The sequence below is a fragment of the Pongo abelii genome, chromosome 2, assembly GCF_028885655.2.
Source record: "Pongo abelii isolate AG06213 chromosome 2, NHGRI_mPonAbe1-v2.0_pri, whole genome shotgun sequence".
Lineage (NCBI taxonomy): Eukaryota > Metazoa > Chordata > Mammalia > Primates > Hominidae > Pongo > Pongo abelii.
Window position 1 is genome coordinate 18,627,764 of NC_085928.1, and position 222,745 is coordinate 18,850,508.

General features: G+C 41.9%; 3 protein-coding genes and 1 non-coding gene across 15 annotated transcripts; 2 read left to right on the plus strand and 2 right to left on the minus strand.

Moving 5' to 3' along the window:
• Positions 1-873: 873 nt before the first annotated feature.
• On the minus strand, positions 874-24,521 carry POGLUT1 (protein O-glucosyltransferase 1). Of its 5 annotated transcripts, none has more exons than XM_002813252.6 (11): positions 24,301-24,493; positions 23,500-23,590; positions 21,963-22,106; positions 18,067-18,202; positions 15,346-15,467; positions 10,124-10,183; positions 8,557-8,656; positions 6,494-6,552; positions 4,765-4,932; positions 3,905-3,961; positions 874-3,194 (listed from the first exon to the last, which is right to left on the minus strand). In XM_002813252.6, the coding sequence occupies exons 1-11, from the start codon at positions 24,383-24,385 to the stop codon at positions 3,038-3,040; spliced, it is 1,179 nt and encodes a 392-aa protein (XP_002813298.2). In that variant the 5' UTR covers positions 24,386-24,493; the 3' UTR covers positions 874-3,037. The 5 variants fall into 5 exon arrangements, with proteins under 5 accessions (XP_002813298.2, XP_009236763.1, XP_054407424.2 ...); XM_009238488.4 differs by having other exon boundaries at positions 24,401-24,461; XM_054551449.2 differs by having other exon boundaries at positions 23,974-24,455.
• Positions 24,522-29,800: 5,279 nt separating this feature from the next.
• Positions 29,801-65,162, plus strand: TMEM39A (transmembrane protein 39A). Of its 7 annotated transcripts, XM_063721744.1 has the most exons (10): positions 29,801-29,869; positions 30,003-30,139; positions 31,344-31,486; positions 37,845-38,067; positions 43,449-43,532; positions 48,777-48,931; positions 57,830-58,178; positions 58,949-59,136; positions 61,039-61,159; positions 63,724-65,162. In XM_063721744.1, the coding sequence occupies exons 3-10, from the start codon at positions 31,374-31,376 to the stop codon at positions 63,955-63,957; spliced, it is 1,467 nt and encodes a 488-aa protein (XP_063577814.1). In that variant the 5' UTR covers positions 29,801-29,869; positions 30,003-30,139; positions 31,344-31,373; the 3' UTR covers positions 63,958-65,162. The 7 variants fall into 7 exon arrangements, 6 of the variants coding, with proteins under 6 accessions (XP_063577814.1, XP_002813299.1, XP_009236764.1 ...); XM_002813253.6 differs by having other exon boundaries at positions 29,832-30,139; positions 31,300-31,486; XM_009238489.4 differs by lacking the exon at positions 30,003-30,139 and having other exon boundaries at positions 29,832-30,002; positions 31,300-31,486.
• A 14,803-nt stretch (positions 65,163-79,965) lies between these two features.
• Positions 79,966-205,351, minus strand: ARHGAP31 (Rho GTPase activating protein 31). 2 transcript variants are annotated; one of them, XM_002813254.5, is made up of 12 exons: positions 204,464-205,351; positions 131,138-131,240; positions 128,074-128,218; positions 115,612-115,694; positions 114,184-114,291; positions 113,359-113,501; positions 106,602-106,800; positions 104,004-104,128; positions 98,368-98,430; positions 95,200-95,775; positions 87,910-88,190; positions 79,966-83,836 (listed from the first exon to the last, which is right to left on the minus strand). In XM_002813254.5, the coding sequence occupies exons 1-12, from the start codon at positions 204,561-204,563 to the stop codon at positions 81,419-81,421; spliced, it is 4,344 nt and encodes a 1,447-aa protein (XP_002813300.3). In that variant the 5' UTR covers positions 204,564-205,351; the 3' UTR covers positions 79,966-81,418. The 2 variants fall into 2 exon arrangements, with proteins under 2 accessions (XP_002813300.3, XP_054407419.2); XM_054551444.2 differs by having other exon boundaries at positions 95,200-95,715; positions 204,464-205,322.
• Positions 156,491-156,595, plus strand: LOC112132799 (U6 spliceosomal RNA). The gene has a single exon (XR_002914521.3). It is a non-coding gene; the product is annotated as a U6 spliceosomal RNA (small nuclear RNA).
• Positions 205,352-222,745: the final 17,394 nt, after the last annotated feature.

Genomic DNA, 222,745 nt, shown 5'->3' on the forward strand with positions numbered 1-222,745 from the left:
GGATGCAGTAAGATTATCCTAAGAGACGGCATCTTTAGATGCATGTAAAGATAGACTTTTGTGTATCTGTGCTTTTTTTTTGAAACAGGGTCTCATTCCCATTGCCCAGGTGGGAGTACAGTGGCGTGATCATGGCTCACTGCAGCCTCAACATCCTGAGCTCAAGCTATCCTCCTGCCTCTTTTATTTTTTTTATTTATTTATTTATTTTTTTTGTAGAGCTGAGGTCTCAACATGTTGCCCAGGCTGGTCTTGAACTCCTGGGCTCAAGTGATCCTTCTGCCTTGGCGTCCCAAAGAACTGGGATTACAGGTGTGAACCACTGTGTCTGGCCTGTTTGTGCTCTTGTTTGTAGTCAGTCTAGGGATTAAGTGTCGGGAACTCTTGGAGGTGACCCAAATGAGTCCATTAAATTTTTTGCCCTTGGGAATTTTGGGCTGAGACAGAGCCCAATAGGTAGGTAATGGAACTGCATTATAGTAGCACCCTGGAAACAGTCAAAATTCTTGCTGAGATTCCTGGAGGTGCCCTTGCTTCTATCCTTCTAACCACTATGAAACCTTTTTAGATTCCACGAGATGCCCTCATATCCTTCTAGTAAGTTACTTTGCTTAAACTAGCTAGAGGCAGTTTCTGTTCTTGACCACTAGGTAAATCTGACCTGATATAGTAGAATAAGGTGGGTCACTGACAGCACATAGATAACACTCCCGAAATAAATAAAGACAAAGCATTATTTGTGTTATCCAAGTATCCCACTTCATTCAAATAAATTATTCTTTCCTTGAAGAAAAGCATGGCCATTAGCTCTCTGAAAAGGAAAGGGTAAGTTTGGGACTGAACTAGTAATAACAACAACAAATAAAACCTTCAAAAGTTGTGGGGAAACAAATTATTTTCAAAAACAAACAATTTACATAGTTATACCATCCTCATATCATCTACACTGAAGTAAACAGATAGACAAGTACAAAATCTGAATAACATTTGCTGTATTTAAAGATAAAGATGCCCTTATTGGCTCTTCAAAGGGCAGGTGACGATTTACATTGATCCAATTCTTATGGTCTTATCCACTCATCCTTTGGAGCCAGTAATAATCTGTATATAGGAGCTGGTTAAGCCAACTGTCTCCATTCCTCCATCCATCCACCCACCCAATAGTTCTTTGTGTGAGGCACTGTGCTGGATCATGAAGCCATCAAGATGAGTAAAACTAGATTCTCACCCATTAATAAGTTCACAGAACAGTAGGAGAAACAGTCAAGCAACTACAGTGATGTCATATAATACAGGCATAAACAAAGTACTATGGTAGCCCCTTACTGCCTGGAGGAATGAATGAAAGGAGTCAGAAAGAAGGTGATGTTTGAGCTGAAATTTGAAGCTAAATGGGAAACATTCCCAGGGAAATGAATCTGCAGCTCCTAATCTAAAGGATAGCAAATTTTGTTCCTATTTTAATGAGAGGAAATTAAAATTCAGAGAGATGCTTACACCTAGTAGGGCCTCATAGTGACAAGGCAAAACCATAGCACGACTCAGAAATCTGGACTGCCTATTGCTAGATTCACAGACTAAGAACCTAAGAACACGGTCCCTGTGCATTGCTAGTACTCAAAAAAAAAAAAAAAAAAAAAAATTCCAACTTTAAACATCTGCTTATTCCATGAAATGATCATGCCAGGCATGCTCAACTTCTCTAAGAAGGTCATTAGACTTAAAATTTTGTGGAAAGGAGTTTAAAAAGCCAAATACATTTCTGACAAATGGAATGTCTGATAATTATGTGACTGAATCTCACATTTACTAATTTTGAAACTAGTTAATACCAAATAGTTCTTAAAAGACAAAGGAAGAGAGGTGATTTCTCTGTGGAAAGGTTGGGCCTAAGGGTCAAGGATGGTTCTAAGTCATCAGACTACAGAGTTTTAATCTAAACATTTTTCTTCATTTTTTACTATGTTAGAAAGAGCACCCTGAGATATTAAACTACTACCCCAAACATCTTTTTCAAAAAGTGAAAAAAGGAAAAGGGAGGCACTCCATCATGGATTTGCACTAAAACAAATATCTTCTATGTATATGAAGTTGAACGCTCTTAACTACCAACTGAACGGCACGTTCACATATGAAGACTTCTTGTGGTTCCTGCAAGACAGTGAGAGTGTGAATGATCCCTGCTGTGGCCAATTTAAGACGGAAAAATATTAAAGGTATGCAAAGGGTGAGGAAGAGCTGCTGTTCTATGTATAGTTCCATTAAAGAATGAGGACTACTTCCTAAATTTATTAAGAGGCTTTGTCTTTTTTTTTTTTTTTTTTTTTTTGGCTTTAGAGAGACATTAAGAAGCAGGGCATGAAGGCACAAAAAGGGAACCTGAAATCCAATTGCAATAATTACTCATGCAATTGGCCTCTTTCTATGTGGCATTATAGAAACCTCCTGAGTAACAGAATTTATGGTTTTACAAAAGAGAACTCCTACATCATTGCATGGCATGGCTACTGCTTCCTTAGACCATTCAGAGAATGATCCCCAAGTATTTTTCATAAACCCCATAGGGTTTCCTACATTAAAATAAAGTGACAGAGATCACGCCTAGAATAATTTCACAATTCCAGCAATGAGTTGTACTACTTCCAAATGATGAATTTTCTGCTCCAAATAATGGGACAAAGGGCATCATCACATGGACACAGTCAATTTCACAGTGATGGACACACACAGGTGGATGATCTGAGGCACAAGCTGTGATTGGTCTTAAGAAAATGAAAGGTAGAGTTGGGTTCAAAATCCACATCTCATGATTTCTGGTCCTTATTCATCCAAAAAGTTGAACTGCTTCATATCAGTGTATTAGACACATTTTAAATCTTTCTCAAGAGTTGCTCTGGGTGCAGCATGATAAGGAAAACCAGGTATTTGGCTTGATAACAGGTATTCAAGGTATAGGTGCCAAGCTTATGGTAAGCTTCTCACCGTAGGATATCTGAGCCCTCTTGCCACAAAGAGGACTATGGTCCTATGATGACTACTATAGTTCAGTTTTCAACATTTTGGGAATAATTTGATCATAACCTTTCCTTCTTGTTACATTGTAAGACAGGAATTTAGAGTATTCACTCAAGAGGTTCTCCCAGTAACAGGTGATGTCATCCATCTGCAAATGGTTCCTAATAAACTGGCTTCCCCTAGAGACAAGATTTAACAAGAAAATGTTAAAGCACAGAATTTAATAATAATAACAGTCTGCATTTGAGTGCTCACCTTGTGCCAAGCTTATTCAGCATTTTGTATAAATTAATTCATTTGAGCCTCAAGAACCAACCCTATGGCAATCATATCCACATACATGCATGTAGCAATACAACTTAACATCTTTTTCCTTTATTTATTTATTTATTTTATTATTATTATTATTTTGAGACGGAGTTTTGCTCTTGTTGCTCAGGCTGGAGCGCAATGATGCAATCTTGGCTCACTGCAACCTCCGCCTCCCGGGTTCAAGTGATTCTCCTGCCTCAGCCTCCCGAGTAGCTGGGATTACAGGTGCGCACCACCACACCCGGCTAATTTTTTTGTATTTCTAGTAGAGATGGGGTTTCACCATGGCTAGGCTGGTCTTGAACTTCTGACCTCAGGTGATCCGCCCGCCTCGGCCTTCCAGAGTGCTGGGATTACAGGCGTGAGCCACCACGCCCGGCCCATCTTTTTCCTTTAAAACAAGCATATGTAGACATGTGTATATGTTTTCCCCCAGGACAGCTTTAGTTCTGAATTATCTCCATATAAAGAGGATAAAATATAGATGTCACCATGATAACAATATTCAGATAACTTTGGCTAGGGTATAATGGGGGTGACAAAGTAAAGTGGAAAAGGGGAAATGAACAGAACTCACCTTTCAGCAATCTCTTGAGCTACATCATCATTTGCTTTTACAAATTGTAACAGCTCTCTAAAATGAAAAGAATTTTAGACTGTGAAATATAGACCAACTTCATTGGCACTAAGTCAGAAAGACCATATAGATTGAGGTCTATGGATAATTTTAGGTATGTAGATGGTGGATTATTTCCTTCAAGCAAAGATATCAGGGTTCTCTCAAGAACAAAATAATAACAAAAAAAAAACCCCACACACTGATTAAAGATACCCTATTGTAGATTTGGGACATATTTGAGAAAATACAGAAGTTACCTTATATATTTACATATATTTTGTATATTTATATTATATATTATATTATATGTTTATATTATTTATTTTACATATTTATATATAAATATATTTACATATAGAAAAAATATATATATACACAGATATCACCATGATAACAATATTCAGATAACTCTGGCCCTTCTCTACACTTCTTCCTAGCTCCTCCCATCATGAAAGGAAATTTGCTGAAGCTTCACCTGAGTCAATTCTCATGCTGTATCTGAAAATCCTTTTGACAATATAATAAGATTGAATATCCCTATCTTTAGTCTTGGAGAGATTAGAGCTTTTTAACTTCATTTTGTCTGAATGTTTCATTTGAAACCAGTATTAAAGCGCTTTTTCAAATTAAATTCCACTTATAGCCTACTTGGATAACAATGCAATACTATATATGCAAACCAAGAGGAAAAAAAGCTTTCAATGGAAAAAAATCGTAGGACTAAATGTCTTACATGACTGGTTTTAAGGCATTAAGGCATTTTTAAAAGCAGATTGGAAGGGTCTTTAGAAACTCTGCATTGGGGGATAACTGCTTACTGGACATTGGAGAGATCTGTTTTGACTGGGATATAGTGAACCCATGGCTTCAGCTGTGGATAGAAGAATTCTAGCCACTCATCACCAACATGGAAAACAAGTGAGCCACACAGGAAGAGGTGTTTAAACCGGAAACTTGCAGCTACACCTCGAAAATTAAACAGATACCTGGGGAAAAAAGAACAAAATACATTTGATACTATATGCCTGCTGCCACAAATATGACCTTTTATGCTTATTCTCCCCTCCCCTTCTTTCCTTTTATGATTCCTCTCCATTCTCTTTCCACTTTGAGTTTTCAAGGACACATTAATATGTTCCTAAGTGGTTTCTATCAACCACTTTACCAGGGCTAGGACTACAGGTTGTTCTGGGAATGTCAGGGTGAGGAAAAATAGGGGATATTTTCTCCAGACAGCGCTAGATAGGGTCAGGAGCTGGGTGCCGGGTAGAGTATATACAGGGCTCAGAAGGAAATGACAGCTTGTAGATTTGGAACATATTTGAGAAAATAAATGTTCAATGGTAAACATAAAATACAAAGAGTGAAAAAAATTTCACAAGCTTTTCTAGGCCTAATGTCTCTAACTAGTCATGGCCTCCCAAAGCCTTGTTTTTCTTCTAGTGTACCCCATCTAGTCGAAGGTCTCCACTGCTTCCTGGACATCACCCTCTTCTCTTAAAGTATAGAGCAGTGGTCCCCAACCTCTTTGGCACCAGGGACCAGTTTCATGGGAGACAATTTTTCCATGGATGGGTAGTGTGGGGGAGATGGTTTTGGATGAAACTGTTCCACCTCAGATCATCAGGCATTAGTTAGATTCTCATAAGGAGCACGCAACCTCGATCGCTTGCATGCACAGTTCACAATACAGTTTGTGCTCCTATGAGAATCTAATGCCAAGGCTGATCTGACAGAAGGCAGAGCTCAGGCTTAATGCTCGCTTCCCCACTGCTCACCTCCTGCCATGCAGCCCGGTTCCTAATAGACCAGTACCATGGCAGGGGGTTGGGGATCCCTGGTATAGAGAGGAGAATGAGGAAAACCTAATCAATTTTCAGAGACTGACCACAGGGGGAAAAAAAAAACAAAAAAAGCTGTCTTCTTCTCAGCATTTCTTATGCAAGCACCTGTCGCCAACCAGAGTTGCTTTCACCATATAGCTCCTACTCTGCGTGTCACTAGCACTCCTAACTCTGAGCCACCCCCACCACCACTGCCCTCCTCTAGACCTGGTTTTACCTGTTCATTTAATTCTTAGTCCTGGAATTTTATTTTATTTCTCTTAGAGACAGGGTCTCACTATGTAGCCCAGGCTGGTCTTGAACTCCTGGGCTCAAAGGATCCTCCTACCTCAGCCTCCCGAGTAGCTAAGACTACAGGAGCATGCCAGCACACCAGGATAATAATTCTAATATTTATTAACTGAGAAATATTTATTCTAACTTCAACGATTGGGTGGGTGGGGCATATGGAGAGGTAATTCCATTACTGTGATTACTAGCTGGCACGCAGCTGTTTGGAAGCAGGAACCATGTTCCATTCTTCTCTACAGTCGCCACAGAACTCAGGTCAGTGCATACAGGCCCTCAGGAAAAGCCAGTGAAATGAATTAATGCAACTTTCATTTACTACAGCTGGGCCTTTATATTAAAGTTCTCACCCAAAGTGAAGCTATTTCAAAAGGAGTATGGAAACCAAGAGAGTCAGGAGTCCTGCAAATCTTACTTGTATTTGCAGTGATCCACAAGATGGACATCCTTAGCAGCTGGCTTTCCTAAGGTATCCTTTAAGTGGAAAGGAAGTTATTAGTATTAGCAGCAACAGCATTTATTGTGATCACTGTGCAGCAAGCATTGTTAAAACATTTCATCAACATTACCTCATTTAAGCTTCATAATCAATATACTCAGGAGACATTATTATTCCCATTATATAAATGCAGAAGCCAAGGCTGTGGAAGTTGAGATTTGCTCAAGGTCAATGTGGCTCTAAATAGAAGACAGAGTTTTAACCAGGGCCTGCCTGATTTTAGAGTTTAAGCTCACCTACAGCCATGTTGCCATCCTTTGAATTCAGATGTCACAGCCTGCAGCACACTTCACTCTGTGTAAATAATGTATGCAGAGAAGGTCCCAAGTGCTGGCTGATGGCCTTAGAGGTGTATATAGCCCATGCTCAAATTTTGTTGGGCATGCAAAGTATTTTTTTTTTTTAAATCAAATCATTGCCAACATTTACAGGTGGTAGGATATTTCTTGCAAAAATCCAGATTTCCAGTCTTTCTTGGAGAATAAAAAGGAAGAGCTGGCAAACTGGGCTCTTACTAACATTTGGAACTGTTAGTATTCTCTCTTGCTCACCTCTTGACATCACCTGCTGGCCCCTGGGGACATCTGAGTTTGAGATCCCCACGTACATTCCATCCACCTTAGCAGATGGTAAACTCCTTGATGATGGGACGTTTTGTTTGCTTCTGCAGCCTCCCACAGTAGATGCTAACAACTTGTGTTCTAAATGAATACGTTTTTTCATATTTTTATTATTCAACAAAGTTTCTTAAGCTCACTTGTTCCTATCTGATTAAAACTGTATGAAATAATACATGCACCTCAGATTTACTTAGTTTTCTCCCAAGAAGTCTAAAGCTTTTCCTCATAGCATCCTCATATGGTATATGGAAATTTCATATAAAGGAAGTTTAGGGCTTTAATTTCTTTGATTAAGGCAAAAAGCCATAGAGTTAAGAGGAGAGAGTGGACTGTAAACCAACAGTCCCATTTCTGGCTTCACCTTAGAATCACTTGAAAAGTTTTAAACAAATGAAGATTCCTGGACACCATTCCCAGAGATTCTGACTCATTTGATTCATTTTTTTAAGTTCTCTGGTTGTATTGCACAGCCAGGGTTGAGACCATTGATTTAAACCAGGGGTTGGCAAACTATGACCCACAGGCCAAATTTGACCCACTGCTTGTTTTTGTCATGGACTAAGAAATTTTTACATTTCAAATGGTTAAAAAAAAAGGCAAAAGAATAATATTTTATGACAACTTAAAATTACATGAAATTCAAATTTCAGTGCCCGTAAATAAAGTTTTTATTTTTTATTATTTTTATTTTTATTTATTTATTTTTGAGACGGAGTCTTGCTCTGTCGCCAGGCTGGAGTGCAATGGCGTGATCTCGGCTCACTGCAATCTCTGCCTCCCGGGTTCAAGCGATTCTCCTGCCTCAGCCTCCCCAGTGGCTGGGACTACAGGCACATACTACCATGCCCGGTTAATTTTTGTGTATTTAGTAGAGACGGGGTTTCACCATGTTGGCCAGGCTGGTCTTGAACTCCTGACCTCAAGTGATCCACCCGCCTTGCCTCCCAAAGTGCTGGGATTACAGGCGTGAGCCACCATGCCCGGCTGTAATAAAGTTTTTATAAAAACACTGCCAGGCTCATTCATTTACAAACTGCCCATGGCTGTTGGCAACTACAATAGAGACCATACGACCTGCAAAACCTACAACATTTACTATTTGGCCTTTCCTGGAAAAAGTTTGTGACCCCTGGTTTAAACCTTCAAAGTAGTGCAATATACTAGTCATAATATGGCCAGAAAAGCAATGTAAGTTTGAAAAAGGAGAATTTACATATATGCTAATGCTGGTTCATGGAACTTTCTTTACATTCACCTCACCACTGAGAGGAAACCTAATCTCAAATTCTACCCAGGTGGCAATGTTCTTTGAGTGAGAATGTTCACTGCTGTAGTTCTAGTCAGATGACTGGTGATTACTTTCATAGATTTCCAGGCCTGGTTTTTGGTGTATTCTGCATCAACAAGTTTTGGATTTTTCCGAGACAGAAGAATGAGAGGATCTCGTTCTGGACTTGTCCTATAAAAGAAACATGTGACATAAAACTGTGTGGCCTGTATTAGAATACTGTTCCCAATCCCTGAAAGGTGAGCAAGACTAGGACCCAATGCAGTGACTCTGCACAAATGGACAATTCACTGGTGCCATAACAGCAGAAGAGGGGTATATTGGGTACTGCAGCATCTAGGTCATCCAGGGCTGGTCCCCTCTGTACCTTTAGGGCTGGGGGGTGCTTGGCCCTTCTTTGCTTGCATTTGGTCTTGAAGGGTATGTTGTTCAGGTCACTATAGTCAAATCCCAGGGAATGATTTCCCTTTTAGGAAAGTTCATGCGGCTTCTATAATCACTGGTGCTCATGACTGTGAGGCTAGGTAGTCACGACTCATTAAAACAGCTACATGACCTTTGTTATGTACGCTCTGTACAGTCCAGTATAATATTTAATTTTTAAAAAATACACAAAAACCAAAGGGCTTAAAAACCTGATGACTATATGTGGAAGAATTTCTAGTGATGTTCCAAGTAGCAGAGGGTCTTGACATGTGAGGCATCATGGATTCTTTGATAATCTGTTAAGAACTATGAACCAACCCTCTCTCCTTCCCAGAAAAATGCACATATCCCCACATAATTTCAAGGGAGTCCTAAAACTCTTGAAGTCCAGACATGGTCCCCAAGTTAATTTGTGACTTCGAGATTTAAGAATCAGAGAAGTTGGTAAGAAACAGGACATAGTAGCTGGATAATCCATTTACCTCCTAAAGTCTAGCTCCCAAGAGAACAGGAGGGTGAAGAGAGAGTATAATCTCTGGCAAGGACTCACTTGCTAAAACTACAAAACCCTTCTCCCTTCACGGTCTTTTCTATTCATCTGCTCCACAGATATTTATCATATATCGACATGCTAGGATCTGTTCTTGGCACTGGGACTATGGAGCTGCACAACACAGGGTCCTCCTACTACCTTTGCCATTTTTCTCTTCTCTTTCCTCCCTGCTCCCTTCATTTTCAGCAGTCTCAGTCTGTGCTCTTAACCACTATTTGGCAGCCACACGGTCTGATAAAAAATGCAGTCAAGAGATATGGTGATGAGTCCTGCTCTGCATTAACCAGCAGAGTGACCATGGCATGATCATAAGCTACTCCTAGAAACTGATCATAAGCTTCTCCTAGGGACTGTAAGAAGACACCCATCTGTTGTGTTTGGCATCACATAATCAATGCCCAACACATTTGTGACACTACGTAAAATATCTGTTAAATGACTGAAATGGATGAACTTTACTTCTTTGAATATCAACTCAATCAATGGCGATTTCAGCAAATAATGTGAATTATTCTCGAATCTAAAATTGTGAATCCACATTTCTTTCTTTGTTATCTTAGCTTTCCCTTTGAACTACAGAGCTTGTCATACCCTCAAAGTTACTTACATTTTAAATTACTTGGAAGAATATCTTTGTAAAATGTCAGAAAATAACTCACCTTGATCCTCGGAAATATGCTGTAGAGTTTTTCTTTTTCCATGGCCACTGTGCTGCTGACCTAAGAATATAGAATTTAATTAGTTTCAATATATCTTTTTCAACTATATAAGAATGTGCTTTAACCATTTCTGAAGATTAGTTCAGAGCTTCATATTTCTTTTTTTTTTTTTTTTGAGACGGAGTCTCGCTCTTTTGCCCAGGCTGGAGTGCAGTGGCACGATCTCGGTTCACTGCAAGCTCCCCTTCCCAGGTTCACGCCATTCTCCTGCCTCAGCCTCCCGAGTAGGTGGGATCACAGGCGCCCGCCACCATGCCCGGCTAATTTTTTGTATTTTTTAGTAGAGACGGGGTTTCACCGTGTTAGCCAGGATGGTCTCATCTCCTGACCTCGTGATCCGCCTGCCTCGGCCTCCCAAAGTGCTGGGATTACCGGCGTGAGCCACCGTACCTGGCCAGAGCTTCATATTTCTAAATATGTCTAATCAAAGCCACTCAAAAGAAAAAGCGCTAAAGGACACTTTGTTTCCTTTTGCTACCATTTCATTGCTCTGGAGGTGCTACCCATTGTATCTACAAATCTACTCCCCATTAACAAGTTAACAACATTGAAAGAAAAGCCCCCAAACCCTGAAGGTCATGATTAGGTCTGTTTATAATTTGGCAAATGTGGATTTCCTCTGTACTTTAAGTAGGGTGCTACTGATGAAATTAATTATGTGAACAGAACTGCCAAAAAATAAAAAAGCATCAGAAATGGAATGGAAGGGAAATCACTCTCTGATTTTATGTTTTCCATAGGTGGGAAGTGTCATCAGATTTAGTTTGATATTTGAAAAGCACTTTCGTATTCTTAAAGCCAGACTAAGTGCTCTATAAAGACGAAGTCCTTGAAACTCAGATCTCAGTACACATTACCACGACCAGCCTTCCTTACTGAAACTGCTAGCTCACAGATGCATCATTCTTAACTTGCTTCGTAGGAACCCTCCCTGCACAGAAGTCTGCACAGCATCTTCTCTGAAAAAGGAAGGGAAGGCTGAACTGAAGTTAATGAGGGATTGATGGGCTGGATTGCAGTAATGGAGAAACTTAGGATATAAATTTTCTAGGCACAGGTCCTTTTCAGATACATATAATGTCATGCTGCTCATTTTCACTCAGCTGAGAACGCTGCTCAGTATTTTCCAGGCCCTCAGACCTCCACCCTCAGCCAACCTGGCTCATTCTCTGGCCTTTTCTGGATGGATCACCTTTACCTGATTCTCCAGTCTAAGGCCAGAACTATCTTGTTTTCCCCATACTTCTTCCTGCCCAAACAGAGACACTATAGCACTGGATTTTTGTTGTTTTGTTTTTAGTGGAAAATGTTTCATGCTCCTCGTGCAAAGTTCTCATGAAAAAGCATAAAGATAAAAGAAGTCATCTGGAATCTCCCTGTCCAGAGGTAACAATGTAACATTTTAGCCAGGAATTTCCTTGCAATCATTTATTCATATTAGTAGCTTTCAACTGGGGGTAATTTTGCCCTTCTCTCCCACCCAGGGGACATTTGGCCATGTCTGTAGACACTTTTGCTTGTTACTACTAGGGGACTGCTACTGGCATTTAGTGGGTAAAGATCAGAGATGCTGCTAAACAATCCTACAGTGGTCAGGACAGCTTCCAGGACAAAGAATTATCCAGCCCAAAATGTCAGCAACACTAATACTGAGAAACATTGCTCTATGTAACAGAGGTCACACCATACATACTGTTAGGTAACAATCTTAATAGGAAATATAAATAATAATAACAGCCAACATCTATATAGCACTTCATTATGTTACAGACATTGTTCTAAGTGCTTTGTAAATATAAAATCATTCTCAAAATCTTAAGAGGTAGGTTTTATCATCCCTATTTTACAAATGAGGTCCTTTAGAGGTCAAGCAACTTGCACAGAGTCAGGCAGCTAATAAGAGCCAGGATTTGAACCCAGAGTTTTTAAAACCTACACTTCCTTTCCATTCATGCACGATATTCCATTTTATAATCTCTGGCAAAGACTCACTGCAAAAATTCCATTTTATCGTCATGTTATGATTCACTTCATCCTTTATTGATGGGCTTTTAGGTAGTTTCCAACTTTCTGCTCTAAGAAACAACATGGTAGTAAACATCCTTGTACACAAATCTTTGCACATTTGTCTAATTAATTCCTTAGGATACATTCTAGATGTGAAACAGCTGGGTCAAAGGATACACAGTAAACACTTCCAATTTTGATACATATTGTCAAACTATCTAACAAAAAATGTATCAATTTATACTCAAAGTTACTTCTCTTTATTTCCTTGGTTCCTGGGGAAGCTGTGTTTAATATACACAGACCCAAACTGTGTATCACTGTTCTCTCTCTTTCATTCTCCTAACATACCTATCCTCCCTCAAAAGACCTAGGTTAGGACTTTTTCTCCAGGCAAGTGCCAACAGTGGCCACCACAGCCTGGTGCTACCCCAGCCCTCTTTTTTAAACCCTCTCTGACAGTAACAAATGAAATCTTCCATCTGTAAAGAACAATGAATTCTTCTACAGAGTGAAATATAAATCAGTGGGCACAAACTCCCAAAATATTAGAAAAATAGAATGAACAGTGGCAGGCAGACATCAGTGCAGATGGATGAACAAGCAGATTATTAATTTTTCAAGGTAACAAATGAACATCACTAGAGATTCTAAACGGAGGGTTCTAAAAAACAAAATTGTAATTCTATAACCATGAATAAATTCAATTGAATAAAATGGGAAGGTACCAAAAGAAAAAAGTATTCATGTAAGATTAGACTTTAAAACATTCTATCTGCCTAAAAATTGCTAACTAGTTTACATGGGGGAAATGGTATTAATAACTACACGGTGGAGTAACTGGATAACACCTTGACCCCAGGAGTTTGAGTCCAGCCTGGGCAACACAGTGAGATCCTGCCTCTTAAAAACAAACAAACAAACAAACAAATAAATAAATAAAGTGACTGTTTCATATGTACTGACATGAAACAAAGACATGGAAAGATTACTTAGATACACCAATAAGTTAGGGGGAAAGTTGCCTAAGTTATACATATTTGTAAAATTTTATGAGCATATCTAGGCTTCATAATCAGTAAAAATGTTTTTAAAGATTTTAAAAACAAGGCAGCTGCATGGCAGGTAGGAAAAGAGCTACAAAAAGAAGAATGTGAAAAGGGTATTGGCAAGTACCTGAGGGGAGGGGAAAAGGATTAGAAAACTAAGGCCAAGGCCAAGAATAACTTAGGGAAAAAAAAGTTTAAAACCTTTTTTCCCGCTTAGTGTGGTGGCTCATGCCTGTAATCCTAGCACTTTGGGAGGCCAAGGCGGGAGGATCACTTGAGCCCAGGAGTTTGAGATCAGGCTGGGAAACATAAGCAAGACCTGTCTCTACAAAAAATTTTAAAAAACAACCAAGAAACAAAAAAAATCACACCTTTTTCCCCCCCTCTCAAAATTATGTTCAAAACCCAAAAATAAACAAGAAATGATGGTCTCAATGTCAGGAAAACACAAGGAATATTAACCAGTAAAGTAGGTTGGATAATGCACTTGGAAACTGGGTCTTTAGGCCTAGATTTGCTTCTGACCTTGACCAGATCACTAAACCTTTCTGTACCTTCATTCCCTTACCCTGAAATAAAGGGCTGGACAAAGACAATTTCTAGTTCCAGTTCTGTAAAATATGAGACTAAGTTATTATTTTTTAAAATTTCCAAATTATACCCACTAGAGAAGTTTGTTTTTTAACAAAGGGCTCTACCTGCCACTGAGGACTGCAGCCCTGTACGTTTCTTCAGGAGGAGAATATTACCTTAATCCTCTTTGAATCTTCAGCCACACTTGGGAGAGGTGATAGGTATTTACGGAAATAAGGTTGAATTGTTTGCTTTCCTTATACCTGAGAGAAGGCCTATAATGACTGTGTTTCTGGAAGTTCCCTAATTAAGCACCAAAGTTGTTTGAATCATGATGTAAAATGTAGCTAGGTAAGAAATACCTACAGCTTGGATGAGCTACACAATCTAAATCCTGAAATGATAGCAGGATGGAGTCAACAGGCCAAGGCATGTCTCAGTCATGAATCAGAGAGGATCTGGAATAAGCTTGTACTTGAGATGCTTATGGGACATTTATGCTCCCTCAGCCCTGCCTAAAGTACTTAGCTCTCAATTGCCAAGTACGTTTATATTCTTCCAAATAGTTTTCTATCCCCCCTATGATGAGGTCATTCATTTTTTCTTACTATGAAAGAATGCACTCTTATTTAAAGAATCTTAAGTATAGAAAAATTGAAAATACTGACTGAGCGCAGTGGCTCACGCCTGTAATCCCAGCACTTTGGGAGGCTGAGGTGGGTGGATCACTTGAGGCCAGGAGTTCCAGACCAGCCTGGGCAACATGGCAAAACCACATCTCTACTAAAAATACAAAAAATTAGCCAGGCGTGGTGGCACACGCCTGTAATCCCAGCTACTCGGGAGGCTGAGGCAAGAGAATCGCTTGAACCTGGGAGGCAGAGGTTGCAGTGAGCTGCGATAGCACCACTGCACTCCAGCCTGGGAGACAGAACGTGACTGTGTTGCAAAAAAAAAAAAAAAGAAAGAAAAATTTAAAATACAAAACGAAAGTCTCTGATAATCCCTTGCAAAGAGGCATTGCTGATAGTTTAGGATAGACTATTCTGCCCGTTTCTATGGATATGTAAATATTATTAGACACATACAAAATTGTTTATGCTACAGTTTTCTGTCTTTAATTTTTAACTTAAAAATTAGTCACTTAAAAGTAAATAGGCTGGGCGCGGTGGCTCATGCCTGTAATCCCAGCTCTTTGGGAGGCCGAGGTGGGTGGATCACCTGAGGTCAGGAGTTCAAGACCAGCCTGACCAACATGGAGACACCCCGTCTCTACTAAAAATACAAAATTAGCCGGGTGTGGTGGCACATGCCTGTAATCCCAGCTACTTGGGAGGCTGAGGCAGGAGAATCACTTGAACCTGGGAGGCGGAGGTTGCGGTGAGCTGAGATCACGCCATTGCACTCCAGCCTGGGCAAAAAGGGCGAAACTCCGTCTCAAAAAATAAATAAATAAATAATTGGTTATATTCTATGGCTTATTTCAAGAAAACCCAGAAAGAGGAAAAAATAAAACCTCTTTAAAGGACCTACCTTACCAGATCTTCTCTGAAGAGGTCCCACCGTCCAAGACCTGTAGGATAAATTGGCCAAACAGCAGGTCCCCCTTCCCAAAATGTCCAAGCAGGATACATGATATCATGGTACTCTGATGTCTTCAACAAAAACAGACAGGTCGTTCTAAATCAGTCTTGGAACAGAGTGAAAAGAGGCAACTGCAATCATGCCACAGGATCTGGACAGCCTTGGTTTAGTGTCACATTGTCAAAGATATATTTTCCCTATTTTCCAAAGTCTAGCCTGTAGACATTAAAAGGCAAAAGTGACTACGGATTAAAAGTCATGGGCTCACTGAATTCCAGAATTTAGAATCACATTAAAGGTCAGCTTTTTCAGTTCCCCCAAATTCTGTTTTTCTAGAGGATATATACTGTTAAGATTTCCAATTTAAGGAAACAATATGCCCAATTCTGAATAATCACAGAGCTCTCCCATTGTTTAACTATTACACTTAAGAGTTTACACTGTCTCACCAGTTTTTGGTTATTTCCCAATGGGTTTTTTTGAGAGTAAGAGCCAAGAAATACAGTGCAATGGTTAAGAGTGTGGGCTCCTGAGGTGGATCATATGGGTTTGGATTCTGACTCCACCTCTTTACAGCTCTAGGCAAGTTACTTAATGGTTCTATGCCTCAGCTTCCTTATCACTGTAATGGGGGAAACAATAATATCAATAATATGATCTACCTAAAAGGCTTATTTTGAATATTAGATGAGTTGATATATGTAAAATTCTTAGAACAGTAGCTGGCGCATTGTACATACTTGATAAATATTGGCTAGTGTTATCTCATACTATGGCACTGTTGGGCTCACATTGATTGGTCAATAAATTCTTGGTTATTCACTGATCAGGGTCAGAAGCATGGATGAGCAAAATGAGAAGAAGGGGTATTATCACATACCTTTTGAAAGAAGTTTGAGGCTGGGCACGGTGGCTCACACCTGTAATCCCAGCACTTTGAGAGGCTGAGACAGGTGGATCACTTGAGGTCAGGAGTTCAAAATCAGCCTGGTCAACATGGTGAAACCCCGTCTTTACTAAAAAATACACACACAAAAATAGCTGGGCATGGTGGCGGGTGCCTATAGTCCCAGCTACTCGGGAGGCTGAGGCGGAGAATTGCTTGAACCCAGGAGGTGGAGGTTGCAGTGAGCCGAGATCGCGCCACTGCACTCCAGCCTGGGCAACAGAGTGAGACTCTGTCTCAAGAAAAAGAAAGAAGTTTAAAGCCATATGTTCCCTTTTTTTTTTTGATCCACCTGCCTCGGCCTCCCAAAGTGCTGGGATTACAGGCATGAGCCACTACAACTGGCCTCCATTTGTTCCCTTTTTATGGTTACTTCTGTTAAAAATCTGGCCACTGATAAACCTCTAACTCTACTGTTTCTTCCACTGGAAATACATGTGCAATATGCTGTTTGCCATCTCTCAAATATGTAAAAAATGATGTGATTCATCAAGCACCTTAAACATAAGAGCTATTCAATAGAAGCTGCACAATTAACTATAAGGTTGACAGAGTAAAACTCTCCCATGGAAACTAGAAGTCACTGATTTAAAAAACAGGAGGGAAGTAAAGATGAACAGCAAGTTAGTATACCAATGGTCATACTTTATTATCTACAGAAACAATAGATAGATAACAAACACGAAGTCCCTACTGACTTACATGGGAGCCTCTATCTGTTCTTCTGAGTGAGTTTCACGACAAACAATGGAACCAAGCACTTTTGAGAAATGAGGCTAGACCAAGGGAAATGCAACACAAATGTGGCCTCTGCCCACTTGCAACACAGGAAATAAAACAAGTCTAGGGAGAAAGTAAACTGTGATAAAGAAAAAGTAGGGATAAAAGGTCCCTCTGCTTCGGACAAACCAAATCAGAGATAGTGTTCCTTTTCCCAAATTACATGGGGTTTTCCTCAATTCACTCTTACCCCATAGAATCTTCCATCCACTCTCTTCTAGCCTTCCCACCCTCACCCCCAAATGCTTTCCTTGTCTCTGGGGAACCAAGGCCCATCCCTGCCGATACAACATTTACATGAACCTGAGCACTGACAAGACATTCCTCGCCCCCAATTCCCCAAGCCCACAGGTGTGTCCTAGCTACTCCAATCTTCCATGATGAGTCTAAAAGATCACCCCCTTGCATAGCCCTCTAGGCTGTCACCAGCCTATCCCTTCAATGCACTGCCTGCACGCACACCGTGTGGAGTTATCCAGCACCTTCAGGTTCACTTTTAGCCACCCTGGGCCCCTGGAATATGGTGACAGATGGGACAGCTGATACCCAGCACTATGGCTGAATATATACATAGTAGGAGCTCAACAAACTTTTGGAATGAAGGTGTTCCCTAACTCCAAGCTTTCTTGGACCCCTTCCTCCTATGCTCTGTAGGATCTTCAAGACCCACCTCTAATTCCTGTAGGTTTCTTAGGCCTCTCATGCCCTAGCCGCCATCTCTAGCCCTACAGACACTCAAGCAATCTTACATGACTTACCAGTTCTCAACTTCATCTCCTCTGTCTTTTTGCTCACTGTGATGCTAATAGAGACACAGACCCATTTCTGGACCTCAGTCCTCATCCTTACCATTACCCATCAGACTATGTCACCGGACAACGATCTCATTCTCATATCCTAGAGGACCACCCTCCATCCACCCATGTGGCTCTCCCTGTACTTACCTTACTGAAGGAGAAGACTGGGATGGCAGGCTCCATCCATTTAGGAACCTGAGGATAATCTCGTACATTGATCACCATCTCCATGTCAGGGAGACGCCCGATCACTTCCAAAATAAAGTGCTCGACACCACTACACCTGTCAACCAGACATACCATAAATTCAGCAGAGTAGTGCCTGCAGGCTCTAGGACAAGGCGAGGTCCCATTCACATTTTAAAGTAAGACAAGCCAGTGTTCCAGATCATCAGCCTACTGCAAAGTCTCCTGAAAGCAATGCTTCTAAAGGGGCTATTCTGCTTTTTTGTATTGTGCAAGTTCACTCCTAGCTAAACTGCTCCAGCTTACAATACTCAATAAAATTTTCCAAATAAATCATCATAGCTTTGAAGGGAGTATTATTGCTACTTCTACCACTTTATTCATTCTAGTTCTTTTCTTTATTTCCCTTATATGGAATAGTTTAATTAGTAGACAAGATACAAACTCTTGTAACAGCTGAAATAGCTAATTTTCTACCTGTGTTCCTTTGGCTTTGCTCCGCACAAAGACACCATTTTTATTTCTATTATAATTAAGTCTCCTAGTTTATGAGAACAGTTAGAAAACCTTTCATTACCTTCAACCTGAATAAAGAACATTATCAAAATCAGTTCTGCAAGCCAGAAAAAGTGTTATATACATAATCATAAATACTGTAACATAGCTTTCTGACTAGATTCCCTAGGAAATCAGGGATTTCTTGAAAGAAAAAGAAGATACACTGACAGTTTAGCTTGTTTCTGCCTCATCCTTTGAGGTCTTGACCAGCACTATGCTAGGGGCAGTATTCAAAGGCTTGATCAAAATTTTCTGGCAGCATGGAAATAACTGATTTAAAATATTGTTTTACTACTTGGGAGACTTAGGCAGAAGGGTTATTTGAGCCCAAGAGTTCTAGACCAGCAACATAGTGACATAGTAGGCAATGTAGTGAGCTCCTCTAGCCAAAAAAAAAAAAAAAAAAAGTGTTTTATATATAGGGAAATAACTGCAAAAAATATCAACGGTTCACAAACAGGAAAAGATGCTCAACTGTATTAATAATAAAGAAATATCAATGAAACTAGATACCAATTTTACCAATCAGATTGGCAAAGATCAAAAAGTCCAACAGTGCAGTGTGGGTGAGGGTGTGAGATCTATTCACAGCATATGATATATGGGTTGTGGAAGTGTTTAGCCTCTTTGTAGGACAATTAGCTTCTATTTACCAAGATTTCTCTTTTTTTAAGGTTTTTTTTTATTTGAGGCAGGGTCTCTCGCTCTGCCACTCAGGCTGAAGAGTGCAGTGGCATGATCATGGCTCACTATGGCCTCAAAAATCCTAGGCTCAAGCAATCTTCTCACCTCAGCCTCCTGAGTAGCTGGTGTGTGCCATCACACCTGGCAACTGTGTGTGTGTGTGTGTGTGTGTGTGTGTTTACCTATCTCTACACTGTGTGTGTGTAGAACCTATCTCTACTAAAAATAGAAAAATTAGCTGGGCATGGTGGCCTGTGCCTGTAATCCTAGCTACTCAGGAGGCTGAGGCAAGAGAATGGCTTGAACCCGGGAGGCAGAGGTTGCAGTGAGCCGAGATCACACCACTGCACTCCAGACTGGGTGACAGAGCGAGATTCTCTCTCTCAAAAAAAAAAAAAAAAAGTATCTAGACCTAGAAAGATATTATTTCTAGCTATATGGGAATCTTTGAGATATCATACAACTGTGTGCATTTCATTCAGGATTGTGTTTTGGAATACTGCATTCTATTCATATTTTGTCCCTCTCTGTTTTCCTTAGTTGTATATGTAGCTAGGATAGGGAACTTTCAGTGTCATTGGAAATATACATTATTTTATTGCTAATGAAGGTCTTGTACTCCCTTCAGAACATTTCTAAGCTCATGATTATGACCAAAATGTTCTGAGCTCAGGAAGAAGAGAATTGTGCCTTTCAGAAACTTTGAAAGCACTTCATTTCATTTGGCAATTGTTCAGCAAACTATTAAACATTGGGTAAGCTTTCAAAGTCCAACAATGTCTATATTCTTATTTTATTTCTCATTTGTGGAAATTAAAAATTATCCTAGACTCACAATTTGTATTTAAAGTCTCTATTACTGAGTTCCAAATAATGAAACAAATGTCTGTTTAAAATACCTCAACGATTTTTTCCTCTACAACCTTATTTCCTCCGATATCTGAGAGCCAAAGGGTAACTGATTTCCTCAGGGTTGTGAGATATTAAATAATCTTTCTTTTTTATTGTTCTTTATTATTATTTATTTGAGACAGGTCTTGCTCTGTCACCCTGGCTGGAGGGCAGTGGCATAATCACGGCTCAGGCTTACTGCAGCCTTGACCTCCTGGGCTCAGGTGATCCACTCACTTCAGCCTCCCAAGTAGCTAGGACTACAAACACATGCCACCACACCCAGCTAATGTTTGTATTTTTTGTAGAGATGAAGTTTCGCCATGTGGCCTAGGCTCGTCTTGAACTCCTGAGCTCAAGCGATCTGTGTGCCTTGACTTCCCGAAGCACTGGGATTATAGGCACAAGCCACCGTGCCCAGCCTGTTTTCTTGTTTACATTTATTTGTTTTTTTATTTATTTAGACAGTTTCGCTCTTGTTTCCCAGCCTGGAGTGCAATGGCACAATCTCAGCTCACCGCAACCTCTGCCTCCTGGGTTCAAGCGATTCTCCTACCTCAGCCTCCTGAGTAGCTGGGATTACAGGCATGCGCCACCACAGCTGGCTAATTTTGTATTTTTAGTAAAGACAGGGTTTCTCCATGGTGGTCAGGTTGGTCTCGAACTCCCGACTTCAGGTGATCCGCCCGTCTCGGCCTCCCAAAGTGCTGGGATTACAGGCGTGAGCCACCGCACCCGGCCTTGTTTACATACTTATAAGAATAAATATTAAATTGTTACAAAGTTGTTACTAAATACAAATAATATAAATGTTTATGTACGAATCGATAATTTTTTGCAACTCTGCACATTTATTTTACTTTTAATGACAGAATAGGGATTGTTTAGAAAGATGCTCTTACATAAGGGAATATTATGCCCTCTGAGTTTTGTACCTTCTAATTTTATAAAGATCTGAGTTAAAAAAAAAAAAAAACCTCCAGAAATAAAGTTTATCTTTTGGTGTGTGCAGTGCTGCCTAAACCCAACCTCCACGCTCAGCCCATGACCCTCCCTGCCTGCCACCCTGCCTTCGGCCCACTGACATGGTACCTAGGTCTTACACCTGAAGTTCTGAAGTCCTGGCTAGTGTAATTTGCAGCATTAGTTAGTCCTCTTTTTTAATTTATTTATTTTTTAATAGACAGGGTCTCACTCTGTTGTATTATTTGCCACTGCCGGATTATTTGCCATAATCCAACTCCTGGGCTCAAGTAATCCACCACAAAGTGCTGGGATCACAGGTGTGAACCACCACACCCCATCTAGTTACTCCTCTTAACTCTACCACCTCGCCTTGAATATTCAGTATCTAGAACTACACTGGCCCATGACAGACACTCAACCAATTCCTCTTCCTCCTTCAGCCCAGCTCCCTCCTGCTAGGCCTGCTAGGCCTCATCAGCCTGTGTCCTGCTGCTACTATATCCCAGGGAAGGAGCAGAAGAGACAGAGCCACCACCAGTACAACCAGTGATGAGCCAAGCCTCACAGAGGAGACAGGCTTTGAGAGGAGCTCGCAAGAAAAATTCCCAGGCAAGGAGAAGAGCTCGTCACTATTTCATAGTCCGCCTGAAATGTGAGGAGGGATCTGCTTGTTAGTCCCATGAATTGGCTCCTCTATAAAAGGGTATCAAGCCCATATGTAATAAAGTCAGAAGATATATCTACCTCGTAACTCTTACCTTGAGGGAAACATGCAGTCATTTTCCCGGTACAGTCTGTTCTTAGTGATCTGATAGTGGGTCCCCAGCCTCCGTCTGACTACCTCTGCCATCATCTTCCTGGAGATGCCTCCTCGGAAAGGAGTTAGATCCTCTTCTATGACACTGGGAAAGAATGGGAGTCATCAAGGAAAGCAGGCTGAGAGAGGGGTGCTATTCCACCTACTTCCTAAGTGCGTTTAGGTTTCGTATTAGAGAACACAGTAAGTGGAAGGAAAGAATCGAGAGTGAGAATGAGCAGCTCTTCCCTAGAAGCCCTGTAGGTAATCTGAAACATCAAATGCAATAAAGCAATAAAAAGTAAAAAGCGGGTCAATGTCTCTTCTTCCTCCTTCCATCTGGATTGCCCCTCCCCTGGCAGTTCTGTATTTCTCTTTCGCTACTCATGCCACACCTGTGTCCTTCTAGTCACTTCAGTCCTCCTGGCATCTCCTCCCAATCCCACAGGAGGTGAAGTTTATGCCTTACAGTCTAGCACTGACTCTCTTGTTCTGGTCTGTCTGGTCCACACTCTCCCCCACAACCCCTTACTCTGGTAGCGTGACAGCAGTAACCAAAATTACACTATTTTGTATTCCTTTTAAAGTGAGTACATAGTAAGTTTTCAATAAGTATCATAAGCATCCAAGGAATTTTTTGAGGAGTCAAAAATAACATAAAAAGGAGCTTAAAAGACCCTGTTATTTAGCTGATGAAGAATCTGAGACCCAGAGGAGCTGAAGTGGCTTGGCACAGGGGTAACCAGTGGGAGTACTGGCATTAACACCCAAGTCTGTTTTCAGAGTTATCTTTCTACCATACCTCATCCCGGCCATGATGTGCATTCTCTCTCTTTTTTGAGACAGAGTCTCACTCTGTCACCCAGGCTGGGGTGCAGTGGCATGATCTGGATTCAATGCAACCTCTGCTTCCTGGGTTCAAGCGATTCTCCTGCCTCAGCCTCCCGAGTAGCTGGGATTACAGGCACGTGCCACCATGCCCAGCTAATTTTTGTATTTTTAGTAGAGACAGGGTTTCACCATGTTGGCCAGGCTGGTCTCGAACTTCTGACCTCAGGTGATCCACCTGCCTTGGCCTCTCAAAGTGCTGGGATTACAGGCATGAACCACCATGCCCAGCCTGATGTGCATTTTCTAAAGATAACCATCAGGAAATTTAGGACTAGATTCAGCGATAGATGGGTTTATTTCCTCAACAATGTTTATCGAGCACGCACTGAGGGCTAGCACCAGGGAGACAACAGCAAATAAGACACAGCCCCTGACCTCAGGAAGCTTGCAGCCCAGTGGGAAAAACAGATGCACATGCACTGAATCCCGCAGTGAGTCAGTGGTTAGGTTGACACCACCTGAGCCTTTCCCATCCCAGAGCATTTTTATTCCCCAGAAACAGAAAAACACCCTTGCCTTTCTGACCACTGCAACCAAAATCTCTCAAGGATGTTAGAATACTTCCTGTGACAGCAACTCTCAAAGACACATCAAAGAAAAGAACTCACCCATGGTAGCAGCTGCAGTTTTGACTTGAACATGGTTCGTAATTCTCCAAAGACCTGTTAATTTGGTCAATAAATACTTTCCATTTTGAACCTTTGAAAAGTGAAGTAAATGAGAGTTAAAAAAATTTTCCTGAGCGTTATTTGCTGACACCACACCGACAGAAGCAACAGAAGACCAAAACTTTCAGAAATCCCCTTCCCATCCCACTGATGGAAACGAAACGCCAGGGAGGAATTTTTGTGTGTGCAACTCCCACGCTCACGTTAAGTCTGTTCCTCTATCCGGCTGTCAGGTGTCCAAGAAACTGGAAAATTCCCAAGCTTAATGCCCAACCCTCAGAATGCTATGGATAGTGACGCGGACTCTCACTTTCTACTAATCAAATTGAACTCCACAAAGAGGATCAGTTAAAAGCTACAGACATTAAACCCCTCTTCTCTTCTGGCAACGCATATACACACACGCGCGCGCACACATTTGCCCCCATCCACGACCCCTCAGTGTTTCAGGCAGGTCCAGAGTAGCCAAGCACGGGCGACGCCTCCTGCAGGTGAACGGGGAATTCCCTCTCCTCCCTGTCATTCTGAATTCCGGGGAATGGGTTACTCTCCAGGGTCCAGAGCCGGAGCAGAGACCCCGGCACCTCACTCTCCGCCGCAAGGCGCCCCGGTGCCTTCTGCCCAGCTCCGAGCTACAGCGGCCACGGCATCTTCCCGGGAGCCGGCCGCGCGGGGGAGCGCCTGGGGACTCCGGCCAGACCCCGAGCCCAAGGGGCAAGCTCGGCACTGCCCGGAGCCCACCTGACTCCTTCTGGCGGCCCTGCGCTGGGGGCAGGAGGAACAACAGCAGCCAGAGCCGAGGCGGCGAGCTAGCCCACCACAACATCGCCAGCGAACCTACTGCAGATTCCCCGCTGCGGCGCTGGCGGAAGCGCGGCCCCGCACAAGGATGGCCCGGGAGCCGCAGCACGTGGGCGGCGGGTCGCCCCGCACAAAGATGGCCACCCTGGTCCCACCACCCTTCCTCCAGTCCCCAGCCTTGAGGCGGAGTTTCCCTGAGAAGGTTGCGCCGGGAAGGTGGGGAGAATAAACGAATGGACCAGTTGCCTGTCCTCCCTCCCTGGCATCCCTGGGAAAATAAGTCTGCAGCCAGAAAACTGAAGGTCAGAGAGGGTATGTTTCACAGTTAGTGGCACAACCAACGCTTGGCATAGAGCCTAGGTCGAACAGTTCTTCTCTTGACGTCAAATTGCCTCTTATCAAATAGCATAGATTTGTTGAGCGTGTGTGTGTGTGTGTGTGTGTGTGTGTGTGTGTGTGTGTGTGCGCGCGTGTGTGTGTACAGCACGGTTAGACCCCAAAGGTTGCAATTGGCATAGCAGGGATCCCTTTGTAATAGGAATTTATAACAGTTGGGGTGACTTAGACGTAGGAAAAAAAATCAATGGTGTTAAATACAGTTTATGGGAGGTCCTTGTTTTGGACAGAACTCTGGCACTAGGCCTCAAGAGAGCAGACAAAACCAGAATGGAGGCACTTGTCCTAGGTGCCACGTAATTAAACTCAACTTTAAAAGGGGCCAGTTTTCCAACAAATAGGAGAAGGGGCCCATATACCTGAGCTGGCATGATAAAGAAGTCCCCTCTGATGTAACTCTTTGAGGAAAGTAACTTCAAAATGACCAATCTGCTTTTTGTTCCTTATTTCTGCTTTCTTCAGCCCTTTTCTGCCTATAAGCCCAACCCCTTCTGCTCAGCTCATTGGAACACTTTTCTGTTTTATAGATGAGATGATGCCTGATTCATGAATCACTAATAAAAGCCAATTCTATTTTTTTTTTTTTTTTTGAGACAGAGGACAGTCTAACTCTGTTGCCCAGGCTGGAGTGCAGTGGCACAATCTTGGCTCACTGCGACGTCTGCCTCACAGGTTCAAGCAATTCTTCTGTCTCAGTCTCCCGAATAGCTGGGATTACAGGAGTGTGTCACCATGCCCAGCTAATTTTTGTATTTTTAGTAAAGACAGGGTTTCACCATGTTGGCCAGGTTGGTCTCAAACTCCTGACCTCAGGTGATCTGCCCATCTCGGCCTCCCAAAGTGCTGGGATTACAGGCGTGAGCCACCATGCCCGGCCAAGAACTTTAAACTAAATTTGATGAAATTTTGTTTCTTGACAGTGGGCAACATGATACTGGACAATATAGGTATATAGTATAGTACAGGTATATATATCTTTATACAGGTATATATAGGTCAGTGTAGATATATTTAGTGATCATAGAACTACAAATATTTATCTATTTTCTTTTTTTTTTTTTTTTTTGAGATGGAGTTTCGCTCTTGTTGCCCAGGCTGAAGTGCAATGGCTCAATATCAGCTCACTGCAACCTCCGCCTCCTGGGTTCAAGCAATTCTCCTGCCTCAGCCTCCTGAATAGGTGGGATTACAGGCATGAGCCACCACACCCGGCTAATTTTGTATTTTTAGTAGAGACGGGGTTTCTCCATATTGGTCAGGCTGGTCTCGAACTCCCGACCTCAGATGATCCACCAGCCTCGGCCTCCCAAAGTGCTGGGATTGCAGGTGTGAGCCACTGCGCCCAGCAATATTTATCTGTTTTCTAAAATGTACATAGTTATATCCCTAAGCCTTGTGGAAATACGGAAATACAGGGAAGTACAAGATCAAATCTGTGCTCCCAGGAGTTTAGAACTAGTAGGGAAGACAAATATGCTTCCTTAGAGATAGTTTACAATTTAAGGCAATAGTTAAGTGCCACTGGTTTCAGTGGAAGGAAAAGATCAATATGAAGTGGAAATCTGGAGAAAGGGGTAGGAGGGGTATATTTTGTACTGAAGAAAAGGAAACGTCACAGTTAACGAATATTGTGCTGGACTCACTAAAAATACGGGAGCCATAATTTGCAGAAGGTGGGGATCAAATTTAGCTTGACAGTAGTGGAGGCTTTAGGATGCATGTTAAGGAATGGTGGAAGAGAAAATAATGTTGATTACCTAGGAATGGGCCGTATCAGTCACATATTACACCCATATGGGCATTTGGTCTATATTCCACCAGGGCAGAACCACCCAGTTTTTGTATGAGTGAGGCTCACTTTGGGTGAATAGACAGGAAAAAAATGTATATCCAAAACTACAGCATATTTCTTCTGGAATCCAAATGAAACTTTAGTCAAAAATTTTTCTACTTCCAGGAAGGTGTGCAGTACAGTCATGTGTTGTTTGACAATGGGAATATGTTTTGAGAAATGTGTCAGGCAGTTCTGTTGTTGTGTGAACATCATAGAGTATACTTACACAAACCTAGCTAGTATAGCCTACTGCATACTGAGGATATTTGGCACAGCCTATTGCTCTTAGGCTACAAACCTATTCAGCATGTTACTGTACTGAATATTACAGGCAATTGTAACAATGGTAAGTATTGGTGTATCTAAACATTGAAAAGGTACAGTAAATGAGTAAAAATGATACACCTGTATAAGTCACTTACCATGAATGGAGCTTGCAGGACTGAAAGTTGCTCTGGATAAGTCAGCGAGTGGTGAGTAAATGTGAACACCTAGAACGTTACGCTACTATAGATTTTATAAACACTGTACAGTTAGACCACACTAAACTTATAAACATATTTTTCTTTCTTCAGTAATAAATTAGCTTACTGTAACTTTTTTACTGTATAAACTTTTTAATTTTTTTCAACTTTTTGACTTTGTAATAACACTTAGCTTAAAACAGAAGCACATTGTACAGCCATACAAAAATATTTTTTTCTTTCTTTCTTTCTCTTTCTTTCTTTCTTTCTTTTTCCTTCCTTCCTCCCTCCCTCTCTCTCTCTCTCTTTCTTTCTTCTTCTTTTTTTTTTTTGAGACCATCTCGCTCTGTTGCCCAGGCTAGAGTGCAGTGGTGCTATCTCAGCTGACTGCAACCTCTGCCTCCCAGGTTCAAGCAATTCTCGTGCCTCAGCCTCCTGAGTAGCTGGCATTACAGGTGTACACCATAACACCTGGCTAATTTTTGTATTTTTAGTAGAGACAGGGTTTCGCCATGTTGGCCAGGCTGCTGTCAAACTCCTGGCCTTCCAAACTGCGGGGATTATAGGCATGAGCCACTGCATCCGACCTATTTTCTTTCTATCTTTATTCTATAAGCTTTTTTCTATTTCTAAAATGTTTTATTTTGTTTTTTACTTTTTCAACTATTTTGTTGAAAACTAATATGCAAACACACATGTGTGTGTTTGGGTCAGGCCTACGCAGGGTCAGGATCATCAATATCACTATCTTCCACCTCCACATCTTGTCCCTCTGGAAGATCTTCAGGGGCAGTAACACACATGGAACTGCCACCTCCTATGATAACAATGCCTTCTTCTGGAATACCTTCTGAAAGACCTGCCTGAGGTTGTTTTACAGTTAACTTTCATTTTTTTAAAATAAGTGGAAGGAGTACAATCTAAAATAACAATAAATGTATAGTATAGTAAATATATAAACCAGTAACAAAGTAATTTATTATCATTATTTAGTATGTTATACTGTACATAATTGTATGTGCTATACTTTTATACAACTGGTAGTGCACGTTTGTGTACACCAGGATACATTGCACTACAACATAAAGACAGCTACATCATTAGGCAATAGGAATTTTTCAGTTCTGTTATACTCTCATGGGCTCACCATCATTTATGTGGTCTTTCATTGATTGAAACATCATTATGGGACACATGACTGTATTTAAAAATGAAACACAGAATGGTTGTATGAGTACTGGAAGTACAGTTTCTACTGAATGAGTGTTGGTTTTGCACCATCATAAAGTTGAAAAATTGTAAATCAAACCATCCTAAGTTGGAGACTTGTGTGTATTCCTAAGTGACAGCTCTGTGGTACATTAGGACATTAGGAATATTTGGGAATATTAGCAAATTTACTGGTTTTGATATCAGTCATTCTGGCTCTAAATTCTGGTTCTGGCTCTTATTAGCCAGGCTATTTTCTTTTTTTTTCTATTATTATTATTATTATTGTTGAGACAGGGTCTCTCTCTGTTGCCCAGGCTGGAGTGCAGTGGCACAATCTCGGCTCACTGCAAACTTGACCTCCAGGGCTCAAGTGATCCTCCCACCTCAGCCTCCCAAGTAGCTGGGACTTCAGGTGTGAGCCACCATGACCGATTTATTTTTTTACTTTTTTTGTAGAGACAAGGTTCCACTATATTGCTCAGGGTGGTCTCGAACTCTTGGGCTCAAGCGATCCTCCTGCCTTGGCCTCCCAGTGTTGGAATTACAGTCATGAGCCACCCTGCCTGGCCAGGCAGGCTGTTTTCAACAAGCTACTTAACTTCTCTTAACTTCAGTTTCTTCTGTAAAATAGGAACCATAGTAGAAGCTATCAAAATGTGAGATTTAAATGAAATGTGTAAAGCTACTAATCCAGTGCCTGACACAACAAAATTCTTAATAAAGGTTAATCATTCAATCAATACAAACAACTTTCTATTAAGGAGCTTAAAAATCTCTGGAGTGAAAGATTACACAAATGCTTCTTTTGACACTCTTACTCTTCTTCTAATACCAAACTATTGTCAATTCCTGAACTCATCATGACTTTGCTCACAGATCTTTACCTTTTTATCTGCCACTTCTCCAGGAGGACTGCCATTCTCCCACAAAGCCCCTATGCCTTTGTGGAGTCTTGGCTGAAACCCCAAGCTCTCCGCAAAGTTTTCTTGGTATTGACATCACCACCATCCCACAGAATTCCTTAGTGTTACATGCTATCTCTGGACCTTGGACATACTTTTAATATTGCATTTATTGTAACAAATGGTAATTACTGTATTTTCTTAGTGTCTCCTCTCTTCCACTCGACTCTGAGCTTTTGTGGTATTCGCTTTGTAACCACAGCATCTGTCTAGTTCTTAGCAAACAACAATAAGCGCAGGGTTGGATGCTGACGCATGACTTCATGACTTGGGCTCCCTCACTTAGCAGTGACGTGACCCTAGGTGACACCTCCTAATCTACACTTATCTGTAAAGTGGAGGTGATAACTTGTACATGGTTATTACATGGAGTCCAAGAGACAGCAAGAAGGATCAGTAGCATGGTGCCCGCACCTCGTAGCCGCTAGCTGACTGAGACCGACGGAAGAAATGCTTTGACCAACACTGGCCGGAAGGGGCGGGACCGCGAGTTAAGAGGAGAAGGCGCGCCCCACTGCGCAGGTGCAAACGGAAGGGGTTGGCGTGCCGGCTGGTTCCGGGGGCGCACTCGCGCCTGGGGCAGACCGCGGTCGCGTAGCTGACGTCATCCCCGTGCGCTGCCACGTCTGCTCAGCTCCGCGGTAATGGAGGCTGGGGATGGGTGCTGAAGTACCAGGCTTTGGCTCTAGCTTTAGCTCTGGCACTGGAACTGCCTCGGAGTCTGGGTCTGAGTCTGGCAGCCCGAAGCTTGGACACCTTTTCTTGATTCTCTAGGTGGGGGCTGCCTGCGTCCAAGCACCTGGTTTGCAGCGTTTCAACGCGGGGAGGGAGTTCCCTTACCTGGGGTCCAGTCTGTAAAGTTGTCGCCGCTTTCTAGGGATCCCGCCCCACCGGCTGGGACTCTTCCATGCGTGAGTATTACTGAGCTGCCGCAAGGTCCGGCTGTCCTGGACCTGCCTCGGCTCTCTTGGGTGTGCGGCGGAGACTGCTTTGTCGACCTTTCTGCCGACTTAGGGACCAGTCTGTTGAAGTTTGTGGTCTCCTGCAGTCCACCACACCGCATACTGTCACCTCTTCCGTCCCAGTTTTTTCCCTGCAGTTTTCTTTCCCTTTGCTTGTTAATGGAGCAAGGACCAGCAGCCCCTGCATCCAGCGGTTTGAATGCTTTGTTTGACTTGGGGTTAGTTTACAGCCGAAGGCTGTTAGGAATAGGGAGCATTTGAAAACACGGTTTTTTTCCAATGTCATCCTTGGGGTTTTTAGTTGTATTGTTTAGGAAACATTGGTATCCATGTTGACAGAATCATGATTTTTGCCGTAGAATGATGAAAACAGCTTTTTTTTTTTTTTCCAGTGAAGATCTTTATCTTTTACTTGCTTCTTAATCTTGCAGTTTCAGTAATTTCTATATGATTTTACACCAGCTTTTCTGGAGCGGGCATCCCCTTGAAGAGTTTCTTTCAATATTTTAACCCTAACATATAGAGATACCACTTGAACAGTTTTACTTTTAAACTGTTAAAAGAACTACTGGTACCCTTTCATTCCACTTCCTCAGTCCTGACAACCTTTACAGAACAGGGGACACTTCCCCCCGCCCGTGAAGAAACACACTGAGAAGTTAACTTATCCGGATAAGGTCAGATAATATGTGACCATCTGAGCTCACAACCCATATCCCTTGATAACAAAACCTAACGTTTTATAAAGTGCCGATTCTTCTATATTTCAAGTAGTTTAAGTGTGAAACATTGAGCTGGAAATGTATAAGCTGTGATGTTTCTTGTAAACTTCTATCTGATTATAATATCTTTCAGATGATACAAATCAGTTGACAAAAGACACAAATCATCACTTGCCTGAAGCTGAACAGAGCTTAGATCAGAACTTAGGTTTTTGACCCATTAGAGTCTGAATAGTCCTTTAATTCGAATAACGTAGGTAGTAGACACTGGGAACATTCGTTTGAAAATCTTATTTTGTAAGGCCTGCTCACTCAGTGTTTCTCGTTGTTTTGTTGCCTACTTTAAAAATAGTCTACTGATATTTAAATGTTTTTGTTGTCGTTCAGAGTTGAAACTGGTTGACAACCATTAACCTGGGTTGCAACTACAGGTGGCACTGGAAGCAGACTGGTTCCTGGACATGCCCGGTGGAAGGAGGGGCCCTAGTCGGCAACAGCTAAGCCGTTCAGCTTTACCTTCTTTGCAGACTTTGGTTGGTGGGGGCTGTGGCAATGGAACAGGCTTGAGAAACAGGTAAAGAAAAAATAAGGCTATATATAATTTTAATGTCCTTTGATCAGTAAGACTAACATAAAAGTCATCATGTCATTCAGATATTTGCTTATTGAGATTTATTCTTGACACTGAGGTAGAAATCCTGCCCTTCAAGACAAAATTCAGAATTTCAAAATACTTTGGAGGTAAAAAGATGTGAAATGGGGCCCACAAAGTGAAAGCAGTCCCATTCTTTCTTCTGGCTGATCATCTAAATTCTCGTTATCCCCTTTTTATCTATTAGAAGAAGGGAGAAGTGAATGAAAATACAAGGTAAGTGTGATGGTTTATCTACTTATAAGCATTCTTTTTTTAGAGGGCAAATTATAAGTCAAATTCCATCAAGGGTTTTAAATTGTCAAAAAATTGTTTGGTCTTAATAAAGGTTAGCTGTTTATTAGCTGGGATAGCCCATGCCATCAGGAGGTTTGATAATGTAGCAGTGCAAAGAGATACTTTTATCTAATCAAGTATTTGCTGAAGATAATTTCTGCCAGCTAATTTCTCCTTCCTCCCTGAAAAAAGTTTTTCTCTTGTCTTGATTTTGATTTTCAGAGCTAGCAATCAGTACTACTGTGTTTTCAGGCCTGTCTAATGGTATTTATGCACTTTTGTTTTCTAGGCCTGACCTTTGCCCTTTTTTTTTCCTGACTTTCCAATCCCTCTTCCACCCAATCTTTAAAATTAGTTCTGATGTCATCATTTCAGTGGAGCTTTCCCTGAATTTCCAGTTTGAAGGGATTTTTCCAGTCTCCGATTCTCATACTAATTTTTAATCCAAGTTTTGTTTATGTATGTATACAGAGTAACTAGTTTATGCTAGAGTATTTTTTACTCTGCTGTTCGTTGGATTTCCTTATTTTAAAAATGATGATACTGTTTGCATCATAGCAGGATGTTGAAATAAATGAAGTAGTAAATTGCAGTAACTTTAAAAAACTTTACTGAATTTTATAAAATTTCTACAAATAAGTATTATTTTATATACTTAAAAATAAGAATGAAAATATGCGAAAATGCTTTTGAAGAAAGGTACTATCTAATATAGGTATTGAGATAAAAGTTGTTTGCTCTTTGAGGTACATGCCTTAATTTTATTAATATATGCTATCAACTTACTGATTCAGTACTTTCAAATTGTGATAGAAAATCTTAGCTGTCCCTAACTAGGATTCTAGCTAGCCAAAAAATTCTAGCTTTGCCTCCGTATTAACTCTAGCAGTTCATTGTTCGTTGTCTTTGACTTTGGCTTTGAGGATTCCTCTAGATAATTATGTTCTCTAGATAAAAATCTTCTTAGACTGTCCCATGAAATCCATCTTCAAGTGTCTCAGGGGTTGCTGTAGGAGGGCTTAGAAGGGAAAATGGATCAGGCAAGCCTAACAGTCTAGGCTTGAGGTTTCCTAGTCTTTTCTTAATTAGACTGACTCATTTTCCTATGTGTTTTAAATATTAAGATACTGTGTACAATATCATGAGGAAAGGAAAATAAAGTGTTCTGCTATTAAAAAGAACTGAAAGCCGATGAAAATGTCATTTGTAGATGCTTCTGCTTGCACTTAGAGTCTGCAGATGGTATACTGGGAAGAAGTAGGAACATTCGGAAAATACCTCTGCTCTTGACTGGGTTTGGTATTCTTTTCTCTGCCTTCACTGTAGCCCTTCTATCCTGGTATTCAAGGTTCCAACTATGGTTGCTTTAATCTGCCTTTCTCTCCTCCTTTAACATATGTTTATTTAGCAGTTAACTGGGGGGAGGGAGGGGGTGAGTAGAAGAAAGTATTTTCCAACATTTTAAGATGAAAGAAATAATTGTTTATGGTTTGAAAAGTCACCAAGACTATTATTGAGTGATTATTTGTGACATGTTTACCTAGAGAAATTATTTGGGGAAAAGAAAGCTTTATATTTGTTTCTTGGTGGGAAGCAAGCAGCTGGAATAACTTGTTATAAAAGACCTGGGGACAAGGTATGAAAACATGAAAGAACTAGCAGATAGCTTGTAATATAGTTTTAGGAAGGATATATAGAAAGAAGGAGTGTCCAGATGAGGAGAACTCACTTCTGGAGTGTCTGTAGAGTATTGGAGGGAAATAGATAATTGCTTCAGTATTACATACTTTTGGATGATACATTTGATTCTGCAAGACAGACATAGGTCAGCTGGAGAGGAGAGCATTTGTCCCTGTTTGGTAGGTGCTTGTGGTCTGATTGGTGAAGTTAAACTCTAGAATGTCAAGGAGCTAGTTTGGTAACACAGTCAAGGTTGAAATTGTAGTTCCTTGTCCTGCTGTCCGCCTTTGGGGAGCAGGGATTTGTTCTTGCAACAGTGTATTTAAAGTATTATCCTTTTAAAAAAGGAAGATATACTGTATATTTCTGGATTTCTTAGAGAGTTCCTGATTGAGGGAGAATCTTATTTGAGAAGAACTGTTGTTTTCTTTGCTTATTCCTTGCGTATACTTTGTTAATAATATCACCTGAACGTGTCCAAATGACCACTGCTTTCCCTATCTCTTCTATTTCTCTTTATGCCTTTGAATATTTCTTCCATCATCCATTTGCTTCCCTAAATTCTGCTGCTTGCTGGCTTCATACCAGTCAGTCTCAGGCCTGCTGTGTTAACCCTTTCCCACACACAAACTTTATATGCAAGCACAAAACACAGGTGTTCAGCATAAACCACATTGTTTATATAAACAGTTTAGGCACAGTGAGCCACTCTTGTTATTTAGGGAAAGTTTATGTCACTGTAGGGAACTGTTTACTAGTCATGGTTCCCAGGTGTAAGCCTTGTAAGCAGGCCTTCCTAAGAGTAGCTATGTTGAACACCTGCTTTCCTTTTGGGAGTCTAGAATTTTGGTACTGCTAGAAAGAAGGTGCCCATGTGGCCAGCCCCCAATAAAAACCCTGGGCATCAAGTCTCTAATGAGCTTTCCTGGATGAGTATCACTTCACATGTGTTGTCACAACTCATTGCTAGATAATTTATATGGGTTCTGAATAGATTCTTAAATCTATTTTTATATTCTTTTTTTTTTCTTTGTTTTTGAGTTGGAGTTTCACTCTTGTTGCCCAGGCTGTAGTGCAATGGCGCTACCTCAGCTCACTGCAACTTCCGCCTCCTGGGTTCAAGCGATTCTCCTGCCCTGGCTCAGCCTCCCAAGTGGCTGGGATTACAGGCATGTGCCATCACGCCCGACTAATTTTGATCCACCTGCTTCGGCCTCCCAAAGGGCTGGGATTATAGGCGTGTGCCACTGCGCCTGGCCCTATTTTTATATTCTATTAGAGGAATAATACTTACATTTTTTCCTAAATAATACCTCTGTGACTGATTTCCTGAGATATATTGACAATCTGTTTATTTTAGTTTTAAAAATGATCATATCTCTTCTCAAGTTTTCAACTTTATAGATCGGATAGAGAAGACATAATCTCATAGATTCTTTTTATATAGAAGTACTTTTTTTCCACTGATGCTCTAGATCTCTAGATCTCTAGATCTCGTTTATTTTATATATTTATTTATTTTTGAGACAGAGTCTTGTTCTGTCACCAGGCTGGAGTGCAGTGGCACGATCTCGGCTCATTGCAACCTCTGCCTCCTTGGTTCAAGCGATTCTCATGCCTTGGTCTCCCGAGTAGCCAGGATTACAGGCACACGCCACCACACCCAGCTAATTTTGTACTTTTAGTAGAGACGGGGTTTCACCATGTTGGCCAGGCTGATCTTGAACTCCCGACCTCGTGATCTGCCTGCCTTGGCCTCCCAAAGTGCTGGGATTACAGGCATGAGCCACCGCACCCAGCCAGATCTTGTTTTATTTGACCTTGGTCTCTTTGTTTTCTGGCTTGACGTTTAATAGTCAAAGCTGTATAGAGTATGACAAATGTAGGTCTTTTCTACTTTGTTTTGAATATCTTTTTTGAGGCCCAGCATTTTATTGACTTTGTTAATGGTAAAAACACATTTGTCTACTTCACTTGGGAAAAATTCTGTAAGAACTTTTTAACCCTTAAGTCATAACAAGTAATTTAGCATGTGTTCTCTTTTAGTGTATTTTTGACTGAAGGGAAATAAGAATTTTTAGTTTGTCTGGAGTAGATGCTTGTAATCTTGTAACTTCTCATCAGAGCTTTTAATTTCATAAATCAACGGGAGTGAGGGAATAGATTGGCTTCTTGCTGTAATCTCTTCATGCAAGTCTACCAATTTGTAAACTTCAGAGGCTGCCTTTCATGTTGTATTTTGTGGAATGGTGCCTCCTGGAGTTTTTACAGTGCTGTGGCCCACCTCAAAGACTGGTTTATGATTGAGCAGGTATGGTTCTGAGACCTACTGGTGGTTCACAATGTGTTACTTGGTAGGCTTGCTCTGTTGGAGTATACTCTGGGAATGAGAAGAAGAAACTTATAATCTTTTCCATACCCTCCTCCCCCAGTTCCTGTTCTTCCCTTTTAGGTCTTCTGAGTTTCTGCCATAGTATTCTTAACTGTTCAGAATCAGCAGAGTTCATATTCCCATGAGTCACTTAAAGTACTGTAACTGCTACATACCAATTTCTATATTTGGAAATTTTAGAGTAGAATGGTAATGCGAATTTTGTTCCTTCTCTCAAATCTTCTTTGGAAGTATCTAAGCCAAGCTTCTTTTCTTTGGTCTGTAAATAATAGTAGACCCTTAGATCTCTGTAAGTATTCCCAGGAATATAAACAAAGGAAACTTTTCTCTTACTTCCATCTTATACCTTTAGATAGCCCAGCTATTTCTGATGTGTAAAAGAGCATGGAAGAAAGAACAATAAGAAGATAGGGATTAAAATCTCTGCATCTTTTTGTGTTTTAAGGGATATCTCTCTTTTTCATAACTGTATTGGTCTACTGCCTTCTCAACCTAAAGGTACATATTTGCAGTGAATTAAGAAAAGTATAGTCTGTCTTCTTAAGATTATGATCTGGTAGACAACACATAGATGCATACAAAAAATTGTGTAACAATATGAAAAGTACAGTAATAAAGGTGTAGTTAGGTATTATGGTGGCACAGAGGAGAGATGAATCAGTTTTGATGGAGTCAGAATAAGCTTCCCGGAGAATGTGTTTGAGTAGCTTAAAAATCTTGAAGAATGAGTTAAAAAAAAGTTTTGAAGGATTTTGTCAGTAAATATGTATGTGAGAAGTTAAGGAAGGTGATTATGGAAGGTGATTAGTACATTTAAAGGGAATAACATGTGCAAAAGAAGAGCATGTATGTTCCAGAAAGCAAATAGCATAAGTATCATATAGGGTGCATGTGAAGCAGTGATGAGGTGAAGCTAGTCTGTTAAGCTGAGGGACCTCATAGGGCTACTAAAAATTTTTGGCTATTACCCCACTGGTAGTAGAGAGCCATTAAAGGTTTTTAGGTAAGAGTAACACTATCAGAGTTTTACCTTAGAAAGATCCCTGAAGACAGGTTGGAGAGTTTGGTGAAAGTGGAATTGAGTATAGGAGGATTACTGCAATAGTTTTGGTGAAAATAGTGAATGCTTGAACTAAAGCAAATGAGTTTAAAGAGGAAGGTACAGTTTGGACAAAGTTTTATGAAGTGGAATCTAGGAGAGTTAGAGAGTGATTGGACATGGAGAGGCAAAAGAAAAGTTATTTGTTTGTTTTTTTAATTTTTTTTTTTTATTTTGAGATGGAGTCTTGCTCTGTCACCCAGGATGGAGTACAGTGGCATGATCTCGGCTCACTGCAACCTCCACCTCCCAGGTTCAAGTGATTCTCCTGCCTCAGCCTCCCAAGTAGCTGGAATTACAGGTGTCCACCACCATGCCTGGCTAATTTTTGTATTTTTAGTAGAGATGAGGTTTCACCATGTTGGCCAGGCTGGTCTTGAACTCCTGACCTCAGGTGTTCCACCCGCCTCGGCCTCCCAAAGTGCTGGGATTACAGGCGTGAGCCACCGCGCCCGGCCAAGAAAAGTTTTAATATGACTGCCAGGTTTCTGATGTGGGCAGCTAACTGAGTGGGCCATGAACTAAGGTCAGGACTATAAGAGGGAAGAACACAGAGATGTCCAGTAGGGAATTGAATAATGTGTCTATAATTTAGCAGTGAGCTCTATGGAGAGAAATTACAGTCTTCATCATGTAGGAGATAATGGAGGCCATAGCTGCATCTTAGATCACTGACAGAAAGTGTGGAGGGAGAAGAGAAGAGGATCCCAGGATGGAGTCTTGGGGGGAAAGCCGACAGTGAAGGGGTAGATGGAGGAGACAGCAGGAGCCCTTTATGTTCTGTGATACTGGAGGTTATCACCATTTGAGTTAACCATAGTTTTCTCTTTCAGGAATGGTAGTGCTATTGGCCTTCCAGTCCCACCTATCACAGCCTTAATCACCCCAGGTCCTGTTCGTCATTGCCAAATTCCTGACTTGCCTGTGGATGGGAGCCTACTCTTTGAATTCCTTTTTTTCATCTACCTGTTGGTTGCTCTTTTCATTCAGTACATCAACATTTATAAAACAGTGTGGTGGTATCCTTACAATCATCCTGCTTCTTGTACATCACTGGTAAGTCTTACTCAGACTTTAAGTTCTTCATGTTACTTACCCAAGAAACTACCCGGAAAGCCTTTCTGTAGAAATTGTTTTTCTTAGTAATTTTTCTTTTAATAAAATGTTTTTCTGCTAGGCCACAGATTACTTTCAGAAATAAAATTTCATGATAAGATGGTTAAATTATAAGTACTACCAGAGGAAGTAAAAATATAAATGAAAATGCAGAAAACATTTAAATAATTTTTTATAATAATGTCACAGAAAGGTTTTGGTATTTAGTTTTCTCTACACCATTTTAAATTTGTAAGTATAAGGTGTCAGTGTTACTACATTCTAAAAACTCTACACTTTTGATGGCTGAATTAGGATAGTGGTAGCTTCTGTAACAAATAAACTCTGAGGCAGTTGTCCTGGTTGCCAGGAGTTCTTCAGGGGACCCAGGCTGATGGAGATTCTACTGTCTTCCAACCTGTGGCCTCCAAGGTGGCTGTGGCCCATCCCTGTCAGCCAGAAGGGGAAAGAGCTTAGGGCAATATAAAGGACAGTTTCTTATGGGCCAGGCTTACATCATTTCCACACATGTCCACTCCTAACTACAAGAGAAGCTAAATATAGTCCTTTAGCTGGGTACATAGTGAACTTAAATAAAATTGGGAAATTGGGAAGTGAAATTGAGAAATTGGCTGTCTTTGCTGAAGTACATAAAAATATACTGTTCTCTTTCCATTTATTAAGAATACCATGATAGGCCAGGTGCGGTGGCTCACGCCTGTAATCCCAGCACTTTGGGAGGCTAAGGCGGGTGGATCACGAAGTTAAGAGATCGAGACCATCCTGGCTAACACGGTGAAACCCTGTCTCCACTAAAAATATAAAAAATTCGCCGGGTGTGATGGTAGGCGCCTGTAGTCCCAGCTGCTTGGGAGGCTGAGGCCAGAGAATGGCATGAACCCAGGAGGTGGAGCTTGCAGTGAGCCGAGATCGAGCCACTGCACTCCAGCCTGGGCGACAGAGTGAGACTCTGTCTCAAAAAAAAAAAAAAAAAAGAGTAGAGAAGGTTCACCATAGATGGGTATATAAAAAAATACTGGTAAGGCGTGGGCATGGTGGCTTATGCCTATAATCCCAGCACTTTGGGAGGTGAAGGCAGCAGGATTGCTTGAGCCCAGGAATTTGAGACCAGCCTAGGCAACATAGTGAGAACTTGTCTCTACAAAAAATAAAATTAGCTTGGCATGGTAGTGCACACTTTGTGGTCCTAGTTTCTGGGGAAGCTGAAGTGAGAGGATTGCCTGAGCCCAGGATATGAAGACTGCAGTGAGCTAAGATTGTGGCCACTGTACTAAGGCTAGTCAGATGACTTGACAGATAGGTTGTTGGCAATGGCAGATTTGAATGGGTGATAGAGATAGGCTCTAGACAAAAGAAGACTATTGTTTTCTTATATATGTGTTTGGGACTAATAAAGATTAGAAAGCCTCCCTAGCATGGTGAACATAGAAAGGAAATGTGGGCCAAAATCCTTAAGATAGTATGGAAAGAGAATAAAAATTTTTGTTTTAAATGTTTGTATCATTTGGTTGTTCCTGGTATTAACTATTAAGAATTTTCTTGCTATATTGACCTTCTGTCTAGTTAATATCATGTGATAAGAATGTCAGTTTCTGTGTTGAAAAATTGCAATGATATAGTGCCAAATTTTTTTTTAATAGTCTTTTTTTCTTACCTGGATTAAGAGCTTATTGAGTGTAGAAACTGTACTTCATTCATCCTTTTTGGCCATGGTGTTTTAAAAGGAAGAAGTTGGATTGGATGTTCTTTAAGGCCTTTTACAGCTATATAGTTCTATAAATAAATACTCACTATCTTAACAGTGTCAATAATGAACACATATTAAAATATTTAGTAGATTATTTACAAGTATTATCTCATTTACTCTTTATAAAAATGGGTTGGTACCGTTATATGACTCCCGTTTTATATATGAATGTAAGACAAAATAGGTAGGTACCATTATATGACTCCCATTTTATAAATGAATGTAAGACCTATAAACTGGTTCAAAAATCACATAGCGGCATAGTGAGTGCCCAAGTCCAGACCAATCTACTGTGCTTTACTTCCTGTTTTAGTCCTGTGTTTATTCTGTAAGTGCTTCTTGGGTAGTTCATTATAAAATTTCTACTTGGTTTGACATTTCCCTGGAAACTTCTCATTTGTTGAATTTTCAGTCTCATCGAAGAGTTCTTTGCCCAGTCTAACATATCTGACTATAGTTCTTTAGAAAGTCACCTACAAATACTGCCTTGAAACAGGGAGCCAGTGTTCTTGTCATAATCAGGAACCTGCTGTTATAGCTGCTGACTCCAGAATTAATGCTTCCTTTGCTTTGACCCTTACCACCAAAAATGGATGCCTTTTGCTACCTTTCCCCCTAACTTCACTCACTTCTATTCAAGTTTTATATGATGCCTGTGGTTGACAGAACCTAAATCGTATCTAGAGTCTGAGTTGCAAGAAAGTTTGGAAATGTCATTTTTAGCTTTCCAGCCTCTGCAGTAGAGGAATGCACACTTAATGGAGGTTGTAGAGTAGATTGGCTCGCTTATCTGATGCACATAATCTTTGCTAACACAAAGCTTAAAATCGGATTGTGAAGCCAAGAGTAACATGTGAAATAGCAAATAAGAGTTTAGCCCATGAATCTGAAAGGAGCCTGTATCAGTGAGTTGTTCAAAGATAGATTGGACTGCCGGAGATCAAGTTCTTTCCCATCACTGAAGGTATTGAAGCATGGAAGGTGGTTACCTGACCAGGAGGCTCTAGCAAGGACTTCTATCCCAAATATGTGGTCTGTCTTTTAAGTTTTCTTCTATTATGAGTGTCTGGGTCAGATACTCATAATAATTTTGTCAGATTTATATATTAGGTTTTTATTTTTCCATTTCAAGACCTTAATATCAAAAAGAAAATGTGGACACCTGAATATGTGAAGTATCATTCTAGCTGTCAGCCAATTAACTGAATGAGTCTTAACCCTAAGAAACATAAAAGCTAGAAGTCAGAAATAGAGGGCTCTGATTAATCAAATATTTTGGGTTACAAAGAGTTAATCATAAGCACATTACCGTTTTCATTGATTTGGTTATAACAGGATTTGCTTAACAAAAAGATGTGTTAGGCACTTAAATATTTTGATTTTTTTTTGAGACGGAGTTTGGCTCTGTCAGCAGGCTGGAGAGCAGTGGTATGACCTCTGCTCACTGCAACCTCAGACTCCCTGGTTCAGTGATTCTCCTGCCTCAGCCTCCCGAGTAGCGGGGATTACAGGCACGCACCACCATGCCCAGCTAATTTTTGTATTTTTAGTAGAGACAGGGTTTCACCACATTGGCCAGGATGGTCTTGATCTCCTGACCTCGTGATCTGCCTGCCTTGGCCTCCCAAATTACTGGGATTACAGGCATGAGCCACCGCACCTGGCCAATATTTTGATTTTTAAAAATGTCTTAGATGGACTGGTGATGCAATAATAAGACCCAGACATCAGCCAGGGGTCAGGTGAATCTGCATGCATTATTTTGGAGGAGTAGGGTAGGCAGGGAGGAGTCCCAAAATAGGAGGGGATGAATACTGTTAGAATCCATTATACTTAGGAAGAAAAGGAAATGATCTAAGGAGTGGCAAGCCACTCTGTTGACATTCTGGCTGTACTATCTCTAAAATGTGTGCTAAATTTGGCCACTTAATTCCATCTCCATTGCTACTCACGCTGTTCAGTCTGTTATCATTTTTCACTCGAATTAAAAGCAAGAGCTTCTTAACTGATCTTGCCCCACTACAATAATTATCTCACTCCAGCCTTCTTGCTGCTTTTTAGACACACTAGGCATATATTTTCCTGTCTTAGGGCCTTTGTGATTGCTTTTTCTTCTGTCTGGGGCCCTTTGTCCCCAGAGCTTGTAATGCCAGGTGTCTTTTTCTCATTCAGCTCTCAGCCCAAATGCCATCCTCTCAGAGATAGCCTCCTTAACCACCAGTTTAAATGGGCTCTGCACCTCCTTCTTAGTCATTATTTGTTACTGTTTTATTTCTTACAAGTAGTTTTAACTACTTAAAAATGCTTTTGCTTGGGAGCTTTATTGTCATTACTTGCCCTGCTTCTCCAAACAAATTTATTGAAGATATGGGTTTAGCTGCCGCAACAGTGTGGCTAAAACAAAATAGAAACTTATTTCCCTATTTAATAAAAGTTTATGTGGGTGATATAACATCAGCATGGCAACTCTTTGTATTTATTGCTCTTCCATCCCCAATATGCTGCTTCCAAACCATGGTCCAAGGCAGGTACTCTAACTCCAGTTGTCATATCTGACCAGCAGGAAGGAGAAAGAAAAGAGAAAAGGGGACAGCTCCTTCTGGAAGAGTATGGCTTAGAAGTTGTGCATATTACTTTTTCACTCATCCCTTGGCTAAAAGTAGTTTTTGCAAGGGAGGCTGGAAAATGAACCTTTAGCTGGCTAGGAGTCAGTGCCTAGTTAAATTTTATGGTGATGCAGAAGGAACGAATAGTAATCTCTGCCATTTCCTTTCCCTCTGACACCACAGTAGAAAGTAAGACCCAGGAGAGCAGGAACCTTGGCTGTCATCTTCCACACTGTATCTTTAGTGTGAAGGAGAGTACCTGGCACATTGTGGATGCTATGTATAGATTTATTAAATTAAGTAATCGAGAAATTTAATGTTTCATTCTGGAAGAAATTGTGGAAACCTACAGACCTTTTGATCATCAAAATGAAAATACATCCTGATTTTGGTGGTTCCTGGGATATTGTTGCTAAAGACTTTTCATTTGCTTATTATCACAGTTGTATATACAGATTTAGAACTAGGAGGAACTGTAGACAGCATCTAGGTAATGCTATTATTTTTTAGAAGAGACCAAACATAAGGCATACTTCTAAATCAAACTAGAGAGAAACACTAAATGAGTATAATTGATGTACCATCTATAGAGTTTAGTAGATGCCCAATTAGATTAACATAAGCTTGCATAAGAGACCAACAACAGTAACTTCTGAAGACTGAATCCCAACTGATCTATTAAGTTTGACACATTATAAATATGGCATTTTATATAAATTATTCTTGCCATAATTCTGCAGGTTATAACTTGTTAACTCAAAGCTGCAATCTTTTCCTTTTAGTACAGTAATACTTTTGAAAAGGGAGAGGAATACATTCCAGGTAGTTTAAAATAGTGTTTCCCATAATCCGTAAGGGTGTGGTGATCTAAGGAAGATCTTTTGAGGGGTAAACCTCTATTCTTGTAGTAGTGCCAGCTGAATACACATCATATTTCTTTCTGATGTAGTTATTTATTTCTGTTGTAGAATTTTCATCTCATTGATTATCATCTGGCAGCATTCATCACAGTGATGCTTGCGAGGAGGCTTGTATGGGCTCTCATCTCAGAGGTAACAGTTCATTCACTATATTCTGTCACATGTAGCTAGAGTTGGTTACTAGAATGGGTGCAGGTTGAAAACGTGACGTGTCCCCATTTAATGAAACAATAAATTACTCCCATGTGAGTTCTGCCAGTACTTTAAAAAATGTTTCCCTGCAGTGTAATTTTTTAAAATTCAAGTGTCAAAAACTGTTAGAAAATTCATTCGTAGGGTCGGAGCTTGTGTTCCGCTACTGAGTTTTTCAGTACAATTTAAAAAATTTAAATAGTTTCAGTAAAAATAGGATGAATTTCAGGTAACTATTAATATGAAGTGTTATCTGTACACATACAATTGCACCTAAAACATTCAGTTCCAGATAATATTCACTTGATACTGTTAATATATACCATTTGAGAAGATTGTTGGCAAGAAACATTTATTTGAGTTTCTTAGAATTTTGAAAAGCAGTGAGTATCAGAATTTGTATAGGATTAATCTGAAGACTAGAATCTAAGTAGTTTAGTGAGCAGAATGAGAAAGAATTAGAACATTAAATGATCTTTTTAAAATTAAAAATTGTTGACAGAGCTAGGCCATTGGTATCATTTTTCTTTCCTTTTTTTTTTTTTTTTTTTTTTTTTGAGACAGAATTTCACTCTTGTTGCCCAGGCTGGAGTGCAGTGGCATGATCTCGGCTCGCCACAACCTCCATCTCTTGGGTACAAGCGATTCTCCTGCCTCAGCCTCCCAAGTAGCTGGGATTACAGGCATGCGCCACCACACCTGGCTAATTTTGTATTTTTAGTAGAGACGGGGTTTCTCCATGTTGGTTAGGCTGGTCTCGAACTCCCGACCTCAGGTGATCCACCTGCCTCGGCCTCCCAAAGTGCTGGGATTACAGGCGTGAGCCACTGTGCCTGGCCTCATTTTTCATATATTTGTAAATCCCAATGAGGCAGGGAAATGTGCTTTCTTAAAATATTGTTATCTTGTGCCCTATAAATGATTACAAAAACAAAAAATGTTAATTTAGCTGAAGTGGCTAATAATTTTAATCTTGGAACTTATAATTCAGTGTGAAATTTTAAATGAATAGTTACTATAATCACAGATAATTGAGAGTCAACTTCTTTTTCCCAAAACATACATGGAAAATCTGTGTGTATAAGCTCTGATTTTCAGGAACCCTATTTCTGGAAGCAGAGTAACTGGAAATACTAAGTCAAGATCTGAAAACCATTTGAAGTTAACCAAAAAGCACAGGTAGTAGGATTCCTTGTTTTTCACAGTAGGAATGTCTGTTTATAATCTTTTCTTTTGGAGTTTTTATTTAGAGGATGAAAATAGAAACTCACTTTTTGTTATATTGTGAAAGCATGTTCTTTCTTTAGAGGATCTCAGTGGAATTTTATGTTTTCATTTGTTAAAATAGGAAATGATTTTGTTTCATCCCTTCAGTTACTTGGAAATGCTACTTGTACATGTCCAATTAGTATGCCCAGTTAGTGTGTAACCCTTCAAAACTGGGGTTTCTACCTTGTTGCTGCAAAGATTATAACTTAAATGGCCTAAAAGTAGTATAGCAGCTTTTGCATAGCCTTAGTTGGAATAGGCTTGCAATTCTTTTTTTTTTTTTTTTTTTTGAGATGGAGTCTGGCTCTGTCGCCTAGGTTGAAGTGGGAGCGCAGTGGCGCCATCTCAGCTCATGCAACCTCTGCTTCCCAGGTTCGAGCGATTCTCCTGCCTCAGCCTCCTGAGTAGCTGGGATTACAGGCGCCCACCACCATACCCAGCTAATTTTTGTGTTTTTAGTAGAGACAGGGTTTCACTATGTTGGCCAGGCTGATCTCGAACTTCTGGTCTAAAGTGATCCACCCACCTTGGCCTCCCAAAGTGCTGGGATTACAGGTGTGAGCCATCGCGCCTGGCCAAGTCTTGCAGTTCTTAATGGGAACAGAATACTTAAGCTAAATTTAAACATAGTTTTATCAAAGTCTTAATTCTGTAACTTAATGTTCATCAGTAAGGGAATGTTCAAATAATTTTGGTACATCCACTAATGGAATAGCATACAGCCATTGACAACATGAAAATGTGTTTATGTATTGACCTCCAAGATGTTAAATGAAAAAAGCAAGGTGCAGAACAGTGTTTAAAATAAGACACGAGGAGGGAACAAAATATATTTGCTTATATATGAATAAATAGTTTCCAGAAGGACATACAAACTAGTAACAGGTTGCACAGTAGGTGGCTAGGAGACAGGATCAGCAGGTGGAAAGCTTTTCACTGCAAACACTGTTACATGTTTTGTGTTTTGAGTGATGTGAATGTATTACCTATTCAAAAATTTAAAATAAGAGCTGTATAGTGATTTTCTTCCTAAAATATCTAAATTAGATGGATAAAACCTATCATAAATCATCTTTCCTTCCTTCCCTTAAAATATGTTTTCCTCCTTTTTTTGCATATATCACAAAGGATCCCTACCCTGAGAAAGATCAATAATATTTAAGGAGAGGCTGGTGGTAATTAATTCATAAACGGAAATGCTATTCAGAGAGGACTACCTCTCCACGTAGGTAGAGTCTGTTTATTCACCTCCAGGCCAGCTCTGCCTGTTCACCTCCAGGCTAACTCTACTTCTATACTTGCTTCACAAGACTAGAAATAAATTTAGCTGTTCTTTCACCAACCTGAAGCAACTCTCTTTTTAAAAATTGTTTTTCTAAATAGGAAAATAGTATATTTTATTGGAAAACACTAAAATATAAAGCAGGACATTTAAAAATTGCTCACAATCTCATTATTGAAGACCACTTTTTTTGGGGGGTGGGGGGCAGTCAAAGTTTTGCTCTTGTCGCCCAGGCTGTAAATGGTATGATCTTGGCTCACTGCAACCTCCACCTCCTCGGTTCAAGCGATTCTCCTGCCTCAGCCTCTCAAGTAGCTGGGATTACAGGCACCCACCACCATGCCCAGATAATTTTTGTATTTTTAGTAGAGACAGGGTTTCATCATGTTGGCCAGGCTGGTCTCAAACTCCAGACCTCAGGTGATCTACCCGCCTCTGCCTCCCAAAGTGCTGGGATTACAGGCGTGAGCCATTGCGCCCGGCCAAAGACCACATTTTGCTATATTTTCTTCTGATCTTCATATGCGTATGAAGATTTTATATTTACATTTATTTTACTATATTTGAGAATTATTTATATACAGTCTCATATCCTGTATTTTAAAATTAACATAATGTTAGGAATATTTTTCTGCCCCTCACCTAGTGAAATCTTGCTTATCCTTTAGGTCTCAGCTTAAATATTGTTTACTAACACAAGCCATCTCCAGAATAGGATCTCCTGTTATTTACTTTCCATAGCAGCCTACTCTTCCTATAGCACTCGTTACAATTAAAAAAAGATTAGATATGAGTTTAATATTTGTTTTTCTTGGTTAGTCAGCTTCATAAACACAGGGGTTTTGTTTGTCTTGGTTACCACTCTACCCCTAGGATCTGGTAAAGGGTCTGTCACATACAGCACAGTGATTAGCAGCTTGGGGCTCTGGAATAAGGCAAAATTAACAAATCCAAGCTCTGTGCTTTGATGACATTGGGCAGAAGCAGTCTTTTTTATTTCTAACCCTGAACTTTTGAGAAGCAGGTAATGGAGTATCTCCAATAGCTTAAATAACTTTACTAAGCTTTGATATGTGAGGTAAATTGGCATGAAGGTATGTATCAGGGGAGTTATGTGAAGCTATGTGCCAGGCTATGACTGAGAAGAGCCTGAGCCATCTTCACAGTTTGAGGCTTAAGCTGTTCATTATGGCATTTATTTAACTGCTGCTTTGCATTTTAAAGTAACTATATATTACGTATATATGCTGTATATATATAGTATTCAGTATACAGTATATTGCATATATATTATAGGTACTCCATAATATGATCTGTAGACTAAGAAATGGATACATAGGAGGGACCTGAAAAGCTCCTTATCCCCTACCATGTACTGTTCACTCTAGATAATTTTTTTCTCCTTTCTGGATTCCAACACTGCTCTCTTAGAGGTTATGGGGATCTTCCATTTTCCCCTACATTTTGCTCATTCTCTTCTCCCTAGTTCATTTAGAAAGAAAATGGCATTTTTTGCAGAGTAAGTTTTGACAAGTACTTACTGTATTTAGTCAGTTTTAAAGATTTGCAATTGAAGAAGCATATCTGAATAGCTGTGATAAAAAGAATTGGAAGTGATTATGCATTATTTCCATGTTTGCAAAAGTTAAAAAAGAAACTTATTTATATAGGGATCTGTCAGAGAAGATTGGATTATTTTTTGAAACTTCACTAATTTATGAAACATTAATTCACCAAGCAAATTAGAGGTGAGGATTCAAAGAAAAATAAAAATATTGTTACTGCTGTTGAGGCCCTTTATAGTTTAGTGGGAAGTAAGACAGATAAATTAGTGGCTCTCCATGTTTATGTACATAAAAAATCAGGCCGGGCACAGTGGCTCATGCCTGTAATCCCAGCACTTTGGGAGGTGGGTGGATCACAAGGTCAGGAGTTCAAGACAATCCTGGCCAACATGGTAAAACCCTGTCTCTACTAAAAATACAAAAATTAGCTGAGCGTGGTGGTGTACCCCTATAATCCCAGCTACTCAGGAGGCTGAGGCAGGAGAATCGCTTGAACCCAGGAGGTGAAGGTTGCAGTGAGCTGAGATTGTGCCACTGCACTCCAGCCTGGGCAACAGCAACAGAGCAAGACTTTGTCTCAAAAAAAAAAAAAAAAAAAAAAAAAAAAAAAAAAAATTAAAAATAAATAAATAAATCAATCAACTGGTTAAGTTGTTAAAATATAGGTTGCTTGACTCAAGATTTTATTCCTTACCCCTGGAGAGGAAAGTTGTTAGGAGTTTACATGTCTAATTAGTAGCCCAGGTCATTCTGATGGAACAAAATAATATGATCCGTGGAACATACTTTGAGAAGCTCCAATGTTAATAAATTAGATGATATAAAAAGACCTTAGAAGAGGTCTGTAGATGGCACTATCGGGGTGCAAGAAAGAAAGAGCTGTGCCTGGAGAAGTCTGAATTTTCAATTAGTATGAAGATAAGGTGGGATGGGGCAGTTTTTCTTTTATTTCACTTTTTAAAGACACATTTTAGCTTCCACTAAACCTATTAAGTTCTTACTTGAATTACAATGCTTTTGAAGAAGATCATTTATAAAATGTTCCTTTTGGTGCTTCCAAACTTTCAGGCTACTAAGGCAGGTGCAGCATCAATGATTCACTACATGGTTCTGATATCAGCTCGCTTGGTACTACTCACTTTGTGTGGATGGGTACTTTGTTGGACCCTCGTCAATCTCTTTCGAAGCCATTCAGTCCTCAATCTCCTTTTTCTTGGCTACCCGTGAGTACTCCAGTTTTACCATGTTATTAGTAAATCTTTAGAAATTATTTCGGTCACGTAAACGATACTTTTAAGAGTAAAAAATGAAATTCTTCAAATATAAATGAAGCATTTAGAAAACTGGGAAATCCATGAGCATGGTGAACATATAATTTGTTTTTTAAACTGGAGTACAGTTGGGACAACAGGCATAAACCAGGACTGTCTTGGGAAACCTGGAATGTAGGGTGTGTTGCCAGTGGAGAATATTTTAATTATCTCTCTTCACCAAGTAAAGTCCCCTCTTGCTATCTATATTTGGGCAAACGGTAGTTAATTTTAGATGAATGCACTGGTTCGAAAACCAGTCTTACCCTTGGTTGGTCATATTACTTTGATCTTCTGTTTCCTGTAACAGAAGTACAATAAGTAGTCCTCCCTTATCCATGGTTTTGATTTCTGAAGTTTCAGTTACCTGTGATCAACCAAGGTCCAGAAACATTAAATAGAAAATTCCAGAAATATGTGACAAATTATGTTTTAAATTGTGTGCTGTTCTGAGTAGTATGGTGAAATTTCTCGCCATCCCATTTTGTCCCACCAGGATGTGAATCATCTCTTTGTCCACCATGTCCATGCCGTGCATGCTACCTGTCAATTAGTTGCTTAGTAGCGGACTTGGTTATTAGATGGACAGGGCTTGTGATCACATGACCTTTATTTTACTTAATATGGCTCCAAAGTGTAGTTATGCTCACAATTCAGGTATGCCAAAGGAAAGCTGTAAAGTGCTTTCTTTAAGTGAAAAGGGAAAGTTCTTGACTTAGGAAAGACGAAAAATCATGCTGAGGTTGCTAAGATTTACTGTAAGAATGAATCTTCTATCCATGAAATTGTAAACAGTATATTGTTATAATTGTTCTATTTTATTATTAATCTCTTAATGTACCTAATTTATAAGTTAAAACTTTATTGTATGTATGTGTATATAGTATAGGAAAAAACATAGTGTATGTAGGGTTTGGTACTATCCATGGTTTTAGGCATCCACTGGGGTGTTGGAATGTCTTCCTGCAGGTAAGAGGGTCTACTCTATGCCATATTCAAGTGCTGTAGACATGTATATGTATTATTATGATTGTAACTAACATTTTATTACAAAACCTTTTAAACATTCAACAAGGTTGAAAGAATTTTACAGCTATCACCAGTGTAATCCTCACCCAGATGATTCTGCCTATTAATGTTTTACTATAATTGTGTAATACTTACCTGTCCATCTCTCCATCCCTCTATCCATTAGTCCATCTTACTTTTGAAGCATTTCAAAGTTAAATTTCAGACTTCAGTTTGCTTCCCCCTCAATACTTCAGCATGTGTGTATCATTAACTAGAGCTCGATATTTGTTGACAGCTTTTTTTTCTTTTGAGGTTAAATTCGTATAAATAAAATTCCTGCCGGGCGCGGTGGCTCAAGCCTGTAATCCTAGCACTTTGGGAGGCTGAGGTGGGCAGATCACCTGAGGTTAGGAGTTCGAGACCAGCCTGGCCAACATGGCGAAACCCCATCTCTACTAAAAATAAAAAAAATTAGCAGGGCATGGTGGCGCGTGTCTGTAATCCCAGTTACTTGGGAGGCTGAGGCAGAAGAATCACTCGAACCCAGGAGATGGAGGTTGCAATGAGCCAGGATTGCACCATTGCTCTCCAGACTGGGCGACAAGAGCAAGACTCTGTCTCAAATAAATAAATAAATAAAATAAAATAATAAAATAAAATAAAATTCCCAAATCTTGTGTATATGGAGTTTTGTTAAATGTGGACACACCTGTGTGACTTAATCCCCTGTCAAGACTTCAGAGCGTTACGCATACTCCACAAGATTCTGTCATGCCACTTTCCCATCAAACACCACCACTGTCCAGAGACGGTTGCTTTTTTTTTTGAGACAGGGTTTTGCTCTGTCATCCAGGCTGGAGTGCGGTAGAGCGATCTCAGCTCACTGCAGCCTTGACCTCTCAGGCTCAAGCAATTCTCCCACCTCAGCCTCCCAAGTAGTTGGGACTACATGTGCACACCACCATGCCCCGCTAGTTTTTGTTTTGTTTTGTTTTGTTTTGTAGAGACAGGATTTTACCATGTTGCCCAGGCTGAGGAGTAAGGTTTTTTGATTCCAGAGTCTTTGTCTTAATCATTACTGTATCAGTAGTTCTCAAAATGTAGTTTCTAGAATAGCAGCATCAGCATCACCTATAAATTTGTTAGAAATTCTCAGAATCTACCCCAAACCTACTGAAATAGAAACTGGAAAGTAGGACCTAGCAAGTTGTGTTTTAACAAGCCCTCGAGGTGATTCTGATGCATGCTCAAGTTTGAGAATTACTGCTTTATATTATTTATGGTGCTGAAGTGTTAGCGTGAATTTATGTGGGTAATTAACAAAGTATAAAATCAAGTCATAATTAGAGATTGTGCTAATAAGGATGACAGGAACAGTCTTTCTATTGGTTATACTATAGTAGGTCTGATTACATTGTTTAAACAGTTATTTAAGTCACTCATCAACTGAATTCATTAATATTACCCTTGTTTTCTACAAAATGAATTATCTGTTATGAACATTTTTCATGACTCTGATTTCATATGAGGAATATATTTTACATGAATTGTTTCTATATTTATAGATTAATATTTCAGCCATTTGAGTTGAAAATAAATTTTTAGTCATTCTCCTTACTGGTTGAATCAGAAGATTAACCGTATCTGATTTGAAAGGCTAATTATGGATATATTGAAGAATATTTTGGCCAAGTTTAAGAGGATTATTATTATCAAGATGGCTAGCAAACTTCTCTGTTTCAATTTAAGTATATAAAGAAACTTACTTACTCTTAGAGGCTCTCCATACCCCTTAAAACAATGAAATAATTATGTGATTTAAATACATTTTAGTTTTAAACATGCAGGCATACCTCAGAGATGTTGTAAGTTCTGTTCCAGACTGCTGCAATAAAGCAAATATCACAATAAGGCGAGTCATGTCAATTTTTTGATTTCCTAGTCATGTATGAAAGTTATGTGTACACTATACTGTAGTCTATTTTATTTTATTTTATTTTATTTTTTGAAACAAGGTCTTACTCTGTTGCCCAGGCTGGAGTGCAGTGGTGCAATCACAGCTCACTGCAGCCTTGCCCTCCTCCTAGGATTGCTGAAGCAATCCTAGGGGACTGGGATTGTAGGCGTGTGCCACCATGCCTGGCTAATTTTTAAATTTTTTGTAGAGATCGGGTCTCGTTTTGTTGCCCAGGCTGGTCTTGAACTCCTGGGCTCAAATGATCCTCTTGCCTTGGCCTCCCAAAGTGCTGGGGTTACAGAGGTGAGCCACCATGCCCAGCCTTATACTATCTGTATTCTATTAAGTACACAATAGCATTATGTCTTTTAAAAGTACATATCTTAATTAAAAAATACTTGATTGCTAAAGTATACTGATGAGCATTTGAGCCTTCAGTGAGTTGTAATCTTCTTGCTGGTGGAGAGTCTTGCCCCATGTTGATGGCTGCTGACTGATCAGGGTGATGGTTGCTGAAGGTTGGGATGGCTTTGTCACTTTCTTAAAATAAGACAGCAGTGAAGTTGGCCACTTCAGTTGACACTTCCTTTCATGAAACATATCTCTGTAGCATGTGATGTGTTTGATAGATAATATTTTACCCACAGTGGAACTTCTTTCAACATTGAAGTCATTTCTCTCAAACCCTGTTGCTGCTGTAACAACTAAGTTTATATAATATTCTAAACTCTTTGTCATTTCAACAGTGTTCTCAGCATCTTTACCAGAAATAGATTTTATGTCAAGAAACAACTTTCTTATCCATAAGAAGCAGCTCCTTATCTGTTTAAGTTTGATTGTGAGAGAGTGCAGCCACATCTTCAGGCTTCACTTTTTTCTTTTTTGAGACAGGGTCTCACTGTCGCCCAGGTTGGAGTGCCGTGGTATAATCATGGCTCACTGCAACATCCGTCTCCTGGGCTCAAGTGATCCTCTCACCTCAGCCTCTCAAGTAGCTGGGACTACAAGGTGTGTGCCACCACGCCCGGCTAATTTTTGTATTTTGTTTTTTTGTAGAGGTGGAGTTTTGCTATGTTGCTTAGGCTGGTGTCAAACTCCTAGGCTCAAGTGATCCAGCCTCCTTGGCTTCCCAAAGTGCTGGGATTACAGGCATGAGCCACTGCACCTAGTCCAGGCTCCACTTCTAATTCTAGTTCTGTTGCTTTTTCTACCACATTTGCAGTTACTTTCTCCAGTGAAGTCTTGAACCTCTCAAAGTCATCCATGAGGGTAGGAATCAACTTCCTCCACATTTGCTCATGTTGATATTTTGACCTCCTCTCATAAATCACTAATGTTCTCAATGGCATTTAGCATGGTGAATTGTTTCCAGATGGATTTCAGTTTACTTTGCCCAGATCCATTGGAGGAATCTCTATTTAATGTAGAAATAGCCTTACCAAATGTATTTCTTAAATAATAAGATTTGAAAATCAGAATTACTTCTTGATTCATGGCTGCAGAATGGATGCTATCTTGACAGGCATAAAAACAACACTCTCCATCAGAGCCTTTGGTGACTAGGTACGTCGTCAATGAGCAGTACGTACTTTTTTTTTTTTTTTTTTGAGATGGAGTCTCGCTCTGTTGCCCAGGCTGGAATGCAGTGGTGTGATCTCAGCTCACTGCAACCTCTGCCTCCCAGGTTCAAGTGATTGTCCTGCCTCAGCCTCCCAAGTAGCTGGGACTACAGGTGCGTGCCACCATGCCTGGCTAATTTCTTTGGATTTTTAGTAGAGTCTGGGTTTCATTATGTTGGCCATGCTGGTCTCGAACTCCTGACCTCAGGTGCTCCGCCTGCCTCAGCCTCCCAAAGTGCTGGGATTACAGGCGCGAGCCACCGCACCCGGCTGTACATAATATTTTTAAAGGAATCTTTTTTTCTAAACAGTAGGTTCAACAGTGAGCTTATTCAGTAAACCATGCTGTAAACAGATGTGCTGTCATCCAAATATGTTGTTCTATTTCTAGAGCATTGGCAGAGTAGATTTTGTATAATTCTTAAGGATGGTAGGATTTTTGGAATGGTAAATAAGCATTGGCTTCCAGTTAAAGTCACCAGCTGCATTAGCCACTAACAAAAGAGTCAGCTTATCCTTTGAAGTTTTGAAGCCAGGCATTGACTTCTCCTCTCTAGGTATGGAAGTCTAGATGGCATCTTCTTCCAATACAGTATAAGGCTGTTTTGTCGCCATTGAAAAGTCTGTTAGTTTAGCCACCTTCATCAGTGATCTTAGCTAGGTCTTCTGGATAACTTGCTACAGTTTGTACATTCACACTTGCTGTTTCACATTGTGCTTTTATGTTATGGGACAGCTTCTTTCCTTAAACCTCATGAACTAACTGCTGTTAACCTTCATACATTTCTTCTGTAGCTTTCTCACCTCTCTGGAGGTTCATAGACTTAAAAAGAGTTAGGGCTTTGCTCTGGATTAGGCTTTGGTTTAGGGCAATGTTGTGGCTGGTTGATCCAGACCATGTCAGCAAAACTTTCTCCATATCAGCAGTGAGGCTGTTTGGCTTTGTTACCATTTGTATGTTCACTGGAGTAGCACTTTTAATTTCCTTGAATAACTTTTTCTTTGCATTTACAATTTGGCTAGCTAATACAAGAGGCCTAGCTTTCAGCTTGTCTGGGCTTTTGACATGCTTTCTCACTAAGGTTAATGTCTGTCTTTTGATTTAAAGTGAGAGATGTGTGATGTCCTTTCACTTGGACACTCAGAGGCCATTTAGGGTTATTAGTTGGCCTTATTTCAATATTCTTGTGTTTTAGGGAATAGGGAGGCCTGACGTGAGGGAGAGAGATGGGGGAATGGCTCATTGATGGAAAAATGAGAACACACATTTATCCATTAAGTGTGCTGTCTCATATGGGTGCAGTTTGTAGTGCCCCAAAACAATTACAGTAGTAATATCAAAGATCACATTTCGCATAACAGATGTAATAGTAATGAAAAAGTTTGAAATATTCGGAGAATTATCAAAATATGACAGAGACACAAAGTGAGCACTTTGGAAAATGGCACCCCCAGATATGCTTGATGCAGGGTTGCCACAAACCTTCAGTTTGTAATAAATACAGTATCTGGGAAGCACAATGAAGTGAAATGCAATAAAATGAGGTCTGCCTGTATTTGCCTTCGTTACTTTTAAGAAGTTGTATAATCCACCTTTTATCTAAACTTCAATTTAAAAATCAAAAGTGCGAGAAATTAAAATATTAGATTATGACAATAGCAACGTATTTAATTTCCTGTTTATCCATAGGTTAAACTAAGAAAGAGGCCCTTTTCTGCCTCTTTTTTTTACCCCTCAGTTCTCAAATAGCTTCTCATTAGGGTAAATTAGTCTGAAGTCTAACAGTTGTGGTTCCTAAGTGTATCTTGAATTAGTCCAGTGCTCTCCATAGTTTTTACTATTGCATTATCAACCTTCATCTGGTCTTCTGATAATCCATTCTTCTTCCCCTCCATTTCATTTTTATTGTAGCTAGAATGATTTTCACAATGGGAAATTTAATCATGTTACTAACCCTCTTTAAAATCCTTTAATGAATTATTTTGTTTACCTCACAAAGCCCTCCATTGTAGAGCCCAGTATGGGGATAGGGCAGGTCGCCTCACCCATAGAATGAGGGCCATGCAGTTATGTGGCAGTGAGACTACAAAGGAGGGTAAAGAATTGGGGTCATCATTGCAATCTACCACACACTCTAGCCTCTTATCCCCACCTCTACACCTACACATGCAGCTTGTGTTTTGGCAACATTGAACTTCTGATGACCTGCTCTAGCCATCACAAATATGCACATGTGAGAGTTTTTTTGTCTAATACTTCTTCTCTGGCTGGGTGCGGTGGCTCACACCTGTAATCCCAGCACTTTGCAAGGCCCAGGTAGTAGGATCACTTGAGCTCAGGAGTTCAAGACCAGCCTGAACAACATAGGGAGACCCTGTTTCTACCAAAAATAAAATAATTAGCCGCGTGTAATGGCATGCGCCTGTAGTCCTAGCTACTTGGGAGGCTGAGGCGGGAGAATTGCCTGAGCCCAAGAAGTTGAGGCTTTAGTGAGCCGTAATCTCGCTACTGTAATCCAGTCTGGGTGACAGAGTAAGACCTTGTCTCAAAAAAAAAAATTAGAATTAATACTTCTACCTCTACCCACTCTTGTCCTCCCAAGGGCACATTCACAGTAGATCCCAGAGCTAATGCTAAGAATGTTCTTAATTAGTAACATCAGTTCTCCCTCTGTAGAAAACTATGGATAAGTGTCATCTGTTCATTTTGTTATAAAATGTGTAACTAAATATCTTTTTTTTTTTTTTTTTTTTGTTTGAGAAGGAGTTTCACTCTTGTTGCCCAGGCTGGAGTGCAATGGTGGGATCTCGGCTCACTGCAACCTCCACCTGCAGGGTTCAAGTGATTCTCCTGCCTCAGCCTCCGACTAGCTGGGATTGCAGGCCCACGCCACCACACCTGGCTAATTTTTGTATTATTAGTAGAGACAGAGTTTTACCATGTTGACCAGGCTGGTCTTGAACTCCTGAACTCAGGTGACCCACTCGCCTTGGCCTCCCAAAGTGCTGGGATTATAGGCATGAGGGACTGTGCCTGGCCCTAAATATCTTTTTATTTGCTATTTTTCATATCTGAATTTATGTCCATGAAATGACCATTTAATTTATAATACCTAGGTCACAATGTGGAAATTACTTAATGAGGACTTGAAGTATTTAAAAAAATTTTAAGGAACCAACAGTTGGAATACTATAAGAAGTTATCAGAAGTCTCAAAAATGTTCACTTCTTTAACCAATTAATTTTACTTGTAGAAATTCATTTGTACTTCCAGAATTCTTTTTTATTAATGAGACGTTTATTGCATACTTAAACAGTGTTACAGCCACTATCTGAGGTACCAGAGTTACAGCAGTGAATTAATTACATTGAAATCTCTGGTTCATAGAGCTTAAATTGTAGTGAAGGGAAGATTGACTAAGAAAGAAAACAAACAAAACTACCTCCAAAGTTAAAAATCGAATAAACATGGTAAGATCTGTGGAGAAAAATAAGCAGGAAAGGAGAAGTAGGGTTGCCTGTGGAAGTGGGATGAGTGATACAGTAGGGAGGCAGGAGGGCCCCCTACTAAGAAAGGGACATTTGAAGTAAAGAACAAGCTGTACTAAAATGACCAAACGTACACACGTGTTGGGAAAATCCTTATTTATAGTAGTGAAAAATAAGAAACAGCTGGTTTCCAATAAGATAGAAATGAGTAAATTATGGTATTTATAAATGAGAATACTATTGTATCTTTAAAAATTTCTATAGAAAAATATTTAGACTTGAGAAAATACTCAGTACACAGGGAAAATACTCAATATACACACATGCACACATACAAAGTTTAAACAGCAGGATACAAAACACATTGTACTGTATGAGGCCAAACACAAAAAGGAAAAACCATATGTAACTATAATACAAAGGTTACAAACTTTATATTGGAAATATGTGCATCTAGTTATAAAAATGATTATTGCTAAGGGATGTGTGTTTTGCCATTGTGGTTTTTCTGTAGGTTCTTAATAATCTACAATGAATGTGCACTGCTTTTATGGAAAGAAATTGAAGAGCTTCCCAGATAATGAATTTACTATCAGCAATGTCCCTCTTGAGTTATGTTTACTCTTGCGGGTTCTGACTATTTTATTGACCTAAGTTATAAGTTATATTGACATAAGTTATAAGGTGTGATTTTAGGTGGTATCTGTGGTCTCATTCTCACACTTTGTTTTACAGGTTTGGTGTTTATGTTCCTCTTTGCTGTTTTCATCAAGATAGTAGAGCTCATCTTCTTCTCACAGACTATAACTATGTGGTTCAGCACCAGGCAGTAGAGGAAAGTGCCTCGACTGTGGGAGGCTTGGCCAAATCCAAAGACTTTCTCTCCTTGTTGCTGGAGTCGCTGAAAGAACAGTTTAATAATGCTACACCCATCCCCACCCACAGTTGTCCCCTATCTCCAGACCTCATTCGCAATGAAGTAGAATGTCTGAAAGCAGATTTCAACCACAGAATCAAGGAGGTTCTCTTCAACTCCCTCTTCAGTGCCTACTATGTTGCATTTCTCCCCCTGTGTTTTGTGAAGGTAAGTGGTTATCTTACTTTTATGTGCTTCCTGGATTTGTGTGTGAATTACATAAACTGGGTATTTCTTGTTTAATCCCCCTTTTCTCTGTCTCCCCTTTGGCAGCCTGGATGGTGGAGTTCGGCTGCATCTGGAGTGCACTAATACCGCTCCTGGTTGGCGGATAGGTATTTCCATATATGTGATGCACCCGTGGTGGTTCCCTCTTTTTTTCTTTTTTTTTTTAAGTATTTTTAGTTTCTGGGGAGAATCAAAATGTACTTATAATAGAAACAGTATGTAGTAGCTTAAGAGGACCAAGGTTTCAGTAAAACTCAGCCTACTGTGGTTGATCTTAACATGGTTATCAGGAGTTTCCTTGAATTTAATCTAACCTTTATCTAAACTTCAGTTTACTTCAATAGAAAAGAAAAATGGTCTGGATGTCACTTGGGCCCAAAATCTTTTGGTACATTTTAGTGCCATTTCTTTACCCATTCAGAAGTACTTCTGCAGCTGGAATGGTCCTTCAGAGAACACTCAGTTCTTCTAGAAAGGAGACACTTAAAATATAATTGCCTCTCCCTCCCATCCCTAACTCATAACAGCCAGAAAGTCAGGTTGAAGGATTGTGGAGGACTCTGCTCTTGAACTTTCTGCACGGACAGCAGGACCACCAGTGCATGTGTGACTCAGTGTGGCATTTGTCTGCAGGGCATATGTACACGAACCCATCCCTGCCTCTTTTTACCAGTGCATGGATCATTTCTCTCTCTTCTGATCTCTTCCAGAGTACCCAGTACTATGACATGCGCTGGTCATGTGAGCACCTCATTATGGTGTGGATCAATGCTTTTGTCATGCTCACCACACAACTGTTGCCATCCAAATACTGTGATTTGCTACATAAATCAGCTGCTCACCTGGGCAAGTGGCAGAAGCTGGAACATGGGTCCTACAGCAATGCTCCACAGCACATGTGAGTAAGCTAGAGGGTAAAACCATGTAACACTTTCTACATGCTGCTGATCATGTTTATTTGCTTTGTATGTCATTCTTGTTCTTGGCTTTGAACATTTAATTTTTAGTTTTTGTCTTACATGGATGCTTGTCATCATGCTAAACTGAATACAAGGGACATTAACTCATTTCCACCACCATCCCAGCTCCTTAAATGCGTTCTACCTTTCAGCTGCCCAGTCACTCTAGAGTGTGTAATTTGTCTCCCAAGCAATGCACTTGGAGTTCTCTTTCAATCTTACCCCTTTGCCCGAATTCAAAGTCATATATTTTATTTCTTTTTAGAAGACTTTTAGATTTGTCTTCTCATCTTCATTGCCACAGCTGAGTAGTTGCTAGCTACTCATCTCACACTTAACTGGAATATGATTCTCTCATTTTTTCTTTCTAATACATGCAGTTTTGTTATAGTAATTTTCCTTACCTGTACTTTTTTACTATTATTTTCTTTCTAAACTCTTTCCTGAATATTTCCCTGCTTCTCCTGTGTTTAAGTGAGAACTGTGCCTGACTGTGAGTTCTTTGGAATAATTTTTCTCAGTGTATCCCCCTTATCAGTCATTACTCCACATGGCTCCTGTGATCCAAAATGGCTAACATTAGGACCGTTTTATTCTGTCACTGCTAAGTCCTTCATCATACTTTTCTTTCAGACCCAAACCATCTTCATCTTCCCCCTTTTGTAATTCAAACATTTCACAAATTTCATCTAGAAATTTTTCCCTAGTTAAGTGGGACAGATTGAGGTGACCTTCCCTTTCCCTCTCCCCCTGAGAGTTCTCCCTTCAATTATCTGCCTTGATGTCTGATACAGATTAGCACAGGCCTTCAAGCCCAGGAACTGAAAGAGATTGGGCCAGGCTGAAAAGAAACCCGACTGTGGGCAAAGGACAGATTTCAATAAAAATTGAAAATACAATCCACAGTACTAGTACTGTACATCTTCAGGCTACTGATGGCACATGGCCATGAGGTGTATCATCACTTTAATGCTGGTAAGTGTGAGCAAGGCCGGTGGAACATTTTCGGAACTGGGAAAGCTTTAGGGTGCTAGAATTTTTTTTTTTAAATAACATATCTAAACTGCCTCCCAGTTCTTATCCTAGGAAACTAACCTTTCCAAAATCAGGAAGAGATGAATTAACTTAGATTTTTTTTTTTTTTTTAAAAAAAGCTTAACCTGAAGATCCCTGTCCCCACCCAAACTCCATTATGCTGGAAAGAATGAAGCTGCTGCTTCTGTAACTTCTTTTCCCCCAGAGAAACCTCTATAAAAATAAACCATGAAAGCAGTGAAAAGTCTGTGTGTGTGTGAGATGTGTCGCTGTGTTCTACTGTATACCTTCTTACAGTTGTGAGGTATTTGAATTGTGTGATAAGCAAACTGATTTGCTATAGTTTTTTGGGATGTAATTCTGCAGTAAATGTCATGCTAGATTGACAATGTGCTAATTTCTCCACTACTCTTATTACCATCAGCTTTCTCTTCTTGTTTGTTCCCTCTAGCATTTCCACCAGTAGACTCTGCTCACTTGGGATGGAGATGACAGTCAGCCTGCTTACACACTGTTTTCTGGCTTACACATTTATGTCTGCTCATTCTTCTAAGCCTCTTAAGTCCTTTGACACTGAGTTAACTATATTTCTTTGCAACCTGTGTTTACTATATAGCAATGAAGTTAAAGTAACAAATCCTTTCTAAGACTACTCCAGTTTGACCATGGAATTACTGTATTTTCAGAATTCAGGCAGATGAAGCCTTGATTATTTAATTCCTTCCATAAAAATACAGCTGGCCTTGCCAGATACTATCTTATCTGTAATTGCCAATATGCTAACATTGCATTTCTTTCTCCCTTAGTTGGTCAGAAAATACAATATGGCCTCAGGGGGTGCTGGTGCGGCACAGCAGATGTTTATATAGAGCCATGGGGCCTTACAACGTGGCAGTGCCTTCAGATGTATCTCATGCCCGCTTTTATGCAAGTACCGCTTATTTATTTTCAAACATAAGCTTAGGGGTAGGTGTTAGGAGGCCACTCTATGTGGAAGCATGTAGCATAGCGTGTAGCACATACTAGGAAATTATTACATGGTAATTATTGCTACTAGCGTAACAGTGGTCCCTGTACTTTGGAAATGTCTTTTGAAGGGCAGTTTGAAGATCATATACTGTTATTCCAGTTTCAGTAGCTTAGCTGGTTTCTCTAGTTACATTGGTATTTGTTGAAACTAGTATTACTTGAAACAAGCAGGCAGTTATCTAAGACTCTTTTTTCATCTTACCATTTTTGTTTTGTAAGAGTTTGGTTTAGTGGTATTGTTAAGATATATTGTATCTGTGTATCCATAGTGACATTTAATATATTAATAGTGTGGTGGTTTTATTTTTAGGTATTTGTCATATATATTGTTTCTTTAAAAAGGCTTTAGCTTCCCCTTTGGAAGTCAGACAAATGCCATGAAAAGGAAAAAAGCTTAAAAGGTAAAAAAGGAAAAAGCAATAGAAACCCACTACATTCCATTGAACTCATGCCTTTGGTTATGATCTATTTGGTCTTTCAGCCTTCCAGAAATTGTCTGTACAAGGCAAAAGTACATACTTATAAAAGAAAGGCCAGCTGACTAATGCAAGTGGGGAAAAGTAGGTGCCTGCAGGGGACTGTTTATAGTAAAAATGCCCATAGTGTAGTGCCTTGCTTTTGAAAGGGGATCATATTCTAAAAAAGAATTGGAGATCTTTTTTAAGATACTTGCATCTCTTTCTCCCTCTGTCCTTCTCAGTTCCTGTGAGGGTACATGGACTTTCTGGTTCTGCAGGTGTTTGTTATTGTGGGACACTTCAATTAAATTTTGGGAACTTGCCCCAGGGCATGATGCTTATAAATACCATGGTAGGGGAATGCAGGGTGGGGCAGGTTGGGAGGAACATGGGGAAGGTGAAAGGCCCTTGAGTGAGAAAACGACAAGCATCTCCTTCTTGACGCCGGTGGAAATGCCTTAAGGTGGAGGAAAGGACTTAAGTCACAAGTACATGAGTACTTGATTTCTATACAGAATATTTAATTCAGCTAGCTGAATTCTCTAGGCCATTAATGACTTCTGTTGGTTCTTGCTGTCTCCTTGAGACCTGTGATAGCCAAATAGTTCATTAGAATTTTCTGCTTGAAAATTAAGTAGTTTCCTTGCTAGCTCTGGACAGCTGAAAAATCAGGTGGAATCTATGGAAAAACGATTAGGCAAGTTGATTTATTACTGATTTTGCAGGACTGGATAGATAGTTAAATCAGTGCAGATAGTTAAATCAGTGCTTCTCAAATTGATCCATGGGCCACCTGCTTATAAATCACCTGGCCCACTATTTTTAAAAAGTGATTCAGGGCCCCTATATCAGACTTCTGAACCAGAATCTCTGGATGATCCCAGGAATTGGCAGCATTTGTGGATTTGGAAATGATTCTTAGGCACACTGAAGTTTCAAAACAGTCATTTAAAGTGTGCCTATTACCTATAGCTGTCAGACTCCAGGTTAAACATTTTCTTCCTCTTGAACCTGGAAACGTTTTAAAGCTGTCATGATATTTTGGCTTCATTCTGAGGTGTAAGCTCTTAAAATCTAAATTCCATCTAAATTAGTTATTTTAGATCTGATCACTGCTGTTACTGCACCCTTGTCTTCATCTAGATTTAGGATTAGACTGGTTAAGCTGAATTGTTAATGTTCTTTTACAACTTGTGGCCTATATGTTTGTATTCATAATAACTTTGTATTAGAAAACCAGAATTTAGCCTTTTAAAGTGGAGAATTTAGTGGGAGTAAATATAGTAGTAAGCCCTATTTTTAGTCTAATTCTGACTCATTTTTCCTTCCTTCCTCCTTATCCTGTCTTTGTGCACCCTACTTCTCAATATCCAGAAAAAAATCAGTAATTAAACACACAGGTATATGGTGTAGAGGATTTCAGTCAGTGACCATGGTGGGTAAACAGTTTAAGGAAAAATTAAGAAACTATTGTATTGATATTCGACTTGTAACCTCTCTTTTCCCCAAACTTGTCTAGTGTTGGTATTTATGTCTTAGTTTGCAAGCCAAGAATGTTTTTTACATTTTTAAATGGTTACATAAGTACCTATGTAATATCCTTAATTTTTGCCTCTTGACTTACAAAGCCTAAAATATTTCCTGTTTGGTCCTTTATCCACCTCTGTCTTAGATGAATATACTTTTGTGTTTATCCTAAATAAAATATATACCTGAGATACAATCTAAGAAAAATGTTTATAAGTAGTTTTCTTTTGGGCATAATCTCTTTTCGTGTCTCGGGGCATTGAAATAAAAATTATTTCATTATTTCTTGAGCAAAAAGGAAAAGGTTTCAATTTTTATGGCAAGAAATAGCCTGATTGATATTAAATAAACGGATCTATTTATTATTATATATGGGAACCTGTAAATATTAAATTATTTTAGAAAAATCAATGCAAGAATAACTATAGCCATTACTTTTCTATGAAATAACGTTTTGCTTTTTTAACTTCCTCACAGTTCTTATTTCATCGACCATTAAGGCTGTTAAATCTGCTTATCCTTATTGAGGGCAGTGTCGTCTTCTATCAGCTCTATTCCTTGCTGCGGTCGGAGAAGTGGAACCACACACTTTCCATGGCTCTCATCCTCTTCTGCAACTACTATGTTTTATTTAAACTTCTCCGGGACAGAATAGTATTAGGCAGGGCATACTCCTACCCACTCAACAGTTATGAACTCAAGGCAAACTAAGCTGCCTCTCAACAATGAGGGAGAACTCAGATAAAAATATTTTCATACGTTCTATTTTTTTCTTGTGATTTTTATAAATATTTAAGATATTTTATATTTTGTATACTATTATGTTTTGAAAGTCGGGAAGGGTAAGGGATATTAAATGTATCCATAAACAAGGTGATGTGATCTTTCATGTGTTAGTATATTCGAATAATATACATATGAGAGGTATGCCTGTCCAGTAAAGAGATTGATTTGTTTGTATGGCTCTGGAATAACTCATTCGTTTATGAACACATCTCATGTATTACTTGACACAGTACCTTTGGTATGTCTGCTTTTCTTTCAATCCTCATTATCTTTAGCCCTCAGCTGGCCAGTAATTATTGCTAAAGAAGGGGAGATCAATGGAGTTGCCTACCAGCACCCATTCTCTTTTAGTTCAGCTGGCTAATAGTATTGGAATACATTGGGAAAAGAGTGGGTTAAAGTCCTAGGTGGAGTTCTCTTTGTTGCCTACCAGGAGGAAGCAGTAGGCTTCCTTTCTAAGATAGGGACTCAGCTGGTCTATTTCACCCTGTGACATTTAAATATACTTTTGAATAAGCTACTATCCTGAGGCTCAGGGTTTTGCTGCCACTTTTCCTGTTTTTCCACTTCTGCCTCCAGAGATTTTCCTCTTAGTTGTTTGAAATAATACTTTACCAGACTTCATGAATGTAGTCTGCCCACATTCATGAAGAAGATGATGTGTGGCTGGATCAGTAGGAGAAGCTGAGTGCAAATGCCATGTGGGCTAGAGTATGGGAAGGTTGAAAATTCCAAGTAACTGGGAGAATGGGCAAGTCCTCAGCTGAACAATCTTGGATGTCTAGCAGCAACCCATCTACAATGGCATTATGTTTGGAGTTATGAGGGGAAGTGAAAGATAAGAATTACCTACAGCTTTGTATTCAGATAATTTATATCCAAAATTTGTGTTTTAAATTTCATACTCCAGAACTTTCATGTTTATGAGTATTAGCCCTTTAAGTTATGGGAGGTGATATACTTAGTCCACTGATGTTGTCACTTGTCATCTAAACTTACGAGACCTTGTGTTAGAGAATCTAAAATATATTGTCATATGTTTTCTGTGCTGAGTTTGGTTTGTTACACTGTGAAGCTTTTGGTGAAACAAAATAAGACTTATGAAGTAAAAAGACCAATCATGTAGTTGACAAGCTGGCTCTGAAAATAATTCTTGCAGAAGAGTTCCTGAAAGCCTTCACCAAAGGAAACATTGTGAGGAGTGTGTATAAAACCAAGGTACCCAATATCAGTTTTATGTTTAAATCAATAATTGTTTCTTTAAATATTTTGACGTGTATACTTTTTTTTAAAGTTAACATTATTAGGCATTCAGTCTGAGTCTGTTCAACCATTCAACAAATATATATTAACCACTAGGCACTATATTAAGCCCTGGGGATATAGCAGTGAATGAGAAATGCAAAGGTCCTACTTGCACAGAGCTTACAATATGGGTGGGGGTAGGGGAGTTAGGTGGTGCAGAAAATACAGCAAATAAATTTATATGTAATATAACATTCCCTGGTAGTAGTGATAAGTGCAGTAAAGGGAAATCAGGGCAAGGAAATAGTGGTAAGAATAGCACTGCTAGAAGGCATCTTTGAGGAGATGATTTTTAAGCAAAGACAAAGCAAGACTGAATCATATAAATAGCTTTGGAGAGAATTCATGTTACAGTAGCAGCAAGGGCAGTGCCCTGAGGTGGGGACAAGTTGGTATATTGGAAGAATAGCAAGAAAATAAGTATATTAGGTTAGTTGCTTTTTAAAGTAGTTCAGCCTAAATATAGTGGTTCTTGAGGTAGGGGTGGGAAGGGTAGGGAATCTGCCATCTCTCTGTTCTTTCCGTAGGATCTTGAAAATATGCTTCTCTTGGCAGGAACATTTTCATGAGATTACTCGGCAGTTTAGAGCAAAATGGGTGGCATGGGCACAGAGATATCTCATCAAAATTGCCCCAACTTGGCTCTAGCTTGGAAAAGTAACCCAGATAACCCTGATTAGAGATGACAGACCAGTCTTATAAATTAATATGATGCCCCTTCTGGCTTGATCTGTCTTCGTCCTATCCTAAGGGAATAGCACAGAACCAGAAGCTGGCTTGGCTAAATAAATAAGTGGATGTAAGAAATAAATAAAAATTAATTTTGGCTAATGGAATTGCAAAGTTCCTCCTACCCTCACCTCCAGATATGGCAGCATACGGGGCATAAGACCGTTTAGTTCAACCTGTTCTACACATTCCAGCTGTTTTTTGTTTGTTTTGTTGTTTTGTTTTTGTAGGGGCCACGTTCATGGAAGAGAGAAAAATTACTAGTTACCTGATATCCTATTATAGTTCATGTAACAGAAGGGACACTATATTTGCTCACTGATAGTAGAAAAATGTGTAATCATTAAAGAATGACCTTTTTTGTAATTCTTTGTTGGCAAGTTAAAATTGTTTGTGGAAAGCATGGTATAGCAAAAGTTCAGTTAGGTGAACTTGGATACCGGAAAAGGAAAGAAGATACTTGACTAGTCTGGGTGGTCTAAGGTGGGTAAATAAAGGAGTAGAGGAGGGTAGTTCACAGGAGTGCGCATGACAGAAGTTTTCCTCAATATCCTGTTTACTCTGATTCCGTGTTTATATTCCTAATCCTCCTTTCCTTCCTGTCCCTATCAATCACCACCACTGCCACCTGTTCTGCCGTTTCTCTCTCTTTTTTAATTAATTTTTTTTATTTCTATTAAGCTAGCCAGGCATCTCATTTCTATGTACTGGGCAATTATATGCCAAACACTGCTGGGTGCCGGAGATAGTGATGTTCGAGTTCATTAACTAATAGAAGACAGACAAGTAAACCAGTTGTCACACAAGGGTGTTCATTAATAGAAATATGTATGAGATATGTAATAGATATCAGATCTATTAACAATCTTGAGTGTGAAGCCCAATAAAGTGCTCTTTTCATAAGTACTTCAAATAAGCAGACAGATGTCTTGGAACTTGTAGACAGAAGACAGCTAATGAAAGATTATAAGCCAAGAATAACTTATGATTCACTGGTTTCTAGTTCCCAAAGTAATCTCTAGATCAGCAGCATCAGCATCACTTAACTGGAAACTTGTTAGAAATGGACATTTTCAAGCCCTACTCCACACCTACTGAGTAAGAAACTACATGGAGCCCAGCAATCTGTTTTAACATGCTGTCCAGGTGATTTTCAGGAATGCTGAAGTTTGAGAACCACTATCCTCTCTTAGACAACTTTGGCAGCAGTATGTAGAATAGGTTTGGAGATGGAGCAATGTCGATGAGACTACAAGCAGGAGATTAGCCAACTCTTTAAAAAGTCCACGTAAGAGAAAATGAAAAACAGAGCAAGATGCTGGAGTAGGAAGTCTCAGGCTCCACTTGCTTTCATAGAAAGTTCAAATAGCAACTCCACAGACTAGAACATCTTTTTGAAACCCCAACACTTAGAAACTAGTCTGAGACACTAGTATGGTCCATAAAGCTGAATGAAAGCTGAATTCAAAGAGTTAAGAACAGTCTCACTTTGACTATATTGCTCCCTCCTTTCCCCCAACTTGACATAATGCCAGATGGAGAATTCCCTAGGCCAGCAGTTTATACAGGGGGAAAAGAAAATGAGATCCAGTTTCCCTAGCATTCCAAGATGCTTACCAGGAAGCCCACTCTGGTCTCATCTCATGAGAAGCAGTAGGGGAAACAGCATGGCTAGACTGCCTGGAGTCAGGTAGAAACAAAGAAAGGAAGCAGAGGTAGTGACCAGCATGCAGATAGTGGTGGTACCTCTGTGTTCCTGCTTGGCTGAGGTGACTGATCAAAGATATCAGTCAATCTCATAGCCCACCTGCAAGGCTGAGCTGGTCACCTTCAAAATTTGCACAGTAGTGGCTGGGTGTGGTGGCTCATGCCTGTAACCCCAGCACTTTGGGAGGCTGAGGCAGGTGGATCACTTGAGGTTGGGAGTTCAAGGCCAGTCTGTGAAACCCTGTCTCTTCAAAAAATACAAAAATTAGCTGGGCATGGTGGCTCACGCCTGTAATCCCAACTACTCGGGAGACTGACACAGGAGAATTGCTTGAACTCAGGAGGCAGAGGTTGCAGTGGGCTGAGATTGTGTCACCACACTCCAGCCTGGGCAACAGAGCAAGACTCCATCTCAAAAAAAGAAAGAAAAAGAAAAAGGACAGTGGGAAGTACAATCTAGCCTGAATCCCTACACTACTGGTCTTCCTGCCTAGCTTCAGAGCCAACTCCCAACAACCCTGCCCAGGAAGGGAGATGCCTGCCTTTTATTTTGGAGAGGTGAAGGGGCTAGACCACCTTGACCTTAGAAGTCAAGCAGCAGCTCCACCAAGCCAAAAAGCACTTCCAATAACCCTACCCAGGCAAGGAGACTTCCACCTCCACACATCCAGAAGAAGCAAAGTGGCTAGACCTGCTTAACTCTGGAGATCAAACAGCCACTGAGCCAAAATTTCACTCTATGGCTTCATCCTGACAGGGAGGCAACCCTTAATTGTGCATTTCTAAGGAGTACAGCCTCTGGTCACGTATGTTATGAGTAGTGACTCTGCCTAACCTTGTATCCCAGTCTACAGCCCTGCCAAATTGCAGGTCCCAAATATCAGAATTATCAGCCAGGCAGTACATCTTATGGCCAGTCTGACCAGAAGTCATTGCAATACCCAACCAGCAACTCAACAGAGCAAAAGCAGTGGCCCAGTCAGCTAGAGAACTCGCAAGAAGCTCTGCCTGCCTGGGGTCGTCATCAGCTGACCCTTCCGGAATCATAGGATAGACTAAATAGTGAAGGTCTATCCCTTCCCAAGAACTCCTGTAACGGCCAGAAGAGGAGGCTGTCTCCTCAAATGCACAGACAACAATACAAGAACATACGGATTATGAAGAATCAGGGAATCATGACAACTACAAAAGAAACCAATAAAGGTCCAATAATAGACCCCAAAGAAATGGAGATTTATGAAATAACTGACAAAGAATTCAGAATAATACCCATAAAGAAGTTCAGTGAACTATTAATGTATACAGATAAAAAATTTAATGAAATTTGAAAACAGTACACTAAAAAGAAAGTTGATAAACAGAAACAATAAGAATGGGATAGAAATTCAAGAGACTGAAAAATTCAACAGAAAGCTTCAACAGCTGACTCAGCCAAGAAGAAGAAAGAATCAGTATGCTGGGAGACAGAACATTTGAAATTATCTAGCCTGGAGCAAAAAAAAGAAGAACAAAAGAATTTCTAAAATTAAAGCCTACAGATTATGGAACACCATCAAGAGACCAAACCTTCACATAATAGTGGTTGGAGAAGGAGAAGAAAGAGGTGCCTGAAAAGCATATTTAAAGGGGCCAAGAAGCATATTTAAAGAAATAACGGCTGAAAACTTCCTTAATCTGTGGTATATGCCAACATCCAAGTACAGGAACTGCAGAGGTTTCCAATCAAATTCAACCCAAAGAGGAGTACACCACAACACATAATAAACTATCAAAAATCAAAGGCAAAAAATTTTGAGAGCATCAAGAGGCAAGAAACATATCACATAAAAAGGAGTGCCATACAACCATCGGCAGAGTTCTCAGCATAAACCCTCAGGTCAGGAGAGAGTGGGATAAATTCAAAGTGCTCAAGAGAACAACTGCCAACCAACAATACTTTATTCAGCAAATCTGTCTTTCATAAATGAGGGAGAAGTAAAAAAAAAAAAAAAGAAAGAAAGAGAAAAGTGTGTTTTCCCAGACAAACAAAAGCTAAAGGAATTCATCATCACTAGACCTGCCTTGTAGGAATTGCTAAATGGAGTTATTTAAACTGAAACAAAAAGCTACTAATTAATAACATAAAACATGCACGAAACTCAAACATATAAATAAAGCAGAGCCCATTCAGAATACTATTGGATTGTAATGATGGTGTAAAAGTATAGAGTTATATGCAAAGTTAAGTTGTTATAAGCTTGAAATAGGTGGTTGTAAGTATAAGATGTTCCATGTAAGCCTAATGGTAACCACAAAGCAAAAATCTTTAGAAGCACAAAACAAAAATATCAAAGCATACTACTATAGAAAACAAACCACAAAGGAATACAGAAAGAGAGGAGGAAAGAAATGAAGTATGTACAAAACAATCAGAAAACAACTGACAAAATGGCAGTAGTATGTCCTTACCTAGCAACGATTGAATGTCAATGGATTAATTTCTCCAATAAAAAGACATAGAGTGGCTGAATGGATAAAATAAGACCTAATTATATGCTGCCAACAAGAGACTCACCTCACTTTTAGACATAGACTGAAAGTGAAGGGATAGAAAAGAATACTCCACACAAATGGAAACCAAAAGAGAGTGGGGTGGCTATACTTATATCAGACAACATAGACTTTAAGTCAAAAACTCTGAAAAAAAAACATAAAGAAGGACATCATATGATAAAAGAGTCAATTCATCCAGAGGACATAACAATTGTAAATTTATATGCACTCAATGTTGAAGTACCTAAATATATAGCACAAATATTAAAGGATCTGAAGGGAGAGACAGATTACAACACAAGAATAGTAGGGGACTTCAGTACCCCATCTCAACAATGGACAGATCATCTAAACAGAATTAATAAGGAAGCATTAGATTTGAGCAACACTGGACCAAATGGACCTAACAGACATATACAGAACATTCCATCTAATAGCAACAGAATACACACTCTCAAGTGCACACAGAGCATTCACCAGAATAGATCACATGTTAGGGCACAAAAAAAGCCTCAGCAAATTTAAGAAGACTGAAATTATATCAAATATCTTTTCCAATCACAATGGTATGAAATGAGAAAAGAATACCAAGAGGAATTTTGGAGAATTCACAAATACATGGAAATTAAACATTCTCCTGGACAACCAATACATCGATGAAGAAATTAAAGGGAAAATTTTAAAGGATCTTGAGACAAAAATGGAAACACAACATATTAAAACTTATGGGATGCAGCAAAAGCAGTTTTAAGAGTAAAGTTTATAGCAATAAATGCCTACATCAAAAAAGAAGTTCTCAAATAAACAACAACATTATACCTCAAAGAACTAGAAAAAGAACAAATAAAGCCCAAAGTTAGCAGAAAGAAGGAAATAATTATGATCACAGCAGAAATAAATAAGAGATAGAAAGGCAATACAAAAGACCAATGAAACAAAAAGCTGCTTTTTTGAAAAGATAAAATTTACAAACCTTTAGCTAGACTAAGAAAAAAAGAATAGATCAAATAAATAAAATCACAAATGAGGAAAGGACATTACAGCTGATACTCCAGAAATACAAAGGATCATGAAAGACTACTATAAACAAATGCCAACAAATTGGAAAATCTACAATAAATGGATAAATTCTTAGATGCATGTAATCCCAAGACCAAATAATGAAGAAATAGAAAAATCTGAACAGACCAATAACTAGTAAGGAGATTGAATCAGTAATAAAAAGTCTGTCATCAAAGAAAAACCCAAGACCTGATGAGTTCACAGCTTAATTCTACCAAACATTTAAAGAATTAATACCAATCTTGTTCAAACTCTTCCAAAAAAAAAAAAAAAAAATTGGGAGAGGAGGGAGTACTTCCAAGCTCTTTCTGGAGGGCAGCATTACCCTAATACTAAAGCCAGACAAGGAAATTACAAGAAAAGAAAATTACAGGCCAATATCCTTGATGAACATAGAAGCAAAAATCCTCAACAAAATACTAGCAAACTGAATTCAACAACATATTAAAAGGATTATCCACGATGATCAAGTGGAATTTATCCCTGGTATATTAGGATGGTTAACAATATGCAAATCAATACATGTAACATATCACATTAACAGAATGAAGGACAAAATCTATATGATCATCTCCTTAGATGAAGAAAAAGCATTTGACAAAATTCAACATCCTTTCATGATAATAACTCTCACCAAAATAAGGAATAGAAGGGTTGTACCTCAATACAGTGAAGGCCACATATGAGAAGCCCATAGCTAACATTATACTGAATGATGGAAAATTGAAAGCCTTTCCTCTAAGATCTGGAACAACATGAGGATGCTCACTCTTGCCATTTCTAGATTATACAGTATTGGAAATCTTTGCCTGAGCAATTAGGCAAGAGAAAGAAATAAATAGCACACAAATAGAAAGGAACAAGTGAAATTGTCAGTTTGCTGAAATGACATAATCTTATAGAAAATCCAACAGTCTTCACTGAAAAACTGTTGGAACTAATAAATATAGTAATGTTGCAGGATCCAAAATCGACACACAAAATCAGTAGCATTTCTATACACTAACAACAAACTATCTGAAAAGAAATCAAGAGAACAATCCCACTTACAAAGCTACAAAAAGAAATACTTAGGAATAAATTTAACCAAGGACTTGAAAGACCTGTACACCAAAAACTATAAAATGTTGGTGAAATAAATTGAAGATGATACAAATAAGTGGAAAGAGTTCTTGTGTTTATGGGGTGGAAGAATCAATATTGTTAAAATGTCCACACTACCCAAAGTAATCTAAAGATTTAGTGCAATCCCTATCAAGATTCTAATGTCATTTTTATAGAAATAGAAGAAATAATCCTAAAATTCATAAAAAACCACAAACACCCCCAAATGGCCAAGGCAATCAAGCAAAAAGAACAAGCCTGGAGATGCCACACTACTTGATTTCAAACTGTACTACAAAGCTATAACAATTAAAACAGTACAGTACTGGCAAAAATAGACCCATTGACAAATGGAATAGAATAGGGAGTCCAGAAATGAACCCACACATGTACAATCAGTTGATTTTACAAAGGTTCCAAGAATACCCAATGAGAAAAGAATAGTCTCTCTAGGTGGTATTGGGAAAACTGGATATCCACATGCAGAAGAATGAAATTGAATTCTTATCTTACACCATATATGAAAATCAACCTAAAATAGATTAAGAGATGTGAATGTAGGACCTGAAACTATAAAACCACCAACCCCGTCTCTACTAAAAATACCAAAAAAAAAAAAAAAATTAGCCGGGTGTGGTGGCGGTTGCCTGTAGTCCCAGCTACTCGGGAGGCTGAGGCAGGAGAATGGCATGAACCCAGGAGGCAGAGCTTGCAGTGAGCCAAGATGGCGCCACTGTGCTCCAGAGCGAGACTCCATCTGAAAAAAAAAAAAGAAGAAGAAAACATATGAGGAAAACTACATGACACTGATCTGCGCAATGACTTTTTGGATTTGATCCAAAAAGCACAGGCAACAAAAGCAAAAACAGACAAATCGGATTTCATCAAACTAAAAAGATTCTGCACCATAAAGGAAACAATTAACAGTGTTACAATTGGAAACAACTGCACCACAAAAGGGAACAATTAACAGGAAACAGTGAACAGCAGAGACAACCTATAGATGGGGAGAAAATTTCTGCAAGTTATACACCCAATAGAGAGTTAATCTCCAAAATATATAAGGAGCTCAAACAACTCAATTGTAAGAAAACAAAAACTGAATTAAAAAATAGGCAAGGGATCAAAATAGACATTTTTCAAGGAAGAACTGCAAATGGCCAATAGACATATGAAAAATTGCTCAATATTGTTAATAGAGAAGTGCAAATTAAAACTACAATAAGAGATCACTACACTTTTCAGAATGAGTAGGATGGTAGTTACAGAGGCTGGGGAGGTGATGGTCAAAGTGTACAAAGTCTCAGAAGGAATATGGTCTTTTTTTTAGTTCTATTGCACAGCATGGTGAATACAGTTAATAGCATATTACACATTTCAACATTGCTGAGAATAAATTCCAAATGTTCTCACCACAAAAATTTTAACCAGTTCAATTTAATTATTTAACATTATATTCATAAATCATAATATCAGTTTGTACCCCCAATAAAAGTATACAATTATGTACTTTCAATTTCCATGCAAGAGAAAATAGTGGTGAGGTGGGTCACCAGTGTGAGGGTGGTAGAAGCAACTATGGGCATAAATAAGATAGTGCAGGGAAAGCATATGACGTGAAAAGGGAAAGAAGGACAGAATTCTGGCAAATAATAGCTTTTAAGGAATCTTGTTTTAGGGAGACAGAGTCTTGTTCTATTGTCCAGGCTCAGGTGATTCTCCTACCTCAGCCTCCTGAGTACCTGGGACTACAGGCGTGCACCACCACATCCAGCTAATTTTTTTTTTTTTTTTTTTTTTTTGTAGAGATGGGGTCTTCCTGTGTTGCCCAGGCTGGTCTTGAATTCCTGGGCTCAAATAATCCTCTTGCCTTGGCCTCCCAAAGTGCTGGGATTGCAGGCATGAGCCACAGTGCCTGGCCAGGAAGAGGAACCTTTTAAGTGAACAAAGCTAAGAAAATGAATGGCCATGGAAGGAGGCAAAGCAGAAAGTTTCAAAAGAGGAATTATCAATAGGATCACATATAACAGGGAAGTCTAGAGACTGAGAAGTGAATGTTGGATTTGGATATTAGACTACTGGTGACGTTAGCAAGAGAAATTTTAGCGGAGCTATGCGGGCCGAGGTCAGGCTGCCATTGGTCCAGAATAGTGAATTGTAATGAAGAAGTAGAAATTGAGCATTGATGACACTGATGACTCTTCCAAGAACCTAGACACAAGGTGGTAAAGGTGGACAGAATTGAGGAAGACTTTTGTTTAAGATAGAATAGGCTTTGGCATGTTTATATGCTGAGGGATTAAAGATCAAAGAGGGCAAGGCTCAATACATAGGGAAGAATAGTGGATGACAGGAGACTGGGAACACAGAAGCCTGGGAGCTCTTGGAAAGAGGGGTGACACTTCCTCCGAACTAGAAGGGAGGTTAGGTACACACATATACGGGTAAGGGGAAATAGCAGTGGGAGCTTGAATAAAGATGTCTGATATTATAAACTTATGAAGCAATAACAGTTATTTGTTTGTGGGGAAGAAAGAGTTGTCTAGGAGAGAGTCAAGAATAGTGGAATAGCCATTGTGGGTTGTGGAATAGCCATTGAAGGTTTTGGAAATGAGGCTGCTCTTGAGGTGATGGACCACAAATATCTAAAAGCTTTTATATTGTGATTTTATTGTTTTCTCTGATCTAACCCATAGACACAGTTAAAGGGCAGAGATGTGTGATAAGAGTCCAGATTCCAGGTTGGAGGTTTGTCAAGCAGGTGTGGCTAAAGGACTAGTGGTTAAGGGAGTTAATGGTCCTGGTGAGAACAGTGAGGATGATGCACCTTAAGTCTGGAAAGGCTAGGGAAGGAATTATGAAGTGTGGTGGGAGTGCTGTCTATCAGAGGAGGTTGTGGGGGCAGGCATGGTAATCTTGCACAAATACAAGGAATAAAGTAGTAAGGCTAGAGAAAGTTCTGAAAAAGGAAAATGAGAATTTAGGATCACAAAATTCTCTATTGTGAAATAGCCTGATGTGTAACCCTAGAAGCAAATGTTCAAAACTGAGTAGGTGTAAAAAGCTGTAAGCAATTATGGCAAGGGTATTGGGTGGGCTTTCCTCTAGAACACTGAAGTCATCCAGGATGATGGTGGGACATGAGGTAGAAGGAAACAGGGAGATTGGTACCCAAGACTGGGGAATCTGGGACATTAACTATAACCATGGCCACAAATGATAAAAGTTAAAATAGTTGGATCCATACATTTTGGTAATAAGGGATTTTTGTATGGGATGGGAAGAAGCAATGGTGCAGAAGTTGAAGTGAGGACCTGGAAGAACATCCTCTGACCGTTCGTACAAGTCTGCATAATATGGGTGCATGGGCACATGTTCAGCCTTTTGTGGAGGGAAGGAAGTGTTCTCACGCGAGTTTTCTTGAAGTCCAGGAAGTGGCAACAATATTCAGTGAAGAGACTGGGACTGCAGGGGAGTTTATAAGGAGAAAGTGACTCCAGAGAACATGGGAAAGACTGGAAGTGAGGGGAACTGTGTGTTGGACTGGGGTTGGGGGAAGTTCAGGAGAAAAACCAAAGAGTGTGCAGATCGGGGAGTATATAGGAGAAAAAGGCATTTAGGGCAGTAGTGAAGGATAGCAGGAGCAGGCCTGAGTAGTGTAAGGTTCTAAATAGAAAGTTGTTGCCAAAATGGTAGTGTTTTCATCCCCTTGGCAATGAAAGGGGAAATATCACTACAAATGTTTCACTGCAAATATCACTAGGTTGTGAACCTAGGTTGTATGATTGTTCACCTCCCCCTCCCCACCTTTTTGGTCATATATATAACAGGATATATGCCAGGACAACAAATGTTTGCCTTTCCCCCTAGAGCATCATTAACATAATTACTCAAGTAAAAGAAGAGTCCCCTTTGATTGATTCAAGTAATAGAAAAGTTGAGTTCACATCTGTGCAGGTGGACACATGTGCCTCCATAAAACACATGTGGAGTTTTGAGAAGCAATGAGCTTTTATTCTTCTCATTTTTCATTATGATAGCCTGGACTTAACGCTGGGTTTCCTGAGTGACATGACTATGTGTCTGCAACAGTAAAAGGGTGAAGTTGCAGACATCTGGCAATTATTAGTAGGTAAAATAACAAAAACAAGAAAAATGTACTGAAGCAAATCATCACGGACTTTTTCTGTGAGATCAAACATTGAAGTAACAAAAAATGACATCAAACAGAACAAACTAAAACAATGAGCCTGGTGCATATAATCTACTTTTCTGATTATTGATTTTGGTGACCCCATGTCCTCCTCTAGCTCATAGTTCCATCATAAGCATTACATTTTATATCATTTATTAGAGTATTTTTAAAACATAAAAATCTGTTTTAATTACACTTAAATGTCTCTATGGATAGTTTTAATATTTATATTTTTAATCAATAGAATTACATCTTGATTATGTCTTTGGAAACGTATTTGTAGAGCTTAAAACACAGCTGAAATCATGTGGCTTTCCAATAGACTCCTTTGAAAAAGTGCTTTACTTTGCAGAATTATAAGCCAGAAAGTACTATGGCATAAGTTATTGCAAAGCATTGTGATTTATCCAGTAAAACACATGGCTACGGACCTTGTAAGCTTCTTATATTTAGCTACGTCCCCCTTACCCTCATAGAAAAGTAATCTCTGCATTATTAATGTACCTCAAGATTACTAAATGATCTACACAGTAGCCAGCCAATCTGTGGTGGCCCCCAATTTTATGCTATCTGTACTGGCACTGATTTCAGGCAATCACCCTTCCACCATTGCCCCCTCCTCTCCATGCTTGGAAAGATGCTTGCTCCCTCTTCTGGCCTTGTTTTGCTAGGAAAGGTTTTGGTAATAGAGCACATATTCTTTGTCATGCCACATTTTGAGCTGACCTTCCTGCTGGACATGTCTAAAATCATACTCTTAGCAACACTTAACACCGATTCACGTGGTCATCAGATTGGACTGGCCATGGTAGAATGTGGCCCAAATAAATCCTGGTGGGACTGGACTTACTGTGAACTTCTCCCACTCTAATACTGGACAAAATAATTGTATGCTCCCCAGTATCTCTTCATGCAGGAATGGAAGGCCTGTGTAGACAAATGACTGTCCCATCCAATTTTAGCCAAATGTGATTATCATATGCCAAACACTGACAAGAACAATTTATCTTGAACAGTTTGTCTTGGGCCTACGGCTTCATCATTAACTGGGAGTTAACCTGCTTTGTGATGACAGAAGTCTCTAAAATCCCCTTTTCAAGCACTATGGAACACTGATCTTACCTGGCTCATTTGCAGAGATCTCACACTTCACCAAACCAATTATGACCACATGAAACCTCCGAACTACTTATTCTAACCTAGTTGCCACTTTCCAGTTTTCTAAATCAAGCAAAGTTCTCAAACACCCGAGTGTCTCACTGGGATGTTCTACTGGATTTGCAATTGTGTTCAATTTGATTATTTGAAGTCAGTAGGTCACTTGAATACCATCAACTATCCTATTAAAAGATGCTGGTTGCCACACTTTTTTCCCCTTCTGCTTTTGTTTGGCAACTTAATGGTTCTCAACCTTGCTCCTGGTTGTTTATGGGGGTGTTTTATTTGCTGCCATCCCTCCCCCTTTTTCACTAGACTCTTGAATGATTTGGGAGTGCTAAGGTACCCAGTGCACTATTACTAAGCTCCCGATAAATATTTGCTGAGGATGATGATATTTACATTTTTAATGTCCTCAGAGTCTAGAATTTTGACTTGGACAATATTTTGAATTTTAGGGTTTAGATTAGGTTAGGTGTCTTAATGGGGTTCTTGTTCAGATTTCTTCATATTCCAAGTGTAGCAGAAAATAAGGTTACTATTTTCTTAAGCAACCACTAATGCTGAAAGAAAACATCAGTACATGCATGCGTTTCATTTCAAATTCATCATTAACATCAGCCACCCCCATTTTGAGGACTGATAGCTGATTTGAAGGAGCCCTCTGAGAATTTGATTGCATAGCCCTTTCTAGGGCACCAGGTAAATCCTCCTAAAAACAGCAGCTCCTGTTCTGTCCCTCTCCTGAATGGAAGCAGACTATCTGATTCCCATCCAGCCATTCTCAGGGAGTTCATTTTTCAGATACTCAAATGAGTGGTGAAACAGGTAATCCCAGAGCATTTGGGGGAACAATTTGGGGGGTGGAATATGAGTTTTCTTTCTTTAGAATGGAATTTCATCAGTGCCAGGCTAGCCCAGACCACAGGAAGTTTACGAATGCCTTTGTGATGGCTGGCAGGCTGGGTGAGAGTCAAAGTGGAGGTCCACACTTGAGCAGCAGGACTCTGGCTGAGAAGGTGAGTCAGCTTCTAAGGCCTTTTGGACTTGACTAGCAAGGAAAGCTGAGAGTAGGGACTATCTCCATAGCTGTCAGTGTGTCTCACGATGACATCCACAGAACTGTGTTCCTGAAGGTGATGCTATAAGTGTCAGAGTCTAAAAGATCTTGCAACCATTTTATAAATCCACACAGGCACCTCAACCCTTAGAACTGAAGTCACTTGTTAATATGTAAATGGTGGCTTCTCAGTCTATCCCCAAATAAAAATATGTCTTATAAATGTTACCAAATAAACATTTAAAATAATCATAAAATAGTTTACATATTTCATTATTTGGCTCAGAGTTCTGATGGTGAAGCCAAGTGCAGCTCTTTCCCTCCCTCGCATTCTAACTGGAACATGGTCCTTATCAAAGCGTCGACACCGCAGGAGCACTGAGGCTGACATAAAACCTGTCTGACACATTTTCTGATAAGGCAAGAATGTACTTTTCAGATCTCTTGAACATGGCCTTTCTCATCTGTCACCACTATATTTCTTCACTTTGCTGGCCTAGGGGAAAAATACTATATTCTAGGACTTTTCTTACAGGTTCATATCTCATTGGCTGTTGGTTCAATGTCTTGCTCACCCAATGAGAAGGCCAAAACACTGATAAAAGGCCTTGCTCACTCAGTGCTCTCGGAAGGCAGAACTCATCAGCTGACTTGCCAGTCACCCTCGCCACAGACACTGGCTTAAAAGGTACAGAACAAGATTTCAAAACTGTTTGTAAGGCTTATTGTGGGGGAGGGAGGGAGGGAGAGGGAGGAGAGAGATAGAGAGAGAGAGAGAGGGATATGTATCTGTTGCAGGGCATCAGCTCCCAATTTCTCATTGGAGGAGGTAACTTCATCTCAGCCCCCACTAAGCCCAGAACCAGCCTTGGTTGTGATGCCTACCCAGAGATACTACCAGCCCTTAGAGAAATTTCTGCAATGACTGAGCTTCTGGACAGAAGTCAGCCAGGCTTGAACCTGAGAAGAGATGCCCTGTGAAGTCCTTTTTTGGGCAGCACCAAAAATCTGCCAGCAGGTATATTAGTTCTCCTTTCTCTCGCCAGCTGGAAAGGAAAGAACCATTGAAAGTTATAAATAATTGAAAAGAAAATCAGATTGGTTTATTGCTTCTGCTTGTATACAGAGTTGAAGAACAAGTTTGAGTGAGTGCCTGGAGTGGGCGGTGGATGAGGGGAATTATGGAAGGGAGAGGGATTCGTCAAGTCTGTTATTTTTTAAGAGATGGGGTCTTGCTGTGTTGCCCAGGCTGGTCTTGAACTCCTGGGCTCAAGCAATCCACCCATCTCAGCCTCCCAAAGTGTTGGGATTACAGATGTGAGGCACAGCACCTGGCCTCAAATCTGTTCTTGAGCAGTAGAGAGGAAAGGAGAAAGGAAGGGACCCATTGGCTAAAATAAAACACATTTTTAAGAAGGGCAACTCTCAGTGAGTGGTTGTGATGGCCACCCTGCTAGGGCTCTTCCCTCGCCTCCTGGAGCTCCTCCCTTCATCCTCTCCTGTACTGCTGGGCCCAGCCTAGTGTGGAAGAAGAGTAAAGCTGAGCTAGAAGTATTTTCTGCTGGTGCCCCACCAATTTAAACACATTAAATTTGGAGTGTAGTTCTGCCTTTGTATGAGGCTTTTATCTATGAAGACATCCTGTTCTTGGACTCTGATACTGTAAAGAAAGCAAATGCCTTCACTTCATGATTGCATACCTAAATGAAGATTTAGCACATTTCATTATGGTAATCCTCAGCTCAGCCTCCACCCTGCATAGCTACTGGATTTATAAATTGCAGTCCAGTCCAGTGGCAGTTGGAGTCCCAAATTACTAAAAGCCAGAGCCAGGAAATCTTGGATTGTGCCAGTCTCAGAGTTTGCTCTTGATTCTGATTTTCTATGCTAGTATATGGAAATCATCTTGGACAGGTCTCCAGGGATTCCAGGGAAAGAGCATGGGTAAGAGTGGCTAAGCTCACCCACTTGGATATCTAAGTGCACGTTAGTTTGCATTTCCAAATCCGCTTCTAATTTGGATAGTACACTTTACAAAGCTTATTAGAAAACTGGTCTAAAAGAACACGTTCGAAAGAGCATTAAAAAGCATGAAGAGGAGACCTTCTAACCCCAATAGCAACATTTTGAGGTTTGACACAGCAAGAGATTTTTCTTTCTTTCAAAGAACATTATTTCTTTCTTTCAAAGGACAGCCAGCTCTCAAGAGTAATAGATAATAGCAATAGGGGAGCAATCCGACTCACATACAAGCTCCAAAGTTCACTGGAGGCAAGCATTCCATCCTCTCCCCTTACCTAACCTTCTCTCACTTGCTCACATAGACTTAACTAAATTTCATCTCTCGTTTTGCCCTTGACCACTCTTCTAGCAAACGGACTAATTAATAAGTGGTCAAAAGGCTGAAGAAAGAGAAGTCAGAGGCCACAATAGGCCCAAACTTGATAACCTGTGCCTGGAATATGGCAAGCTGGCCCTGTAATAACTTCCAGATGAATCACGGTTTTTTTCAGACACCAGCAGGTGAACTGAAATCATTCTATTTGCCTCCCACTTCTTCCATCCAGAATTACTGATCTCCGCTGGGGCTGGTAAAAACAGCTGGTTGAGGTCTCTAGCCTCTGGCCATTCTTAGGGATGGTCATTTTATTCCTAAGTGTAACCCCTTCTGGTGTGACCCATGTGTTTTCCGCCAACTCTCCACAAAGAAGGCCAGGCGAAACTGTCTGGGTGGGACTTCTGATAGGGGACAGCAGGACCTTGGAATCTGTCACTGTGGATGAGGGGGGCAGGTGGTCCATAATGGGGAAAGGAGGACTGAATAAGATTAGGCTCTGAGGTCTTCCTGGCCTTGACCTGTGGAAAGGCTTAGAACTCCCAGATGGTCGCTCTAGTTTTGAAGAAAGAAGGTTGTCCCCAGATGGCTCTGTCTCTGACATGCGCTTTCTGCATTGCACTGTTGCATCCTGGGTGGAGAGCAGGTTAGACGAGCCTGGCTCTGGAGAAAGGGTGGGTCCCTCACACATGCAGGGTGCAGTGGCATCCACTGGTGAGGACTTAATGGCTCCAGGATCTTTCTTTGGTTTTTCTTCTTTTGGGCTTTCCAGAGAGGAGGGAGAATCATCTTTGGCAGGTTTCTGAGTGGTCCCACTGGTTGAGCTGGGTTCCTCTTGGCTCCTCTCCAGAGGCTGAACCCCATTCTCCCCTGAGCTCTGAGAGGGCAGGGGCTGTGGGATCTGGGTGTACTGAATCTTGGGAGGGATGACTGGGACCGCCCTGGCCTGGCACATTTTGACCATGAAGGAGGTTCTCACAGCTGACACACTCACAGGAGCTGAGTTACGGCGGCCTGTCAGTGCATGAGCAACAATGTCCAGGTCCTGGGGGTCCTGGGGGTCCTGGGAGTAAACCCTCCAGGGGTCTGCTTTACAGTAAGATGAGGTCATCCATGTGACCTTTGGATCTCCCGGCTCAGAGACCTGCATTCCAGGTGAATTAAATGAGGCCATGTTCTCAAACCAGAAGAGGTCAGCAATGGGAATGGCAGGGTCCAAGTTGAGGGAAGAAGGCCTGTTTTTCCCTTTTGGGGGCCCACACTCTGTGCTCTTTAGCTGTAACTTTGCAGGGTGCTCTCCAGGCGAAGGGCTGTCCTGCACGCTGGGTGAACTCTCCTTGCTGCTCTCTGGCCCAGGAACACCACCTTGCTTAATCTGTGGACTGCTGTGCCCCAGGTGTGTCCCCAGCTCCTTTCCCTCTGCTAGGCTGATGGGGCTGGTTTCTGCTGGCTTGGGTTGCACACCACTTGGTCCCTTCTGGTTGGGAGGAGCCTCTGCCCCTTTCAGGCCAGAGAACTCTCTGAAGGACCTCAGGGCTTTCTCATCCCATCCAGTAATCTCTCTCCTGGGTGCCTGGGGCTGAAGAGGGTCAGAATTCCTCTCTGTTTCAAGATTAGCACAGCTGCTGGAGGAGGGAACCTCGAGAGTCCACTGGCTTTTAACTGTGGGTTTGCTATCTAGAGAATGGCTCTGGCGAAGGCTGGGCCTGTGGGAAAGCCTCTTCTCCAACTGGTGACCCTGAAGGCCTTGTACCTGGGCCTTGTGCGCGTCTTTCAGGGTGGGAGAGTGAAGGGGACTCGTCACCCACTGGGGTTCCTCCCAGGGCTCCACCATCTCCAGGCCATGCTGGGCAATGTCTGTCACAGTGTCATCTTCGTCACAGTCTGAAGGCTCCCGTACTGAATGGGTTACATCCTCCTCTTCTTGTGAGACGATCTCAACCTCCCTGGTTGGGCTTGGAAAACCACAGCCTTTCCCCTCGAAAGCAGCATTCTTTGAATTTTGCTTGTCACTGTGTCTTGGGGTTGCCTCCTCTCCCTGACAGAGGCTAGAGATCTCAGGGCTGTCTTGGGACTTCAGCTGGTCTATGTAGAGATCTGTCCTCAATTTCCTGGATGAGTCTTCTCTCTCCGGGCTGCCCTTTGAAAGCAGGACTGGAGGTGACTCCTCCAGAGGAGTTGGAGGGGGAGGAGCAGGTGGGAGTGGAGGAGACAGATTCCCTGGGCCTCCTACTTCCACTGTTGCTTGTGGAGATGCCTTCTCAAAAGGAACTATTTCCAGAGGAGCCAGGCTGGCGAGGTCTGGGTGCAGGCCCTGCTCAGGCTCCGGCTTCTCTCTGCTGGCTGCTGTGGAAGCCCCCTGTGTGCTCTGATTGGCTGGATCCCTAGTCCACACCTCCAGAGGGGCGGAGACTGGAGTAGGGAAGGAGCCGCAAGGCAAGCTCCCAGGAGGCTCTGGGGGAATGAAGGGCCTCAGACTCGACTCGAGAATAGGTTGAATTGGGCTGGTCTTCAGAGCAGGAGGTGGCAACGATGAGAGCTCCTCCTCAGATTCAATGATTTTCAGCTCCTGTTGAATCTCAGGCCAGATCAGGGCATTGGCCAGATCATCTTCATCCTGAAAAACATCAATAAACTGATTGTCTTAGAACCAAGTACTCTGGGTGCTGACATCAGCGTTTCCAGTGAGAGGGAAGGGACTGACAGTGCCAGCCTGTGCCAGTTCAGCAAATACAGGATGCAGCACCGATAATACCTGTGGCTATCTGAGTGCTCACCATGCACCATCACATACTTTAGCTGTATCATGTGTAATTTTCCCAACTACTCTAGGAGATAAACACTACTATAATTACTCCCATTTTATAGATGAGAGGTCTAGGTTCAAATAGATTAAACAATTTACCTGTCATAACAGCAGCACACCAGGACTGAAATCCAGTTCTGTCTACACCAAAACGTCTATGCACTGTTGCCTTATAAAACAACAAAAACCCTGGTCTCATTTAACTTCAGGTTCACTAGAAGGCACACAAGAGTGAGAGTCTTCCAGTGGAATGAAAACGTTAAGTCTTATCCTGACACCTGCTTTCCAAATAAGTAAATATAGTTCTTTTTTAAATTTTTTTTTTTTTTTTTTGAGACAGAGTCTCGCATTATCATCCGGGCTGGAGTGCAATGATGTGATCTCAGCTCACTGCAACCTCTGCCTCCTGGGTTCACACGATTCTCCTGCCTCAGCCTCCCAAGTAGCTGGGATTACAGGTGCACACCATCACACCCGGCTAATTTTTTGTATTTTTAGTAGGGATGGGGTTTCACTATGTTGGCCAGACCTTGTCTCAAACTCCTGACCTCATGATCCACCCACCCTGGCCTCCCAAAGTGCTGGGATTAACAGGTGTGAGCCACCATGCCTGGCCTTTAATGTTACTTTTTTTGAGACAGAGTCTCACTCTATTGCCCTGGATGGAGTGCAGTGGCGTGATCTCGGCTCACTGCAGCCTCCACCTCCTGGGTTCAAGTGATTCTCCTGCCTCAGCCCCCCCAAGTAGCTGGGATTACAGGCCTCTGCCACCCGGCTAATTTTTGTAGTTTTAGTAGAGATGGGGTTTCACCATGTTGCTAGGCTGGTCTCAAACTCCTGGGCTCAAGTAATTTGCCCACCTAGGCCTCCAAAAGTGCTGGGATTACAGGTGTGAGCCACCACTCCCAGTCTCTTTTTTCTTATTACCAAGGAAATACATATTTCACATGGAAAAAAATATGAATACATATTAAAATAAAGGCAAATACAAAGACATCAAAATCATATATCCTTACGCCCCACAGATAACCACTGTTAACATGATGGGGATTTCTTTGTTGTGGTTTGTGGAGCTGCCTACTCCTCCACCTTGTTTGTTGTCCCTGTCTCCCCTCAAGTCCAGCTTCCCTTTGTCCTTCTAGACTCCTCCCTTTCCCTACCTAAAGCCCAAAGCTATAGACAGGAAAGGGATGGAAGGAAGCCTGCTCAGGGCCAGGACAACCAATTTCAGTTTCTTTCTTTCTTTCTTTTCTTTTTTTTTTTTTTTTTGAGACAGAGTTTCACTTTTGTCACCCAGGCTGGAGTGCAGTGGCATGATTTCGGCTCATTGCAACCTCCTCCTCTCGGGTTCAAGCGATCCTCCTGCCTCAGCCTCCCAAGTAGCTGGGATTACAGGCATGTGCCACCACACCCAGCTAATGTTGTATTTTTAGTAGAGTTGGGGTTTCACCATGTTGGCCAGGCTGGTCACAAACTCCTGACCTCAGGTGATCCGCTCGCCTCAACCTCAGAAAGTGCTCAGAAAGGTGTGAGCCACCACGCCTGGCCCAGTTTCTTTCATTGCTTGCCTCAAGGCCTAATTCTGTCCCAGGGCGAGGCAGCTGGGGGACGAATCTCCATCCTGGGATGGCACAGGCCTTTGTGAAAGTAATTTTTGCTGCTGACCTCTCGTCCCTTCTCACCTAGCTCTAATCACTTGTTGTTTCATATTACAGTTACTTTAATGCTTGTCTGATTATTCCCAATGGACTGTGAGCTTCTTGAGGTCAGGATTGTGTTTATTCATCTTTGATTAATCAAGGCCAAAAGGTGCCTGGTATACTGTGAATGGGGGCTCAATAAAGGGTCTGCTGAACTGTAATGGATTCAATGTTTTCTTTCGAATTATTTCTTTCACATATCTCTGTGGGGTTACTTTGTCAAAATTAATCTGCTTCTACCACACTGCATTTATTTGTGAACATTTCTATTTTGCCTACTAGACTGTGCCCTCCTTCAGAGCAGGGACAGCCTCATCTCTTTACTCTCCTCAGCACCTACATTAACTGAGCTCTTACTAAGAAATCAATACTAAGAAACCATAAATTTAGATGAACAAATGAACATCTAAACTCCCTTCCACTTCGCTCTGCCCTCTCAGTAGGCGGACCCACAGTGCATCTTTTTGCTCAAGCCAGAAACCTATGAGGTGCCTTTGACGTTTCCTTCTTTCTCAGCCCTTATCTAATCCTTCAACAAGTCCTGTCCATTCTACCTTCTAAATAGTGATTGTAGCCCTTCATTTCTATCCCCATGGCCCCACACTAGTCTACATCTCCAGCTTTTCTCTCCTGGCTTACCACATACTCCCCTCCTGATGCATTCGTGCCTCCTTTCTTCAAGCCGTTCTCCACACAGAATAGAATGACCCATTAAAGACAAAATTCTGAACACCTCATATGCTTTCCCATTGCCCTTAGGTTAAACCCCAAATCCCTTCCAAGAAGTCCTGGCTCCTGCATCCCCCTGAGTCTCACTTTCTCCAGCCCGGCTATCCCAGCCTTGCTCCCATTCCTTGAATGGGAATGCTCTTTTCTACCTTGGATTCATGGCACATCTTATTCTTTCTGCCTGGAGGTCTCTCCTTTCCTAGTCCACCCACTGCCCCTTTCTTCCATCTAAGTTATCTGCCTAAATATGCACTCTACAGAGAAGCTTTCCCTGACCCTTGTGGCATGCCTCCTCCCTCTGACTAGGTTGGGTCCTCATGCTATGTGCTCCCATGCACTCTATGCTTCCATAGCACCCCGGGAATTACTTGTTCAATCTTTCCCCAACTAGGCTGTTAGCTCCAAGAAGGCAGGGATGGTTAAAGCCTTGTTCACTACAGTGATGCCAGTGTCTGGCACAAAGTTCATGTTAAATACATGTTTTGAATGAATGAATGAACTGATGTCTTTACTTGTTCCCTTGAATCCACTCGGTTCTATTTCCAGCACTAACTTTGCCTGCTTCTCAAAGCAATGCCATTCATTCCCACTGGGTCCTCCCTGTAATAATTCAATCAATCCCCATATGAATCTCTTCATCTTTCCCCTTCAACAAATGCAAATATATCTTATAGAGACCCTAGCTCAGCCATCCTGAGGCCTCCATGGCACTCCACTCTGCCCTAACTCCCAGCACATGGTTCTTTTGTGCACATTCTGAAAATCAAGACTCTAGAAGCAAGTTCAAAGGCATCCTCCTTTCTGGTGCCCTCCTCTGGTCACAGAGCTGCCTCTCAAATGCAGGACTCCTCCTTGGGTATCCTTGGAAAACCTCCTCACACTTTCTATGGAAGGACATCCCATAAAAACCGTCTTGGCAAATTCCACCTCCAAAAAGTAGACAAGGTTTAGTCAGCTCCAGCATTGTATTTTAACTTCTCCAGACCCCACGGAAGGAAAGAATGGATCCTGGAAATATTTATTGTTTTGGAAATAAGTGTAGACAACTGCCCATCCAGGATGTCCGGAAGAAGAAGGCTGGACTCTGTGAATGATCATGATATTTGGGACTGGGGTATGACAAGCAGGTCTTGTGCTGCTTCTGGGATTGAATGTCATTACATTCCAAGGACATGTTACTGGCTTATGGTGACCTCAGGTCAGGAATATTTAGAGTTGAGTCTGTATTAGGGAATCTGAACAGGATGTTTCCTCCCCATCACTGCAGGACTTCTGAAAAGTCCATTGCAAAACAAATCTCAGACCTTCATTAGAAGTTTGTCTCTTAAAGTCCCTTTGGCAGAAACTGATTTTTCAAAAAAAAATTTTTTTTTTTCAATTTACTTTAAATTGTACCAAGAGCCCTTGGGAAAAAATAACTCCACCTGGCTGGAGCAGGAGGAGAGTGCACCTTACCATCTCATGGAGAAGCACAGCTTCGGCTCTGGCCCTGGGGCTCTCCTGCAGGGTGCTGGACTCCATCTCACCAGCCTCTCGTCCCTCCTCCACCACCTTCTCTGGATTTGGCCTCCTCTCTAATTCATTTGAATGTTGAGAGCTCAAGGAGCTTTCTGGGGTTTTCTTCTCCTCCAGGTGGGCGCCTGGCTCCTGGGACAGGCCTTTGCTGCATTCCACTGTCCCAGGTGCTTCAGGTACTGGCTTGGCATCCTCAAGACCTGCCTTCTTAGGTACAGAAGCTGCAGTGAAAATGAGAGTTATCAGTTAAAGGAGACTTCATTTCAAGAGAGACTGTTCCCAACACAGTCACTGTCCTGTCTCCTGGCCCTATTTCAGAAGGATGGAGGGAATTCCCTCAGCTCACCACCCCTTGCATTTACTCTTTTCTCCTAGCAATGTCCTGGCCTGAGTTCCCAGAGTCACAGATTGTCAGAGAAGGAAGGGACCTCAAAGATCACCTAGTCCAGTGGTTCTCAACCAGGGACCATCTTGCTCCTACCGTTTTCTTCTTCCAGTGGACATTTGGCAATGTCTGGAGACATTTTTTGGTTGCCACAACATTGGGGAGGGGTGAATGCTACTGGCATCTAGTGGATAGAAGCCAGGGATGCTGCTAAATATCCTCCAGTGCACAGAACCTGTCCCACAACAAAGACTTATCCAGTCTAAAATGTCAGTAGTGCTGAAGTTGAGACACCATGCTCTAGCCCAGTCTCTGACTTCTCAAATAACTAGTCAGACTTCGAGAAGTCTATCTAGGTGCCCAAGGTTACAAAAATCTATTATTCACATCTTGCTTCTTATAATTATGATTAACAGCTTCCTGTGTGACTCTTCCCAGGGTTTATCTCCTGTCAATTTGGAGCTATCCAAAGTGACTAAGCTCTGTTCTTAAACATCTACGAAGAAGCAGGCAGATCTCAAGTTTGGCCTCTATTGCTTTGCATGAAGGAAAGCCCCATTTCTTTGCATAAAGCTGTTTCCACACTCTGGATTAAAGACTGAGTGAGTACCCAGGACTGTGCTCAGCACGTAGCAGGCCCTCAAGAAAAATTATCATTTACAGTGCTATTAAAGAAACCTGGGTTCAAATGCTAATTTCTCAATGAATCTTGTAATCTTGGTACAAAGGCATCATAAGACTTGCTTTTCAGGGCTGATGTGAAGATAAAGTAGACAATGGAGACAAAGCATATAGCAGTGTCTGGCACACAGCACAAGCTCAGAAAAGTTTGTTGGTTAAGATTGGTTAAGACCAAACCACTCATTGCCATTGTTTACACTGGTGTCTTAACTCTGAGGTGTCTCACCCCAAGGCCAGCCCAGCAACTCAGATCTAGTGACAGCATCCTGATGTCTGAACTAAAATGCTTCAGAATTCACAATAGTAGTATTTCCTTTTGCCCATCACTTTGCAGGCTTATTTCCTGAAATTCAATTTTATCTCTGAATATGTAAAATATTTACCGAGTTCGAAAGTTGAAACTACAGGTCATTCCTTGGTATCCATGGGGCGACTGGTTCCAGGACCTCCCCCCAATACCAAAATCCATGTGTGCTCAAGTCCCTGATATAAAATGGCATACATAGTATTTGCATATAACCTATGCACATCTTTTTGTTTTAAATCATCTCTAGGTTGCTTATAATATGTAATACACTGTAAATGCCATGCAAATAGCTGTTATACTGTATTGTTTAAGAAATAATGGCAAGAATAAAATCTGTACATGTTTAGTACAGATGCAATTTTTTATTCTGGAGATTTTTGATCTGTGATTGGTTCAATCCATGAATGTGGAACCTTTGACTGTCGAGGGCCCACTGTATATAAAAAGGCCCCTTCTTGCTGGCCCAGCCACATGTCTGTTGTTCTACCAGTCCCCCTGCCACGCCTTGCACTCTTCTGCTCTGGTCCTCCCTGTGGTTGCAATCTAACCCATTCTTCAAGGCAAACCTAACAACACCTATTTCAAGGCTTCCCAGACCAACCTCTTCTTGGTCACCCACCATGTGTTCATCCCTGTTGCTTCTGGTTTGTTCCACACTCCCACTGTCTCTTATAGATAACTACTTTTATTAGTTTATTGGTTTATTCTGCCAGAGTTTATTTTTGCATATTTAAACAGATACTTGTATATATTTTTGTTTCCCATCCTTAGTACACAAAATACACTATGTGATACAGATTGTTGTTTGCTTTACATTTTCTCACTTAACATATCTTGAACCAAGCCCATGCCATGTTAGTAGAGAGGGAGATGAGTCATTTTTTTCTTCTTTTTTTATTTATTTATTTTATTTATTTATTTATTTTTTTTTTGAGACAGAGTCTCGCTCTGTTGCCCAGGCTGAAGTGCAGTGGTGCGATCTCGGCTCGCTGCAATCTCCGCCTCCTGGGTTCAAGCGATTCTCCTGCCTCAACTTCCCTAGTAGCTGGGACTACAGGTGCCTGCCACTGCACCTGTCTAATTTTTGTATTTTTTAGTAGAGACAGGGTTTCATCATGTTGGCCAGGCTGGTCTCAAACCCCTGACCTCAGGTGATCTGCCTACCCCAGCCTCCCAAAGTGCTGGGATTACAGATGTGAGCCATCGCGCCCGGCATGATCATTCTTTATGATGTGGCCTCGTTTGGGTTTCCTTCAAAGCAGATCCTGAAACAGGGTCCTAGTAGCGGGTGGCTTATTTAGAAGGTGGTCCCAGGAAGCAGAAATGAGAAAGTGAGAGGGACGGAGGAAAAGTCAATAAAGAGTATTTAGTTGAGTTGGTTCCCATTTTCAGCAACTGGGACTCAATCCCTGGTAACCCTAAGAAGCACTATGTAGAATGTGTCCCACAACAATCCCTCCAAATGATGAGAAGGTGGGTCATTTATCTACCAATTCCTGGCTTGTATTACTTGAGAGCTACCCCAGTTAATTCTCCATGCTTCAGGGCTGTCCCACGCAAAGGCTGAGTGAGCCAATCCCTTCATAAAATGCTCTGAGGCAGAAAACCAGAAACGTAAGGCAGACATCGGAGATAGGTGCCTTTCATGTGCACAGAAACTGTCCCCGACAGATGCGCTGGAGTTTGGGGGAATGTGGCACAAGGCTCACAAAGCTATGGACTCTATAGAACTTCACTGTGTGGATGCTCCCTAGTTACTCAACCAGACCTCTAAAGGGGGGCATTTGGGTTGTTTCCAGTCCTTTGCTATTACAAATAATGCCATGACATGCAAGCATCGTTTTGTATTTATGCAACCATTTATTTAGGATAAATTCTTAGGAGTGAAACTTTTGGGTGAAAGGGTAAATGCATCCATAATTTTTAAATATATATTTTTTAACATTCTCCTAAAATCTAGTAGTTGGAGGAACTTGCCAGTGTCCCTTTTTGTAGAGCTTCTTTCCATTGACCATGACCATTAATATGGATTCCTGTGTGAGGTGTGGAGGAAGGGCCCGTGCTAACCATGAGTTTGTACCTATCACTCACTCCCCTGCTGAAAACCCTCAATGGCTCCCTATTGCCTCCATTATGGCATGCAAAGCCCATCTCACTGTGGCCCAGCCACATGTCCTCTCTTCTCCCACTCCCCTAACAGGCCTTGTTCTCCCCTGCTTTTGTCCTCCCTGTGATTCCAATTGAATCCATTCCTCAAGACATAAACCTAACAACATCTCTTTGTAGCTTTCCCATACCATGTCCCTTAGCACTCAGTGTTATTATCTACGTGCTGCACAGTCCTCAGGTTACCATGATCCCTTTTCAGGTACATGGCTTCTATCCTTGGGTAAGTTCCCCAGAACAGAGGCAGTATCTATTCCTAAAAATTACCTGAAAATCTTCAACAAATTTTTGTTGGCTGACAGATTTGGTGGCTACTTCTAAACTACAAGAAATCCTATAGCTCAAAAGGGAAGGGCATTGTCACGTTCCCAGCATGTGACACATTATACACAAAGCGGGTGACCATAGAGGCAGAGATTGATAATCGTTGCCCAATATCTATCCTCTTCTTTATTTGGAGCTAGAACGTCCCCCACCCCCCAAGTCTTAGCTAGGCACATGGCTTTCCATCTAGTGACATTTCTCAGCCTCTTGAGGGTAGGGTGGCTATGTGAAATACGTTTGGCAGATGGGAGGCAGTGGAAACGATGTGTGCAGCTTCTAGGTGACATCCTTAAGTGGAAGCTGCTTGGCTTCTTCCTCTAGCCCTTTCCCATGGGTGGGAATGTGACTGTGGGGGTGTTGAGCCTACTCTAACCACGCAGACAAGGACAACACCCCTGGGTATGGCTGAAGGAGCCTGGAACACCAGATCTCCTGGATCACAGTCGCCTTATTCTGGACTTCTGTGTAAGATAGAAATAAACTTCTATCTTGTTTGAGCCGCTGTATTTTTGATTTTCTATATTATAGCAGCTTAGCCTGTACCTTAACTAATAGAATCAACTAATGAGTTTATAAGGTAAGCTTGCTCCTGATTAAAAAAAATAGGGCAAAACAAATTTTTGTAGGTGTTATAGAATCATATTTCAGATGCACTAAAATAGAACTAAGAGAATTCTATTGTAAGTTCTTTAGTAAAAGAATGAGGCAACCCCTAATATCTCTTAGGGAAATTCTGGATTTTCATTTATCAAGTTTCTGTAAAGCTATATGTTTATTCTGATCTTCCTTAACAAGCCTTTCTAGAAGGGGATGCAGAGAGTGTCAGCTGTAATTTTTAAACCAGCCCATAAGCTCATCCTTCACTTTCAGAAGGATTCGGTTTGTTGTCCTTTCTCCCCACCAGCTGAGGATGAATAGCAGGACATGCTCTTGAATCAGGTAAAAGTCAGATAATCAACCATGATGATTACATTGATTAATCCTTCAATTTTTTCATTCAGAGTAATCAGTATTTACAATCACTTAACTTTAGTTAAAATGCACTACTTACTCGGTATCTCTACGCTTTGGGTCACACTGGAATTTCACTTAGATTGGCCAAAAGTGGGAGAGTTGGTTTGACCAGAGCAACTAAAAGTTTAATTGGGTAACCTGGAAAATTGCCTTTAGTTCTTTTTCTTTTGCCCCCTGCTACTGCACAACAGAAAGAAAAATATTTAATTAATGAAAGTGAAGTTCTCCACATGGAATAATCACGGAAGAAGATAAGACACTGAAGTTAACTTCACCCCATCAGAGAGCAGGGTGAGGGGACCTGTTGCCCCTGAGCCTTTCAGCAGCCCCCTTCCACCCTTAGTCTCAGATCTGGATGGCTGCCTTCCACAAGGCCCCTCTTTCTGCCCTGACTGCCCATTGGCCACAGGTAGGAAGGCAGGCTGGAGTCTCCATTGGTATCTTTCCCAGACCAACTCAATACAAAATGTGTATTCTTATTTATAGAGAGGAGAGAGGGGGAAAAACGGATAACAGACTGTCTCTAAAAGACCCCATGGGACCCAGAGACCTAGTCTTCCAGAGAGGATAACAAATCTCACAAAAGCCTTTGGAAACACTGTTTTCCTCAAAGCCTTCACTCCCTCCCCTATCCCTCATCCTGCTGCACCCACACCAGCCCACGACATCGTTTTCCAGACAAGGCATCACTTGATCCCCTGAGATTTGCTCATTTGTGTACCCATCCTGAAAGGAAATGGGAGGAAAGGACTAATATTTACTCACATCTTCTGTGAGCCAAACTATGGACAGGTATTTTATGGACATTTTCCCATTCAGACCTCACTACAGCCTTTAGGATAGAAGTCTCCCCAGCTTTGCAGATGAGAAACAGGCTCCAAAATTTCCCACTGCCAAACTGACAAAAAGCAGTAAAGCTAGCATCCGAATCAGCCCAGTTGGGTTCCAAAACCTACATACTTCCCACAACATGTAGCTGCCCGGAATGCCCTTTCTCTTCTTTTCTGCGTGGAGAAACCCTACCCATTTATGAAGGCTCAGTCCAAATGTCACCTCTTCTAAATCTTCCTGGAATCCTCCTGAGATGACCGTCTCTCCTTCATGCCCTTGCCATCTGTTAAGAACACCTCTTTCATGATGCTTTGGGTACCTAACCCCTCCCTAATTCCAAAAATCCTGAGGAGGCTCTTATGCTGCTTCCATAGGCTGACCCTGTGCTGAACTTCAGCGCAGAGTTTCAATTTCCCTTCTTAGTTTTTGAGCTCACTGTGGGGAAGGGATCATGTCTTAACAATCTTTTAACTCCACAGCCCACAGTGAACACAAGAGGGAGCGTGGTATAGTGTTACAAGCATGGATTTTTTTAAAGTCTGGATTAAAATCCTGGTTTTTCCACTTCCTTGCTATGAGTGATTGAGCAAATAACCCATTCCTCTTTAAGGAAATGGGGATAATAGTGACTATCTATATCATAGGATAGAGGGGAGAAATGAGATAATATTTGCAGGACACTTAGGAGAGTGCCTGACAACCTAATAGGTGCTGAAAATGACTAATATTAACGGAAAAGAAACATTCCTAAATCACAATAAACATTTGTTGGTTTGATTGTCAGCCATCCTTTCCTTTGGGGTTCTCCCTCCTTCCATTTTATGTGGCCCATGTTTGCTTGTTAATTAAAGAAACTCTCTTCACTCCAGACACACCCAGAGACTCAAGTCTGGCCAATCTCAGAACCCAATTAGCTGGGAAACAGTGATTGGTCCAAGGCTGGGCATGGGACTCAGGCAGATCCAATCAGAATCCTTCCTGCATTTGATATCAGAAAATTGGGAGAGGGATGCTCTTTCTCGTTGCTAGGGTTGCTAGCCATGTTGTCTGCAAATATAAAGTAGAAATAAGGATGGGTGGATGGAAAGAGGAGACTAGAAGAACTGAATCCCCAATTCCAGCTCTGCAGCTCTGCATTCCATTCTGTGAGTTTTTCTCCTGCCTTCTCACTCTGTGAGCAAATGAAATAATAATAGGTAACATTTATTATATACTTATTTATGTAGACACTGTTCTGAGAGCTTCATATGTATTAAATAATTTAATATTTACAACAAACTTACGAAAAAGGTATTGTTAACATAATTATTCCCATTTTACAGATTAAGAAACCGAGGCACAGAGTGGTTACATTAACCTGCTGAAGATCACGCAGTAAAATGGCAGAGCGTGGATTTGTACCCAATCGGGCTCTAGAGCCCACAGGCTTAACCACCGCACTATATTGCCTTGCAAACTCAAGCAAATTTAAGTCTGGTTTTTCTCTCTTGCAATGGAAAGATACCCTCTCTCCTCTACTTACCTGCAGAAGTCTCAGCTCCCAGCGGTTTCTCTTCTTCTGGCCAGCCTCCGCTCTCTGATCCATGAAAAGAAAACTCTTCCAGGCTGGAAAGAGACTGCAGCTCCTTCGGGGGTGTTCTGCACGGCGTGCTGTTGGTGCTGATGACCGCGGACACGCGGAGCGGCACAGACACCGCAAAGGGCTCGGAGATGTTCAGCGCCTTGCGCTGGTGACGCGGCGAGGGCTCCATCTGGAAGAGGCTGCTGGTGAAGACGGATTTGCTAGGGCTGTCGTTCGAAGTGTAGAACATACCCAGCATCTTTGGGGCTGTTTGCTCGCCCTCCGGATCCTCAATAGGCCGGAAAACCTTCAGCTGTTCCGGTGGGGGCCGGGCCTGAGAGCCCTGGAGATGGCTGCGATCACTGCTCACATCAAAGCCACCCTCAGCCCCCGGAGGCATTCCCTCCTGGCCCCATTCGCCCTCCTGCTTGGTGAGGTCACATGAGCTGCCGGTGCCGGTGGAGTGCATCTTTGTTGCTGGAATGAAAAATCCACCGGTGGTAACTGTTCGATTGAAATTTCCCTTGGTTTCTTTTCCTAGTAAAAAGGAACAAGTGTATGGTCAGCAGCCTGGGCACACATATAATGGCAGGCCTTCCAGTAAGGGCAGGCACACGACATTTGAATACTAGAGAGGCACAGCATTCTAACAGGGGCATAACTGCCCACATAAAGACAGGTAACATCTGGATGAGAAAAGAGAAAGCATTTCCTCATATGCACAGAATTTCAGCATGATGCTTTGGTAGGTTCATTTGCTGTTGTGCCATACAGATCACTTTTAAATTTTGCAGGTAGAGCAGTTTTCAAAAAAAGATTACTGCTAAAGTTGCTAAACAGAGCCATCATCTACCAGGCATTAAATGTAGACCATGAAAAAATAAAGAGACAGATGGGAGGCGGTAGGATGATGTTTGCTCAAAATGAAGAAGACAAAAAGGAAAAATAAACAGAATCTTGTCTTATTTTAGAACTTTAAAACTTTTTGTTTTAGGTTTTCTCTGGCAGATGGATCCAGACAGGGGGGTTTGATTTCCCAGCAAGGAAACAAATGCTATTAACAACTAGACCTTCCCCACCTTTTCTCAGGCTTCTTCCTGTTGATTCAGAGGATGAGAAACTAGAAATGTAAATTAACTAAATGTTAGAAAGCACAGTTGTGAGGAGTGATTTTTTTTTTTTTTTTTTTTTTTTTTTGAGATGGAGTACAGCTCTGTCGCCCAGGCTGGAGTGCAGTGTCATGATCTCGGCTCAGTGCAACCTCCACCTCCTGGGTTGAAGTGATTCTCCTGCCTCAACCTCCTGAGTAGCTGGGATTACAGGCACCTGCCACCATGCCCAGGTAATTTTTGTATTTTTAGTAGAGAGGAGATTTCACCATGTTGGCCAGGCTGGTCTTGAACTCCTGACCTCAGGTGATCTGCCTGCCTCGGCCTCCCAAAGTGCTGGGATGACAGGCATGAGCCACTATGCCCAGACCAAGTTCTTGACTTAGAAATGAAGGCAAGGAAGAGAAAAGCCTACATGGGAAGTAAATAAGCTTGGAGATGATATGCGAGTTGCCAGGAATCCAGAAAATAATTTCTAACTTGGTACTAAGCACTAAACTGGGCATCTTACATAACTGTATGCTTAAAATTCTTATGACCACCCTGTAAGGAAGTGTAATGATCTTTAACACATGAGGACATCGAGACTTAGCAGTTAGATGACCTGTCCAATACTCACATGCCATGTATATAATGACCTATACGTTGAAATACTAACTCCTGCAAAACTGGGCAAGAACTGCCAAGAAGTTTCCAAACCAAAGCAAATAGATGAATATAAAAGTTAAGAAAATGCTGAAAGTATCAAGTTAACTTAAGAAGATCTCACTGGGTATTATACAGGTTTAGAATTATTATTATTTATTATTATTATTATTTTTTGAGACAGGCTGGAGTGCAGTGGCGCAATCTCAGCTCACTGCAATCTCTGCCTCCTGGGTTCAAACGATTCTCGTGCCTCAGCCTCTGCCTCCTGGGTTCAAGTGATTCTCGTGCCTCGGCTTCCTGAGTAGCTGGGATTATAGGCATGCACCACCACACCTGGCTAATTTCTTGTATTTTTTTTTTTTTTTTTTTTAGTAGAGAGAGGATTTCACCATATTGGCCAGGCTGGTCTCAAACTCCTGGCCTCAAGTGACCCGCCTGCCTCAGCCTCCCAAAGTGCTGGGATTACAGGCATGAGCCACCACACCCGGCCCAGGTTTAGAATTATTTTTAAAATGTTGTTCTAAAGATTTTCTGTATTGTTTTGGTCTGACCCATTTTTGAAAGAGAAAAATGTCTTGTATTAAAGGGGCCAGAAAGTCATGGGATAAGTATAGGAGAGTTTTAACAGTCTGTTGCCAGACAAGTCCTTTGCCTTGTAATTTGTAGTGGTGCTTGTTGGTTACTTAACAGAAATAGAAGAGAGAGATACAGGCAAGTCAGCCCTGAAGGATACAGCTGTGAGAACAAATGTTGCATGTTATTTTGGTGGTCGGTATTACCTCGTGTGCAACTGTATCCACGTCTACTCCAACAAAGGATATTGTGGTTTGCACATGGCTAATACATAGCTGGTGCCTAATTAATGTTTAATGATACATAATGAATGAATGAATAGATACATGAATGAACCTACCAACTGAAAATCATGACTTGACACAAAAACTAGGAAGCGAATGCATATGGAAACAGCCAAATTCAAGATACATAGGCCTCTAGGCATAAAACCATACGGCATAAACCAATGCTTGGCTCTTTCTTTCTGTCCAAAGGGGAAGCCTCTTCTGCCTTAGGTTTCAGGTGTTGACCTTTTACCTGGTTCAGGTTTGAATGAAAAGCAGCCATGGACTTCAGCTGTGGCTAGAGGAAGGATGGGCAGAGGATGGCTCTTTAGGCCTAGCCCTGGAGTAAGGTAGGGGAGGTTATGGGGCTATGTGAACCCCTTGAGTTAGGGTAGGGTCAGGGAGGGATTTGGGACTAGGTGGTTGTGTGTGATTGTGACTATAGAGAAGCAGGCATGACAGCTTATAAAGGCAAGTGAGCTCCAGCCTCCTAGTTGTAATCTCCAACTCAGAAACTACTTGTAAAATCTTACCTTCCACAGGCACTGAACACAGTGAGTCCATGCTTTTAGCTGGTCGGATAGTAGCCTTTTCCACTAAAGACAAAAGAAAAATATCCCTGATGAATGCATATTAACAGAAAGCATTCAGAAAAATAGGTCAGGCTGTTTAAGTACACAAGACAAAATTATTTAGGAAAGTTTTTCAAGTATAATTGATCCCCTTGGAAACATTCCTCTACCCCACCCTAGATGTTCCTACTTTCTTAATGGGACAGACCTAATAAACTCAGGGCAGTTATAGATCAAAGTTTTATTAACATTTTACAATAAAGGTAAATTGCAATTTTGTCAAATAGCTCATAGCAAATGAGGAGTCCTGAGCCCAATTTTACTTTACAAAAAGTATTCAAGGATGAATCCAGGGGTAGAATCCATGAGGCTCCAGGGCATTCTTCGTATTCAGCAGGCCAGAGAGCAGAGAGCTGAGACCACATGTCAGCTACTGCAAATTTGGTACAGCAGGTGAGAGGGCCCAAGGGAATTGGAGTTAGGTTTCTGCCACATGCAGCTCTGTTCCTTGAGGCCTGCAGGCTGGGTGCTCCCCAGTGATCTCAACCATTAGCTTCACCCTGAACAGATCCCAGTAAAACCTTTTTTGCACACTTACTCTGTGACTGGGTATGCACCATGCATCTTTGTAAGCCACCTTAGCAGCTTTTTGGAAGAGTGTGGTTTAAATGAGTAAAAACTTATTCCAGGCATAGCATTACATAGATGCATTCACAAACACCATCTCTTTTCAGGGAACAGAATTGGCTGAAAGGTAGTTCCTTCTAGGTCGAGCTTGTCAGGAGGGGAAAGAGGGCACTTGGAAGCAGGAGGCCCAGGACTAGTAGCCCTTAAGGTAACTCTGAATTCAGAAACATCTGGGTTTGAATTCCAGCTCTGCCACTTTTGGGCTGTGTGACCTCAGACAAGCAGCTAAACATTTTTTTTTTTTTTAAGACAGGGTCTTATTCTGTTGCCCAGGCTGGAGTGTGGTAGAGTGATCATAAGCTCACTACAGCCTCAACCTCCTGGGTTCAAGCAATCTTCCTGCCCTAGCCTCTGGAGTAGCTAGGACTATAGGCACACACCAACAAACCTGGCTAATTTAAAAAAATTTTTTAGAAACAGGGTCTTACTATGTTGCCCAGGCTGGTCTCAAACTCCTAGACTCAAGCAATCCTTCTGCCTTGGCCTCCCAAAGTGACAGCTAAACTAAACTCCAGTTTTATCATGTGTAAAATGAGAAAAATAGAGTTGTTGTGAGGATTAAATGGGTAATGGCTATAAGGTAATTATATTGTACTAATCTGCAATAGAGTAAGTACTCATTAAAAAGTAGCAATTATTGATTGTTGTTGCTGCTATTCAGGATGCATCAGGGCTCAGCAACAAAAGGGAAGACAGGAGAAGGTTCTATGAGAAGCAGTTAGAGTTGGCTTTAACCAAAATTGAGCCGTAACTCAAGCTTGTTTTTGTCTCTTGTTTAAAGTTCCCCTGTTCTTCCTCCTTGATCCAAACCTGCTCCTTCTGGGAGGTTCTGAATTAGCCCCTTGGTCTCCCAGCTTGGGGCTTCTCTCTCTCTGGGGCCCACTGTGGGACGCCCAGACATCTCCATGCAAATCCTTTGCAAAGGCAGAGATTGCCTTTCACCTCCTCACTTCCAATGTGCCCCAGAAGTCTTATCCTTTGAAGATCTGCTATTTCCACAGATCTATAAATTGATTTACTGCCCTGAAACTACCTGATCAGCATCCCTTTGTTTGTGTATTCTAGGACATGCACTGCCTTTGTTTTCCAGGAACTGTATTTCTGGAATTTCTCTGGTTTCCACGTGTCAACCTTGACGGGCAGTGACCAGGCGCCCCTGACTGTGTCACAGAGGCCGGGCAGCAGCTCTGTCTGTAGGTCCATCGGTGTCCACCTTTGGTGTTGAAGCCTCTTTCTCATGATGCAGTTCCTTGTGGCCTTGCGGAGCACAGCAGCACATCAGAGAAGTGGCTTGGGGGACAGTCCCCAAGCATTGCCTGCCCTCCTTTCTGGAGATTAACTAAGAGCTCAGGCCCCTGTGGCCTATGACTATATTTATATTACATTTTTCTGTCTGGGACCTTGGCCTGGCATCACAGAGGTGTACTCCCCAGTTTTCTGGCAGCCTTTGTGTCCTCGAGTCCTCCTCTCTTAGCTGCGTTACTCAAAGGTGAGCCTGGACCTGCTATAGCTGTATGGCTTTGAGATTTCTCTGCTCACAGTTCATTTTGGAGGGTTCCCTGAACTCTTCTTTCTCTTTAATAATGTACAAAAAACTTAAATGCAATCAATTAAAATACACATATCTGGGAGGCTCTAAAGTTTATGCATCTTAATTCAGTTCTCCATTTTTTCCTATACTTTATTTCTTACCTGTTTCATTTCTAGATATGGTTAAACACCCCCTCACCCACTCCTCCCCAGCCAAAACAATCCCAATACTATTCATGGTGAATTAATTTTTTAAATGTTCTTAGTTATGGGATTTGAAGGCATATTATTTACATATGTTAATCCACTGGTTCCCCTTTTCACATGCATATTTCAACAGCGAGCTCACGTGCCACTTACAGAGACCACACTGGTGGATTACATTTGTTACAGGGTTCAATGGCCTAACTTTAATCACAGATTCCACTAAAGTTATGACCATAAAGCCTATTGGTCTTTATTTTCCAGAGTTGCCAGCAATATTCTTCTGGTAAAAAGAAACCACTTCAGGCAATAGTTAAGGCCACAGGGAGCCACTTATATTGACACTGACAGTTCTTGAATTTCACCGCTGCATCCAGTTAGTGAAGATATGATTAGTTTGTTCATAAGATCATAAGTCAGTGACTTTCAACCCTGGCTACATATCAGAATCACCTGGTGAGCTTTTAGAACATTACCAATACTCAGACCTCACCACAGACCTTCTGAGGCAAAATTGCTATGGTGTGATCCACTCTGTGGGCGATTCTGAGGTCCAGGTGTGAGAAGCCCTGGCCTGTGAGTTTACCACCATTTGATCCAGTGCCTTGGAATTGTTCTTTTTGAAAACCACATGGGGGTGGAAATCTTCCTAAGATCAAAGCAAACCACTTATTTCCTTTTTGTTGTTTTGTTTGTTGTTTTTTGACTTTTCATTACTGGTGAACCTCTTTCATGGCTATACCACTGATTCTGCAACTGAAATTCTCTCTTTGACGTGCTTAAGCAAATCTCTTTTCATAGATTAGGAGTTTCTGGTCAGGTACTCTTCTCCCCAATTTCTCCCTTAAGAATCCTATTTTCTGATTTGCATCTGTCTTGCCATACTTGTGGCAACCTGTCCTCTTCATTCAGGCTATCTTTCCATTTTGTGCAAGCTGAGTTTTGCCATACGATGATTACAGATGCAGACCCGGAATCCATTTCCCTTCTGCCCTTCGCACATAGCTCTTGTACTTCTTGGGTGTGAGTCCCATTCCTCATGCGAGGGGTTGGCTCAGGATCCCAGGCTGAAGCCAATCAGCACAAGGCACACCACTGACAACAGGGACTGAACCATGTGGCTCAGTGAAGGATACCGAGACAAGGGGAATTTTGATGAGGCCTTCTGGAAAAGAAGGGTTCCTGCTCTTAGGAGCAAGCTACCAGAAATGTTCTTTCTCCCTCTGGACCTAGTGGGATAGTCAGAGGGAAAGCCTAGAACTACTACAGCCACTTTGCCACAGCAAAGGAAGCCAGTCTAGGGATGAAGCTGACCCAAAGGAGGACACAGCTGGAACAGCTGGAGAAAACATGGAGAAATCATGACACAGCCCCTGTATTAAACCCCCTGAAGCCTTCCCTGTATCAGGGTGTTCAACTGCAGAAGCCAGTAAATTCCCTCACTGCATAAGTTGATTGAATTGATTTGCCATTATTTACAGCCTAAATCGTTGTAACTGCTGTACTGTGACACCCCTCCTTACTCTAACAGGCAAACATGAAGATTTCTAAGATCTGGACTTTCTGATCCTTGGCATGTGATTATCACCGGGTTTGAGGAAAGTCCTTAAAAATATTATCTCACATATTTCCTATAGGAATTAATTTTCCCCCAAATCTCTATGAAAAATTTCAAACATTTAGAAACCTACCACCCTTAAACTTACCACCTTAGTTTTGATAATTATTGACATTTTGCCATATATTTGCATTATCTATTTCTATATCAGTATTTATCTACCTACCTATAATTTGCTAGCTATTTGAAAGTGTCAATATTTTGCTGCTTCATCCTTGAATACTTTAGTTTTAGTATATGTCTCCTAAGAACCATTAGCACACTATGAAAATTTATAATTCCTTAATATCATTTAATATCCAGTCTATATCCACATTTTCCCTCTTTGTTCCCCAAATTGTCTTTTGTAGTTTTTTCTTGTTTTTGTTTTTTAGAGATGTGGTTTCGCTATGTTCTTCAGGCTGGTCTCGAACTCCTGGGCTCAAGTGATCCGCCCACCTCAGCTTCCCAAAGTGTTGGGATTACAGGCACGAACCACTGTGCTCGGTCAGCTCTTTTTTTTTTTTTTCCAGGATCCAGTCAAAGTTTGCTCACTGCATTTGTACATTTCTCTTTTACACCTTGGTTTCATAACTATTGCCTCCATTTTTATTATACTTTCAATCTATAACACTAAAGATCATTATGAAAAATTTCCTTGGTCTTCTCTTTCTTGACATCATATTCAGCTGCATTGGTTAAATTCCCCACTATATATGGTTCCCTCAGTTCCTTCCTGCATCAATTTCTATTCACTACTCAGAAATAAGTCCCATGGGGTAGCATCCTTCTTTAAAAATCACGACCCTGGGGGAGAAGGGACAGGTCTTTTCAGCAGAATTCCAATTAATAGAAAATCATCATTTAGCAAATGCCATAGGAATAATTGTTACATCCAAGAACCATTAGAGGATCCTAAAATTCATGACAAAGAGCACTTTAACCAAGGGATCACAGTTCTCTTCACACGCAATAAGATATTGACATCATGTACCTCCTAATATAACACACTGAGTCAGGAACAGGATCACTTCTGTAGGATTTCTGCAAAAATTCCTAACCTCAGTCTAACCATGAGAAAACACTGGACAAACTCTCCCTGAGGTATATTCTACTAAATAAATGGCCAGTACTCTTCCAAGTTATCATGGTCAAAAAGATGGAGGAATTGTCCTAGATTGGCAGAGGTTAAGGAGACACGACAACCAAATGCAGCGTGAGATCCTGGATTGGATCCTAGACCAGAAAAAGAACAGTAGTGGGACAGCTGGCTAAATGTGAATAAGATCTGCAATTCGTTAGGAGTATTGTATCGATATTAATTTTTGGCTTTGATAACTTATATAAGATGTTAACATTGGGAGAAGCTGCATGAAGGGTATACAGGTTCTCTGTGTATTATTTTTGCAATTTTTTTGGTAAGTCTAAAACTTTTTTGAAAAAAGACTCCTCTTCCCCCAGTTGATTTATAAGTTTCTCTTTCAGAGCTAGTGTGTTTGATATGATCAAACCAAAGACTTAATAAGCAGAGCTAGGAAACAAATATTTGTATCATAAAACAATTGCTGTTGATTCTTACCCGAGAGCCTCTGTCCTCTCACAAATACACTCCCATTTCTACTCAGTTTTGATTTGGAGTCTGATCCAGAACGTCCTAGGTTAAATATTGATTTCCACTTCTTTGATTTACTGGAGAGCTTTCGCCTAAAAGAACCAAGGCATAAGGGGTTAGTTTGTTAACTTGTCATTTCAAGGGGACTTTTAAATTGAGACCAAATATTCCAATTATGTCCTCAGTTATGAATGGCTCTGATATTTCAGGAAATTCCCCTCTAAAATCCAAGGTAAGCTTGATTCTCACCTTGTCTAGAGATGCCCCAGGTGACCAAGCAAGGCTTTCATGAGTCACAGCAAACTGTATTTCCCAGGGCAAGAGGTAAAGGTGTGCTATTAAAGGCAGAGGTGGGGGCAAACAGATGCAAGAATCGGTAGGAATCTCAGTGGTCACAAGCAAACACACAATTCTGGGAATTCTGATAAGCACTTTTGTTCTGGAATTTCAAAGACACCATTCATTCATTTTATTCATTTATTCATTTATAGAGATGGGGGTCTCACTATCTTGCCCAGGCCGGTCTTGAACACTTGGCCTCAAGCCATCCTCTCGCTTCAGCCTCCCAAGTGCTGGGATGACAGTACTGGGCCACCCACCACACATGGCCAGTTTTTATACTGGAGTAAACACTAAAGACCATATGGACCTGGGTGCTGTTAGGCTCCGGCACTACAGCCACACTGCTGGGACATCCACAGGCAAAGAGAGGGCTGGTGAAGACTTTCATGGACTGAAAAGGGTTGGATGAGAAAGCCGACCTGGAAAAGAGTCTGGCCTGGTGAGGCTGAGGAGAGTAGCAGCCTGCAGGGTGTGGTCAATGATCACTGCAGAGAAACGCAGAGGGTAGTCAGTGTGTCTCTGGCTTAGCCTCACACCAGGCTGCTTTGGTGAGATGGGGAAAGGGGAGCACTAGGCTGTGTCAAGACAGCCTGGCACCCCAGGGGTCACCATGGAGGCCTTGCCCTGCTGTGGCTCTGCCCAGCCATTGGAATGTATGAAGTTTCAGGATGAAAATCTGCAATCTGTGGGTCCCACAAAGGACCTATTCTCTGCAGGGCTCTCGTGGAACATCCAGATCTCAAGCCCACCATGTTTGTTGTTGTTGTTGTTGTTGTTGTTGTTGTTGTTGAGACAGGGTCTCGCTCTGTTACCCAGGTTGGAGTTCAGTGGTGCAAACAAGGCTTACTGCAGTCTTGACATCTTGGGCTCAAGCAATCCTCCTGCCTCGGCCTCCCGAGTAGCTGGGACTACAGGCACATGCCACCATACCCGGCTGATATTTTTATATTTTGTAAAGACTGGGTTTCACCATGTTGCCCAGGCTGGTCTCAAACTCCTGGGCTCAAACGATCCTCCCATCTTAGCCTCCCAAAGTGCTGGGATTACAGGCGTGAGTCATCATACCTGGACCCAGGATGTTTTTATGATCTATCTGAGATAGCTTTGCAGTGCTTGGTGGTTTCCTTTGGACTTGGCCCGCATTTTGTCAAGCTTTTATCCTTGCGGAATATTTTATAGGGTAGCGTACCTTTGGGTATGGTGCACCCCAGATGTGGTTGAAAGCACAGAGAAAATGCATTTGATAGTCTTTCCAAGGTATTCTTCCTGATCTCTGGAGGATCAGGGAGAAATGAGACTTATTCTCCAGGGACTTAGGGAAAGGAGCAGTGGGGCTGAGTCTCAAGAAAACACAATCCATATACTTTCCAGCACACAGATGGGTTTCTCACCAGATGAGTTCCAGATATGCCATTCCTATAGCATGCAGCATGACTGGCATCTCCTAGTTGTGCAAGGTGGCAGCCTGTGCAAGAGGTGCCTGTTTTCACTGACCAAACAGTGGGAATGAAACCTTCAATGGAAAGGTTGCCTTTCAGCCCCTCCACCTACAATCTGCTTAGAATTTAGGACTCCTGTTCAATCCCCGCTTCTTTCTACCATGCGGTATGAGTGATGGGGTGGGTAGAGACCCAGGTGGCAACAGAAGAAGTGACAGGGAGAAAAGAGGAAAGAAAATATTCTACCAATGAAAACAATGCTTGATTTGTTTTGGAGATGAGGGAAGGCTCTGACAAGGACGCCAGGTTTGCATGTCCCCAACTGCTGCTCACCTAGAGCTATCAGCCTAGAGTGACACCATTTGTCAACCCTATTCTTTTTGTATCGTCACGTGGTGATGGAGGGTCAGGGGAGGGGGTTAAAGTTTTGTTTTTAGTAAACTTCCTTTTGTAAACACCAAGCCTGATTTGTCTACACTAAAAAGTCAGGAATTTCAGTCATGACTTGTGATGTGACCCCTATAATACTCTCCCAAAATGGTGCTTGATCAATGGGAGATCAGGGGTCTTGTTAACTTTGGGGCAGTGCATGCATAAAGGCATCAACCGCTGGTGAGAGAGTTGTAGAGACAGCTCCCTTCTCTTCTGGAATGTTTCCTTAAACCCCAACCCAGACGGTACCTCCAACCCACACTGCCATCTTGGTCCTGAGACTATATACCTCTCCTCCTCTTTCCTCTTCAACCACACATCTCCTAGAATTTTTTAAAAGAGTGCCACTTACTTGTTGTCTGGTAACTCAAGGACAGTGTGGAAGAGGGTGCCCATGGGAGGGACAATCTCAGGCAGGCTGTTCTCCCTCCTTTCCTTGCGAGCAGGATGGTTAGTGGCCAGGCTGCGGGCTTGAGCTTCCTCAAGGCTCACCAGCTTCATGGGCAGGGAGAGGGCTGGCAAGGTCAGGCTCTTCATGATGGGCCGATTTTCTGTAAAGGCAATGGAAGAGCTCAGCGTTGGAGGAGGCCTTCCCATCACATCCATCCAGATTCCCCATCCACAGTCCCTCCATTCTTGGTCCTATGATGGGGGCTGAGTGCCACCCTGGCTTCTCTTGGGCATGGTGGGGCCTGGGGCTGAGGCTGCACACCGGAAATTGATGACTGTCCTGGCCAGACCTGCCAGAGGACAAACAGGGGCTTCAGGAGGTAGCTGCACCTTCCATACTTTTCAGAGAGGGACCATTCACTCATTCATTCATTCATTCCTATAACAAACATTTATTGAACACTCACTGTGAGCCAGAGTGACAACAATGAGTCTTTACTCCTGAAAACTCTGCCTAGTGCTTCGGCCAGATGCAAATATGTCTGTCCAGCCACAGAGATAGCCTAACTGCCAGAGTAGGGCAGGAGGCTGCCTCTCCTCCCCACAGCTGGAGAGCACATGCTCCAAGGCCATTTCAAGTTAGAACCTCTACTTTCCCAGATCATCTAGGCTTATATCCCTGCCACAGGAAGTTATTTTACAGCCTAAACTATTCTCTGTGGTTTTTTTACTGACTACCCAGTTGTCTTCTAGTGTATGTAGCTGATCCTTTCCTATTCTATGGCATTTTTTTTTTTTAGAATGGAAGTGATGATGACAATCACTGATGCACAGGATTATCTCTTTTCTCCAAGTCAGTGGTTCTCACCTTGAGGTGATTTTGTATACCACTCCCTTCCACACCCAGGGACATCTGGCAATGTCTGGAGATATTTTTGATGGTCATCAATGTGTGTGGCAGTGCTACTGGTATCTAGTAGGCAGAGGCCACAGATGCTGTTAAACGTCCTGCAATGCACACAACAGTGCCTCACAATAAGAATCATCCAGCACTCAATATCAATAGTGCTGAGGTTGTGAAGCTGATCTAAGTTAAAAAATAGTCGAAGTTTGCTTCTATTTAGTTTTTGGTGACCTTGCCAGTTTTCTATGACTTCTGAAATAGTAAAGAGACTCAAGGATAATTTAGACCAATTGAAATCACTTTTGGTGGAGGACTCTCTGTATTTTCAGAAAGCAGATTGATGGCACTATTTCTCTTTGCAGAGCATGACCCTCTGTGGGTGGGGAGAAGTAAAACCATTGAAAAAGGGCCTCATGGAAAATGAAGACAACTGTTATGTGACAATGGGGTGTTTCTGGGGAGGACTAGCATGGCACTCATTCAGTAGGACTACTGTTAAATATAGCCTGGGATCCTGAAAACTTTTCAGTAAACTTTCTGACTTTAACACAGTCTTTTCACGCAATCCAAAGAGGGTTAAAAATATTTAAATTTAACCTACTTTGAATATTTGTTCAAAGACTCTCACATATTCTAGATTATTTGTGATTATGTATTTGCTTTAAAATACATAAAAATAAATACATACATTAACTCACCCTGGGAGCAACTGCAACAATGGGAAGAACGTAAACTGCAGGGTCAGAAGACCAAGTTTAGTGCCCACCTCTCCTGTCAGCTCCAGGCTCCTAGGACTAAAGCCCGCTCAGCGTCTCTGATTAGATGGGTTTTTTTTTGTTTGTTAGTTGGTTAAGTTTTTGTTTTTTGTTTTTTTTTAAACAGAGTCTCGCTCTGTCGCCCAGGCTGGACTGCAGTGGTGCAATCTCGGCTCACTGCAACCTCCAACTCCTGGGTTCAGGTGACTCTCCTGCCTCAGCCTCCTGAGTAGCTGGGACTACAGGCACCCACCGCCACGCCGAGCTAATTTTTTGTATTTTCTAAAATAGTAATGGGGTTTCTCCATGTTGGCCAGGCTGGTCTTGAACTCCTGACCTCAAGTGGTTTGCCCGCCTCAGCCTCCCAAAATGCTTGGATTGCAGGCATGAGCCACCGTGCCTGGCCCCTGCTTAGGCATCTCTAACTTTACATTTTGTAACAGAGCTTGCGATCTGTGCTCCTCTGCTCTACTGTGGTACCTCCTCTCATCTTCTTCATGTCAGTAGGTGGCACCACGGACCACCCAGTGCCCAAGCTAAAGCCTGGGGTTGTTATTTTTTATTTATTCTTTTCCTTAATGCATCTCTCCTTCCATATACAGCCTATAAGCAAGGCTCGTAACTCTACCTCCAAAATACATCCGGAACCCAGCCACTTTCCTCCTTCCCACTGCTAAGATGCCGGTAGAGGCTGCCATGATTTCCCATCTGTTTTTGCCATAGCTTCTTAACTGGTCTTCCTGCTTCCAGCCTCTCAGCCTCTCCTTCACACAGCAGCTGGAAGCCTTAGATCCTGCACGGGCCTGCTCAAAACCCTCCAATGCTTTCCCAAGGCACTGAGAACAAACCCATCTCTTCACATGACCTAAAAGGATCTTTCATCTGCTTCCCCTTTCCTGTTTGCCCGCTGGCCCAGTAGTCTACAAAAATATAGCAAACATTTAAAAATGTGTACATATATATATTTGTAAATTATACATATACATATTATATATATACATATATGCTACTGTGTGTCATGTGTAATAGCAAATATATAAAAAATAATATGAATTACACAGTATAAGACAAAAATAAATGGAAAAAAGAAATTCGAACAGTTTCTCCCAACACCCATAACTCATTACTGTGGTCTTTGGTACCCACCAGAGTGGGGCACCCCACTTTGAAGGCCACATTGGTTCCAGCCACATTGGCCAGTGTTCTGCAACACTTCCAGCTTTCTGCCTCAGAGCTTTTACAACCTCTGTTCTCTGTCTTTGGAACATTTGCTCATAGATCCTCACATGCTTGGTTCCCCATGTCATTCAGGTCTCACTTCAAAGATCACTTCTCTAGAAACCATGACCACTCTGTAACAAAATTATACCCCCAAGTCACTGACTATTGCCTTACTCTGCTATGTTTTCTTCTTGGTATTTATTGTCTTTGAAGTGATAATATACTTATTTGTAAACTTATATATCCTTGTCTTCCCAACCAGACCATCCATCGTTCTATGCCAGGGAGTCTCTGTCATTTTGGGCGCTGATGTGTCTCCAGTGTCTAGAACAGCACCTAGTTCATAGGAGATATTTAATACACATTTATTTTGTAGTGAATATTGGAGATATCACAATCTCTTTGGCCTTAGTGTTCTCATCTATCAAATAAAAGTATTGGATTCAATGCCTTCTGCTATGCTGTGAATGTTTCTGTCCCCTCAAAATTCATATGTTAAAATAGAATCCTCAAAGCAATAGAATTAAGAGGTGAGGCCTTTAGGAGGTGATTAGGTCATGAGGGTGGAGCCCTAATGAATGGGATTAGTGATCTTATAAAAGAGGCTCAAGGGAGCTTGTTTCACCTTTCCCCATGTAAGAACACAGTGAGAAGGTGCTGACTGGGGAATGGGCCCTCACCAGACACTGAATCTACCGGCCCTTGGATCTTGAAATTCCCAGCCTCCAGAAGTGAGAGAAATAGGTTTATTGCTTATAAGCTAACCAGTTCATGGTATTTTTCTTTTTTATAGCAGCCCAAATGGACGAAGAAAACATCTAAAATCTTTTCAGTTTGAAGCAGAACTCTGTCCAAATGTAAAATTCCAGAGAATAGGGCTTATTCCATTTTGTGTAAATATTAAGTATGGCACTTTACCAAAGTCAGTAAGAATTATAATAAGAACCTTTAAATGAAATGTATGTGAATAATAAGCACTGGAGGCAATGAAGAGTTAAAGGCTAAAGAGTAAACTGGATTTTAATATGCAGGACAAAAAGATGGTTAAGGCAATAGCCATAAAGAGAAAAGGCGTTTTCAGGTTGGAATTAGGAACAACCTTAACATTAACAGTCATGGATGGGCTTTGCTGTCCAGAAGAACATTTCCCAAAAGCCCTAGTTCTCCACAATGATTTAGTTATCTATTTTCATATTCTTTTCCTCACAGAGGCAGAATAGAGTTAAGGAAAGAGCATGGGCTAAAAGATTTGGGTTCAGTAGTCCACACGCAGCGAGTTACTCACTAGGTGGCTTTGGGAAGTTACTAAGCTATTCTGGTTCTGGTTCTCTGGTTCTTCATGTATAAAATAAGGTTGATAACAACTTTATCAAGTTTGCTGTAATAAATCAATGAAATGCTGCATGTGGAATACCTACAACAGTTCCTGCTGTAAATCCCCAATAAATTTTTTTGTGGGCTCAAAAGGGTGAATGAATAAATGTATGCATATTACTTCTCTTTTACTTTCAAAAAGGTTTTTATATAGTTTTATATAGTTTAAAAGAAAAAAATCTATAACTGGAGAGTTGAAATAAAAAAGAAAGGCCAGCCACTCCTACATATATAATAAAGAGAATTGAAAACATATATTCAAACAAAAATGTGTACGTGAATGTTCACAGCAGCATTGTATATAATCACAAAAAGCAGAAACAACCCAAACTAAGGAATGGATAAAAATGTGGTATATCTATACAACAGAATCTAATTCAGCCATAAGAAGGAATGAAGTACTGATATATACAACAACATTGGTAAACCTTGAAAACATACACTAAGAAAAAAAAAACAGTCAGCTAGGCGCAGTGGCTCACACCTGTAATCCTAGTACTTTGGGAGGCCAAGGCAGGCAGATCACTGGAGGTCAGGAGTTTGAGACCAGCCTGGACAACATGGTGAAATCCCTTCTCTACTACAAATACAAAAAAAATTAGCCAGGTGTGGTGTTGGGCACCTGTAATCCCATCTTCTCAGGAGGTTGAGGCAGGAGAATGGCTTGAATCTGGGAGGCAGAGGTTGCAGTGAGCCAAGATCACGCCACTGCACTCCAGCCTGGGCAACAGAGTGAGACTCCATCCAAAAAAAAAAAAGTCACAAAAGACCATATATTGCATGATTCCATTTATATGAAATGTCCAGAAAAGGCAAATCCATACAACTAGAAAGTAGATTAGTGGTTGCCAGGGCCTGTGGGGAGAGGAAAATGTGGAGTGATTGCTTAATGAGTATGGGGTTTGTTATGGTTTGAATGTGTCCCCCAAAGTTCATGTGTTGGGAACTTGATCCCCAATGCAACACTGTTGTGAGGTGGGACCTTTATGAGATGATTAAGTCATGAGGGATCTGCCCTTCTAAATGGATTAATGTCATTATTGCAGGAGTGAGTTCATTATCGTAGGAGTGAGTTTGTTATAAAACCAAGTTCAGCCCTCACTCTCACACTCTCTTGACTTTCCATCTCCCACCATAGGAGGATGCAGCAAGAAGGTGAGGCCCTCACCAGATGCTAGCCTCTTGATTCTGGACTTCACAGCCTCTGGAACCATGAGAAATAAATTCCATTTCATTGCAAATTACCCAGAGTATGGTATTCTGTTATAGCAGAACAAAATGGACTAAGACAGGTTTCTTTTTGGACTGATGAAAATAGTATGGCATTAGACAGCGGTAATGGTTGTACAATTCTGTGAATACATTAAGAACCACTGAATTTTACACATTAACATAGTTAAAATGATGAATTTTATGTTATGTAAACAAAATAATTTTTAAGTGGTCATAAACTACATAGAGGACAGGGTAGGGATGGGAACAATTATACCAGGAATCAAAATTTGATACTAATTGCAACTGATTATTCTGATATCTGTTTCTTCCAAAATATTGGATGAACTGGAAAGGAGTTCTTTGATCAGCTAAAAAATATATTGCAGATATGGTTTTTTATGCACCAGTGATTCTCCAAGTGTGGACCTGAACAGCAGCATCAGCATCACCTGAAAACTTGTTAGAAATGCAAATTATCAGCCACACTCCAAACATATTAATCCAGAAACTCTGGGGATGAGGTCCAGTAGCCTTGGTTTAACAAACTTCTCAGGTAATTTTGATTTACACTAATGTTGGAAAACCACTCTCATGCACCAAGCTTCTTGGTCAGCTGGATTTCTGGTCTTTACCAACTGGGTTCATGGGAGTTTAATTCACTCCTAGGGCTCATTATATTCATTACAAGATGCCCACAAACACAATCATTTTTGTATGCCTACTGCCTGGCATAGCACAGAACAAAGCACTCAAGAAATTCTTGAGAAGAGAATGCATTCTGAATATATGTGTGAGTATGAACATGCTGCCTCTTAACTTACTCCTTTAAGACTTCAAAGTGAAGGCATAAGGGTCTTCTGAAATATAGTGAAAGTAAAGATGAAGTTTAACAGTCAACGAGAAGAATGCTGGCAGTACGTCTTTTGGAAAATAACTCGGAATTTAAGAACTCACTAAAACTAGTAGAACATTATTCTACTTCTATTTCACCATACCACATTCACAGGATAGGCCATGTATGTAACTGATTAGAAACATGCTAAAGCCACATGCAAACACACCATAGCTTCACTTCACATATACAGATGTATATATGCACGATCCTCAGACACTGACACACAGTGGTCAGCATACACACAGCCAACACTCAGAGCTAGAACTAAGCCCACCCTCACTTTCTGTTGAGTCCCACCATTAGTTGCAAGAAAGAAGGATAGGCTGGTGGAGTGTATGCTAGGAGGAGTCCTTACCATCATGCTCCAGAGACCCAGGTGCACCGTTGTTAAATATTTGATCTACATGATTCAATATGAACTCGATCACCACCTGCTGGACCCGGACTGCAAGGAAGGCTGCATCTCCATTGCAACCAGTGGCTTCAATTTCTTTAGACCTACAGTATGGAAGAAACATATTCAGTTAGTGAGTTTGCCTTACAACCTGAAGCAGCAAGGGGAGCCAGTGGGCCTTTTGCACAAGGCTCATCTCCTAAATTGATACAGTTCATAGAATATTTTAATTATTTAGGGCCAATTAAAGGAACTCTCCAAAGGCTGTGAAGTCCAATAAACTGAACAAATTTGAAACGGTTACCAGGTACTCTACACTGCAATACTATAAACACTATCCTGTAAACATACAGAAATTGACTTTTGTTTCCTTTATAGTATGCCTTTCCACTCCCACCTAACTGTTCTATGAAGCAGGTCATTATTTATGAAATCATATGAAGCAGCTGATTCTGGTTGTAGCCAGCTGTGACTCCACCAAAACAAGCCAGTGAGCCCCCAAAACAATAAAGGCCTTTTCAAGAAATTGTAACATACAGACCCATAAGTTCAGCCACATTGTAGCTGTAGCCAAAAATGTCTTTAGAACTCAGTTTTCAAGTTAGCAGGCAGAGAGCTTAGGCTATTATCACCTAAATCACCTTTAATTCATATGTGCTATAAATGACCACTTAAGCCACAGATTTGTTTTAAAGGGGCTTCAATTTGAAGAATCCAATCTTCATTTCAATCGGGGGCTGCTCTGAGCCCCCTGGGCTGGTGACAAGGGGAGGATACAGTGGTTACCTGAGGAGGTTTGGCGCCCACACCAGGGCCAGGTTCCGGGCGTGCATGTTGGTCTTGCTGCTGAAGGAGGCGATATGGGCCAGGTGTCGAATCAGGTATTCCAAGGTCCTAGAATGGTTTGTTTTTTGACAAAGTAAGAAACTTCAGTGCCCGTGTGAAGCCTGACATATGGAGATAATTTATAAGTTTGGATTTAAGAGACTCTAAATATTTCTATCTTAATGAATTGACATTGGAAAGATGTCAAGATTGACAGAAGTAATTTTTTTGGCCCTAGGCACATTGACTCAGGGTGGGGAAGGGGGTCCATCTTGTCAGATGTAAGCAGAGGCCCCTGGAGCACCAGTCAGAGACAGAACCAGGGAATTACAGAACCTCAGAGCCTGAAGGCTTTTTTTTTTTTTTTTTTTTTTTTTTTTTTTTTTTTTTTGAGACGGAGTCTCGCTCTGTCGCCCAGGCTGGAGTGCAGTGGCGCGATCTCGGCTCACTGCAAGCTCCGCCTCCCGGGTTCACGCCATTCTCCCGCCTCATCCTCCCGAGTAGCTGGAACTGTAGGCGCCCGCCACCATGCCCGGCTAATTTTTTGTATTTTTAGTAGAGACGGGGTTTCACTGTGTTAGCCAGCATGGTCTCGATTTCCTGACCTCGGGATCGCCCGCCTCGGCCTCCCAAAGTGCTGGGATTACAGGCATGAGCCACCGCGCAGGCCACCTGGAGGCTCTTAGTGGCCATTTGTTCGTCCTTTCAACCAAGGCAGGATGGCCTCCAAGCAGTTTTGAAATAGGCTCTCATCTAGGCTCGTTTTAATAAAAATTCCCCCAGCTACAGGGATCTTGGTACTTGTTAGGGAGCTAATTTCACAGATAAACAACATTTATTATTGCTAGGAAGTTCTTTCTTATACCACATCAAAATCTGCCCCCTTGTAAAGATGGGCAGGCATAGGGAACACTGGGAAAGGTGGCAAAATTAGGGGCTAAACTGTGAGAATGAAATGAAAGGGTGGGGGATGATGGTAGGGATGGTACTAATGAGCAAATAGAACAATCAGCCAATGCTCAAGAGCCCACAGTCAATCCCTGTTGAAAAGCTATCTTAGTTGCCATAGATTTGGTTATGCTACAAATCTGGGTATGAACCAAGAATGCCACCAAGAGGCTAGTATGCATCATTGGAATGACTTCCTGAGAGATTCTGAGGGGTGTTCTGCAGGTGATTTGGAGACTGGCTGCTCCTTGCTGCCAATGTCCCTGGTCAGACACCAACTCACTTGGATAATAGTGACCTGTTCACCAACTTCAAAATGCCCTTGAGAAAGCCTAAACTGGCTACTGTCCACACATTGTTTCCTTTCCATGATGCCAGCCTGTCTCTTTGGTATTACACTGCATTGAGAGGCCACACGTTTCTTTTCCCAACCATTCTTACCTATAGTGGGATGGAGGAAGCTCCTGGATAACATTTTGGATTCGGGCCAGTTGGCCTTCTTCAGGGCAATGTGACACTGCCTCCTGTGGAGAAGAACACAAGGCAGCCTGGTGAGTGCTTGAGAGCAGGGACAGCCATCTGCATGTGCTGGGATCACTCAAGCCCTCATACTCCAGCCTCACAACCATGCCTAGAGATCACCCTTCCAAGAGGCACGTTTTACTATGAAAACAACCAGCCCACTACAGTTTCTGTTGGTTCTGGATGTGTGTGCAGGGTCTCACCATGTGTGCACAGCGGGCGGTGGGCTGCCTGGGACTCTGGGCATCCTGAGATGGTTGCTAGGGGTCTGGTAAGAATGTGTAGAATCTCGGGTGTGTCTCGGGAGTAGAGAGACACAGAGACTCACACACAGAGAGGTAAAGAGATAGAGATAGGCCCAGCATGGTGGCGCATGCCTGTTATCCCAGCTACTCAGGAGGCTGAGGTGGGAAGATTGCTTGAGCACAAGAGTTTGGATCTAGCCTAGCGACATAGTGCGACCCGTCTCTAAAATATGAATGAATTAATGAATGAATGAATAAATAAATAAATAAATAAGCAAGTAAATAAATAAATGAGACACATACAGAATGAGGTGGAGATGACAGGGCATTACCAAGTCCACTCAGCCAGCTGTCTTTCTGGGTGCAAACAGCTACTGCCTACCTAGCCCGTGACTACTCCATGACCTCAAGGACTCAGCTGCTGCCTGTCCTAGAAGCCAGGAAGCAGGGAAGATGTGCCTTCCTTGGCAGGGATAAGAGCGTTGTCCCTGAAACCTGGTGGTCTTGCCCAGACTTGCTCTCCAGTTATTTGCTGTATGGGTATTTTGTTCCCCCATCAGCCCAAGTGCCTTCAAGGAGAGGCAGGAATAGCAATAAAGGCAGTGTGATTACAGGCTGGCCCATGTCCATCTCTCGCCTGCTGGGGGTTGCTGCATGATGGAGGCATCCCTGGGCAGATTCCCCTGGTCCCAGACCTGCACCCCTGTTCTGATAATCAGTCCTGCTGTGCTCATGGCCCCTCCCACTGCAGTGTGAGTGCTCATGGACTGCCAGCATCTGAGCAGTGCCTGAGCCTGAAGTCCATGGTAACCACAGCTATCTTTCATTTTTCACTGAGATATAATTTACATATATTAAAAATGTGCAGATCTTAAGCTATAGCTCCATGAGTTTTTTTCATATGTATACACCTAGGTAACCCATCTAGATCAATACATACTTTAAAAAGGGCTCTAAGATCATGAATTCACAGGCACACAGCACTTAGTCTTGTATTTCCTCCCAGTGCTGGAAACTTGCTTTAGATTGATACATAATGAAAGGTACAATTATGGAATATCTTAATTAATTTGATAAACATTGCCCCTTGCCATACAACCCAAAACAAGATCCTAACCATGGTGATGGTTTTCTTATGTTGCTCACCTCTGTTCAACCTTTAGCTACCGTGTGCATGTTGCATGTAAATACTGAATTTCACACACTCAGTAATGAGAACTGTTAGGCACAGAAAAGTGGAAGGGAATTAACTTTACCAGCATCTTCAGTTCCTAGGACACACCAGCTGAGTGTGGTCTGTTTTAACCTAGAGAAGACCACTGAGGTCCTGCTCCAGCCTGGGCCTCCCAATCCCTCCCACTTTTTCCCCACAGGACTCACTGCCATTACACTACAAGAATGCACTTATTTATTGGAGTTATTGCTTATTGTCTGTCTCCCTTGCTAGAGCATAAGCTCTGTGAGTGCGGGGACATGATGAATCCCTGTGTCCAGAACAGTGCCTGGCACACAGTAGGTGTGAGACAGCAGGCCAGGGCTTTGCCCACCAAGTTTTTTCTTTTTTACCTTTTTTATTTAATTGAAATAAAACAAATATACAGAAGCCCACCATTTTTTAAGGCAATCCAACTTCTCTATGTGGAAATCTTGAGGTCTCGCATTTGAAGCAGAAGTGGGGAGAAACGTGGGACTGGGAGGATCATAGTCATAGGTGTCCCAGTCTTCTGGTGGGTTTGCCAGCCTGAGAACAGGCCCAGCCTAAGCAAGATCACTGCTGGAATCCTCACTTTGTGAGATATGCAGGGTGTGTGGTAGGGGCAAGAATGGGGCCTCCAGTAAGGCCCCTGACACCTCCCTTTTCTTCCCTGGGGCTGTCCTTTGGAAAACATGATTGTGGAGAGGACCCTGGCTCTGCAAGGCAGTGAGAACCTCACAATGGGGAGCTGGGGAGCCGGGGAGCTGAGGGAGAGAAGCTCCCGGGGAGGGAAGGGCTGCGGGAATGCTCTGTGGACTCTCCCACATTCTACTGTGCACACAGGGAGGGGTGGGGAGCTTCTCTTCATCTCTCTGCAAAGCCGGAATCATGCTTCACAAATGTTGTACCACTAACCCCACACGCCTTTAAAAAATGTGTCTGGGGAATAAAGGTGTAGGTCAATTTAACAACCCTCATGGAAAGTTCCTTTAATATTTTAGGAAGCTGTTAGTCATCTTTGTTCTCCAAGAGGCAGGGCAGGCTCATCCCCGGATGCCTGCAGGTCCCATTTGGGACTGGTGTTTATTTCATTATTTGCAACCTCTCCCCATCCTACCCCAACCCTCTCCAAAAGCTTTCTAAATCCATGTTTTCCTTCTGGAGGGGCCTGGCCACTGCAAACTTATTTTGAGCTTCTCTATGTTGTCCCATTAGGACCACAGAACCCACAGCTGGGGCAATTGGGGGATGGGAGTGGAAATTTTACCTACCCCAATTTTTTGCCTGTGAGAGAATTTCACTCAGCATTAGCCAGGCCAAGATGGCTAATGGTTAAATCTTAAAAGATCTAGGATGAATCTGTGACTATTTGTTCTTTTCAAATCAGTGTCAATAAGGCCAGCTTCCTGCCCTTGGAGGACGCTGGTAGAGGCTGGGCTCTTGTCCTCTGTGGTAGGACCCTCACTCTGGGTTTCTGTTTACTCAAAGCCACCACAGTCCCTAAGCTCAAGTCCTGCTGCCCAGGCAGCCCTGTCACCAGGGTGGCCCAACACAGACAGTCTGAGGCACTCCCTTCCAACTGCACCCCAGCTGCAACTTTAACTTTTTATTCATTATTTTAAAATTATCAAACCATTTTTATTATTTTAAGGTATTTTAAGCTATTTACTAGACCTTTAAAAAGTAATTAATGCATATAATTAAAAAAAAAAAAAAAAAGGAAAGCCTCCAAAGGAATGTACAAGGAAAGTTAACCTTCCTTCCAACTACAGACTCCAGAGGAACCACTGTGTGTCCTTCAGGGCAGTCTTTATAGCTATGTCTTTGTTACACCTGTGGAAGCAAGCGCTCCTAAGTGAGCTGGTCCCTCTGCAAATTCCCCTGCTCCGTCTCCCATCATTTCCATCTGCCTTGCTCCATACAGGCCACACTGGCCTCCACATGTCCCCTAAGCAAGTTCAGCGTGTCCCCGCTGTCCCCAAAGCCTTTGTACCTGCTGTTTCTTCTTGGCACTCTGTTTTCCCAGATACTTGCAAAATTTGTTTCTTCACTTCATCTTTGACTCTGTTCAAATGTCACCTCCTAGAGACCTCTGATTATCCTATCTAAAACAGGAGTCCCCATCATTCTCTCCCCTGTGCCCTGCATTATTTTTCTTCATAGTACTTATCAACAGTTCTCATTATAGATCTATGTCTTACATTTGTGTATCATCTGTCCCTTCCATTAAAATGTAAGTTTCACAAGCACAGAGATTTTCTCTGCTCCATTCACCATTAAATCTCCGCACCTAGAACTGTGCCTGCCAAATGTAGGTAGTAGATGTCCAATAAACACTGTTGAATGGAAGGAGTAAGTGAACGAGTCAATATTTTGCTTTGTGCTTGAAAATGCTAAACAGTCACATTTGGGCCACACTTCCAGAACACTGCCATCCTGGGATCATTCCCCATCGTGATGAACACCAGCATTGCAGAGGCAGTTCCTTTTCACTCTGGGCTCCCGGTAGGATGACCAATATCCTGGTTTGCCCAAGATAGAGTTTTCCTGGAACATGAGATTTTCAGTGTTGAAACAGGGAGAGTCCCTGGCAAACCAAGACAATTGGCTACTGCACCCCTTTGCAGCTATCTTGAGCTCACAACCAGCCTGACTTTGCCGGTTGCAAGGTGTTAGTTGTCTGCCCTAAGTGACATTATCTTTTTTTTTTTTTTGAGACGAGTCTCACTCTGTCACCCAGGCTGGAGTGTAGTGGCACAATCCCGGTAGTGTAGGGCACAGGGGAGAGAATGATGGGGACTCCTGTTTTAGATAGGATAATCAGAGGTCTCTAGGAGGTGACATTTGAACAGAGGCAAAGATGAAGTGAAGGAACAAATTGTGCAAGTATCCAGGAAAACAGGGTGCCAAGAAGAAACAGCAGGTACAAAGGCTTTGGGGACAGCGGGGACACGCTGAACTTGCTTAGGGGACATGTGGAGGCCAGTGTGGCCTGTATGGAGCAAGGCAGGTGGAAATGATGGGAGACGGAGCAGGGGAATTTGCAACCTCCACCTTCTAGGTTCAAGCAATTCTCCTGCCTTAGCCTCACGAGTAGCTGGGATTACAGGCGCACACTACCATGCCCGAATAATTTTTGTATTTTTAGTAGAGATGGGGTTTCACCATGTTGGCCAGGCTGATCTCAAACTACTGACCTCAAGTGATCCGCCGGCCTCAGCCTCCCAAAGTGCTGGGATTACAGGCGTAAGCCACCAAGCCTGGCCCTAAGGGACATTTCAAATGATAGCTGCTAGTCAACAAATCTGTCAGTAAATATTTCCTAAGTAACAGTTACAACATTTTCCAGTAGCTAGCAAGCAGGGAAACACAACAATAAATAAAATAAACACAGTTCCTGTCCTCAGGAAGCTTACAATTTAACCAAGGGAGACTGACACGTAAAGACATTATTTCAGGCAGGGCTTGATGGCACACGCCTGTAGCCCTAGCTACTCCAGAGGCTGAAGCAGAAGGGCTGCTGGAGCCTTGGAGTTTGAAGTTACAGTGAGTTATGATTATACCACTGCACTGCAGACTTGAGGAACAGAGTAAGAGTGCATCTCTAAAAATAAATAAATTTCAAAAAATTTAAAAAGATACTATTTCAGTATAAATTAAATATACATTCTGACAGGTGAAAAGTTTAATTAAAAAAAGAAAAAAGGCAAATACATAATTTAACACCTCTCTAAATGGCCTTCTCTAAAAATCTCAAGTCAGCAAAGTTTTCCTGTTTGGGGTGTAATAGTTTTAGCTGGATCAATCGGAACAAAATTGAATTTTTCCTAAAATAAATGTTGTTGTTATTTTTTGATAAAAATGAAATGCAGTAGGTTGAATAATTGCTCCCGAAGATATCAAATCCTAATCACTGGAACCTGTGTTACCTTATTGGAAAAGAATCTTTGCAGATGTGGTTAAATTAAGGATGTTGAGTGGGGACATTATCCTCGATTATCTGGTTGCGTCCTAAATGCCGTCATGGGTATCTATATAGGAGCAGGGCAAAGGGAGATCTGACACAGACAGAAGAAGAAAAGGCAATGTGGCCCTGGAGGCAGAGATGGGAGTGAGGCACCAATAATCCAAGGAACGTCAGCAGCCATCAGAAGCTAGGAGGGGCAAGGAACGGCTTTTCCTCTAGAGCCTCTGGAGAGAGCACGCCCTGCTGAAACCTTAACTTCAGCCCAGTGAAGCCGATTTCAGACTTCTGGCCTCCGGAGCTGTGAGTCAATAGGTTTCTGTTGTTTAAGTCATCTAGCTTATGGCAATTAGTTACAGCAGCAACTGGAAACTAATACATGTACTCAAAATTAAAGTAGGAAATCTGCAGAAAATAAAAAATCCCTTTTTATCACATCACCCAGAAATAACCACTACTAACCTACTCATAGGTGAAGAAAAAAAAACAACAGCAGTTTGATCAGGGCCTCCAAGCACCAAACATGAACACTGGCTTTATTTCCTATTTAGTTACAGATACTGCTTTTTTCCCCATTTAACTTTATATTATGGTGTGTTTTCCTGTCTTTGTGTCACTATAAAGGAATACTGTATTAGCCCTCTTTCACATTGCCATAAGAACTACCTGAGACTGGGCAATTTCTGAAGAAGAGAGGTTTAATTGACTCACAGTTCCACAGGCTTAACAGAAAGCATGGCTAGGAGGCCTTGGGAAACATAATCATGGCAGAAGGCGAAGGGGAGGCAAGCATGCCTTACCACGGCGGAGCAGGAGTGAGAGAGAGAGAGCTAAGGGGGAACCGCCACACACTTTTGAACCATCAGATCTTGTGAGAACTCATTCACTATCATGAGAACAGCATGAGGAAAACCGCCCCCATGATCCAATCAGTCCCACCACGTCCCTCCCTCAACATGTGGAGATTACAATTCGAGATGAGGTTTGGGTGGGGACAGAGCCAAACCATACTGAATACCTAAGACTGGGTAATTTATATAGAAAAGAGGTTGAATTGATTCATGGTTCTGCAGGCTGTCCAAGCACGGTTCCAGTATCTGCTTCTGGTGAGGGCCTCAGGAAGCTAACAGTCATGGTGGAAGGGGAAGGGAGAACAGGTGATGCCACGTGGTGAGAGAGTGAGCACGAGAGAGCAAAGTGGGAGGTCCCAAACTCTAAGCAGATCTCACATGAACTAAGTGAGAACTCATTCGTCTCCAAGTGGATGATGCTAAGCCATTCATGCCATTCATGAGGGATCAACCCCCATGATCCAGTCACCTCCCACTAGGACCTCACCTCCAACATTAGAGATTACACTTTAACATGAGATTTAGAGGGGACAAGCCTCCAAACCATATCATATGGTCAGTAAACATTTTTCAAAACTGTGACTTTTCATGGCTACACAGTTTTAACAATAATAATCATTTATTGAAATCATCTCTCATTGTTAGAGATGTACTCTCCAAAATGTTGATATTGTATATAATATTGCAATGGAAATACTTGTACATCAATTATTTGTGTGCACATCTGATTGTCACCCTAGAATGGAGTCCTAGAAATAGAGTTACTGGATTAAAGAATATGAGCATTTGAGTATTCTTGATAGTAATTTCATATGACTTTCAGGGATGTCCAAGCAATTTATACTTCCAACAGAAAACTATAAAAAAGCCAGTCTCAGCTGGGTGCGGTGGCTCACGCCTGTAATCCCAGCACTTTGGGAGGCCGAGGCAGGTGGATCACCTGAGGTCAGGAGTTTGAGACTAGCCTGGTCAACGTGGTGAAACCCTGTCTCTACTAAAAATACAAAAATTAGCTGGGCATGGTGGCGGGCGCCTGTAATCCCAGCTACTCAGGAGGCTGAGGCAGGAGAATCTCTTGAACCCGGGTGGGGGAGGCTGCAGTGAGCCGTGATCGCACTTCTGCTCTCCAGCCTGGGCGACAGAGCGAGACTCCATCTCAACAAACAAACAAACAAACAAACAAAAAAAGCCAAAAAAAAAAAAAAAGCCAGTCTCACCATGGGCTTGCTAGTGTGAAATGATAACATTAAAAATTACTTATTTAATGTGCAACTATATTATTCTAATATATTGATACTTTTTAAATAATTCAATTTCTTTTTTTAGGAATTCTCTGTCGAGGTCCTTCACTTACTTGTTTATTGAGGTATTATATGTTTTACTTCTTTTTATTGATAGCTTCCTTATAATTAAAGAACATTAATCCCCTGTCATCTTTATTGTAAATAGTTCCTATATTTAGTCATTTGCCTTTTAATTGTGTTAATATATTTTTACAAAGAAAAATAGTTAACGTGTAGCTCCATTTTTAAGTTTGTTTTTTGTGACTTTTTTCCTTTGCTTTTATGGTTAGGAAACCCTTCTCCACCCTGAAATCTGCTAAATGGTAAAGACGAAACTTGATTTCCTCATTTTGCAATAGATAGCCAATTTTCCTAGCACTGTTTATGGCATTGTTCCTTCATCACTTTATTTCATATTAAGTTATTTAATATTTGAGCCTTAATTAAGTGTCGTTAACTCTACTTTCAAGTAGTGTGGGAGTTATGAGACAGAACTACATCTTTACCTCCACCTACTAGCTGTACCACCCCGGCAAGAGTCACCCTGAGCCTCATTTTAATGATCTGTATAACAGAGACAATAAAACCTACCTCATAGGGTTACTTTGAGAATTAAATGAAACAATATTTATAATGAGTTTATCATATAGTAAGCACTCAATTAATGACAGCTATTATCATTATTAGTATTATTAGTCCATTAATATTTTTTCTTATTCTCTCATCATTCCATTAAGATATTCTTCTATGGCTATTATTAAAAAGTCAAAAATAGGCCAGGTGCGGTGGTTCACGCCTGTAATCCCAGCACTTTGGGAGGCCAAGGTGGGTGGATCACCTGAGGTCAGAAGCTCAAGACCAGGCTGGCCAACATGGCGAAACCCCGTCTCTACTAAAAGTACAAAAATTAGTGGGCGTGGTGGCGAGCGCCTGTAATCCCAGCTACTCAGGAGACTGAGGCAGGAGAATAGCTTGAACCCAGGAGGCAGAGGTTGAAGTGAGCTGAGATCACACCACTGCACTCCAGCCTGGGTGACAAGAGTGAGACTCCGTCTCAAAAAAAAAAAAAAAGTCAGAAATAACAGATGCTGGTGAGGTTGCGGAGAAATGAGAACACTTATGCATACACTGTTGAGAGTGTAAATCAATTCAACCGTTGTGGAAAGCAGTGTGGCGATTCCTCAAAGAGCTAAAAACAGAACTATTATTCGACCTAGCAATCCCACTACTGGGTATATATCCAAAGGAACATAAATTGTTCTACCATAAGACACATGCACACGTATGTTCATTGCAGTGCTATTCGCAATAGCAAAGACACAGAATCAACCTAAATGCCCATCAATGGCAGATTGGATAAAGAAAATATGGTACATATACACCATGGAATACTATGCAGCCATAAAAAAGAATGAGATCATGTCCTTTGCAGGAACATGGATGAAGCTGGGGGCCATTATCCTTAGCAAGCTAATGCAGGAACAGAAAACCAAATAGTGCATGTTCTCACTTATAAGTGGGAGCTAAATGATGAGAACACATGGACACAAAGGGAGGAACAACAGACATTGGGGACTACTTGATTGGGAGTAGGCTTAGTACCTGGGTGACAAAATAATCTGTACAACGAACCCCCGTGACATAAGTTTACCTATATAACAAACCTGAACATGTACCCCGAACCTAAAGTAAAAGTTAAAAAAAGGTATTATTCTACTTTAGCTGTGCAAGTAGGTTTGAGTAAACTATAGGGAGAATGTGTGACAATGTAACAGAGCTATTTCCATACCCCTGAAGGTTTACTTATATTATCTGTGATCAAAGAAATCTATTAAATGATACATTCTCCAACATAGTTAACTTCACTAGATCCTATGTATATAGAGTTAGTTGTCATAACAAAACATCCCTGTTTTTTAGTGTCAAATAAACTGTTTAAATACAATGTCAGATTTCCTTCAAATCTGATGGCAGGTTGACAAGCTGCCTTGGTATTTTTCAGTTGCTGTGAGAAAACAGAATGATTAGCAATATCAGGGAACAGGAGAGGGGAGAGATAAATACGGGTTTCATTCTGAGCCTGTAGACAAGGGCTAAGGAGAAATTGTATTTCTAAAGTTTCCAGACAAAGAATTCCTATCTACCCCCAACTATAATAGAATGAGATATTAGTTAAAAGAAATAAGACTGATTCAGTTCATTAACATAATGATATTCCATTCTATCATATTCAAAGATGTGATAATATGGTACTGATAAGAGGATTACGACTATATTGAAAACAGTAAAGTCTTACACACAAATTAAAGCAACAATAAGGTATTATTTTTTGTTGATTCAGGTCAACAAATAATTTAACCAATTGGAAATACCCAGGGTTGGAAAGTCTGCAGGGAAAAGAGCATTCCTTGTCTTTCTGGAGGACAGACTGGCAATTTGTGACAAAATTTTAAACAAGAACTTTCTACTCAGCAAATCTACTTCAATGATTTTTCTCTAAGGATATAAACAAACAAAAAAAAGTGTAAAAATATAGGTGAAAAAATGTGTATTATAATGTTTATAAAAGGAACGTCTTGAGAAATGAAAAAGCTAAATGTCCATCAGTGGGAGCTTGGTTTCAAAAATCATGGCACATATGAGAGAATGCTGTAAACACAGTGTCTTCCTGTATTTCTTAACACACAAAGATGATCACACTGTTGAACTAAAAGCATCCCCCAAACAGCAATATGTAGTACTGACAAGTGAGTGTGTGTGAGTGTGTGTGTGTTGAGATCTGTTAACATCTATTACTACAGATATAGTTAATATCTGTTTGATCTGTTAATAGCAAATATGCCTGGAGTATGGAATTTCAGGTGATTTGAGATTTATACTTTCTCCTTTATACATTTCTGTATTACTTTAATTTTTGCAATAAAATTTTATTTTGATTTTGGAAAACAAAACACAAACCACAACAAAAACACTATGGAAAGAATACCCACAACATGTTAACTGTAGTTGTCTTTGGTCTTTAAGGAGACAGACCAATGGTTCATTTCTACTTTCCTTCATTTTTCATAATGTCTTTTATTAAATAGGATTACTCTTAAAATAACCAAATACTTACATATGGTGAAAGTGATTATAATCCGACAGACCCACATGAAGCTCACACCTTTCTTCTTGGTTCCTAGGAAAGACACTTCTGTGGTTCCATGGGTAGGGGATACCATTATTTACAACTTAGCCATGCAGGTAGGAGGCTTCTTTACCTTCTGCCTTAGATCTAAAGGAGAAGGGCCCCATAACCAATGATAACTCTATGCCAGCTGGTACATGTTGACTTCTCTAGAGGTCAACATTTATGCCCATTTTTTAATGTGCTTTGGACTATTTTTTTCTTTCTTTTTTCTTTAATCTTCATTTCTCCCCCTATTTCTTGATTTTGTTTTTCCTTTTTAAAATTCTTTAAGTATATATAACCAGAAGATGGTTTTGTTGTTGTTGTTGCTTGCTAAAAACTAATATATTTTTAGTGGGCAAAATTATGAAAGTTAAAGAAACAAGAAAAGCTGTCTGAAATCCCATCACTGAAATGAATAGCTGTTAGTCTTTTAGTCTTTTGAACATCTTTCCTTTTATTTCTTTCTTAGTATACAGTTGTGCATTTAGTTTTTCTTCAATGATCATTTGAGTATTTCCCTGTACCACTGAAAACTCCTAAACATATTTTTACAGCCCAAGCCCATTTTTAAGAAATAGCATTCATTTATTCCTGTATCATTTCAAATTGAAGAACCTTTCATATACTCAAAACAAATTTATTACAGGAGCCATGAGGAAAGGTTCCCTCCCGCTGTTAGTGACTAGATCTGGTCCTTACCCAAAACTGTAACCTCATCATAGTCTCACTTTCGAACATCCCTCTCTAACTACCATACTTCAACAGTCCACTGACTTCACTGGGATGATCTACTTTTACACTGTTATTCAACTACCTTGTGCCCTCACTTCTTTTCGTATCTACACTAAATTCCATGGTAAATTGTTTCAATGTCCCAGCACACGCTCTCATCTCCCTCATCCCTCTTTGCCAACTGAACCCCAACCTTGGTTAAACCCAGCCCTCTGCCTACTCTACACCTTCTCCCATGCAGCCAAATGTTCAAGCCATGTTCTTCACGCTATCTCTACAGTCATCCTTTAAGCATTTATTCTTCTTTCTACTTTCCTATGGGTGTGCCCTATTTGGTGACCATACAGCTGCTACTTAGGTGTTTTGCTAATGCCCATTCATCCTCTCCACCAGTCCAACTCACTGACCTATCCTGCTCTCCCTCTTGGCTGTTTTTCTCGTATTCTTTTCTCTTCCCAGCTTTCTGACCCCTCTTGACATTTGTTTGTTCCCTCTCCCCTCTCTACCCACCCACCTCTTTCCCCAACCCACAAAAGAAACACAGAGGGAATGGTCTGATAAAAAAGCTAGCAATGGGTGTAGCATGAGGAGTCTCAGGTTCCTGTCCTGCCTCTGCTGTGTGACCTTGGGCCAGCCACTTTACTTCTGGGGTTCTCAGTTTCCTCCCTATACAATAAGGCACATTCAGTTGAATAAACATGGAGATAATTCAACCCAGCTCTTAAAACAAACAACATGATTCTGAAAATTCAAGAAAGAAAAATTTAGCAAACAGTTCCACCACCCTATTTTCCTTACCATATTATCCTACTTCCCTCACCATGCTAAGATAATGTCAACCATCTGGTGAGTGTTATTATTGTTATTTTAGTGCTGAAACTCTTCTTGGCCCATCCATGCATCCCACCCAGTAACCATAATGGAAATCCAAACACTCACCGTGAATTTCTCATAGAGCTCATAAGTCAGGAGGGGGTTGGGCAGCTCCCTAAAGTACAGCTTGCAGAGCGAGCCCACACAGTGGATGTCCTGGAGGTACACTTCCCTTGTCAGATCTGGACATTGATCTGAGCCAAACTCTTGCCTGAAACAACACAGACGGAGACATAACAATCCCAGGGAGTGTGTGTTCCATGTCAGCAGCTGCTTGGCTGCTTAGGGGTAAAAAGACCCTAAACTGCTGATTCTGACTATATTTTTGACCTTAATTCAAAAAGATCTTCTACTCCAGGCCCTAGGAAGTCACAGGAAGACTTCCACTTCAGGTCTGGATCTTCTTGCAAAATCTGCTGTGATTAGAAAGACATAATGCTCATTTACAAATGGATTACCCATGGCATCAGGTCTGCAGTCTTGGTTATGAACATTGGGGGAATATCAACACAATTTTCCAAAAAGTCCTATTGAGATTTCAGTTTTTCCAAAATATTGTTCAAAATGAATTTCCCTTTCTTATAGGAGAGACCGAAACTAGGGTAGGTCAGGTTGTTGTCGCTCATCTCCATACATCCGTGTCTACAAACTTGTTTTATCTGAAGACTCAAACCCAAAGCTTGAGAACTTTAACTATCCTTTTTTTTTTTTTTTTTTTTGAGATGGAGTCTCGCTCTGTCACCCAGGCTGGAGTGTAGTAGCGCAATCTTGGCTCACTGCAACCTCCGCCTCCCGGGTTCAAGTGATTCTCCTGCCTCAGCCTCTGAGTAGCTGGGACTACAGGCGCCCGCCACCATACCCGGCTAATTTTTTGTATTTTTAGTGGAGATGGGGTTTCACCATGTTAGCCAGGATGGTCTCTATCTCCTGACCTCGTGATCTGACCACCTCGGCCTCCCAAAGTGCTGGGATTACAGATGTGAGCCACCATGCCCAGCCTAATCGACTATCTTTTTGGTGCTCAATAGAACCTTCTAGGCTGCCTGATGGTGACTCCTACAGGACAGATGAATTTATAAATATCTTCTTAAACAATCTATAGTGGGATGTCTTGGAACATCATCCAATTCCAGGCCTGAAAAACATTTAGAAAACATTTCCTAAAAAGGTTACATGAATATACTGCCTCAAATAATATATATATTAATACTTATAAATTAAAATCTGCTTAAAAAATGACAAATATGAGCTTTAATATAGAAGAGAAGTTAAGCTTTTTGAGAGTATTCACTTAGTCATCCAACTGGTGACCAAGTCAACAGTACTCTCAGAACCAGCATTTTTGAAACAGCTCGCTGCCCATTCTCCTGTTTTCTGGGCCTACACCCTTAATGAAGGGTAGGGAAATCCCTGATACTTTTGGAACATGAAAGAAACTGAGTGGGGCTTTGAAAAGAGATCTATGCCATGCTATTTTTTTTTTTTTTTTTAGATGGAGTTTCACTGCTGTCGCCCAGGCTGGCACAATCTCGGCTCACTGCAACCTCTGCCTCCCGGGTTCAAGTGATTCTTCTGCCTCAGCCTCCCGAGTAGTTGGGATTACAGGCGCCCACCACCACGCCCAGCTAATTTTTGTATTTTTAGTAGAGACGGAGTTTCATCATGTTGGCCAGGCTTTTCTCGAACTCCTGATCTCAGGTGATCCACCCATCTTGGCCTCCCAAAGTGCTGGGATTACAGGCATGAGCCACTGCGCCCAGCCCATGCTACGTTTTAAAAGAGAACTATGCCATGCTATGTTCTCTTGGCATAGTTCTCTTTTAAAAAGAGAATGTTTTTAAGAGAACAGAACAAGAGCAATCTAGAGCTTATTCATTTATTTAGCCAAAGATTTCTCTTGTCAAGGATAAGGTCAGTGCTGAAATAAAAAATAATTCATTACTACCCAAGTGTCCTTCCAGGATGCTACCTACTGTGTGGCATATTTCCAACCATTAAGAAGTATTTGCCATTGAAACGCTAATAAATGGAGTACTAGTAAATTAGTGAAATTACGTAAACACATAGGTTCATTAAAATCTATGGCTGCAATAAACCAATTATTTTTTTTAACAGCTACGACTTCTCTAGGAAAAAAAAAAGATGCTCTATTTTTTGGTATAATTTAATTACATCCAAATCTGGAGGAAAAGGGCAGAAACCAAACAGGAGAAAGAATATGAAAACTGAATTACGTGCACAACTTATTAAATTTTACATATTAACCTTGTAATAAGAATTTTTTTGTTTTAAAAGTCTACATTTATAACTAAAGAACATATAATAAATATAAGTAATAATAAAATGTTATAATTAAAATAGCATTAAATTATGTTCTTTTTGGTGTTAAGGAACAATATGCAAAATATGTAAATCTATTGTTTAAGTTGTGTAAAATTATATATATATACTCTATTTTCTATATACTCTCTGTATATATATAAAACACACACGTACCTGTGTTTTGTATAAAACGTTTTGCCCTCTTTATTTAATGTGATAGAAATTTCTTCCAAATATTTAGGATAAATACACAGAATTGGAAATAGCTCACCCATCAGTAATTTATTTTTTATTTTTATTATTTTTAATTTTTTTTCACCCATCAGTAATTTTTAAAATCCTAGCATCAATTAGAGACATGCACAATCATATAGGCTTCTGATTTCTCAACCAGACAAAACATCAAATTTGAGGGTGTGCCAGCAGAAAAACTGACATGGATCTCAGGGGTCTGAACACTAAGTAACAGGAACCTAGTCTAACTGAGCTTTGGGCAGGCCAGCAAACGATAATAAATCACGTTTTCCTTAACTTGTAATTTAAATCATTTGAGTTAAATCAAATTCACCTAAGAAGAATATATCTAGTGCAAGACAAAGAAACAGACTGAAAGCCTTAGGAGCTTTTGTTGGAAAGAATTACATCAGGCTGGAGGGTTTCCTGATTAGATTAAGAACAGTCAGGCATCTGATCTTCGGTGCTGCCACACTTCCCTCAGTTCCTTTGGGTTTTTAATACTCTGGACACCGATGGACAGAGGCATGGACACAGGAGGAATCATGGGTTTAGGGCTATTCTTTTAGCTTACCTTAGCCGTTGTATGTTTGAGGTGACTCCTGAAAGCCGATAGATTCCATCCACGATGCCGTGAGTCTCTATAAATTCTGCACAGCTCTTCAAAACATATGGAACTATGTGAAGGAAAAGGAAAAAACAATTAAGTATTAGATGTAAGTCTGCCTGTCTTTTAAAGATATCCTTTTAAAAATCCAGGTACCTTCAAAGAGATGTAAGTATGGAACTCATATGACTTACAAGTGGAAACGATTACTTGTAAGTGGTAGGTGATGTTCCTTTCGTATTTAAAAAAAAAATCATAGGGCTTTGCTAAAGAATTGTTTTCTTGTTTTGTTTTGTTTTTGAGACTTGCTCTGTTGCCCAGGCTGGAGTGCAGTGGGGCAATCTTGGCTCACTGCAACCTCCACCTCCTGGGTTCAAGCAATTCTCCTGCCTCAGACTCCCAAGTAGCTGGGATTACAGGCACCCGCCACCACGCCAAGCTAATTTTTGTATTTTTAGTAGAGAACTGGGTTTTGCCATGTTGACCAGGCTGGTCTCCAACACTTGACTTCAGGTGATCCACCCGCCTTGGCCTCCCAAAGAACTGGGATTGTAGGTGTGAGCCACTACGCCTGACCAAGAATTGTTTTTTTTTAAAGAATTTTTAAAAATATTCAAGAACTTAGATTTTGAGACCAGTGGTGAGCTTGGACATCCCACAGCTGGGTCTCTTCATTTCATTGTTCTCCAAGTATGGTCTTCTGACCAGCAGCAACAGCATCTCCTAGGAAGTTGGAAATGCAAATCTGCAGGCCCTACTCCCGACCTATTAACTCAGAAATTTTGGGGTGGGGCAAAGCAATCTGTGCCTTTTAACAACCCTCTGGGTGACTCTGATGCATGCAAAAATTAGAGAGCCACTGCTTTATTCTAAACATGAGGACATCAAGGCACAGGCAAATTTACTTAAGTCACTCATGATTACTTGTTGCTTGTAAAAAATAATTAATACATCGGAAAATGCTTACAATTCCATTTTTTTAGAAGACAAAATCTTCAACAAATTGAATATACATTGTAAATTCAGTTTAGATTTAAAAAAATTCGAAGGAAAAAAGACTGGAAGAAAATCTGCTAGAATGTCGAAGGTGATTTAAAGGTTAAAGTGATAAAGTGCTTTTTTTTTTAAGGTAAGAACGGCCCCCCCACTTCCATCCCCCCGCCCCCAACATGGATCGAAGCCAGTCATCCATTTAATGGACAACAAAATGTCCATTAAATCTAATGATTTAATGGACAACAAAAAAGGGACTGACGGGGCCTCCTGAGTTCCTGCCTCTCCAGAGGTTCAGTGCCCTGGTAGAAGGGTCTGGCTGTGCTGTTCTCTCCGGGCGGCTGACTTTGAGAGAACTAGACGGCTCAGTGACCAAGAGGGGCAGATACAGGCCTTCTGGATGGTACAGAGAGAGCAGCAGATCACTTGCCACTTTGGTCCCTGGACAGATGCACTTGAGTTCTCCCCTGTGAGAGGGCTGTGAATGGTGGTTTGGGATAGAACAACCTAACCCATCAAACAATCCACTGAAGGCTCTGAGATCTTCAGTGGCTTCTCGAGGCTGCCACAGTGATGTGGGACCTCCATGAATTAACACTTGGGCTATTGTGCTCACACTTCCAACACATACTCAATCCATTAATGCTGTAGATTAGACCAATGCTAATTCATTAATGCTTATTACATAGACTCATGCCTACACACAATTCTAAGCTGGACTGGATCTTTATGAATTCTAAGGCATTCACACTCAACATTCTACCTGAATTCCCTATTATGACGTGCTCTAAGCATTCCTTTCCTTTGTGGCCTTCAAGTAACTAATTTTAAGCGTTCGATAAAGTTCATCATACTTATTCTGCTGCCTCTCAAAGGCTGTGCATTCCCAGAGCGTTCCCCTCCAGCACACATCCATGGTTTGCCCCTCAGGGAATGGACTTGGAATTGGAAACATTGAGGCCAGAGACCATAGAGGTGGAACCACTTCCTAGGAGTGAGGGCAGCGTGGGAGTAGGGTGTGATGGGGGGTGCTGTGGGAGCGGGCAGGGTTCCAGAGCCTCTGCCTGTCTTCAACCAGAAGAGCTATGATTTGATCTGTTTTATAAAATAGGGTTCTTGGTGAGATTTTGTTTCCCATGCTCATGCGAATAGATAGATAAATGGAAACAGTTCCAATGATACTTAAAGTCTCTCCCTCTCTCTCTCTCAAAATCCCTGTTGTGAACAATGATGGTTGACTCTTTCCCCACCACACCTCACTGTTCGGTAACCTGCCACCATACAGTCTATGGTTGAGAGTGTAGATTTGGATACCAAACTGCTTTTGTAACCTTGGACAAAATATACAAGGGTTCTGTTTCTTAGTTTCCATGTGTGTAAAAGGAGGACAAGAGTGATATTAATCTTGTAGCTAGGACTGAAATAATACTTACAAATATTTGGCACAGACCCTGGCATATAAGAAGCATTCCACAATGACCAATATTATTTCTACTTGTAACTTATCCATAATATAAACGTATAATCTGATTTTCTTGGTGAAAACACAGCTTGCCTCTTCCCATCCAATGGGCACTTGAGGTAGATGACCAACCTCATACAGGTCAAAACTCATCTCTACTTCTCTTTTTTTTTTTTTTTTTTGAGACAGAGTTTCGCTCTTGTCACTCAGGCTGGAGTGCAATGGTGTGATCTCAGCTCACTGCCACCTTGGCCTCCCAGTTTCAAGTGATTCTCCTGCCTCAGCCTGCCGAGTAGCTGGGATTACAGGTGCCTGCCACCATGCCCAGCTAATTTTTGTATTTTTCGTAGAGATAGGGTTTCACTATGTTGGCCAGGCTGGTCTTGAACTCCTGATCTCAGGTGATCCACCTGCCTCAGCCTCCCAAAGTGCTGGGATTACGGGCGTAAGCCACCACACCCGGCTTCATCTCTACTTCTTAGAATGGCTGTTGTGTCCTTCTTTAGCACATTTTTTGATTTGAGAGTAATTTTGCTTCCATGGGATATCTTTTCTTTGCATGTAGGTATATCTTTGCAGCACAAAGGCAGTAGGATCTAACAGCGTATGGGTTGTGAGTTAGCAGTCTGGGAGCTGTGCTTGGCCCTCAGGGTGTTCTGCATTTCAAGTCTGTACCACAGTGCATGGCTGCTGTGCTGTGCAGGGCACAAGTGGACTTAAGAACTCGGAACACTCACAAGGAGGACTCAAGCACAAAAGCCTTGGACTCTAAGGACCTTGATAAAGAACACTCCACAAAAGGGGCAGTACAGGGTAACCAACCTGTTCCAGCCCATTCTCAGATAGGGACCTCCCAGTACCATAGCTCTCAGCTGCAGCACTTCAGGCTCCATTTGTCTCAAAGGTGGGAAAACACATTCTGAGACAGAGTCTCTGCCATAAATTTATTCTGGCTTTGGTACAAAGGCCTTAGAACCTATTGTCTATGGCTTTGTTTAAGTGGGAGACAATGTTAAAACAACCCAAGGAAAGAGGTCATGGTCCCAATCACTGTGAAGTGTTAGCTTTCCTGGATTTCTCATCTTGGACTGAGTTGGAAGATGTAGGAATTCTCCATCGTTGTTACTCAGTAATGGGAAAGGATTCAATCTCTGTGTAATCATCCAGCTCTAGATGTTAGAGCAGCGGTTCTCAGACTGTGGGCCCTGGATCAAGTCCTGCAGCCCGGCATCCTCCGGATGATTCTGATGTACTCGAAAGTTGAAGAACCGCCGGGCACAGTGGCTCACGCCTGTAATCCCAATACTTTAGGAGGCCAAGGTGGGTGGATCACTTGAGGTCAGGAGTTCGAGACCAGACTGACCAACACTGTGAAATCCCATCTCTACTAAAAATGCAAAAATTTGCCGGGTGTGGTGGCGGGTGCCTGTACTCTCAGCCACTTGGTAGCCTGAGGCAGGAGAATCACTTGAACCTGGGAGGCCGAGGTTGCAGTGAGCCAAGATTGCGCCACTGCACTCCAGCCTGGGCGACAAAGCTAGACTCTGTCTTAAACAAAAAAAAAGGAATGTTGAAGAACCACTGGTCTAGACCAGGGCTTCTCACATACCTTAATGTGCATAAAATCACCTGGGGATTTCACTGGTATGCATATTGCAATTCAGAGGGAGGCAGGTGGTAGGAGTGTTGAGAATTTGCCTTTCTAACAAATTCCAGGTCATGCAGGTACTGCTAATCTGCAGCTCACACTCAGAATAGCAAGGGTCTGAAAATAGCCCTGGAGGGTAGTGTTGCAGTGGCTATTGTTAAGTCTCAAAGTCTTAGAATTCTTTAAACTATTGTCCCGGGGGTCCTATCAGATTGGGGACACCCTAGGATTCTGGACAGGGTAGAAGCTCGATCAAAATAGCTGAGTAGTTATAGACAGAAAGAAAGCTTCTATTGTCGATTTAGGCATGGGAAGGACTGACGCTGGAGGTCAAAGTCACAGAGCTCATTCTGTGGGATTCATCCTGGGCCCATAGAACTCTGAGTCTCCTCCTACAGAGGTAGACATAGTTGCTGCAGATGACATAATATTATAGTTCTTAGAATCATTTCACCGATGTCCCTCTAACTCCCTTGTTTTGTTTAGTTTTTCCTAGATCAGTTATCTTAAATGTTAAATTTTAATCTGAGCACAAAATACAACTTCAAGTGGTTTCTGAGGGAAAAGAAAATCTTGCCTTTGATTTATGCTTTACAGTTTATAAAATATTATAAAGTCCTTTGTTTTATTTATTTCTTACTAACAGATATTTTACACTTATAAATAACGTGGCATGTTTTCCTCAAGTCCTAACCTCTTGAAGGGTTTAGTGCAGAAAAGGCCAGAAGTCAAACATTTCTCGAAGTCACCCCCAGAAGTCATAGCACTGCTAAGCTGCCTCAGTTCCCTGTGTGCCTGGGACCTGATCAGACCTGGAGACAGAGATTGAAAGAAGCACAGTTGTATTTGGTCATTTACGTGGTTGTGGTGGCCACATTCTTTCATAGTGCAAATGGCATTTGTGTTTTAGGGAAACAGGCACTCCCCCATCTCCATTCTGGATTTTGTTAAGGTCTTGACTTGGTCAGATTTTGTCCCCTCTCTGGGTCCTGCATTCCTGACCTTCAAAGTAAAGTCTAGTGGTGTGTACACACAATATAATATACTCGGCAACAACAAGGAGTGATAAAGCCTGTGAGTGCAGCTCAAAGACACTCGGCTGGGTGATAGAAGCCAGACTATGAAAGACTACATAGGGTAGGATTCTATTAATGTAAAACTGTAGAAAATGCAAACTAACTTCTAGGAAGAGAAAGCAGGGAAGAGGCAGGAGGGAGGAATGACAAAGGAACCGGAGGAAACATTTGGGCGTGATGGATATGTTCATTATCTTGTTTGAGGTAATAAAAAGGACCAAGAGCTGCTGGTGGGCAAAGAATAATGATGCTTGAGGGAAGAGGGTAAGATAATGAGGGAGACAAGACACTGCACAGGAAGAAATCCTGTGAGCTTCTGTTGCGATGCACACGGGAGAGAGGGGGGAGTTTTAAACAATTTTGCAGTGCTGTGAATGGGCCCCCTCTTCAGCATTCTCCCAAGAGATGCAGTAAAGATTTACATTACTTCCTCATTTCTCTGGGTTGTGAGTACAGAACTTCCTAGGCGTTTCCCCCCCAGAATCCAAGAGCTCTCTCTGCCAGCCTCTGTTCTTTGTTCCTGTCCCCATCCTTTCCCCATCCCTGTTCCACTCCTCTGTCCCATGCTCCTCCCTGGCCTCTGCGAGGCTCTCCCTGGCCTCTGCGAGGCTCTCCCTGCCTGGAGGTCACTGCCCACCCCAATTTTCCCTCTGAGTCTCCTTCCTCCTCCCTGTTTTAACTTCTTTCTACTCTCTTCCTCCTGGCTTAATGTGGAATTAAACAGATGTTGAAAAGTTGTGGTATTTATTTAACAAAGTATAATGTGTTCTGTTCTTTAAAAAAAAAATAATAAATGAACCACTTTCTAATTTTCTAAGAAAAAAAAATTAAAAATATGTTGAGGCTTTGGCTTGTCCTCCTTGGAGAAAAGTTTCCTTTTAAACCTTTTATTTTTTCTTTTTAAACCTGAAATATAGACCAGTCACAGTGGTTCAGGCTGCCTATAATCCCAGCACTTTGGGAGGCCAAGGCAGGTGGATCACCTGAGGTCAGGAGTTCAAGACCAGCCTACCCAATACAGTGAAACCTCGTCTCTACTAAAACTACAAAAACTAGCCGGGCGTGGTGGTCCACCCCTGTAATCCCAGCTACTCAGGAGGCTGAGGCAGGAGAATCGCTTGAACCTGGGAATCAGAGGTTGCAGTGAGCTGAGATCATACCATTGCACTCTAGCCTGGGTGACAGAGTGAGTAAGACTCTGTCTCAAAAAAAAAAAAAAAAAAAAAAAGTTAAAAACAAAAAACCTGAGATATAATTAAAATACCATATAATTCACCCTTTAAAGTGTACGACTAAGTGATTTTTAGTGTATTCACAAGTTAAGCAACCATCACATTAATTCCAGAACATTTTTATCTCTCAAGAAAGGAACCCATATCCATTAGTATTTACTGCCTATTTCCCCTTCTCCCAGCTCCAACAGCCACTAATCAACGTTCTATTTTCTATGGGTTTGCCCGTTTTGGACATTTCCTATAAATGAGATCTTAAAATATGTAGACTTTGTGATGGACTTCTTTCATTTAGCATAGTGTTTTCAAGGTCCGTCCATGTTGTAGCATGTGTCAGTATTTCATTGATTTTTATGGCTGAATAAAATTCCAAATAAAGCCTTCATTTTGTTTATTCATTCTCCAGTTGATAGAAATTTGAGTTATTTCCACTTTTTGCTATTAGGAATATTGTCGCTATGAACCTTTATGTACAAGTTTTCGTATGGATATATGTTTTCAATTCTCTTGGATATATATCCAAGGGGTGAAATGGGTAGGTCGTATGGTGACTCTACATTTAAATTTTGAGGCACTGCCAAACTGTTTTCCACAATAGTTGTGCCATTTTACATTCCCACCAGCAATGGATGAGGGTTCCAATTTTCCATATCCTGGTCAATACTTGTTATTGTCTGTCTTTTTTATTGTCATCCTAGTAGTTGTGAAGTGGTATCATTGCAGTTTGGTTTGCATTTCCCTGATAACTAACAATGTAGAACATCTTTTCTTGTGCTTACTGGCCATTTGTATATCTCTTTTTTTTTTTTTTGTTCGGTTACAGTATTAATGAGGTTATTGAGTAAACTGGATTAGATAGAGGGCAACCAAAAAGCAACGTGATTTTTTCATACCACTGCATTTCTTTCATGGTATTCTAAGTCTCTTCTCAATCCTGTGATATTCTGGGTTTATCCCAAATCCTTTTTTTTTTTTAAGTTTTTTTTTTTTTTTATTATTATACTTTAAGTTTTAGGGTACATGTGCACAACGTGCAGGTTAGTTACATATGTATACATGTGCCATGCTGGTGTGCTGCACCCATTAACATGCCATTTAGCATTAGGTATATCTCCTAATGCTTTGTTCAATTCCCATCTATGAGTGAGAACATGCGGTGTTTGGTTTTTTGTCCTTACGATAGTTTACTGAGAATGATGATTTCCAATTTCATCCATGTCCCTACAAAGGACATGAACTCATCATTTTTTATGGCAGCATAGTATTCCATGGTGTATATGTGCCACATCTTCTTAATCCAGTCTATCACTGATGGACATTTGGGTTGGTTCCAAGTCTTTGCTATTGTGAATAGTGCCGCAATAAACATACGAGTGCATGTGTCTTTATAGCAGCATGATTTATAGTCCTTTGGGTATATACCCAGTAATGGGATGGCTGGGTCAAATGGAATTTCTAGTTCTAGATCCCTGAGGAATCGCCACACTGACTTCCACAATGGTTGAACTAGTTTACAGTCCCACGAACAGTGTAAAAGTGTTCCTATTTCTCCACATCCTCTCCAGCACCTGTTGTTTCCTGACTTTTTAATGATTGCCATTCTAACTGGTGTGAGATGGTATCTCATTGTGGTTTTGATGTGCATTTCTCTGATGGCCAGTGATGATGAGCATTTTTTCATGTGTCTTTTGGCTGCATAAATGTCTTCTTTTGAGAAGTGTCTGTTCATATCCTTTGCCCACTTTTTGATGGGGTTGTTTGTTTTTTTCTTGTAAATTTGTTTGAGTTCATTGTAGATTATTAGCCGTTTGTCAGATGAATAGGTTGTGAAAATTTTCTCCCATTTTGTAGGCTGCCTGTTCACTCTGATGGTAGTTTCTTTTGCTGTGCAGAAGCTCTTGAGTTTAATTAGATCCCATTTGTCAATTTTGGCTTTTGTTGCCATTGCTTTTGGTGTTTTAGCTATGAAGTCCTTGCCCATGCCTATGTCCTGAATGGTAATGCCTAGGTTTTCTTCTAGGGTTTTTATTGTTTTAGGTCTAACATTTAAGTCTTTAATCCATCTTGAATTAATTTTTGTATAAGGTGGAAGGAAGGGATCCAGTTTCAGCTTTCTACATATGGCTAGCCAGTTTTCCCAGAACCATTTATTAAATAGGGAATCCTTTCCCCATTGCTTGTTTTTCTCAGGTTTGTCAAAGATCAGATAGTTGTAGATATGCAGCGTTATTTCTGAGGGCTCTGTTCTGTTCCATTGATCTATATCTCTGTTTTGGTACCAGTACCATGCTGTTTTGGTTACTGTAGCTTTGTAGTATAGTTTGAAGTCAGGTAGCATGATGCCTCCAGCTTTGCTCTTTTGGCTTAGGATTGACTTGGCGATGTGGGCTCTTTTTGGGTTCCATATGAACTTTAAAAAGGTTTTTCCAATTCTGTGAAGAAAGTCATTGGTAGCTTGATGGGGATGGCATTGAATCTATAAATTACCTTGGGCAGTATGGCCATTTTCACGATATTGATTCTTCCTACCCATGAGCATGGAATGTTCTTCCATTTGTTTGTATCCTCTTTTATTTCATTGAGCAGTGGTTTATAGTTCTCCCTGAAGAGGTCCTTCATGTCCCTTTGTATATCTCTTTTGAAGAAATGTCTATTTGGATAATTTGTCCATTTTTAGTTGGGTGGTCTTTGCTGGGTTATCAGATTTCTTTATATATTCTGAATACTAGACTCTTATTAGACCTATGATTGGCAAATATTTTCTCCTATGCTGTGGGTGGTCTTTTCACTTTCTTCATGGTGTTCTTTGAAGCACAGAAGTTTTACATTTCAGTGAAGTCCAATTCATCTATGTTTTTCTTTTGTTGCTTGTGCTTTTTGTATCAGGAGAAAAGCTTCTTATTTCTGATTTATATTGTCCACATCCTTCATCATTGGTTATTGGAATAATGGTTCATCATTATTCACATGCATAAAGAGTGATGTTATAAGTAATGCAACTGTTTCTTATTGTTATAGATGAGAACATATAAATCCAAAGCAGCACTATCCTTTGAGAAACTAGACCATTATCTGGCTCAGAACATTTTTGAAACCACCCTTTGGGAACTGTTAGTTAGAAACGGTATACATTTAACTCAAGTATAACCTCCTTCCAGGAGAAAAAGAGGAAAAAAAGAGTGAGCAGTGTTTATACTGTACTTCTCATTTTCCCTACAGGATTCAAAGCAATTGTTTTATTATTATTTCACTTTCGAATTCGTTTTGGGGAGAATGGGCTTTAGTTCTGTTTTCTCTTTAGTTCCTACAGACAGGGAATATATTTTATCTTTTAAAAACTGAGATTTGATTTAGAGGGAGGCCTAGGAGGTTTTCCACAATCTGGCCATACTCCCCGCTGCCAGTCTCATCACTGATTGCCGAGCTCTCCCTCCCTCTCAGCCCCACACGGGAATGCCGTGTTCCAGCCACGCTGGACAGCCTGCCACTTCCTGAATATGCTCTGCACCTTCACACCTTCCTGACTTTGCACCCGATATTCCCTCGTCTGAGCCCATTGCCTCTTCTCCACTGAGAAACTCCTCCTGCTTATCTTTTGGGATTCAGCTCAAGCCTCAACTTCTCTATAAAGCCTTCCTCAGGCAGAACTAGGTTCTCCTTCCTCCGTGTTCTCATCTCTCCTGTGCCTCCTCCCTTTGTGGCACTTTCTAGAATTATCTAAATTCAATTCCACTGCAAATTAAAACTGCACTGATATATCATTTTTCACTTCCCAGATTGGCAAAGGTACCTAAGTTTGTTAACCCACAGTGTTGGCAAGGCTATGGGAAAACAAGTACTCTCATGCATTGCAACTGGCAGGGGAGATTGATACAACCTCTGGAGGGCAATTTGACAATATCTGTTAAATTTGTAAGTACACATGGCTTTTGACCCAGTCGTTCTTATTCTAGAAATTTATCCCACAGATATTCTTGTACATGTGACATGTAAGGTATGTGCAAGGCTATTCATTACAACAGTTTTCATAATTGCACGAGATTGTCATCAACAGCAGGTTGCTAATATAAATAATGGAAGATTCACATAGTGGAATACTATGTGGTCACTAAAAAGAATGAGAAAACTTTTATGTACAGACATAGAGTGGTCTCAGATATATTGTTAGGCAGACCAGAATAATGGTATGCTAGCATCTGGTTGTTTTTTCCTTTTTTTTTTTTTTTTTTTTTTGAGATAGAGTCTTGCTCTGTCACCCAGGCTGGAGTGCAGTGGCACAATCTTGGCTCACTGCAACCTCTGCCTCCTGGGTTCAAGTGATTCTCCTGCCTTAGCCTCCTGAGTAGCTGGGATTACAGGTGTGTGCCACCACACCTGGCTAATTTTTGTATTTTTAGTAGAGACTGGGATTCACTATGTTGGCCAGGCTGGTCTTGAACTCCTGACCTCAGGTGATCTACCTGCCTCGGCCTCCCAAAGTGCTGGGATTATAGGTGTGAGCCACCGTGCCCAGCCATGGTTGTTTTTTTTTTTGTTGTTGTTGTTGTTAAGAGAGAATGAAAGATTAAATATACACATCTATTTATATATGCATTCAACATCTATGGAAGAATACATAAGAAAGCAATAATTTTAGTTGTCTACAGGAAAGAAACTGGAAGCTGGGGGTAGCCCTTTGAGTAAGAGAGAGACTTCTCACTGTATATTCTTTTGTACTTTTGAATTTTGAACTATAGGAATATATTACCTTTTCTGAAGAAAATTGTCAGAATAAATTTAATCCTGCAGATATTTACTGCAAGCTTACTCTGTGTCTAGCACCAAGTGTGAGGTGTTGCTTGTTTCTGATTCATCTCCATTACTAAGTTGTGAGCTCCTTGGGGACAATGAGGACAGTCCCGTGTCTTATTAATCTAAAATAGCCTTGAAAACAGAAGCACTCTCTATTCACAATTGCAAAGACTTGGAACCAATCCAAATGTCCATCAGTGATAGACTGGATTAAGAAAATGTGGCACATATACACCATGGAATACTATGCAGCCATAAAAAAGGATGAGTTCATGTCCTTTGTAGGGACATGGATGAAGCTGGAAATCATCATTCTGAGCAAACTATCACAAGGACAGAAAACCAAACACCACATGTTCTCACTCATAGGTCAGAATTGAACAATGAGAACACTTGGACACAGGGTGGGGAACACATCGTGGGATGGGGGGATGGGAGAGGGATAGCATTAGAGATATACCTAATGCAAATGATGAGTTAATGAGTGCGGCACACCAACATGGCACATGTATACGTATGTAACAAACCTGCACATTGTGCACATGTACCCTAGAACTTAAAGTATAATTAAAAAAAGAAATTAAAAAAAAAAAAAGAACACAGAAGCACTCAAAATGTTTTCCTGAACAGGAGCTTGGTCATTTTTCTCCAGATAGATTTTCTGTGCTCCTTTGCTATCTGGATTCCTCAGAGAAAATAGTTACTATGTGTCAGGCATGGCTTTAGGTGGGTTTTTATTTGTTTGTTTGTTTTATAGCATTCTCCATTCTATAACTGTAGACAACCCATGAAACTGACAAAATGATCTCCATTTTGAAAATAGGAAAGTTGATTCTCAGAGAGAATAGATAAATTCCCCAATGGCTTGCAGCTAGGAAGTGCCAGAGTTGGGATCCAAACCCAGGTTTGTGTGCTGCCAAAGCCCATGCTTTTTCTGTGATACCACAAGTGACGAAGAATAGAAAAAGCCCCAAGCTACACCTACCATGGTTCAAACACTCCCCAAAAGGAAGGCAGGTTCTATGGTGGCAACTTTGGAGGTGTGATTTGAGGAGAGTGGATTGGCTCCTTGCCGTTGACTGCCAAAATGCCTGAAATCCTACCACTGCAGGCCTGATCTTTAAGTGTTCAACAGCTCATGGTTAATATCTAAGTTCCCTTTGAAAAAAAATAGCAAAAAAGTTTGAAAAATTAAAATATACATAGAGTACAGAACGTCTCTTTAAAACTACCTCTTCCCCAGTATATTAAATAATAAAAAATGACACACACTGGCAGGTGGATCACCTGAGGTCAGGAGTTCGAGACCAGCCTGACCAACATGGTGAGACTCCGTCTCTGCTAAAAAATACAAAAAAAAAAAAAAAAAAATTAGCCTGGCATGGTGGCAGGTGCCTGTAATACCAGCTACTCGGGAGGCTGAGGCAGGAGAATCGCTTGAACCCGGGAGTCAGGCAGAGGTTGCAGTGAGCTGAGATTGCGCCATTGCACTCTAGGCTGGGCAACAAGGGCGAAACTTTGCCTCACACACACACACAAAAACCACACACACACACACACACACACACAGAGATGTTAATAGTAGTTACTGCTAAGTGGTAGAAAATAAATGATTTTTGCTTTTCTCTATTTTTAATTTTGCTTTTCTAAATTTTTCTGTGAAGGGGATATAGTAAAAGTATTTTTTAAAAAGAAAGAAATGGGATTTTGAAAAACAAGTTTCATTTAGGAAGATGGAGGGGCTTCTGAAATCAGTGACCCAAGTTCTAAATGTTTGCTGAAGTCCTTTCCAGTGACCCTGTTGAGGTTATTACCCCTTGTGAAGCAGAAGTATTAGCCCAACCTGCTGGCCTGGGATGGCTGAGGACTAGCTCTGCTATCCTGCTGAACAAGGCAGCCTGGAGCCCGGTTCCCCGGCTGGGGGTCCCTGCCTTCCTCATTTTTAGGCTCTCAGATGCGAAGCCAAACCAGCACTTTCCTGCAGAGGTGTCCAGGTCCTCCTCTGGTCCACTCTGTGACTTATCCCTGCCGGGGCCCTCAGGTCTCTACTGCCAATGCTGTCTCTTTCCCAGTGACAGCGATTCTCCTTCTACCAAAGCAGATGCACTGAGGGCCCATCTAGAGGAACAAAAGGTAATAAGATCTTTGCCCTCAAGAAGTTAAGAAGGGAATGGGTAATTACTGTGAACCTAGTATGCAGTGGTCCCTGAGCTATACACTTTTTTTTTTTTTTTGAGATGGAGTCTTGCTCTGTCGCCCAGGCTGGAGTGCAGTGGCACAATCTTGGCTCACTGCAACCTCCACCCTTCCAGGTTTAAGCAATTCTCTGCCTCAGCCTCTGGAGCAGCTGGGATTACAGGCTTGTACCACCACGCCCAGCTAATTTTTTGTATTTTTAGTAGAGACAGGGTTTCACCATCTTGGCCAGGCTGGTCTTGAACTCCTGACCTTGTGATCCACCCGCCTCGGTCTCCCAAAGTGCTGGGCTTACAGGCGTGAGCCACCGCACCCAGCCTAGCTATACACTTCTTATCCATTATTTGTACCCAGTGCAATCCTCACAGTCACCTTATGAGGGAGTTATTTATCTCTGTTTTGTAAATGAAGAAACTGAAGCTCAAAGGTATTAAGTAACTTGGCCAGTATGAAAATATCAAACGAAATATGCTAAGGGCCCTAGACAGGCACAAAAATTGTAACAAAAGTTCTTTTAAAAAGATGATAGCTTGTGGGGAAGTCAGGCAGAGCTTTTAGATGTTGAACAAGAACAAGAAATTGTGTACATTTATAGAGAGCCAGCTGTCTTGAGAGGGACCACGTTGGGGAGTGCTGAGACAGGACCCTCATGCTCAGGGGCTCACAATGTTGTGAGCTAAGTGGATAAAGGACAAGTCAAGGTACTGCAATAAGAACTCTGACACTGGTGCAGAAGGATGATTTGATATGATGTGAGACGCTATTACATTACAATTAATTACATTAATTGACGTGATGCAATATACATTACAATACCTGCGGAACGTTCATGTAAGTGCCTAGCATATAGTAAGTACTTAGTAAATGTCGTACACTTTCTTTTGGGGCAGGAAACAGAATAGTATAAACAAGGTGAAAGGCAAGAAATAACGTGGTGAATTCCAGGAATGCTGACTAGACCAGTCCGGTGGAAGAGAAACATTAGGGAACTTGGGGGCATTTTTACTGACTGTCTGGGAAGATTGCACTCTATCTCGGTCTCTACTTCCAGATGAATCTTTCTAAAACACTCTACCTTGATGATAAAGCTCCCCTACACCAAAACAATCAATAGCTTCCCACTGCCTGTAGAATAATGTCCAAAACAGGCAGCTTTGGGACTAGACATTCAGCTTCCTCATCAGGGCCAAGCCTGAAGTTCTTCCCTTCAAAGAAATAGGCCTTTGTGTGTGTGTGTGTGTGTGTGTGTGTGGGAAGAGGGAGGGGAGGTAATCTAGAAGAAAAGACTTGCCACGAAAAGAAAAAAGTAAGGAGTCCCTTTAGGATCAGAAGGGACAACCTCTCATGGTTTGTCAACGAAAGGGGAAGTGAGAGGACTCACTCTTTTCTAGCTGTTGCCTGAAATTTCTTTAGGAAAGGTAAGAGCCTATCTGACTCACACATAAAACACTGGTTGAGAGTGGTGAAAGTGTCTGGGTCCGCATGTCATCAGTAGCGAATGAGCCAGTGGGGAGAGCTTATGAGGGACTCCCACAGGGTGCCTCTGGGTGTGTGTGTTTGGGGTGGGAGTGGTTGTGGCTGAGGAAGGGTGGTGCTGAGTAGAGAAAGAGGTTCAAATGCTGTGAACATAGAAAACAAACCTGCAAGATGTCCCCATGTGACCTTGGTCTTAGAGCTGGCCCTGCTCATCTTGTACACAGAAACTGTACAGAAGGGTTTTGTCCCATTGATGAAGCTGCTGGGCTTTGTGTAGTCGATAAAGACTTATGTGGTTCATCCTTTCTACTGTCTGTGGAGAAAGCTTTGTTATTAGGAGATTTGTAGGGGCAGACATCACTCACGCCATGGGGCTGCTGATGGAGGACAGAAAGATCTCAGTCAATCCCTAGCACATTCCTAGGCAACAACAACTCATTTAAAATCATTTAAATCCTCAGTTTAACTGCATAAAGCCCACATCAGTGGAATCACCTGATCAAGGTTTTATTTACTGGATGAGCAACTTTCTTGCCACCTGCTCCTTAGGATACCGCTGATGGAGGCTCTTAAGTGCTAATGGATACAGAGAATGGCCGCATGTGTCTGAGAGTGAGCCCCAGGGGAGAAGGTCGTGAACTGAGCACATTAATGAGAGAGAAGCAAACTTGTTTCTTGAACTGTATGCTTCACTAACACTGATCATCTTAAGAATGAGGACAATGTAAATTTTTTTCTACTCTGAGTGTGTCCAGACCACCTCTTTTTTTTTTCTTGCATACCTCATGGGTGCTTATGGGGATGAATTAACCATCATTATTTCATTTAATTCTTAAAACTCTGAGATATAGGCATTGCTACTCCTATTTTCAGATGGGAAGCTAACATTCTATATGGTTAGACAACTTGTCCAAGCTCAAACAGCTAGTGGCAAACTGGGGTGCAGTTATAAGTCTGTTTGAACCCAAAATTCATGCACTTTCCAGTACATTTTATAAGCATAACCTCCACACTAGGGAAACCAAGTCACAGACCAGGAATGGGGAAGACCAGAAAGCAGCAGAAGGTAGAGACTGACTTCACAACTAAGTGCAACTTGATGAGAGAGAAGGACTTAGATAACGAATTAAGAAACATGGATTCTTGCCCTAATCTACACGTATGAGATTCTTGACCTTTTAGGAGAGTAACTTTCCTCTTCTTTGAATTCCCCTAGGTATCTTCCAGGCAGTAGGTGCTGGGGTACCCATCAGTTACAGCAACATGAACCAGTTGTATGTCCTCCAGCAAATCAGCCACTGCCAGCCTCAGACTTTCATCTGTGCTAGAAACAAGTTCTGGATCCAAATGATTTCTGGATCCTTATGTTTCTTCCAGGTCTAACCTCCTTCCAGGATCTGTCAGCTTCTTGGATGACACTGGGAGGAGAGGCTGGGCTGGAAATTAAGAAGGCAGATTCGATTTCTATCTGCCAGTGTTCAGGTCCTGACTCCTACCAGCTCTGGTTTACAGCTAGGTCTTTCAGGACAAAACATTAGGGTAATTTTTTGTTTGTTTGTTTTGTTTTTGTTTCTCATTTGTACTGTTAATGGTTCCCCAGCTTACTCCACCCATATAAATGGAAATGTCTGTTAAATAAAATATAAACTTCAATCTCAAGAGGTTTATACATATCTCCTTTGGTATGGCTAGACTCCCCTTAACCCCAAGGCTATTTTTATTTTTATGGAGGCTGGAATCCTCCAGGGACTTAGCTCTAAAAGGTGCCTAGTTCATCTGAAGGTCCTCTCCGCACTGATCTGACCATGCCCTAAGAGTGAGAAATCCCTTCTTTTGCTTATTGTACCCTCTGGTTTCCCAGGCTGTAGAGCTTCCTAATGGTTTCCAGACCTACAGCACTATGGGGGCTTCTCGTTTTTGTATTTTTCTAAAATCAATTTTACTGATGGGAGATGGGGAGCATTTATAAAAAATGACGTCATCTTGGGCCAGCTACGACTATGTGAAGAACAGCCAGGTAAAGCTTATCAGTTACTCGCTATGCCCCAGCCCCCACCCCAGCATCCTTTCATTTCCTGCCCAATATTCCCGAGCCACAGGCAGCCATTGTTTCCAGAACCGCTTTGCTTGGAAGCCTTGGTACTGAGGCCTCCCAGCGCTTCCTGTTGTTACCAGGCCTCTCTTTCCTGCTGAAAACAACGGCACTTCCCTGCAGTTTGTAACCCTTTTCAGGCAATTCATTTCTTCCGTGAGCTTGTTCAGTGTTTGCAAATACAGAGTGCTCATTACATTTATTTTAGTTAACAGTTTTCTTATTCTACAAGTAGTGCAAGTTAAAAATAAAGATGAGCAAAAGAAAAAAAAATCACCAAATCTCATCCCCTTCTATTAGCACTGAAATCTCTTTGGTGTTCATGCTTTAAGATTATCCATCTATGTACAGAAAATTTACCACAAGACTCAGGGCTTGAATAGATGACCATTCTCAACAGTGGAAATGCAAGCAGGGAAGCCTGCCCAGAAACCATTCTTCTGGAGGTTCTCATATATTTCTGAGCAAAAGGGCCTCCCAGGAGCTTAAGAAGAGTGCAAACTCCAGGAGATTCCCCTGCAAATTCTCAGGACTACACTTGGAGATCTTCTTTAAATAGTTTGTTAAATTTGGGAGAGGCTCATGGGGCAATTGAAGAGGCCAGGGAGGAGGGGCAGCCCATTGTTATCAGGACTCCAGTAGTCTCTTCAATCCAGCTGCCTGCCAGCTGCTCCAATGAGCTTTTGAAAACAGAGATCTAATTGTTTGTCTATAGCAAGGAATGCTAAGTTCTTCGTGACCCCTCCCCCAACATCACCCTCTCTAATCACGTAAACTCCCCACAGTTCTCTTCAGAACACCCCTTCTGCCTTTGCATTCTCTGTCCAGGATGGAAATTGTCCCCAGGAGATGCTTCTCTCCTGTGTTCTTCAGAACCCAGCCCAGAGAAGTCCTCCCAAGGGCTTTTACTGTAACCTCAAATAGAATAACTCACCAAAAATGGGACACCAAGCTCTGCTGCAGTGTCTAGGTTTCTGGACACTTATTTTACGTGCAAATGAAGATATCTGAATTTCTATGAGCTTCTGTTTTGCCCCAGGGAATATACTTGAGGGATAAGATGTAAAATATTTTGGAAACTCACATTGGCCTCTTCCTCAATTTTCTCTCCATATCTCTGACAGATCCCAACAAAAAGATATGCTTTCTGCAGAGAGATTACACTTTTACCTTTATAGATAATATATTATTCCTTATATAAAATCAGGCAAAAAATAGTAGCAACTTGTGGTTTGTTAAAACAGCAAGGGGTGATGATATTCAAGCTTTTATCCTGAAGTTTTGCAGCTCAAAAATTATTTAGTATTCTCTGAAATGCCTCCTATGGGGAACCAGCGTTCATTTCAGAGGCCAGATATTGCAATTATCCAAACCTGCTTACTCCTCTTCTCACTCACAGTTGTTATACCTCTGCTCTCAGCACTGTCTTTAGAAGTAATTTTCCCCAGATATACAGTCAGCCACCCATATTTGTGGGTTCTGCATCCTTGGATTCAGCCAACTGAGGATTGAAAATATTCAGAATAAAAAAGGATGGCTGTGTGTGTACTGAACACGTACAGGCTTTTTCTCTTGTCATTATTCCCTAAACAATACAGTGTAACAACTATTTACATAGCATTTATGTTGTATTAGATATAAGTAATCTAGAGATGATTTAAAGTATATGAGAGGATGTGCATAGATTACATGCAAATACTACACCGTTTTATATCAAGATCTTGACAATCCATAGATTTTGGTATCCATGGGGGTCCTGGAACCAATTCCCTTTGAGTACCAGGAGACAACTCTCTTTAGGATTAAGGCTCGATGATGAAGATGATACAAAGGATTACTGTCAAATATGTGGGCACCTCCTTATAGGAGGAGACAGTCATAAATAATATATAAAGCAGTGGTCCCCAACCTTTTTGGCACCAGGGACCAGTTTCGTGGAAGACAATTTTTCCATGGACCAGGGTCAGGGGGATGGTTTCGCAATGATTCAAGCACATTACCTTTATTGTGAACTTTATTTCTATTACTATTACATTGTAATATGTAATGTAAATACATGTATATGTTACTACATGTAATATATGCAGTGACAGATCATCAGGCATTACATTTTCACAAGGAGCCTGCAACCTAGATCCATTGCCTGTGCAGTTCATGATTGTGTTCAGGCTCCTACAAAAATCTAATGCCACTGATCTGACAGGAGGTGGAGCTCAGCTTTGCTGGCTCACCCGCCAGTCACCTCCTGCTGTGTAGCCCAGTTCCTAACAGGTCACAGACAGGTGTTGGTTTGTAACCCAGGGCTTGGGGACCCCTGATATAAAGGACACAGACAACTAGCAAAGAGAATGCTAGTTTATCATACAGACACTCTTATTTCTAGAATTAGAGAATCTGAATATCAAACAGATCTCTTTTGCTTTTAATTTCTGACTTATTCTCTCCTCACCCTTTAAGAGCTTCAGAATTAGAATTTTCAGTCGTTTGCTACTGAAAATGTCAGTGGTCAGATCTGATTCAAGGGTAGCCCAGGGATGGTGAGCTTTCACAAGGTAAGGCTCATATTCTAATCCCTTTTCTTGGGTACATAGAAGGTGTCAGAGATATATCCAGGGCACTCTGGGCACCCAAGGACAACAGCCTGTCCTGGGAGCAACAGCCAGGAAGAGGTTTCAAATGGAGACTGAATCTCTACTTGAGCTTGTACCCAAGGAGGCCACTGTAAAGCTTCCGTGAAGGCACTGGTGTTTTAAAAGCTCTGTCAGGATCATTTAGAGACAGAAAGACCCTCTGGGAAGTGATCTAGGCATGGGGTGACCCATCTCCTGGTCACCTCCTCTGGGAAGCCTTCCCTGATTTCCAAGAGTAGGGAATACTTGACACAGTCTTAAATCAGTGGGTTCGCTATTAATACTTAATTGAGTTGTTTTGTTTTAAAACATCTGCCTTTCCTCTATTCTGTAAACTGTATGCAGAGCTATGTCTGTCTTACTCAACTTACAAGACACTGCCCTTGGCCACAGTTTATAGTCTGGTCATTTCCTTGTGCCTTGGGCAGTGCCAGGAAGAAGGCAGAGCACATACATAGAGGAATGAGTGGAAGAAAAGGCTGGGCCCAGGTGGATGGGCATCAGCTGGACACCATGTAGGACGTGACGGATGACACCATCTTAGTGAGAGCACGGTGAGCCTTTGAAGGGATGGCAAAGTGTACCCTAGTCTCTTGAGCTTTTTGTCTCTTCCCAGATCTATATTTATTTTCTCCTTCCCAGCGACACCATCCCTGCCCCCAAGTATCCATTCCATACTCTATCCCTGCTCTCCACTTTTTGGTCAACCAGAATCCTGGAATGTCAGAGTTGGAAGAGACCGTCAGATCATCGTATTGAACCTGCCTGATTCAGCACCAGGAAATTAAGAACCCAGGAAGTTTAGGGACCTATCTAATGTCACCCAGCTTGACAGCAGCAAAGCCCTAGAGTTGGAAGGAGACTGAGACAAGGGGACCAGAGTGACTTGAAAAGTGATTAACATTTCCTTTTTTCTCTGATTTTCAGGATTAGGGCTTAAGTACGTGGGCTTCTTTCTGCCCCAGACTAACTAGCACTTTGGTGTCAGAAGTAATTTAGAATATTTAAGCTTAGACACACCCTTAGCAGTCAGCTCAAATTAATTATGTTTATTGGATTCCCACAAGTAAAACACTGTGCTAGACTTTAGGGATTCAAAGAAGTAGCTTATACTTATAAGACACTGACCATAACCTCAGTTTACAGTCTAGTTAGTTCAATTACAAGCAGTTAAATCGTGGGTGGAACAAAAATGCCAGAGAGAGCCCTTCCTTGTTCATTCTACAGCTGTCAGACAGGAGTCACTGGGTTTAATGATATCTTTCTGGAGAGAGGGGACAGCCAGCTGCCAGAGGCTGTCTCTCCCCTTCTATAAATTTGTTTTCTCTTCTTAAATAGTGAGTAGCTGATCCTCAGCAAGAAGGAGGGGTTTGTTTATTGTTCTAAAGATCTCGTGATTCCTGTTTAAAGAGGGTGTAGGCTTGCAGTAGATTGTTGTAGGCTTAAATTCACTGAAGAGATGGAAGTAGCAGGCTTTGTGGGTGCAGTCAGAGCTGCTGGGAGTGGGTAGCCTCAGTCTAGGGCCCCTGGTGGGAACACAGAGGAAAGCAGTCCTGAGCTGGTTAAGGAGATGAAAGTTGAGGAGACTTCCCTGGGGGTCAGCTCATCCAGAAGACAGTACCACTGGTGCTACAGGACCCAACAGAGGGCAGTCAACTGGTCAGGATGCAGGAAATGTGACGGATTCTAAATCTATAGGATCTGCACTAGAGAGGGCAGGCAGTGAGCATCTGAGTGTCCATGTAAAAGAGTCAAGTTAGGGCTAACAGAGCCCTTCATGACTTAGTTTCTAGAATAGGTGTCACCTTTTTATGTCCCAGAGATTTGGTTTGCAGTCATGTACACAGCTCATTGAATGGCCCTCTCTCACTGATCCTGCCTCAAGCACCTGGAAAGAGGGACAGAGCCAGGAAGAGAAAGGGGTCCCTGTAGAGGTCCGCTCCATTATTCAAGCTCTGCTCATATCCTACCCTCTCCATAAAGACTTCCCAGCTTCATTTGCTCATCAAGTGCTTTTTGGCACCCACTCTATGCTTGGGTACTGGGTGCTGGGTGCTAGGTTTCAAGGACACAGTGGGAAGCAAAACAGCAGGCCCCATCCCCAAGAGCTTAGCGTACAGTGGGAGGAAGTGCCTGTTGATCAGTCTCCTCTCTTACTGTTCCTGATTAAGGGCATGAGTTCTGGAGCCATTCTGCCTCGGTTCAAAGCCTCCCACTGCCACTTCCTACCACTGAGACCAGGCATGCCTCCTGTAAGCAGAATGCCATAACTCCAGTGTGCTGGGGCAGCTCCAGAGGACACCTGCTGCTCTGTGTAGTTATGGATTGTGCTCCCTTTCACTTAAATACACATCTCTAAAAAATTTTTTTTAAAATCCCACTGGGCCGGGCGTGGTGGCACACGCCTATAATCCTAGCACTTTGGGAGGCCGAGGTGGGTGGATCACGAGGTCAGGAGATCGAGACCATCCTGGCTAACATGGTGAAACCCCGTCTCTACTAAAAAATACAAAAAAATTAGCCAGACATGGTGGCGGGCACCTGTAGTCCCAGTTACTCAGGAGGCTGAAGCAAGAGAATGGCGTGAACCCGGGAGGCGGAGCTTGCAGTGAGCTGAGATTGTGCCACTGCGCTCCAGCCTGGGCGACAGAGCGAAGACTCCGCCTCAAAAAAAAAGAAAAAAGAAAAAAAAATCCCATCAGCAGTGAAATTTCTCTTAGAAATAAAAATAAACAAAACACATCTCAATTCAGGTAAAAAAAACTGTATGGTTGGTTACCTTACCTACCAGGTTCAGTTTCCTTATTTGAAAACTGAAGCTAACAATATAATCTACCTCATAGAGTGGTAAAAATTAGCCAGGGTGGTTGTACATGCTTGTGGTCTCAGCTACTTGGGAGGCTGAGGTGGGAGGATCACCTGAGATGGGGGGAGGTTGAGGCTGCCGTGAGCCATGATCACGCCACTGTACTCCAGCCTGGGCAACAGAACAAAACAAACAAACAAATAAAACAAAACAAAAACATAGATAAAATAATCTATGAAGTGCTTGGAACAGTGGCCCAATAAGCTCTCAATAAATATTAACAATTGCTATTGTTATTTTAATTGTGATTACTGTCCCATTGGGCTTTGGTCCTCCATTAGTGAGTGGGTCCTTAAGTGAGGGGCTGTTGTACACCTCTGTATTCCTAGCACCCAGCACCATGCCCTGCACAGTGGGGACTTTGACTCAATGTCTCCTCAAAGAGACTGGGATACAGGCTGCAGCCATATGAGGGTGTACTTGCAGAATGGGTGGACTCTTCAGAGATACTGTGTCCTACCTGGTTTCAGACGGAAACACGGGGAAAATGGTGGATGTTCTCCTCCTTCCCTTTCTGATTAGAGTTGACAGATAAAATACAGAACATCCAGTTAAATTTGAATTTCAGATAAATAATGAATAATTTTTTGTATCAGTATGCCCCCAGTATTGCATGGGACATAGATTAAAACATGATTTGTTGTTGATCTGAAATTCGAATTTTAGTCCAGGGTCTAATATTTTTATCTGCTGAATGTGGCAACTCTGTCTCTGAGTTCCTTTCCCACTCTTTGCGGCCCCCGGCCAGCAGCAGTGCTCCCTCTCAGTATCACACTCACATAGCCACAACCACAAATCTGTCCCTGACTCCATTTGCCCTCCAGGGCCAACCTTAGGCCTACGCGTGGGTCACCTCTCATGATTTAGCTTCTTCCACCAGTAGGAGGAACTGAGAAAGGATGGGCAGCAGCAGATGTCAGTGTGTCAGGGAGCCAAACTGCCCAATGGGTTAAGAGGCTTCTAGAGGTACAGGAGTGTCCCTGAGCTCCTCGTCCTACAGAGATAAGGGGAAGCTGTTTTCTTACCTGGCCTCAGGGAGAAAAGGGAGAGCAAGGATGAAGCCAGCCTTGAAATCCTCATCAGGTTTTCCCTTCCCATTGGTGTCTTTGTCTTCTAAGACTGCCTCTGCATGAACCTCCTGGTGGCTCTGCTCCTTGGCTACCAGCCACATTTTTGATGGTATGAATATGTGGATGGGCTGGGGCAGGGGGATGTACCTTTGGAGCACTCTTCTAGAAAAGCGAAGAGGAAGATGCCAGGGTATCTCTGAGTTTAGGAAGTATGAATTGTTAGAGTACCACCTCCCCTGGCTCCTCCCTTTTCCTCAAACATTTACTGTGGGCCAGGCCCTGGGCTAAGTATGTCACATATATTACTTCATCCAATCCAACCTTGCAAGGCAAGTTTAACAGTCCTCATTTTACAGTTGAGAAATCAGGGGCTGAGGGAAGTTTATTCCCTTGCCGAACATCATTCAGTTTGTAAAATGGTGGGGCAGGTATTTAAGCCCAGTCTCTCTGACTCCCAACCCCACTCTTAACCAGCTTTCTATACTGCTCTTTTTTCAGAGTTCCCCCTGGCACCTACTAGGAGCTCAATAAATACGCCCTGGATGAATGCACGATTGAATGTACAAATGAATGTGTCATTCTAAGGTCTACATTTATTTCTGTAGACTCACCTGTCAATGATAATCAGGAGAATGATTTGTTCTGACATGTTTATATATTTTTGATTTTGAAAAATTCATCAAATTATAATTTGTGATCAAATAGTTCATGGATGCTAATTTCATTATAACATTGTGTGTATTTGTCCTTTTTTTTTTTTTTTTTTTTTTTTTTTGAGACGGAGTTTCACTCTTGTTGCCCAGGCTGGAGTGCAATGGCGCAATCTCAGCTCACTGTAACCTCCACATCCTGGGTTCAAGCGATTCTCCTGCCTCAGCCTCCCAAGTAGTGGGGATTACAGGCATGCACCACCAAGCCCCGCTAATTTTGTATTTTTAGTAGAGATGGGGTTTCTCCATGTTGGTCAGGCTGGTCTTGAACTCCCAACCTCAGGTGATCCGCCCACCTCAGTCTCCCCAAGCGCTGGGATTACAGGCATGAGCCACTGTGCCCGGCCTGTTTTTGTCTTTAAATGAAAATGTTTTGGTTCTAGGCCCTGAGTTCCATAGGCCTTGAGGCTCTTACTTATTTTTTTGGCATTTATTACAGTTTTTGGTGGTACATATTCCCTGTGTAATTCAGGATCCAGCCAGTTTTGGGGGCAGTCATCCTTGTGGGATTCTCAAATCACAGCCTCTGGTTGGTCCCAGCCTTTTTAAGAACCTTACTGAAACATGCTCTGACTTTCAATTATATGTGAAGCAGCAGTAACCAATGGTCTCTGCATAGCCCTGAGTATTCCATTGAGAAATTTATTTTTTCTTTTGATCTTGATGGACATTTCGTATTAATTTTTTTCTTGGTTTATTTCCATTTACACATGAATGACCTCAGTCTGTTTTTGGCAAAGCATTGCTAGAACTGGATGAGGATGCAGGGCTCATTAACAAAAAATCATTGGGGGGCCTAGGTTATAACTGCTCTTTCAAAGCTCACACAACCATAACACACATTCTGTTACACAAACACACACACAGAGTCACAGGGCAGCAGGTTGTGAAACAGAGAGGGACTCTATTTTGAGGAATGTGGCCATGAATATGAACAAGTAAAACAACCATGATCTTAATAAAAAAGTGGTGGGGACCAGGTTAGGTACAAGCTGTGACCTGTGGTCTGCTATGATTTTGATCAACATCTTAGGAGTGCCCAGAACTTCTAAGTCTCATGTCAGAAAGTGAGAGGCATGCTCACTTGGGCAGTGCGTATACTAAAATTGGAACCATACAGAGAAGATTAGCATGGCTCCTGCACAAGGATGACATGAAATTTCACGAAGTGTTCCATATTAAAAAAAAAAAAAAGTGAGAGGATGTCTGGGAGACCCCTGAGAGGTAGCAGGAATGTCTTACACACAGATTTTTGGTTGTTACATAGTATCAGTGATGCATTTTTTACTGCGAGTTACTACGACCATTCTAAGTGTGCAACAACAGTATATATAGTAGCCCTGTGAAGTCCAACTACTCATGTTTATAGATACATATTTAAGAAGATAGGAGTCATACTATTATCAGAGCAGATGGAACTCCCTTGGCTTCCCTAGAACCATATTTCAAGGGTTCATAATGCTAATTTTAGGAAGATTTTCTTCTTACAAGCTATGTGACCTTGAGCAAATTTCTTAACCTCTTGGTGCCTTAGCTTCCCCATCTGTTAAATTAGGAGAATAATAGTAACTCCCTCACAGAGTTGCTGAGCAGATTAAATGAGTTAACCCGTGGAAAGCACTTAGAACAGTGCCTGACATAAAAAGTGTTACATACTAGTTTGCTATTATTATTATCATCAGCAACAGCAACGCCAGCTTAAGACAACCATGAATGTCATGTCCTCACTGAAGCTTTTCCAGGCTTCCTCAGTTGGATGCACCCTCTCCTCCCCACCCCTTTATGACCATCTGTCTAACTCTACTTAGACTAAACTATGTGCCCTACCTCCCTGACTATCTGCTGTCCTTGACTCCAAATATCTTCCTGGCTAAGAGAATATATGGGGACTCCTGACTCCCAACTCCTCTATAGCATCAAGACTCATTCATTTTTCTCATTCAGCAAATATTTATGGGTACCTTCTCTGTACAGGCTCCGCTGGGTGAGAAAAAAAATTCCCATGATGTTTCCCATGCTAATGCACACACTGAAGGAAAGCTCATGCAGGCATTTGCTCAGCTCCTCTGGCCAGCTGAATGACCACGGGAAGAAGTCGGGTATAGTAAAGTGATCTTGTGTTTTGAAAAAAACAAGATATGTGTTCGGACAAACATTAGCATACTTAAGAGAATAGCAACGCAGAATAATAGATTTGGGATTTTTTTCAGATATTCTCAGCCACATGGTCAACAAAATTAAACCACTCCGGAAAGAGACTCACTTAAATCTTTCCTGAAGACCACAGCCTTGGCTTGTGTATGGAAACAGCACCCACAGCCACACTGCGCATTAGGCTGGGTACCTCATATCCATGGTGTTTGATCTAATTCTTACAAGACCTTGTAAGGGAAGAACTGTCATTCTCCTTTTAAGAGGAGGAAACTGAATCTCAAAGAAATACGTGTCTTGTCACATCACACAGTTGGCAAGTGGCCCAGGCTCTGCCCCACATAAGGTCAAAGGGTGCTAATTTTCAAAGACACTTGAGCTACTCCTATATCTAATTGGTCACTAAATCCTGCTAGACTTAGATGTGGCATTTGGGAGAGCTACCTCTGGAGACCTTTGTGGATGTTCAAATTTAGGAATACCATCAGGACACTTGATGACAAAACGAGAAGGGAACAAGCCACTTTAAGAGACAGCCATTGGCATCAGCTAAGCTCTTTTACTGGATAAATTATTAACTTCTAGACACTAGACCCTTCGTGTGTGCCACAAATCTGTGGCCCAGCCAAATTAGAAATGACCAAATGACATGTGTCTCATTGTGGTTTTAATTTGCATTTCCCTAGTGACTGATGATGATGAACATCTTTTTGTGTGCTTACCATTTGTCTATCTTCTTTGATAAAATGTCTGCTTATATCTTTTGCACATTTTCTAATTAGAGTGTTTGTTTTTTACTGCTGAGGTTTGAAAGTTTTTTAATATATTCCATATACTAGTCCTTTGTTGGATGTGCAGTTTGCAACTATTTTCTTCCTCTCGCTATCTGATTGTTTCACTTCTTAACAAGGTCTTTTGCAGAGTGCATTTTTCACATTGATGAGGTCCAATTGATCAATTTTCCCTTTGTGGGTCATGCTTTTGGTGTCAAGTCTAAGAACCCTTTGCTTGGGCCCAGATTCCAAGGATTTTCCTTAATTTTTTTTCCTAACAGTTTTATAGTTTTGCATTTTATATTTCAGACGGTGATCTCTTTTGAGCTAACTTTTATATAAGGTATAAAGTATACATTAAGGTTCATTTTTTTTGGCCTAGGAATGTCTAGTTGTTCCAGCACTATTTTTTGGAAATGCTCTTTTTCGTTCATTGCATTGCTTCTGCAACTCTGTCAAAAGTTGGTTGGTTGTACTTGTGTGGGGTCAGAGTTGTGGGGGGTAGGGGGGAGTTAATGGATTCTCTATTCTGTTACATTGATCTATGTGTTCTTCTGCTAATAGGACACCACCTTTATACTGTAGCTATATACTAGGCCTTAATACAGGGTAGAGTGATTCTTCCCACTTTATCTTTCTTTTTCAAGACTGTTCTAGCTATTTTAGGGCCTTTTTAGAATAAGCTTTTAGAATAAGCTTATCTATATCCACAAAAAAAATCTTGCTGGGATTTTGATAAGAATTGCATTAAACTTATAGTCAGCTTAGGGAAAAATAGACATCTTTACTGTGTTGTTTATAAGATCTCTTTGATTTGTTCCTTCTCCATAACTGCTACCCTCAAAGAGAATGACATTAGCTAATGCCTGAAATTATTGACCAACTTTATAATTCGCCTTTCATTGTGGTCTTCTGTTGTTCCCACTCAGGCTGTGTGTTGCTGCCAAAATGATGAAACTCTAGCTCTCCCCCACCAAAGTTGCTGTCTTGTTTGAGAATCTCAAATTGCTTCCTACTCCAGACCTAGGCCAGGTTTACCCTCTTATTCAAACTCCCCAAATTTCCACTTCTCATTCAATCTTGATATACCCAAGTAATTCATGACTCTGAACTGCTACCTAAACATATAACTTAGCCAGGAATTCCTTCCACTCTGCCAATCTGTTTCCATTTTCTTCTGTCAATTTAAGCTTACTCAATGCAAGAAATATTTCCTAAATAACCTGGTCATTTTGTACAAGTTCATACACAGTGGCAGGCCTAGCATATCTGACATCTGGAACATGTGATTTTTAATGCTACTGTCCTCTACAGAATGGATTTATATTCAGTAGTAAGTGTATAATGCAATAACAGCAATCATTGGTATTTTCTGATTTTGCTTTTTAGTTTTAAAATAAAACTAAAACTCTTTCCAAGCTTAACTTGAATAAAATTCTATTTTTTAGCTTTGAATTCTGAGCTTCAATGAAAAAAAAAGAATTCTACTTTAAAGATATTAAAGTTCAGTAAAATATGTCACGTATGAACTAAAATTTGTACTTATGAAACAAAAATATTATACCTTCAAGTCTGCATCCTATGTCACTGTTTTAAGTTTAAAATACAAATAAAAACCTCAAGTGGTCATATAATGACAAGTTCTGATTCTTTCTGTATTTACTGTGCTATTTTTGTTTATTTCACATCTACTGATTAAATGCAGGAATATGTAGTACCACAGGAGCTAGAAACACACACTGCACCTGAAACAAGGTCAAACTACTTAAATGAGTATGAGCTAATTGTTAAATGAACACTTAGTTGAGTCCATGTGTTACGTGGACATGGCTTGGGGCTCAACTAGGAGTAACATCCATGTAACACCCTTGTGTTACCTGGTCATGGATGTCACTATGAGTAGGAGTTCTCCAAGTAACATCCATGTTGATACAATATTTATTAAAGGACAAGGAATGAAAATGTACTAATCCATGTTTATTAAAGGATAAATAATAAAAGTGTACTAATATACTAAATATATTTACATATATATTATTAAAACTCACAGTCCCTCAAAATGTCAATACAGTGTCACAGTGTTACCCTATGATCCTGCAATTCCAGCCCTAGGCATATATAGACCTTAAATGAATAAAAACATATATCTGCATACAAACTTGTACCCAAATGTTCATAGCACTGAGAGGTGAAGCCGGCTGGGCTTCTGGGTTGGGATGGGACTTGGAGAAATTTTCTGTCTGCCTAAAGGATTGTAAATGCACCAATCAGCACTCTGTGTCTAGCTAAAGGTTTGTAAATGCACCAATCAGTGCTCTGTGTCTAGCTAATCAGGTAGGGAACTTGGAGAACTTTTCTGTCTAGCTAAAGGTTTGTAAATGCACCAATCAGCACTCGGTAAAAACGGACCAATCAGCACTCTGTAAAACAGACCAATCTGCACTCTGTAAAATGGACCAATCAGCTCTCTGTAAAATGGACCAATCAGCAGGATGTGGGTGGGGCCAAATAAGGGAATAAAAGCAGGCCACTGGCGCCAGCAGTGGCAACCCACTTGGGTCCCCTTCAACATTGTGGAAGCTCTGTTCTTTGGTTCTTTGCAATAGTTGTGCTGCTGGTTACTCTTTGGGTCTGTGCCACCTTTATGAGCTGTAACACTCACCGCAAAGGTCTACAGCTTTACTCCTGAAGTCAGCGAGAGCACAAACCCACCGGGAGGAATGAACAACTCGGACGCGCCAACTTTATGAACTGTAACACTCAACGCAAAGGTCTGCAGCTTCACTCCTGAAGTCCGCGAGACCAGGAACTCACCAGAAGGAAGAAACTCTGCACATGTCCAAACATCAGAAGGAACAAACTCCAGATACACCATCTTTAAGAACTGTAACACTCACTGTGAAGGTCTGCGGCTTCATTCTTGAAGTCAGCGAGACCAAGAACTCACCAATTCTTGACACAGCACCATTATTCACAACAGCCAAAAAGTGGAAACAACTCAAATGTCCATCAACTGATGAATGGATAAACTGTGGTATATCCATAGAATAAAATATTATTAGGTAATAAAAAGGACTTAAGTACCAACACAAGCTTTAATGTGGATATCCCTTGAAAACACTGTAAATGTTAAGAAACCAGAAACAAAAAGCCAGATGATTCCATTCATATGAAGTGTCCAGCATAGATAAATCTATAAAGATAGAAACTAGATTCCGGGTTTCTTAGGGCTGGGGGAGTAGGTGGGAAGGTGGGGGAATGGGAAATGGCTATTAATGGGTATGGGGTTTCTTTTGAGGGTGATGCAAATGTTCTAAGATTGATTGTGGTCATTGTTGTATAGCTCTGTGGTTATACTAAAACTATTGACTTGTATACTTTAAATAGGTGGCTGTGTGGTATGTTAATCATATCTCAATAAAATTAAAAATAAAACCAGCGTAAATGCAGCAATTGTTTAGAACTTTGACTGACAAAAGATTTTGTGGGGAGGAATATTTTATCACTGTCAATATTAGAATTACCAGTGCTTAGTGATTAAAACCCACTCTTGGGTTTATTGTCATTTTTAACTTTTCTGCTGACGACACATCCCCTTATTTTGGGTATGCAAGGTGTCCCTCTCCCTCTGCTGCATGATGGTACATCCCAGCTGACATGGTCAGTGTAGATCTACACTATGGCCCATCTAGTGACTGGCTGATGTAAATTGCTAATGTGTAGAGAAAAGTCTAATTTGGGACTTATAAGAAATTTTAAGAATTTGAAAAATAAGGTGATACCCATTTTAGGAAGTCAAGAGCCACTTCAAATGAAATAAAACCTTTTATATAGTTAAATGAATCTTCTGTAGACTTCTTACTCAGAACCAGTATTTTTGTTTTGTTTTGTTTTGTTTGAGACCAAGTTTCACTCTTGTTGCCCAGGCTGGAGTGCAATGGTGTGAACTTGGCTCAGTGCTACCTCTGCCTTCCAGGTTCAAGCGATTCTCCTGCCTCATCCTCCAGAGTAGCTGGGATTATAGGCACCTGCCGCCACGCCTGGCTAATTTTTTTGTATTTTTAGTAGAGAGGGTATTTCATCATGTTGTCTAGGCTGGTCTCGATCTCCTGACCTCAAGTGATCCACCCACCTTGGCCTCCCAAAGTGCTGGGATTACAGGTGTGAGCTACCGCTCCTGGCCAGAACCAGTTTTTAAACTCAACCCAGGATCTAGATTTCCTGTGCTCTCGGGCAGCTGTTGATGCCCATTTGCAGAGTGGCTGTATTCATGAACCATGAACAATCCCTAGGTAGAAATGTCTGTTGCTCTTCCAACCCCAAAACCAGAACAGCTTCTGACAGCTGTGGAGACCCTGCCCCCGAGGCTATCTTACCTTGCAGCCACAGACCAATGCCCCTGCTCCTCAGAGTGCAGACCCCCACTGCTGTGTGGCTGCCACATACTCCTCTTCGCCTAACTGGGCCCCAAATCCCTGTGGAAGCCTGTGTTCTCCTCCCGGATACCATTCTCTTCCTATGTTTCTCACAGCGCCACTGGCTTCACCAAGGAGAACGCATTTCCACAGACGTCCCCTGGCCTGCCCTGGCCTGGTCATCCATCCTCCTGCTACCCCATCCATCCCATAGGAGTTTATGTCTCCACTTTGAGGACCGGGGTTAGGATTCTCCAAAACTTGGCTTGCGTTCTGGCAATGTCATAAATGGTGGTCAGTTCCTACAGTGTGATAAGTGCTATTTTTAAAAAGACTTTATGTACATTATCTCCTGTGATTCTTGTACTTTTTAGAAGCTAGACATTATCTCAATTTTGATGATAAGACTGAGGCTCAGACAGATTAAATAATTTGTCTCAAGTCACATAGCCAGTAGTGAAAGAACTATGATAGAAATCTATGGCTTCTGCTTCCCATGCCAGTTCAGTATTACATAGAGGAGTAGGCCACAGTGAAATTACAGTCTGCATAGACTTTTGTTGGCTGGGCTTGGAGCCTAACCACCATTTTAGATCTTTTTTTTTTCCCATGGGAAAATGAATTTCAAATTCTGAGCAATCAACATACAAGTGTTCTTCTACAGCATAACTCATTTTTAATTTGCAGACTATCTCCATTGTCTCCCTACTGAAGGGTTTCATTTCTATTGATTCCTTTATCTTACTGGTCAGGACCCAAAAGGAGGATTGAAAAGTAAAGGCTTTAGAGTCAGACTAGGGCCTACCACTTAATTGATGTGACCTCAAGCAAATTACTTAACTTCTCTGGGCTTCAGTTTCTTCCTTTGTAAAATAAGGGCAACATTACACATATAGGATTATTGTAAGAATTAAATGAATAATGCATGCTTGTAAAGTGCTTAGTGCAGTGCTTGGTGCAGAGTCAGCCTCCAATAAACATGGACCTTTGTTGTTCAATGGGAGAGTCAGGCTGACTACAACCTGGAATATATCCCCGCTGGCCAGGGATGGTCCTTGTTTATTCCTATCGTGCAGATGAAATTATTAACAGCACTCCCTTCTACTCTTAAGGTGCCCCAACTTGGATGATAAATTATATGGGTCACCCTACCTGAAGATGGGCCCAGAAGGCATGACTTCGAGGGGACCACAAAGCCCCAAGACTGAAGCTCCCTAATCGCAATTTGGCCTTTGTCAAGAGCATCTCACCAGGGAGCTGAGAGCTACTGTTTGGATGTTTCCAGAAGCAGCATCTGTGTTCCCAGTGAGGGTCTGAAGCCAGGAAGAGAGCCTTCAGGGATAAGGGAGCCCAGCCAAAGGCACCAGCAGTCACGCAAGTGTCTGGTCCGACAGGAGCCCTGCCAAGGAGCCAAGGAGCCAGGCCAAAGGACAGGGTGGGGGCTGGAGTGGGGGCCAAGACGGCAAGCCAAACAGGAGATGGGGGGGGAGCCGGGAGATGAAGTATCAGGGACACCACTAAGGGAGGTCAGCAAGGTGCCGGAAGGGCAAGAGGTCTCACTGTGCCTGGGGGAAGGGGGTCTGGGCATCAGTCCCCCTCCAGGAGCCTATATTCCACTCTTCTTTGTCTTTAAAGGAGTTGAGGCACTGTCTAGGGCACATCTGGGTCATATCCTTCTCCATGATGCTGTGCACATGTGCCAGGGTTGATCAGTGACTCTGAGACTGTTGGTGATAACAAAGACCAAATATAAAGCAGGTAGTGTCATTTAAACCTCCCACCACATTTAATGAGCAGGATTGGCAGCTTATTTCAATTTTACTTCAGTACTTAACTTCTCACAAAGTAGCAGTCATAAAACACTTCTCATAATGAGGTGTAATAACTGAAAGCCCGAAGAACCAAGAGGCAGCATGGTGAAAAGAAAGGAATAAAATGGTGAGAGTCAGAACTAGGTTCTATCCTGCTTCTGTTCTGCCTCTTCCTGACTCCTAATTTTTAGGTAAGTCACTTCACCTCCCTGAGCTCACCTGTCAATGGAGGTAATAACTGTTGGGAAGGAAAAGTGTGGGGAGGCATGGATTACAAAGGCTGCAGAGTGCTACACAAATCTAAGCTAGACATCTCTCTAATGTGATAATAAAGTAGGACTTTCTAAAATAAACATGTATCACATGTATTAAGAAAAAAGCTCAGAAAAGATGAAATACTTTTAAAAAGAATATAGCTGGAGTAAACGTAATGAACAAATTCTAGTACTACAGCAAAATCGGAACTACTTCAGATACTAAAGAAATGCTCCTTTACATATTGGGTAATATGCTAGTGGGAGCTGCTAACCTTGGCTCCTTCCAGAAATGTACAACAGTTAGAAAACATAAATATCTTCTCAAAAAGTTAGAATACATACAAGGATAATAGGTTCATAGTGGAAAATTAATATTAATGAAAATTCAGAGTCCCTTTTTGAAGAAGAAAGAGCAACATTTCTTTCTGACAAACATGGCTGGTTCAAACCAGAATGCTGGGTTGGGCTGTTTGGGTCCAGTATTTCCAACATATGGAACAAACAGCACCTTTGATGAGGGCAGCAATATGCGATAGATGACGCATGGGCTCTGGAATCTGATGAGCCTGGGCTCTTATCCAAGTTGGCCCTTAGTCTTCTATATGACTTTAGGCAAGTTATTTAGCCTCACTGAGCCTTGGTGCTCTCAATTGGAAAATGAAGATAGCAGTATTTACCTAATAGGTTGAATTAAATAACATCTGCTATACTTCAAGTAGAGTGCTTGGCACAGAGGAGGGACTAGTAAATGGAAGTTCTCATTATCACTGTGAAAGTACCTTGACCTCTGCTTAGCACTGTCAGGAAGTCAGGGACAAAGACCATGACAATTGCCTGCTATTTGTCAACATGAGTGAGCAGTGGGGCAAAGCTGCCAAAAAAAGGCTCACTCAGCCAGGCTGCATGAGTAGTGAGTACCAATACAGGTCTGGAAGTCATGCGTGCATGCCTGTGTGTCTGTGTGTGTGTGTGAGAGAGAGAGAGAGAGAAAGAGAGAGAGAAAGAGATCCCTGTGCACTCTGCTCCAGAGAGACTACATCTGGAGGACTGGCTACAGCTTGTAGAAGCACATCTTAAAATACAAGGAATTGGGCCGGTGGGGTGGCTCTTGCCTATGTAATCCCAGCATTTTGGGAGACCGAGGTGGGTGGATCACCTGAGGTCAGGAGTTCAAGACCAGCCTGGCCAACATGATGAAACCCCATCTCTACTAAAAATACAAAAATTAGCCGGGCATGGTGTCGGGTGCCTGTAATCCCAGCCACTTGGGAGGCTGAGAGAGGAGAATAATTTGAACCTGGGAGACAGAGGTTGCAGTGAGCCGAGACCATGCCATTGTACTCCAGCCTGAGTGACAAGAGCAAAACTCTGTCTCAAAAAAACCAAAAAACAAGAAATCCAGAGGAAGATGAAGAGAATCCAGAGGACCTAAACACTAGCTCATTTGGAGAATGGTTGAAGGAGCTGGCGGATTTAACCTGGTAAAGAGAAATCTAAAGGCGAAGTAATAACTTTTAAAATAATTAAAGGGCTTCAAGCAGAAATAGGTGGAAACATATTCTTTCTGACTTAGAAAGCAAAACAGGACCCAAAGACAGAAATGACAGAGGTGCTATTCAGCTCAGTAGTAGAAAGGACTCTCAGTCCTGTGGAGCTCTTCACCTAAGGGAATGGGCTGTGTAGTGAGGCAGTGCAGGCAGCCAGGCACTGCAGAAGCTGAGCAGAAGCTGAATGACTCCTGGGTCCAGGATTCCTGTACTGGGTTGGGCTGGGATTAGCTGCCCTGTGAGGTTTCTTCTGAGTCAAACTTTAATAGAGCCTTGGTTTTCATAATCCTGCTAAAATTGTTTTGTCCTTATTAAATCATATTTTATCAATCTCAAGTCCCTCAAAATGGCTGAAGAGGTGATTATGCCTGAATACATTAAAAGCCAGAGGAAATAGTGAATTTAGGGCTCTTGGAGCTGTTTTCTTTTTGTCATTAGATTCAGACTGTTTTTGATGATTTTCATTCTAGTCGAGGACTCATGAATATTTATGAGCGTTTGCAGGTACTATATATACACCTTCTTCCCTCATTCCTTTTCAAAATCCAACATGGAGTCAGAGTTTTATTTTTTCCTGTTTTGTCTAAAATTTAAAGTATTTTTAAATTTAAAGTCTAAAAGTAATTAATACGGCTTCACTTAACCTATTCCATTTTTATTCTTTTCTCTCAAATTGTTCAGAACATATACTCTACATACACACAGAAGAAAAGTAATTAAAGGGTCTATTTTGATCGCCTTTTTTTTCCCAAATACAACCATGTAAAAACTACATTAGTTATCTCATCTCAATCATGGAGTGCTACAGAAATGTGACTCAGGGCTGAAACAATGTTTTATTATTTAGCATGGAGACCCTGGGGTGGATTTGTGGACCTTATGGTCTTAGCCAAGCACCCCTGGAACTCATTTGACCAAGGGCAGGCCATCAGAAGTGGACATTTGAACCATGTCAGCAGTTTCAGAGAAGCACCCAATGACATTTTAATCTGAAAGATTATAAACAACCTCACTCCCACCACTAGCCATGCCACCTCCTGAAGAATGTGCAGCGTGGTGGATCTGAAGGAGCCATTGATAAGGAGGAAACCAGCTTGAAAGCACCCTGGTGAAGCAAGAGTTTGACAGCCGAGATTATTTTTAATGCTTTCAAAGGCACACACTTTATAAATATATCGAACATATACAAAACAGGTCTGTTCCTATGCATAGTATGTGTATGTAACAGTCTATTTAAAAGCATTTCAAAGCCCATTTAGTTATAGTTTGTCCAAAGTGGTGTGGGTAAATGATAAAGAGATAAAGAAGGACAAGGGTCCTCCCCACAGAACCATAGAAGGCTCTAGCTGACAGTCACTTGGAGACAATCTCCATTTTCTTCACTGTTTAGATGAGAAAGCTGGGATTCCAAGGGGAGGTGACTTGCTTAAGGCTCACCAGAAAATTAGCTCTAACATAATAATAAATCCAGGTTTATGGTTCTAAAACTAGAGTTTACTAATTGATGGTGGAAAGAAACCATCCACACTGTAAACAACCACAAAACAACCCTAAAAACAAACAAAGCCACTGAGAGCCAGGAGTCATGGTTCTTATCCCAGCAAAGGAATGCACACCCTGCCTGATTTCCTGGCCACTGCAACACAGACCATTGGGTCATGGGATAATCATGCCATTGGTATGGAATACAAGATGGCTGGTTTCTCCTATGATGCCCGCACGCTGAGCCGACGGCATCACCCTCCTTTGTAATGGTAGATCTAGCCATGCCATCCTCTGCAGCTTGGGCAGCTCTGGGTTCTCTAGGATAGCTGAATAGATCCACTAAAGATATGAAGAGGCACATGGGAAAATACATAAATCCCACCCTCTACATTCTGCAGCTCCTGCCTTTGAGCCTCATTTGCTGTTTTCCTGAAGGCTCTCTCCACAACACTAATTGGGGTGATTAGATCAGTTCAAACAATCAGACGATTGAATGGAAACATCTACCACACTAGTTGGTTTTATGAAGCAACTGGCTAATGGAGTCACTGATGATAGTGGAAACTCACTCCGCATAGACACAGACTCATTCTCTTCTCCACTTTGACTTCTTCAGCGTCTTTGTTTGTTTACCCAGACACGGTCTTCATTTACCAGGTTTCTCAGCACCAATGAGGACTCACACAATAAGGCTTGGATAACACTTTGGTGGGGACACTGCAGACAGACTCCTCTCAATACGCTCATGGTTCAGTCACAGAACAGTCTGTCCTTTCACTGGGCACTGTGGAATGAGCGTGAGCTCTGTGAGCGGGCAGGAAGGGCATCTTCTGTTTGAGAGCCAAGTCCTGTTTCGAAGTTCCCCACTGTAACCTTGGATACAGCTGGCTGGGGGTGGGAAGGCCCTGTGAGAGGCCTTTGTTTATAACTGGAGACTTGGTGGAAGGAGGTTATGGATAGCTGGATTTGGGGCCTTGCAAAGGAGGAGGGGAGAAAACTAGAAAGAGAAACTTCTCTTTTCAGAACTTCTGCAGGCTCACAAAGAAAGGATCCCAGCCAGGTATAGATCCATTGCAATAAGCATTCTATATTTTCTAGTTCTCCTTCAATACCTCCTGAATGTTTCGTTTTTAGCTGCTCCCACTCACAAAGGCTCCAAAGATTTTACAGAGGACTTCCAGGAGCCTGTGGTGTTTTTGTGGCATGTGCGTGTAGTTCTGGTCATGAAATGGCATGTTGGGCAATTCTAGGTAGCTTGATGCAGGCTATATTGACATGTGGCTCAAGAGAATAAACCGTGAAGAAAGATGAGCTTGGTGGCCATTGGCCACCACGATCTAGAAGGCAGCAAAGTGGCAGGGACCCCTAAACTCTCTAGTTCTGGATAGCCTTTGGGGACTGTGCACACTGGACTCACCTATATTCTCAGACAGACTGGCTTGCCATACGACTTTTAGGTCCCTTCCAAGGTACATGAGATGTCTATATGATCATGTCATGAGGTTCCAACATAGGTGATTTAATTGTCTAATAGTTACCTTTTAGAATCATAATAATGATTATTATTTTTCTAAGAGTTATTTAAAGCATTTATCATATGCCACACATTTACCTACATGGTTTCATTTCCTCTCCTCAACAATCCTGGAAAGTGGGTATTATCTCCTTTAATAAATGAAAACACAGAAGTACAGAGAGGTTGAGGCTGCATAACCAGAAAGGGTCAAGATAGTTTTCATTCCTAGGCCTGTCTGATCCCAAAGCCCCTATCTTTCTAATGATAAATACAGTTGAGAAAGTAGTAAGCGAAGACCACATTCAATTTAAAAAATCTTATAAATATTTTATATTTAATTTCATATAATATACTTTCCATTTTGAGTATCACTTTTTCATCTCTGAAAACACAACTCATTGTCCTCCTGGCTATGGCAGACAACAGGAAGCACACTATGTCCAAAGTGTGATGTGGCTGATAAAGACATTGATGTGTCTAAGGCTGCATTAGAAGCACAGTGTCTAGAAAGAGGGAGGAGAATGCTACTCTCTGCACTCCTCAGTCCACACCTGGAACATTATGTCCCATTCTTGGGGACACAGTTTATAAGGGGCATAGGTAAACTGGAGTTTCAGAGGAATCTGAAATGTTCAGAGGAGTATGACTCAGAAGGTGAGTGGACCCTAAACCTATGTAGAAAAATTGAGGAGCTGAGATTATTTGGCTTTAAGAAAAGTTGGGAGGCCAGGCGTGGTGACTCACACCTGTTATCCCAGCATTTGGGGAGGGGAGACTGAGGTGGGCGGATCACCTGAGGTCACAAGTTCGAGGTCAGCCTAGCCAACAAGGTGAAATCCCATCTTTATTAAAAATACAAAAAGTTAGCTGGGCGTGGTGGCACGTGCCTGTAGTCCCAGCTACTCCAGAGGCTGAGGCAGGAGAATCGCTTGAACTCAGGAGGCGGAGGTTGCAGTGAGCCAAGATCGCGCCATTGCACTCCAACCTGCGCAACACAGCGAGACTCTGTCTCAGAAAAAAAAAAAAAGAAAAGAAAGAAAGAAAAAGGTGGAGTTTCTGGTGACATATAGGGGTTTGGGTGGGCAGGGAGGAAAAGGGATACAATAGGTATCTTCAAAGTTTGAAATACTGTCCAGAAGAAGAATGAAATTCCCCAGTATAGCAGCTAACAGGTAGCTCTAAAACCAGTATAAGGATGTTGCTAACTGCTCAAAAGAAAGAAGGGCCCTCCAGTATTTGGAACTGTTCACAGATGGAATCGTCTGCTTTGTGAGGTAGGAGTTTCCCATCACTGGAGATGTCCATGCAGAGACAAGAGAGTCAAGCATCAAGGACCCTCCAACCTTCACCGTCCCTTCCAACCCCAAATTCCACAATCCACCAGTTAATCTACCATCAGAACTGTCTTCTTAGATTCGGTTTTCCCCCCTCTTAATGTCTCATTTACAAGTAATCTGCTATACTTGGTGGCATTTACTCTTTCCCTTCACTTGAGCCATAATTATATTTTAAAATAGTTCAATATCAAGCTAACCTAATCATTCATAGCTTTATGAGGTTTTCTTAAACTAATTTTTTTAATCTGATTTTTTAAATCAAACATTTTTCCTGGATTTCTAATATAAGACATCTAAAAACAACTCTCCGATCCTTGGGAAGGCAATTTATTTTCTGGAACATGTTATTCAAAATTTTTCTATCTAATGACCAAATAGTGCTATAAGTGTCTCTTCTAAAATTAAACAATAGTAAGATGGATTATTTTGGTTTCTCCTGCCTCTGAATGTTGAATTTACTTGTGCTGGTAACACCAAAAGTAATATGCATTCAATTCAATATGCACTGTTCATTCATTCACAAATAATTGTGGAGTATCCAATATTGTTCTAGGCGCTGAGGAAACCGCAGTGAACAAACACAAACAAAATTCTCTGCTCCTGTGGACCTGCTTTTTAATGGAGGGGACAGAGAGTAAATAAGATAAAGAAGTAAATATACACAAGATAAAATATACATGAACTGGTGACAAACACTAAAGGGAAGACTAAAGCAGGAAGAAGTGCATGGGAGAGGTGGGGAAAGAGAAAGAGGATGTTGTAATTTATTTTATTTATTTATTTTTTTGAGACATTGTCTCGCTGTGTTGCCCAGGCTGGAGTACAGTGGCATGATCTCAGCTCACTGCAACCTCCGCCTCGTGGGTTCAAGCGATTCTCCAGCCTCAGCCTCCCAAGTAGCTGGGATTACAGGCACATGCCACCATGCCCAGCTAATTTTTGTATTTTGTAGTAGAGACGGGGTTTCACCATGTTGGCCAGGCTGGTCTCGAACTCCTTGACCTCAGGTGATATGCCCACCTCAGCCTCCCAGAGTGCTGGGATTACAGGTGTGAGCCACTGCGCCCAGCTGATGTTGCAATTTAAATGGAGTGGTCAAGCCCCTTTAAATTCTATTTAAATAAAGGGAGTCCCACTGAGAAAGTGACCGTGAGTTTTCTTTGCTGTGGTTTTTGGTTTTGCTTCTGTTTTTGAGACAAGGTCTGGCTCTATCGCCCAGGCTGGAGTGCAGTGGCGCCATCTCACCTCACTACAACCTCCGTCTCCTGGACTCAAGCCATCCTCCCACCTCAGCCTCCGAGTAACTGAGACTACAGGCGCGTGCCACCATGCCTAGCTAATTTTTTGTGTATTTTCCGTAGAGACAGGGTTTCGCCATGTTGCCCAGGCTGGTCTTGAATTTGTGAGCTCAAGCGATCCACCTGCCTTGGCCTCCTAAAGTGCTAGGATTACAGGCGTGAGCCAACCCACCTGACAGAAATTGAGGTTTAAGCCACAAAGGAAATCAGCAAGTGATCAGGGTAAGTATCTGTCAGAACATAAAGGGAATAGCAGATACAAATGCAAGATTCCAGTCATGTTCTGAATACCTGCTGAATGCTTAGCATCATGTGTGGCAAAACGCACTAAAACACAGGTTTCTGAACACCAAGGTCTTGAAGAAAGAAGAACACAAATGCACCCAAAACCATAGCTAGTTAACTGCCAAGTGCTAAATTTGGAAGATGAGATCTCTCAAAAACTTCTCCCCATCAGTTATACTGGACCAGCAGGACCCCTGAAACATACCTTGGACGTTTCCACCTCTAGGCCTCTGTCTCATTTCCCAGAGGGGAATGCTCTTCTCATACTTTCTTGTTTTAGATCTTATACAACGTCCAAAGCCCACTCAGACTTGTTCTCCTTCACAAAACTCTTCCTGACCACCGAGCACCCAGTGTTTCCTTTTTCTGGATCTGTACAGTAGCACGTCACATCTGCAGCTGACTGTACCAGACCCTAATTTTAACAAGATCCACAGGTGATTGAAAATGCACACAAAAATCTGAGAATCGCTGTAGGCCACTTGTCTTCAAATGTGCCTACACACTCTAAAACCCTGGGAATCTTTTTATTATTATTATTATTTTTATTTTTGAGACAGAGTTTTGCTCTTGTTGCCCAGGCTGGAGTGCAATGACATGTTCTCGGCTCACTGCAACCTCCGCCTCCTGGGTTCAAGTTTCTCCTGCCTCAGCCTCCTGAGTAGCTGGGATTACAGGCGCCCACCACCACACCCGGCTAATGTTTTGCATTTTTAGTAGAGACTGGGTTTCACCATGTTGGCCAGGGTGGTGTTGAACTCCTGACCTTAGGTGATCCACCCGCCTCAGCCTCCCAAAGTGCTGGGATTACAGGTGTGAGCCACCATGCCCAGCCCTGGGAAGCTTTTAAAAATACCAATGCCTAGTTCCACCTTCAGAGATTCTGATTTAATCAGTATGGGTGAGAGCTAGGCATCAAAAAAAAATTTTTTTAACTTCCCAGGTGATTCTAATATTAAGCAAAGTTTGAAAATTACTGGTAGCTCCTCTCTCCTTTCCCTCAGTTTCTTCTCGCCACTGTTTTGCCCTAGCTGTCAAACAGCCTGCCTTCAGGCTGAGTCATTTCCGCCCCTCCCTCCCCACTCCGCCACCCCCACCAGGTGGATTCTTGGGTATACAGAACTAGGAGAAGCCAGCTTCCCCTCCACCCTTTCTCCCCCGGTTCAAAGGCTCTGGGATTGGCCCATAGAGGCCTTCCCAGAATACAGGACTGCAGCAGCATGAGTGGGAGGAGGCAGACCCAGGGCAGACTCCCCACCCAGCAGGGTGGCCTTAGGTAAGTCTCCTGGGGCAAGCCACTAAAATATCTTGTCTGTAAAGGGGGAACAACAACATCTCTGAAATCAGCCCGTAGAGTCACAGGGTCTTGGGAAGATCAACACAGATGATATGTGAATGTGTTTCTAAAACATTAATGTGCATGACAGCTGCGATGGTTTCCTATCCTAGGACAACCATTTCTAATTTAAAAATCTTCCTTTCCCCTACTTCCCACACAACTAAGTAAGAATTTTAAGCACAATTTTATCTTAGCATCCAAAAAAGATGAATACGCATGTATTGTATCTGTGTTGATATAGGTAGGTATAATTCAACAGTTACAGCTTGCTGCATCACTAGTTACTAGAAAGCAGTGATTCTGCGACTTGAAGATATTTTAATTAGCACCAAACACACTGAGAGTGTTCAATAAGTATTAACCAATGAGGCCTAATTTAAGACGGCATCATGTAAGTCCACACTATGCCACTGTTGACATGAGGAGTGCTGCTTATTGCTTACCCAAATGATCACATTTTCACCTTTTAAGTAAAGTATAGCACCTTCATTTAGCCATTCCGCTGATCTGCAAACTGAAAGACCAAGAGACCCTGGCTTATTCAAAATAGGTTCTCTGTTTTACCAAAAAGAGTCATCCATTAAAAGTCATGCTCAATACTAAATACCAGTTAGAACAGATACAACTGTGCTGCCTTCACCTACACTAAGGGCTAGGGGTTGAGAGTAGAGAAAGACTCCTCTCCCCAATCTTTGTTTTTCCATGTCTATCCTTAAACATTCTTTGAGGATCTGATTCTCGAAAGGGATTTTGTTGTTTATGTTTGTTTGTTTCTTTTAATAGCTACAAATCTCCTTGGGAGGGACAAGGAACCTTGATGTGAACCACATGTGGAATACAGCAATGGTACCCAAGCTTTTTGGATTTCACAGATCAAGTTTAAAACATTTTGGGGGATCCACCTAGGACTGCTAATTTTTTTATTTTTCTGAGAGAGGACATCAACCAACAATAACAACTATCATATTTCATAATAGAATGGACAGTTCAAAATAACTAAAACTATGAAGCATATAGTCTTAGAATAAAGAATTGTCCTGTTCAAGAAAGGACAAGTGTAACCTTAAAATTGTTATAATACATCCGGATAAATTTATTACATAGATGGCCCTACATTTCCTATGGGTCTGCAGTTGTGAGCCACTGTTCTAGATGGCTAGGAGGGTTTGAAGTGAGTTGAGAACCTTTACTGTCCTGAAGATGGGGTAGGGGTAGACAAGGGTATATTCTAAAAAGAGGAAAGCACTACTGTAATAATCTTGCCTAGGATTACATACAGATGGGGTAACAGAGTCCCAGGACTTCACCCCTTCGGTATAGAGCAGGGATGGCGAGAGCCCCACTTAGGATACCTGGAAAAAGAAATCTCTGCGGCAAAAGGTCCTTGTGCTGACTGTTCTTTTTCATTCACGAGTGTACTCTCTGTCTCCTTGGGGGCCCACCTTCCTATTCCCAGGAGGAAAGGGGAAGGGGGAGGACAGGAAATGTGGAAACCGCGTTAAAAAGCCTGATTGTGAACCAGCACTGCGACTGAGATGCGAAGAGGGAAGGACAAAAGTCCCTTCCTCGCTTTTCAAAAAGTAAGCCACAAAAGTTATAGAAACATTTTCTATTACACATCATCTCCATTTTGCCGAGAACCTAAGGCTCCGAGGACTTGCCCAAGGCCATACAGCTGGTGAGCCCCAGGGCTCAGCCCCAGCACAGGTAACGAGGGCAGGGTTTGCTCCAGCCACCACTGGCTCTCTCTTTGGCCTCCCTCTCTCAGGTGAGGCAGTATGTCAGGTGAAGCAACTGAAACAATGTCCCTCAGTTCGGATGCATCCTCCCTCTTCGTTTCCTGTCGTAAGACAGGTTTCTCCTCTTCCTGGATGTGGTTAAAAAAAAAAAAAAAAAAGAAGAAGAAAAGGAAAGGAAAGAAAGGCAAAGCAAACCAAAGCCCAACGTCTTGGCTCTCAGGGTTGCACCTCCTTTCTCTACCCGCGGGGTCTGGCCTGGCGGGGTGTGGCGGCAGCCCTGGGGCGCGAGAAGCCCATCCGGGCCTGAGGTGCTGGGCGGCCTGGGGCGCTGGCTGCCCCTAGGGCCGGCGGCTGTCCCTGGGGTTTCCCCGCTTCTGGGCTCGGTGGCCGCGCGGGCGGGCGCCAAGTGACTCAGCCGTCCCCGAGGGCGTTCCGGGAAGCGGCCGGGGGCGCGGGCTTTCCCGTCGCCGCAGCGTGAGAGTCCCCAGCACCGAAAGGGGATCAGAAACCGCTGGGCGGAGCAGCGGGAGGAAGCCGCAGCGCGCCGAGCAGAGTCAGCGCCACCGTCTTTCGAGCTGGAGCGGGGGGAACGTGGCCTTGACGTTGCTGAAGCTGAAGCGCCGGGCGGGCGCCCGGACCCCGGGGCGGGGCAGAAGCGAGTCGGTTCCCTGCTGGGGGGCGGGGGCAGGGCTGGAACAGGAGTTCAGGAGGGACAAGGACGTGGAAGGAGCCCAGCAGAGGGCACCTGGGACCCCCGCGGCCGGGCCGAGTTTGAAGGGAGCCCCTCTCCCCCTCCCCCTGGCGGAGCCCCCCGTAGGGTCTGAGCCGGTGCCCCGCAACAGGCGCGGGAGGAGGAGCAGGCCCAGAGCGACCGGGCCCCAGCTAGGGGGGCGCTCGAGGGGAACCGAGTGAAGTGAGGGCTCCGCCAGAGCAGCACCCCTTTCCCCGCCGTCCCTCCCGGACTAGCCGGTTCTTGTCAGAGATTCCTTTGTCTTCGGCGCTGGTCCCTCCACACCAAGGTGGGAGGCTGAGGTGGGAGGTGGCAGAGCGGTGGGAGTGGGAGCAAGGCCGGAGCGTGGGTGGAGGCGCTGGCCGCGGGCTTGCAAGGATGGCACAAGGAAGACATCCAGGACAAACCATGGGAAACACAGCTGCCACTGAGAGAAGCTGCCCCGAGGAGGAAGGGGCTGCAAAGTTCAACCACCAGGCAAGGCAAGTCCACGAACAAAATCCCGGCTCTAAAAACAGAGCAGCAATTGTCACTGTGGGTTAGACGATTTGAGTTACCTCTATTTTCATTTATGTCTAAGATAAATGCTACTACCCCATTCAAGAGACAAGGAGAAAGTCAGGAGGTTAAAATTCCAGCCTCTGGTCCCAGCTCCCTAAAGCCAGCTCCCTTCTTGTCTTTGCCAAAGTTTGCTTCTATGAATCAGTAATCAACCCCCACTTTTTTTCTTATGTCAGTCTGAGTTCCTTCACTCACAACCAAGAGAGTCCTGACTAATAACACACCTTTTAATCCAGTAATTTTACGTCTGGGAGTTTATTCCAAAGAAATATTATTACATAACAAAAGAGCCATATGCCTCACAATGGGCCTCACTTGTGGGCTTGTTCATAAAATTAAAACAATCATAAATAATAAATGTCCAGTAATGGAGGCAGGGAATAAACTGGCATATTTACATGATAAACTACTATGGGCAGGGCGTGGTGGCTCACACCTGTAATCCCAGCACTTTGGGAGGCTGAGGCGGGCAGATCACCCGAGGTCAGGAGTTCAAGACCAGCCTGGCCAACATGGCGAAACCCCATCTCCACTAAAAATACAAAAAAAAGTTAGCTGGGCGTGGTGGTATGCGCCTATAATTCCAGCTACTTGGGAGGCTGAGGCAGGAGAATCACTTGAGCCCAAGAGGTAGAGGCTTCAATGAGCCGAGATCGTGCCACTGCACTCCGGCCTGGGCAACAGAGTGAGCCTCCATCTCAAAACAAAACAAAACAAAACAAAACCTACAGAGCCTTAAAATGTTATATGTAGGGTTTTATAACTTGAATAAAGACTTCGGTTATAAGAAAGCAAGATACAAAATCATATATATATATATACACACACACACACACACACACATACACACAGAGTGTAATCACAATATGAAAATGTACATAGAAAAAAAACACTTGAAGGAAATCCACCAAAATGTTACATCTTTGGGTGATAGAATTACATACAAGTATTTTTTTCTTTCTAAAACATTTATGTATTTTCCAATTTCTCTACAATTAGGATAAGCATGTATTATTAATTAAAATATGAAAACATTGATTTCAAAATTTTACATATATAGTATATAATTATATATATATAATACATATGTATATATATGAAATTGCTGCTGAATAGGAAACTGGGCCTGGGTGAAAGATGATAAAATTTACTTGAGCAATTTTTCCACTAATTGAATGGTTTTTCTGCAATTTTAAAAAGGGTATATGGAAGTTAAAGAGGATGGGTCAATGTTTATACGTCTGTATTAGTTCGTTTTCACACTGCTGATAAAAACATACTGGAGACTGGGCAATTTACAAAAGAAAGAGGTTTAATGAACTTACAGTTCCACATGGCTGGGGAGGCCACACAGTCATGGTGGAAGATTAAAGGCACTCAAGAGAAGAGAGAGCTTTTGTAAGGAGACTCCCGTTTTTCAAAACCATCAGATTTCATGAGACTTACTCTCTATCACAAGAACAGCCCGAGAAAGGCCTGGCCCCCATGATTCAATTACCTCCTGCCAGGTCCCTCCACAACACGTGGGAATTCAAGATGAGATTTGGGTGGGGACGCAGCAAAACCATATCAATGTCCAAGATATTAGTGAAAAGGAAGGGCATGCCACAGTAGGCCAGAGGAGAGAAAAAATCTGAGTTTTAGAATACACAAAAAGAAAATGATGAGATCGCAGCTGATTCTTGATTGGTGAGGACTTGCTGGTTCGTGGGCAGAAGGAATGGAACTTTTAATGGCAAAGGGAAGAATACACTCAAAACATTATTTAAGATACGAGGTAAGGGAGTAATGGGTAAGGTTACAGCATCATGAGAAGTTTTGTTTACAATGGGTTTACTGTATTTATCAGGATAATATTTTTTAATCCTGAAGAATAGGTGTGCAAAATGAATTTAACATCTTCACATTTGGCCCAAGGTTGTTGATACCAGTATTATTATCTTACCTTAGCAATAGGATGATTGTGCTTATTTTGGGTTGGAAAATGCCCAGTGATCATGTAGCCCCTTATTTGGGGCCTATTCCTCTTCTATAGGGAGGGAAGGGAAGAATATCAGGAAAGCCTCATGTCTAAGTGCCCTGTATCCCTGGAGATCTTTATGTAGCAGCAGAGAATAGACACTAATAAAACCAAGTTTCCCTAGTTTGAGAACTGTTCAGTCTTATGGGAGGATCTGGTAGAATCGAGAATGCAGCAATATCCTTCAAGTAATACTACATACCATACCTTGAACAAGGAATGTAGCATAAACTGGTGAGGACCTGCGTTGTGATAGAAGGCAAAGCTTTTGCTCTGGGATTGAAATCTAGGACTCTCTGGGTTGTAGACGTAGAATTTACCAAGCCATACACAGAGAGCTGTGAGTCTGGGCCTAAGGAAATCCTGGGTCATTCCAGCTCCCCTCCCTTGATTCTTCCCCTGCCAGGGGAGATCCCTTGCTGATCTCACCTTGTGTGGGCTTTTTATCATCATCCCTCCCTCATCTATTGAAAGCTGTACACGTTATACTGGGAATGAAATGGGAGGTCCCACTAGGTTGAGGGCCAGACCCTGGACATTCGTGGATTCACGGCCTTCCCCTAAAAACTTGACCATCTCACCAACCTCATCACCCTGTTTTCCAATCACTGGAATAGATTATAGGGAAGGAGGGGGAACCACTCACGGTTCTTTTTAGACTTTTAAAATTAAAGTCTGTTAGAGCCAGGAGATGTGATGCTTCAGTACTAGGAAAATGTTCGGTTATCTACAGATTCTTGTTAGTTAAATGAAATGAGTGCAAATGTTTGGGTTGGATATGACTTTGTGTTGGCGTCTAGATGGAAGGTGGGAACTGTCCTGCTTGATATCCTGCAACTTATGGAATGCAGTGAAATGTTATCTTCTTAAGACGTCTTATGCTATAATGTACAGTGGTTTCTTAATATTTTCCACAAAAATAAAAGAGGGTGAAAGAGAAATTATCTTTTTAAAAGTTATTACAGCAGAACAGAAAGCAATTATCTTTGCTTTGTCTAAAATCAGAACACCAACATAAGTATTTGTATGATACTTGGGCTCACAAAATAGAAAAATTTTCTGACCCATCTCTAAAAAGAAACAAACAAAAATAAACTCTAAAGATTATTATTTTTTTAATATATGATGAAATCCAGAAGGTGCTTTTATCTCATAACACCCATACCAGAAGATTAATCTCTGTGGTTGGTGTCTTGTTCTGGTTGAAAATGCGTTTGAGCCGAGCTTTGGAATCCTCACTAGTTAGAACATCTGTTCCACAGTTGTTAATGTTTGTTTGGTATTACCCAAAAGAAGGCAGCAGAAGGGAAGAATTTTTAACAGTGAGTCCCAAGATAGACTAGACCAGCAGCATTACTTATTTTGAAAAGGCATTTTTTTGTTTTTTTGGAGCAATCTGACCTGTATGTAAAAAAAAATGGGCAGGTTGTTGGACCAAGAGATAGAGGTCCATCTAATACTGGAATATAGTTTAGCTTGTTTTCACCTTCTCAATTTTTTCCCAGGAATATTTGTTTATTGAATTATTGCTGCATTCTATACTACCAGAGCTTAGATTTTGAATTTTTAGAGATTTAAATGTTTAACTCAAAATAGTTATAAGCGAGAGACTGATTCTACAGTATTAAATTAGAATTATGCAAGAGTAAAAAAGTTCTAGCTGTCTTAGAGAGAAAGTCTAGGTAAAGTAAGTAAATATATTATTTGAATTTCTACCCTAGCCAAGAAAAGAGAGACCTGTTTCTTCTATAGGCTCTGTGAAACAGAATTAAATTAATCAGAAGTAAAGTATCTCCTTAATTTGCTAACTAAGGTAAGGTTTAAGAAAAATCAAACTGACCTGCATCTGCTGGATAGAAAAATTATATTTAAGGCAATACTGAAATTATTAGATGATGTTTTTAAAAAGATCAGAGCACAACCTCTCTGTCAATAATGCCATCTTTGAAATATTATTACACCTTCAAGAGTTCAAACGGAGATAACTTAAATCGATTCTGAAAGTCACCCAGTGAAAAACCATTAGACCTAGCATTTGAAAACTTTGTAGAAACTGCTGGGTATTATTGAGACAGGGTCTCGATCTTTCACCCAGGCTGGGGTTCAGTGGTGCCATCATAGCTCACTGCAGCCTCGACTTCCTGGGTTCAAGCAGTCCTCCCACTTCAGCCTCTTGAGTAGCTGGGGATACAGGCATGAGCCACCACGCCCAGCTAATTTAAATTTTTTTTTTTTTATACAGACCAAGTCTCAGTATGTTGCCCTGGGTGGTGCTCCAAAATTATATAGAAAGAGGGAAAGATCCTAATCCTTCAGACCATCTATTTAAAAACAGTGAAAAAATTGACAGGACTCTTCAGCTGAAAGAACAGCAATTCCCTTTTTAACTAAAGTCCCTTTCCTATTCACTACTTCAACTGGTCCTCACAATATCTCTTTTAGGTCTATCAAACCATATTCCTCAGTTTCCAGATAAGCAAACTGAGGCTTAGAGAAGAATCTTACTCCATGTCACAGTAGTACTTCCACTTAAGTCAACTACTTCAAAAATTCTAAATTACCTTGTACTTTTCTGTACCAGCTTCTAATTCCATTCTTCCTATCCTCCTTTCTTTTTCCCTCTCATGTCTTCTTTCTTCCCTTTCCTCCTACAGTAATTGGGATGCATCTGTAGTGTCAGGAATTATTCTGTGTTGTTAGTGTTCACATAAAAAATATTTATACCCATAGTGGCAGGAGGGCTGAGAACTATTCAGAGAAATGCTGGTATTAAGTGGCATTAATATCAGCACTTCAATTCTGCCTTATTTCTTTACTGCTTCTATTGAAAATAGAAATGTGGCCGGGCGCAGTGGCTCACGCCTGTAATCCCAGCACTTTGCGGGGCCGAGGCAGGCGATCACGAGGTCAAGAGATCGAGACCATCCTGGCTAACATGGTGAAACCCCGTCTCTACTAAAAAATACAAAAAATTAGCTGGGCGTGATGGCGGGCGCCTGTAGTCCCAGCTACTCGGGAGGCTGAGGCAGGAGAATGGCATGAACCCAGGAGGCGGAGCTTGCAGTGAGCCGAGATCGTGCCACTGCCCTCCAGCCTGGGCAACTGAGCGAGACGCTGTCTCAAAAAAAAAAAAAAAAAGAAAAGAAAAAACAAAATAGAAATGTGACATACCATACAAAACATAAAACATCACATTACATATTAGTGCTGAGCATTTTTTATCAAACAAAAATACACATGGCTTTGCGTATGTGTTCTGCAGGCTATTTACAAAATGTCTTATGCAAAACAAAACACCTGGACTGCCCAGAGGAAAGGTTCCGGAGTAAGCCTGATCGCAGAAAGCAGGTATTAGTGAGGTCAGGCAGAGCAAAGACAGGAGGGACATAGGGGATAAATGGTTGGCTGGGTGGGTGACCTGCGGCACAAGAGAAGTTTTGCTGATTTGCGAATTCAAGCAGCAGTGGTTTTCAACTTATTTTTTTAAGCATGAAGTGCTTTGTTCAGATAAATTTCACTCCAAAGCATAAAACAAATAGCACTAAAGAAGCAGAGTTCTTTGGCTGAAGCAGGGTGGGGAACCCTAGAGCCTTCCCTCCGAGGCCCCTCTAGTGACCCCTGTGATGGGAAAAGCATAACACAGACTGGAGGTTTTCGTACTTAACCATCCTTCAAAATAAGGAGGCAAACACAATTTCTTAAGATTAAAGTATGGGCCCCACAGCAACTATTTCACCAACAGCCCCCAACTCAAGCTCACTCCAGCTCAGGGTTTCAGAGAGAAGAGGCAGCTGGCCAGGGATTCCTCTGTTTCCTGGAAACCTGATTACCTATCTTTAAAGCTGAGTGCACCCTACACAGGACAGGGGTGTGAAAATAGGTGTGGCTTCCTAGGGAAATGGTGGGGGTTGTAGGATTGTTGTGGGCTGTATCAAATTTATCCAGTCCTAAAACAACAGTTCTGTTTAGAGAAAGTTATTCTCAACCTATATCCCTCAGTACTGCACTGGGAGATTGATCATACTTTATATTCCTTTAACAACCCACTATTTTCAAAGCACACTATTTTTGCATCCATTGTCTTGTTAGATCCCCACTCCATGAGGCAAGTTAGACAGGTATTATGATCCCACTTTACCGATGAGGAAGCTGAGGCTCAGAAAGATGAAGAGAATGCTGCAAGGTCCCATGACTAATACATAGTTCTGCTTGCCATCCAGAGCTTTAAACACACATGCTGTGTGCATAGATCTTGCACCCTAGGGAAGTAGTAGTAAAGGCCACAGATTTGGTGTCACCAGCTTTGTGTCCTTAGGGAACATCAGTGCCCTCATTTTACAGCATGTGTGATAATTACCTGCCTCACGACTTCACAGGATTTTGAAGAACAATGAGACGATTTGTAAGAGTACTCTATGATGTGCTATCTAAGGATCACTCTCTTCCTTCCCCACCCCAACATTTTGGCAAGTTCCCTGTCCTTCTATTAACTTGGACCTCACTTTTACAAACCAAATAAAATTTGTTTCACATTCTGTATTGTGCAAGCCTCTTACTATTGTCAGCTGCTGGTCAGCATCCACAGCAGCAGCTAGCTCCCCTTTTGCGCCACACCAAAGCTCTTTATCTCTCCACGTCAGAGATTTGAGTATGCACCACCAAAGGTTTGTAAGGCTGCCTTACCCCTAGTCCCAAGCAGTGTCCACAGGGACTGTGGGTCAGGCTGATGTCTTCGCGAGGCCTTAAGAGGTGGCAGGGGGGAAGCTGGGCCTTTGCAGAGTCATCACAGGTCAGGGTCTTGTCTTTTCCTTGGCAGAATCATAACCTGAATTTGGCAAGTTCACTAGAAGGTGATCTGTGCTCTGCAGCTAATTTCAGAGGGGATGACTTTGTAATATCAAATGGCAGTTGAATTACTTTTTATAGAAGTTCAAAATTGGGTTTAGGCTTCTTACAGATGGCCTCACTGAGGAGAGCAAGTTGCAGATAATAAAATTTGTTTGATAAAAATGAAATCAAAGTAAAAGAAAGTTGGATTTAGGGAATATGTATGTTTTATAAAATGAAAATCTCCTTGTTGGTTTTTCAAACTATAGACATTATACATGTTCATTGTTACAAAAAGCAATTCAGACAACACGGTAACAGCAGTATATGCAGAAGAGAAAAGTATCCATCCAGAGAAAGCTCTTGCTAATGTTTTTGAGTATTTTCCTCCAGACTTTTTCTTATACATATAGTTACCCAAATGGAATTACACTGTATATGCTGTTTTGTAAACTTTTTAACTTAATATGTTCTTGGACATCTTTGTATGCAGTTAAATATGTGTCATCTTTGTAACTAGTTGTATAATAAATGATATTTTTCACAAGCTGTGAGATAGTCTTACTTTTGGAAGTCTTCTCTTCTAAAGGCACCATCATCTTATCCTCCTCCCACCCTTTCGGAGGTCCTTGATGCTGGCTGGTTCTGAGAAACACACTGGCCTGTGATTTCTGACCAACACAAACAGCCAGCCAGAAATGCGATGAGCCAGCTGCATCTTCTCAGGCAACTAACTCAGCCAGGGCCTCAGGTTCTCTGTGTGTTAAATAAGAGTTCTGGATAGAGATTTTCTAAGATTCTTTCAGCTCTAAAATGACTTATTAGCTCCTAGTTCATTTATCTCTGTATTTACCTTGGTACTGAGTGAAAGGGAGTCCCCTGGGGATCCCCAGCTATGCACCTGGACAATGTACTAGAAGGCCCTGAAGGACTTCTGCTGGTAGCAGATGGCTGAAGCTGTCAGGGCTAGGGGGAGGCACAAGGGTGGAGAGGAGGGTTATGTCAGGAAAACAGCTCTGCCAATTTCCTTCCACTATGGCAGTGGGGGATGTCTACAAGGACTCATTCCATTCACAGCCTATCAGTAGATACAGGCTCTGGGGCCATTAGCTCTTCCTGAACACAAGTGCCTAAACTGCAGTACAAACATAGTATTCAAATTCTATTTTAAAAGTCCTTTTGCTTATATTATCTCACCTAATTCTCACCCCTCTTTTAGATGAAGAAATTGAGAAACAGAGAGTATGATGATTTGCTTAAGACCAGATGACGATTATCTGCAGAATGAAGACAATCCTGACCTCCATCAGTGGATCCCTTCGCCACCTCCACAGTCTCCCCATTGGATGGACACAGACACATGACAGATGCACACATATGTGCAAAACACTTATAAAGAACACACTCCTCCACCTCCACCTCACTACCACGCAATCCCAAGACAGCATTGCTCTTCTCTGGACCCAGCCACTCAGTCAACACCTATTTACAAACATTGTGCTACGCACTGGCAATAAAATAATGAACACCAGAAGACACAGTTCCTGAGTCTCACAGAGATGACCCAGGATCATTCAGAGTCTAGGATGAGGCAGGGATTAGGTGGGGATGAGGATGATAAGAGCAGCGTTGGGGAAGTACAGGATAAGATGAGAACACACACCAAGAGCACCTAACTCTTTCTCTGGAGGACCAGGAAAGGCATCCTGGAGGAGGAGACATCCGAGCTGAGGTGCAAAAGATGGGTTGGAGTTGGCAAGGCCCAAAGTGAGGCTAAAAAGAGAGTTGAGGAGAGTGTTCCACACACAGGAAGGAACACGTACAAAAACTTGGAGGCAAGAGCAGCATGGCACTTTTGAGGAACTGCAAGAAGTAGAGTGTGGCCAGGGATAATGCTGTGGTCGGGAGATGTGTCCATTGAGGAAGCAGGTGTCTGCGTGTGAAGGCGGTAAGCCTTGTTGGTGTTGATGGAGTTGGTGTTTGTCTTGCAGGCATTGGAAAGCCATTGATGGATTTAGTGAGTGCCACTGGTGACAAGCTCTTATTAAGACATTCTCCTTTTGCCCACTGTAAGAATCTATGGATATAAATGTTTTCTGATCCTACCTTAAGATATACTCTGGCTACAGCATCTGCAAAAATATAGATACTCAACTTCAGGATACATTTTCAGTTTAGGCTGCCACCTCCATTTCACCTGCTTTTGCCACTCTTCCTGGGTCTCTGTGATCTGTGCCAGGTTGGCCTGGATAACCACTGTGACCAAGATGCATGGATATGCCAGTTTGTGGGCCACACAGCTTCTAAGTCTTCCCTGCTCTCAGCCTCAGCTTTACTCCAGGGCCTAAACTCCAGCTGTCCAGCTGACAGAATGTCAATTGACCAGACAAAATCCCTCACGAATACTGGAAAACAAGTTTAAACTATAATTAGAAGTATGTGGGCTAGCAAATTCTACCCTCATTCCTTCAGCAAAGGGAAGCCATTGTTGATATTTAACAAGTTATAGATAATAGAAATTATCAATGAAAATGATACGTGGCTCATATATTCAATAGATAAGTGATCAATATTTAGATAATAAGTGAAGTCTTACAGGAACTTGTAAAAAGAGAAAGCTTCATACACAAAGAAATGGTGAAATAAATTATGAGTTAAAAAATAAAACTTGTATATTTGCTTGTATATACACAAAATATCTTTGGAAGGATTTCCAAGAAAATAACACTAGTTGCTTCTGGGAAGAGGAACAGAGAAGCTGGGGACAGGGATGGGAAGGAAATTTTTTTACTATACTCTTTAGAGTCTTTTACATTTTAAACAGCAAGAATGTGATGTCTGATTTTAAAAATAATTAATACTTTAAAAACCATCCATTCAGTAGAATCCCATCCAGTGACTAAAAGAAAGAAATCAATTATAGTTACAAAACAGGTAGTTCTCCAAGGTCTACTCCCACTTGAAAATAGCATATTTCAGAATATGTTATAACTTTATTGTTGAGGGAAGAGAACAAAAAATATCAATCTCCATGTGAATTTTTAGTAAACACACAGAGAAAGGTCTCTGTGCTATCCAGTGTAACTGCCACTAGCCACATTTAAATTAATTAAAATTAAAATTTTAGTTCCTGGGTAGCACCAGCCACATTCAAGTGCTCAACAGACACATGTGGCTAGTGGCTGCCACACTGGGCAGCACAGATAGAGCAAGTTTCCATCTTTGTGGAAAGCTCCATTATACCGAATTAGATGAATCTGTCTAGACTGATAAGTGACAAATGGGGCTACAAGGATGTGGAAAGGGACTTTATACTTTATAAATCACATTGTTGTTGTTGTTGTTTTTAACAATTACTTTTGCTATTTTATTATTTTTGTAATTTTACAAGAGAAGAAGACGGCTTGTACTTGTGTCAGGTGCTTATTCCTTATTAAATCACATACTGCATTGTTTCTCAAATTGGGGAAATGACAAAGATGAAGAGAAGGCTGGAAGAAAAAGAGATGGGATGGAGTAGAAGTGTGACCAGGAGGCGGGTGAGAAGGAACATTACAAAGTTTTTCACCTCAAATAAAACTTGGATTTGAAACATTAAACATCCTCTAGTTATCATCCACAGGACTGAGTGAAATGAAATTTCCTAAAATTATAAATAAATGGAACAAACTTTGAAACTCTGGTTTAGAATTGCCCCAGGTACCTCATTTTCTCTCCACCTGAAATAAGTTTATCCTCTGACGGGGGTCCAATTTTTTCTCAACAGCTACAACAAAAACAACAAAAAGGACAAGGTGGTTTTAAATGTGGCTCTTGTGAGCTTCCCCCTTCCTTTATCAGTCTGGAATTTAAACGGACACATTTGTCTTCACCACTCTCTTTTCCCTGGAAGATTTAAAATGGTCACTCAACTAGCCATTTGTTCCTGTAAACAGAGAGTTCAGGCAGATAGATACTGTCACCTTTGTTCTCTTTTGAGAATGCTGATCCTGCTGTACTGTTTTTACCACTCTACCTTGATTTATGTTGTTACCTCTGTCTGGAATATCTTCCCTTCAGACAGAGACTACTCAGATTCCACTCATCTTTTAAGATCCCACTCCTCTGAGTCAGAACTGATGTCATCTACTTCCTATTGTGGTTTGTGTGAGAATCAGTTGAAGATATGTCCATCATATGGGATTATGACCCTGTCTCCCACATTCCCTCCCCAGGACAGATAATACCTGTTCCTCCCAGTGTCCCAGCTGACCCAATGCCTGATAAGTGCTTAGCAGATGGTGGCATTTGATGTCCATCTCTTCCTCCACTCCCATAATCACCACTCTATTCTCTTCACGTAAGTGAATGCTATCTACTAGCCAACCGTGTCCTGTGGGAAAACAAAGTGTGGTTTGTTGAGTAATGTCCCCCAAAAGAGGTCCACATCCTTATTCCTAGAATCTGTGAATGTTACCTTATATGGCAAAAGGGATTTTGCAGATGTTATCAAATTAAAGATCTTGAGATGGGGAGATTATTTTGGGTTGTCTGAGTGGTCCTAATGTAATCACTTCATAAGAGAGATGCAGATCAGCAGAGGAAGACGATGTGAGGATGGAGGCCGAGGAGCAAAGGTGGCATGAGTCAAGGAATGAGGAAGGCCTCTAGAAGCTGGAAATGGCAAGATTCCCCCTTAGAGCCTGCAGAAATGAGCCAGCCCTGCAGACACCTAATACACAGAGGAACAGAGGATGGGTGCCAGTCTTTAAGGAGCTCATACTCAAGGGAGGAAACTACGACAGCGGTTGGAAGTGAGAGGTAACAGAGGTCTATTCTAGGGCAGAAACACTGGGAACGGAGAAAATTGGTCAACTGAGGAATCTACTGGCACTAAAACGGACAGGAGTGATGGGGAGCTGGAGGCAGACGGAGGAGAACATAGGCTGTCACTTCTGTGCTCTTCATTGACCACTTTCTGCCTTGTTGAAGGTTAGCACCCCACCAGCCCACCCATTTCATCTGCATGTCTATCCTTCAAAGCTGTCTTTTCCCCTTTAAAATCCTGTTTCTTCAGTTAATTCCAATTTTGGGTTGGGAAAAAGGAAGCTGATTAGGTGAATTCCCGCTGAGATTTAAAAAAAAAAACAGTTGGTAGTGCCTTTAATCTTCCCAGGCATGTGAGCATTTACAACAGGCATTACCTAACTCAAAGTGCTCTCGCTAAATGGTGGTTGTCTAAGCCAGTGGTCCCCAACCTTTTTGGCACCAGGGACCAGTTTCGTGGAAGACAACTTTTCCATGGTGGTGATGGGTGGCGGGGAATGGTTTTGGGATAAAACTGTTCCATCTCAGATCATCAGGCGTTAGGTAGATTCTTATAAGGAGCCTGCAACCTAAATCCCTCCTGCGCAGTTCACAGTAGGATTTGCGCTGCTATTAGAAATGCTGCTGATCTGACAGGAAGCAGAGCTCAGGCAGTAATGCTCCCTTGCCTGCCCTCACCTCCTGCTGTGCAGCCTGGTTCCTAAGGGACCATGGATCATACCTGTTTGCAGCCTGAGGTTGGGGGACCCCCAGTCTGCACCATTATTACCAAGGCAAGAACTCCCTGGAGGGTGAATCACTTGGTTAAGAATCTGTTCTGGAGTCTGGATCTCCTTTCTTGCACACCACTGGGTGACCACAGAATGTTGTTGTGTCATCTCTGGCTGCTCTCCTGGAAGCTTTTCCAGGCCAAGTCCCTAACTGGTTTTCTCTTTTGACCCCTGAAGACTGAGCCTGGGCTCCCTGTGTGGCCGAGGCATTCAATTACCCAATGTGATCTATTGTTCTCTAGCTGCTTCTCCTGTGAATGCCAGTCAGCTTGATGGGAGGATAATTTAGAAAGGGACCATGTAGTGTGACGGACTGAGACAGGACTTAGATTGAACCCTGGCTTTGCCAAGTACCAGCTATATGGTTTTGGGCACATCGTTTCACTTCTCTGAGATTGTATTTTATTTTGTTTTCTTTGTTGAGACCTGAGATTTTAAAAAACAGTTGATAGTGCCTTTAATCTTCCCAGGCATGTGAGCATTTACAACAGGCATTACCTAACTCAAAGTGCTCTCGCTAAATGGTGGTTGTCTAAGCCAGAGGTCCCCAACTTTTTTGGCACCAGGGACCGGATTCGCAGAAGATAACTTTTCCATGGTGCTGGTGGTTGTCGGGGGGGATGGTTTTTTTTGAGACAGAGTCTCACTCTGTCTCAGGCTGGAGTGCAGTGGCATGATCACAGCTCACTGCAGCTTTGACCTCCTGGGCTCAAGCAATCTTCCCACCTCAGCCTCCTGAGTAACTGGGACCACAGCCCTGAGCCACGATGCCTAGCTAATTTTTGTATTTTTTTTTTTTTTGTAGAGACAGAGTTTTGCCATATTGTCCAGGCTGGTCTTGAACTTCTGAGTTCAAACAACTCTCCCGCCTCAACCTCCCAAAGTGCTGGAGTTACAGGTGTGAGCCACTGCACCCAACCTCTATTTTCTTCTCTGACCTCCTAGGGCTGTTTTCAGAGACACATGAGTTAACATTTGTACACAGCCTGGCAAGAGGCAAGTTCTCAATCGATGGGAGCCATGATTCCAGCACTTCTGTGGCTTCCTCAGCAGTCAACAGGGCTGAACACATATTACTGACAGGCCAGCAGCACTTTACACTTGCAGTCTACAAACTAGAGACTCACTTAGTAGAATGACATGTTCTCCACAAACCCTGACATACAGGGCTTTCCGTTTGTCCATTTTGTTTCAAGCAATCGGAAATGGAATTTAGGGAGTATTTCTAACAGTGTACCAAATTGGATTAATTGGCCAGGCACGGTGGCTCACACCTGTAATCCCAGCACTTTGGGAGGCCAAGGTGAGTGGAATACTTGAGTCCAGGAGTTTGAGAGCAGACTGGGCAACATGGTGAAACCTTGTCTCTACAAAAAATACAGAAATTAGCTATGTGTGGGGGTGCATGCCTGTAGTCCCAGCTTCTTGGGGGGATGAGGTGGGAGGATCACTTGAGTCCAGGAAGTCAAGGCTGCAGCGAGCCAAGATTGCACCACTGCACTCCAGCCTGGGTGATAAAGTGAGACCCTGTCTAAAATTTTACAACAACAACAAAAATCGTATAATGACCATGTTTAGGAATTGGGGAAGACTTCAAAGGTCATCAAGTATGGGCAATTTGCCCAGTGTGACACCTTTCCGTAGGGCAGTAAGCAGTATAATGCCCTTCAAAGATGTCCATGACGTAATCCCTGGGACCTGTGAATATGTTACCTTCTATACAAAGAGGCTTTACAGATGTGATTAGGTTAAGGACCTTGAGATGGGGATAGTGTCCTGGATTATACAAGCAGGCTTAATCTGATCACATGAGTCATTGAAAGTAGAGAAGCTTTCCCAGCTGTGGGAAGAGAAAGACATGACTTTGGACAAATGGTGGAAGAGATGCAATATGGCTGGCTTTGAAGACGGATGGAGGAAGGTGCCATAAGCCAAGGAATGTGGGTGGTTTCTGGAAGCTGGAAAAGGCAAGGAAATGGATTCTTCCCCTGAGCCTCCAGAAATACATCTTGCACCTTGACTTTAGAGACAGCTGTGTTGGACTTCTAACTTACAAAACTGTAGGATAATAGATTTGTATTGTTTTAAGCCACTAAGTTTGTGGTAATTTGTTATGGGAGCAATAGGAAACTAAGACAAGGGACAAGAAACACAACAAGCCAGAGAGGCCAGCATGGTCATGTCTGCAAAGGAAGCAGCTTTTACTTGTCTATAATAAACATTTTCAGCAACTTCATTTGTCATCTGTAGCATTTTACAATCCTTCACTCTTCTGATCACCTTGCTAAATATAATTCTGTGTACAAGCTTCCATGTTAAAATGCAGCTCCAGAATAAAGACAATGCTGCGTGCGAGACTCCAGTCCTGAAGAATGCGGGATGGATCCCTTGATCTATATACTCTGCTGCTGTTCCTACAGCCTAAGATTGAGCTTTTTTTTTTTTTTTTTTTTTTTTTTTTTCTGGCCGTTAATTCATACTTGGATTCACTCTCAAGCCAGATTTACCTAATTCCGTCAACTTCCAAAATGCAGTTTTGGGGCAAATAAATAGGCATATGTGAGATGTCATATGGCCCAGCAAAAATCCAGGACTTACACTGTTCCATCAATGATGGAAACAGACTTGATTGCCAGATTTATAACTCTCCTGAAATACAGATGGAAACTAGCAGGCTGGATGGCTGTCACTGTGATTATAGCCTTTTTACCATAAACTTTATAGGGGAGGAAGAATTATTTTTAGATTATTTTCTTTTTCTAATTGCTAAAGAAATATAAAACTTAGAAAGTTTGCCACATTCCCACCCCAGATATATTTATCAACAGATTAGAATCTTAAAACTAGCATTTTTATACATCCACCCAAGGGAAATAAATAATTGTGTACATATAAGAGAATTTCTTAAAGAAAGAAGCCCTTAGGGATAGATGGGGTCCTTGGAATATTTGTTCTCAGCTTTCTCAACTTCCACATCTGTAGCATAACCCAGGAACCACACTTTTAGTAATAAGGCTGAAACACAGTAAGATTTCCAATCCTCAAGGAAATGATAACCATAGTTAACATGTATGAAAGGTTTACTAAATTCCAAACAATGCACTAGTTGCTTGAATGCTCATAATGGCTCTATGTGGTAGGTACCATTAGCATCATAATCTCCACTTTACAGATGGAGAAACTGAGGCATAGAGAGGTTTGGTAGCTTGTCCATGGTCACAAACCTAGCATGTGGTAGAGTTGGAATTTGAACCATGGTAGTCTATCAGCAAACAAACCCTATGCTCAACCACCCTGCTACACTGCGGAAAGGTTAATTGGCTTCACTATACTGCATCTATTAAGGCAGGAAAAAAAAAAAAACTAACAGACTTAGTTTTTTTTCTAAAAATAAAGATTGAAACAAAGGGCATTTATGAAAAAGCCAATGACTTAAGACACACTATTCCTACAATAATTTTAGAAATGTTTCTTTCTGATTTAAAAGATAAAAATATATCTTCACTGTAGAAATGTTGGGCAATATAAAAGTATAATGAAGAAAATAAAAATCATGTCGTTTCACATAGCTGCTTCTTTCTATGTGCTACGTCAGTGTTTCTCAAAGTGAGATCAGTAGGCCATGGATATTAGATCACCTGGAGCTCATCTTTAAAATGTGGATTTCCCACCCCAGACCAACAAAAGTAAAATCCCTGAGGAACTGGACCTCAGAATCCTGACTTGCAGCAGCACTTTACAGCTTGCTGCCCTATAAACTATGGAACCCATTCAGTAGAATCATATGTTCTCCATGGACCCAGACACTACACAACCTATGCAAATACCCGTTTGAAAACTTTTTTTTTGAGACAAAGTCTCACACCGTCCCCCAGGCTGGAGTGCAGTGGTGCGATCTCGGCTCACTGCAACTTCCACCTCCCAGGTTCAAGCAATTCTCGTGCCTCAGCCTCCCGTGTAGCTGGGATTACAAGCACGTGCCACCACGCCCAGCTAATTTTTGTAATTTTTTTTTAGTAGAGATGGGGTTTCACCATGTTGGCCAGGCTGGTCTTGAATTCCTGACCTCAAGTGATCCTCCCGCCTCGCCTCCCAAAGTGCTGTGATTACAGGTGTGAGCCACCGCACCCGGCCCCATTTGAAAACTTTTATTAGATGTCCATTTTGTCTCAAGGAGTCCAAAATTGGATTTGAAGAGTATCTCTAGTAGTATACTAAATTTGTCTAATATTTAATTTTAAAATTAAAATTTAAAAGCAAGAATTACATTTTTAGTCTTTCTTATGTCCAGTAAAGTTTGAGAAATGCTGCCCAAGGACTAACAAGAGAGGTCCAGAATTCTTGGACTCTGAATTCAAAACTCATACTGTACCCAGAGAACTAGCCCTCCTTTCCATCTGAAACCAAATTGTCTTTAGAGTTACTAAAGAAAGGAGAACTGAGGAAACCATGCCCCATTTGGAAGTCAGGCTTACGACGGGGGAAAACAGGACCTTTACAGATTACTTGAAGGGGATATTCTGGCCTTTAGCTATAGGCTCTGTGCCCAGGGCAGCTACAGCTTTAATGCAGCCTCAGAGGGCCCCCAACCCAAGCAGCGTTTCTGTCCTCAGCTCTGAGCTTGATGCAGAGACCTGCATTTGGCTTTGCTTTTCCAGAAAGCAAAATGGCTCTTCTCCATTAGCACCAAGCTCATATTCTAGCTATTAGCCCTACAAAGGATTTTTCCAAATATAGGCCCCAAAAAGCATGTGCACTTTGAAGGCCACAATAAAGCTTAAATAGCTAAAACTTGTTAAAAAGAAAGATTAAAAAGAAAGCCAACAATTGTCACCAAAAGCATGAGTCCTTAGCAGAACAGCAAGACAAAAGCCAGAAAGAGGAACAAAAATATGCATTGTAGGGGAGGGGCTGGCAGGGAGGTGTAGATTTATATGGAAGAGCTGACATCATTGTTTCCCAATAATACTCAGCATGCAGGAAACAGATGGGAAAGAAGTGGTGGAAGGGGCTACTTATGGTAACAGGGCATGCTCTCTGTTTAGAATCCTGCCATGTGGAACCTAAGTGTTTTACTTTGAAAAACTGGGGATGGGAACTCAATTGCCAGAAGTTGTATTAAGTCTAACTAAATCCTACTGAACTTATCACCTTGGCAATGCATGGCAAAATGGAGCTCTGCATATCAGACCTGTTTTACTGCTAGCATAGCTGTGTCTCATTGGGTCAAGAGCAGGCAAAGCCATGGAAGGAGAATTTAATGTTGCACAGACACAGCTGGAGTCTCACTTCTAGCGCTTCCTGGCTGGGTGACAGGAGGCAAGTTACTTAACCTCTCTGAGTTGGTCCTTCTTTATAAGATGGGGACAAAACAGAACTTTCCATATAGTGGAAGACTCTGCAGTTGGACATTTATGCCATACAGATAGATTTAATCAAGAAACAGAGGGTCAGTTAGCATCATTTTTTAAAAGTTTTATTTTATTTTGTTTTATTTATTTATTTATTTATTTTTGAGACAGAGTCTCACTCTGTCACTCAGGCTGGATTGCAGTAGCGTGATCTTGGGACACTGAAACCTCTGCCTCCCGGGTTCAAGCAATTCTTTCGCCTCAGCCTCCCAAGTAGCTGGGATTACAGGCGCCCACCACCAAGCCCAGCTAATTTTAACAGAATTCTCCATTCTTCTGTGCTTGGGCAGGGGATAGACAAAGCCACGATAAGCCAAATCAAAGGCCACTCTTGTTATTATCAGCTGGTTTGCCCTCTCCTGAGGTTAGGTTCACTCCCCTGCAGCTGAAGGCAGGCTTCTGTCACTGCAGCCAATCTCAGCCTCACCACTCTAAGTACCCTCAGCTGCCTTTCCCAGATTTTAAGCCTCTTCTTCCCCAGGGTGCAGAAGGGTGTGACCAATTCCAAGCGTCAGGCAAATCCCTGTGGTTTCCTGCCTCTAGAGACCAACCACCCCATCCCCCCATCCTCCCATAGCTCTGTCATAACTCAGTCAGATGATGTTTGTTTTATAATTTTACTGATTTTTCCCCCGGTGAAAACAACCCACTCTGTCTGATGGTTCTTTCTCACTTGGCTGCCTCACATGTGCACACCCCCTGCTTGCTCATCCTCTACAGCCCTCATTCCATTCTTCTTTGTACTTCTTTTAGTTGTTTTCCCTCTTTGAATCCTTTAGGTCAGGAGCAACTTGAGAGCATCTCTGTAAACCCAACAGTGTCTGTCACGTTAGAATCCCATTACATACTTGTTACATTGAATTGAAAGTCCCATTCCAGATAGGATCTGATTAAAACATGAAAAGAGGCCAGGTGCGGTGGCTTACACCTGTAATCCCAGCACTTTGGGAGGCTGAGGCAGGCGGATCACGAGGTCAGGAGTTTGAGACCAGCCTGGCTAACATGGTGAAACCCTGTCTCCATTAAAAATATGAAAAATTAGCCAGGCATGGTGGTGGGTGCCTGTAATCCCAGTTACTTGGGAGACTGAGGCAGGAGAATTGCTTGAACCCGGGAGGTGGAGGTTGCAGTGAGCTGAGATTGCACCATTGTATGCCAGCCCAGGCGACACTGTGAGACCCCATCTCAACCAAAAAAAAAAAAAAAACATGAAAAGAGCTGGGGAAAGAAATATGCATAATCACACAAATTAGCTCAATTGCCTTCACATAGCCTATAGATTTATTTACGGTTTGCCAGAATCCTAGCTTATATGTCAAGCTGTTTTCCAGTGTCTGTAACAGTGAGAGCTGGTATATGTTGCTTTTGGGGGGAGGGGTGATATTCACCCCTCTCCCTCCAGTGGTGGTGGGAAGGGGGCCTACAAGGCATTCTGGGCCAGCATCAGGCCGTGGGCGTGGTACCAGGGCCTGGCATGCATCAACCAAGCTTAAACGAGAACAAAGAGTGCCTGAGACTCGATCCCAGAAACTCAGTTGGTTCTGGGGCCTCGCCAAGAATGTGGTTCATACCAAGGAGTGATTGGTGAGGAACTAGGAAAAGGCAGTGTTTCTGGGGAGTTCTGTGCAAAGCCTGGGTCAGTTTCTATTTGGGAGTAGCTATGAACCCCTGTGGGGACCATTAAGCAACTGGATTCCTGATAATCCAGCACATCAGCAATGTGCCTTGTCCTGAGCTTCCTAGAAGGGCACAAACACTGGTTTTCTGAAGAAGGAAGTAGGGTCAATGAATCAACTGCTGCATGTCTCACATGGGGCTCACCCTGAGAGAGCCACAGTGAGCTGCCAGATCTGCCTTCGGGGGAACTCACCATCGATTTGCATACATAAAGTGTTAGAGAACAAAACAACAGATAGAATGCATAACAAATTGGGTACCCCTGACCCTAAGGCAGTGGGTATTCCAAGAGGTGAAGAAGATGTGGCTGCAGTGGGCAAGGGACCTGGGAGGAAAAGATAGGGTCCGGCTGGGCTTCAAAGCTGGTAGGTTTAGATCCGTGTGTGTGAAATGCACCTTGCAGAGGGTAAAGTGCTGTGCAAATGTCCATTGTTATTATGACTCTTCATGGTTTAGGCTGTGGGAAAAACAAAGCAAAGGGAGAAAAATCACTTTTCATAGGTTGTGGCAAAACTGTTAATGCCAAATTATGAAATATGCTATCCTAGGAGATGTGATTCATGCCTGAGACCATGGCCTTAGGAGTCATACAGATCTTGATTTCAATTCTGCCTTTCCCATCTCTATAATCTCGGCATCACTTGGTTAAATCACTCAGTTTTTTCTTTTGCAAAATGGGGATTAAAATGCCCAATTCTTAAAGATACTGAAATATTACTTTGCATGTATAAAGTGACTGGCACAGAGTAAGCAATCAATACAGATAAGTAGTACTTACTACCAATGAAAATAACAACAAGGCCTGATGTGGGACTCAGACTTCATGTCTGAGTCCTTTCTCTTCAAGAGACCTCCTCTTCCTCCTTTTCCCTTCAGCCATTCAGCAGCCTGATGTTTTCATCTTTCTCTATCAAACTCTGCTCTTAGAAAAAAAATCTAGTACCAATACTTATTCTCCTCTAAATTACAGTCAGCCTGTTTGTTCCCAAGGGTTTTAAATGTGAAGCCTTAGTTGAAATTGTATACCGCGGCAAAGTCTAGAGAGACAGAGAGTGCTATCTAGACTCCTGAAGTTCCAGCAGGCTGTGGCCCTCACTCAATCAGTACTTGAGGCCAGCCCCTTGGGGGAGAAATAGCAAGATCAGTTCAACTCAAGAGTGGCATTTCTGTTGGTGCATAGGGGGAAACAGCTCAGGAAATTGGGTAGGACATGGACCCATAGGCAAAAAGAAAAATAACTTGAAGCTTGGGGATAAGTAGGAAAATGTCACATTGGCTTAAATACACAGCAAGCACTGAATGGGAAGAAAGCTAACTCCATGTTCCTGGGCCTCAAGGCTGGTCTGAAGGAACCGCTAGAAGGAAGTGGAGTCCTGAGACGCAGAGGCCAGGGTGGGAAGGCGGCTCAGAGCAAGTGTGGTCTGTTCTGGAGGAAATGAGCAATGGGTAGCCCCAACTAGAAGAGTCTTATCACTACTTTGTTCCAGAATCTTTAGCTAGACTTAGCTAATGGCAAGGGAGGTGGCAGGGCAGTGACAGTTCTTATGCCCAGAGTCCTGGAACTTAGAGCCCCATCCCCTTTCTCCACCCACTGCTGCAGAGCCTCACCCACAGCCACAAAAGCCCAGGAAACCTCTCTGCAGCGAGGTGATTCCTGGTAAAAAAACAGTCCCCGTCAGGTGCTTGAGAACTTGAAGCAGTGATCAATCAACTTTTGGAATTCGGAATGTGTTTCCCCTCACACCTGCTTCCACCCTACGGAAAAGGTTTCCAGGCTAGCCCACAGATGCCTAACAGGCTAAGGGGAGGAGGATGAAGCAAATACATCAAAAACTACAGCTCTAATGGCACTGGAGAGTGTGTCCACCGCTTACAGCACCAGCTATGGGAAAATGTGTTCCTAGTTTCAACATGTTTCCCTCTGTCCCAGCACAAGAGCAGGCCTTCAGCTCTCCCTCACCCCGCAGACTGTTCTTAGCTTCAGGGTAGGGCTGAGGCAACAAGGGAGTGGGCTTCCTTAGCAGCCCCAAAGCCTGGGCCTCCTGAAGCTGGAAGGCAACTGGGTCGTGGCCAGTTGGGGTAGACAGGGGAGGAGAAAGGGTGAGGCTGTCCCTGTGGCCCAGGGGCTCTTGGCAGAGGTCTAACTAGTGGGCAGAAGGGAAGCATGTGGAAGTGGCTGTTTCTATTCTCTGTGTGGGTTGTCATCTCCAGACTACACAGAGTAAGTTACAGCTCGGCCTCAAGTTAGCCAGTCAGTTCGTTCCACGTTTAAAGCCTAATTCTCCTTTTTCAGTTCTTCCTGTTTCACTCTGGGAGCCCAAATGCGGGGATGCCCCTCTAAACTCAAGCCCACGAAGTTGTTGTTCTCGCTCCACAAGCTCCACATCCAGGACCTGACTTCTGCTTCAGTTCTGCTAGACCCAGCAGCAGAGGCTGTGTCTTTCTTTCTTTCTTTTTTCTTTTTTTTTTTTTGAGATGGAGTCTGGCTCTGTCGCTCAGGCTGGAGTACAGTGGTACAATCTCAGCTCACTGCAACCTCCGCCTCCCGGGTTCAAGCAATTCTCCTGCCTCAGCCTCTCAAGTAGCTGGGATAACAGACTCCGCCACTCAGCTAATTTTTTTTGTATTTTTAGTAGAGATGGGATTTCACCATGTTGGTCAGGCTGGTCTCAAACTCCTGACCTCAAGTGATCCGCCCGCTTTGGCCTCCCAAAGTGCTGGGATTATAGGCATGAGCCACCATGCCCAGATGTGGCTGTGTCTTAGGCCTTTTGAGGGTCCTTTAATTTTAGGGTGACCTTTAGTTCCTGAGTGTATACTGATGATCCACCCTGCAGTGACTCTGAGAAATCCTTGCATAAATTGGCTTCTTCATTCAGTAGGGCAAGCAACCTGCTTCTTGTCCCTTTTGGTGATGGATTAGCTCCATCTTATCATATCATTTACTCATTTAATTGGAGCCTCATCCACTCAGTCCTGGATGGTAGGTGGTGATGCTAGGGTAAACTCAGGGTGCCATGATAATAGCTACACTTATGGTTTACCATGTGCTTGCCCTCTGTTAAGTGCTTTACCCATATTAACTCATTTATTTTCGTATCAATCTTATTATCATCATTTCATGAGTGAGGACACTGAGACCCAGGGAGGGTAAATAACTGGCTCCAGGGTGACTCAGCTGGGAACAAGCAAAGTTGGGATTCTATTCCAGGCACTAAGTTTCCAAAACTCCTAATGGGATCCTCCAGCAGGGGCACCTGCCTCAGGAGGATTGGAGGTTTCCAGAATCTTCCAAAGCTGAGACCCAAAGGATGAAGAGTTAGTCAGGGAAGGTGTGACCACGATGTGCCAGGCAAGCTGCTGGAAAGGAAGCAGCTAAGCCAAAGAAAAAACCCCTGCCTTCGTTCTCCATTCAAGGTTAAATCTTTTCTTGAACAGAAAATATTTACCTTCTTTGCTAAGACTTTGCTGCTGTTGATGTTTGAGTATCTTGTCTATTTAATTGGAGATCAAAACTTTCGAATTTTCTTCTTCAGCTTTTCCTTCAGCTATGACAGCTAACTTCAAAGCTTAATTGATCTGAAAGTTTGTTCATATCCCTTAGACTGTAACTTTCTTGAGCTTGCAGCCCATCTTTTTTTTTTTCCACAGTATCTATCACAGTGCCTTAATAAATATTTGTTAAATAAATAGATAAACAAAGAAAGAGAATCATTTAGCCTCAGAAATGTAGAAGAGTCACATCTAAAAGTTCCCGTTGCCTTATCCTTGTTCTTTGAAATACCAGGGCTTACTCTCATCAAGCTTAAAGTCATATTTGTAATGGGCACTTATTTGTTATGAACCCTCCCTCTGTCATGCCTCAAATCAAACATATACATTATATATGAAAGATATGTCATATATATATATGTTAATGTGTATTTTTTCAGTGTGGTAAGAACTAGGAAAAAAATTTTAGGAATAAAAAGGCTGACGGTTCTTATCAAACATTCAGAAGGTGCGTTCTGAATGGCTAAGGCCGCTTATCCAGGGAAATAAGCTAAGGCCACTTATCCAGGGAAAATACAACCCTGCCTGTGTATCCACATCTTCTAGGAAAGATTCTGATTTAATTGTTCTTAGAGGGGTCTGAGCATCAGCATTTTTTTCTTAAAGCTCTCAGGTAATTTTAATGTGTTGCCATCACTGAGAGCCATGGGGCTAGAGCAAGCAATATCACCTTTTTTTTTTTAAGTACAACTTCCATTTTATTTTTCTCGAGAGAACAGTTTTTCTTCAGCCCTTAAGGACTCAGCTCCTTACACGGGCTTTGGTGGGGGCCGTAGGGCAACACCTAAATCTAAATCAGGGTGGGAGTGTTTGGTCCTTGCAGGCTTCACGAGATCAATTCCTGACTACCTTGCTGTGAATGGCACAACTCACAAAGTAATGTAGCTTCACATATAGCTTGGGAAGTACATAGGCGGTGAAGACACTTGCTTCAGAAATGTCCCTGACAGCGGTGGCCTCTACTGTGTTTTGAATGAGGAACTTCTTAATAGCCTTGTCTCTGGGCACACATTGGGCGCAGTTTGTGCTGCCCTTTTTGGCACAATCGTCGCCCCTTCTTTTCTTTGTCAATTTGGAAGCTCGGTATCACTTTTTACCAGGGAGTGGGCAAAATGAACAAAGATTGCTCGGAGGAACAAGAAAATCCTCAGCCATTAAAGTAAAGCCAACCCAGAGGAAGAAGATAATTTTCCCTATAACACTCTCTTACTTGTCTCTTGGCTCCTGGCCCCAACCATCTCCAAGCTCTAATAGAAGACCCAGAACACTTGGCGTATGAAGGAGAGGCAGGAAACGACCATGGGTACATTATGACCTCGCAGAGCTTCACCCACAACCTCCCAACCACAGGCAGCAACATGATGTGGTTTTCATTATACAGTTGCAAGCAAGGGCCTTCTTATTCAGTGGTCAAGAAAAGAAAAAGAAAACTATACTATTTTCAGCAGCAGCAGTAAGGAAGGGATGATCTCCCTTTATTCCAGACAGGAAGAGAAAGTTAGCTGGTTCCCAGGGGAGAGCTGGGGGTTGTGGGCAGCAGCCACTGTGTTGGAGGGGAAGTGCAAGAGGCTCTTGGCAAGTCTGCCAGGAGCCACTTCATGCCATTCTTGAGTGTTCTTACCAGGCTAAGAGTGTTCATTGCTCCCTTCTTACCAGGCTAGAGAAAAGTGGTCAAAGAAGGGGGAAAATTGGTCCTGGATATCAGGCCCCACTGTGTAGCCAGTGAGGGGTGATCAGAGCAGGGTCTGAAATTGACATCTATGTAGATACCTGCAGAAATTGCATACACTGTGTGTGTGTGTGTGTGTGTGTGTGTGTGTGATTCTAAGGAAAGGGTTTCTGTTTTTCATCAGCTTCCCAAAGATTAAGGTTGACAACTGGCCCTGAGCAATGTCTGCCCTAAGCTGAATACCTATTTGTAAACCACACGCCCAGCCTTGTCAGATTTGTCCAGCTGAAAGTAGCAGGGCTGAGCCTCAGCAAATTACAGAAGCATGCGACATTCATTCTCTGTCTTCAGCCTTTGTCTCCCCAGAGTTCCCACTCAGGCATGTGGCATCCCCATGTTCAGATGCCCTGAACGTAGCTCATCGTCACCCCGCTTTGTCCTCCACTCCAGCTCAGGGCTTTCCTTCCCTGTCCAAGGACAGGGGCTCTCTTTGCCTCCCTAAATCTTTGGTCTTCCCTTCTCCCCCTTGTACTCCCAAACCTGAACCTATTTTTTCTGTCTCAATGCAGGTCCACTGCACCACCCTTGACCTTCAAAGATCAGTAACCGTGATGTCAGTCCAGGGAGCCCTTCTCCAGCCCCATGACTCCCAGTTACCACACTGACTTGTCACCCTCAGCATTCTGGGCTGATCTTCCAAGGTGGTGGGCAAAGGGCCAGTGCCCAGCTCAGCTTTTCCTCCCAGAAGCAGAGTCCAGGCCTTGTCTATGAACCAATACATGTTTCAGAGAGTCCACAAAGAAGCAACATTACTTTAGAGAAAACCATTAGCACTGACTTTGTTCATTGATGCTACACTATCACAAATATACAGAAAAAAACCATCCAACTAGTTTTAGCTGTGGGAAAAAATAAATTCTAATTACTCTTATTTACATAAGCAGTATATTATGCATGTCTAATTTCCGTGTAGCACAATAACAGTGTGTGGATCATTAAGTGGGTCAGTTGCCTTTCCTTTCAAAGCTGAACTCTCATCAGGTATGTTCAGTCTTCAAAGTTTGCTGATCCTGTAGCAGGGCTGTCTGCTTTCAATTTAGGGGGAAAATATCATTAGAAGAGAATGTTGGCTTAGACACAGAAGCCAGGGAGGGCAGAGGAACCTAACAGGCCAGGGAGGGCCCTCTGATCCTTCATGATTAGCTGTACGACCTTAGGCAGGCCAATTTACCCCTCTGGGCTTCTTTTCCTCCTCCCCAGGGTGGGGAACCCGGGGTACTGGTTTGCCATTCTTTTAAGCAGTAGTCTCTTTCCTGTTTTTTTTTTTTTTTTGTCTAAATGAAACATATGCAGAAGCCCAAAATATAAAGCAGGTGAAAGAACAGCTGCCTAAAGCTGCCTTTGAGGTCTCTTCACAGAACCCTAGGGTTCTGGCTCATCCTATGATCTATTAGTTTGTGAGAATGAACAGGGCTGGCAAGCACCCCTATGCAACTCTCATAGCTTTGAGGGAGGGGCCAGAATAACACCCGCATGGTGAAAGGTGGCATCCCAGGAGCATTCCTAGTGTACCTGGAGGTTAACTTGAAGTCCCCTGCAAAAATAGGTGAAGGGGAACCTTTCATTGTAAACTTCTGACGATAGTGGTTAAGAGGCATACTTAGAGTTTTCTTATACTCAAAAAAACTCAAACCAAGTGATTTTTATCTCAAATCTACCTCTCCAGATGGTTGGTGAGGATTCAATGAAGTGTTAAGTTATGCATCAATTTCAAAAGAGTCAGTTTTGAAACCTGTGGTTCTCCAAGCTCTAAAATCCTAAGCTATTTGTCCTAATGACACAGCAGACTGAACTCTAGAATACCACAGGAATATCACACCACTGCAAATTACTAGGTGGTGCTGAGTCTCCCAAAAAACAGAAGTGAAACAAAAGCATTGCACTGTTTTTGAAATGCATATTCGATATGGACTAATCAAATAGGTTTTGAGATTATTTTCCTGGAGGCAGAATTATTCCGCACAGTTACACAGCCCTTAGTTTTCCCCTTTGTTGTATCTATCTATGTATAAACACATGGCCCATATAGTAGGCTATTTTTCTCTCGCTGAAGCTTCTGAAGACAAGGCCTTTTTGTCATGGGTAAGTGCAAAACCAGTCAACCTTACAAAAGGAGTCATTTAATGCTCAATTTTCCAACTTTCCTATGATTAAACACTTCTAAGCTCAAACGCTGTTATTGTAATCTAGATGGTGTTTTCTTTCCCCCTTCACCAACAAATGTTTAAATTGTCTCCGCTGGATTCCCCCATCCTCAACTTCCCCCCACCCCCATCTGACCTTGAAAACAGAGAAGTTTTCCTTTTCTCTACTTACCCTAAACTATTTAAAAATCGAGGCCCTCTGACCTTTTTACAACACTCTTCTTGTCTGACACACCAAATGTTAATCTGAAAGCCAAGAGGAGGGAAAAGGTCTTGCAGGGCGGGGAGGGGGTTGTGGAAAGGGGGTGGAGGTACTATATATTTGGCATCAGCTCAGAAATTCAGAAATGTTTGTGCAACCACTCCCCCAGCCAGGATCCTCCCCCACCCCCCACCCCCAACTGCCTTCTAACACATTAATAAAAAAAGATGTGAGCAGACGAAATTGGAGAGCCCAGGAGGGACAGCTAAGGCGGGCATGATTTTGTACCCAGGGAAGCCCACTGATCACCATCCCACATGTCCACCCCTCCTCCCTCCCTTCCAACATGCCAAGTTTAGGATTGGGACCTCTGCAGCTTCTACCCCCATCCCCTGAGGTGGCCCGGTAAACTTGCGGCAGTACCACCCATTAACAGCTTGTGTGAGGCAAACGGAAGGACTGACACAGCAGCCTCTGCGCGTCGGGACGGCAGCGCTGTGCACCTTAAGAATCCTTTATGTTTTTTAAAAAAAAAAAAAGTACAATGAGCGCACAGGCCTGGAATACATTAACTTGTGAACCGATTCTAACACAACTCGAGAGAGTCCATCTCTCACTCAAACAAAAAGAAGGTGGGGGGGGCGGGGGAGAAAGGCCAAGGCACATTACCATCCTGTCCCGAGCTTTCCAGATACTCCGTCAGGTCACAGCCAAACGCGCTGGCGGCTCCCTTTCGTTTCAGCTTCTGCTTAGCACCCTTGTTCTTCATGAGTTAGTCCCAAAGAGGCTGCCCCTCCGTCTCTGCCGCCCCTCTGCTTGGCACCGCTGTAAGATGGGCTCCCGGGCTAGATCACCGGCTGCCCCGCGGCTCTGGGGAGCCGCATCGGAAGATGGAAGAACCTGGGCTGGGGGCCCCGCGCATGGACCCCGCGGGGCGCGGGCCGGCAGAGCCTGAGATCCACCCCGCGCCGCTCCGGGGCCGCCGTGCCGAGGCCGTGCAGACTGGCAGCCGCGGGCCGGCTCGCCTGGGAGTGTCACTTCCTCACTTGGAGTCCCAGGGACTTTCACAGGCTCCTGCGGTGTCTTCGGGTGTTTCTCCTCCGCTTAGGAGGGAGGGCAAGCTTTCCCCCCGCCTTCCTAAGTGCCCCGGAGAGGACGCGGACGCGGGGCGAGGAGACTGCCCAGGGGGCTGCGGTGGGTCCTGCGCCCTGGGCCCGCTGTCTCGCCTTCAGATGGCTTTGGTAGAGCGAAAAACAAGCATCCTGTCCCTCCTGCCCGCCCTCACGCCTTCCTTTTTTTCCTGTCTTACAAATCCTAGGATCATCCAGCTCAGGAAACGCTGGAAGGAAGTTAGCTAGGGAGGGGGGCGGAGGGTGGAAATTTTTGGCAGCTCGGTGCTTGTGAGTGTGTGGAGCTGGAGGAAGTAGGTGGGTGGGTTGAGGAGCACGGGGTTGGGGTAGAGAACGCGTTCTCCCGAGAGCCGTTCTGCGACTCCAGAGATAACTGGGCAGCCCCGGAGGAAATCGCGCTCTCCTCGCAGGACCCGCAGCCGCAGCCGCCGCTTCCTGCACCGCCGAGCCGGCTCTTTGAAGCGGCGGGAGGAGGTGCGCTGGCATTCTGCGGGGACCGTGCTGGTTGGGACTTTCAGAACCCTCTGCCCTGGTTTTATCCTCATTGTCATTGTATCTTTGACACTTTCTATTTCGGTGCCCGCCTGTCTGCTACGCAAATACTTAAAGAGTAATGACAGAGACAAAGAGGGGACTCCAGCGGAGAAACCTGACAGGCAGTGGCTTCACGCCGGCCACTCCCATCCCAACCTCCTCTGCAGTGTTCGTGCACCCCCACCTCAGCTCACTCCCCTCCCACGCTGGGGTAAAGATACCCCTGGGCAAAGAGAGGCTGCAGCTTTGTAACCACTGCCCAGGAAATCAGATTTCTGGTTACATATTCAGGACACACACACACACACACACACACACACACACACACACACACACTACTGCAAAGTTTTCTAAATGGAAGTGATTTGGGGGGGACAAACCAGGATTTAAGATGCCTCTGACACATTAAATGTGAAGAAAGCAGTCTCCCAGGTTGTTTCATAATTTGTTTCAAGTTGTTTCAAGAGGGCATGTTTTTTTCTTCTCCAGTTAGATTTTAAATTCTTTAACTTCTGTGTACTCAGCACACAGAAAGCACTCAAATTCTTGTGATTTAACCATTTGAGGATTAGATGAAACTTCCTGTATAAATTCAAATCCGTATACAGGCTTGAAGGATACGGGCATATGTCATACAGCTCAGATTGCTGGCAAAGCTGCATCGGTAGCATTTTAGGTACTGAATCCCTTTACAGTCTCTGTCTCTCTATGTATCACTGTAACAGTCTATGAACTTTGACCCTTGACATTTTCTCTATGTCAGAGGTCAAAACTTGATAGCCAGCCTGCCAGATCTGGCCCATAGATGTGCTTGGCTGGCAGACACCATGCTTTGAAATGTTTTAAAATTAGTAGCTAGCGTTAAAAAAGTTAAGAGATTTCACATAAGATCTGAATTTCTGGCTTCTCTTGAAAAAATGGAAGATCTAGTTACACCACAAGTGCATTCCCATATGGCAAGGACGGCTGATGCTGAGTTGTGGCAGGCCCCTTGGAGGCACCCTCTTTAGAGAGACGACTCTTGCAGTTTTACAGCCCCCACGGCCTGTCTTCCACCTTTTGCACCTGCCTGGCCTCTGCTGCCATTTGAGTTTGCAGCCCAACCTCTATGAATTGTCTTTCCTGTTTTTCATTTTCCATCTCTCAGTAACACTGAGAAGCATTTGCCCCAGTCATCTTGGTGAAATGTCTTCAAGTAATCACAGACTCATTTGTCTCCTTCCTCTCCCATCTCCAAGGTAGTCCCGCCCAGACGATGAGCTCTTCACCATGACTCTCAGCTTGGTTTATTCCTTTCCAGGCCCACTCAGTGAGGACCATCCACTCCTCAATTATTAAAGTAATTCCTAGTGGGATTTGTTGAGTCCAATCTCCTCCACTTCCTCCATCCTATGTATTAAAAGCTTGAGGAGTCATCCTGAAGGATTGCTGTTGTTATATGCCTGCCTGCCTTGCTGAAAACCTTTCAATAGCTCCCTGAGTCCTACTTTTAGGGCAGCAATTTCTAAGCATTTTGTAAACTGCTTGGAGAGTATCTGATAGGGTATTTGGTACAATGGCTTGTTCCTCCCTTTATTTATAGAGAAGCAGCTCCATATGGGACTATAATGATCACTATTAGCATTTGCTTAGCAGTTTACTTCAGCAAGGACTTTTGCATTCATTCTTTCATCTGGCTTACGTGGATTTCATCATCTTGTCAGCAAAAGAGAGAGGCTGAAAGAGCCCCTTTTCTGAGTACAAATAATGGAGAAATTGCCAAGCCCTGTTAATTACCTTTTTAAATATTTTAAAACTTTCTTTTAATGTTTCATTTTCAAGTTATTCCAGCTTATAAATAATTTACAGGCCGGGCACGGTGGTTCATGCCTGTAATCCCAGCACTTTGGGAGGCTGAGGCGGGCGATCACGCGGTCAGGAGATCGAGACCATCCTGGCTAACGTGGTGAAACCCCATCTCTACTAAAAATACAAAAAAATTAGCTGGGCATGGTGGTGGCAGGCGCCTGTAGTCCCAGCTACTCGGGAGGCTAAGGCAGGAGAATGGTGTGAACCCAGGAGGCGGAGCTTGCAGTGAGCTGAGATCGTGCCACTGCACTCCAGCCTGGGCGACAGAGAGAGACTCCATCTCAAAAAAAACAAAAAAAAAATTTACAAAAAAATAGTCAAGGAATTCCCATTCACCGTTCACCCAACTTCCCCAAATATTAATATCTTATACAATGAGAGTATAGTTATCAAAATTAGAAAGTTTATATTGATACAATAATATTAATCAACAGACTTTATTCAAGTCTGAATTAATTTTTAAATTACATACAATTTTTATTAAACATGGTCTTTCTCGTAATGAAGGCTATCAGTTAGGTATGCAAACAATAATTTACAAGTAATTCTCAAAATACTTCAAAAATACTTCATAGTATAACTTTAGCTATGTACAAAATCTCCATAATCACCATCAAACCCAGCAGATGTAGTTTGTTGAAAAACAGGGCTGTCTAGGTGAAGCAGTGAGGCCAGTTAGTGACCTTAACATAGCTCTGAGATTCTTCTATGCTTTACTTAGAATTTCCCTGAATGCCTCTGGCATCATAGGATTTTCAGCCTGGAATGGCCTGATGGACCTTTTGATCCCTGCTTCATGTTAAGTTGGGTTCAAGTTTGTAAGAGTTCAAGGTGAGGGTAATACTGAGCACCTAGCAAAGTGGTTATTATTCCTGTGCTGATTAAACAAACCTTATCCGAAATGTACACGTGATGTGCTTTTCAAGGTTATCTTGATGATAACTCAGTTATTCACACCAAATGGTGGGATGAATTCACAATATTTCAACCGAGATAATGAAGTCACATGGTGACAACCTGATTTGGGGAGTTAGAAAGCTGTCCCCCTCCCCATTTGTTTTCTGCCCCCTCTTAATGTTGAGTATGTCCTGCGATAGATGCCAAACTTGAATCTAATGCTTGTTTTAGATTTTTTTTCCAATTTTTCTTTCTCTTTTCTTCCTCTACATATCTCTTTCTCGTCCCATTTTTTTCTCTTTCTCCTTGCTTATTCTAAGCAGAGTCTTTTCTGGGGCTATAGAAGAAAATCTGATTTGGTTCCAAAATCTGATTTCTGTTTGGCTGAGCATTACCTAAGAAGCAAGTTGGTATGGAGATAGTGTAGGAATGTTAACAGAAAGACTAATTGAGAAGCCATTTGGTGATCATATAAATTATGCCTTTAGCAGACTGTCATGGTGCAATTTACCGGAAAAGCTCTTTGCTCACACAGAGATACCTCAGAATTCTGTTGCTGCCTATGATCCCTCTTATCTGCACTTATTGAGGACTGATGCCTCTCAACATGAGCTGTTTCCTTCATCACCAAGGATGGTAACAACCTTCTCTCCTGTAAATAAAGAGATGTAGAAAAGCAAGATGACTGACTAGAGATGCCTGGCATTCATCCCCCTGACAATAAAGGACCAAGGCAACAAATAAACAGCTAAGATTTTACTGAAGTGTCAAAAGGAGAGTGCTGGAGTGCAGTGGGGGAGTGGAGATGGACCTGTGGTGATTGGAAGTCCAGGAAGGCAGCATGAAGACACAGAGCCTTTGCATCCCCATCTCTTTTGCCCAAATCTGGTCAACCCATAGAGAGGAGGGACTTCCTATTGCAAGGAAAAGGGAAGCAGATGATCTCTATCAGCCCCTATTACCATTGCAAACATCTGCAGTCTTTTTTTTTTTTTTTTTTTTTTGAGACAGAGTCTCACTCTGTCACCTAGGCTGGAGTGCAGTGGTGTGATCTCAGCTTATTGCAACCTCTGCCTCACCAGCTCAAGCGATCTTCTCGCCTCAGCCTCCTGCATAGCCAGGACTACAGGCGTGCACCACCATGCCTGGCTAATGTTTTGTAGAGATGGGATTTTCTCATCTTGCCAAAGGTTAGTCTCAAACCCTTGGACTCAGGCGATCTACCTGCCTCAGCTTCCCACAGTGCTAGGATTATAGGAATGAGCGACAAGGCCCAGCCTACAGTCCTTACAACAGGAGAATTCCACAGTCCTCACAAGCCCTGAGCCCAGTTGGGAGAGCTGATGGAAATTCACACAACTACGTGGCCCTGATTAAGAGCACAAGGTGTGCACTCCTCATTCACACCAACCCTCTGTGAGCCAAGCTGCTGCAGCATGGTACCATCTTGAGACCAAAACTACCTCTGGAGTGTGCCCTGCTCTGATGGCCAGTAGCCACTGCACTTCCCTAGCACTGGGGCTCCATCTTCATTGTACCAAGCCCATATGGGTGGCTGAATGCCACAACCCCAGCTGTATGGAGATTGGGCCAAGGATCAGCTGTGACTCTGGTCCTACATAGCAAGGAAACCAACCCCTGCCACTGCAATTCTAGAAGGAGGAACTGTCTGCCAGTCCTGCCCAGGGTGAAACCACCAGTGAGCCAGCCAAACCACTACATATCCTTCCCTGAGTGGGAGAGGCCCCCGAGCCTCCAAGCATCTGATACGTTCCCAGGCCAGTGAAGTGGCTACACATCCATGCTCAGGACCTGAGAAACAGCCCCGCCGTGTCCCCAGAGCCTCCACCCTACCATGCCCCAGCCTGCCCAATGGCCCTGCACTCCCTAAAGGGGCCTGAGAATTAGTCCCGAAGGTCACTCCTGGTAAGCGTGCCCCCAGAACAGTCAAGTCACTAAAAGTCCATGTCTCAGACCTGAGAAATAGCCCCATGGGCTGCCACTGGCAGACACACCCCAGACTAGACAAGCAGTCATACATTTGCATACTGGACCTGAGAAACAACCCCATCGGCTGCCTCTAGTGTGCGCGCCCCTGAGCTAGCTGAGCAGCCTTGTGCCTGTTTCCCAAATCTGAGAAGTATCCTATGGGCCACTCCTTAGCAACACACCCAAGGCCAACCAAGCCTGAAAAACAGCCCCATGGATTGCCCTCTACAGACAGGCTGGCCAAGCAGCCCTGCACCTGTGTACCAGGACTGAAAAAGAGCCCCATGGACCATCCCTGGCAGCACACCCTCAGACCAGCTGAGCAGCCTTACACCCATGTTCTGGGCCTGAGAAACACCCCTTCTGGCTACCCGTGGCAGACATATTCCCAGCTCAGCCAAGCAGCTGTATACCTGCATCCCAACACTGAAGAACACTCCTGGCAGGCATGCACTCAAAATGGCTGAGCAACCATGTGTCTATGCTCCCAGCCAGAGTAACAGCCCTGTGGCTCCAACCTTAGTGACTAAGACCACAAATCAAGAAACTCATCACGTGTATACATGTACCCTCAACCTGAGAAACAGCCCAGCAAGCCCACTCCTGGCAAAACCACAGCACAGTCACCACAAACTCTCTCAGCCTAGGCCACTGAGAAACTTGCAAATGCCACTAGTATGGATTACAGCTGAAGAAACTACACTGAGACTATACGACTGTGTCCACCTACAGTCAAGGTCAACATACCCCACCAAACTGACACCCAAGACCCGTTCATACAAATAAGTCTTTCCCTATGAAGCCTTCTCCAAAAAAATAGAAGAGGTGACTTTTCCACCAGATGCATAGAAATCAATATACGGACATATTAACCATGAAAATAAGAAAACGTATTACTCTTAAAGGAAAATAGTAATTGTTCAGTAACAGATCCCAATCATAAGGAAATATACAAAATGCCAGAGAAATAATTCAAAATAATAATCTTAAGGAAACTCAGTGAAATACAAGAGAATACAAATGGACAATTCAGCAAAATCAGGAAAACAATTCATAATCTGAATGAGAATTTCAGCAGAGATAGATATCATAAACAAGAACCAAACAGAAATTCTAGAGCTGGAGAATTCCATGCAAGAACATCAACCAAGAAGGTATTCCATGCAAACAGAAACCAAAAGCAAGCAACCAGACAAAAAGGACTTCAAGTTAAAAGCTATAAAAAGAGACAAAGAAGATCATTATACAATAATGAAGGAAATAAAAAATGCAATTGAGAGCTTCAGCAATAGGCTAGAAGTTGAAGTTATATCTTTTGAAATAATACAGGCAGGAAATAAAGAAAGGGAGAAAGAAGGAAAGAAAAGGAGAAAGAAAGAAGAAAAAGAAAGAAAGAAGGAAGGAAGAAAAAGAGAGAAAAAGAAAGAAGGAAGAAAAGAAAAAAGAATGAAAAAGAGTAATCCTATAGGAAGCCTATAGGATTTATGGAACACTATTAAGTGAACAAATGTTTGTATTATGGGCGTTCCAGGAGAACAAAAAGAAGAAGGTGAGTAAAACATATTTAATGAAACCATAGCAGAAAACTTACCAAGTCTTGGGAGACAGATGATGGACATTCAGATCCAGGAAGCTCAAAGAACCCCTAAGAGATTCAACTTAAACAAATCCTCTTTGAGGGACATTATAGTCAAATTTTCAAAATTCAAAGACAAAGAATTTTAAAAGGGGAAAGAGAAAAGTATCAAGTCACACATAAGGGAATCTCTGTTAGATTATTATAAATATTAGTGGATTTATCAGCAAAAACTTTATAGGCCAGGAGACACTGGGGTGATCAATTCCAAATACTGAAGGACAAAACTGCCACACAAGCATATTGTACCCAGCAAAGTTATCCTTTACAAATGAAGGAAATATAAAATTTTCACAAACAAGCAAAATTTAGGGAATTCATCACCTCTAAACTGGTCTTACAAGAAATATTCAAGGGAGTCTTACATCTGGAAGTGAGAAGATGATAACCACAATCATGAAAGCAGGCAAAACTTATGTTAAAAAAACCCTCTGTTAGAGCCAATACACTAAAGGGTAAGGAAAAAGGAATCAAATCTTATTACTACAGAAAACCACCCAACCACAAGAGTAAACAATAAGAGAGGAAGCAAGGAACAAAGGATGTACAAAACAATCAAAAGACAATAAAATGACAGGAGTAAGTCCTCACTTGTCAATAATAACCTTAAATGTAAATAGATTAAAGTCCCCATCTAAAAGATATAGATTGGCTGAATGCATTAGAAACCCAGACCCAACTATATGCTGCCTACAAGAAATCTACCTCACCTGCAAAGACACACATAGCCTGAAAGGGAAGGTATGGAAGAAGATAGTCCATGCAAATGGAAACCAAAAGCAAGCAGAAGTAGCTATATTTATATCAGACAAAATAGACTTCAAGTTAAAAGCTGTAAAAAGAGACAAAGAAGGTTGTTACATAATAATAAAGGAATCTATTCAGCAAGATAATATAACAGTTATAAATATATATGCACTCAACACTGCAGCACCTAGATATATAAAACAAATATTATTGTATCTAAAGGGCAAGATAGACCCCAATACAATAATAGTTTGGGACTTCAACACCCCAGTCACAGCATTGCACAGATCATCTAGACATAAAAACAAAGAAACATCAGATTTAAACTTCACCATAGACCAGGTAGACCAAACAGGCATTTACAAAACATTTCACCAAACAGCTGCAGAATACACATTCTTTTTAGCAGCACATTGAACATTCTCCAGGTTTGACCATGTATTAAGACACAAAACATATCTGAGAAAATGTTAAAAAAATTAAAATCATATCAAGTATCTTACTGGACTACAATGGAATAACACTAGACACTATAACAAGATGGATATTAAAAACTACAGTAACGCATGAAAATTAGGCTACTTGCTCCTGAAGAACCAATAATGAAAGAGGAAATTAAGAATGAAATTTAAAAATTCTTTGAAACAAATGAAAATTGAAATATAACATACCAAAACCTATGGAATGCAGCAAAAGCAGTGTTAAGAGGAAAATTTAGAGTACTAAACACCAGCATCAAAAAAGTAGAAAGAGTTCAAATAAACAACCTAACAATGCACCTCAGGGAACTAGAAAAGCAAGAGCAAACCAAATCCAAAGTTAGTAGAAGGGTAGAAATAATGAAGATCAGAGCAAAATATTTAAACATTGAGACTAAAAACAAACAAACAAAATCAATGAAACAAAAAGCTGTTCTTTTTTAAAAAAAAGAGATAAAATTGACAAACCATTAGCCAGACTATTAAAAAAAGAGAGAAGACCCAAATAAAGAAAATCAGACATGAAAAAGATGTCACAATGGATACCACAGAAATATAAAGGCTCATTAGGGGCTCTATGAATAGCTATATGCTAAAAAATTAGAAAACCGAGAGAAAATGGATAAGTGCCTGGACACATACAGCCTACCAAGATTCAATCAAGAAGAAATAGAAAATCTGAGCAGGCTAGTAACATGTAATGAGATTGAATTAGTAATAAAAAAAAATCTCCCAACAAGGAAAAGTCTAGAATGGGATCCCTTCACCACTGAATTCTACTGAACATTTAAAGAAGTACTAATGCCAGTTATCCTGAAGCAATTAAAAAAAAATGAAAGCAGAAGGAATTCTTCTTAACTTATTCTATGGGTATAGCATGAACCTGATACCAAAACCAGAAAAGGACACAATTAAAAAAAAGAAAACTGCAGGTCAATATCTCTGATGAACATAGTCACAAAAATCCTAAAAAAATAGTAGCAACCTGAATCCAACAACACATCCAAAAGATACTACACCATGATCAAGTGGGATTTATCCCAAGGATGCAAGAATAGTTCAACACATACAAATCAATAAATGTCATACATCACATCAGTTAAATGAAGGACAAAAAGTATATGATCATCTCAACAGATGCAGAAAAACATTTGATAAAATTCAACAGTCCTCCATGATTAAAAACTCCTAGTAAAGTAAGTATAGAAGAAAAGTATCTCAACATAATAAAGGCCATATATGACAAACCTACAGCTAACATCTTACTGAACAAGGAAAAGCAGAAAACTATTCCCCTGAGAACTAGAACAAAACAAGGATGCCCATTTTCACCACTCTTATTCAAAATAGTACTGGAAGTCCTAGCTAGAGCAATTAGGCAAGAGAAAGAAATAGAGGACATCCAAATTGGAAATAAATAAGTCAGACTGTCCCCATTTGCAGATAATGATTTTACATATAGAAAGACCTAAACACTCTATCAAAAAACTTTTAGAACTTATAAGTTCAGTAAAGTTACAGTATACAAAATTAACATACAAAAATCAGTGGTGTTTCCATACACAAACAACAAAGTAGTTGAAAAAGAAATCAAGAAGGCAATCACATTTTCAATAGCTACAATAAAAAATCTGAAAATAAATTTAACCAAGGAGGTAAAAGATCTCTACAAGGAAAACTACAAAACACTGATGAAGGAAATTGAAGATGGTACAAATGGAAAAACATCTTATGCTCACTGATTAGATAAATTAACATTGTTAAAATTGCTCAAAGGAATCTATATGTTCAATGCAATCCTATCAAAATACCAGTGACATTCCTTATAAAAATAGAAAAAAAAATCTTGACATTTCTATGGAACCACAAAGATCCCAAATAGCCAAGGCAATCCTAAGCAAAAGAAACAAAGCTGGGGGTATCACACTATTATATCTCAAAATATACTACAAAACTGTAGTAGTACAGATTTTTTTTAACAGTAAAACAGCATGATACTGGAATAAAAACAGACACTCAGACCAATGGAACAAAGTCAAGATCCCAGAAATTAATCCATATATTTATAGCCAACTAATTTTTGACAAAAGCATCAAGAATACTCACTGGGTAAAGAAAAGTCTCTTTAATAAATGGTCCTGGGGAAACTGGATATCTACATGCAAAAGAATGAAAATAGACCCTCACCGTGTACTCTATATAAAAATCAACTCAAACTGTATCAAAGACCTAAATGTGAGACCTGAAACAATAAAACTACTAGAAGAAAACACAGGGGACATGCTTCAGGACACTTGTCTCGGAAAATATTTTGTGAATAAGACCTCAAAATCCTAGCCAACAAAAGAAAAAAAATAAACAAATGAAATCACAGCAAACTAAAAAGCTTCTGTACTGCAAATGAAACATTCAACAGAGTGAAAAGACAATCTATAGAATGGGAGAAACTATTTACAAATTACTCATCTGACAGGGAATTAATATCCAGAATATACAAAGAACTCAAATATCTCAACAGCAAAAACAAACCAACAAACATTCCAATTAAAAAATTAGCAAATGATCTGAATAGACATTTCTCAAAAGAAGACATAGAAATGGCCACACACCCAGTAACCTCTATTTTAAAGGTGCTTGTATTAGTCCATTTCACACTACTATAAAGAACTACCTGAGACGGAGTAATTTATGAAGAAAAGAGGGTAACTGACTCACAGCTCTGCAGGCTTAACAGGAAGCATAACTGGGAGGCCTCAGGAAACTTACAATCATGGCAGAAGGTTTAGGGGTAGCAAGTCACATCTTCCCATGGTGGAGCAGGAGACAGAGAGTGAGGGAGGGAAGTGTCACACTTTTAAATCATCAGATCTCATGAGAATTCACTTACTATCATGAGAACAGCATGGGGGAAATCTGCCCCCATGATCCAATCACCTCCCACCAGGTCCCTTCCCTGACACATGGGGATTACAATTTGACATGAGATTTGGGTGGGGACGTAGAGCCAAACCATATCATTCTACCCCTGGCCCCTTCCAAATCTCATGTCCTTCTCACATTGCAAAATCAATCATGCCTTCCCAACAGTCCCTCAAAATCTTAACTCATTCCAGCATTAACTCAAAAGTCCAAGTCCAAAGTCTCATCTAAGACAAGGCAAGTCTCTTCTGCCTATGAGCTTGTAAAATCAAAAGAAAGTTAATTACTTCCAAGATACAATGGGGGTATAAGCATTGGGTAATTCCAAAAGGGAGAAATTGGCCAAAACAAAGGGGCTACAAGGCCCATGCAAGTCTGAAACCTAGCAGGGCAGTCATTAAATCTTAAAGCCCCCAGATAGCCTACTTTGACTCTATGTCTCACATCCAGGTCACACTGACACAAGGGGTGGGCTCCCAAGGCCTTGGGCAGCTCCACCCCTGTGGCTCTGCAGGGTAAAGTCCCAATAGCTGCTTTTGTAGGCTGGCATTGAATGTCTGTGGCTTTTCCAGGTGAACAGTGCAAGCTCTTCACGGATCTACCATTCTGGGGTCTGGAGGACAGTGGCCCCCTTTTCACAGCTCCATGAGGCAGTGCCCCAGTGGGGGCTCTGTGTGAGGGTTCCCACCCCACATTTTCCCTCCAGACTGTCCTAGTAGAGGTTCTCCATGAGGGCTCCACCCCTGCAGCAGACTTCTACCTGTACATCCAAACATTTTCATACATTCTCTGAAATCTAGGCAGAGGTTTCCAAACCTCAATTCTTGCCTTCTGTATACCTGCAGGCCCAACACCACATGGAAGTCACCAAGGCTTGGGGCTTGCACACTCTGAAGCAACGGGCTGAGCTGTACCTTGGCCCCTTTTAGCCACAGCTGGGGCTGGAGCAACTGGGACTGAGGTGCCAAGTCCCAAGGCTGCACAGAGCAGCAGAGCCCTGGGCCTGGCCCATGAAACCATTTTCCCTCCTAGGCCTCCTGGCTTGTGATGGGTGGGGCTTCTGTGAAGATCTTTGACATGTCCTGGAGACATTCCCCATTGTCTTGGCTATTAACATTTGGCTCCTCTTCATTTATGCAAATTTCTGCAACTGAGTTGAATTTCTCCCCAGAAAACGGGTTTTTATTTTTGACCACATGGTCAGTCTGCACATTTTCCAAACTTTTGTGCTCTGCTTCGCTTTTAAACATAAGTTTCAATTTCAGACCATCTCTTTGTGAATGCATATGACTGTATCCTGTTAGGAGCAGCCAGACCAAATTTTGAATTTTTTGCTGTTTAGAAATTTCTTCTGCCAGATACCCTATATCATCTGTCTCAAGTTCAAAGTTCCACAGATCTCTAGGGCAGGGGAAAAATGGCACCAGTCTCTTTGCTAAATCATAGCAAAAGTGACCTTTACTCCCAATAAATTCCTCATCTCCGTCTGAGACCATCTCAGTCTGGACTTCATTGTCCATGTCACTATCAGCATTTTGGTCAAAACCATTCAACAAGTCTCTAGGAAGTTCCAAACTTTCCCACATCTTCCTTTCTTCTTTGAGCCCTCAGAACTGTTCTAACCTCTGCCCATTACCCAGTTCCAAAGTTGCTTCTACATTGTCAAGTATCTTTTGAGCAGAGCACCACTCTCCTGGTACCAATTTTCTGTGTTAGTCCATTTTCACACTGTTATAAAGAACTACCTGAGACTGGGTAATTTATGAGGAAAAGAGGTTTAATTGACTCACAATTCTGCAGGCTTAACAGGAAGCATAACTGTGAGGCCTCAGGAAACTTACAATCATGGCAGAAGGTGAAGGGGAAGCAAAGCATATCTTCTCATGGCACAGCAGGAGAGAGAGAGTGGGCAGGGAAGTGCCATACGTTTAACCATCAGATCTCATGAGAACTCACTATCATGAGAACAGCACAGGGAAAATTCACCGCCATGATTTAATCACCTCCCACCAGGTCCCGCCCTTGACACATGAGGATTACAATTTGACATGAGACTGGGTGGGGACACAGAGTCTAATAATATCAGTGCTTATGTAGTATCTAGTATTGAGATCAATTGTTAGATGATGCTCTCCTATTAGAGAGGACGTATGCACCCCCTTAGTCCAGGCACCAATGTCATGGGATTCTGAAGCTAGTAGAAGATGCACTTGACCAGAGCAAAAGATCTTCTAAAAAGTTGTGTATCCCAAGTCCATTATTGCATTTCCCTGTGCATCAGTTTCCAGATTTAGGTTATACTGCAAATTGTTGCTTCTAAGTTTCCAAATTAAGCATACTTAGTGGACTGGAGCAGGGAGGTCTACATTACCAATCCCTAGTCAAACAGTACTGAGTGGAGGAGAAGTTAACTTGATGGGAGAGAAGAAATGAGAATCAGAATCAGTTTCCTATCCTGACCACCTGACCTCCCATTGCTCCACCATCTCTGCAATTATTAAAGCCAGTTTTCCTTCTAAAAGGACTTCCAAGATTAAGCAGGTGCCCTGATAAGAGTGGAGAAAGAGAAGGGCTTTAAATGACTTCACTCCCAGCCTAAAAGTTGAACAGATCTAGTCATTATTAAACATAATTTCTTTATCTCTTTCTCTCTCCTCTCCCTAAATTGAATATTATAGTTCCCAGAGTTACAAAGCTGCATTAGTTAGGGCAAAAAAAGCACTGGGAGACTGCTTTATATCCTCACTTCCTCAGCTGAGAACATAATTCAGTTACTTTACCATCAACTACCAATTTTGGGGTAGAAAGGGCAATGTAAAGTGAATAGCAAGAAAGAATAAGACTAGATGACAAATGAAGTATTATTTTTTATAGTAACCGTGCATTTATCAGGGACCCTAACTGCTAACTCAAAATCTCAGACATTTATTTAAAAGACTAGATGTAGGAGAGAGTAGAGTCCAAAACCTCTCCAGGTTTATAAGACTGGGGACTGGTAAGAGTAAAAACTGTTTTTTTTTTTTTTTTTGGAGAATGATAATACATACTTCTCTACACATCAAGGGCCATATCAGAAATTTCAGGAGGAAATGTCCATTGATAGTATAAAATGCAAGACTGAGGAGAAGCTGAGAAGTTAGGACTAGAGATTAGATGAGACATCAGCATAAATTATTTGAAATTATTTGAGAAATAAGTTTTTCCTCACCAATATTTTACTTATGCTCTAATTTCTTTGTATTGAATAGTATTCAAAAATAGAGGTTTGGAAATCTTTTGTGTTCTATAGTGTTTAAAAAACCATAATGACATTTGACCCATATGCACAGTTGTAGCATTAAATCAATCTTCAGTGTTTCAGAAATGAACAAACCAGGCAGTACAAGACCCCCTTGTCCCACTCCACCATGGGCACTAGACACTGCCAAACAGCAGCGGGACACTTCCTTCCTAGAGTCACATGTGGACAAGAGACTTCACAAGGCCCGAAAGAGCCAAGTGCCGTGAGTGGAATTATTATTATACCAATGCCTGAATCTGCACAGGGTCTGGCATTAGGCTTTAAGTCTGAATCTGGATGCATTTGGGTTGAGATTTGTGTCCAGTGGCCCAGAGGGAAGGATGTAGGGGGCTGTTCCCCGCAGCAGCAGCCCCCAGAAGCCTGGCAGGGTGTGTCCCAAGGACCTCACATTGGATTCTGGGGTCCCGCTCAGCAGCTGGGTTTGAGATGATTTCTCTTGCCTCTTGTGCTGTATTTTTGGAGTTCCCACACTGGGCAGGGTCTTTGGGTAGAAAAACCTTCATCTCTCACAGAATACAGCAGTCCTCAGGAAAGAGAATGAACTGTCCATTTGACTTATTTTTAATAATCTTGTTATGTTTTGTTGCCTCATTCTGCCCTGCTCCCCTCTTGCTCTGTTTCGCACCCCTTTGGGAACATTGCCTCTTTCTGGCTTTGAAAAAGACAACAAGGGAAGGAGTAGAACCCTGAACTCAGTCTGTCTCCCCGCAGGGTCTCTCAATACTGGAGCCAGCGATTTTCTTAGGTGGGTGGGGAACTGTCCCCGCCCCGTTCATTGTGTTCCATGGTTTCCTGTCCACTGCCTGTAACCCTTTACCAATCTGCCAGGCGCCTCTTAACACAAAAGGGAGGAGATGGGGGAAGGGAGTACTGAGGAAAAACATCCCTATAAATAGCCCTCTTGAACAAAATTGTTTTCCCCAATACACAGTTGTTGTTAGGCCTTGATGCCTAGTAATCTGCCTCTGTACGCTCTTCCCCTTCCATTTCAGCCCTCCCTACAGGCCTAGTTTTCCTACTCAGTCCTGTCTGTGAGATGGAGGTGCTGTAAAGGTTCTTGTAAACATTCGTGTCCCCAGAGGCTCCTCCCCAGCTCTGGGCACACAGACTGTGGACTCAGGCCAACCTGGGCTCCATGCCTGACTCTGCCACTGATTTGCCCAGTGGTTGGACACATGACTTAACCCCTCTGAGCCACAGTTTTCCCATCTGTTAAATTGGAGTGATAATATCTACCTTGTTAGGCTGTTGTGAGGATTAAATAAGATAGTGAAAATGCCTAGCACTTTGTTTATACCGAGGTAGAAGCTTGATACATAAATGAGAGTGATTTTTATTGTCTTCTCACTGAGTGATTCTTCCATTTCCTCCATCATTATCCAGTTTATTCATGTCTTTTTCCCATTTCCTTATCCTGATCCCTTGTCCCATGTTAAATATATTTATAAGACTTTAAGTTTATTTTATTTTCATTAATTTATTTTTACCATTCCCAGTTCCAACATAGTTTGAGATGATTTCCTTTACACGTAAGTGCTTAGAACCTGGAAAATTTTTCAGAAAGGGCAAGACTGTTTCTTGTAAAACAGTTTTCTTTTCTTTCTTTCTTTCTTTTCTTTTTTTTTTATTTTTGAGATGGAGTCTTGCTCTGTCACCCAGGCTGGAGTGCAGTGGCGAGATCTTGGCTCACCGCAACCTCCACCTCCCGGGTTCAAGCGATTCTCTTCCTTCAGCCTCCCGAGTAGCTGGGACTACAGGTGCGTGCCACCGCCCCCGGCTAATTTTTGTATTTTTAATACAGACAGGGTTTCACCATGTTGGCCAGGCTGGTCTCGAACTCCTGACCTCAGGTGATCCACCCGCCTTGGCTTCCCAAAGTGCTGGGATTACATGCCTGAGCCACCGCATCCGGCCATAAAACAGTTTTCTAACACGGAGGGCACATTGCTTTTTGTGGGCTATTTGGGAAATGGTCTTGATTGTGGCTCACACTTTTCTTACATCTCTGGTATCCCAGGACCTGCTTTCATTCCCATCTCGGGAATACAGTATGCAGAAGTTAGTTTGGAGACAAGAGTTATAATAGGTCAAAGACACAAATTACGCTCAATATATATTCGCTCCCCTAAAGTTGTGAACATTTGTAAGTTGGATAATATAGGCCTGTTGTTTTTCATTCTACCTTTTGGATATATGTTTCCAAGCTTGTGATCGGGGGGCTGGGTAGAAGTGGGGAGAAGGGGTTCCACTTTGTAATCAAAATCACACTTGAATCTTAACATTTATTTCAGAGAACATTCTTCTTTTTTCAACCTTCAATACACAAGTATTTTAATCTCCATTTTGATCTTAAAAGAAGCTAGTCAAATACACACAGATCTCATTTACTTATGTGCTTTCTCAAAGTAAGATGCCTGTGTATGTATGTAGGTATGTATATATCTATATCTATTTCTATATCTGTATAGCTCACATTAATTTGATTTTGTGGAACCTGATTATTTAAAGCAGCCACAGATTTCTGTTCTAATTCTAGGTATTTAGCAGAACTTTTCCTTATTTAAAAATTTTTTTTTGAGAAAGGGTCTGTCTCTGTCACCCAGTCTGGAGTGCAGTGGCACGATCTCGACTCACCGCAGCCTCCACCTCACAGGTTCAAGCAATTTTCGTGCCTCAGCCTCCCGAGTAGCTGGGGCTACAGGCCCGTGCCACCACACCTGGCTGATTTTTATATTTGTAGTAGAGACGGGGTTTCACCATGTTGGCCAGGCTGGCCTCAACTCCTGACCTCAAGTGATCTGCCTGTCCTGGCCTCCCAAAGTCTTGGAATTACCAGCATGAGCCACTGCACCCGGCCAGGTATTTAGCAGAACTTTTTCAATGGGGTATCCACCTGGATGTTTTAAAAAGTTTTCTATAATATGAACTTGCCGAGATTTACTCTTGAAAAAGATTCCCCCATACACCCACATTGCTCAGATAGTCCTGATTTCAAACATTCTGCCCTATAGTCAAACCATGTGCCAAAATATGTATTCTGATTTTCGCTTTAGAAAACATGGCTAATGTTTTGAGTTGAACTGTATGCCACCAATTTCAAATGTTAAAGTCCTAACCCCTAGTACCTCAGAATATGACCTTATTTGGAAATAGGATGGGTACTACTACTTAGTTAATATGCAGTCAAACTGGAGTAGGGTGAGTCACTAATCCAGTATGGCTGGTGTCATTATAAAAGGGGAAATGTGGACATCCTCCCTGTCTACTTACACAGGGAGAATGCCATGTGAAGACGTGAAGACGAAGGCAGAGATTGGAGCGATGCCTCAAGCCAAGGAGTGTCAGACGTTGCCAGCAAACCACCAGAAGCTAGGGAAGAGACATGGAACAGATTCTCTCTCACAGCCCTCAAAAGGAACCAACCCTGCTGTCACTTTGATCTCAGATTTCTACCCTCCAGAACTGGGAGAT

What these genes read in the sequence shown, in the direction of transcription:
- ARHGAP31 (XM_002813254.5), bottom strand. Translation starts at nt 204,563, where the DNA reads ATGAAGAACAAGGGTGCTAAGCAGAAGCTGAAACGAAAGGGAGCCGCC. An exon ending in GGAAAGCTCGGGACAGGATG is followed by an intron (nt 131,241 to 204,463) that starts GTAATGTGCCTT and finishes TCCTTCACATAG; the next exon opens with TTCCATATGTTTTGAAGAGC. An exon ending in CTTCCTCCATCCCACTATAG is followed by an intron (nt 114,292 to 115,611) that starts GTAAGAATGGTT and finishes AAACCATTCTAG; the next exon opens with GACCTTGGAATACCTGATTC.
- POGLUT1 (XM_054551449.2), bottom strand. Translation starts at nt 24,385, where the DNA reads ATGTTGTGGTGGGCTAGCTCGCCGCCTCGGCTCTGGCTGCTGTTGTTC. An exon ending in TCGTGGATGGGGGCAAATGT is followed by an intron (nt 23,591 to 23,973) that starts GTGCGCGCGCGT and finishes CACTTTTCAAAG; the next exon opens with GTTCAAAATGGAAAGTATTT. An exon ending in GACTGCATGTTTCCCTCAAG is followed by an intron (nt 18,203 to 21,962) that starts GTAAGAGTTACG and finishes TCTGGTTGACAG; the next exon opens with GTGTAGTGGTGTCGAGCACT.
- TMEM39A (XM_063721744.1), top strand. Translation starts at nt 31,374, where the DNA reads ATGCCCGGTGGAAGGAGGGGCCCTAGTCGGCAACAGCTAAGCCGTTCA. An exon ending in GGAACAGGCTTGAGAAACAG is followed by an intron (nt 31,487 to 37,844) that starts GTAAAGAAAAAA and finishes TTTCTCTTTCAG; the next exon opens with GAATGGTAGTGCTATTGGCC. An exon ending in TATGGGCTCTCATCTCAGAG is followed by an intron (nt 43,533 to 48,776) that starts GTAACAGTTCAT and finishes CCAAACTTTCAG; the next exon opens with GCTACTAAGGCAGGTGCAGC.